This window comes from Dendropsophus ebraccatus, chromosome 7 (assembly GCF_027789765.1).
Source record: "Dendropsophus ebraccatus isolate aDenEbr1 chromosome 7, aDenEbr1.pat, whole genome shotgun sequence".
Taxonomy (NCBI): Eukaryota; Metazoa; Chordata; class Amphibia; order Anura; family Hylidae; genus Dendropsophus; species Dendropsophus ebraccatus.
The window spans coordinates 17,932,706-18,221,063 of NC_091460.1; the positions used below are offsets into that span (position 1 = coordinate 17,932,706).

Consider the following 288,358-nt stretch of genomic DNA (forward strand, 5'->3'; position numbering starts at 1 on the left):
GTATATACCATGTATGGAGCAGGCTCAGCTGTATAATACGGCCAGTATATACCATGTATGGAGCAGGCTAAGCTGTATGATACAGTCAGTATATACTGTGTATATAGCAGGCTAAGCTGTATAATACAGTCAGTATATCCCATGTATGGAGCAGGCTCAACTGTATAATACGGACAGTATATACCATGTATGGAGCAGGCTAAGCTGTGTGATACAGTCAGTATATACCATGTATGGAGCAGGCTGAGCTGTATAATACAGCCAGTATATACCATGTATGGAGCAGGCTCAGCTGTATAATACAGCCAGTATATACCATGTATGGAGCCGGCTCACTGTATAATACAGCCAGTATATACTGAGTATGGAGCAGGCTAAGCTGTATAATACAGCCAGTATATACCATGTATGGAGCAGGCTCAGCTGTATAATACAGCCAGTATATACCAGGTATGGAGCAGGCTCAGCTGTATAATACAGCCAGTATATACCATGTATGGAGCAGGCTCAGCTGTATAATACAGCCAGTATATACCATGTATGGAGCAGGCTCAGCTGTATAATACAGCCAGTATACACCATGTATGGAGCAGGCTCAGCTGTATAATACGGCCAGTATACACCATTTATGGAGCAGGCTCAGCTGTATAATACGGCCAGTATACACCATGTATGGAGCAGGCTCAGCTGTATAATACAGCCAGTATACACCATGTATAAATCAGGCTCAGCTGTATAATATGGCCAGTATATACCATGTATGGAGCAGGCTCAGCTGTATAATACGGCCAGTATATACCATGTGTGGAGCAGGCTCAGCTGTATAATACGGCCAGTATACACCATGTATGGAGCAGGCTCAGCTGTATAATACAGCCAGTATACACCATGTATAAATAAGGCTCAGCTGTATAATATGGCCAGTATACACCATGTATGGAGCAGGCTCAGCTGTATAACACGGCCAGTATACACCATGTATGGAGCAGGCTCAGCTGTATAATACGGCCAGTATACACCAAGTATGGAGCAGGCTCAGCTGTATAATACAGCCGGTATACACCATGTATAAATCAGGCTCAGCTGTATAATATGGCCAGTATATACCATGTATGGAGCAGGCTCAGCTGTATAATACAGCCAGTATATACCATGTATGGAGCAGGCTCAGCTGTATAATATGGCCAGTATACACCATGAATGGAGCAGGCGCAGCTGTAGAATACAGCCAGTATATACCATGTATGGAGCAGGCTCAGCTGTATAATACAGTCAGTATATACTATGTATGGTGCAGGCTCAGCTGTATAATACAGTCAGTATATACAATGTATGGAGCAGGCTCAGCTGTATAATACAGTCAGTATATACCATGTATCGAGCAGGCTCAGCTGTATAATACGGCCAGTATATACCAGGTATGGAGCAGGCTCAGCTGTATAATACGGCCAGTATATACCATTTATGGAGCAGGCTAAGCTTTATAATACAGCCAGTATACACCATGTATGGAGCAGGCTCAGCTGTATAATATATCCAGTATATACCATGTATAAAGCAGACTCAGCTGTATAATATATCCAGTATATACCATGTATAAAGCAGACTCAGCTGTATAATATGGCCAGTATACACCTGTATGGAGCAGGCTCAGCTGTATAATACAGCCAGTATATACTGTGTATGGAGCAGGCTAAGCTATATAATACAGCCAGTATATGCCATGTATGGAGCAGGCTGAGCTGTATAATACAGTCAGTATACCCCATGTATGGAGCAGGCTCAGCTGTATAATACAGCCAGTATATACCATGTATGGAGCAGCTGTATAATACAGCCAGTACACACCATGTATGGAGCAGGCTCAGCTGTATAATACAGCCAGTATATACCATGTATGGAGCAGCTGTATAATACAGCCAGTATACACCATGTATGGAGCAGGCTCAGCTGTATAATACAGCCAGTATACACCATGTATGGAGCAGGCTCAGCTGTATAATACAGCCAGTATATACCATGTATGGAGCAGGCTCAGCTGTATAATACGGTCAGTATATACCATGTATGGAGCAGCTGTATAATACAGCCAGTATACACCTTGTATAAAGCAGGCTCAGCTGTATAATATGGCCAGTATACACCATGTATGGAGCAGGCTCAGCTGTATAATACAGCCAGTATACACCATGTATGGAGCAGGCTCAGCTGTATAATACAGCCAGTATACACCATGTATGGAGCAGGCTCAGCTGTATAATATATCCAGTATATACCATGTATGGAGCAGGCTTAGCTGTATAATAAAGCCAGTATACACCATGTATGGAGCAGGCTCAGCTGTATAATATATCCAGTATATACCATGTATGGAGCAGGCTCAGCTGTATAATACAGTCAGTATACACCATGTATGGAGCAGGCTAAGCTGTATATTACAGCCAGTATATGCCATGTATGGAGCAGGCTCAGCTGTATAACACGGCCAGTATATACCATGTATGGAGCAGGCTCAGCTGTATAATACAGCCAGTATATACTGTGTATGGAGCAGGCTAAGCTTTATAATACAGCCAGTATATGCCATGTATGGAGCAGGCTCAGCTGTACAATACAGCCAGTATACACCATGTATGGAGAAGGCTCAGCTTTATAACACGGCCAGTATATACCAGGTATGGAGCAGGCTCAGCTGTATAATACAGCCAGTATATACTGTGTATGGAGCAGGCTCAGCTGTATAATACAGCCAGTATACACCATGTATGGAGCAGGCTCAGCTGTATAATACAGCCAGTATACACCATGTATGGAGCAGCTGTATAATACAGCCAGTATACACCATGTATGGAGCAGGCTCAGCTCTATAATACAGCCAGTATATACCATGTATGGAGCAGGCTCAGCTGTATAATACAGCCAGTATACACCATGTATGGAGCAGGCTCAGCTGTATAATACAGACAGTATATACCATGTATGGAGCAGGCTCAGCTGTATAATACGGTCAGTATATACCATGTATGGAGCAGCTGTATAATACAGCCAGTATATACCATGTATGGAGCAGGCTCAGCTGTATAATTTAGCCAGTATATGCTGTGTATGGAGCAGGCTAAGCTGTATAATACAGCCAGTATATACCATGTATGGAGCAGGCTCAACTGTATAATACGGCCAGTATATACCATGTATGGAGCAGGCTTAGCTGTATAATACGGCCAGTATATACCATGTATGGAGCAGGCTCAGCTGTATAATACGGCCAGTATATACCATGTATGGAGCAGGCTAAGCTGTATGATACAGTCAGTATATACTGTGTATATAGCAGGCTAAGCTGTATAATACAGTCAGTATATCCCATGTATGGAGCAGGCTCAACTGTATAATACGGCCAGTATATACCATGTATGGAGCAGGCTAAGCTGTGTGATACAGTCAGTATATACCATGTATGGAGCAGGCTGAGCTGTATAATACAGCCAGTATATACCATGTATGGAGCAGGCTCAGCTGTATAATACAGCCAGTATATACCATGTATGGAGCCGGCTCACTGTATAATACAGCCAGTATATACTGAGTATGGAGCAGGCTAAGCTGTATAATACAGCCAGTATATACCATGTATGGAGCAGGCTCAGCTGTATAATACAGACAGTATATACCATGTATGGAGCAGGCTCAGCTGTATAATACGGTCAGTATATACCATGTATGGAGCAGCTGTATAATACAGCCAGTATATACCATGTATGGAGCAGGCTCAGCTGTATAATTTAGCCAGTATATGCTGTGTATGGAGCAGGCTAAGCTGTATAATACAGCCAGTATATACCATGTATGGAGCAGGCTCAACTGTATAATACGGCCAGTATATACCATGTATGGAGCAGGCTTAGCTGTATAATACGGCCAGTATATACCATGTATGGAGCAGGCTCAGCTGTATAATACGGCCAGTATATACCATGTATGGAGCAGGCTAAGCTGTATGATACAGTCAGTATATACTGTGTATATAGCAGGCTAAGCTGTATAATACAGTCAGTATATCCCATGTATGGAGCAGGCTCAACTGTATAATACGGCCAGTATATACCATGTATGGAGCAGGCTAAGCTGTGTGATACAGTCAGTATATACCATGTATGGAGCAGGCTGAGCTGTATAATACAGCCAGTATATACCATGTATGGAGCAGGCTCAGCTGTATAATACAGCCAGTATATACCATGTATGGAGCCGGCTCACTGTATAATACAGCCAGTATATACTGAGTATGGAGCAGGCTAAGCTGTATAATACAGCCAGTATATACCATGTATGGAGCAGGCTCAGCTGTATAATACAGCCAGTATATACCAGGTATGGAGCAGGCTCAGCTGTATAATACAGCCAGTATATACCATGTATGGAGCAGGCTCAGCTGTATAATACAGCCAGTATATACCATGTATGGAGCAGGCTCAGCTGTATAATACAGCCAGTATACACCATGTATGGAGCAGGCTCAGCTGTATAATACGGCCAGTATACACCATTTATGGAGCAGGCTCAGCTGTATAATACGGCCAGTATACACCATGTATGGAGCAGGCTCAGCTGTATAATACAGCCAGTATACACCATGTATAAATCAGGCTCAGCTGTATAATATGGCCAGTATATACCATGTATGGAGCAGGCTCAGCTGTATAATACGGCCAGTATATACCATGTGTGGAGCAGGCTCAGCTGTATAATACGGCCAGTATACACCATGTATGGAGCAGGCTCAGCTGTATAATACAGCCAGTATACACCATGTATAAATAAGGCTCAGCTGTATAATATGGCCAGTATACACCATGTATGGAGCAGGCTCAGCTGTATAACACGGCCAGTATACACCATGTATGGAGCAGGCTCAGCTGTATAATACGGCCAGTATACACCAAGTATGGAGCAGGCTCAGCTGTATAATACAGCCGGTATACACCATGTATAAATCAGGCTCAGCTGTATAATATGGCCAGTATATACCATGTATGGAGCAGGCTCAGCTGTATAATACAGCCAGTATATACCATGTATGGAGCAGGCTCAGCTGTATAATATGGCCAGTATACACCATGAATGGAGCAGGCGCAGCTGTAGAATACAGCCAGTATATACCATGTATGGAGCAGGCTCAGCTGTATAATACAGTCAGTATATACTATGTATGGTGCAGGCTCAGCTGTATAATACAGTCAGTATATACAATGTATGGAGCAGGCTCAGCTGTATAATACAGTCAGTATATACCATGTATCGAGCAGGCTCAGCTGTATAATACGGCCAGTATATACCAGGTATGGAGCAGGCTCAGCTGTATAATACGGCCAGTATATACCATTTATGGAGCAGGCTAAGCTTTATAATACAGCCAGTATACACCATGTATGGAGCAGGCTCAGCTGTATAATATATCCAGTATATACCATGTATAAAGCAGACTCAGCTGTATAATATATCCAGTATATACCATGTATAAAGCAGACTCAGCTGTATAATATGGCCAGTATACACCTGTATGGAGCAGGCTCAGCTGTATAATACAGTCTTACCAGTCCTGTGACTCCATCAACCACCAGTCCTGTGACTCCATCTCCTACCAGTCCTGTGACTCCATCCCCTACCAGTCCTATGACTCCATCCCCTACCAGTCCTGTGACTCCATCTTCTACAAGTCCTGTGACTCCATCTCCTACCAGTCCTGTGACTCCATCTCCTACCAGTCCTGTGACTCCATCTCCTACCAGTCCTGTGACTCCATCTCCTACCAGTCCTGTGACTCCATCTCCTACCAGTCCTGTGACTCCATATTCTACCAGTCCTGTCACTCCATATCCTACCAATCCTGTGACTCCATCTCCTTCTAGTCCTGTGACTCCATCTCCTACCAGTCCTGTGACTCCATATACTACCAGTCCTGTGACTCCATCTCCTACAAGTCCTATGACTCCATCTCTTACCAGTCCTGTGACTCCATCCCCTACCAGTCCTGTGACTCCATCTCCTACCAGTCCTGTGACTCCATCTCCTACCAGTCCTGTGACTCCATCCCTTACCAGTACTGTGACTCCATCTCCTACAAGTCCTGTGACTCCATCTCCTACCAGTCCTATGACTCCATCTCCTACTAGTCCTATGACTCCATCTCCTACCAGTCCTGTGACTCCATGTCCTACCAGTCCTGTGACTCCATCTCCTACCAGTCCTGTGACTCCATCTCCTACCAGTCCTGTAACTATATCTCCTACCAGTCCTGTGACTCCATCCCCTACCAGTACTGTGACTCCATCTCCTTCCAGTCCTGTGACTCCATCTCCTTCCAGTCCTGTGACTCTATGTCCTACCAGTCCTGTGACTCCATCTCCTTCCAGTCCTATGACTCCATCTCCTACCAGTCCTGTGACTCTATGTCCTACCAGTCCTGTAACTATATCTCCTACCAGTCCTGTTACTCCATCTCCGACCAGTCCTGTCACTCCATCTCCTACCAGTCCTGTGACTCCATCTCCTACCAGTCCTGTGACTCCATCTCCTACCAGTCCTGTAACTATATCTCCTACCAGTCCTGTGACTCCATCTCCTTCCAGTCCTGTGACTATGTCCTACCAGTCCTGTAACTATATCTCCTACCAGTCCTGTTACTCCATCTCCTACCAGTCCTGTGACTCCATCTCCTACCAGTCCTGTGACTCCATCTCCTACCAGTCCTGTTACTATATCTCCTACCAGTCCTGTGACTCCATCTCCTACTAGTCCTATGACTCCATCTCCTACCAGTCCTGTGACTCCATGTCCTACCAGTCCTGTGACTCCATCTCCTACGAGTCCTGTGACTCCATCTCCTACTAGTCCTATGACTCCATCTCCTTCCAGTCCTGTGACTCTATGTCCTACCAGTCCTGTAACTATATCTCCTACCAGTCCTGTTACTCCATCTCCTACCAGTCCTGTGACTCCATATCCTACCAGTCCTGTGACTCCATATCCTACCAGTCCTATTTGATTAGTTTATGTATATAATCATACACCATAGATGGATTATAGATATTCTCTCTCCCTCTGATAGATAGATGTTCTCTCTCCCTCTTTGCTGTCATTTCCTCCGCTGACCTCTTGCCCCCCTTTCTAACTATCGCTCACTCGCAGCCCCGTCTACCTGGTGACACGAGGATGGCATTTAAACCCTTCAATATTTAAGCATCAGCAAAATATCTGTGAAACACGTTGTGCCAGGAGGAAATGTCAGAGAACCTGCCACCCCGCATCTGAGTGATGTCTTCCTTATTGACAGGACGGAGAGCGAGCGGACGCCTTGTGATGGTTATTCATCGTGATTCCTAATTACTGTGTGAGAACAAGTCACCTGGGACCGTAAAGAGAGACGCTCCCTGCCTGTGTATCTGCTATTGATCAGCCGCCATCAATTCCCTCACTATGTGACCGTCACCTATGTACTTCCTCCTCCATGCATCCATCCATATACAATATCAGGAGGCTTTTAGACCACTTCTTGGAGGATTCCTCTATGGAAGTGACCACGCGTTTCACGCTCCATAGGGTATTGACCACTTAATGAAGAGTGAAATTATCGGGACATCATCACACCTGAGATGGCCTCACAATTTCACTCCCAGATCAATATATAGACTTAGAACTTGACCACCCACCTTCCTTTTTCTATTTGAAGCTTTTAAGAGTCTAAGCAAGATGGCCGCTATCAAGATGTCAGTGTGGTGCCGTAGTTATATGGTCTCATGAACTCACTTTTGAAGTTCTACTGCTTTATTTTGGGGACGTGCCTGCCAGCTGGTTAACTCTTTCCTACATGGAGAACACATGAATGGTCGGCCAAGCCGAGCATGGAACGGGAAAAGATTGTTGTTGGCTGAATGAGTGTTCGGCTTATAGATGTTTGGTTCACGGACTCAAATATCTTCAGCATTAGAGAAACGTGGCCACTTTCTTCCAGAGACAGCATGACTCTTGTCTCCAGTTTGGGTAGGATTTTGCAATTCAGTTCCATTCCATTGAAGTGAATGGAGCTTAAAGTTGTTATCCAGCGCTCCTAAAGCCCATAGGACCTAAATAAAGTTCAGCATAATACCAGATAATGCCACTACCCCATAACAAGTGCTAAGCATTTGGGGTCAATGAGGAAACCAGAGATTGTGGCCCCCACCTAGAAGACCCTTATAAAAGGAAGGTCTATGTTATAGGAGAATAAAGATCTAAAGGTAAAAATAAAAAAAAAAATAGAAAAAAAACTACTGAAAAAGGACATAAGGATATTGGTAGACTGTGAAATTAACTTTAGTGCCCAATGTCAGGCGGCTGCTGCCAAGGCAAATAAAATCATGGGATGCATCATAAGACAAGAACAGGGGCTTACCTACATACATAATAGCCACATACTGTATATAACATTACTGCTGATGGCAGTTAAAGGGTTTATTGTATTTTAGGGCCATAATACACGGCCTAATGTAATGGCTGGCCGCTATTACATGTAGGGATGCGTGGTCGGCGGCCACTGATTTTAGGTCAAGACCTAAAGACATGATCTGCTGGTGATCGTTGTCATCAACTGATCGTGTCTATTACACGGAGCGATGATCTGCTGAGTCGGCCTGATTCAGCAGATTATCGCTCTGTGTAATAGGACCCTTACTGTATGGGCTCATATTACAAAACAATAAGCATAAATTGGCATTAAAAAGAATTGCAGACTTTCCTGCTATTCACAATGGACTCAGACTGCAGAGAGCCCTGTGAAATAACAGGTAGGCTCCTGGTTCTGCTCGCAGCTTCCAGCAGAGGCCTTGGTGCAGTTTCCTGTGTCATCAGGGTTACATGTCCCAGTTCCTGGTGTTCTGTGGTTTGTTAACCTAGTACCAATCCTTCATATTGCCGCTTTTGGCTGATCACATCAACAACGTCCAAACAGCTGTACCATGTGCTACTGCCATGTTACTAGTCTGATCTCCGACTGTCTCCGCTGGCTGTTTTGTTGGACCTTTATTTTCTGGATCTGCTTTTCAGAACTGGACTTATCTTCATCATCCAAAGGTGACAAAGGTGTTACCGACTGAGACTTCATATCAGCTGTAACCAAACCTACGTTATAATGGTAAAAGAGGACACAAACATTTAGCAAAAAATAATACTGCTCCTATGTATAGGAATATAACTACTATAATACTGCTCCCATATACAAGAATATAACTACTATAATCAGCACAAGCCATTGAGGAAGTAAAGACCAGCGGCACTCACCGGGTTGATGCAGTGATGGTGATTTATTGGTAAGATGTCATCTTGCAGATAAGCTCAGGGCAGGGGGAGACAGGTCCAGAGGTGCTGTGCACAGCACCTCTGGACCTGTCTCCCCCTGCCCTGAGCTTATCTGCAAGATGACATCTTACCAATAAATCACCATCACTGCATCAACCCGGTGAGTGCCGCTGGTCTTTACTTCCTCAATGGCTTGTGCTGATTAAATGAATTGCTTTCTCATTTACGCTGAGCACCACTGTGATGCATGAATGTCACTGAGATTACTCAGTCAACAAAGACTACAACGCTCCTCATCTCAAAAAGTCACTTAACCTGATTACACAAACAGCTCCATACTAATTACGGGTTACTGATAGTGCCAACACATCTATTTGCTTGTGCTTAATATAACTACTATAATACTGCTCCTATATACAAGAATATAACTACTATAATACTGCCCCCTATATACAAGAATATAACTACTATAATACTGCTCCTATATACAGGAATATAACTACAATAATACTGCTCCTATATACAGGAATTTAACTACTATAATACTGCTCCTATATACAAGAATATAACTACTATAATACTGCTCCTATATACAAGAATATAACTACTATAATACTGCTCCTATATACAGGAATATAACTACTATAATACTGCCTGCTATATACAAGAATATAACTACTATAATACTGCTCCCATATACAAGAATATAACTACTATAATACTGCTCCTATATACAAGAATATAACTACTATAATACTGCTCCCATATACAAGAATATAACTACTATAATACTGCTCCTATATACAAGAATATAACTACTATAATACTGCTCCTATATACAAGAATATAACTACTATAATACTGCCCCCTATATACAAGAATATAACTACTATAATACTGCTCCTATATACAGGAATATAACTACAATAATACTGCTCCTATATACAGGAATTTAACTACTATAATACTGCTCCTATATACAAGAATATAACTACTATAATACTGCTCCTATATACAGGAATATAACTACTATAATACTGCTCCTATATACAGGAATATAACTACACAAAATTCTGATGTGTTTTTTATTTAGCCTAGGGGCACTAGTATCAGCCATAGGTGTGAGGTGCAGCACTCTGTTTCTTCCCTGAACCGCATAACTACTATAATACTGCTCCTATATACAGGAATATAACTACTATAATACTGCTCCCTATATACAGGAATATAAATACTATAATGTTTCTTCCGTGAACCGCATTTTGTTTCTCTCTTTTCTCCGTGTTTTGCACTCCTCCTGGTGAGACCCACATCACCGCAATTAGCAGGAGACACCTGAGTGCACATGGTTTTAATCCCTCCTGTTTTTTCCCATTCTGTTTGCTGCAGCTATGGTGAGTGTAATATCTTATCCAGACTTGTGCTGCTTGGGGGCGACCTTCTCCGCCGGCGGTGCTGGCCGGGTTCTGGTGTGGTGTTTTTGGGTCTGGTCCTGTGGCATGGGGGTCGCAGGGCCGTCCCATGGCCCCCGTTCCCTGGCTGTGCACGCCTGCGGGGTTGGTGGCCACTGACTGGCACGGTGTGGACTTAGTGTAGGGACCCATGTGTATCAGATACCGGCACGAGGTACATGGGGCAGTATGGCTTGATCAATTCATACACAAAATTCTGATGTGTTTTTTATTTAGCCTAGGGGCACTAGTATCAGCCATAGGTGTGAGGTGCAGCACTCTGTTTCTTCCCTGAACCGCATAACTACTATAATACTGCTCCTATATACAGGAATATAACTACTATAATACTGCTCCTATATACAGGAATATAACTACTATAATACTGCCCCCTATATACAAGAATATAACTACTATAATACTGCTCCTATATACAAGAATATAACTACTATAATAATGCTCCTATATACAAGAATATAACTACTATAATACTGCTCCTATATACAGGAATATAACTACTATAATACTGCTCCTATATACAGGAATATAACTACTATATTACTGCTCCTATATACAGGAATATAACTACTATAATACTGCTCCTATATATAGGAATATAACTACTATAATACTGCTCCCTATATACAAGAATATAACTACTATAATACTGCTCCTATATACAAGAATATAACTACTATAATACTGCTCCTATATACAAGAATATAACTACTATAATACTGCTCCTATATACAGGAATATAACTACTATAATACTGCTCCTATATACAAGAATATAACTACTATAATACTGCTCCTATATACAAGAATATAACTACTATAATACTGCCCCTATATACAAGAATGTAACTACTATAACACTGCTCCTATATACAGGAATATAATTACTATAATACTGCCCCTATATACAATAATATTACTACTATAACACTATTTTCCATACTCTCTTGATGTATAATCAGTTGCTTGTCAGCCTTTTGAGGAGTATCTACTATTTTTCGACGTCTCTGCAAAATTGACTCCAGCTCGGCATCTTTGGCTTTGCGACTTATCCGGCGGCGGCTGGCTCTCCGTGCTGGTTTTCTTACGGTGTCCTATAAAAAGAACAAATATAAGGAGGTGCCGTTGATCGCTTACAGTTCTGTGGGGACATGAGACCCCTGAAGCTTTGGGAATTCTGTATGGACTATCACTATGGGACTGTTGGGATATGGAGGATAGTTCTAGACCACTAGGATCTTGGAAAAATTCAAGATTAAATGGTTTTTATAGTATTGGGTTCTGTTGTGTATTGTGACCACCAAGCTTGCTGTGGCCTTTAGTGTGGACTGTAACCATTTAGCATGTTGTGTCATTGGTTGTTTCTACCGGTCACACTCACCATCAGTATTCCCTGGAGCTGGCTGATCACGGTCTTACGTTTGTTGGTCACTGCGGCCTGATCCTAGTGAAATCATAAAACATTCCATCATCGAAACAACAAATCCTGAACTACAGTCACTTTCCTTTATTTTAGAATTTTATAGAAAGGTCTGAGCACCACCATCTTTTCTAGCCCTATGTAACAATGAGGCATCTCAGTCAGAATAGTTGCTATAGTTGAGTTTACTGCCCCTCACAGGATATGCTTGGATCAGGGTATCATTAAAAATCAGATTTTCTCCCAGGATTAGACACTGTGCTCTTACACTGTTGCTGGAGATTTCCCCATTGTCCCTCTATTGCTGACACTGATCACATCCCTCTATGGCTGACACTGATCACGTCCCTCTATGGCTGACACTGATCACATCCCGCTGTCCCTCTATGCCTGACACTGATCACATCCCGCTGTCCCTCTATTGCTGACACTGATCACATCCCTCTATGGCTGACACTGATCACGTCCCTCTATGCCTGACACTGATCACATCCCGCTGTCCCTCTATGCCTGACACTGATCACATCCCGCTGTCCCTCTATGCCTGACACTGATCACATCCCGCTATGGCTGACACTGATCACGTACCTCTATGGCTGACACTGATCACGTCCCTCTGTGGCTGACACTGATCACATCCCTCTATGGCTGACACTGATCACATCCCGCTGTCCCTCTATGCCTGACACTGATCACATCCCGCTGTCCCTCTATGCCTGACACTGATCACATCCCGCTGTCCCTCTATGGCTGACACTGTTCACGTCCCTCTATGGTTGACACTGATCACGTCCCGCTGTCCCTCTATGGCTGACACTGATCACGTCCCGCTGTCCCTCTATGCCTGACACTGATCACGTCCCACTGTCCCTCTATGGCTGACACTGATCACGTCCCACTGTCCCTCTATGGCTGACACTGATCACGTCCCACTGTCCCTCTATGGCTGACACTGATCACGTCCAACTGTCCCTCTATGGGTGACACTGATCACGTCCCTCTATGGGTGACACTGATCACGTCCCTCTATGGCTGACACTGATCACGTCCCTCTATGGCTGACACTGATCACGTCCCTCTATGGCTGACACTGATCACGTCCCTCTATGGCTGACACTGATCACGTCCCTCTATGGCTGACACTGATCACGTCCCTCTATGGCTGACACTGATCACGTCCCTCTATGGCTGACACTGATTACGTCCCGCTGTCCCTCTATGGCTGACACGCTGATTAGTTAATGACACTGATTACAGAGATTATAGGATTGTGGAGATTGGAGCCAATGATGCAGATGAACCTTTCTGTCGCTCTGTGCCGGCCGCAGCTTCACTCCGCTCTTAATTCTTTCCATCATTTCCCTCATTGCATCAGCTTTGGTGGAGTCGCCTGCTGATACAGAGACTTCATATTAGAGATGGGAAATCTAACACTGCTCAGTGTAAATCATCCAGCAAGAAGTGCACAGACCCCCTGACATCACACACTGCACAGACCCCCCTGATATCACACAGTGCACAGACCACCCTGACATCACACAGTGCACAGACCCCCCTGACATCACACAGTGCACAGACCCCCCTGACATCACACAGTGCACAGACCCCCCCTGACATCACACACTGCACAGACCGCCCTGACATCACACAGTGCATAGACCCCCCTGACATCACACAGTGCACAGACCCCCCTGACATCACACACTGCACAGACCCCCTAACATCACACACTGCACAGATCACCCTGACATCACACACTGCACAGATCACCCTGACATCACACACTGCACAGATCACCCTGACATCACACACTGCACAGATCACCCTGACATCACACAGTGCACAGACCCCCTGACATCACACACAGTGCACAGACCACCCTGACATCACACAGTGCACAGACCCCCCTGACATCACACACTGCACAGACCCCCCTGACATCACACACTGCACAGACCCCCCTGACATCACACAGTGCACAGACCCCCCTGACATCACACAGTGCACAGACCACCCTGACATCACACACTGCACAGACCCCCCTGACATCACACACTTCACAGACCCCCTGACATCACACAATGCACAGACCCCCCCCCCACATCACACACTTCACAGACCCCCCTGACATCACACAGTGCACAGACCCCCCTGACATCACACAGTGCACAGACCACCCTGACATCACACACGGCACAGACCCCCTGACATCACACACGGCACAGCCCCCCCCCCCCCCAACATCACACACTGCACAGACCACCCTGACATCACACAGTGCACAGACCACCCTGACATCACACATGGCACAGGACCCCCCCCAGCATCACACAGTGCACAGACCCCCCTGACATCACACAGTGCACAGACCACCCTGACATCACACAGTGCACAGACCACCCTGACATCACACAGTGCACAGACCCCCCTGACATCACACACTGCACAGACCCCCCTGACATCACACAGTGCACAGACCCCCTGACATCACACACTGCACAGACCCCCCTGACATCACACAGTGCACAGACCACCCTGACATCACACAGTGCACAGACCCCCCTGACATCACACAGTGCACAGACCCCCCTGACATCACACAGTGCACAGACCCCCCTGACATAACATCACACAGTGCACAGACCCCCCTGACATCACACAGTGCACAGACCACCCTGACATCACACACTGCACAGACCCCCCTGACATCACACAGTGCACAGACCACCCTGACATCACACACTGCACAGACCCCCCTGACATCACACACTGCACAGACCCCCCTGACATCACACAGTGCACAGACCACCCTGACATCACACACTGCACAGATAGCCCTGACATCACACAGTGAACAGACCCCCCTGACATCACACACTGCACAGACCCCCCTGACATCACACAGTGCACAGACCCCCCTGACATCACACACTGCACAGACCCCCCTGACATAACATCACACAGTGCACAGACCACCCTGACATCACACACTGCACAGACCACCCTGACATCACACACTGCACAGAACCCCCTGACATCACACAGTGCACAGACGACCCCCCCCCCCCACATCACACACTTCACAGACCCCCCTGACATCACACACGGCACAGACCCCCTGACATCACACACTGCACAGCCCCCCCCCCCCAACATCACACAGTGCACAGACCACCCTGACATCACACAGTGCACAGACCCCCCTGACATCACACACGGCACAGACCCCCTGACATCACACAAAGCACAGGACCCCCCACCCCACCCCCACCCCAACATCACACACTGCACAGACCCCCCTGATATCACACACTGCACAGACCCCCCCGACATCACACACGGCACAGACACCCCACCCCCCTGACATCACACACGGCACAGACACCCCACCCCCCAACATCACACACTGCACAGACCCCCCTGATATCACACACTGCACAGACCCCCCCGACATCACACACGGCACAGACACCCCACCCCCCGACATCACACACTGCACAGACCACTGACATCACTAACTGAGCCATTAATGATCCGCTAATCATTTCTTACCTGTGACCGGTGGCCCCTCGGACTCCCGTAGTCCTCGTCTCTGCTTTATTATTGCCAGGGGGCTGGTAAATAAGAATACATTACTGTATATTACCATTATATATGATATATTGATGCCAGAAATGAAGTAAAAGTCAGGTGTCAGCAGTGGAGCTCCCAATAAACCTGAACATGGCAGATAGACAGGCTGGAGATATAGTGCCTCACCAAGAAGATACATAGACCTAATGTGGAGACCCCACCAATCTCTAAAGACCCCTTATAGCATTCCTAATCCCAGAACCCAGCAGTATAGAGAGTCTCACTCTTCAGGAGTCTTGAAAAAAGGGCAAGGGGGTGGTGGTGGTGGTGGTGGAGGCGGAGGAGCTGGCGGGAGCAGGGAAATAGGTGGTGCCCCCACAGAGGCATCTTCCATCAAGGTGGCCGGCACCTCCTTTCTCTGCAGTTCTTCTTCCAGTGATTTAACTGCAAGAAAATAGAACACATGGCTGATGGAGAGGGTTCTATGTACGCCAGGATGCGCTCACCTGATTCTAGAACTTGTCGGTACTGTGTAGGCATCTTGTGTTGAGTTTTCCTCCAGACTCCATTTAATTATCAGCACCCCTTGTTGTATATATCCAGAGTAACTGCAATGAGCAGTACGGAAAGGAGGTAGACTGAGGGGAAGTGACTCAATAAGGTCCTGGTAGGTGTTAAAGGTGTCTGGAGCCACGCTGACTGCATCCCAAAGCTGATGGAGGGTGCAGGGTTAGGGTCGGAGTGTTGGGGATCCATGAAGCTCACCCAACCTTCTAGGTGATCCAACAGATGCTTAATTGGGGGAAATAAGGGCCAGGGTCATACTGGGAAGTCTTCGTCTTGGTTGTGGCCTTTCGACCAATGTCAGAATTTTCTAGCTATATGGCGTCGTATTATCTTGTTGGAATATCGGAGAACATCGGAGAAGACAACCCATTACCAATCACCGGAGAAGACAGCCCTTTAACAATCATCGGAGAAGACAGCCCTTTAACAATCATCGGAGAAGACAGCCCTTTAACAATCATCGGAGAAGACAGCCCTTTACCAATCATCGGAGAAGACAGCCCTTTACCAATCATTGGAGAAGACAACCCTTTACCAATCATTGGAGAAGACAGCCCTTTACCAATCATTGGAGAAGACAACCCTTTACCAATCATTGGAGAAGACAGCCCTTTACCAATCATTGGAGAAGACAGCCCTTTACCAATCATCGGAGAAGACAGCCCTTTACCAGCCCTTATCAGGGGAGAAGACAGACAAAGCCAATAATCATCCCTTTTTGCATCCCTTTTTGCCCCTTTTCCCTATGACAGCAGTGAGGGATATGTGTGCAGACATCCTATCGCACCTTATACAACCGCATGTCACTGGGTATGTTTGCCAGTGATTTGCTATAGAAACATCTTTATCTTGGAAACATTGATTTAATCACCATTCAGTCAATTCATAGGAAGATTTATGGGTCTAGTTCTTATGGAGGACCATGAGTTTCCATACCTCTTTCCTCTAGTAGACTGCATTTCTCCTTCGTCATCTTCAGTTCTTCTTCTAGCTGACCCTTTTCACTCTTTGCTACTTTCAGATCTTCCTGGATGGTGAGAAGTTCCTCTTTCATTGGCCTCTCCGATAACTGCAATTCTAAACTTGCTATCTGTTGAAAGTAGGGATGGTTATATAGATATAGGGGGAGATTTATCAAAGGGTGTAAAATTTAGACTGGTGCAAACTGACCACAGCAACCAATCACAGCTCAGCTTTCCTTTCAGCACTGCCTAAAGCTGAGCTGTGATTGGTTGCTGTGGTCAGTTTGCACCAGTCTAAGTTTTACACCCTTTGATAAATCTCCCCCATAATGTCCAACCCTAATCAAGAACCAACACCAGGGCTTTGGTGGGTCTGTAATTAGACTTCTTACAATTAAAGAGCTATCAAGAATAATAGCATTAAATAATCATACAATATCACACTTGGTAGACTAGGATACAAAAGTTCAGAATAAACCTACAAGCATAAAACAGTTCCCTTTGAGTTATTTTCACATCTGCGTTGTTTTATCCGTTCTATCAGTGCCACAGAAGAACGAAAAAATAAAGCCAGATGGACCCTGTTAACTATAAAAGAGTCCATCAGGTTTCCACCAGTATATCCATCCATTTGACTGGACAAAATAATCCTGCATGCCATGTTATGTTCTCTGGTCATTGGATGAAATCTGCAATGAAAGCACCAAATGGACCCTCTAACACAGATATGAACCTAGCCTTAGTAGGCATGTATAGGAGCATCACAGTCAACTGGTCACCTTTGTTTGCAGGTCTTGCTTGGTATCTTCTAGAGTGGTGGTCAGGGATCGGACATCATCCAGAGCTTTGACCAGCATCTCATTGGGTTGTACATTCTGCATTAGTATCAGACTCTGACGGTAAATGGCCTTTTTTTCTTTAAGAACCTGAAAAAGAAAGTATTTGTTATGTATCTGAATCACCTGCTACAGTATATATCATTATCATAGCTACCACGGAGGCAGACCACGCAACTGCTATGGTGCCCGTACAGTAGGGGGGCTCGAGCCCAGCCAAGCGTGATTTGCCTCCATGCTTCGCCTCACACCAACACCCCTCCACCCTTGACAGCCGCTGTTTGCACCAGCCCCCCGCCCCGCATCCCTTGGACACCCGCTGGCCCGCACCAACCCCCCCATAGACAGCCATCGTATTATTGTAGTTATATCGTTGTACATGGGTGATTTTATAGCCATATTCCTTTACACAGAAGGCTCAGGAAGTTTTTCTTTTTCTTTCTTGCTTAGGGCTTTTACTAAGAACAATTACTGTATCACCGACTTGGTTTTTACCCGTGACTATGAATAGACATTATTAGCTATATGCATGAACACTTGCATGTGGTACAACCCGTGGTGATATCCCGATTGATCTGTTACCTTTCTTTAGGATTTTAGTCAGTTAATTTATGATTGAGAGCTATTATAGCAGGTAAAGGAAACACATGACGGATTTGCCTCTGCTATGTCTGGGCATTCTATATATCGGTCCTTCCCTCTAGGTGATGGTGGCAGGCTCAAGTTTTAAAGTGGTAGTTCACAAAAAAAATTGTTCAAATCAACTGGTGCGAGAAAGTGCGAGATTTATAATTTGCTTCTATTAAAAAATCTACAGTTTTCCTGTACTTATCAGCTGCTGTATGCATTGCAGGAAGTGGTTTATTCTTTCCAGTCTGACACAGTGCTCTCTGCTGACACCTCTGTCCATGTCAGGAACTGTCCAGAGCAGTAACAAATCCCCATAGAAAACTAATTTTGGTGAATAAGTATTCCTGCTTAATGACCACATGTCCAAAAGGTTCCAAGTGAAGATACTTATACTAATCATCTAGATGTTTCTAAAACAATCCCTATACTCTAGCCTCTTCAGCCTCCACTAATTTCTTCAATAATTTATCTTGGTTCAGGAAAACCTTGTCCTCCAACCCTACTTGATGCCTACAAAAATCCCAGATCTCCTATTGTTTGGGTTGAGTCTGTTCTTCCCTTGTAGGTCACTATTCATTATCAATAGGGATTGAAATAACTCGGCTCTTCAGGCACCTATTAAGGTGGACGTATAGGTTTAGGACTACTTATGAAGAATCCAACCGGTCCGATCCATGTTTTCTTCAGATATCAAAGGTTTCCCTCTTCACTTAGTCTCCACCACTTATCAGAAGAAGACAACACAATGATACGTATTAAATTTTTATTTTACGTCAATGAGATGCCTTCATATGTATCTATGATATCACTATACCTTGTTCGCATAGGATTCCGCCTCATATCTTAAGCTTTGCTCAAGGTCTAGCTGGTCCAGGGTGTCGGAATATTCCTGGGCTACAGCAAGTGACACTAAACAGAAAACAGATAGTCTGAGAGTATGCTTCTGGTTAGGAACTGGTCCTCCACTGGTCTCCATCCGTTTGCAACTCTGTAGATGACACCTCCTGCCAACAAGAGCACTAAGAAGGATTCTGGTCTGGGCATAAGGAGAGCCATAGAGATTTTGAGAACTTTCTTTAAACATAACGGGACCCGAAGACCATCTAATGTGTATGAGGGTGCCCAGGACCAGATGTCAGTGGATAGAAGGATCATTCATGGTGGGTTTCAGCATACCCAACCCACTGGTGGAGGAGTCCAGCATCTGGTTATCCCCATCTCCCTGTATCGCTACCATAAAAACAAGACTTTCCAAAATCGTTGGAATCTGGCTGGAGACATGGATGTCGATAGAGCCCACAGCCCTTACCTCTGTTCAACTTTAAGAACTTATTTTGGCTTTTTCCAAGTTTCACACCTATGACTTCCTTTTCCAGCCTTTCGTGTTCAAGCTGCAAGAAAAGGTTAAAAAGAAAGTTTCATTTTCTCCTCTGTTGACAACCATCCTCAGCTCGGCGCTTCCTGATTCTTATCCCAGACCCCAACAATATGCAAGAAACCCAGAAAATAATTGAGAAGGATTTTTTTTTTACAGAAAAATATACCTTAATATATACATAACATCTTCTTACCTGCTTGTTTAACCTTTTTGCCTCTACTTTTAGTTCTTGCAGTGCAGATGCCATCTGTTCCCTTTCCTCTGAAAACTTTTGGATGTTCCTCTTCAGTTCTAGAAAAGCAAAATAAATAAATAAAACAGAGGGGTGATCCCTCCATAGATCCCACATGATACATAAAGGGGTTTTCCCACTATAGATCTCTTTGGTATATAGGCTATATCATGATGTCACATACCACGCCCCATTCCAGCCCTGGGTCTTGGCAGGTGGTCGGGGTTGGTCCATTGGTCATTAAGACTATGCTTGCTAAGCTACATTTTAAGGTTACAGTTGTCCTCCTGATTGTCATTGTCGGGGAACTTTCTGGTGACATCTAGTTGGCAGCCTATTCAATAAGGATTTCTTCTTCTGGGTGCCTCTTGGTGGTTACGATTCATTCTTTCCCTAGCTGGATGTGTTACTGCTATTGTGGTTATTGTTTCTGACCTTGATACAGACCCCAGTCTCGCTCCATACCACATTCTTGCCTGAGTCCTTCTGCATTGTCGGCCTACTTCCTATAGTTTAGTCTTGGATTCTGACCTTGCTGTGTTCCTGGCCAAATTTTCTGTCTGATCTTGTGGCCCTCATCCACAGCTCCAGTGAAATAGTTCCCAGCTTTGAAGCTCCTTATTGTGATACATGAGTGCCGCCTTTTCCCATCAAGTCACGGTTTCACTTTGTAATCTTAGAAAATAACTGGGTTTTTAGCCAGGCCAGAAATCTCTCCAGAAGGGAATGGGTCACCCATCTTTAAACAGCTGTTTCGGGGTTATTGCTCCTCATCAGTAGAGTAGGGTGCTGTCTGGCCCTGGAGAGGCCTATTGTTGTGGGACCAAAGGGCAATGTTTCTCCTTGGAGGAGGATCAAAAAAGACATGTGGAGACTTAAAGAACCTTCATGCTCCACTGGGAATTCTGGGAACAAGAATATGCAAAGTAGCTCTCTGATACCTCCCTTTTGTCAGTGTTGGACTCTGATTTGAAGCTTACTTTTCTTCCTGGAATCCTTAGTAGAGCATTAATGGCCTATAAGTCTGCACACATATTTATGGCATTCTCTTCATGGAGAAGAATCACCTTTTGACCCTTATGGTGATAAACCTCTATGCATCCTGCTCCATACTGACGAGTGACAATAACTCAAAAACATTTGTCTACAAATGGGTCAGCTTTTCTTTTGGAGAGATTTCTACACAGAACGATAATCAGCTGAATCGGCCCTATCCAGCCGATTATTGTTCTGTGTAATAAATACAACGATCAGCCGATGATCATTGTCATCGGCTGATTGGTAATATAGGTTCTGACCTATAATTGTCCGCCACCAACCACGCACCGCCACGTGTAATAGTGGTGCGCGGCCGGCAGCTGACCATTTGCAAAATAAATACATTACCTATACATGGTCCAGAGCTCCTCTTGCTCTTCTTCTCCCTGGGTCCTGCGCGCTGCAGCTTCAGAGTGGCCTGTCTTAGCTGACAGGCCGCTCAGCCAATCACAGGCCAGGACCGCTGCGGACAGTGATTGGCTGAGCGGCCTGTCAGTTAAGACAGGCCGCTCTGAAGCTGCAGCGCGCAGGACCCGGGGTGAAGAGGACCCCTGGACCCGGGATAGGTAAAGTATGCCAGTTTAGCAAGGGCTGCAAGGACATTGGTAAACGATGTAGCCCTTGTTATACGATTATCAGGCCGTGTAATAGGCCCAGTAAACGAGCGCCGATTTACTGTTATTATAGGGCCGTGTAATAGTACCCTAAGGTTTGGAATCAAACAGAGAGCTGCTTAGCATATTCTTCTTCTCTCTTTTCACAGTGGAGCATAAATGGCCTCGGAGTCTTCACACATCTTAATGACACTCTTCTCAACCAAAAACATTACTTTTTTTTTTCTCTGTGTGATTGAAACACATCAAAATATAGCCAGTGTCTGGTTCAACCACTGGCTTTCCCAAAAGTGGATCAATTGGGATCACAGCAGAAGGACCCCTACTGACCAGTCTTTTATGGCCCCTTTAAAGGAGAAGTCCACCCAGACCCATTTTTTCAGCAAGTGCTGGGGAGGTGGAGGATAAAAGAAATAACATGCCCTTATCTCCCCGCTCCAGCACTGGTGGCCGCATACCGCTGCTCTAGTCTGGCCGTTTCCTGGTCTGAGCAGGAACCTGGATCATCACGACCCGGGTCCCCAATCAGACCAGGAAGCACCCTAGGACTGGATCGGTGGTATGTGGCAACCAAGAGCATGTTATTTCTTTTATCCTCCTCCCCAGCACTTGCTACAAAAATGGATCTGGCCGGACTTCCCCTTTAATTCATATGCCATAAACGTCTGTATTATAGAAAACCCAGTAATCTGATGACTAGAAATACATTTCCTACAATTTTCAGCTCTTTGCCACTGCCAGTGACTGAAGTCCTTTGCCCAAGCCACAACCAAACTCAGTTTCTGCTTTTGAAACCATAGATCATATATGCATGGTTTACAATCGAGGATCCCCCTGTGGAAGTTATGGATTCAATGTAAATAGTACGTTGACATGGACACCTATATGGATACACATGCTGAGAGAACTTGATCAGCTGAAGACTTATGCATGAGTAAAAGTGACCCAACCTGGGGATGAACTGAGACATTGAATTATCTAGCTGAGCAAAAGGGCTCCATACTGAGATAAATAGATGAATGGCTTCAGTGCATCCCACCAGTGGTGAAACCTGGGGTCTCCACACCACCATGAAGTCACAAATCAAAACCCTACTGGTCCATGTCCTCAACTTACTCTGTTCCTCTCCATTTTCCAGGTCCCTCTTATCATCGTGACTAATAACTTCTCTTCTTTGGGGCTCCTTTTACAGTTCAGATGGGGTTCTTCAGCGAAAGAAGCCACCGGCATGTCTATAACCCCCCCCCCCCCCCTTAAACTTTTGCCCATCAATCAGTTGGTCAGTTGTCTTATATTACGTGGCCCGTAGTATGACATTGCTCAACCTTCGCCAAGTGCCCCAGTCTTTGCTCCATGACATCGATAACGGTGGAAATGTGAGTATTGTAGGTTACCAGTCTTTACCTTCAATTATATGCTGGTCCCCATAAGAAGCATCAGTGTCCACCTCGGCCATACACTGGCCACCTGTAGCCATTGGCTGGACATCTTCCCGCTGCTCACACAGCATCATATTACTATCTGCTGTGTCAGTCGAGTTCATGTCTTTGTTCTCGTTCTGGACCTAAAATCCCAAAGAAGACCGTGTAGATATTCTAACTCTGATATTCAGCTTTTTTTCAGCTTTTCTATTGGTTGTTTATGGTATTGACCTGAGTTGTGTGTTCCTCGCATGCTTCTTCAGTCTCATACTCTGCTTCCAGTAATGTGAACTCGTCCAGAAACTTCTCTGTGACTGAAGAAGAAAAGACGAGCACAAAATATCTGCATAAGACAATAATAGCTATAATAATAAAAAATATTCATAATAATATTTACTAATCTGTACAAATAATGGTGAATATAATAATATAACAACTAAATATGTAAATGATAAATATAATAATGTAAATGATCTGTGAGCAGACCACTATATACTGGTGTGGTTATTGTAATGGATTGTGAGTAGTAGTGATTGATTAATTCTGGATTCCACTAATATAAAGATCCTGGGTTTATTGGTCGGCACCTACATTCAACAAGTCCTTGGAGCTGCCGCTGACTGTCCTCATCCTGCAAAAGAAGAAAATACTTATAATAAAAGACATGGATCTAGTGCAACATGACTATACTGATGTCACCAGCCCTCTACAGTACAGTAACTCCACCCCCTTATAATGATGTCACCAGTCCTCCCAGATAATCCCACCCCCTTATACTGATGTCACCAGCCCTCTCAGATGACTCCACCTTCTTATACTGATGTCACCAGCCCACTCAGATGACTCCACCTTCTTATACTGATGTCACCAGCCCTCTCAGATAGCTCCACCCCCTTATAATGATGTCACCAGTCCTCCCAGATAATCCCACCCCCTTATACTGATGTCACAGCTCTCTCAGACAACCCCACCTCCTTATACTGATGTCACCAGCCCTCCCAGATTATCCCACCCCCTTATACTAATGTCACCAGTCCTCTCAGATAACCCCACCTCCTTATACTGATGTCACCAGTCCTCTCAGATAACCCCACCTCCTTATACTGATATCACCAGCCATTTCAGATAACTCCACCCCTTATACTGATGTCACCAGTCCTCCCAGATAACTCCACCCCTTATACTGATGTCACCAGTCCTCCCAGATAACTCCACCTATTTATACTGATGTCACTAGCCCCCCCCAGATAACCCCACCTCCTTAAACAGATGTCACCAGCCCTCTTAGATAACTCCACCCCCTTATAATGATGTCACCAGTCCTCCCAGATAATCCCACCCCCTTATACTGATGTCACAGCTCTCTCAGATAACCCCACCTCCTTATACTGATGTCACCAGCCCTCTCAGATAATCCCACCCCCTTATACTGATGTCACCAGTCCTCTCAGATAACCCCACCTCCTTATACTGATGTCACCAGTCCTCTCAGATAACCCCACCTCCTTATACTGATGTCACCAGCCATTTCAGATAACTCCACCCCCTTATACTGATGTCACCAGTCCTCCCAGATAACTCCACCTCCTTATACTGATGTCACTAGCCCCCCCCAGATAACCCCACCTCCTTAAACAGATGCCACCAGCCCTCTCAGATAACTCCACCCCCTTATAATGATGTCACCAGTCCTCCCAGATAATCCCACCCCCTTATACTGATGTCACCAGTCCTCTCAGATAACCCCACCTCCTTATACTGATGTAACCAGTCCTCTCAGATAACCCCACCTCCTTATACTGATGTCACCAGCCATTACAGATAACTCCACCCCCTTATACTGATGTCACAGCTCTCTCAGATAACCCCACCTCCTTATACTGATGTCACCAGCCCTCTCAGATAACTCCACCCCCTTATAATAATGTCACCAGTCCTCCCAGATAATCCCACCCCCTTATACTGATATCACTACCCCCCGCCCAGATAACCCCACCTCCTTATAGTGATGTCACCAGCCCTCTCAGATAACTCCACCCCCTTATACTGATGTCACCAGTCCTCCTAGATAACTCCACCCCCTTATACTGATGTCACAGCTCTCTCAGATAACCCCACCCCCTTATACTGATGTCACCAGTCCTCTCAGATAACCCCACCTCCTTATACTGATGTCACCAGCCCTTTCGGATAACTCCACCCCCTTATACTGATGTCAACAGTCCTCCCAGATAACTCCACCTCCTTATACTGATGTCACTACCCCACCCAGATAACCCCACCTCCTTATACTGATGTCACCAGCCCTCTCAGATAACTCCACCCCCTTATAATGATGTCACCAGTCCTCCCAGATAATCCCACCCCCTTATACTGATGTCACAGCTCTCTCAGATAACCCCACCTCCTTATACTGATGTCACCAGCCCTCTCAGATAATCCCACCCCCTTATACTGATGTCACCAGCCCTCTCAGATAACTCCACCCCCTTATAATAATGTCACCAGTCCTCCCAGATAATCCCACCCCCTTATACTGATGTCACCAGCCCTCTCTGGTAACTCCACCTCCTTATACTGATGTCACCAGCCCTTTCAAATAACCCCCCCTCCTTATACTGATGTCACCAGCCCTCTCAGATAACCCCACCTCCTTATATTGATGTCACCAGCCCTCTCAGATAACCCCACCCCCTTATACTGATATTACCAGTCCTCCCAGATAATCCCACCTCCATATACTGATTTCACCATCCCTCCCAGATAACTCCACCTCCTTATACTGATCTCACCAGTCCTTCCAGATAACCCCACCCCCTTATACTGAAGTCACCAGCCCTCCCAGATAACCCCACCTCCTTATACTGATATCACCAGTCCTCCCAGATAATCCCACCTCCATATACTGATTTCACCATCCCTCCCAGATAACTCCACCTCCTTATACTGATCTCACCAGCCCTCCCAGATTACTCCATCTCCTTATACTAATGTGACCAGCTGCCCCAGATTACTCCTCCTCCTTATACTGATGTCACCAGCCCTCCCAGATAACTCCACCTCCTTATACTGATGTCACCAGCCCTTCCAGATAACTCCACCTCCTTATACTGATATCACCAGTCCTCCCAGATAACTCCACCTCCTTATACTGATATCACCAGCCCTCCCAGATAACCCCACCTCCTTATACTGATGTCACCAGCCCTCCCAGATAACTCCACCTCCTTATACTGATATCACCAGTCCTCCCAGATAACTCCACCTCCTTATACTAATGTGACCAGCTGCCCCAGATTACTCCTCCTCCTTATACTGATGTCACCAGCCCTCCCAGATAACCCCACCTCCTTATACTGATGTCACCAGCCCTCCCAGATAACTCCACCTCCTTATACTGATGTCACCAGCCCTCCCAGATAACTCCACCTCCATATACTGATTTCACCAGCCCTCCCAGATAACCCTACCTCCTTATACTGATATCACCAGTCCTCCCAGATAACCCTACCTCCTTATACTGATTTCACCAGCCCTCCCAGATAACCCTACCTCCTTATACTGATGTCACCAGCCATCCCAGATAACTCCACCCCCTTATACTGATGTCACCAGTCCTCCCAGATAACCCCACCCCCTTATACTGATGTCACCAGTCCTACCAGATAACTCCACCTCCTTAGACTGATGTCACCAGACCCCCCACCAGATAACCCCACTTCCTTATACTGATGTCACCAGCCCTTCCAGATAAGCTTTTTATAGGGTGACTGATACCTAACATGGGCAGGCACATAGCTGACACTTTGTATTAGGTCATATGGCCTAAAATTTGGGGTCATGTGGATGACACTATGTATAGGGGTCATGTGGCTGACATTATGTATAGGGGTAATGTGGCTGACACTATGTATAGGGGTAATGTGGCTGACACTATGTATAGGGGTAATGTGGCTGGCACTATGTATAGGGGTAATGTGGCTGACACTATGTATAGGGGTAATGTGGCTGAAACTATGTATAGGGGTCATGTGGCTGACACTATATATGAGGGGTATGTGGCTACCACAATGTATAGGGGTCGTGTGGCTGGCTCTATGTATAGGGCTCATGTGGTTGGCACTATGTATAGGGGTCATGTGGCTGACACTGTGTATGAAGGGCATGTGGCTGACACTATGTATGAGGGGTCATGTGGCTGACACTATATATAGGGGGCATGTGGCTGATGCTATGTAAAGGGGTATGTGGCTGGCACTATGTATAGGGGTCATGTGCCTGACACTATGTATGAGGAGCCTGTGGCTGCCACAATGTATAGGGGTCATGTGGCTGACACTATGTATGAGGGGCATGTGGCTGACACTATGTATAGGGGTCATGTGGCTGACACTATGTATGAGGGGCATGTGGCTGACACTATGTATAGGGGTCATGTGGCTGACAGTATGTATGAGGAGCCTGTGGCTGCCACAATGTATAGGGGTCATGTGGCTGACACTGTGTATGAGGGGCATGTGGCTGACACTATGTATGAGGGGCATGTGGCTGACACTATGTATAGGGGTCATGTGGCTGACACTATGTATGAGGGGCATGTGGCTGACACTATGTATAGGGGTCATGTGGCTGACACTATGTATGAGGGGCATGTGGCTGACACTATGTATAGGGGTCATGTGGCTGACACTATGTATGAGGGGCATGTGGCTGACACTATGTATAGGGGTCATGTGGCTGACACTATGTATGAGGGGCATGTGGCTGACACTATGTATAGGGGTCATGTGGCTGACAGTATGTATGAGGAGCCTGTGGCTGCCACAATGTATAGGGGTCATGTGGCTGACACTGTGTATGAGGGGCATGTGGCTGACACTATGTATGAGGGGCATGTGGCTGACACTATGTATGAGGGGCATGTGGCTGACACTATGTATAGGGGTCATGTGGCTGACACTATGCATAGGGGTCATGTGGATGGCACTATGTATGAGGGGAATGTGGCTGCCACTCTATCTATCCATGTACATTGGAGCATGGAAATATCACTGTATAAGGTCCTTTGACTAAAGATGGTCATCCTGCAGGGAACAGTCTGCTGTCCTGACACGGCGGCCATCTTTGGTCCTCCATAAGCACAGGTGGCTTAGTACATTGTACTAGATATCATGGGGAGGTTACCTCACTGATGAAGTCAGAATCCGAGCTGCTGGATGGCGGCAGATCTGGAAGATGAACAGAGAGAACAATGACAATTACCATTGGGCGATGTAGACCTGTGGCCATACTGAAGGAAAAGTTCAACAGTCCAGCACTTGACAAAGAAGTTTTTTCGCTTATTCAGTTTTATTGCAATATACAGCAGAACACCAACATGCAGACCTGTGGCCATCCCGGACATTTCCCAACCTTTGGCTCAGAAATGCCAGGCCTCTCAGGCTCCCCGGCTATATCTTACCTATACCTCCCATTATATCCTGATAAGCTTTATCTGCCAGGGTACAACACATCCGGAGTACTATCAGACCTGGGGGAGGAGGACCAGTCAACCTGCTTGTGTAGGGAACAGGGTTATGGGGACAATAGGGTCAGTTTTGTTCTCGAAGCACTGTGAGTTGGGAGTAGTCACCATGACGGTCTGGGCATGATAGAGAAGATAAAAGGAAAGGGAACAACCCCAACTAGATAAGATTTCACCTGTGAGTCATAACCCTGCAAAACGGAGTGACCTGTCTGTCAGTGATCGGCTGAGTAGGCATTTCCTCCAAGACCAGAAAAGTAAGAACAGCAGAGACCCAGACACCGCCTGAACCACAGCAGGGGCTAACCAAACAAAACCGCCTGAACCACAGCAGGGGCTAACCAAACAAAACCGCCTGAACCACAGCAGGGGCCAACCAAACAAAACCGCCTGAACCACAGCAGGGGCTAACCAAACAAAACTGCCTGAACCACAGCAGGGGCTAACCAAACAAAACCGCCTGAACCGCAGCAGGGGCTAACCAAACAAAACCGTCTGAACCGCAGCAGGGGCCAACCAAACAAAACCGCCTGAACCACAGCAGGGGCTAACCTAACAAAACCGCCTGAACCACAGCAGGGGCTAACCAAACAAAACCGCCTGAACCACAGCAGGGGCTAACCAAACAAAACCGCCTGAACTGCAGCAGGGGCCAACCAAACAAAACCGCCGGAACCACAGCAGGGGCCAACCAAACAAAACTGCCTGAACCGCGGCAGGGACCAAGCAAACAAAACTGCCTGAACCGCAGCAGGGGCTAACCAAACAAAACCGCCTGAACCACAGCAGGGGCTAACCAAACAAAACTGCCTGAACCGCAGCAGGGGCCAACCAAACAAAACCGCCTGAACTGCAGCAGGGGCCAACTAAACCAAACTGCCTGAACCGCAGCAGGGGACAACCACAAAAAACCGCCTGAACTACAGCAGGGGCCAACCAAACAAAACCGTCTGAACCGCAGCAGGGGCCAACCAAACAAAACCGCCTAAACCACAGCAGGGGATCATTCAGTGCTATTTTTTTTATTTTGTTCCAAATTTATCGTCTTTTTAATTTATCCCCCAGACAATTCCTTTAATTGAATGTTTAGACCTTTTCAAATCAACCAGTATCAGAAAGTTATACAGATTTGTAATTTTCTTCTATTTAAAAAATCTCCAGTCTTCCAGTACTTATCAGGTGCTGTATGTCCTGCAGGAAGTGGTGTATTCTTTCCAGTCTGACACAGTCCTCACTGCTGCCACCTCTGTCCATGTCAGGAACTGTCCAGAGCAGGAGAGGTTTTCTATGGGGATTTGCTACTGCTCTGGACAGTTCCTGACATGGACAGAGGTGGCAGCAGAGAGTACTGTGTCAGACTGGAAAGAATACATCACTTCCTGCAGGACATACAGCAGCTGATAAGTACTGGAAGACTTAAGTTTTTTAAGTGGAAGTAATTTCCAAATTTATATAACTTTGTGGCATCAGCTAAATTAAAGGGGTACTCCGGGCTAGGTATATTTTCCCTGTATGGCCGTGGAGGGGTGGATATAGACACCGCCGTCCTCTATCCTCCCGTCCCGCTGCTGCTTCCTGGTCCGAACTGCTTCTTGAGACATGCGTCTAAAGGCAGCTCAGCCATTCAGTGGTCGTAGCGGGGTCCCGCCTCGGCCACTGAGTGGCTTGGCTGCCTTCAGACATCACGTCTCAAGCGGCAGCTCAGACCAGGAAGCGGCAGCGGGACGGGAGAACGGGGCAGCGCGATCCGGGATCCGGTGCTGGAACTGGGGAGGTAAGTGGGCGGGCGGCCTCTATATGGCCATACAGTAAAAATACACCTAGCCCAGAGTACCCCTTTAAAACCATTTTCTCCCAGGAGTTGCCCTTTTAATATATATATATTTTTTTTTTAGTAGACACACTGTACTATACATACATTATTTATACACATGCCATTATATGCCCTACTATACACTGTTACACATAAATTATTATAAATATACTATTATAAACTTATACACTTAAAACTATACACTTCATACTATACACACATTATGGGGGAGATTTATCAGACATGGTGTAAAGTGAAACTGGCTCAGTTGCCCCTAGCAACCAATCAGATTCCACCTTTCATTTTCCAAAGAGTCTGTGAGGAATGAAAGATGGAATCTGATTGGTTGCTAGGGGCGACTGAGCCAGTGTCACTTTACACCATATTTGATAAATCTCCCCCATTCTCACATATATTGGTATACTCTCTGTACTACACGTACATTATTATATCTGTATTACATTACTCTCCCTACTATACATACATTATTAGACACACCATACTATACATAGATTATTTTATTATATATATATATATATATATATATATGGTGTATGGGTAATATATATATATATATATATATACTGTATATAACATTTATGTATAGTATGGTACTATATATGACAGTGATGGCCAACCTTGACACTCCAGCTGTTGCAAAACTACAATTCCCATCATGCCTGAACAACCAAAGATATGGCTTTGGCTGCCCAGGCATGATGGGAGTTGTAGTTTTGCAACAACTGGAGTTTCGAGGTTGGCCATCACTGTCATATATAGTACCATACTATACATAAATGTTATATATATATATATATATATACACAGTAAATATATATATATATATATATATATATATATATATATATTACCCATACACCATATATATATATATATATATATATGTATATGTATATATTTATAGCTATGCACATCCCCCATCTGTTCAGCCCAGACCTATAACCTAATGGTGCTGTGCTATATCCCATAGGTGCCCCTATACCGGAGTGACCCCATAACCTCACCTGTGAGCTGGCGGAGCTCCTCTTCTATACAGGAAATAGTAAAGTCAGTGTCCTGCTCCCCCAGGGCCTCCGCCATCTTCTGCTAGGGGAATAGAATCCGGAGTGAAGAGGGAAGTTTGCTCTTTCTCTACTATTAGGGAATTGAAACTCCACTCCCATATCCTCCATGCAGAGACCTTATCACTTCTCCTATAGACACAGCTGCTGCAGCCAAGGACGCGGAGGTCACACTTCCCTATGAAGACCTGTAGGGCTTGGGCCGGGCTCCCCATTCACTGTAATATATTATGTATGAATAAAGTTGTAAATGAAGGAGCTGTTAATGGATGCGACTTGTTATTTCCATCAGGATCAGTCCATTCCCTGGGATATAGAAGGCTCCTGCACTAAAACAAGATACGAAAAATCAATGTCATAAGTAAAAAAAAAAAAACGAGAAAAGTTGTGTACAATCCTTGGAGAAAGTATTTGCCCCCCTTATTATTGCAGGTTTATTACCATGAACAGTTATCAGGCTAGAAATAAGTTATAACATTGTATAAACTGTATAATAATAATAATAATACGTGTGCAGTGTCCTGGTACCTGTATCCCAGATACTAGAAGTATAACGTTGTCGTGTGGCTGAGGAATCGCTCACAATGGCTAAACCTGTGTCTGGGTATGGTCAGGTAACTTGTATACACTGTCATTTTACCTGCCACACTGTCAATATCCCATACACTGAGATATTACGGGTGTGCAAGGGTTAATATTGCTCTGTGTTATCCCTGCCTGAGTCACATGTCAAGGATGTATGGAAGTTTGGTCACATGACCTTTTCTCAGACAGCTTCTGCCAGAAGGGCTGTCTAATAGAGGAGTCTCCCGGGTTGAAGATATTTTTTCCTGATTAGAACCAAACACTGCAAACCAAACCCATCTCCCCATAGGGCCGGATCATTCCAGTCTATACAGAGTATGGCCATGGTCAGAGAGGTCTAGGGATGTGAGGGACAGAGGAGTCTGACTTGGGGAGACAGAGGAGTCTGGGAAGAGGAAGAGGGGTCTAGAGAAACAGTGTGTGTCAGTATTATACTCAGAAGACTCAGTGTGTTGCAGTATTATATACAGAGGGCTCAGTGTGTTGCAGTATTATATACAGAGGGCACAGTGTGTGGCAGTATTATATACAGAGGGCACAGTGTGTGGCAGTATTATATACAGAGGACACAGTGTGTGGCAGTATTATATACAGAGGACACAGTGTGTGGCAATATTATATACAGAGGGCACAGTGTGTGGCAGTATTATATACAGAGGGCACAGTGTGTGGCAGTATTATATTCAGGGGACACAGTGTGTGGCAGTAATAGATACAGAGGGCACAGTGTGTGGCAGTATTCAGCGGACAGAGTGTGTGGCAGTATTATATTCAGAGGGCACGGTGTGTTGCAGTATTATATACAGAGGGCACAGTGTGTGGCAGTATTATATTCAGTGGACACAGTGTGCTGCAGTATTATATACAGAGAGCACAGTGTGTGGCAGTATTCAGCGGACACAGTGTGTGGCAGTATTATATTCAGGGGCACAGTGTGTGCCAATATAACTATATTCAGAGGGTACAGTGTGGCAGTATTATATTCAGAGGGCATAATGTGTGGCAGTAATTTATTCAGAGGGCACAGTGTGTGGCAGTATTATATTCAGGGGGCATAGTGTGTGGCAGTATTATATTCAGAGGGCACAGTGTGTGGCAGTAATATATTCAGAGGTACAGTGTGTTGCAGTAATTTATTCAAAGGGCGCTGTGTGTGGCAGTATTATATTTAGAGGGCATAGTGTGTGGCAGTATTATATTTAGAGGGCATAGTGTGTGGCAGTATCAGGAGCTAGTCTTAGTTTAGAGGTTAAGGATCTCCTGAGGTGTGTTCCCACTTGGTTGGTATTTTTGGAATTCTTTGTAGGTGCAGAAAGTTGAAGCATAAGGGGGTTCGCTATGGCTCACAGGGTCCTACAGGCGGTTCCCGCTCATTATAGACAGTGTGTGATAGGAACTTGTATGTGACAGATAACCAGGCATTGGGACCAAGGGGGAAGTAACGCTGTAAAACAGATGATACCTGGGGGAAAAAAATATAGTCATAATTCACAGACAGAAGGTGATGACGGGTTTAGAGAAACATAAGGTTGTAAAGTCTCTGTTATAATAACAAGAGCAGATAGTAGAACACGCCAGAAGGATTTTATGGTATCAACAAACATACATTTACTATGGCAATGAGGCAATATGACTGGTACATCTATACAGTAATGTCAGCCCAGCCAATGCTATTCAATAGACTGGGATTTTTTTTCACTGTCTATATTATCATTTTTGCAGCTTTCAATATGGTCATGAGGCTTAAAGGAGAACTCTGGGCTGGGGGGATTTTTAGCAGAGTGCTGGGGAGGGGGAGAATGAAAGAAGTAACATGCTCTCACCTCCCTCCCCTCCAGCACTCTGCCAAAAGTCACCCCAGCCCGGAGTTCTCCTTTAAAACTAAGCCTAGACCTCCTGTTCTGTAGGAGGCTGCTGGAAAGTTATCTATACAGAATTACAGCAAAGGGTGACACCAATAGAGAAGACAAAAGGTAAAGCTCAAAGCTCAGCTTCCCTCTCCCCTCCGCACCGGTCACAGAGCATGCCTACAAATGTGTCCCATACAATGTTTCCATGAGACTTGCTGTAAAGTGTCACTTAATGCTGTTGAAAACAAGATGGCTGTCCCCTTCCCCCCATAACAATGTACTAAAAATAATATAAGCAAAAATTATAATCAAAAAATAGAAACAGGTTCGAAAAAAACAACATGTTCCAGTGTCTGGATCTATTTGATAAAGGGGTTGACCACTTTATAGTAAAATAGTTCAGTGTACAGTATTAGTAAGTGTACTCACCGTATATACTGACGGAAGCTCTCTGTGTACCTCATAGAGCTAAAATCAGACTCCCCTTCTCCAGGCTGTGCTGCCCAGTGGTGAGTCTATCCATAAGATGGCCGACATGGAGGAGCATATTTAGTGTCCCACTATGTGTTTTCTTTCACAGGTTAGGACAGGTGGCCGCTGTTCCTTACTCCAGGGCCGTTTTAATACATTGGTGGGCCCAGTGCACAGCCCTCAAGAGTGGGCCCCCCCCTTCCCTTTCGGCACATTGTATAATGTACTGAATTTGCCCCCACACTGTATCAAGAGCCCCAATACATACAGTAGTTACCTTATAACACTATTTCCACCACACAGTGATTACATATTACATAAAAACTGCACTAAACAAAACAGAAAGATGTCACCAATTATACCATTACATAATACCGCCACATCATGACCCCTAACACTACAACCCTATAACAGAGTGCAGTTACATCCAGTGACTCACCGGGGGCGTCTTCTCCGATCAGAGTCTGTCACCTTTTCTTTTTCTCTCCATCCAGCCTGGGCCACCTTGAAGTCTTCTCCTGGCTGTGAATCTTCTCTCCAGAATCTGCCAGACAAATATTTTAGGCTCCAACACATACAGTAGTTAGGTCCCTTGTACCCCTATACAGTAGTTACACCCCTCTGTACTCCTACATAGTTACACCCCTCTGTGCCTCCATAGTTTTAAGGTGTCCCTGTAGTATATAGCCCCTCATGTGCTCCTCCAGTTATATACAGCCCTCCTGTGCGCTCCCCCATTAGTATACAGCCCCCCTGTGCACTCTCCCCAGTAGTATATAGCCCCCCCTGTGCTCTCCCACAATAGTATATAGCCCCCCTGTGCTCTCCCACAATAGTATATAGCCCCCCTGTGCTCTCCCCCAATAGTATATAGCCTCCCTGTGCTCTCCAATAGTATATAGACCCCTATGCTCTCCCACAATAGTATATAGCCCCCCTGTGCTCCCCCCAATAGTATATAGCCCCCTGTGCTCTCCCCAATAGTATATAGCCCCCCTGTGCTCTCCATAATATATAGCCCCCCTGTGCTCTCCCCCATAGTATATAGACCCCTGTGCTCCCCAATAGTATATAGCTCCCTGTGCTCCCCAATAGTATATAGCTCCCCTGTGCTCCCCAATATTATATAGCCCCCTGTGCTCCCCAATAGTATATAGCTCCCCTGTGCTCCCCCATAGTATATAGCCCCCTGTGCTCCCCAATAGTATATAGCTCCCTGTGCTCCCCAATAGTATATAGCTCCCCTGTGCTCCCCAATAGTATATAGCCCCCCTGTGCTCCCCCATAGTATATAGCTCCCCTGTGCTCCCCTTTAGTATATAGCCCCCTGTGCTCCCCCATAGTATATAGCTCCCCTGTGCTCCCCCATAGTATATAGCCCCCTGTGCTCCCCCATTGTATATAGCTCCCCTGTGCTCCCCAGTAGTATATAGCCCCCTGTGCTCCCCAGTAGTATATAGCCCCCCATGCTCCCCCATAGTATATAGCCCCCTGTGCTCCCCCATAGTATATAGCTCCCCTGTGCTCCCCAGTAGTATATAGCCCCCTGTGGTCCCCAGTAGTATATAGCCCCCTGTGCTCCCCCATAGTATATAGCCCCCTATGCTCCCCCATAGTATATAGCCCCCTGTCCTCCCCCATAGTGTATAGCCCCCTGTCCTCCCCCATAGTATATAGCCCCCTGTGCTCCCCCATACTATATAGCCCCCTGTGCTCCCCAATAGTATATAGCCCCCTGTCCTCCCCCATAGTATATAGCCCCCTGTGCCCCCCATAGTATATAGCCCCCTGTGCTCCCCAATAGTATATAGCCCCCTGTCCTCCCCCATAGTATATAGCCCCCTGTGCTCCCCCATAGTATATAGCCCCCTGTGCCCCCCCATAGTATATAGCCGCCCCCCCCCATAGTATATAGCCCCCTGTGCTCCCCCATAGTATATAGCTCCCCTGTGCTCCCCCATAGTATATAGCCGCCCCCCCATAGTATATAGCCCCCTGTGCTCCCCCATAGTATATAGCCCCCTGTACCCCCCCCCCATAGTATATAGCTCCCCCTCCCATATAACATTGAAAAAAACAAACACTGTTACTCACCTAGGTCCACGCGTTCCTCTTCTCTTCCCTCTTGTGGCCGCACTTCCTGCGGTCACAAGAGGCTGCACTCCCCTTACCCTCGCGCCGACGCTCCAGTGACGTCGGGCGCTAGAGGGAGAGTGCGGCCTCTTGTGACCGCAGGAAGTGCGGCCACAAGAGTGACTGACAGGGAGGGAGCCAATGGCTCTCTCTCTGTCAGTGTCGCTGCTGCTGCAGCGCTGAAGCGCCGCAGCAGCAGCGGGCGAGCGGGGGCAGCGGCGGACGGGGGGGCCCTGCAGGGGGCGCCATGGAGGGGTAAGTAGATTACCCATCCATGGCGCTCCCCCCTGACAGGCTGGTGGCCGGAGCCCTGTGCGACCGCATTGGTCGCACATAGCAACGGCCGGCCTGCTCGGGGGGGCCCCTTTAACCAGTGGGCCCGGTGCACGTGCACTATGTGCCCTCTGGTTAAAGCGGCCCTGCCTTACTCCAACCACTAGATGTCACTCTCTCCCAGCACAGCTGCAGCTACCACTAGGTCTAGCTACACACACACTTCCTTGATAGGGACAACCTCCTTTAGTAGTTAGTTAGGGCCTGCCACTAGTTACCCAACCACTGTGGGTCACAAGGCTCGAGAAACTGGAGACAAGGGAGTCTTCACCCTTGCCTACACCATGGATTTATACAGCTAAAACAGTACAGTCGACCACCTTAGAGAAAAAAAGATGGATATTTATACTTCAGGACTGGAGCTGCAGTAGAGCACAGTGCCAGAAAGCCACTCTCTATTGACAGACACTCAGCTTAGTAGGAAGAACACTACAATCCATCTGCACGCAGAGCAGAGACCTGGGACTCATACTACTCCAGTAGGATGGTAATCAGAAGGAGGTTAGGTGAGGAGACTTGTGAGTATGAGGATTTCTTCAAACACTCTAGAGACACTTCACCACATCCCGGCAGAGTACATAATACATTAGGCAAGGGGCCCTCCTGTCTGGTCCCTGACACCTGTTACCTTACTGTTTTTTGTATAAACTCACCTGTCTACCTGTTGGAGTATTACTGATTTTTGCACTGTTTGTGACTATTTTTTACCTTTCCCAAGTAAAGTTTGAAAGTTGCTTAAAGTAGGACTCTGACATTTTTGCACCTATACCTTGCACCTCACCTTTGTCTTAACCAAAATCTGTTTGCCGTGTGTCCGGGGGTGAGTGTTATCGCTTCTGGCAACCGTGACAAGTAGCCTCCAAAACACCAGGACCCACCAGCAGGCCCAACATCAGTTCCAGCAACCCGGGCCATGTCACATGTGACCATGCCCCGCTCCCCAGTGTCCAGTACTAAGCCTGTGTATGCCTATGGTGGACACTGGGGGGGCGGGGCATGGTCAGATGCTTCTCCATGTCGGCCATCTTATGGACAGACTCACCACAGAGCAGGACAGCCCAGCCTGGAGAATGGGAGTCTGGTTTTAGCTCTATGGGGTACACGAGGAGCTGCTGTCAGTAAGGGCAGTGAGTACACTTACTAATATTGTACACTGAAATATTTTACTGTCTCTTTAAAAGGTTGAAAAAAGAAAAATTTCCTGTTAACTTGCTGTTTATGTGTGTTGGTATGAAACCACTTATAGGGTATACTTTATATAATAGCAGATAAAAGACAAATGAAAAATAACAACCTGCACACATCCTGTGACTATTATACCAACAATCACAAAAAGAGATGCAGAAAATATACAAAGCTACATATACATAGGAAAAACAATTCAAACCACAGAGGAGGAAGCGGCAAGACTACTGGGCACATATAGACATCTAGTAAAGTGCAATGGAACCACAATAGTTCCAATAAGGTAGTTATTGGTCTCTCTCTCTCTCTCTCTCTCTCTCTCTCTATATATATATATATATATATATATATATATATATTTATATATCTAGCAGGGCAGGGCATTCTCATCCTAGAGCTCAAAAAAATATGAAACATTGCCCTAGTACAATGGCCCCCAACCATTGTTTCACCCTTGCAGCTTCCTCAGGGGGCACTGAGAAGAGGAAAAAAAGCAAGACGAGTACAGAAAGTAGAACAGGGAGATACCAAACCTTAAAGGGGATTTCCAGGGAAAATTTATACATAATCTGTCCCCACAATCAGTAGAGATGAGCGAACCTCGAGCATGCTCGATCCGAACCCGAACGTTCGGCATTTGATTAGTGATGGCTGCTATAGTTGGATAAAGCCCTAAGGCTATGTGGAAATCATGGATATAGTCATTGGCTGTATCCATGTTTTCCAGACAACCTTAGAGCTTTATCCAAGTTCTGCAGCCCCCGCTAATCAAATACCGAATGTTCGGATTCGGATCGACTCAAACCCGAACCCGGTTTGCTCATTTCTAGTCATCAGTATACGTTTGATGCCGACACCTAGCACCTTTGCCAGCTCGAGGACGGCTCCACACATTGCCTAGTGGCCAAATGACAGTGTCCTCTTAGGGGGTGCAGAAGTCTTTGGGCCTCCTCAGGTCACGGGTACAACTGCTACCTCTGTGCTCTCTAGAGCTCTGCCATTGGTTATTGGTCAAGACATCTTTTACCTGACATCTTAACCGTACCTAAGGGTCAAAGGGGAGGGGTCTATAGGATCCTTTTTCTATGGGCAAAGCCATTAGGCATAGGGACTAAACCACTAAATTATCAGGGATTAAAATGAACTCTAAAACATGAAAGCAGTACAGGCTCAAATGGGAAAACCAGGAAAGAAGTGGGTCATAAGGCATGCCCGCCAGGTTACAAAGCATGACCACTAAAGTGTTGGCTACCATTAAAACATGGGACTTACATAGACGACTATTAAAGCCCAACCTAAAAAAAATGTAGCTAACTTCATTTTTCCTGCCCTTACAGGGGTCCAGAAAGCTGAGATATGAGGAGCTGTTTGTTGAAGTCCCAGGTACGTACAGTAAGTGGAATGGCTGGTTGTACTACTGTAATAGTCGTGTCTATGGTCTCACTTACGTTGGGCCCGGCCATCCATCCACCTGATGTGACCTGACTAAGACGTGACCCCATTCCAAGGCTTCTAATAAAAATGTGAGAAGTCGCCAGACGGGTATCGACAATTAAGACACAGGAAAGGTTTCTTTAAATGCTTGAATCTATTTCCCCGGCCATCTGGCCTGAGAATTACTGAAGCATCTATACATTGTGGTCCGGGCAGACACGACTTCTGTCTGGCACGATGGATGTGAGAAGAGACTGAACACACTCAGGCTTGTATTCCCGGCCCTCCAGGGGCGCTGAGATCATTGACTGCTCGCTATGTAGGAAGAGATCAGGAGATGACAAAGAGTTTTCAGCTTTTTATTACTGTTTATTCTGTATTCCAAATAAATCTATGGCAGCCCTCTAATAACCTACAATAACATACAATACACCTATATTCAGCCCTGTTTCTGGATGAACGACTGAACTGGAACAGCTAACCCATGTGCCACACTAGGCTATGGATTATGTGTACTAATGGAGTGAATGGATGAGCTGCAATACCACACACAACCTGCAGACTGGTGGGGGCATTATATCTGGAAGAAAACAGCCATGTTATTCTAATATTATATTCCCCCCCTAACAAACATATACCAGCAGTTTAGACCACATTGTATTAAGGGGGCACAGTGCATTATATATGTCATTAAGGGGGCACAATACAGATCATAGAACATTGATGTTACATGGTTGTACTGGAGTAGGATACCCACAATCTGGGGTGTCTGGACAACCCCTAGAGGTCAACTGTTTACTCTACCCTAAAATAGTCACAGAGCATGACCATAACACTCTCCTATAGAAGTCAGTAGGTGACAGTCACAGCTCAGTCCCTCCCAGTGGCGTCGCTAGGCTTAATCATTCGGGGCCCAAGCCCCGAATGATTTTAGCCTAGCCCCGAAAGTCTTTTTGATCCCGCCAGCGCCGAAATAACAGCAGCCGGGGTCTGTGATAGATCACTATCAGAGGCCCCAGGCTGCTGTTACTTCAGCGCTGGCGGGCCGCGGGAGCGGGATCGGCCGGCATCACTTCCGGACACCTCGTGACGTCACCCGGCTCTTCATTGGACGGAGGGCCGCAGTGGACGCTGCACGCTCTGGCCCGCCTGCACTCCAGGGACGTCACAGCCGGCTGTAGCGGGGCCAAGCTTCTCCCCCGCCGCGCTCCTCCACCTCAGGCTGCAGCTCGGGGTGAGTATTGTAACCCCCGGGGGGGTTACTGTGCGTGTTGGGAGGGGGGGCTGGCAGTGTAGTGTGTGTGTGTGTGTGTGTGTGTGTGTGTGATATCAGGTGGGGGAGTGTGTGGGGAATAGTATTGGAACCCGGGGGGGCGGGGGGCTGGCAGTGTGTGGGGATGGTGACCAGATAGTACTCTGTGTGTGTATGGGGAGATCAGATGGGGGTAGTAGTGTGTGTATGGGGGGTTAGATGGGGTAGTAGTGTGTGTATGGGGAGATCAGATGGGGGTAGTAGTGTGTGTATGGGGGGTTAGATGGGGGTAGTAGTGTGTGTATGGGGAGATCAGATGGGGGTAGTAGTGTGTGTATGGGGGGGGGTTAGATGGGGGTAGTAGTGTGTGTATGGGGGGGGTTAGATGGGGGTAGTAGTGTGTGTATGGGGGCTCAGATGGGGGTAGTAGTGTGTGTATGGGGAGGTCAGATGGGGGTAGTAGTGTGTGTATGGGGAGGTCAGATAGGGGGTAGTAGTGTGTGTATGGGGAGGTCAGATGGGGGTAGTAGTGTGTGTATGGGGGGCTCAGATAGGGGGTAGTAGTGTGTGTATGGGGGGGGTTAGATGGGGGTAGTAGTGTGTGTATGGGGGGCTCAGATAGGGGGTAGTAGTGTGTGTATGGGGGGGGTTAGATGGGGGTAGTAGTGTGTGTATGGGGGGCTCAGATAGGGGGTAGTAGTGTGTGTATGGGGGGGGTTAGATGGGGGTAGTAGTGTGTGTATGGGGGGGAGGTCAGATGGGGGTAGTAGTGTGTGTATGGGGGCTCAGATAGGGGGTAGTAGTGTGTGTATGGGGGGGTTAGATGGGGGTAGTAGTGTGTGTATGGGGAGGTCAGATAGGGGGTAGTAGTGTGTGTATGGGGGGGTTAGATGGGGGTAGTAGTGTGTGTATGGGGAGGTCAGATGGGGGTAGTAGTGTGTGTATGGGGAGGTCAGATGGGGGTAGTAGTGTGTGTATGGGGAGATCAGATGGGGGTAGTAGTGTGTGTATGGGGAGGTCAGATGGGGGTAGTAGTGTGTGTATGGGGGCTCAGATGGGGGTAGTAGTGTGTGTATGGGGGGCTCAGATGGGGGTAGTAGTGTGTGTGTATGGGGGGGTCAGATGGGGGTAGTAGTGTGTGTATGGGAGATCAGATGGGGGTAGTAGTGTGTGTATGGGAGATCAGATGGGGGTAGTAGTGTGTGTATGGGAGATCAGATGGGGGTAGTAGTGTGTGTATGGGGGGCTCAGATAGGGGGTAGTAGTGTGTGTATGGGGGGGTTAAATGGGGGTAGTAGTGTGTGTATGGGGAGGTCAGATAGGGGGTAGTAGTGTGTGTATGGGGGGGGGTTAGATGGGGGTAGTAGTGTGTGTATGGGGAGGTCAGATGGGGGTAGTAGTGTGTGTATGGGGAGATCAGATGGGGGTAGTAGTGTGTGTATGGGGAGGTCAGATGGGGGTAGTAGTGTGTGTATGGGGGCTCAGATGGGGGTAGTAGTGTGTGTATGGGGAGGTCAGATGGGGGTAGTAGTGTGTGTATGGGGGGCTCAGATGGGGGTAGTAGTGTGTGTGTATGGGGGGGTCAGATGGGGGTAGTAGTGTGTGTATGGGAGATCAGATGGGGGTAGTAGTGTGTGTATGGGAGATCAGATGGGGGTAGTAGTGTGTGTATGGGGGGTCAGATGGGGATAGTAGTGTGTGTATGGGGAGGTCAGATGGGGGTAGTAGTGTGTGTATGGGGGCTCAGATGGGGGTAGTAGTGTGTGTATGGGGGCTCAGATGGGGGTAGTAGTGTGTGTATGGGGAGGTCAGATGGGGGTAGTAGTGTGTGTATGGGGGGCTCAGATGGGGGTAGTAGTGTGTGTATGGGGAGGTCAGATGGGGGTAGTAGTGTGTGTATGGGGAGGTCAGATGGGGGTAGTAGTGTGTGTATGGGGAGGTCAGATGGGGGTAGTAGTGTGTGTATGGGGAGGTCAGATGGGGGTAGTAGTGTGTGTATGGGGAGGTCAGATGGGGGTAGTAGTGTGTGTATGGGGTGGTCAGATGGGGGGAAGTAGTGTGTGTATGGGGAGGTCAAATGGGGATAGTAGTGTGTGTATGGGGGGCTCAGATGGGGGTAGTAGTGTGTGTATGGGGGGCTCAGATGGGGGTAGTATGTAGGGGGGGGGGTCAGGTGGGGTGTGTGTAGGGGGCAGGTTTATTGTAGGCAGAGGGGGGAACTTTATTACTATGGTGGGTACAGTAGGTGCTATATTACTATATAGAGGGCACAGCAGTGGGGGCATTTTTACTATGGGGGACACAGCAGGAGCCCTATTACTATATTTGGGTGCACAGCATGGACACTATTACTATATGGAGGCACAGTAGGTGGCATTACTACTATATTAGGGCACAGTAGGAAGCATTACTACTATATTGGGGCACAGCAGGAAGCATTATTACTATATTGAGGCACAGCAGGAAGCATTATTACTATATTAAGGCACAGCAGGAGGCATTATTACTATATGAGGTTACAGCAGGAGGCATTATTACTATATGGTGGGCAAAGCAGGAGACATTATTATTATATGGGAGCCCAGCAGGGGACATTATTACTATATGAGATCATAGCAGGGGACATTATTACTATATGGAGGCACAGTAGGGGCATTTAACAATGTGGGATGGCACAGCAGGGAGCATTATTACTATATTTGGGTGCACAGCTGGGGTATTCTATACTGGAATAATGCACAGCAGGGGTATTCTATATGGGGATGCTGCACAGCAGGGGGGTTATTCTATATAGGGAGGATGCTGAGCAGGGGGGCTATACTATTTGGAGGCACAGTTGAGGCCTATAATTTATGCAGACACAGAGGGAAGGGGGAGCTACAACTATGTGGGGGTAGAGAAAAGGCCTATGTGAGCACAGATAGGGCATATAGGGCACAGAGGAGAACTAATTACTGTGTGTGCTGGAGCAAGGAGCCTAAAATGTTTTTCCTGGCAGATTCTAAAGAGAAGGGTTATGGCTCCGGCTGAATGGAAAAGAAAGAGAAAAGTGAGCGAATCTGATCAGAGAAGACGTCAACTGTGAGTCACAATTTCAATTTCAATTCGATCATCTGTTTAAAAAAAAGTTACACACACACACACACACATATATATATAGCGTGTGTGTAACGTCACTGCAGAAATCAACTCGGGGGGCCCGTGCCCCGGATCTTTTAAGACCCTAGCAACGCCCCTGGTCCCTCCCCTTTGCATAGGTCACTGTGCATGCCCTCAAAGTTCTCCCATAAAAGTCAAGAGATGATAGTTACAGTTCACCAATGCACAGGTCATAAAGCATGACCACATGACTCTCCTATAGAAGTAATTAGGTGAATGTTACAATTGACCATATTTTAACTACATGCACAATGACCTCACATCACGTTCAGTAAATGTTTTGTCCAATAGAATTGATTGTTATTATATTATTATAGTTCTGTCTATGACCTCGCTTACGCTGGTCACAGCCATTCACCCACCTGAGGTGACCTGACTAAGGGCCCTATTACACGGAGTGATGTAAGCGTGCCCCCACTACTCAGGGAGTTTATTTTGATTCCAAAGCTTCTAATAAAAATGTGTGAAGTGGCTACATCCCAGCGTGACCACAACAGTAACAGGTGATGTTCACAGCTCCCCTCTGTGCCGACTGACCTGACCACAGCAACAACAAGAAGGTCAGGAAGAACAATAGTCTCCATCAGTTACATCAGTCACTATTCTCAGATCACAGACACCTATACCCAGTTATTTTTTTTTTTTTAATTAAATTTTTTAATGTGCTTAAAATTGTTCTGACACCTATAACGTTTTTCACCATTTGGTTCCAAATTAATACAGATGGGTCCTTTTTATTGTTCTGGTTTTGTCGTTGCTGTTGTTGTTTTTCCGGTATAAAATTTGACCAAAAAAAATAAAATAAACAATGCAATTGTGGCATTTCCTATTCTTGTCCATAGACGCCATTCACGGTCAGTAATGTTATAATCGTATAGTTTGGCACGCCTTGATATCAGATATCTTTATTTTCATTTTGCATTTGCATTTTTGTATTTGAAAAATAGAAAAAAAAAATTATTGTTTATTTTAAAAACGTACAACAACTTTTTGATTGCTCATAGGGATGAATGTAATACTATAGTAATACTAGGCTATGGCCGGCTGTAGCAATCGAGCGGACCCGACAGCCATGGGGCCTTTTCACGAGCCGATTTGTGGCAACGAAATGCTCATTTGGCAGGAAAACATACACAGACCGTAGAGCATGCCCACAACACTCTCTCATACAAGTCACTAAGTCTTCTTCATTCTCCATAACCGTGTACGGAAAACAGTATATACAATCTGCCACGCGAAAAGAAGAACAGACTAGAAATAAAGAACATGTATCAGAATCTGGTTTTATTATGCAAATAAGATAGGTGGTACATTCTCCTGCACCGGACGTCTCCAGCCTTGGGTCAGTGACAGAGTCCTTTCTGGGCTGGTAGTGGTCCACCAAACTATAAGTAACCATAGTCTATGTTTAGTGTATGGATACACCGCTGTGTGTTGTAGGTTCAGGCCTCCATCCATTAGACCCTCATTTCTTAGTAGACGCAGGGACTCCCGCCTGAGCTCTGGACTCTCTTGGATAAAACTCAGCCAGCATGGACTCTGGGATACGCTTTAGTAGTTCCTTAGGGAAGATACGTAGCAGCTGCCATCCGATATCCAATGACTCAAATATGGTTCTGTTCTCATAGGCTCCTAGAGAATAAAGAGAACCAGAGGTTATAAGGGGGGATGGTGACACTTCTGTATATGAGGAGTCCTAGGGTGATGGATCTCATGGAACATACAGAGCAATGGGGCCGATTCAGTGTCGGACAATGCTCAAGGGTCCAGGATCCCACATCTGCCCCATGTATAGGATGGGACCCTATGGTTGTGTCAGCTAGAACCACAAGGACCGGGAGTGTGGACTTTAGGACCATGACAAGATGTCATCCCTCCTACTTACCCTGAGCAATGAACTGCTTCTCAAACTTCTGCAGGAACTCCAGGTACAGGAGATCATCGGAGGACAGGGCTTCTTCTCCAACCACCGCCTTCATGGCCTGGACATCCTTTCCAATGGCGTAACAGGCGTACTGTGGACCCAAAGACAGGATGGAAAAGATGGAAAATGTCTGACCCCGGTCTGTTCCTGAAATACTGGAGTACTCAGGGCAGGGAGTTTAGATATACATCATCAACTATGGGGTGGGACTGTATCACGAACCACCAGGTATTCGATACTGACTGTAACACTGACCACCAGGTATTCGATACTGACTATAACAATGACCCCCAGGTATTATATACTGACTGTAACACTGACCCCCAGGTATTATATACTGACTATGTCACTGACCACCAAGTATTATATACTGACTATAACACTGACCGCCAAGTATTATATACTGACTGTAACACTGACCACCAAGTATTATATACTGACTATAACACTGACCGCCAAGTATTATATACTGACTATAACACTGACCGCCAAGTATTATATACTGACTATAACACTGACCACCAGTGCACACATCATTGTGCTACTCCTCCTCCTCCTCTTGGCTTCATCATCTCCTCTCTCCGGTGTACTCACCAGCTGGTTGGACACATCCCCGTGGTCTTTCCTGGTCATTCCCTCCCCAATAGCAGATTTCATCAGACGGGACAGAGATGGCAGCACGTTGATCGGAGGATAGATCTGGAAAGAATTTTCAATATAATATAAAACCAGTCTATATGGTGATATGGCGGTATAGGATATAACATATTCCATACTGGACATCCAGAAGAGAAGCCACTGACCTGTCTATTGTGTAGTTGTCTGTCCACATAGATCTGTCCTTCTGTAATGAAGCCGGTCAAGTCAGGGATGGGGTGAGTGATATCTGGAAGACATAGGTGTGAATGATATCATTGGACGGCAGGAGGACCACATGAGGTCATTTACCATGGCAGGTGTGGTCAATGTACTTGGCTCAGCTTCACACTATGTCTCTAGAACAAGGTTCCTCAACTTTTGTCCATTTAGCTGTTGCAAAACCACATCTCCCATGAGTCTAGTGGGCGCTCATGTTGCATTAATTTCCTTCTTCTTCATTGGATATTAGCATAGCCGTGTGGACACTTTGACGTATTTGAGTAGTAAACATTGAGAAACATTAAGATCTACCAATGGCTCCATATTAGGACCTAGGAAGATGAAAGCCAATCCCTGATCCAACATGGCTGGCTGGGGTGGGGGTTATAGCATGAAATAGCACTGGAAGCCCTGCTTTGGTGTCAAACGTTCTCCACATTCTAGTACCGACCATCATCAGGAAATCCTTGTACCCAGCATCCTCAGGACATCCTGGAACCCACCATCATTAGGCCATCATGGTACCCACCATTCTCAGGACATCATGGTACCCACCATCCTCAGGACATTTTGGAACCGACCATCATTAGGCCATCATGGTTCCCACCATCCTCAGGACATCCTGGAACCCACCCTCATTAGGCCATCATGGTACCCACCATCCTCAGGACATCATGGTACCCATCATCATTAGTCCATCATGGTACCCACAGTCATCAGGCCATCATGGTACCCACCATCATTAGGCATTGTAAGGATTGGTATCTGGGTAATAGATCCGCTCCGGCCCTCCACTCGGCCAGCTCGCTCATAGATAGTGGCCAAGTCAGTGTACATATAGCCAGGAAAGCCTCGTCGACCAGGTACCTCCTCACGGGCTGCTGAGACCTAGATTTAAAATAGATGAACAAGTCATTTGAAATCGGTCAGATCCACAAGGAAGTGATGGAAGTGTGCAGCTACAGACCTATATACTAGTGAATCGGCAACATTTTAGAGGGTCTATCGGTGATGTCACTGTATGTGAGGAGATCAACCATTAGACCATTTGAGCAATGACCGAATGCAATCCAATCAACCAATGGCTTCAATCCTTAACCTTTGAGGTTTGAAGTGAGGGCAATCTGGGACTAGAGACATCACTTTGCCTGATGTGATATCACTAGATAAATATGAAAAAGATAGATAGATAGATAGATAGATAGATAGATAGATAGATAGATAGATAGATAGAAGATAGATAGGACATAGATAGATAGATAGGAGATAGATAGATAGGAGATAGATAGATAGATAGATAGATAGGAGATAGATAGATAGATAGATAGATAGATAGATAGATAGATAGATAGAAGATAGATAGGACATAGATAGATAGATAGATAGATAGATAGATAGGACGATAGTAGACATTACCTCCCGTAGAGCCTCGGCATAGGAGCTCATGTCTGTAAGGATGACCAGGACGTGCTTCTCACACTGGTAGGCCAGGTACTCGGCTTCTGTGAGCGCCAGGCGAGGGGTGATGATCCTCTCAATACTGCAGAACAACCATATCAGTGTGTACAGTCATTTACCTGCTGACTACCCAGACCTGGGTCCTACAGGACATTGTCTACTGAGTAGGTGTATCTAAAGCTATTGTGTTTGATACTATCTGCTGAGTAGGTGTATCTCATGAAGTGACTGTCTGCTGAGTTGGTTTATTGAAGCCTATCATGTATGATAACACACAGCTCTATAGTCTTTGCTAGACTTTTAGCAAATCTAGATATAACCTGTAAAGGAGTTTTCCAGTGGCTATCTAGTTTTCAAGTGCCTATCTATAGTATTGGCCATCTATATCAGGTCTGACCCCTGACATCCACTAATCAGCTGAATGCAGTCTCTTCATTTCCAGGTACAGTGCCATACAGTTCATAGTGGCTGAGCTGGGTACTGCAGAAAGGTTCAGCACCATTCATGTGAATAGATGGTCCAGACAATTGCAGCATTACCCTTTCAGTGACGCTGGGGACAGTGATGGTCAAAGGAAGGTAGGAAATAATGTAACCTAAGGCCAAACTTAGAACCCTTAGTACATGTATGAGGGTCTTCTTTACACCCAGCGTTATGTACTTACGTGGGGTCATTGGCTAGGTTCAGGAAGAGACACACGTTATCCATTGATCCATTCTCCTCAAAGTCAGACTTGAAGAAGCGGGCAGTCTCCATGTTCACCTATCGGGGAACAAAATAGAAAAGGACAGCGCTCCATAGCGCGGATCAAATTATAAGGGACAAAGAGGGACCAACATGCAAGGAGACCCTCACCTGATGAGGTTGTGCTAGTTAAGAGGCACAACACTCGTATTGACATATACGATGGACCGCAGCCACTCCCGCTATCCAAAGGAATGAATTGCACAAAAACACCTCCAACACCAACCAAGCACGGATCGTGGGGCGCAGGTCCAGTGGAATAAGGACATATAGTATAAAATATTTATATTTATTGAGACTCAATGCGTTTTGGAACCGCATCGGTTCCTTTCTCAAGAGTCATAATAGTTCACACAAAAAATACAGTTCATATAAAAGAAATAAGGATATGACATCAGAATATGGGGGAGGAGGGAACACACCCACTTAGAACAGGTGAAGCAAATCTCTATTATTAAGATAAAAGTATAACAATATATATAAAAATAAAAATATATATTAAAAAAGAATACACTGATAAAAATACATATACACATATATATATATATATATATATATATATATACATACATACATACATAAACACCACATCTAGAGACATTATATACAAAAATAATTTAAATTTATCTATTATATTTTAGTATTCTCTATTATTTCGTTTCGTTTTCATTTTATCTATAATCTCTTTTTGCGTTGTACTTTTATTTTTATTATAGGCGCTAGATAGCAAACGTTTGGGATAACCTTTATTAGTAAAACGGTCGTGTAAAATTTTAGACTGTTCCTGGAAATCTGTATCTAGAGTACAATTCTTTCTAATACGTTGATACTGTCCATAGGGTACATTCTTAAGCCAATTAGGGAGATGGCAACTCGTAAAATCCAAGAAACTGTTAACATCTACCTTTTTTTTAAAAAAGTAGAGGTCTTAATATTATTAGATAGTACATCTTTGCTTATAATTAAGTCTAAAAATTCCAAGCAGGTATCACCATAATTAAGAGTAAAATTAATACCCCACTTATTCTGATTTAAAAGTTGAACAAATAAAACCGCATCTTTTTTAGTCCCTGTCCACACCATAAAAAGATCGTCTATGTAACGACGGTAAAAAAATACAAACTGTTTATACATGTCAGATGCATCAGACTGTGCGGTCCCACATGAACAAACATTGTGCTAACATAAAAAAATTCTTTCTTGTTACATAGTCTATCCAGACATTATTTTCTCAAACATAACTCTGACCCCAGCACTTCAAAACTTACTATTCTGGAAGAAATGTCAGAATCTACACCAAATAGATACAAACAACTTATAAATAGGGAATCCTACTGGATTTTTAGGATGTGCTCTTTGACACCAGGTGGCTTAAACGAAATAATAGTGAATACTAAAATATAATAGATAAATTTAAATTATTTTTGTATATAATGTCTCTAGATGTGGTGTTTATGTATGTATGTATATGTATGTGTATATATATATATATATATATATATATATATATGTATGTGTGTATGTATATATGTGTATATATGTATTTTTATCAGTGTATTCTTTTTTATATATATTTTTATATATATTGTTATACTTTTGTCTTAATAATAGAGATTTGCTTCACCTGTTCTAAGTGGGTGTGTTCCCTCCTCCCCCATATTCTGATGTCATATCCTTATTTCTTTTATATGAACTGTGTTTTTGTATCAACTATTATGACTCTTGAGAAAGGAACCAGTCTCAATAAATATAAATATTTTATACTATATGTCCTTATTCCAGTGGACCTGCGCCCCACTATCCGTGCTTGGTTGGTGTTTTTGTGCAATTCACACCTATCGGGGAGACATGTTCCATCATCCCTGACACATTACACAGGGGGATGGGAGCCATCCGGAATAGAATAATACTTGGTCACTTACACCCATCGCGGCAAATACAATGGCAAAGTTGTCATCATGGTAATCCATGACGTCCTTGGATTTCTTCACGAGGCCGGCCTGTCTGCAGATCTGTGCTGCAATCTATGGGGGAAAGTACATGGGAACAACCAGACATTTGGTGTGCGGAATAGTGACACTGACACTTAGGGTACAGGATAATGACACTGACACTTGGGGTACAGGATAAGGACACTTGGGGTACAGGATAATGACACTTGGGGTACAGGATAATGACACTCGGGGTTCACTGCCCCTTCTTTGTGTCCTCACCTCATTGTGTGGTAGACCGGCTGCAGAAAAGATGGGGATCTTCTGTCCTCGGGCGATACTGTTCATGACATCGATGGGAGAGATTCCGGTCTGGATCATCTCCTCAGGGTACGTTCTCCCATAGGGGTTGATGGGCTGACCTAGTAAGTGATATATACTGGATGAGGCCGCTCACTGTCTCTGCTCCCTAGTGGGAGGACCCCCTACACACACACACACACACACACACCCGTTCACAATGTAGAAAGAGTTATCTCACCATTGATGTCTAAGAAGTCTTCAGCCATGACAGCAGGACCATTGTCTATAGGTTTCCCTGAACCATTGAAGACACGTCCTGTATGAAACACAATAGAGTCATACCTCATCTGTATCTTTACATCTACAGTATCTATCTATCTATCACCTATCTATCTCCTATCTATCTATTTCCTATCTACCTATTTCCTATCTATCTCCTATCTATCTATCTCCTATCTATCTATCTATCTATTTCCTATCTACCTATTTCCTATCTATCTATCTCCTATCTATCTATCTATCTCCTTTCTATCTATCTCTCTATTTATCTATCTATCTATCTATCTATCTCCTATCTATCTATCTATCTTCTATCTATCTCCTATCTATCTATCTATCTATTTCCTATCTATCTATCTATCTATCTATCTATCTATCTCCTTTCTATCTATCTCTCTATCTATTTATCTATCTATCTATCTATCTATCTATCTATCTATCTATCTATCTCCTATCTATTTATCTATCTATTATCTATAGTATATATCTATCCATCTCTCTCTATCTACAGTATTTATCTATCTATCTCTCTATCTATTTGTCCATCTCTCTCTCCTCTGTATATCTCGGTGTCAGGTGTTTCCATACAAGGCCCCGGTCACCCCTCCTGTCCCATAGATGAGTGTGGGGCACTTGGAGGGGCTCCGATCCCAGTGACCGCTCTCTGCTCTGATGTCAGGGCCCATTTCCTGGCACTCAGGGACCCTCCTCCTGCTCCCCCTGTCACTGCACATAACCTTCACATCCCTGTCAGAGAAGAGACGCAGCGACCATGAAAGGTCAGTAATCTTCTCCGCCACTTCAGCGTCTCTTATTTCATGTCATCTGTGCCCCCTGATGCAATAAAAAGAGAAAACACCTGTACTTAAAGGGCTCCAGGTGAGCGGCGCCCCCTACAGACAGCTCACATTACGGCCTACACTGAACCCTCTGGGCCTGGTATATAAACTTTAGACATCAAGTAGGAAAATGCCATTTTCTATATCCGCAGAGGCCTGAAATCCGGCATTACTGTGTATAGAAAGTGCTGCGGACGGTCCTTGTTGTGTTGCTTCCCATGAATTCACCTCCTTTACTTTATTCTACTTTGCATTTTATTTAAAGGCCCAGCACATAAATCTAAACATGCAGTACCCTTGGGTCCCAGCAGATGGCGCCACTTGTACCATGTAACAGCTATTAAAAATTTACAACCTCAAAAAGAATAAGTGATCGATGGGAAGTGACACAAACACAGGAGCAACCATCTGCATAGGGGGCATGAGACTCTGGAAGTTTCTGTAACTTCTAGATGGAGAAGTTGTGAAGATGATGAATAGGACTATAAAAACGCACAGAATACAGACGTCATTAAACCCGAGGAGGACAAAGAAATCTCACGTAGGCCCCGGCCGTATTACGGATCCACAATGTATGGATGTCATAGGTGTTTGGTCTAGGTGATGCTTTATCAGAGGGATATTCCATAAGGAACAATAATTTGTAATAATATTTGTAAATGCAACAAGCTGGATCATTTGTATACGACCTCCCCATAGGCTAAAACAATGCATGGGGCCAGTTGTATGGACTATCCAGCATAGTTACCCTCTGGTGTACTTTCCTGTGTGGAAAAAATAAATTGTACTCTGATAACCTCATCCCCCCTGATGACGTCACTGATATAACTGATAGAAACATGTTGGGAGGGGATCATGTATGGGTTATGGTGGTGTGGCTGCCGTTTATACCAGTACAACCCTCACTTGTACCATCTGTTGTGCACTAAGCTCTATTTCTATTCCAGAACGGATATAACCAGGATACATTTTATATGGAACACAGAAAGAAAAAAAACAAATTTGGTCAGCTCTCCTAGAACACCATTCACACTAGGCAGGAGCATGTTGATCACCGCAATGGCAAGATACAGATCCACTACAGACATGAAAATAGTCAAAAGCAGCCCCCCCCACCGCAACTTTAAATGAAAAATTTGCACAAAAATAATGTGGCTCTTGGTTACCATTTGCAAACAGTGTAAACCACCCCACCACGATAAGGTGGCCACATGCTGGGGTGGACCTACCCTGTACTCTATTTTTATGTCTGTAGTGGGTCTGTATCTTGCCATTGCGGTGAGCTGTTGCATTTTTGTGGGGGGTTTTGTGTTTCCCAGGGTGATCACTAACTTCTCCAGACACCAGGAGTTGAATGCAGTTCGGGAAGTTGGTGACGTTCTCTGAACTCAAATGCTCGTCTGGAGATGTTGGATGCCACCTAGGGCTGCGAGGAAAACATGGATACAGCCTATGCCCTATGGCTGTATCCATGTTTTCCCGCACTCCCTAGGCGGCATCCAACGTCTCCAGACGTCAGGAGTCAAATGCAAAGCATTCAAGTTCAGAGAACGTCACCAACTTCCCGAACAGAATTCAACTCCTGGTGTCTGGAGAAGTTGGATATTACCCTAGAGATTTCTGGGAAAACATTGATACAGATATAGGGAGGTGAATGCCGAGTGTTCTGGTTTGGAGAACATTGCCGACCCTGAACAATTTGGCCACTCAACACTAGTTACGAAGGGTTACGAAGTAATATAAAGTTATTAAAGCCATGTGTTTTTGAATTTGTTTTGAATCCTAAAAACTTTTTGAAATTTATTTTGGATCCCAATATAAAATCTTTACAAATTTTGTTTTTTAATTTCATGACAGGTACATTTGAAACTTATTTATTTTTGCTCCTCATTTGGATTCCCAGGTTTTTACTCTCAAATGACAAAAGGAATAAAAGGAAAATATAATGAGGGAAGCCCGAATTAAAGAAATACAAGATTGAGTAGAACTTTTTTTTATGATTATTTTTATAAGAAATTAAGAATTGATTGACAGTCTTGGTAACTATGCTACGGAATAAAAAGGGTTAACAGTCCCCGGATCAGGACCGGTTAAAGAAGCATTTTCCAGCCCAACCTGCCTCCCCCCTCCCCAGTTCCATCTGGGAATCCAGCTTGTCATTGAGGAGCGCTATGAATGGCGGCTCGGCCTCGCCAGGGACCTTCGCTTCTGGTTTTCATGCAGCTGAGGAATAAAAATAAAAAAAGAGAAAAATCCGACGCTCATTAAGCTTGTAGGTCTGGAAATCCGCGACCTAATTAACAGCCTCCCACCGGCCCATAATTCACTTTACTTAAAGACGCTATTAGTGCCGGACAAAGAGATCTATAAATGGGAAATGAATGAGGTTTTTTTATTTGTTACAATGTTTTCTGCAAATGTTGTGAAACTAATTAAGTTTTTTTTTCCGTTTTGGGGTTAGGGAGAGGGGGGGGCAATGGTTGGTTTGAAGGTGGGGGTGGGTTATACCCTATGTTGCCGCCATTCTTCACGCCGCCGCACTATGGTGACCAAGACATGGTAAGACAATGGATAGAATTGGTGTCATACCCACCACAGAGAGGGTCTGGGGACCAAATAAGAAGGGGCTTATTGGATTGGATAGTGGACCTAGTACTGAGATGTGGGCTGTTGCCGCCATTTTGCCTTCCTGACTGTTTCTGTATTTGTTGGCCTCTGTAATCCTGAGGTTCATTGTTGTCGGGTCTTAATGCTTTTTAGCAGTGGATGGTCGGTGGAGTAGCTATAGGTCATTCTGGAGGTTGAGTGGGTTCTAATGTCCCAGTACAAGAGACACGTGATGGTTTAGGCCAAGTTCTGCTCTAGATTTTCCATTGGGGGCCCAGAAGGTCCAAGCTATGCCTTTGAGGTTGCTAGTCAGAAACAGGACATATTGGGGGGTAGGTAGACCTAAAGGGTGAGCTCCCACGGGGTATGAGGATAATAAGGTGCATCATATATTTATGGATCATTCCAAAAGGTACAGGTACTCGGTGGCAGTAGCTGACCATGAGAATTATGGTTCCTCAGGTGGAGGTACTAGCATTAGTGTATGTCCAGGAGGAACAGCTGGTGTGGCTATGCGTTGTGATGCTGGACACTATATGACAATGCTGATAGAAGGGGCAAAATGAGTGGCGTGGTGGCAAGGAGAAGCTTAGTCATGGCCTTAGTGAGACCTGTGTGCCCCAATAAACAATCCTGGGCCTATCCATTGGTGTTTGGTTGGTGAGCTGGAGAATGAGGCCGTGGGCTGGAGGCTGGAGTGAGAAAGTGTCTGTTGTAATGCTTCAAACTGAGCCAAGTAGTGTGAATGGGGGGCCATATAGGCAAGAGGTGGTGTAGCATGACCTGGCAAGGTCCGGAGGACATCGGGGAGTATTGTTTACAATACTGCTCTAGAAATGTTTGCGTGTTCCCTGCTATGGAGAATGTATTGAGACCACTGAACTTCCGCGCCCCCAAGTGTGAACAGAAACCAAAAATCAGGCTGTTCCACTATCGGTAAGGGAAGAAAGTAACGTTTCCGGTTTTACCAATTCCATCTAAAACTGTGGTTTTAAGAGGAACCGTCAGCAATTATTTTATTGTTATTTATAACTGTAATGCAATGGTATAAGCAAAAACTTTACCCTATCAAGCTGTAGACTATGATACCAATTCTAGGGCAATAATCTCAGTTGGATTAAGTATCAGCGGTGGTGCATGCTCTAAGCTGTGCTGGGGGGGGGTGTAGTCAGTGCATGCTCCAAGCTGCGCGGGGGAGTCAAAGTGGGATCTGCAGTGGTGTGTCAGTGGTGCGTGCTTTAAGCCGGAAAGAGGGGAGGCACTTGGTGGCTTGCGCTTAAGCTCTCAGTGCCGGGGAAGGGGCGTGGCTGCTACCATGGAGGCAGGCCACGGTTTGCTAAGGGCCCCCCTGCCACACAGGCCCCATAGCAGCTGCATGGTCTGCCTCCATGGTAGCTACGCCACTGTCTTGGGAGCAGTTAACATATCACTTTCGGTTACCTGAGTGGAACCCCACCCGCATGAGATGTCCAATAACTGCTCTATGTCACTGCAACGATGGTCACATTCTACCTGCCCCCCTTTTTTGCTCTTCTATTCCTAATAGCGTGGAATAGAATAGCACCCCAACAATTCCAGGCAGCTGTTATGTTACTTGGAGATCCCACGGATATTGTGGACATCCTATGAATTTTTTGAGTTCCTGTATCCAGACCCCCAACCACCTTCTCATTGTACAGCCAGCTTCTTCAGGAAAAGGAGGACTATCTTAAGTAGACAGCAAGGTCCCATAAAACATTGGCGCCATCTCACTTAGCAAATCAGGTAGCAAAGACCGTTTTATGCCGGAAAGACCATCAAAAAAGTTAAGAGTATTCATCTTGTAATGGAGTATTGTGGACTGTCAGACTCACCACTGACTCATCATAACTCGTACACATAGCGTTAAGAGCTCGGACGTCTCTGCGGACTTTACCTGCACTGACATCATTATATTAACCCCCGGCCAACGTACCCAGCATGTCTTCGGAAACAGGTGTCCTTAGGATGTCCCCTGTGAATTCGCAAGTGGTTTTCTTGGCATCTATCCCAGATGTGCCTTCAAACACCTGCAGAGACCCGGGGCAAGAACCCAATTACTGGCAATTAGTGAGGATTAAAGCAGACACCACAGGAGAAAGTCAGATCCAAGTGAAAGCCAGGGATAATGTGTAGGGATTTGGGCAAGGAGGGGGACCGCTCTGCTCTTTCATTCACACCAGACCTCTAAGCTGCCAGGGAAGCTTTTAAGGTGATGGAGGGGGGGCTGAGGGTTGGTTGTTAAGGGGTTAATAACTGGGTTCATGAATTTAATTTTTCTTTATAAGTCTCACATGATCAATAGTTGTAGGTTACTGTATGTGATGTCACTGTATAGGAGACTCATCATTGATGGCAATGGACGTAAATATGGAGGATAGATAGATAGATAGATAGATAGAATGTTGTTGTGTATAGACCCATTATCCTCTTACTATTATAACTTATAATGACCTCTTTGCCTCCTCTCCAGGCGGAGGGCTCGGCCATCCCTTACAATAACCTCCCCTCAGCATGAGAACCTGGATTACATGGAATCTGCTTGGAGAAATGAAAGGCGGGCAGGGCCCGGTGATTGCTACAATATTTGACACCATTTGTCCAAATTAACCTCCGTCTCGCGGCTTTAATTAGATCGGTGTGGCCCCGGAATGTTCTGTGGCACATCTGCAGAGAGCCGTGCCTGTGTGTGAGTCAGGCTAAGCTGCTGCTGCCCGCTCGGCTCGGAGGCTGACTCTCTAATGGGATTATGAGGGCTCTGGGAAGGTCTTGCTGGGATTAAATGAGCGAGGGTTGGCAGCTGGCCAGGAGGGGTTGTGCACAGGTCACTAGTGCGGTCTACCTTGGTTATATAAAGGGGGGGGGCACATCACTTAGGGCCATTATCTTCTCCACACCTGGTCAATCTAATATGATGGGTCACATGATTCTGGTGGTTTTCCTCTAATGTGGATGACCGGTTGTAGGATCACACCCTACTAGCACCAAGGCCCCCTACTCTTGAGCCATGCGAAAGGTGAAATAAATTCCTAAAGAAATCTCATCTCCAACATTGGCATCGACTAGGAAACCTTACCCAGCCCATACATTTCAGTACTATGCCCCATTACACATATACGCTCATCTGGTATGGTCCTTAAAGGGATGGGTGTAAGAGGCCGCGGATACACTGTTGCGTGGTTTCTAATAAAAACTATTAAGCATGTCAGAATCCACCAACCTGACACTTCTCTCTCTTGACATCTGCCATTGGGGTATAATAGGGAGGCCACCTTACACATGAGATGGTCGACCAGTCGAGCCCAAAACAGCCGACTATAGAAGGAATGTCTACCTTGAAACCAGATACTTTACAATGAGGCTGAGAATGGAGGAAAAGCCCAAACTTGTGCATCAGAATTTACTAACATTTATGGCTCCAGTACCGGGATCCATACTTTAGGTGTGAGGTAACCATTGCGACCACTACTGGTGAAGTGAATGGCAATAGAGGAAGTGTTGTGTAAAAGTCAGGGAAGAGAAGATTGAAAAGGAGAAGAGGGACAGAGTGGAAATTTGGGTGGTTTTTGGTGGTGGTGGTGAAGCCTGTGGTAGTGTAAGTTTTATGATGGTGATGGAGGCTGTGGTGGTGCGGGAACTGGTTATGGTGGTGGTAGAGCCTGTGGTGGTAGTAAAACCTCTGGGGGTGGTGAAACCTGTAGTAGTGATGGAACCTGTGGTGGTGGAGATAATGGAGCCTGTGTGGTGGTGGAACCTGTGGCGGTGATGGAAGTGTCATGATGGTAGTGGAGCCTGTGGTGATGGTAGAACCTGTTATGGTAGTGGTGAAGCCTGTGGTGATGGTGATCCTCTGGTGATATAAGAACCTGTTATGGTGGTGGTAGTGGTGGTGAAGGTGGAGCCTGTGGTGGTTGTGAGAGCTGTAAGGACATGGAGCTAGAGGAGAAGGAGCAGAAATAAGACATACTGTATCTGGGGAAGACAGAGGAGGGCCAATAGTTAAGATGAGGAGATATGTGGACAATGTCCTCCATAGGGAACCAGCAGAGGTGACATGGACATGTTGATGAAGGTACTGTGTACAGAGATGAAACTGGTCTCGATAGAGGAGGAGAGGGTGTTCAGCTAGAGAAGGAAGGAAGAGAAGGATCAGGAGAATGTGGACCTAATGGACAGAAAGGAGGAAGAAGATGGAGATGGCAGAGATAGAGCAGAAGTGTATGGAAGCAGGGCCGACAAAACTACATGAGAGCAACAGAGAAGGAGATGGAGGAGAAGCAATATAAACCTAAAGGTAGACATAAAGGAGAGAGTAAAAATCCAGAGACAGCAGATGTTACCTGGACAATGGCTTTAGATCCTACAACCTCTAGAACTTGTCCACTACGCACAGTCCCATCAGGGAGGGTGAAGTGCACAATCTCTGCATACTGGGCAAACTGGGCAAAAAGAAGAAGAAGAAGCTGGTGTAAGACAACATCATACAGCAAGAGGTCTTCATGTACTCAAATCATTCAAGAAAACCTGAAAGGATTATTATAGAAAACTCAAAAAAGTCAGACAAGAACATCAGTTATTGTCTGTAGGAGGAGGTGACTACAGTAGAGTGCGTGCACACTATGGAATTCCCACATATGACCAGCGGCGAATTCCGTTGCTCGTACCCGCACATGCAGTATTAGGCTATGTTCACACTGCGTATGAGTCTGGCCGTAGTGCGAACCGCGAATATACACACGTAGTTTTGAGGTTGATGCGTTCGCTTGAAAGTATACAATATACGGCCGCACAATGCACACAATGCACAATACGGCCGGATCGTATATGGCGCCGTGAAAAATGAACAAGACCATTGTTTGAGGACGGAAATGTTCCAACTCACGGCCGTGGATTACCATGCGGCGCTGGAGTACTTATTTCAGCCAAATTGAACTTGATTTTTCGATCCAAAAGGTTCTGTGTGGTTTACGGGGCTGGGCGAAGATTTTCAAGTAAATGACCTGTTTTAGATCGCTTCGAAACAAGCTAGGGAAGCATAACTGTACTACGGGCGTATGTTTGCGGTTCGTACGCATCCAGCCGCATGTCGATTTTTCCCACGCCCGTAGTTTCAGCCGCACATGTACGGCGGCGTACGAAATGCGTCCGGACTCATACGCAGTGTGAACATAGCCTTATAGTAGTTATATTCTTGTATATAGAAGGCAGTATTATAGTAGTTATATTCCTGTATATAGGAGCAGTATTATAGTAGTTATCCAGACTTGTGCTGCTTGGGGGCGACCTTCTCCGCCGGCGGTGCTGGCCGGGTTCTGGTGTGGTGTTTTTGGGTCTGGTCCTGTGGCATGGGGGTTGCAGGGCCGTCCCATGGCCCCCGTTCCCTGACTGTGCACGCCTGCGGGGTTGGTGGCCACTGACTGGCACGGTGTGGACTTAGTGTAGGGACCCATGTGTATCAGATACCGGCACGAGGTACATGGGGCAGTATGGCTTGATCAATTCATACACAAAATTCTGATGTGTTTTTTATTTAGCCTAGCGGCACTAGTATCAGCCATAGGTGTGAGGTGCAGCACTCTGTTTCTTCCCTGAACCGCATTATAGTAGTTATATTCTTGTATATAGGGAGCAGTAGTATAGTAGTTATATTCCTGTATATAGGGGCAGTATTCTAGTAGTTGTATTATTGTATATATAGGAGCAGTGTTATAGTAGTTATATTCTTGTATATAGAGCAGTATTATAGTAGTTATATTCTTGTATATAGGGGCAATATTATAGTAGTTATATTCTTGTATATAGGGGGCAGTATTATAGTTATATTCCTGTATATAGAAGCAGTATTTTAGTAGTTATATTCTTGTATATAGGAGCAGTATTATAGTAGTTATATTCTTGTATATAGGAAGCAGTATTATAGTAGTTATATTATTGTATATAGGAGCAGTAGTATAGTAGTTATATTCTTGTATATAGGAGCAGTATTATAGTAGTTATATTCTTGTATATAAGAGCAGTATTATAGTAGTTATATTCTTGTATATAGGGGGCAGTATTATAGTAGTTATATTCTTGTATATAGGGGCAGTATTATAGTAGATATATTCCTGTATATAGGAGCAGTATTATAGTAGTTATATTCTTGTATATAGGGGGCAGTATTATAGTAGATATATTCCTGTATATAGGAGCAGTATTATAGTAGTTATATTCTTGTATATAGGGGGCAGTATTATAGTAGTTATGGTGTATAAAATAGAAAATAAGTCCAAGCACTCACTGGATAAAGGGATCTCTTTGTGCGTTTATTCAAGACATCACAGGGAGGGAGCGGTGGCAAGGGTGCGGGAGCATGTAGCAGACAACTGGAAACAGTTGTCTGCTACACGCTCCCGCACCCTTGCCACCGCTCCCTCCCTGTGATGTCTTGAATAAACGCACAAAGAGATCCCTTTATCCGGTGAGTGCTTGGACTTATTTTCTATTTTATACACCGTACTGCCCTTGTCTCTGTTCGAGCACCGCGGCTACTTACCAGTGCAGTTTATTAGCCCTTAATCCGACTCCAGCGCACAGCTACTGATTGAGCAGTATTCAGACAGTGCCGGCACCTGTATCTTCCTGAAGCATTATAGTAGTTATATTCTTGTATATAGGGGGCAGTATTAAAGTAGTTATATTCTTGTATATAGGGGGCAGTATTATAGTAGTTATATTCTCATGAATGACGCAGTACAAGAAGGGGGCAGTATATAGCTCTTGCATTGTTGATGTTACTATTAGTAGTAGACTGGAGGAATCTCTGGTCTCGGCCATTGTAGCTGATTTCTGCGTTGCTTATTGCCGGTTAATCTCTGCTCTGTGTTGTATAACTGCGGCTGAATTGTAACCTTTGTTTCTTTTTTCAGAGAGTCCATTTAATAAGATTACTAATTGGGGCTTTGCCATCCTCGCTGTTCTACTTACTTCAAATGATATTGTTGCAGTTTTTATTGGCAGAGTGGTCTGAGGCTACCGATAAAACCTTGGCTGGAGAGGCTCCAAGTCTTCGTGCAGCCTCCATGGCCCGTGAACAACCTGTGTATCACCTTACAACCTGTGTACATGGCAAGCACCTCACTATGCCGGCATGTTTCAGTATATACAGATGGAGCAAAGCTAAACTTGTCACTTTTGTCTTTTCCTTACTGTAATGCAGTAGGATTACTTTCATCCATGTGTGCCTTCAACTGTAATAGAATATAGCATGCAGAGACACAGTCTACCAATAGAGGGCGCTCTATATATAGGATTCTGGCCTGTTTATACATGACAACTATTAGGTCATCTCCAGATAAAGTCATGCATGGCAAAAGGTACACTATGGTTGTCTAGTGGGTGGGTACTGTACATGTAAAGATATATACTGCATATAGAGAAAGATGTACCCCATGTTCTCTTTGCTGAACTTGGAGTGTTTTTGTATCATGTCACAAATCTTTCCTCAGATCCTGAACAGCAGAGTGATTATAAAAGTATAAAAGTCAGAAGTGACTAAAGTGCTTTGGATCTTCTTCACATAAGTTTGTTACAGTGCAGTTACAACCAGTGACTCACAGGGGGCATCTTTCCTGATCACAATAATAGTTCCCTCTGTTGTGCCCCACAAAGTAACAGTCCCCCCATTAATAATATCCCCACTGTATCCCCACCATAAAGCAATAGCTGCCCCATATGTGCTCCAAACAGGTAATAAAAGTCTCTTTGTGCCCTGCAACATAGTAGTGTTATTCTGTGCCACTCCCTATGTGTGCCCCACAAGATAATAGTGTCCCTTTTGTATTGTTCTCTCACTGTGCCCCCCACAGGGTTATAGTTCTCTCACTGTCCCCCACAGGGTTATAGTTCTCTCACTGTCCCCCACAGGGTTATAGTTCTCTCACTGTCCCCCACAGGGTTATAGTTCTCTCACTGTCCCCCCACAGGGTTATAGTTCTCTCACTGTCCCCCCACAGGGTTATAGTTCTCTCACTGTGCCCCCACAGGGTTATAGTTCTCTCACTGTCCCCCCATAGGGTTATAGTTCTCTCACTGTGCCCCCCACAGGGTTATAGTTCTCTCACTGTCCCCCACAAGGTTATAGTTCTCTCACTGTGCCCCCACAGGGTTATAGTTCTCTCACTGTGCCCCCACAGGGTTATAGTTCTCTCACTGTGCCCCCCAAAGGGTTATAGTTCTCTCACTGTCCCCCACAGGGTTATAGTTCTCTCACTGTGCCCCCACAGGGTTATAGTTCTCTCACTGTGCCCCCCACAGGGTTATAGTTCTCTCACTGTCCCCCACAGGGTTATAGTTCTCTCACTGTGTCCCCCCACAGGGTTATAGTTCTCTCACTGTCCCCCACAGGGTTATAGTTCTCTCACTGTGTCCCCCCACAGGGTTATAGTTCTCTCACTGTCCCCCACAGGGTTATAGTTCTCTCACTGTGCCCCCACAGGGTTATAGTTCTCTCACTGTGCCCCCACAGGGTTATAGTTCTCTCACTGTGCCCCCACAGGGTTATAGTTCTCTCACTGTGCCCCCACCAAGTAATATTGTCCTAATTGTGCCCCCCCCCCCCCCCCCCCCCCAGTGGGACACCCATAAAGCTACGCGGCCCCTACAAGGTTATACTTCCCTCACTGCCCCCACAAGATTATTGTGTTCCCTGCATTTACTGGCCTTCTACATCTTGACTGTGATCCTATCTTCAGGGCCCAAGTGCTGTATATGCTGTATAAGTGCTGTATATGCTGTATAAGTGCTGTATATGTTGTGTAATAGCTGTAAGTGCTGTATATGCTGTATAAGTGCTGTATATGCTGTATAAGTGCTGTATAAGTGCTGTATATGTTGTGTAATAGCTGTAAGTGCTGTATATGCTGTGTAATAGCTGTAAGTACAGGATATGCTGTGTAATAGCTGGAAGTGCTGTATATGCAGTATAAGTGCTGTATATGCAGTATAAGTGCTGTATATGCTGTATGAGTACTGTATGGGCTGTATAAGTACTGTATATGCTGTGTATGCAGTGGCGTAGCCACCGTGGTCGCGGGGGTCGCCGCCGCGACCGGGCCCGCCACAAGGGGGGCCCGCGGGGCCCCCCGATCAATCACTCTTGTGACCGCAAGCATTGTTTTGCTTGCGGTCACAAGAGTCGGGCTCCGTCTTTCCCACGGCTGCTGCGCGACTGCCGGGGGTGTCGCGTCTTACCCCCGGCAGCGCGCGCATCCCAGAACTCCCTGCGCGCCTTGGGCCCTGACTTCCGGTTTCCGGCGCGCAGGGAGTTCTGGGATGCGCGCGCTGCCGGGGATAAGACGCGACACCCCCGGCAGCCGCGCAGCAGCCGGGGACAGACCGAAGGCGAAGGAGTGAGGATCAACGTGGGAGCGCGATGTCAGGTGAGTTAAGTTTTGTTTTTTTTATCAGGAGGGGGCCATCTATGAGGGTGGGGGGAAAGAGGGGGCCATCTATAAGGGAGGAGGGGGGGTGAAGGGGACCATCTATGAGGGTGGGGGGAAAGAGGGGGCCATCTATGAGGGTGGGGGGGAAGGAGGGGGCCATCTATGAGGGTGGGGGGGAAGGAGGGGGCCATCTATAAGGGAGGAGGGGGGGGTGAAGGGGGCCATCTATAAGGGAGGAGGGGGGGTGAAGGGGACCATCTATGAGGGTGGGGGGAAAGAGGGGGCCATCTATGAGGGTGGGGGGGAAGGAGGGGGGCCATCTATAAAGGGAGGAGGGGGGGGTGAAGGGGGCCATCTATAAGGGAGGAGGGGGGGTGAAGGGGGCCATCTATGAGGGTGGGGGGAAAGAGGGGGCCATCTATGAGGGTGGGGGGAAAGAGGGGGCCATCTATGAGGGTGGGGGGAAAGAGGGGCCATCTATAAGGGAGGAGGGGGGGTGAAGGGGGCCATCTATAAGGGAGGAGGGGGGGTGAAGGGGGCCATCTATAAGGGAGGAGGGGGGGTGAAGGGGACCATCTATGAGGGTGGGGGGAAAGAGGGGGCCATCTATGATGGTGGGGGGAAAGAGGGGGCCATCTATGAGGGTGGGGGGGAAGGAGGGGGCCATCTATGAGGGTGGGGGGGAAGGAGGGGGGCATCTATGAGGGTGGGGGGGAAGGAGGGGGGCATCTATGAGGGTGGGGGGGAAGGAGGGGGCCATCTATGAGGGTGGGGGGGAAGGAGGGGGCCATCTATGAGGGTGGGGGGGAAGGAGGGGGCCATCTATGAGGGTGGGGGGGAAGGAGGGGGGCATCTATGAGGGTGGGGGGAAAGAGGGGGGCCATCTATGAGGGTGGGGGGAAGGAGGGGGCCATCTATGAGGGTGGGGGGAAAGGGGGCGCCATCTATGAGGGTGGGGGGGGGGGAAAGGGGACCATCTATAAGGGAGGGAGGAAGGGGACTATCTATAAAGGGGGGGAAAGGGGACCATCTATAAGGGAGGGGGGGGGGGGAAGGGACCATCTATAAGGGAGGGAGGGGGGGGGGAAGGGGACCATCTATAAGGGAGGGTGGGGGGAGAGGGGGCCATCTATAAGGGAGGGTGGGGGGAGAGGGGACCATCCATAAGGGAGGGTGAGGAGAGAGGGGGCCATCTATAAGGGAGGGGGTAGAGGGGGCCATCTGTAAGGGAGGGGGCCATCTATTTGGGGGGGGGCAACATAGGGGGAGAGGGAATACACAGAAGGGGGCATATATTATTAGGGGGTCACATAGAGTCAGGGCTACCCACTAAATGAGGGTGTAAAGGGGACAGTACAGATGTGCATTGTGTAGAGAGATGAGGATGGTGTCAGAGTGTGGAGCCTAATATGTCTGTCTGGCAGATTCTGTGGATTCGTGGCTCGGAGAAGTTCTCATAACGGCCCAGGACGGATGGAGAAGAAGATGAAAAGGGAAGAACTCCGATCAGAGAAGACGTCTCATGTGAGTCACCTGATATAACTGCACAGTAATGTATATGGTGTATATAGTCTGTGTAGAGCTGGGACCACCTCTATATGACTGGATGAGGTGATTTAGTGTACTGGATTTGGTCAGTAACAATATGGTGGTGATGGTTGTGGTTGTGGTGTGGCAGTAATGTTTCCTTCCTATATACTGGTATTACTGGTAATATTGGTCTCAGTATACAGGATTTGGTCGGTAACAGTATGGCGGTAATAGGTAATATCTGTCTTGGTGTGTGTGTGTATATATATATATATATATATATATATATATATATACATACAGTGGTACCTTGGTTTAAGAGTAACTTCGTTTAAGAGCATTTTGGTTTAAGAGCTCACAGTTTTTCAAAATTGTGACTTGGTTTAAGAGCATTGCTTTGGTTTAAGAACTTCCTGTATTGGGTGGGAGCGCGAGTGGAGAAGGGGCATGGCCTGCATAGCGGGGTCTACAGCACTGTACTCTAAACACCTTCCAAATCATAGCAGATCCCCTTCAGGCTGGGGCTTACATCAGGGGACAGGACTGTGTGGGGGGGGGGGGTAATCTCTCCATAGCTGTAACCCCTCTCTCCCCGGACAGAGAGCGCTGCATGTATGTGCCCACATCTGCCCCGCTCATTCCTCCCTGCTCCCTGCAGTCTCTGTCAGCCCTTGTGTTTCCCATCCTCTCTATTACTGTACAGTACAGAATAATAAATATATTTGGGGTGTGGAACCAATTGTCTGCATTTACATGATTTCTTATAGGAAAATTTGCTTTGGTTTAAGAGTGGATTTGGATTACAAGCACGGTCCTGGAACGAATTATGCTCATAATCCAAGGCACCACTGTGTATATATATAATATATATATATATATATATATATATATATATATATATATATATATATATATATATACACAAACACACACAACAATAGCATCACTTGGTCGTGAAAGGAGGGGGGGGGGGGCCCAAGTTGGCCTCTCGCACCAGGGCCCAGGAGACATTAGCTACGCCCCTGTGTGTATGTGCTGTATAAGTACTGTATATCTTTATATATGTAGTATAAGTGCTGTATATGCTGTATGAGTACTGTATATGCTGTGTAATAGCTGTAAGTATATGCAGTATAAGTGCTGTATATGCTGTGTAATAGCTGTATATGCTGTGTAATAACTGTAAGTACTGTATATGCAGTATAAGTGCTGTATATGCTGTGTAATAGCTGTAAGTACTGTATATGCTGTATAAGTACTGTATTACTGTATATGATGTGTATATGCTGTATAAGTACTGTATATCTTTATATATGTAGTATAAGTGCTGTATATGCTGTATGAGTACTGTATATGCTGTGTAATAGCTGTAAGTATATGCAGTATAAGTGCTGTATATGCTGTGTAATAGCTGTAAGTACTGTATATGCTGTATAAGTGCTGTATATGCTGTGTAATAGCTGTAAGTACTGTATATGCTGTGTAATAGCTGGAAGTGATGTATATGCAGCATAAGTACTGTATATGCTGTGTAATAGCTGTAAGTGCTGTGTAATAGCTGTAAGTACTGTATATGCTGTGTAATAGCTGGAAGTGATGTATATGCAGCATAAGTACTGTATATGCTGTGTAATAGCTGTAAGTGCTGTGTAATAGCTGTAAGTACTGTATATGCTGTGTAATAGCTGGAAGTGCTGTATATGCAGTATAAGTGCTGTATATGCTGTGTAATAGCTGTAAGTATATGCAGTATAAGTACTGTATATGCTGTGTAATAGCTGGAAGTGCTGTATATGCAGTATAAGTGCTGTATATGCTGTGTAATAGCTGTAAGTATATGCAGTATAAGTACTGTATATGCTGTGTAATAGCTGGAAGTGATGTATATGCAGCATAAGTGCTGTATATGCTGTGTAATAGCTGTATATGCTGTATATGCTGTGTAATAGCTGTAAGTACTGTATATGCTGTGTAATAGCTGTAAGTACTGTATATGCTGTATAAGTGCTGTATATGCTGTGTAATAGCTGTAAGTACTGTATATGCTGTATATGTAATGTATATGCTGTAAAAGTACTGTATATGCTGTGTATGTACTGTATTACTGTATATGATGTGTATATGCTGTATAAGTAATGTATATGCTGTATGAGTACTGTATGGGCTGTATAAGTACTGTATATGCTGTGTATGTGCTGTATAAGTACTGTATATCTTTATATATGTAGTATAAGTGCTGTATATGCTGTATGAGTACTGTATATGCTGTGTAATAGCTGTAAGTATATGCAGTATAAGTGCTGTATATGCTGTGTAATAGCTGTAAGTACTGTATATGCTGTATAAGTGCTGTATATGCTGTGTAATAGCTGTATACAGTATGCTGTGTAAGTACTGTATATACTGTATAAGTACTGTGTGCTGTATAAGTACTGTGTACTGTATATGCTGTATAATGTATAAGTGCTGTATATAGTACTGTATATGCTGTATAAGTACTGTGTAAGAACTGTATATGCTGTGTAAGAACTGTATATGCTATATGTTCTGTATTACTGTGTATGCACTGTATGTGCTGTATATGCTGTGTATAGTACTGTATATGCTGTATAATGTATAAGTGCTGTATATAGCACTGTATGTGCTGTATAAGTACTGTATATGCTGTGTATGTGCTGTATAAGTACTGTATATGCTGTATATAGTACTGTATGTGCTGTATAAGTACTGTATATGCTGTATAAGTACTGTATATGCTGTGTATAATACTGTATGTGCTGTATAAGTACTGTATACAGTGGCGGATTATAATGTGGGCGGTTTGGGCGGCCACCCGGGGCCCGAGGCTCCGGGGGGGGGGCCCATGCCACGCCGCCCACATTATAATGCCGCCCGGGAGGCCCCCTTCCCCCCGCCACTGCAGGCTCTTGTGACCGCAAGCATTGTTTTGCTTGCGGTCACAAGAGTCTCCGGCTGATGCGCGGCTGCCGGGGGTGTCCTGTCCTCTCCCCGGCAGCGCGCGCATCTCACAGCTCCTAGTGCCGCCTGGGGCCCTGACTTCCGGTACTGGGAGCGCACGTACCGGAAGTCAGGGCCCAGGCGGCACTAGGAGCTGTGTGATGTGCGCGCTGCCGGGGAGAGGACGAGACACCCCCGGCTTCCGCGCATCAGCCGGAGACTGCAAAAGGAGAGAGGATCGACGGGGGAACGCAGGGTAGGTGAGTTGTATTTTGTTATTTTTGTGTTATTTACTGACTGGGGGGGCATCTATAAAGGGGAGAAGAGGGGGGGACCATCTATAAAGGGGAAAGAGGGGGACCATCTATAAAGGGAGGGGGGAGAGGGGGACCATCTATAAAGGGGGGAAAGAGGGGGACCATTTATAAAGGGGGGAAAGAGGGGGACCATCTATAGAGGGGGAAAGAGGGGGACCATCTATAAGGGGGGAAAGAGGGGGACCATCTATAAGGGGGAAAGAGGGGGACCATGTATAAAGGGGTAAAGAGGGGGACCATGTATAAAGGGGTAAAGAGGGGGACCATCTATAAAGGGGGGAAAGAGGGGGACCATCTATAGAGGGGGGAAGAGGGGGACCATCTATAGAGGGGGAAAGAGGGGGACCATCTATAGAGGGGGAAAGAGAGGGACCATCTATAAGGGGGGAAAGAGGGGGACCATCTATAAGGGGGGAAAGAGGGGGACCATGTATAAAGGGGTAAAGAGGGGGACCATCTATAAAGGGGGGAAAGAGGGGGACCATCTATAGAGGGGGAAAGAGAGGGGCCATCTATAAGGGGGGAAAGAGGGGGACCATCTATAAGGGGGGAAAGAGGGGGACCAGCTATAAAGGGGGAAAGAGGTGGACCATGTATAAAGGGGGAAAGAGGGGGACCATCTATAAGGGGGGAAAGAGGGGGACCATCTATAAAGGGAGGAAAGAGGGGGACCATCTATAGAGGGGGGAAAGAGAGGGGCCATCTATAGAGGGGGACAATCTATAGAGGGGGAAAGAGGGGGAACATGTATAAAGGGGGAAAGAGGGGGACCATCTATACGGGGGGAAAGAGGGGGACCATCTATACGGGGGGAAAGAGGGGGACCATCTATACGGGGGGAAAGAGGGGGACCATCTATAAGGGGGGAAAGAGGGGGACCATCTATAAAGGGGACCATCTCCTATAGGATTAGCACCCTCCTCTCCTGACATCCTCTGTGCTGCTGTGACCTCCCCTATAAGACCAGCACCCTCCTCTCCTGACATCCTCTGTGCTGCTCGGACCTCTCCTATAGATCAGCACCCTCCTCTCCTGACATCCTCTGTGCTGCTCGGACCTCTCCTATAGATCAGCACCCTCCTCTCCTGACATCCTCTGTGCTGCTGGGACCTCCCCTATAGATCAGCACCCTCCTCTCCTGACATCCTCTGTGCTGCTGGGCGCTGTGACCTCCCCTATAAGACCAGCACCCTCCTCTCCTGACATCCTCTGTGCTGCTGGGACCTCCCCTATAGATCAGCACCCTCCTCTCCTGACATCCTCTGTGCTGCTGGGACCTCCCCTATAGATCAGCACCCTCCTCTCCTGACATCCTCTGTGCTGCTCGGACCTCTCCTATAAGATCAGCGCCCTTCTCTCCTGACATCCTCTGAGCTGCTGTGACCTTGGGGGGGGGGTCAACATCAGGGGACCAGGTGAGGTGGCAATATGTTTATTGGGGGCAGTGGAGGTGGGGTGGGCAATGCTTACTGGGGTAGCAGCAAGGGACCAAACATTATGTTTATTGGGGCCAGCAGGGAGGGGAGGCAGGCAGTGTTTATTGGGGACAGTGTGTGTGTGTGGGGGGGGGGGGGGGGGGCAGTAGCGGATTATAATGTGGGCAAATTGACTTGGGGGGGGGGGCAGGTTGGGTGGAAAGCCCAGGGCCCAGGGTACATTTAATCCGCCACTGACTGCATATGCTGTGTATAATACTGTATATGCTGTGTATAATACTGTGTGTGCTGTATATAATACTGTATATGCTGTGTATAATACTGTATGTGCTGTGTATAATACTGTGTGTGCTGTATAAGTACTGTATATGCTGTGTAATGTATAAGTGCTGTATAAGTACTGTATATGCTGTATAATGTATAAGTGCTGTATATAGTACTGTATATGCTGTGTATATGCTGTATTATGTATAAGTGCTGTATAAGTACTGTATATGCTGTATAATGTATAAGTACTGTATATGCCGTGTATGTGCTGTATAAGTACTGTATTATATCTTTATATATGCTGTATGAGTACTGTATGGGCTGTATTATGTATAAGTGCTGTATAAGTACTGTATATGCTGTTTAATGTATAAGTGCTGTATATAGTACTGTATATGCTGTGTATGTGCTGTATAAGTACTGTATGTGCAGTATAATGTATACGTGCTGTATATAGTACTGTATATGCTGTATAATGTATAAGTGCTGTATAAGTACTGTATGTGCTGTATAATGTATAAGTGCTGTATATAGTACTGTATGTGCTGTATAAGTACTGTATATGCTGTGTATGTGCTGTATAAGTACTGTATGTGCTGTGTATGTGCTGTATATAGTACGGTATATGCTGTGTAATGTATAAGTGCTGTATAAGTACTGGATATGCTGTGTATGTGCTGTATAAGTACTGGATATGCTGTATTATGTATAAGTGCTGTATATAGTACTGTATAAGTACTGTATGTGCTGTATAAGTACTGTATGTGCTGTATAAGTACTGTATGTGCTGTATAATGTATAAGTGCTGTATATAGTACTGTATATGCTGTGTATGTGCTGTATAAGTACTGTATATGCTGTATAATGTATAAGTGCTGTATATAGTACTGTATGTGCTGTATAATGTATAAGTGCTGTATATAGTACTGTATATGCTGTGTAATGTATAAGTGCTGTATAAGTACTGTATCGCTGTATAATGTATAAGTGCTGTATGTAGTACTGTATATGCTGTGTATGTGCTGTATATAGTACTGTATGTGCTGTATAATGTATAAGTGCTGTATATAGTACTGTATATGCTGTGTATGTGCTGTATAAGTACTGTATATGCTGTGTAATGTATAAGTGCTGTATATAGTACTGTATGTGCTGTATAATGTATAAGTGCTGTATATAGTACTGTATATGCTGTGTAATGTATAAGTGCTGTATAAGTACTGTATCGCTGTATAATGTATAAGTGCTGTATATAGTACTGTATATGCTGTGTATGTGCTGTATAAGTACTGTATGTGCTGTATAATGTATAAGTGCTGTATATAGTACTGTATATGCTGTGTATGTGCTGTATAAGTACTGTATATGCTGTGTAATGTATAAGTGCTGTATAAGTACTGTATCGCTGTATAATGTATAAGTGCTGTATATAGTACTGTATATGCTGTGTATGTGCTGTATAAGTACTGTATGTGCTGTATAATGTATAAGTGCTGTATATAGTACTGTATATGCTGTGTATGTGCTGTATAAGTACTGTATATGCTGTGTAATGTATAAGTGCTGTATAAGTACTGTATCGCTGTATAATGTATAAGTGCTGTATATAGTACTGTATATGCTGTGTATGTGCTGTATATAGTACTGTATATGCTGTGTAATGTATAAGTGCTGTATATGCTGTATAATGTATAAGTGCTGTATATAGTACTGTATATGCTGTATAATGTATAAGTACTGTATATGCTGTGTATGTGCTGTATAAGTAGTGGATCTGCTGTGTATAGTACTGTATGGGAACTGTGTGTCTTGTATGGGTGCTGCATGTGTATGGTATATACTGTGTGCATGGGGGGTGAATAGTGCCATGCTTATAGAATATTCTAGCCTCTGTATCCGACATGCTCGTCCTGGGTGCTTCGTACTGTGTGTTGTTCTTGCACACACCTCACCCATTGTCCATCACGTTGTGCAATGTGATGGGTGTAAACACTCTCCTCCTGGGCTGCGGACAGCGAGATGTTGTGTACTGGTTTGTTCACCCACAACACATCTCACTGTGATGTCAACAAAGCCAACCACCATCCCTCTGCCCTGCTGTTTACTATACAGAAGCACAAGGCCTGACAGTGACCCCACAATGTCACCCGCCGGGGGCAAACTCTCTGCACTTAATGTAACCACGTACTGTAACACACTGCACACCCAGTGACCGTGCTCAACCCTGCACTTAAAGGGGGAGTTAACAAAAAAAAATCTTTTAAAATCAACTGGTGCAAGAAAGTTCCAGAGATTTGTAATTTACTTTTATTTTTTTAAAATGTCAAGTCTTCTCTGCTGTATGCCCTGCAGGAAGTGATGTATTCTTTCCAGTCTAGAGAGCAGGAGAGGTTTTCAATGGGAATTTGCTGCTGCTCTGGACAATTCCTGACATGGACAAAGGTGGCAGCAGAGAGCACTTTGTCAGACTGAAGAGAATACACCACTTCCTGCAGGACATACAGCGGATGATAGGTACTGGAAAAAATTTGAATTTTTTTTTTTTTAATAAAAGTAAATGACAAATCTCTGGAATTTTCTGGCCCCAGTAGATTTGAAAGAAAAACATTTTAGTGAACTACCCCTTTAATACAATATATATTTAAATATTCTTCCCTCCATGATGGGAGATATGTGAGGATTAGTAAATAAATAAATTAAATAATAAGCTGCATCCTGAAGGGTAAACAGTTTCCTTCTTGTTTATGTTCTTTTTAAATGTAAATATTATCAGTTGTAGAATTCATAACAGGGGTTTCTGGTTATCTCTCTCTCTGCATATATATATATATATATATTATATACATACACACACACACACACACACACACACACGCACACACACGCTCTCTCCCATGATATAATGAAAGCTGTATGTAAGCTTCTAATAGACATTAGGGGGAGTATCACATGGGGGTTGTTATGGTTTCAGTACCTCTGCTTGCTGTCAGTGGATGAGTGGTGACTGGTGTTTTCAGATAGCCTAGACATGGAGACAATCCTCCGCACATCAACAGTAGCTGTACAGATCGCTCTCCGAGTCCAGGATGTTTAGATCACAGAGCATTGTCTACACTGGATACAGCTGAGAGCAGGACTAGCTATGTACAATGTACCAGTCTGGGGTCCAGGCTCACAGAGCATTGTATACACTGCATACAATTGTATCACCCCTGAGCTGAGGGCAGGACTGGTTGTATACAGCATATACAGCCTTAAAATGTAAACAACAACATTGTCCTTTATTATCAGAAAACAGAGATCTTGGAAATGCTGAATTGTGCACAGAGTGATAATAAGCTGGGAGAAGTGTGAGCTAGGAGAGAAGGTGGCAGGCGCCTCACTGGCCGGGTATATGATATGATATTCAGGATTCGTGTATACAGCAGCCATTACTATTATTATTGATTTATAAAGCAAACTTGATTCCAGAGCGCTATTTTGTGATTGGCTCCTGTACAGCACCATTACAATAAACACTACACTGGGGGGAGCCGTCTGTGTCACTAGTGCTGCAGCCTCCCCTGATGTCTATATAATACATGTTACCATTAGAATAGACATTACACTGGGGGGAGCTGTCTGTGTCACTAGTGCTGCAGCCTCTCCTGATGTCTATGTAACAAATGTAATCATTACAATGGACATTACACTGGGGGAGCTGTCTGTGTCACTAGTGCTGCAGCCTTCCCTGATGTCTATATATGACAGTTACCATTAGAATATACATTACACTGGGGGAGCTGTCTGTGTCACTAGTGCTGCAGCCTCCCCTGATGTCTATATATGACAGTTACCATTAGAATAGACATTACACTGGGGGGAGCTGTCTGTGTCACTAGTGCTGCAGCCTTCCCTGATGTCTATATATGACAGTTACCATTAGAATATACATTACACTGGGGGAGCTGTCTGTGTCACTAGTGCTGCAGCCTCCCCTGATGTCTATATAATACATGTTACCATTAGAATAGACATTACACTGGGGGGAGCTGTCTGTGTCACTAGTGCTGCAGCCTCCCCGGAGGTCTATATAATAAATGTAATCATTACGATGGACATTACACTGGGGGAGCTGTCTGTGTCACTAGTGCTGCAGCCTCCCCGCATGTCTATATAATACGTATTATCATTAAAATAGACATTACATTGGGGGCAGCTGTCTATGCCACTAGTGCTGCAGGTGTGGCACCCTGTAGCAGAGTGATCACTGATTGAAAGTTATCCCTGCTCCTTCTGCTATATTGTTCCGTGGCTGCAGCGCTAGTGACTCAGACAGCTTCCCCAAGTGTAATGTCTATTCTAATGGTAACATGTATTATATGGACATCAGGGGAGGCTGCTGCACTAGTGACATAGACATTACATTGGGGGGAGCTGTCTATGTCACCAGTGCAGCAGCCTCCCCTGATGTCCATATAATACATGTTACCATTAGAATAGACATTACACTTGGGGAAGCCGTCTAAATCACTAGCGCTGCAGCCTCCGCTGATGTCTATATATGACATGTTACCATTAGAATAGACATTACATTGGGAGCTGTCTATTCTAATGGTAACATGTCATATATAGACATCAGCGGAGGCTGCAGCACTAGTGACACAGACAGCTCCCCCAGTGTAATGTCTATTCTAATGGTAACATATATTATATAGACATCAGGGGAGGCTGCAGCACTAGTGACACAGACAGCTTCCCCAGTGAAATGTCTATTCTAATAGTAACATGTCATATATAGACATCAGCGTAGGCTGCAGCACTAGTGACACAGACAGCTTTCCCAATGTAATGTCTATTGCCTAATATCACTAGGAATGCAGTGTGAGCAATATGTAACTGTGCCAGGACCAGGGCTTATGCAGCCCTGCAGTTCCCAACCCAGCCACTGGTGACAGGCAGCAGAGAGGCAATGTTGCCCCTTACTGCTGCCACTCAATGTACAAAAAAATACAACTTTTTAATAAATTTATATTTGAAATATATATCATTTTAATAAAAAACAAAAGTAAATAATTCTGCCGGAAAAAAAAAAACATTTAAGAGGAAGTTCCCAATGGTAAAATGAATGATTCTTGGACATATCGCCTCCCTAAAGGGATTAATGTATAAATGGTCAAAAAAGTCCCATCCACCCCAAAATTGTACCAGTAAAAATTACAGCGCAACCCAACAGGCACCGACTCGTGACTCGTGACCTCATGGGATTAGGGGGGTTACTGGACGTGGTTCACACCCCACCATGAATGATGAGGTTACATTGTAAAGGCTACAATTTAGTCTGATCGATCAGACTGATAGAATTCTATGTGTCATAATAACACCAAGGACTAATGCAGTATAGATACAATTCTGAATTCTTCCAACAGAGGGCACCAGAGAGTAAGCTGTTCTACTTTGCAGTTTTAGGCGTTCTCCTAAAACAGTGCCTCTCCTGTCCTCAGGATTTATGTGATATTACAACATTCGCTTCAATGGAACTGAGCTGCAATACGACCGACAAACTGAGGACAGGTGTGGCGCTGTGTCTGGGGGGGGGGCATGTTTTCCTACTCCTGGATGACCCCAGTGGAGCACAGCATGGCCTATAGGACTCTATACATTACCCTTTTAGTCCTGACAATTCTCTGCACACACTTATATTTTTTCAGCATTTATTTTTGGATATATTTGTACATTTTGTGAACTTTTTATTATATATATTTATTTATTTTAATTTATTTTTATAGTCTATCCTTGTCCTTCTTCCAGCAGGTGGCGGGTTACATACCTTCACATTATCCAGTACCACCAATGGGCCGTTGACACCGCACACTGTCCGGTAACCTGGAAACAATAAAGAGAAGTATTATTGGGATTTCCATGTTCCTTTATGATTTTCATTCATTTTAAAGGGGTAGTTACAAAAAAAATTCTTTCAAATCAACTGGTCCCAGCAAGTGCCAGAGATTTGTAATTTACTTCTAAAAAAAAAAAAAAAAAAAAAAAATCTCCAGTCTTCCAGTACTTATCAGCTGCTGTATGTCCTGCATGAAGTGGTGTAATCTCTACAGTGTGACACAGTGCTCTCTGCTGCCACCTCTGTCTATGTCAGGAACTGTTCAGGGCAGTACCAAATCCCCATAGAAAACCTCTCCTGCTGCCCAGATTGGAGAGAATACACTATTTCCTGCAGGACATACAGCAGCTGATAAGTACTGGAAGACTTACTTCACTTTAGTGATCACTTATATGCCTAGAGACAGTGCTATATAGCAATCTGATTGATTGCTAGGGGCAACTGAGACAATTCTACTGTACACCAGTTTGATAAATCCCCCCTCCCCCTCTATGTCTATTTCTCATAGTCATATCAGTTATTGAAAAACTAAAATGGTCACATACACCCTAAATAAATCAAATATTATTATTAATAATAATAATAATAGATGCCAAAATGTATCTAAAAAGGAAAAGTGTTTAATAGTTCTATGTATTCTATAAAACCTGTAAAAATATTCCTACAGCTTCATCAAAAGAATAAATGAAAAAAGTTATGGCTCTAAAAATAAAATAAAAAACAGTTTGCCACAAAAATAAAGCAAAAAGAATATAAAACAGTAAATGATAAAGTAGAAAAAGAATAAGAATTTTTTTTTTTTTTTTTTTATTGGGGCATACAGCATAATCATTGCCATAAAAACAAAACCTAACACATCTCCAACCTCAACAAACATAAACATTTTTCAACTTGATGAAAAATTTAAGGAAAAAAAATGTTCTTATAAAATACAGATGAAAAAATAATAATAATAAAAAAAATCACTGAATATACACACAGGGTGCTCCAAAAGTAGGAGTAATGATACTTTTGGAGCACCGTGTGTATATACATTATTGTGTCAGACTAAAAAACAAAACATTTCCTGCAGGACATTCAGCAGCTAATAAGTATGAGAAGACTGGAGATTTTTTAATTGAACTAAATTACAAACCTGTATAACTTTCTAAAAAAAAGTTGATTTGAAAGAAAAAGATTTTCACTGGACAACCCCTTTAATGTTTGTATGACAGAACTAATATGCTTTGTACATAGCTAGTCCTGCTCCCAGCTGTATCCAGTGTAGGCAATGCTCTGTGAGCTTCAGACTGATACATTGTACATAGCTAGTCCTGCTCCCAGCTGTATCCAGTGTAGGCAATGCTCTGTGAGCTTCAGACTGATACATTGTACATAGCTATTCCTGCTCCCAGCTGTATCCAGTGTAGACAATGCTCTGTGAGCTCCAGACTGATACATTGTACATAGCTAATCCTGCCCCCAGCTGTATCCAGTGTAGACAATGCTCTGTGAGCTCCAGACTGATACATTGTACATAGCTAATCCTGCTCCCAGCTGTATCCAGTGTAGACAATGCTCTGTGAGCTCCAGACTGATACATTGTACATAGTTAGTCCTGCTCTCAGCTGTATCCAGTGTAGACAATGCTCTGTGAGCTCCAGGCTGATACATTGTACATAGTTAGTCCTGCTCTCAGCTGTATCCAGTGTAGACAATGCTCTGTGAGCCTGGACCCCAGACTGATACATTGTACATAGCTAGTCCTGCTCCCAGCTGTATCCAGTGAAGACAATGCTCTGTGAGCTGAACATAATAGCAGCAGATATGCATATCTAATAGTTTCCTACAATGTATCAGTCTGGAATCCAGGCTGTAGAGCTCACAGAGCATTGACTACACTGTATACAAACTCCTTATTGCCTTGGTGAAGACTGAATATATAATAATAATAATAATAATAATAATAATAATAATAATAATAATAAAAAAAGATGTGGTTTATTTACTTAAAACTAGAGAATCCCTTCAAAGAAAAAAAAAAGAGAAAAAGATTTGTTAATATTTTAGTTTTAGATTTTCTACAAATTATTATGATACATTTATAGTGTGTGTGTGTATATATATATATATATATATATATATTGGAGATCTCTTCTGTTGGACGATGTAATTCTTATTTTTCGCATTTTATTTATTTGCTTTTGTAGTGAATAATATTTTTGTACCTTTTTATTATTTTGTGATTTCCCCTTTATTATAGGTTTTTGTTATTTCAAAAAATCCCCCGAAAAGTTATTTCTCCTTCTTCTCTTTACTTCATCTTTTATTAAGTTCTTACATTTTCTACCAAATACCGTAATAACAACATAAATTTGTCAATTCTACAAAATTCCCGGACAATATCCATCTGAAAAGAGAGAATTTCAGTCATTTGTGGATGGGGACTGGTAATAAAAAAAAAAAATGAACAAAAACTAATTTTTCCAGCTTCATTCCTTGTAGAATTGGAGCGTGTGGGTGGGCTGTGTTTGTAAGGAAGGTAAAGTAAAAAGCTGTTGTGAGTGATTGCCAATTCTGTAAGGAGGGAAAAAAAGTCTTTCAACCTGACCCCACTGCACACACCCACCCAAATTTCACAGTTCCTGTCACATATAATCACCATCAGCCGCAGAATAAAGTCTTATTAACCCAAGTCTGAGCGCACAAAGGAGTCACCAGCTCCACACTGCCCAGCCGGGCCTATTGTTACTGCACCCGACATATGGGACCATAATAGAGAGAGAACAAGAGATAGATAGGAGATAGATAGATAGGAGATAGATAGATAGATAGATAGATAGATAGAGATAGATAGATAGGAGATACATAGATAGATAGATAGATAGATAGGAGATAGATAGATAGAAGATAGATAGATAGATAGATAGATAGATAGATAGGAGATAGATAGATAGATAGATAGATAGATAGATAGATAGATAGATAATCCACAAAGGCAGCAGCACTCCAAGTAGTAGAGAAAACGTTAAAAAAAAATGTATTTACATCCCAAGTACAAAAACAGCTACTTATGCACTTAGGATGTGAATATTTTTTTCCATGTCTTCTCTACTACTTGGAGTGCTGCTGCCTTTGTGGATTATCTATCTCCTTCCTATCTGTGAGTGTGTCTCTCTCTCTTCTATCTACTATCTACCTCTCCATCTATCTCCTATCTATCTCCTATCTATCTATCTATCTATCTATCTCCTATCTATCTATCTATCTCCTATCTATCTATCTATCTCCTATCTATCTATCTATCTATATATTATCTATCTATCATCTATCTATCTCCTATCTATTTATCTATCTATCTATCTATCTCTTATCTATCTCCTATCTATCTATCTATCTATCTCTTATCTATCTCCTATCTATCTATCTATCTATCTCTTATCTATGTATTTATCTATCTCTCCTATCTATCATCAATCTCTCTCTATCTAGGAATCTTTCTACCGTCCCAGGACTCCTGATTTGTTAATTGATTCCTGAACTGTGATTGACTCTTGGGGATTATCCGGACGGATCTGTCCACTTGTCTCTAATGTTTTATAGACTTGATCTCCTTACAGTAAGTGCCCATTATCTCTCTATTACACGTCCCCCCCCCCCCCCCCCCATAGGATCAGAGAGTGCAGTCGTCACCACATGCGGTTGGTGTTAGTTTGGTGACTTTCCTATGTAACCATGTTGTGATTATCCAGTCACCGCCATCCATCTACTTTTATCCATATTTGTACACCGCGGCCCTAGGAGGTGACATTGGACTTAGTCGCTGGTTTAGTAGAAACCTCTGCAGGTTTCTCTGTCTCCTCGCTATATTTCTCAGGGCACATCAGCATTTGATAGGATTAATTCTCTCCATGATATCAAGACCTTACAATCTGATCAGAATTCATAAACCTGCTCCCTCCGCAGTCAGAAAAGAGACCCGTAGGAAGTTTCAGACGGTCCCTGGAAGTTGGTAGCCTTTCCGCTCTCTCATTTGCCCTTTGCACCAGAGCCATTGTGAAATGTGTCAGTCTGGAGCGGTGTTGACAAGCAGGCCGGCCTATCCGCAGCCAGCGGCCCCTGTGAAAAGCCCGGCAGGGAATCTCATGCTATGCCACTAATTAAGACTGGAGCTCAGGGTTCCCATACACACCTGCACAGTCATGTGAGCGAGAAGAAGAAAGACCTATAGAAAGGCCCGAGCTGACCAAGCGTGAAGAGAGACAAGACTGCAACAAATGGTGGGGAGGAGCGGAGGGAGGGGGGGGCACCGGGAGGCCTCGCCAAGACAGACACAGCCGCCGATACTCCATTGGGCTTTTCACTCGCAGGAAAAGATTAATTTGCAAGTGTCGATGCTTCTTTTGTTGCTGTCCCATTTGTGTGGCCTTTGTTTCGGACATTTCTCGGATGCGGTACAGGAGGACACTTTTTTTTTATGGTTCTAATGGCATCACCTACATGTGCCAAAAAAGTGTCTGCGGCAACGTGGCCGAAGCTCCCAGGTGTTCTTGTTCCCAAATGAAGGGGCTTAGGAAGAGACCGAAGTGACTCCGCACAGGGCCCCCCGCCCCGGCCGCACAGAGAGGTTACAAAGAGACGGAGAGACGTTCTCCTCAAGGTGGATTTTTAAACCCTGGAACCATGACATACAGTAGCGCCCACTAGGCCTCATAGTTCTGTGATGTGACCCCCCCCCAAAAAAACCATAGCTTTGTAATGTGTCCCCTAAGGTCCAAACCCCATAGCCCTGTGGTCTTTGATGTCCCCCCCAGGAGCCCGGACCTCATAGCCCTGTTATGTGTGTTCCCTCAGAGCCCAGACCATATAGCCATGTAATGTGTCCCCCTCGGGGCCCAAGCCCCCTAAACACTATGATGTCCCCCTCCCCGGGGCCCAGACCCCATAGCCTTGTGATGTCCCCTCCCCCGAGGGCCCAGACCCCATAGCCCTGTGATGTCCCTTCCTGGGGGCCCAGACCCCATAGCCCTGCGATTCGTCCCCCTTGGGGTCCAGACTCCATAGACCCCTGATGTGCCATTCCCGGGGCCTGGACCCCATAGCTCTATGATGTGTCCCCCAGGGTTCAGACCCCATACCCCATAGCCCTATGATGTGTCCTGACTCCTCTCCAGAGTATCCCCAGGTCCCAGACCCTAGAGCACTGTGATGTGCTCACCCCCAGTACTCGGATCCTATATCCCAGTACTGTGTCAACCCCAGGGTCTGGACCCCATACCCCTGAGATGTGCCCTCCCGGAGGCCGGACCCCAGACCCCTGAGATGTGCCCTCTCGGAGGCCGGACCCCATACCCCTGAGATGTGCCCTCCCGGGGGCCAGACTCTATAACCTATGATGTGTCCCTGCTGGGGCCCACACCCCAACCAAAACCCTTTAATTGTCCCCCCAGACCCCTGTGACGTGCCCTCCCTATGTCCATGTCCTGAGTGATCTGGCTCCTTTCCATCATAGACAGCAGAAAGGTTTTCAGCAGTTTGCTTTACAGCAGCTCCTATATCCACTATACACTGGCAGTGACTATTAGTAGCCGTATCTAGCTGATATCTCAGCCGTATGGATAGCGGGTAACCAGTATACAGGTCAGCACATGGTGATGCTTACACAACTCTCTGATGCCAAAATAGCTGAACAAGCGACGGCCAAGTCATCAGCCGCTCCGCTCCAGCTGGAGATTCTTTTCTGGGGAAGAGACAAAAGCCGGGCCGGGGACTTGCTGCCAATTCACCGAGCTGCCAAGGCCAGAAAATGAGCCAAGTGGGAGTGGGAGACGCGTCAAAGGCAGCAATTCGGGAAGGTGCCAGAAAGCAATGACTTTGATGTACAAGGGACGGCTCCTCTGTGGAGGGACGCCAGCTAGAGCACAGCATTATGGGGACTGACAGCTCCCTGGCTGTGGGATTCACCCATATTACTACTATACTAAGATGGAAGAGTAGAAATGCTGACATATCATATGTATTCAGAGCTAGGATGCTCAAATCCTCTGTGCTGCTGGGAGAACCCGTTCCATCCACTATTAGTATAAAACTGTCAGAATGGCTACAGCTTCCCCAGTAAGGGAGCAGATAGTCCTAATGGGGGCCCATACTACCATAGAATGTATAGTATCTGGATTGTGCACCAGAGCCCATATTCTTCTCTGCCAACCCTCAGTGTCCCCGATCCCCAGGACAAGCAGCACAGTCACCTGTATTCACCTCTCTAGCATACAGACACAGCTGAATACTATGGTGGAGCAGGAAGCCATAAGATACCCTCTGTAGTCACTGGATGTAACTGCACTGTAATCACTTAAACGATCTGCAGAGTGTAGAGTGGATATCTACCTCTGAAAAGCATAGTATCTGGATTGTGCACCAGAGCCCATATTCTTCTCTGCCAACCCTCAGTGTCCCCGATCCCCAGGACAAGCAGCACAGTCACCTGTATTCACCTCTCTAGCATACAGACACAGCTGAATACTATGGTGAAGCAGGAAGCCATAAGATACCCTCTGTAGTCACTGGATGTAACTGCACTGTAATCACTTAAACGATCTGCAGAGTGTAGAGTGGATATCTACCTCTTTATGGGCAGTGTATGGGGGCAATACTTATTACAGTCATGTACTATGATGTGGAGGTGTTAGGCCTCATTCACACATTCTGTAGACTGCTTACAGGAGTGCCCCCCATGGACCCAGGTTCCAAACTGCATACAAGAGTGCCCCCCATGGACCCAGGTTCCAAACTGCATACAAGAGTGCCCCCCATGGACCCAGGTTCCAGACTGCATACAAGAGTGCCCCCCATGGACCCAGGTTCCAAACTGCATACAAGAGTGCCCCCCATGGACCCAGGTTCCAAACTGCAAAAAGGAGTGCCCCCCCCATGGACCCAGGTTCCAAACTGCATACAAGAGTGCCCCCCCATGGACATACACTCCTGCCCATGGTCATAGGTTCCAGACTGTATAGTCTGGATTTCTATTAAACTTCTTACAAAATGCCATTGCTCTGTCATGTATATGCACCCCCCCCCCTCCCCAATCTTTGCCACTTAAAGGGATAGTTCACAAAAAAAATGCAGATCCTCACCTCTCCCCGCTGTGTCTACAGCTTTAGGCTATGTTCACACAACGTATATTTTCGTAAAATCAAATTATTAAGAGAATATACGTTGCATTGTTGTCTATAGGATCCCGGCCGGAGTGTAAACACATAGTATACGCTCCGGCCGGGTTCTCTAGCGGCGCCGCAAACAATTCATTGAATAGCGGCTGCAGAAAACCCTGTCAGTGCACACAACAGAGCGAACGGATCCGGCCGCTCGCTCCATAGTGTGCAGTGTAAAAGTTCTGATGCGGGGGAGCACGGATGCGTCCGCATCAGAACACTGCGGCCCGAAAGATCAGAGCCGAGTGCGGGAACAGGGAGAGGTGAGTATATAGATAAGGATAAGCAGATTTCCCTTTTGTTGGGGAGTCTCCAGGACAATCTGAGAGAGTTGGTAAATACACTCCTCTCCGGAAATCCTCTGTGCTGCTGTTACTTTAGTGATACTGACACCTGTACAGGATGTTTTGCTCATTTTGAAGCTGGGCCCATAGCGGAGCAATGAGAAGTGACAACAATAGGGGCTGGGGCAATGCTCTGGTATTATCGCTGGTCTCTGGCCCGTTATTTCGTGTCGAGATGACTGGTATTTACCGATCACCTGGTGTCACTCTGTATTCTCAGGAATATCGATCATCCTGTGTCAGGGCTGCCATTATGTGCTCCGGCCTCTCACACCACCCGTCTGCTCACATATTACCAGTTTTAGCTATTTATTTTCTTAGATATGGTATAAAAATAAACATAAAGGTATAATTAAAAAAAAAAAAAAAAAACATTCCCTTAAAGGGGAAGCACAGATATAAAAAGTAATTCACTGCTTTAAGATAGATATTTATATCACCAAGACAGCAGCGCTAATCAAATGATAATACTGTATACCACTAAATAGTAGTCATACAGTAGATTAGCAGCGATACCAATATAAAAGGAATAAATAATACCGCCACATCATAATCACATATTACCACCTCATAGTGACTAACTATACCTCCTTACTGTTATAAAAGGGAATGCACTATTCATATACCAATACTACCCCCACACTATGCCATATAGCACCTAAACAGGCTCTGCACACCAGGAGGGAGATTTATCAAACATGGTGTAAAGTGAAACTGGCTCAGTTGCCCCTAGCAACCAATCAGATTCCACCTTTCATTCCTCACAAACGCTTTTGAAAATGAAAGGTGGAATCTGATTGGTTGCTAGGGGCAACTGAGACAGTTTTACTTTACACCATGTTTGATAAATCTCCCCCATATGTGATTACATCCAGGGACTCACAAGGGGCATCGTCGTCCCCAATCAGAGATCTTCATCATGGCTTCTCTTGGCTACAATTAGTTTCTGTGGAATCTGACAAACATCTTAGGATCTGGACTAGGTGCACACAGTATATAGATAGGTGCACATAGTATGTAGATAAGTACCCCTATATGAAGCACTCACATTGTATAGATAGATGTCCCCATAGACTGTAGACAGAAGTACCCTGTATGTAGATAGGCCCCAAGGAGGAAGATAGATAGATAGATAGGAGATCAGTGACAGTATGTGTTCTATCGGCCTTTGGCCGGTGCAGCGGTGATGGAGAGATGACGGCGCGGTGTCACACAGAGGACTGCGGGTTGATGAGGCAGAGAGCTGAGGCGCAGTAATGAGCTGCTAATCATTTTCACACCGTCAGGCATGGTATGTGATAGAGGAGAAGCCATGAGCCGCGGGACCCCCAACTCCTATAGGAATTATGTCACATGGAATCAGCTCTGCCTGAGATCATCCAGGAAACAACCAACACAGCTGCACAAGGCCCAGCCCGGAATCCCCACATTCCTCCCCGGACCCCTCAAGAATGGACAGAAGGAATCCGCACTGACCCACAGGCCACAGAGAATGGTGGCATCAGCCATAGTCTACTGATACTACAACTTCTATCAGCCATAGTCTACTACTACAACTCCTATCAGTCATAGTCTACTACCACAACTCCTATCAGTCATAGGAGTTGTAGTAGTAGCCTATAACTGATAGGAGTTGTAGTAGTAGCAGCATATGACTGATAGGAGTTGTAGTAGTAGCCTATCAGTCATATGCTGCTACTACTACAACTCCTATCAGTTATAGGCTACTACTACAACTCCTATCAGTCATAGGCTACTACTACAACTCCTATCAGCCATAGTCTACTACTACAACTCCTATCAGTCATAGGCTACTACTACTACAACTCCTATCAGTCATAGGATACTGATACTACAACTCCTATCAGTCATAGGATACTGATACTACAACTCCTACTACAACTCCTATCAGCCATAGTTTACTACTTTTACAACTCCTATCAGCCATTACATTTTCTACAGAACCAGGACTGCCACTATCTATCTATCTATCTATCTATCTCTTATCTACAGTCGTACCTTGGTTTAAGAGTAACTTGGATTAAGAGCGTTTTAGTTTAAGAGCTCAGAGTTTTTCAAAATTGTAACTTGGTTTAAGAGCATTGCTTTGGTGTAAGAGCTCCCTGTACTGGGTGGATGCCTTCCTCACCTTCCAAATCATAGCAGATCCACCTCAGGCTGGGGCTTGCATCAGGGGACAGGACTGTGGAGGTATTCTCTCCATAGCTGTAACCCCTCTCTACTCGGACAGAGCGTACCATTATGTTCCCACATCTGCCCTGCACATTCCTTCATGCTCCCTGCAGTCTCTGTCAGCCCTTTTCCCATCTTCTCCATTCCTGCTATAATGTGCCTGCACTTACACTCTGTATCTAAGCCGAAAAAAGTGACATGTCAATTCTTTCGGCGGAATGCGGAATCTGGCGGTGCATAGAAAAGTGTCTATGGCACGGGCGGAGATGCGCGCCGCCATGTGCGGGTACAAGCAACGGAATCCGCCGCGGGTCATACGCAGCAATTCCATAGTGTGCACGCACCCTTACACTCAGCTATACACACTGCTGCTATAATGTGCCTGCACTTACACTCAGCTAAACACACTGCTGCTATAATGTGCCTGCTTTTATTATACACACTGCTGCTATAATGTGCCTGCACTTATTATACACACTGCTGCTATAATGTGCCTGCACTTATTATACACGCTGCTGCTATAATGTGCCTGCACTTACACTCAGCTATACACACTGCTGCTATAATGTGCCTGCACTTATGATACACACTGCTGCTATAATGTGCCTGCACTTATGATACACACTGCTGCTATAATGTGCCTGCACTTATTATACACGCTGCTGCTATAATGTGCCTGCACTTACACTCAGCTATACACACTGCTGCTATAATGTGCCTGCACTTATGATACACACTGCTGCTATAATGTGCCTGCACTTATGATACACACTGCTGCTGCTATAATGTGCCTGCACTGATACTCAGCTATAGGCACTGCTGCTAAAATTTGCCTGCACTGATACTCAGCTATAGACACTGCTGCTATAATGTGCCTGCACTTATACTCAGCCATTCAAAATTAAAGTTTCTGTCACTGTCCTCCTGCACAGCTCTGTGATTCTTACTTCCTGATTGGTCCATGCTAAACACACCCCCTTCCCCTTCGCTGTCATGTGACCACACAGACCTCTGACAGCAGCCCTGCTTCTCTATTCTAGCCTGTTGTACTACGCTACTGCATTATGGGGATCTGCAGCCCCAACCTGTATCTACAAACTGCTGCATAGTTATCAGGTTTATTCCCTTACTATACATTATATACCACATGCTGATTGCTATACTGTACAGTAACTTATAATATCACAGATTCTGCTGTCCCTAAATGTTTGTTTTATATGTTATTCAGAATAAAAAAAAATTATTATTTTTGGGGTGTGGAACCAATTGTCTGCATTTCTATGATTTCCTACAGGAAAATTTGCTTTGGTTTAAGAGTGGATTTGAATTACAAGCGCGGTCCCCGAAACGAACATAATCCAAGGCGCCACTGTATCTCCTATCTATCTATCTATCTATCTATCTATCTATCTATCTATCTATCTCCTATCTATTATCTACCTATCTATCTATCTATCTATATCCTATCTATCTATCTATCTTTCCATCTATCTATCTCCTATCTATCTATCTATCTAATTATCTCCTATATATCTATCTACCTATCTATCTCTATCTATATATTATCTATCTATCTCTATCTATATATTATCTATCTACCTATCTATGTATCTCCTATCTATCTATCTATCTATCTACCTATCTATGTATCTCCTATCTATCTATCTCTCTATCTTTCCATCTATCTCCTATCTATATATCTATATATCTATCTATCCATCTATCCATCTATCTATTATCTATCATCTATCTATCTATCTCCTATCTATCTATCTATCTATCTATCTATCTATCTATCCATCTATCTATTATCTATCATCTATCATCTATCTATCATCTATCTATTATCTATCTACCTATCTATGTATCTCCTATCTATCTATCTACCTACCTATCTATGTATCTCCTATCTATCTATCTATCTATCTACCTATCTATGTATCTCCTATCTATTATCTATCTATCTATCTATCTCCTATCTATCTATCTCCTATCTATCTATTATCTATCTATCTATCTATCTATCTATCTCCTATCTATCTATCTATCTATCTATCTATGTATCTCCTATCTATCTATCTATCTATCTATCTATCTATCTCTCCATCTATCTCCTATCTATCTATCTATCCATCTATCTCCTATCTATCTATCTATCTATCTATCTATCTTTCTATCCATCTCCTTCCTATCTATCCCGGTGAGGGTCGCCCCCTGTGATGCTGGATTGTGGCGGGCGGCCGGACTATTGGGCACAGCCGGTTCCCTGCACTATAGACAGGGCGGTAATTGTGCGGCTGCTCTAATGAAGCCGAGCTGAGCGCTGCGGCTAATGACCAGATGGTGTGAGGCTGCAGCCCCTCACCCCGAGCCCCTCTAATGAGTGACAAGCCTCACTGCCAACTCCCAGCCTTGTGGGGGGGCAGCCTGACCTGAGCCCGGGACCCCGGCCCTGATCACAGGAGGATCACTAACCACAGATGGGCAAGCAAAGCCGACACAACCCCACAGAGATCTGCCCAGAATAGAAGCAGGAGAGTGTATCACACATGACAGGCTTAGATACAGTACACAGAATCATATATGATTCACTAGTCATAGTCATAACTGACTTAGGCACGATAGGCTTAGATACAGTGGCCATATCACGCATGATAAGCTTATACTGGATAGATATGCATATAATGGACTTAGATACACTGTATCACATACTTACATACCTGGACAATATCATATATGATTAGATAAACACGCTGGACAGTATCACACCTGATTTAGGTACACTATATAGTATCACATAATATGCTTAGATACACTGCACAGTATCATATGTGTTAGGGTTAGATATATATAATAGGCTTAGATACACTGGGAAGTAGCCCACACGATAGGCTTAGATACATTATAGAGTGAGATACACTGGACAGCTTACACATATTATGTATCAGGCATGACATACTACATAGTATCACACAGAAAACGCTTAGATACACAGAAAAGTATCACAAAACAAGGTTGAAACGCACAGAATATGCTTAGATACACTGGCTCAGGACCAGTATCACACATGATAGACTTAGATACACTGGCTCAGGACCAGTATCACACATAATAGGCTTAGATACACTGGCTCAGGACCAGTATCACACATGATAGACTTAGATACACTGGCTCAGGACCAGTATCACACATGATAGACTTAGATACACTGGCTCAGGACCAGTATTACACATAATAGGCTTAGATACACTGGCTCAGGACCAGTATCACACATAATAGACTTAGATACACTGGCTCAGGATCAGTATCATACAGGATAGGCTTAGATACACTGGCTCAGGATCAGTATCATACAGGATAGTCTTACATATGTACCCCCGTACTCCCACTGCTTGCTATACTATTTAGTAAACCTGGGTCTGACATTGATTCTCAGAGCATGCTGGGACTTGCAGTCCTACAACATCTATGACTAGTTATGTACTTACAGAGTCTGGGGTGGGAGATGTAATTTCGGGTGACGGCTAGGGCGTGCTCCCGGGCTCCTGCCATGTTGGCCTGGTGGTCATTGACTCTGATCTCCACTTTGGTGGCCATGGTGTGTGCAGAGCAGAGCTGTGTGTGCTGTTAGTGCAGAGCTGTGTGTGCTGGCTGTTATATAGGTGGCTGGGAGCTCCTGTGTGTTGTGTACACCTCTCATCCAGGTGAGCCTGACCCGCCCCGGCTCTGCTACATCCAGCGTGCCTCATCCAGGTGAGCCTGACCCGCCCCGGCTCTGCTACATCCAGCCTGATTCCGGCTCCACCTGCCCATAACATTCCTGTTTTCTATAAACTGCTACACATCATTGCTCACAATGGCTTCCCAGGACGCCTGGCACCAGGGCTGGCAGCTATGAGGGCGAAGCCGCCTCTGCTCAGCCTCATATACAGAACAGTCTGTGCAGCATCTACTAAGGAATGAAGACCCCCAAGTGTGAGGACCTCCGAAGGAAGCTGGATAACATCCTGAGCATATGGAAATATCAGAACCCTAAGTAATAGAAGACCCCAGACCAGAAAGAGAAAAGAAACCAGACCCCAGACCACATACCAACAAGAAACCAGACCCCAAAATAACATAGGACCCCAGACCAGATAGCAACAAGAAACCAGACCCCAAAATAACATAGGACCCCAGACCAGATACCAACAAGAAACCAGACCCCAAAATAACATAGGACCCCAGACCAGATACCAACAAGAAACCAGACCCCAAAATAACATAGGACCCCAGACCAGATACCAACAAGAAACCAGACCCCAAAATAACATAGGACCCCAGACAAGATAGCAACAAGAAACCAGACCCCAAAATAATAGAAGACCCCAGACCAGATACCAACAAGAAACCAGACCCCAAAATAACATAGGACCCCAGACCAGATACCAACAAGATGAGACGCAAAAATAATAGAAGATCCCAGACCAGATACCTACAAGAAACCAGACCCCAAAATAATAGAAGACCCTAGACCAGATAGCAACAAGAAACCAGACCCCAAAATAACATAGGACCCCAGACCAGATAGCAACAAGAAACCAGACCCCAAAATAACATAGGACCCCAAACCAGATACCAACAAGAAACCAGACGCCAGACCAGATTCCAACAAGAAATCAGACCCCAAAATAATAGAAGACCTCAGACCAGATACCAACAAGATGAGACACAAAAATAATAGAAGATCCCAGACCAGATAGCAACAAGAAACCAGACCCCAGACCAGATACCAACAAGAATTCAGACCCCAAAATAATAGAAGACCCCAGACCAGATACCAACAAGAAACCAGACCCCAGACCAGATACCAACAAGAATTCAGACCCCAAAATAATAGAAGACCCCAGACCAGATACCAACAAGAAACCAGACCCCAGACCAGATTCCAACAAGAAATCAGACCCCAAAATAATAGAAGACCCCAGACCAGATACCAACAAGAAACCAGACCCCAGACCAGATAGCAACAAGAAACCAGACCCCAGACCAGATACCAACAAGAAACAAGAACCCAAAATAACATAGGACCCCAGACCAGATAGCAACAAGAAACCAGACCCCAGATCAGATAGCAACAAGAAACCAGACCCCAAAATAACATAAGACCCCAGACCAGATAGCAACAAGAAGCCAGACCCCAGACCAGATACCAACAAGAAACCAGACCCCAGACCAGATACCAACAAGAAACCAGACCCCAAAATAACATAGGACCCCAGACCAGATAGCAACAAGAAACCAGACCCCAAAATAATAGAAGACCCCAGACCAAATAGCAACTAAAAAACAGACCCCAGACCAGATAGCAACAAGAAACCAGACCCCAGGCCAAATAGCAACAAGAAACCAGAGCCTAGACCAGATACCAACAAGATGAGACCCCCCAAATAACCTTGGGCCCCAGACCAGATACCAACACCATGAGACCCCCAAAAAACATAGGACCCCAGACCAGATACCAACAAGATGAGACGCCAAAATAACACAGGACCCCAGACCAGATAGCAACAAGAAACCAGACACCAGACCAGATACCAACAAGAAACCAGACCCCAGACCAGATACCAACAAGAAACCAGACCCCAAAATAACATAGGTCCCCAGACCAGATACCAACAAGAAACCAGACCCCAGACCAGATACCAACAAGATGAGACCCCAAAATAACCTAGGACCCCAGACCAGATACCAACACCATGAGACCCCAAAATAACATCGGACCCCAGACCAGATACCAACAAGAGACCAGACCCCAGACCAGATGCCCACACGATGAGACCCCAAAATAACATAGGACCCCAGACCAGATACCAACAAGAAACCAGACCCCAAAATAACATAGGACCCCAGACCAGATACCAACAAGAAACCAGACCCCAAAATAACATAGGACCCCAGACCAGATAGCAACAAGAAACCAGACCCCAAAATAACCTAGGACCCCAGACCAGATACCAACACCATGAGACCCCAAAATAACATCGGACCCCAGACCAGATACCAACAAGAGACCAGACCCCAGACCAGATGCCCACACGATGAGACCCCAAAATAACATAGGACCCCAGACCAGATAGCAACAAGAAACCAAACCCCAGACCAGATAGCAACAAGAAACCAGACCCAAGACCAGATAGCAACAAGAAACGAGACCCCAGACCAGATAGCAACAAGAAACCAGACCCCAAAATAATAGAAGACCCCAGATACCAACCAGAAACCAGACTTCAGACTAGATACCAACAAGAAACAAGACCCCAAAATAACATAGGACCCCAGACCAGATACCAATAAGAAACCAGACCCCAAAATAACATAGGACCCCAAACCAGATAGCAACAAGAAACCAGACCCCAAAATAATAGAAGACCCCAGACCAGATACCAACTAAAAAACAGACCCCAGACCAGATACCAACAAGAAACCAGACCCCAAAATAACATAGGACCCCAGACCAGATACCAACAAGAAACCAGACGCCAGACCAGATTCCAACAAGAAATCAGACCCCAAAATAATAGAAGACCCCAGACCAGATACCAACAAGATGAGACACAAAAATAATAGAAGATCCCAGACCAGATAGCAACAAGAAACCAGACCCCAGACCAGATACCAACAAGAATTCAGACCCTAAAATAATAGAAGACCCTAGACCAGATACCAACAAGAAACCAGACCCCAGACCAGATTCCAACAAGAAACCAGACCCCAAAATAACATAGGACCCCAGACCAGATACCAACAAGAAACCAGATCCCAAAATAACATAGGACCCCAGACCAGATAGCAACAAGAAACCAGACCCCAAAATAATAGAAGACCTCAGACCAGACAGCAACTAAAAAACAGACCCCAGACCAGATAGCAACAAGAAACCAGACCCCAAAATAACATAGGACCCCAGACCAAATAGGAACAAGAAACCAGAGCCTAGACCAGATACCAACAAGATGAGACCCCAAAAAAACATAGGACCCCAGACCAGATAGCAACAAGAAACCAAACACCAGACCAGATACCAACAAGAAACCAGACCCCAAAATAACATAGGACCCCAGACCAGATACCAACAAGATGAGACCCCAAAATAACCTAGGACCCCAGACCAGATACCAACACCATGAGACCCCAAAATAACATAGGACCCCAGACCAGATACCAACAAGAGACCAGACCCCAGACCAGATGCCCACACGATGAGACCCCAAAATAACATAGGACCCCAGATCAGATAGCAACAAGAAACCAGACCCCAAAATAACATAGGACCCCAGACCAGATAGCAACACCATGAGACCCCAAAATAACACAGGACCCCAGACCAGATAACAAAATGGATACAGTCCCAAAATGAGGTTACATCCTGCACCAGTGTTTCTCAGTCCCCTCATGTGATGAAATCTTCCAGCCGAGGACCTCCGAGGTTGCCATTGGTTACACACACTGCCAAAATTATGCCGATCACTCTGGCGCCATAGGCTCTGTATATAAAGTCTCTTTCAGCAGATGTTTCCATATCAGATCCCCCCATTACAATGTATTACAGTATACCCCCTGCAGCCAGGTATGTCCCATGTAGCCAGGGATGCCCCTAACCTCTATAACCAGATATGTCCCTTGTAGAGAGGTATGCCTCCCCTGCAGCAGTATATGCCCCTCATAGCCAGGTATGCCTCCCCTGCAGCAGTATATGCCCCTCATAGCCAGGTATGCCTCCCCTGCAGCAGTATATGCCCCTCATAGCCAGGTATGCCTCCCCTGCAGCAGTATATGCCCCTCATAGCCAGGTATGCCTCCCCTGCAGAAATATATGCCCCTCATAGCCAGGTATGCCTCCCCTGCAGCAGTATATGCCCCTCATAGCCAGGAGAAAGCCAGGTATGCCTCCCCTGCAGCAGTATATGCCCCTCATAGCCAGGTATGCCTCCCCTGCAGCAGTATATGCCCCTCATAGCCAGGAGAAAGCCAGGTATGCCTCCCCTGCAGCAGTATATGCCCCTCATAGCCAGGTGTGCCTCCCCTGCAGCAATATATTACCCTCATAGCCAGGTATGCCTCCCCTGCAGCAATATATGCCCCTCATAGCCAGGTATGCCTCCCCTGCAGCAATATATGCCCCTCATAGCCAGGTATGCCTCCCCTGCAGCAGTATATGCCCCTCATAGCCAGGTGTGCCTCCCCTGCAGAAATATATGCCCCTCATAGCCAGGTATGCCTCCCCTGCAGCAATATATGCCCCTCATAGCCAGGTATGCCTCCCCTGCAGAAATATATGCCCCTCATAGCCAGGTATGCCTCCCCTGCAGCAATATATGCCCCTCATAGCCAGGTATGCCTCCCCTGCAGCAGTATATGCCCCTCATAGCCAGGTGTGCCTCCCCTGCAGAAATATATGCCCCTCATAGCCAGGTATGCCTCCCCTGAAGCAGTATATGCCCCTCATAGCCAGGTATGCCTCCCCTGCAGCAATATATGCCCCTCATAGCCAGGTATGCCTCCCCTACAGCAGTATATGCCCCTCATAGCCAGGTATGCCTCCCCTGCAGCAGTATATGCCCCTCATAGCCAGGTATGCCTCCCCTGCAGCAGTATATGCCCCTCATAGACAGGTATGCCCCCCAAGTAGTATATGCCCCTCATAGCCAGTTATGCCCCTCCAGCAGTATATGCCCCTCATAGCCATTTATGCCCCCCCTAGCAGTATATGCCCCTCATAGCCAGGTATACCCCTCCCCAGCAGTATATGCCCCTCATAGCCAGTTATGCCCCCCAGCAGTATATGCCCCTCATAGCCATGTATACCCCTTCCTTAGCAATATATGCCCCTCATAGCCAGTTATGCTCCCCAGCAGTATATGACCCTCATAGCCAGGTATGCCCCCCAGCACTACATGCCCCTCATAGCCAGGTATACCCCCCATCAGTATATGCCCCTCATAGCCAGTTATGCCCCCCCAGGAATATATGCCCCTCATAATCATGTATACCCCTCCCCAGCAGTATATGCCCCTCATAGCCAGTTATGCCCCCCAGCACTACATGCCCCTCATAGCCAGGTATACCCGCCAGCAGTATATGCCCCTCATAGCCAGTTATGCGCCCCCCCCCCCCCCCCCCCCCCCCCCCCGGAAATATATGCCCCTCATAGCCAGGTATACCCCTCCCCAGCAATATATGCCCCTTATAGCCAGGTATGCCCTCCAGCAATATATGCCCCTCATAGCCAGGTATGCCCCCCAAGTAGTATATGCCCCTCATAGCCAGTTATGCCCCTCCAGCAGTATATGCCCCTCATAGCCAGTTATGCCCCCCCCCCAGCAGTATATGCCCCTCATAGCAAGGTATGCCCCCCAGCAGTATATGCCCCTCATAGCAGGTATACCCCTCCCCAGCAGTATATGCCCTTCATAGCCAGTTATGCCCCCCAGCAGTATATGCCCCTCATAGCCATGTATACCCCTTCCTTAGCAATGTATGCCCCTCATAGCCAGGTATGCCCCCCAGCACTACATGCCCCTCATAGCCACGTATACCCCCCAGCAGTATATGCCCCTCATAGCCAGTTATGCCCCCCAGAAATATATGCTCCTCATAGCCAGTTATGCCTCCCCCAGCAGTATATGCCCCTCATAGCCAGATATGCCCCCCGCCCAGCAGTATATGCCCCTCATAGCCAAGTATACCCCTCCCCAGCAGTATATGCCACTCTTAGCCAGTTGTGCCCCCCCCAGCAGTATATGCCCCTTATAGCCAGTTATGCCCCCCCAGCAGTATATGCCCCTCATAGCCAGTGATGCCCCCACAGCAGTATATGCCCCTCATAGCCAGGTATGCCTTCCCCCCCCCCCAGCAATATATGCCCCTCATAGCCAGGTATACCCCTCCCCAGCAATATATGCCCCTTATAGCCAGGTATGCCCCCCCAGCAACATATGCCCCTCATAGCCAGGTATACCCCTCCCCAGCAATATATGCCCCTTATAGCCAGGTATGCCCCCCAAGTAGTATATGCCCTTCATAGCCAGGTATGCCCCCCAGCAGTATATGCCCCTCATAGCCAGGTATACCCCTCCCCAGCAGTATATGCCCCTCATAGCCAGTTATGCCCCCCCCAGCAGTATATGCCCCTCATAGCCATGTATATCCCTTCCTTAGCAATATATGCCCCTCATAGCCAGTTATGCCCCCCCAGCAGTATATGCCCCTCATAGCCAGGTACGCCCCCCCAGCACTACATGCCCCTCATAGCCAGGTATGCCCCCCAGCAGTATATGCTCCTCATATCCAGTTATGCCCCCCCCCCCCAGGAATATATGCCCCTCATAGCCAGGTACACCCCTCCCCAGCAGTATATGCCCCTCATAGCCAGTTATGCCCCCCAGCAATATATGCCCCTCATAGCCAGTTATGCCCCCCGCCCAGCAGTATATGCCCCTCATAGCCAAGTATACCCCTCCCCAGCAGTATATGCCCCTCATAGCCAGTTGTGCCCCCCCAGCAGTATATGCCCCTTATAGCCAGTTATGCCCCCCCAGCAGTATATGCCCCTCATAGCCAGTTATGCACCCCCAGCAGTATATGCCCCTCATAGCCAGTTATGCCCCCCAGCAGTATATGCCCCCCATAGCCAGTTATGCCCCCCAGCAGTATATGCCCCTCATAGCCAGGTATGCCCCCCCAGCACTATATGCCCCTCATAGCCAGTTATGCCCCCCCAGCAGTATATGCCCCTCATAGCCAGTTATGCACCCCCAGCAGTATATGCCCCTCATAGCCAGTTATGCCCCCCCAGCAGTATATGCCCCTCATAGCCAGTTGTGCCCCCCCAGCAGTATATGCCCCTCATAGCCAGTTATGCCCCCAGCAGTATATGCCCCTCATAGCCAGTTATGCCCCCCGCCCAGCAGTATATGCCCCTCATAGCCAAGTATACCCCTCCCCAGCAGTATATGCCCCTCATAGCCAGTTGTGCCCCCCCAGCAGTATATGCCCCTTATAGCCAGTTATGCCCCCCCAGCAGTATATGCCCCTCATAGCCAGTTATGCACCCCCAGCAGTATATGCCCTTCATAGCCAGTTATGCCCCCCAGCAGTATATGCCCCTCATAGCCAGTTATGCCCCCCAGCAGTATATGCCCCTCATAGCCAGGTATGCCCCCCCAGCACTATATGCCCCTCATAGCCAGTTATGCCCCCCAGCAGTATATGCCCCTCATAGCCAGTTATGCCCCCCCAGCAGTATATGCCCCTCATAGCCAGTTATGCACCCCCAGCAGTATATGCCCCTCATAGCCAGTTATGCCCCCCCAGCAGTATATGCCTCTCATAGCCAGTTGTGCCCCCCCCAGCAGTATATGCCCCTCATAGCCAGGTATACCCCTCCCCAGCAGTATATGCCCCTTATAGCCAGTTATGCCCCCCCCAGCAGTATATACCCCTCATAGCCAGTTATGCCCCCAGCAGTATATGCCCCTCATAGCCAGTTATGCCCCCCCAGCAGTATATGCCCCTTATAGCCAGTGATGCCCCCCCAGCAGTATATGCCCCTCATAGCCAGTTATGCCCCCCCCAGCATTATTTGCCCCTCATAGCCAGGTATACCCCCAGCAGTATATGCCCCTAATAGCCAGGTATGCCCCCCCCAGCACTATGTGCCCCTCATAGCCAGGTATACCCCCCAGCAGTATATGCCCCTTATAGCCAGTTATGCCCCCCAGCAGTATATGCCCCTCATAGCCAGTGATGCCCCCCAGCAGTATATGCCCCTCATAGCCAGTTATGCCCCCCCAGCAATATATGCCCCTCATAGCCAGTTATGCCCCCAGCAGTATATGCCCCTCATAGCCAGTTGTGCCCCCCCAGCAGTGTATGCCCCTTATAGCCAGTTATGCCCCCCAGCAGTATATGCCCCTCATAGCCAGTGATGCCCCCCAGCAGTATATGCCCCTCATAGCCAGTTATGCCCCCCCAGCAATATATGCCCCTCATAGCCAGTTATGCCCCCAGCAGTATATGCCCCTCATAGCCAGTTATGCCCCCCAGCAGTATATGCCCCTCATAGCCAGTTATGCCCCCCCAGCAGTATATGCCCCTCATAGCCAGTTATGCAGCCCCAGCAGTATATGCCCCTCATAGCTAGTTATGCCCCCCCAGCAGTATATGCCCCTCATAGCCAGTTATGCCCCCCAGCAGTATATGCCCCTCATAGCCAGTTATGCCCCCCCAGCAATATATGCCCCTCATAGCCAGTTATGCCCCCAGCAGTATATGCCCCTCATAGCCAGTTATGCCCCCCAGCAGTATATGCCCCTCATAGCCAGTTATGCCCCCCCAGCAGTATATGCCCCTCATAGCCAGTTATGCACCCCCAGCAGTATATGCCCCTCATAGCTAGTTATGCCCCCCCAGCAGTATATGCCCCTCATAGCCAGTTGTGCCCCCCCCCAGCAGTATATGCCCCTCATAGCCAGGTATACCCCTCCCCAGCAGTATATGCCCCTCATAGCCAGTTATGCCCCCCAGCAATATATGCCCCTCATAGCCAGTTATGCCTCCCCCCAGCAGTATATGCCCCTCATAGCCAGTTATGCCCCCCACCCAGCAGTATATGCCCCTCATAGCCAAGTATACCCCTCCCCAGCAGTATATGCCCCTCATAGCCAGTTATGCACCCCCAGCAGTATATGCCCCTCATAGCCAGTTATGCCCCCCAGCAGTATATGCCCCTCATAGCCAGTTATGCCCCCCAGCAGTTTATGCCCCTCATAGCCAGTTATGCACCCCCAGCAGTATATGCCCCTCATAGCCAGTTATGCCCCCCAGCAGTATATGCCCCTCATAGTCAGTTATGCCCCCCCAGCAGTATATGCCCCTTATAGCCAGTTATGCCCCCCCAGCAACATATGCCCCTCATAGCCAGTTGTGCCCCCCAGCAGTATATGCCCCTCATAGACAGTTGTGCCCCCCCCCAGCAGTATATGCTCCTCATAGCTAGGTATACCCCTCCCCAGCAGTATATGCCCCTCATAGCCAGTTATGCCCCCCCAGCAGTATATGCCCCTCATAGCCAGTTGTGCCCCCCAGCAGTATATGCCTCTCATAGCCAGTTATGCCCCCCTATCAGTATATGCCCCTCATAGCCAGTTATGCCCCCCAGCAGTATATGCCCCTCGTAGCCAGTTATGCCCCCCCAGCAATATATGCCCCTCATAGCCAGTTATGCCCCCAGCAGTATATGCCCCTCATAGCCAGTTATGCCCCCCAGCAGTATATGCCCCTCATAGCCAGTTATGCCCCCCCAGCAGTATATGCCCCTCATAGCCAGGTATACCCCCCCCCAGCAGTATATGCCCCTCATAGCCAGGTATACCCCTCCCCAGCAGTATATGCTCCTCATAGCCAGTTATGCCCCCCCAGCAGTATATGCCCCTCATAGCCAGGTATGCCTCCCCAGCAGTATATGCCCCTCATAGCCAGTTATGCCCCCCCAGCAGTATATGCCCCTCATAGCCAGGTATGCCTCCCCAGCAGTATATGCCCCTCATAGCCAGTTATGCCCCCCCAGCAGTATATGCCCCTCATAGCCAGGTAACCCCCCCCCCCCCCCCACACACACACACACACACACACACACAGGGTTCTTATGTTGTTATATTTTGTAGTTTTCTTATGTTGTCAGCGCTCTTTTGCTCCTCGTCCCGCTGGCTGCCGCCGCTTCTGCATGCGGCAGCAGCGAGTGGGTGAGTGCGAGAGGGGGTGCGGTTAGCTGCGGGGGGGCTGCCGGGTGATCGCTCGTAAAAGATAGTGGCGGTCTGCTGCTGCCTCCTATTCCACGGACTGACGGCAGCAGATCGCTGCTATCATAGTCGCTTGTTTTTTAACATGTTTGAAAGATAAACGAGATGAACGATCAGCCGACATGAACAATGTCGGCTAATCGTTTCCTTTTATTCCACGGAATGATTATCGGCCGTACTGGGCAAATACGGCCAATAATCATTCCGTGGAATAGGGCCTTTAGGTGTGACCCTGATGTCCCAGTGCTGACCCCCTGCTACACTAAATAGCATTGTTTCTTCTGTACTATAAGGACAGATCACCTCTAATCACCTGCAATCTGTCAGTAAGTGATGTGTTTCCCTGCAGCGCCACCCCAGGAGAAATGAGGCATTACACTGTGATTATCTGTATCTATGGTAATGCAGGACAGGCCGGGTCCTCCAGAGTCAGAGACGCTCTGTATAGTCACTGACTTCCCTCCTTGCTGTTCCTGATGTGTGGATCGGCGGGGAGAAAGGTGACAAGGACTTCTCTGTAACTACAGTATAAATATTTCTTCTGACAACATGAGAGGAAGATAATGGATTTCATATAATGTCATCGCAAACCTTTCATCCGTCCGTCCTCCCAAAACATCCAAAGTGGAATAACCTGCTCTGCGGTCACACTGACTGTGCTGTAATCACCTCCATTTATCTATGGTCCCGCACAATTATCCCCGGGAAAGTGACTGGCAGATGTCAGGCTCAGGGTGACAGAGGAGTCCGTGCTCACAGCACAATGTCTACTATAAAGGGTCTGAGATACAAGCTGGGACCCGGCACCGGCGCATGGCGGCAAATTACAGGGAGGACAGCCGAGACCGAGAGCACCACTCCAGGGTCCGGCCTCATTATTACATGTATACAACATATAATACTGTATATACTGCTGGTGTATGTCATATATCTCCTGTATACAGTCATATGGAGCATGCTGGTATAACCTGGGTATCTCCTGCATATAATTATATATATGTACAGCTGGTATAACCTGGGTATCTTCTGCATATAATTATATATACTGTATGTACAGCTGATATAACCTGGGTATGTATTGTATATAATTATATATGTACAGCTGGTATAACCTAGGTATCTCCTGTATATAATTATATATGTACAGCTGGTATAACCTGGGGATCTCCTGTATATAATTATATATGTACAGCTGGTATAACCTGGGTATCTCCTGTATATAACTATATATGTATAGCTGGTATAACCTGGGTATATATTGTATATAATTATATATGTACAGTTGGTATAACCTGGGTATATATTGTATATAATTATATATGTACAGCTGGTATAACCTGGGTATCTCCTGTATATAATTATATATGTACAGCCGGTATAACCTGGGTATATATTGTATAAAGTTATATATGTACAGCCGGTATAACCTGGGTATCTCCTGTATGAAATTCTGTATGTACAGCAGGTATAACCTGGGTATCTCCTGTATATAATTATATATTTGTACAGCTGGTATAACCTGGGTGTCTCCTGTATATAATTATATATGTACGGCTGGTATAACCTGGGTATATATTGTGTATAATTTTATATGTACAGCTGGTATAACCTGGGTATCTCCTGTATATAATTATATATGTACAGTTGGTATAACCTGGGTACCTCCTGTATGTAATTATATATGTACGGCTGGTATAACCTGGGTATATATTGTATATAATTATATATGTACAGCTGGTATAACCTGGGTATCTCCTGCATATAATTATATATATGTACAGCTGGTATAACCTGGGTATGTATTGTATATAATTATATATGTACAGCTGGTATAACCTAGGTATCTCCTGTATATAATTATATATGTACAGCTGGTATAACCTGGGGATCTCCTGTATATAATTATATATGTACAGCTGGTATAACCTGGGTATCTCCTGTATATAACTATATATGTATAGCTGGTATAACCTGGGTATATATTGTATATAATTATATATGTACAGTTGGTATAACCTGGGTATATATTGTATATAATTATATATGTACAGCTGGTATAACCTGGGTATCTCCTGTATATAATTATATATGTACAGCCGGTATAACCTGGGTATATATTGTATAAAGTTATATATGTACAGCCGGTATAACCTGGGTATCTCCTGTATGAAATTCTGTATGTACAGCAGGTATAACCTGGGTATCTCCTGTATATAATTATATATTTGTACAGCTGGTATAACCTGGGTGTCTCCTGTATATAATTATATATGTACGGCTGGTATAACCTGGGTATATATTGTGTATAATTTTATATGTACAGCTGGTATAACCTGGGTATCTCCTGTATATAATTATATATGTACAGTTGGTATAACCTGGGTACCTCCTGTATGTAATTATATATGTACGGCTGGTATAACCTGGGTATATATTGTATATAATTATATATGTACAGCTGGTATAACCTGGGTATCTCCTGCATATAATTATATATATGTACAGCTGGTATAACCTGGGTATGTATTGTATATAATTATATATGTACAGCTGGTATAACCTAGGTATCTCCTGTATATAATTATATATGTACAGCTGGTATAACCTGGGGATCTCCTGTATATAATTATATATGTACAGCTGGTATAACCTGGGTATCTCCTGTATATAACTATATATGTATAGCTGGTATAACCTGGGTATATATTGTATATAATTATATATGTACAGTTGGTATAACCTGGGTATATATTGTATATAATTATATATGTACAGCTGGTATAACCTGGGTATCTCCTGTATATAATTATATATGTACAGCCGGTATAACCTGGGTATATATTGTATAAAGTTATATATGTACAGCCGGTATAACCTGGGTATCTCCTGTATGAAATTCTGTATGTACAGCAGGTATAACCTGGGTATCTCCTGTATATAATTATATATTTGTACAGCTGGTATAACCTGGGTGTCTCCTGTATATAATTATATATGTACGGCTGGTATAACCTGGGTATATATTGTGTATAATTTTATATGTACAGCTGGTATAACCTGGGTATCTCCTGTATATAATTATATATGTACAGTTGGTATAACCTGGGTACCTCCTGTATGTAATTATATATGTACGGCTGGTATAACCTGGGTATATATTGTATATAATTATATATGTACAGCCGGTATAACCTGGGTATCTCCTGTATATAATTATATATGTACAGTTGGTATAACCTGGATACCTCCTGTATACAAATATATATGTAAAGCTGGTATAACCTGGGTATCTCTTGTATATAATTATATATGTACAGCTGGTATAACCTGGGTGTCTCCTGTATATAATTATATATTTGTACAGCTGGTATAACCTGGGTGTCTCCTGTATATAATTATATATGTACGGCTGGTATAACCTGGGTATATATTGTGTATAATTTTATATGTACAGCTGGTATAACCTGGGTATCTCCTGTATATAATTATATATGTACAGTTGGTATAACCTGGGTACCTCCTGTATGTAATTATATATGTACGGCTGGTATAACCTGGGTATATATTGTATATAATTATATATGTACAGCTGGTATAACCTGGGTATCTCCTGTATATAATTATATATGTATAGTTGGTATAACCTGGGTACCTCCTGTATACAAATATATATGTAAAGCTGGTATAACCTGGGTATCTCCTGTATATAATTATATATGTACAGCTGGTATAACCTGGGTATGTCCTGTATATAATTTTATATGTACAGTTGGTATAACCTGGGTACCTCCTGTATGTAATTATATATGTACGGCTGGTGTAACCTGGGGATCCCCTGTATATAATTATATATACAGCTGGTATAACCTGGGTATATATTGTATATAATTATATATGTACAGCTGGTATAACCTGGGTATCTCCTGTATATAATTATATATGTACAGCTGGTATAACCTGGGTATCTCCTGTATATAATTATATATGTACAGTTGGTATAACCTGGGTACCTCCTGTATGTAATTATATACTGTATGTACAGCTGGTATAACCTGGGTGTCTCCTGTATACAATTATATATGTAAAGCTGGTATAACCTGGGTATCTCCTGTATATAATTATATATGTACAGCTGGTGTAAATGGGTATCTCATGTATATAATTATACTGTATATGTACAGCTGGTATAACCTGGGTATATACTGTATATAATTATATATGTACAGCTGGTATAATCTGGGTATATACTGTATATAATTATATATGTACAGCTGGTATAACCTGGGAATCTCCTGTATATAATTATACTGTATATGTACAGCTGGTATAACCTGGGTATCTCTTGTATATAATTATATATGTACAGCTGGTATAACCTGGGGATCTCCTGTATATAATTATTAGGGATGGTCCGAACCTGCCGAGGTTCGGGTTCGTATGAACCCGAACGCTCGGCAGCAGATTCCCGCTGTCTGATACGGATACAGCGGGAGTAACGTCTGGAAAACTGTGATACAGCCTATGGCTGTGGCTGTATCCCAGTTTTCCAGGCGGTCCTCCCGCTGGATCGGCCCGCTCCACGGAGCGGGCAGACAGCGGGAATCACTACTGAGGGTTCGGGTTCGTACGAACCCGAACCGAACTCGGTTCGGACCATCCCTAATAATTATATATGTACAGCTGGTATAACGTGGGTATGTCCTGTAGATAATTATATATGTACAGCTGGTATAACCTGGGTATATAGTTTATGTAATTATATATGTACAGCTGGTATAACCTGGGCATACAATGTATATAATTATATATGTACAGCTGGTATAACCTGGGTATATAGTGTAGATAATTATATATGTACAGCTGGTATAACCTGGGTATATAGTGTACATAATTATATATGTACAGCTGGTATAACCTGGGTATATAGTGTAGATAATTATATATGTACAGCTGGTATAACCTGGGTATATAGTGTATATAATTATATATGTACAGCTGGTATAACCTGGGGATCTCCTTCATATAAAAATATATATGTACTGTTATACATCTCAATTTTCTGTAGGACTTGGTTATGGTCATGTTGGCTTCTTTCGACCTACTCCAATAGGATACAGCTATAACACATGGCCCCAGAGATCTGCTCTGCTTGCTGGAGTCCCAGGCATTCCAAGGTCCACCATCTTCTATATCAGCCAATCCGGCTCTCCTTTATGCTGTACACTGCCACACCACTTCTGAATATAATTTAACTGATACAGAGGAGACCCTGTAACCATGACATGCATTGTACAGTTGACCCCACCTTAACCTTCCCCTTTAAGCAGGACGCAGACACAAGATGTATTTACCAAAAGCAGAGAAGTTTTATTTTGTGAGGATGAAGAAAAAAAAAATATTTGTCAAAACACCTTTCCGTAGCGAGCACCAAGCACAACATCACTTTGTCCTTAAAATGACATAAAATATGAATTTAGAGTTTAATTTTAGAGGACAAAAAGATAAATTAGAACTGGTCACAGGACAACTACAACATCCTTCTCTGTCAACGTCACCGGTGGGTGGGTGGGGGGGGGGTACACAGTATTACATCCTATCCGTGGCCAGACGCTATCTAGACTGGTATCATGGGCTACCCACAGGCCATTGCTTCATCTGTGACTGACTACACCAGTTGGAGATGAGTTCAATCCACAATGGCGCCACCATGTTATTATGTTTGTATACCAGAGATATCCTACTGACACCAGGTCGGAAAGCCTAGGTCAACCAATGGTGCCCAGAATGGGATGATACCTGAAATTGAGAGATATTTGGGGTCTTTCGGGACAAGCTATGATCGGGTTGGCTTCGTATCTAGAAACAGTTATGGATAATCCTCGACCTCCCGACATTTGGCCAAGTCTTGTAATGCAACATGGTCACCATATGGCATCTGAAGACAACTAAAAAGTTCCTGTTATAAATAATGCAATGGTTGACGAGTGTTTGAAGAAGCCTTGTTCCCAAATCAGATGGCATGGCTTTCATCTATATACAATACTGGACAACTCATTGACACTCAGTAGGATTGGACATTCAATGATCGAGCAGATAATGGTGTAGATCCATTTGGTTCCACACGGTAGTGTAACAGTAGACCGCCACTCTTCCAAGTCTTCACATAGGGTGTCTCACCTAATAAGTAGTCCCAGCTAAGGGGCACAAAGTGGTCTTTGGCTACCCCAGATAAGGGTATGGATACTTTTATAGGGTTTACTTGGATATGGAAAGTATTCTAATACTCCTAAGGGTTTATCTGTTTGCCCCACATCTGTTTTACGATTTATCGGCTTTGTAGCTTCTACAAACCAAACATCATTCCCATACTAAGTTATAATAAATAGTGTTATCTTCTGTTTATTTTAGCGTAGCTCATCGAGAGGATGGATCCCAATGGAAGTAATGGATGAACTAACGATGAATGGGGATCCCTACAGAAACAAAGTATAGTGAAGGATCAACGAGAGGGTAGGAAGGCAGCTCAAGGACATTCTGTAAGTCCTTAGAAACCATGTACCCGCCCCTGAGGAACACAAAATGACCCAGTATGCCCCTGAAATGCCTGTTTTGGGGTTTAGTCCTGCTAAAATCAGGACTCTTAGTGGGAATGTGCCATCTACAACTTTGACAGTATTTTAGAAGTATAAATTATATGTATGTATATGGAAATTATAAATGTATATAGATATGCAGTACATGTGGAAAAAAATGCGATCTCTAGGTAGACAGCATTCCAACCAGCCGCGCAATCTTCATAGACATACAATAAAAGTTGTACTGTATCGCTCACGACAAGATGGCACTGCACGAGAAGGCCCCCCTCGAAAAGCCACATGGTAATATCTACCTACAGATATAGCCTTCTTGCTAACCTGCAATAACACCAGGCTCACAAAAACCAGAACATTTGGCAAATACATATAAGCCTGAGATCTGTTTGCTCAATACCAGGTGTCAGCCGGAGTGGCGTAGAGCCACCACCACCACACAGGACTTGGGAGTAATGAAGAAATGAAGGCCACAAAGGAGAGAGATGGTCCTTGGCTTTGGAGTGTGAAGTTGAACCTGGACACATTCTTGGGTGCACATACTTTCTGCCATGTACTGTCACAAATATAATGGTGTAGTATGTTAATAGATTGCAGTAAACTTAGAAGGGGTTTAATATTAATGAAATATTTAGAAATAATGGTCTATGGCTCACCAGTCAACTGGTTTCTATCCCCCACTAGCATCATCACACGCGATCAGCACCTCCTTTTCTTGTGCTCCTTCGACCATGTCTCTACTTGCGGCCAAATAATCATATTCCACAGTGGCCATAAATATATTTTTGGAACGATAACACGGTAACGTGGTTTCTTATGATCAACTGATCAACATGAATGTGTTAGAAGTATAATTTATATGCCCCCCCATCCCATTTTTTCAGTCTTGCCAGGTCTTTTCTAAGTCCTGTACTAATACGGGGCAATCACATGATGGAACACCTCACTAAGCAATGTGGCGACAGTGCTTAAAGACCAGCTTACATTGGTAGGACAAATTAGGACCGGCACCCCCCCCCCCCCCCCTGGACGTGTCATAGAGCTGCCTTTGTACAAGTTTTGTTATCACCGTGAGAACAAACATACACGCCACTAGACACATTTGGTTCAATAGTCTCTTGATACTTGACTTGCAAGACCAGTAAGTAGGTGTGTGGGCAGAAGAAGCAAACACAGTGGACTTGACTTTGACACCTTCACATCAGTAATGACTCTTAGGAACTTGGCTTTTTGCTGGAGATACTGTCTTTTCTTTCCAGTCGGGTATAAGGCTCAAAGGCTGAGCTTCCTAGTCCATACCCAGTGGGTATTTCATGTAGGCCCCCCAATAGAGGACCGGGGAAACAAAGCGGAGTTGGTAGCCTTGGAGAAGTGGAGGAAGCTAAGGAAGGAACTTGGAGAGTGAAGGCACCAGCTCCAGGTGGGGTACTGCTTATACTGGGTGATGTACTTCCCGAGGTTCCCAGGCTGGACCCATTTGCAGAGGGGTTGCCTATTGGGTTTTGACTAGGAGAAAGCAAGTTGGGTGGAGCTGGAACCGATAATAGTCTACCTTGCTCCAACAACCGTAAAATATTACAGGTAGCGAATGATTCAGATGTTGAGGAGGAGCGTTTTTCAGAGTCCCTGCTCTGGTCCTTCTTCTGTTTGGTCCTCCGATTCTGGAACCAGACTTTGACCTGAAATGGAGAAATATAGAGAGTGAAAATCTTGATTTTTAATTGTCTATCACATCCAATTTAATCAGAAAATAGTAGTAGCACAGGATGTTCTCGTTGGTAAGGTTTGGGAGGTCAGGAGGATTAAATCATGTGTCGAATGACCAATCCTTTGAGTGCCACCACATGGGCAATACCAGCAGAGATAAGTGTTATGGTCCTCCTGGGTACAGACTATAATAGCTGAACATATGGGAAAGTTCTACAAGTTTCAGAGGAAGCTATAACTTTGACCATCTGTCAAGGAGAGGGGTAATATGACCATGGAAAAAACGTGAACAACGGGGCATCCAATAACTGGTACTGAGCTCTGGGACTCTTGTTCTGCTGGCAGAGGTAAGAAGTATTACCCTGGGAGATTTGAGCGCTTACTTTTTTAGCTTGCTTAAGCCAGCTCAATTCTAGTTCACAGTCTACAGCTTTTTACTGGGAATCGGCCTCTTGCAGAGCATGCAGTCTGATACACAGTCGTGCGTCCAACCACATTGAGAAGTTTATGTATACTTCATTCTTAGGAGTTTCGCTTCTCACATAGACCCTCTGTAGACTACCCAGATTTGGCCCCTGAACAATCCTAGCATTGGCTTAGGTGGCTATTAGGATGTTAGTAACTCTTTAAGCTTAGTCTATCTCTCGGCTCCACCATAACTTTTGACAATCTCCTATAATGCTGCCTAGTTCTAGTACTTCCATGCTCCTCCCAGTTGACCAACACAAGCATATTCTAATGTAAGTAAGGTATATAGGGGGTCTATCTAACCCTAAGAAATGGGAACTATGTTCAGAGCCAACTGGCTCCCAATTCAAAACAGCACAATATGGTGGAAATGTAAAAAGGACCACCAGAGACAATAGCACTGTTCACACCTAACTCAACAAAGGTGAACACACCAGTTTCTCTGAATCCTCTAGTATAATGGCTAAGTACTCCATCATAGTGCACCCTCTGATATCAGGAGTACTAAGTCTGGATGTGTTCCCAACCTTTGGAATAATATTCCTATTCACTTACAGCATTGATATCTACTTAACAATATACTCTGGATGTGAGTGGAGTGTAAGACGTGACTCACAATCACCTCTTGTTTTGATATTTAGGTTTAAATTGATAAATTTATATGATTATTTTATATGATTTTGTATGATTATTTTGTATGAATTTATAAGTTTTTTTTATATGATTGTTTCAGACGATTTATACCATTATTTTATATGATTGTTAATACAATCGTTTATAGGATTGTTTTATACAATTTATATGATTATTTTATATGATTTTGTATGATTATTTCGTATGAATTTATAAGTTTTGTTATATGATTGTTTCAAACGTTTTATAGGATTATTTTATATGATTGTTTATATGATTGCTTATACAATTACTTTCTATGATTATTTTATACAATTGTTTATAGGATTGTTTTATACAATTTATATGATTATTTTATATGATTTTGTATGGTTATTTCATATGAATTTATAAGTTTTGTTATATGATTGTTTCAGACGATTTACATGATTATTTTATATGATTGTTTATATGATTGCTTATACAATTACTTTCTATGATTATTTTATCTGATTGTTTATAGGATTGTTTTAGTTCCCTTTTTACTTTGCATAGTTTTTGTCTTATCACAGTTTAGCTAATTTCTCAGTTACATAATGACCTGTTGGTTTTCTATTGTAGATTCGTCAATGTTTAACTATATCTCCCTACAGATCTATGACAATCCAGAGACTAAAAACTGAACTGGATCTATTAACAACACAAGAAAACCCGAGTGACCTATGCCGAACATAAAGTCACATGAAGCTTCTCAAAGAGGGGAAGATGAGCGGATGTGTCACTGGCTGCAGAGATGTATGGATGACGATGTCAGCCCTGTTATTTCTCCATGTTCTCTAGAAGCCTGAATCAGCTGTGTCCTGGGAACTCAAGACATGATCAAGAGAAATAGAAGGAATAAGAGGAATAATGAGTGTAGAATGATGGGATGGGGGGGTCCGAAGACCCTCAGAGTGCATTGTATTTGCTGTAAAATCCACATGCATGCACTTTCCTATTGCTGTATGCCACTGTGGATTTAACCTGTGCAAATCCAGTAGAGCTGGGGGCGCTGTTGTCTTGGTTTCTATAGAAGGTATCTGTGGCCAATTGTGGTACTGCAAGTCAGATATAATAGTGTACTAGCCATGACAATGCTGTGACTAGTGGTTATCTATATGGGGACAGGTCAGACGAAGTCCTTCAGGTGATGCGCACCATGTGCCATGATTAACGTGCCGCTCTTCTCCTATCCTGAGTAGCTGCCAATCAGGAGTATGTAAGATTATAGTCCTACCATGTATCTTTTATGTATCATCTACCCCTCTAAGCTTTATACATTGGGAACAGGAATCCGTCCCTGAGTATAATTTTGCTGATTTTAGCCGAGACCACCTGAATTCCTGTATTAGGCGCAGGACGCGGGGTCTTTCATGCCGCAGTTAATTATCCTGTCTGCCGGGGACAGCCATTCATGCCACACTTTATGTACTCCCAGCAGGCCAGCTTCCATTCTGGAAAAGCCTCGCTACAAATGGGATTTATTCAGAAAGTCTCACCCTTTTAGTCATCATTCATGTCTCCGCTCTGAAAAGGAGTCGGAGCAGAGAGGGGCGAACAATAGCCTGGGCCACATTTACAGGAGAGGTGGCCGGACAATGGAGGCATGCAGATGTGAGAGCTCCAGACGGATGGAATGAAATCCAACCTATAAGACCTTTTATTTGTTAAAAAAAAAAAAAAAATCCCATAAAATTATTAATACAGTAAAACTGATTGTTCCGGGTTATCGAGAAAAATATCCTATAAGTGTCTGGAACCATCCAAGATGGGAGAACATCATAGGATAAAATGGGGAACAATGGTGAATCGGTCAAGTCAACAATTTTTAAAAAGGCCAACATTTTTTGGGAAACTACCTTAAAGGAGTACTCCAGGCAAAGGTTTTCTATTTATGCTCGGGGATGGGTTGTTTAAAAATAATAAAGGACACTAACCCCGGTGGCTCCCGCAGCACTTCCGGTATCTTAGTTTCATCCTGCTGTTTGGCCACTTCCGGGACCTGTTGTTGTGATGTTGCAGGCCCGCCCGGCCAATCATCAGCTGCAGCACTGTCCCTCCTCTGTCTCTAATTGGGCTGGGCGGGCCTGCAGTGTCACGACAACAGGTCCCAGAAGTGGTGAAACATCTGAAAAAAGCGGTAAGATGCTGGCTGCGCTGCAGGAGCCAGTGAGGTGAGTGTTCTTTATTATAGTCAAACAACCCATCCCCTTGCCTGGAGGACTGCTTAACTAATAGCTCATTGGTAAAAACACTTAAAGGAGAACTCCAGGATGGGGTGATTTTTGGCAGAGTGGGACATGACGTGTTAGACCCACTCAGCCAGTAAGCGGCCAAAACAAGACCCCGCTACAGCGGCCAACACATCACGTCCCAGGTCCCCTCTCGGATCCAGAAGCTGCCAGGACCGGGGGATCGCAACTGCAGGATAATGGCACCAGTGCTGGAGCGGGGGTGGTGAGAGCATGTTACTTCTTTCATCCTCCCCAGCATTCTCCTAAAAATCACCCCAGCCCGGAGTTCTCCTTCAAAGATATCCTCAGTGAATGGTGATACGTATGGGCCGGTGAGCTTTTCTGGTCCCAGGATCCTTGTTATACTCTGTTCTGCTGTTCTACTTGCCTTTATGTTTTATTACCTGTCTGCATGGATCACCTGGCTCCAGTACCATATCCAGCCACCCTTAGTATACCTAGTCCTTATGGATTTAAAAGACCCGAAGGCAATCCAATGTAACTTTAACAAGGTCGGACCTTTTGTGCCAGCAGGTCCCCTGTGATCAGCCTAACCAAGCCCCTTAGATAGTATAGTCCTTTGCTCCACTTCCGTACTCTTTAAAATAGGGTTGGGTTCCTTTAAGGGAGCCTGGACCTGGTCTTCTTTAATTCTGATCCCAGGTTGAAAAAGCTACATCTAAATCTGCATCTAGACAAGCTAACCCCTGGTGCAAAACAAGATCCTATACATTATACGTCCATCTATACAGTGAGATATATGATGATCTAGCTCCATCTAGCAGGATTACAGTATGGTGCACCACCTCCTTCTATCACTCGTCAGGGTCTGAGCCTCCAAGGTGTTGGCTCTCGGCTTTTTCTACGTCCTATATAGCTGCACTCGGTCCCAATGTATCTATAATTTATTACAATGCTGAATTGTTTGCCTCATCTTTTCTTACACAGTACAACGACCGAAGAGTCGCAACACAGCAATATGTGAATCAACTCATCATAGTATTTCAGTCCATTAAAGAGGTTGTCCAGGAGAAAACAATTCATTATCCATAGTATAGGCCAGGGGCATAGGTAGCCCCATAGTACCAAACTGCACAGGGCCCCATGAATCCTGTACGGCCCCTTACAATCTGCCCCAATGTACATACTCATGTGACCCCGCAAAGTCCTGCGGCATTCCGTTCTCCCACATCCCCAGAAATCCCTATCGCACTGGAGAGCTGGGAGAACGAAACAACGAGGGAATTCCCGGCCACCGGGTCATGTGAGTATGCGCATCGCAGAGGGGGGCTCTTGTGGTTGTAGGTGTGATGCTGCCTCCAGTCACAAGAGAGACTACCAGTGGGCCATGGCCACCAAGGAGGCAAATCACATTTCGCCGGGGGGCCTGGGCACCCCTGCCTCAGGGGCCCCGTAGCAGTTGGGCCCCGTACCATGTGTAGCTGCAGACTCGGCTCCTATTCACATCAATGGGAGCTGAGGCTTTAGTACCCTGGTGCCGCTGCTACTCAGGGAACAAATCAACTTCTCCCAGCTCTGTTTTCGTTGTAGTGTTGGCACCAAAAAGCTGATCAGCAGGTGAGTCAGGTCTCTGCACCCCCCAATCCACTATCGGATGGCCTATCAATTGTTTTTTCCTGGACAACCAAAACAGTCTGTCCCATCATGCTAGCACCTACATATCGACGCATATTGCGTGTGTCACCTTGGGTGTTGGTTTTTTACACCTGTCTAAAGAAAAAGATGAAGGTGCACAAAAAATTGAGTGTAGATTTCAGAAAGAGTACACCATGGTAAGAAAATTGAGAATTCTGTTAGAATTTTTACTTTTCTTTTACGCTTTTCCAGAGAGCGGCATCCAGCCAAATGTTGAGATGTCCGTGTTGGGAGAACATTGCCCAAGCCGAACAATTCGGCAAATTCGCAAGACGCTGATGATGATATCACCAGTTTTTGAGTAGAACAATTTCTTTCTTCAGTAATCCAATGGCTTTATCAAGGTGCCAGTTGTCCAGACCATAGACAATAGACCATAGACAAGGAGGCTAAATACGTGCCCTGGATCCCTCATCCTAGTGGTCGCTTACCCTGTAGGCCACAGGATGCCATGGGCCTGCAGTCTAAATGGTGCTGAGAGCAGTTTAGGACTTCTGTGTCCTGTCCCGGCTCAGACACGCACATTATGATCTCATCATTGTACATAGACCTCCAGTCAGCAGAGCCCTGCCAACAAGGGGACAAGGGGATGGTGAAAAGTAGTAGTTATTTTTAGTATTGTTTGGTGATTGGGGCACCTATCTACCTCCAGGGTCGATATTGGTAACTATTTATACAAGGGGGCACCTCTCTAAACTTGGGGGCCTTTATGTACCTCCAGGGAGGAAGGAAGGCAGTTATATATACTAAGGGGCACCTATCTACCTACTGGAGGCACCTTGTCAACTACTGGGGGCATCTATCTACCTACTGGGGGCCTCTATCTACTTACTGGTTGCACTTACATACCTACTGGGGGGCACCTATCTATCTACTGAGGGCCGCTGTATACTTACTGGGCACTGATATTCCTACTTGGAGAGAGGCTGGGACAATGACAACAATGAGGATGTGACAACCTGACTTCTATTTCACTTTTAGGAGTCTGGATCTCATAAATGTCTGATCACATTGAAACATGACTAGAGATGATCGAACAGCGGAAAATCTTAGGTTCTATAGAACTCGAACCTTCCGCATTTGATTCCTGATGCCTTCCTGGTCCGTGGGGAAGGAGGAGACAGCCCGGGTACCGCCTGGAATTCTGGGATACAGCCTATTACCTGGTCTGAATCCCGGAATTCTAGGCGGTACCTGGGCTGTCTCTCCTTCCCCACGGACCGAGAAGGCATCAGGAATCAAATGCGGAAGGTTCAAGTTCTATAGAACCTAAGATTTTCCGCTGTTCGATCATCTCTAAACATGACCTCATATGTTAACCCACAATAGGTTAACCCAGTGACAGGGTGAATGGGTTATAGTAGGTGGAGTTACCCTTTAAGTCTAGATTTATAAGACAATGGGAGAATTTATTTCTATATTATTTCCTTTGTATATCCCTTTTTAGCCTGATAACATCCACTAACAGATCGAGAAACGACCGAGCGCAATTTACGACTCAATATCTGGAACAATAGCCGTGGCTTTGTAGGCCCTGAAGTTGCTATTTGACTGTGCGGTGCTAGCAGTTATAACAAATCAATAGGAATGTACGACATAGTATTGTCTGCGCTGTGTGATTTTTACAACTAAATGGACCATTATCTCCCTCTGACCGGAGAAGCAGGATCTCTGCATGGCTCCTTAATCAGCTGAGGCATTAGAGAGCCGGATTTACTCTGGAGTCATACAGTCACTCTCAATCCATTTACAAAACAGCCTTGGCACCGCTCCACGTATATACGTCCTACTTCAATTATGTGAATTAACTATAGCATTCTACGTGGCATAATGCAAATATATTACTGACCATAAGCAGTGGTTAATAAGCTAAAACACCAGCTAATCACCCCCTTCCATAGCTCCAACATTGAACTGAATACTAAAGTGGTTCCGCACGAGATTACTATTTTTTCCCATGGAGCATTGCCTGGAAAATCCGTCTCCATACACCAGTGATCTCTTCCATGTTAGTCTAAGGCCTCTCTCTAGCCAACCAGTACCCTGCTCCGGCAAAGGTCAAGAACCCCAAAGGGTTGTCTACACAACCACAACTCCAGGTTTTCTTCCTTCGGGAACGGAGCAAACCTCTTTATCCATAAAGCATTGCTTGAAAAAAAAATTGGAAAAAAAAATCTTCATACATTTCTGATCTCTTCAATGCGAGCCAGTAGCCCCTGAGCCAAACCAAGGGTATCTCGCTATCCAACCAATACAATGTTGTCCACTGATATAATGCAAGACCTCACACACGGATGGATGATACTCTGGTTTGACTAGAATGACATTGCTTTGAGGGTCTTATTTCTGTACTTCCTGGTTCAGCAGTCGTTCAGTACTAAGTGCCAGAATGCATTGAGTTCCCTTAGATCTCAACCCCCTGTCTACATCCCTCCCACATGACTCCTACCAGTTCCCTGTCCAGAACCGCTGTAAAACATCTCATTTCTCTGCAGGCTAATGCCCCTGATGCATTTATTCCCTGTCTGCTCCTCTACCTGTGCCACCATTCATGACAAGGCAGCATACTCTATATATATATATATATATATATATATATATATATATCTGTGTATATGACAGGGAGCTGATGATATAGGCTGAAGAATCCGGTAACAGATGATGACATCACTCAGGGGGTGGGGCTAGAGCTCTGAGACAAGATCCTTCCAAGCGATCTGTGACATCAGGGGACAGTACATTGTCTTGGAGAAAGGTAACACCACACCGTGTAGTTCTTTCTGTCAGGGATGAATCATGCAAAATCATGCTGAAGCCATTATTAGTAATACCACTGAATTAATAAGTTATCTTAGATTGATAGGTTTTTCCAATGTAGTCTCCATAGCACCAATCTCTTCCATGTGAGCCATAGTATTATAAAATAAAATAAAATAAACGCATCTGAAACAAAAAACTGAGTTTTTCTCTATTATTCCTATAGTTTGTCACTGAGCAGCTCCTTGTGGGTGGAGTCACAATCTGATGGCCAGCCCATGAGGTTACACAAAGCTGAAAGCTGCATGTACAAAAGAATATAACCAATCAATACAAGATACTGTAGTGGGCATTTTATGTTCAGGTATAGCTGTAAGCATGGGACATTTAACTATAGTATCACACGTGTATTATGGGAATGTCATGATTCTGTATGACGTTACATTATGTCTAAAAAAGATTTGTGCAGTCTGAAATTTTCTGTGGCTTTCAATGAAATCTTAGTAGAGAAAAACCAGAAACAGAAGACAGAACGTCCTAAAGAGGCATTCTTCATCTACTAGCCCGGAGTCAAAACCACCCTGATAATAATAATGAGACAGTAATAATTATAGGCAGAGTAAGATTATATACTGTTAAATTATTATACAAGAAGGAAAATGATACGGTATGGTCTTGTATGGGCAGGGACATGCACTGTAGATGTAAACTGTTAGGTGAATATACATCTTCTCTTCCTATTAGGTATTTATGAAAGCCACCTGCATTGTCCAAAATCACAGATCCATTAGTGTACAAGTATACAGTATATAGTGTACAAGGTCAGACTCACTTTCCAGAGTTCCAGAGGATTCTACGGACACCCAATTCTGTCATACAGTTATAGGCACCAAAGGTCTAGAAGAAAACAACCCCATTAGGAGGCAACGTTGGAGCCAATAACTTCCTATTAGGGTCTATGCCTTATAGGATTATCACAATCACCTATTAAAGCTCATTGATGCTAAGTCCTATGTGTATAATGATACCAATAGAGACTACAATGCAATTAAAGGTGGACATGCTCAGGTTCTGTATAGAAAGAAAGTGATGCTCAGATCCATTGTATCCCAGTTAAACACTGCTTCGGGTTACTGCTTCAGATGCTTTCTGATATGTACGGAACCTACAATTTATTATACATTTAAGAGGTTTTCTAGTCTGAAAAATCACACAGAGTCCTCATAGAGTGGAGAAAGGTTACAAAGAGCGTCTCTCACCCTGGAGGACCTGTCCCGTCCTGTATTACACAGACAAAACATTGATGTGAATGGACACTGTGTAATTCTTCATTTGCCCTGTGGTGGTGCTGCAGGGAAACTGTACAGTTACTACCAGGTTTCCCCCACCTGACCCCTACCATCTCCATAGGAAACACATGAATGTTTGACCATGTCGAACATTTATGACCATAGAGTGGACAGGGGAGATAACTTTTGGTATTGAAAAATAGATGGGCACTCTGGTCCAAAGTGAAAAATCCCATTCACTTTCACCAGTGCATGACCCCATATACCAGGATGGCAACCAGGGTAGCTAAATTGCGACAGTATCCACAAAACAATTTTAGTTGTCACCACCACCAGAATCCAGATCTGGGCTTTGAGGACAATCTACAGTCATCTTCCATCTCAACGTTGTTGTGTTTTAAGTGTGTAACCTTTGAAGACCTACGCACTCCCTCGGTTATTTGCAATGTGTTTCAATTGTATGTTCTGAATAAAATGTTATTGTCTGGAAGGTTCTGTGAATTTGCCTTAAAGGATGTTGTATATCTTACTTGGGTACACATGGTGAGAATAGCTTCTTCTATGTATATCCACGACTCTTCATTCTAAGATAACAATCAATACTTAACACCATCTCTGGTGATAAATTACGACTCGGATACAGTTACTGTACCAACCATAGAGTTGAAGTCAATAGTTTCAGTAGGTGGATAAGATGCTCATATACATTAGTATCAGCATTAAGGATAGTCCTTCTCAAGGTCAAAATTGCACGAAAAACGATATTCAAGGTCAAAAATTTGTGTGCTTTGTGTTCAAAGACAAGACTGTTCGATGTCATACTGTAAAATGAGTCAAGCCCAGTAAAGAACTGTGTAGTCAACGGATAACATTTTTAAGGGGCGATATACCAGTCCAGGTAAGGTTCACAAGAGCTCCGACACATCCTTGGAGTAGAACAACAAGCATAATGGTGGGGCTGGTTTGGCTGTATGCCTGACAGATCTCATTGACCCATCCTTCCTGATTGAAGGGGGCTTTTATCAACGCGTATGAGGAACAGCCAAAATGGCTGCCACACAAAGTTGCAGGAACATCGGTGATCCAGGTTGATAAAACTCCTAAGAACCAGTCTAGATAATTTAGCATTTCACCTAGGTGCAAAGTTTATTTTCGTCAGTTTTGCTGGTGGAGGACACTTTTTTTTTTGAAGGTCACTACTTTATTAGAAGACAATGGTGGGAGCCAATGAACAATATTACAGGAAGACTATAGCCATGAGGTATAGCAGTCTAGCTGATGGTTAGTATTTTCGAAAAAGGATCGTCTGGCTTCACTTTTCTCCGCCGTTCAATTCAACATTGACATTGTCGAAAGAGGATAACAAGGTCATTATTGACCGTCCAGTGCAAAACCATTCAAGACTGCGGATAAAGAACACCCTGCGCCTCAAGACCGGGTACAATTTCAGCAATGTTCCATCGGGGCCCAATTCCAGCCATTTCACGGCTATTATCAAGAATGTCTGGATAATTGTGTCCAATTTCCCCCCCTAAACCTTGGGAACCGAAAGTCGCTTTAGCCAAACAAAACTCAAAAAAAAAATTATTTTTTTTTTCCCCTTAGGATTGAGAAAGACAATTGATACAAGTAAGTGGGCTTCTTTTTCCAGTTTGTCTTTTCGAGATAATGAGGTTGATGTCTAAATGTAGTTTTCCCGGTAAATATGCCTAGGAAATAGAAATTAAAATACATGTAGTGGGCCTGCAGGAGCCAGCGTGTAAAAGAATAAGTGGCTGAGCGAAATCATTCATTATATTAAAAAAAAATGCTGTCATTGTTAAGTGAATGTGACAGACACAAAAGGCAGCACAAGTGCCTGCTGGGAAATCCCTTGCCCTAAGCCCACTCTGTTGTTTAAGTAAATCATTTTCTGTGCGGCTTAAGAAAAGGACAATTACAGTTTTCATTTTTGCTTTTTACACTCGGAGATTGCGGAGCGTAGACCGTGCTTAGGACTAAAGTGCTGAGCTTGGCCCGACGCTGAGTTATTAAACACAGACAAGCTGCGCCGAGGACACAGACCGAAAAATCTGAAAACAAACAAAAGTCACTGGGTTGGGTTTAATATGTGGGTGCCGAAGCCTGTGATCAGGACGGCGGTGTAGATAGCGCCGTACGCTTCTGCTCCATTCAAAAACGTGATCCAAGGCGTCGGAGAATATGTCATTACTATGCCTACAAACCACCCGCGTAATGCACACGAGAGGGATGGGGTTAGTACCTTCTAGTATATAATTGTACTTATTATAAAGTAGACTGCGTACCATTATGGAGGCTAAGGCCGCACCGAAATTCCGGTTGTAATTGATATTACTATCCACGGTACAATAATTCTTAGGGTTTGGCTGAATATATTCAGAGTTTCACTGCCATCATGTTCTCAAAATTTGGGATGAATTTCATGTTTTCTATGTCATTCACGAATGAGTATTGGACTTACTAGAAGAAGTGGTGGAAGGGAGCTGACAACTGCGCTGAACAGATTTCAGACAACACTAGTTGTCAGATCCAGGTCCAACCATTCACATGACTAACATTCCCTTACCAACACTATTACAACTAAGAAGAACTAACAACACTAACGTGCAACTAACAACACTAGAATAACTAGCAACCACTATTAAAACATGATTACAACTAACAAGAACTAAAAAGACAAACTAGTACAACTAACAACACAATCACAACTAACAACAATATTATAATCCTCAACGATCATTAGAATGAAGGGGCAGATGGGCGCAGCAGCACGTGCTCTGCCTTTTCATCTCCGTCTCACTGCTAAAGTAGCGATGGACGGAATTATAATGGAGACCCATGGAACTTCCTGTTCAGAGATTACCGGAAGTTCCATAGGGCTCCATTATAGTTCTGTTGACTGCGATTGGCGGTGACATGTTGCTGTGATATGTCAGAAGTTTGTTAAATGATAGATACCCTTTAAAAACACGATTACAACAAAAAAAAACTAAAGATTAACCAGTACAACTAACAACACTATCACAACTAACAATAATAATACAGCTAAAAAGAACTAATAACACTATTATACCTTACAACTATAACTAACAACACCATTACAATAACAACTAATACTATTATAACTAAAAACATCTCTAGTACAAGTAAACAACAACTATCAAAAGTATTACAACTAACAACAAAGTTACGCTAATAACAACTAACAATAACTCTATAACACTAAAAACAACAACACTATTACTACTAAGAACATTAACTAGAACACTAACAAAAATATCACTAACAACAACACCATTGCACTAACAACAACCGTATTACACCTAACAAGAACACAATTACACTAACACTTACATTAAAAAAAATTACAGCTACACTGAATTTACCTTAAAATTTTTGAAAATTTTAAATATTTTGAAAACATTGGTAACCAAATGAGAAGCCGTTCGGATTGTCCCTTGGCCTAGTAAGGTTGGGGACCATCTCAGTCTTTTCTTGAGGACAGTTTTTTCTTAGACGTTGATGATTTGTGTTGTTGTCTCTAACCATCAGACTGTTGTTTTGCTTTTTTGTTTTGTTTTTAATTTTATGTTCATACTGAACATCTTCAGTCCAAGTGGAAGATTTGCCTCGATTTGGTCAGGGGTCCCGAGAACTTTCACCCACATTAAAAAAACAAAAAGTTTACCATCCTAGCCCCCATATAACACATCTCTTGCCAGCGAAATATTCAGAGTTTTAACTTGTAACTTTTTGAAATTGCTCACATTTTGCTAGTCCCATACAAAACAACAACTGATTATTATAATTTAATGCAACTCATGGCATTGTCCAGAGCAGAACATAAGATTATTTGCTTGCCACCATAATAACCTGACCTTTGTGTACTCGGACAACCCGCTGCTATTCTTATTACAGGGAAGGACCTAATCTATACCAACAAAAGACTATTAAAAAAAAAAACTTTTTTTGTGTACTTTAGTGGGAGTAAAATGCCAGCGCTTTTTATTCTGTCAGTGTGCTCCTTCCTCCTCCTGCCTTTGCTCCTCGGGCGAGTTCTATTCTAGTAACCTGGCATACCTCCATCAAATCAAAATTAGGCTGGTTCTAGCACCCAATATGGCATCTCGCGTGCGGCTCCGCTAAAGCTCCCTGCTCCCTGTTCTCTTCATAGTGAACAATTCAAACACCTAGCAATCTAGCATTGGCAATAGCCCGGACAATAGAGCCATGCACGTGCAGAGACTCTGATTGTATGGGGGACGTGAGACACACATTTATGCAAGGAGCTAATCCCGGTAACAAGCTCTGCCATGCTATGTTGTTTTATTTTTACACCCTGCTTTTGCGATGGGCGTGCATTGAAACCAGGCGGTTCAACACAATGGCAGCTGTAGGGGGAACTGTGTTCTGCATCTATTTCTCTATGTGCTGGTCCCGGACCCAACATTATAACAATTATGGCCATACAAAAATTACACAGGGGCTAAATAGCATCCAGGCAAAAGCCGATTTTATATCAAAATAATTTAACCTCTCCAGTACTCGAGCGTCCACCAGGTATCACGATCAGTATGTCGATCGATGGGCTTGAAAACCTTACGCAATGGTACGAATGTTTTTGAAACCCAGATTAATCGATGTAAAGAGAAATATATGTATAACAAGACAACCCAGGAGAGTATACCAAGAGCTGATCATAAAACAATCCAAGCAAGGGAGCCATGGCGGGGGGGAGGGGTTTCCGATGATCGGCATGACTCTACCAAAGGTGGTGGATCTTGCTAAGATGTCAATCAGAAGGTGTAAGTGTACAGGCAATAATGTTTGACATGGTACCATAGGGTAAAATAGTTTTTAATGAAGCCGATGCTTCCCTTTTAGTTGGCAATGATCTCTTTGGGATGGAGTGGCAAGAAGGGGGCAACTGGCAAGGCAGGAGCTGAGATGCTCCATTGTTGCGGGCGGATACTTAGCGAAGACCATAATTATCACAGCCTTTACGTCTTCTAATCTCATTTGCCGCTGATGATGACCTTTTATCGTTTTGGCAGGGGTTCCTTTCATTAAGGGTAATGGAAAACCAGCATGGCCGATCATGCAGATTAAGACCATCCATTACTGAAATCTATATGAAAGAACTTTAGAAGAAGACAATAGCATGGCAGTATCGAAATTACTAACGTGATTAGTTATCCTTATCCATAGATTACTTGGCACACATGTTTTACCTATCACTTAGACATCTGTCTACTCCCTGTGGCTATGTGGCTATACAAGATTAGAAGAAATGGCACCACACATGGCCAAGTGCAAAGAGCATTCCTATCAACCAATCTTCTTTATTGCAACAATGTAAAGTACATTGAATGCAAAAGTTTTGACCCGAACATGGGGTCTTTGCCAGGCCCTTGGTCAAGGTCTTTGACCTACATGTCTTGGTGGGAACATTGCAATTCACTGTAGTTTATATTGTCGCAATAAAGAGATTGGGTGATAGACAGAAGATGTAGGTGAAGATAGGAGTCAGAAATGATGCACAAAATGATGCACAAAATCAGCACTGACTCCTTTGTTCTTTGTTCTGAGAGAGATAACCCTCCCCATAGAGATCACAGGAGCGCTCGGCCATGGCGAACGTTCCTGTGAGTGGGAAGGCAGGTGAGATAACTGTTTAGCCGTGAGTTATTAAAGGTGTATGGCCACTTTTAGTTTTTGTCCATTCAACTGCTGGAATAGGTCCAAAAAAAGAATGGTAGACCAAGCAGGAATATATGTTGGACAAATGAGCATTTGATCGCTAGCTATTGTATGTGAAGATCCTGATATAGGAGCAGATACCAATGAAGAAGATAGTTGTGTTCCATTACAAGAACAGTGTTTTAGGTGAATTTCAATGAGCAGCTATCTGGTCAACACCATCATATAGGCAGTGCTTCATATAGGTGGAAAGAGATCACAGGCGCAATATCACATTATACCTTAATAACAAGGTGTCCGTGCCGCAGATAAATTGAGAAACTCACCTTGGAGTGTTGCGCTCTGGGCACAACACCAACCAGCGTATAACCTCAAATATCAGCCAAGTCTACTTCAGTCAGTCAGGTTTAGGACACCAACCAGACTGGGAGATGTACATATGAAAGTAATGGTGTAAATCATGGAGCCAACTGTAACCAACTGAACCAACAAGGTGGTTGTACCAGGGCACAAATAATGTTGTCCAGAACAGATAAATTAAAACTGAGGGTTTATTCAAATTCACCAAAAACAACATGTTTCGAGTCTCCAGAAGCCCTTTGTCAAATTACAGAGAATCATGGTGATCTACGCCATTACTTTCATATACAGTAGGTAGTGCTATCACCAGAAGCACACTATTGCCTTGAAGAGGTGTGACCATGGGAAAGGATCCACAGGGGATAACTAGCAGATTGTAGGGGTGGTAAAATGATTAGGACCCCATGATGATCCTTAAACTCTACCATGGAGCATTTTGAGAGCCCCATTTACTATGATTGGATTCTCGGTGAGAAATGGAGATCCTGTATCCTTATCTATGAAGGAAAGGTAATGTCACCTACACATACTCTCCACTTTATATATTCTGGAAAAAGAAAAAAAAAACTTCCTATTGGAAGAGCCATATTTCTTGTGGACCTCAAAACAGATGGAAGGAAAGTTTACAAGTTATTTGTATATTTGGGTGAATACTAGTCCTTCAGGTTGCAATTGAGGCTATCTACTGTGTCATCCTCCCCACCACCTTCATTGTTCTGTCCACTCTTAGAGCACATTTTTGCTCTTGCCTACTTAAAGTGAAATTGTGCGCTATTGATTTCTTAGTCTTTGCCTGAGCAGTAAGGTTCCATAGACCCTGAGAGGTATATTAACCTTATGTTTTCCAAGTTCTGACCAGGCTTTTCTACAATTCTCTTCCTTTGCTGCTTGTCCTGACCTTCAGCCTGTTACCTGTACTGACCAAACACCTCCTCTCTTTACTTTCTGCCTCATGATACCTATGTTGACCGACCTCCACCTACCTTGACTTGTTGACTGTTCCTTGTTTTGCTTAAACTGTTTCTGCCCTGACCTGTTGATTGTTCCTTGTGTTGCGTGAACTCAGCCTATCTTGACCTGCTAATTATTAAAGATCTGGAGACAGCATCAAGGTGTCAATTCAAACGTTGGTACGTTATTCCACCCGGCAAATGCAACATTTCGGCTGGCGTAACAACTTAAGGTGTTACGCCAGCTGAAACGTTGCATTTGCCGGGTGGAATAAAGTACCCGCATGTGAATTGACACCTTGAAGCTGTCTCCATATCTTTAATTATTGGACATTGGACTAGGATCCAGTCTGGTCAGGTGTGCATCTTCTAATTTGAGGATATACTAGTCTGATGCTGTTGGGACTTGTTTTGTCTTGACCTTCTGACTGTAACCCCTGTTGACTGAACTCTTCCTGTCCTGACCTTGGCCTGGCCAATAACAAATTCTATCTGCTCCAGTGCTGCTACCAATAGCCAGACTACTCTGAGAGTAAGGGCCCTATTACACGGCCCGATATTAGGAGCAGGCGAGCTCCAACCTGTCAGATCAGCGCTCGCTTGCCCCTCGATCCCTGTTGGCTCTCTGCGCTACTGCATGCTCCGACAGCAAGCAGGTAAGGGGGGGAGCTGTGGGAGGGGCTGCCTGGGTGATCTTTAGAATGTCCCGGTAGTCCATAGGAGATAGTGGCAGTCTGCTGGCCAGCTTTCCTATTACATGGAGCGAAGGCCAGCAGAACGTTGCTAGCGGGATTGCCTTCTTTAAAGTTGAAAGACAACAATCAGCCGAGATTGTGCATGTCGGTTGATCATTGCCTTTTAACATTACCTATTATATCAAGTGATTATCAGTCATAACAGCCAATAATCGGCCAAATATGGCTGATGATCGCTTGGTGTAATAGTGCCTTAAAAGAGTAGTGTGGCATTTTCCTTTTTCTGCTTAATTAACACCCATTATAAAGTTATATAACTTTGTATTGTGTGTTAATAAGTGGTCTGGTCCAGTTCTTCCCCCCCCCCCCCCCCCCAGAAGTTAAATAAAGTATACATATCAAATCACCGCCGACCCCGTACTTCTCTCCTGGGCACCATCTTGGGGAGCAGCGCATCACGTGGTTTCCAGCTTGCTCATCCATGATTGGCTGAGCTTGCTGGAAGCCATGTGATGCACTCCAGCCAATGAAAAGGCTGCCAGTGCGCATGCACACCAGCAGCCTTTTCTCTCCCATTCACTGCACCTGTACCCAGAAGTGAGGACAGCGGGTGAAGATGGCGGGGACGCGCCCGGTATGAAATTCGAGCGGCGATCATCACCAGTGGAATGGTAAGTATATTTTCTGTGTATGTCTATCTTTTATTTTGGGGGCAGGGGGGGCACCGGAGTACTCCTTTAAGGAACTAGGGGTTCTCAACAGTGAAGTCTTGATTCCTACACAGGAATTAAAGGATGACAACTACTGTCCCTAGGATTCCACCCTACAGCAAATCTGAAGTACCCCAGGAGATTCACTACACCTACCAAGTTGGCCCCATGTCAAGCTCAGTAGAAGTTTTATATCTATAACTATAGATGTCACATGGACACATAAGGACGTAGGATAGAGTAACTGGCGATGTGAAGTGCCGATCTGGTGTAAAGGCAAATAATATGGACTGGATTCTCTTGGATTATCAGTGTTTGGGATAGACGTGTTCCATGGTCTTTGCATGAAGGCATTATCACATGATCTTGTAGCCGCCCTTCTATGACAATGTCCATCAAAGTGACAGCTGTCAATTAACGCAAGACATCACGACGCACGTCCCAGGTGGTAAACGAGATGTGATGCGCTAAACCATGGAAACACAAGACTACACTAAGGCCAAAACCCAATTTGTAGGAACCTTTGATAGAACAGGTTGCCTTAATAAGAGAAAGATGGGACAGCTGCAATCTGAAAATCTATAACTATAGGGGTCCACCAGTTTCCACGATCATTCTCCAAGGGCAGCGAGGGAAGAAAGTGAATTGGAAGTGGAGGGAAGAGAGAAATGAAGTGATTTTAGCATTCCTGGCGGTGCTATTACCAAGCGTCTTGAGAAAACACTTACAGTAAGAGGCGGGTTTTTTCAGGATTCAATTCAGGGGAACGAAGGCTTGTTTTTATAAACAGGCAAATGACCCAGCTTGCAATCTCAGCTGGCGACCATTCAATTATTATTATAACTGAGCCCCCTGCTGGAGCTTTCCATATTTCATCCGCAGAAACCTCACGAACAAACACTCTGCCTGCTTATTTCCTTGTCTGCACTAAAACTCCCTTTCTCTTTAACAAATGACAAGCAGTAGAAACATGGAGAAGAACAGATAAAAAGAAACTGAAGTTACTATCACCCCCCTATGCCTTAAAGGGTAGGTCTCATGTACGTCATCTCATGTACCGATATACATATGAGTCGATAGAAGCTAAATAAGGTGTTTGCTCTTTTTTAAAATGGTGAAAATAGTTTTATTTGTCATTTTTATGGTGGCGGCCATATTGAAGACACACCCACCCAGGAGTATCTGTAGAGACAGGGCAGGAGGTTGTGTGCAGTTGAAATCAATGGCAGCTGACAGAGATGCCAACGATAGCTACAGTCTCTGGGACATGACTGAGTACATGCCTTTAAATGACAGAATCTTATGTGGGTATAACAACATGCCTGCCCTCTAATGATAATGAAGTGACTCTGCTTATCCCCTCCCAGTCTATACAGCAAAGTACAACCTGGTTTATGTAGACCTAAAGCAACCCAATAAAGATGTCATTCATTTGCCTGTCCTCTAATGATAACGAAGTGACTCTACCTATTGTGTTCCAGTCTATACAGCAAAGTACAAACTGACTTATGTAGACCTCAAGCAATTCAATAAAGATGTCATTCATTTGCCAGTCTAAATGATAATGAAGTTACTCTGCCTGTCTTGTCCCAGTCTATACAGCAAAACACAATCTGGCTTATGTAGAAGTAAAGCAACACAATAAGGAGGTCATTAATTTGCTTGTCCTCTAATGATAATGAAGTGACTCTGCTCATCCTGTCCTAGTCTATACAACAAAGCAGAATTCCAGTTGATTTTCCAGTAGGCTCAAGCTCTGGCACAATACTGGGCCCCAGTATTGGCTCTTTTTCTTATAGGGTGATTTCGTAATAACCAATTTGATCCTACTAAAGTTTTTTTTCTCTATTTTCAAATGACAGATGATGAGTGTCTGGAGTGTGATCACTGGAACCCTCACTTATCTCAGGATCAGAGTCCAGCGTCTCACTTTGAGCTCCTTTTGGCTCCATGGGCCTGACAGAGATAGCCAGGCCCACAGAGACAAGTTCCCTCCATACACAGTTTCCCCATTAGGTCAGTCCTCCCAACAGGTAGAGTCCCCATTAGGAATACCCTGCAGGTAGTTTCTTCCTTTGGGAATGCCCCACCACCCCTTTGCAAAAAACTGACAACATACCTACCTTCTCCTACCTCCTTTGCAGTCCACCGGCCCCTTCTCCTCCATTGCAGGGCACACATTAAAGGGGTTGGCCACTTTTTAGTAAAATAGGTCAGTACAAAGTATCAGTAAGTGTACTCACTGTATATACTGACAGCAGCTCCCTGTGTACCTCATAGAGCTAACATCAGACTCCTCTCCTCCAGGCTGGGCTGCCCTGCTCTGTTTTGTTTCAGTCCATAAAATGGCTGACATGGAGGAGCATGTGACCAGGCCCTGTCCACTGTGTTCTCCATAGACATATACAGGCTCAGTGGTGGACACTGGGGGGCGGGGCCTGGTCACATGCTCCTCCATGTAAGCAATCTTATGGACCAAAACACCACAGAGCAGGGCAGCCCAGCCTGGAGGAGGGGAGTCTGATATTAGCTCTATGAGGTACACAGGGAGCTGCTGTCAGTATATATATTGAGTACACTCACTAATACTGTACAATGAGCAATTTTACTATTAAGTGGCCAACCCCTTTAAGTGATATCACTGCGTGTGCCAAGGCAAAGATGGAGGAGATACTTTGGGCCTCTAGTGGCTGCAACTAAACACATATGGACAAGCTTACAGTTAAAAGCAATTGGGCGCATCATCTGTCAGTGGAGACGTGAGAGGCCCCCATACACTTTATAGTGACGCCCAAACTTACCACTAGTATAGTATAACGTGTATGGGGACCTTTAGACTTCTTATGGTATTTTATAGATTTTTTTTTATCTTAACAGACATCCAATAATAACCAGCACTATAAGGCGATGTTCACATAATGTTTTTTTTTTTTCTCAAGGACAGCTGTTGTTGGCAATTTAAAAAACGGTCGTTCTTTAAAAAAAAAAAAAAAAAAGCACTGTGTGGAATCTTATGGGGAATGTATTCTACAATGGACGGTTTTCCTACGGCTGTGGTAAAAATTGACTTGTCAATTATATCCATCCAGCAGACTGTGAACAACGGCCGTTGTTACTGCAGTGAATATGTCAAAAAACAGCCGATGTTTATGTGAACACAACCTGAGAGTGATGTATTAGGGCTATATGTAAGAGATGTTCATCGGGATTACCCAATGTGTCCTTCCACATGCACCATGCAGAGGCATATGTTGGCAATAGACCATAAAGTGAAAAACAAAAATAAAAAAGGGTGCCAATGCATACCACCCTGATGAATGAGGGCCCATGGCTACCTTAGTGGCTTTAATACCACATGTGAAGAAAGCGTTCACTAAACATTCACATTCTTAGGACATACAATATGGAGAACCCTAGCACTGTGCCAGGTCTCTTTCTCACGTTAGAACCTACACCATATTAGGACCACCCATGGATTGGTAACTCTACACAGCTGTACCAGCTACCAGGTGGACCTATATAGACATGTTGGGTCATCCTTGCATGATTTCACGTAAAGACATGGCAGTTCGAGGACGACATATGAAAGAACACGGGAAGGCTATGCTGGGGCCAAATGGTTGAAGCATCAAGTCCCTTTCCTACTTCTTGCCCATATCAGTTATGTAGAAGGGCAATTTCCATTTCGGTAAATGCCCTTCGTCAATCTTTATGTGTAGAATGGTATATGGGAGGAGAATCTAGAGTTTCCCGCCATAAGATTCTCTCTCCGCCACTGATCTCCTCGAACTAAAGGATCCACGGGACTTGGCGCCAATTGATATAGCTGCTTTTTATAGCTCTTGGACTCTACGTGCCTCGGTGGGGTGGGGGGTGACTCGGTTGTGCCCTGTGGATGACCCGGGCCTTTAAATCTGTTCAGCTGCGATGACAGTGACTTCAGTCGATTAAGCCTTAAGCTCTGCACTTGCCTCCCCTCCGGTTGAGGGATTAAACCATGATAGGGATGTCAGCAGTTACACGTCCTTGACACGTTTGTCAATGGGCATGTTGTATACGTTGAGTACGTGCGAACATGCAAAGGAGGCCACGCTCGTGAGCTCCAGTGACCCACAAAACAACGGCCGTATACATATCAAAATGTAAAGCAGTTATGGCGGAAGTAAAGAATGAAGCGGTAGAGTAATGTCAATGCAACCATTCCATATCTACAGCCGAGCCTATAGGAGACATCTATGTATGGATGCCGCTGTCTGCTGCCGGGGGGCGGACCGTGCCGGATGCATTCAGCGACCTACTTATGCTGCAGCTGCCTAGTCCCTCCACGTCTCAATATCCAAAGGCCAGATGCTTCTTTGCAGATTTCCTCCTTGAACTTATAACCTATAAGAATTTATTAACCTATCTGTGACTCCTGGATCCCGCTTGACACACATATGGACCATGCATTGCTGCTGTGTTTTGATGGCACATACTGACTATACAACATGCAGGGATTTTTCTTTGTACCATTGGGCAGCTAGGATTTAGTGTCCAGAATGTAAAAGAATTAAGAATTATGTATAATACGGTATATAAAGCCAAAGAATTATGTTTATTATATAAAGCCATAGAATTATGTATATTACGGTATATAAAGCCAAAGAATTCTGTATATTATATAAAGCCAAAGAATTCTGTATATTACGGTATATGAAGCCAAAGAATTCTGTATATTACGGTATATGAAGCCAAAGAATTCTGTATGTTATATAAAGCCCGGATCATGACATGCGCTCTGAAACTAGAACTATTTCTGGTCCTCCTAAGGTTTTATTACAATAGTTGGGGAGAACAAGTCCAAATATTTTGGTGTCTTCACTATTTTGTTCTGTACGATATAAATTCTATGGAGATGGAAGGGTACAAAAAAAATTTGGACTTAAGAGCAATGAGTTATTGTCCATAAGGAGTCCCAGATACATTACATCATTACATACAATGTCCCAGAACCAGAGCAGCACTTGGGGTACAGGATAATGACACTTGGGGTACAGGGTAATGACACTTGGGGTACAGCATAATGACACTTGGGGTGCAAGATGGTGACACTTGGGGTACAGGATAGTGACACTTGGGGTACAGCATAATGACACTTGGGGTACAGCATAATGACACTTGGGGTACAGCATAATGACACTTGGGGTACAGCATAATGACACTTGGGGTACAGGATAATGACACTTGGGGTACAGGATAATGACACTTAGGGTACAGGATAGTGACACTTGGGGTACAGGATAGTGACACTCTGGGTACAGGATAATGACACTTGGGGTACAGGATAAGGACACTTGGGGTACAGGATAGTGACACTTGGGGTACAGCATAATGACTATCGGAGTACAGGATAATGACACTTGGGGTGCAGGCTAATGACACTTTGGGTACAGGATAGTGACACTTGGGGTACAGGATAATGACACTTGGGGTACAGGATAATGACACTTGGGGTACAGGATAATGACTATCGGGGTACAGAATAATGACACTTGGGGTGCAGGCTAATGACACTTGGGGTACAGGATAATGACACTTGGGGTACAGGATAATGACACTTGAGGTATAGCATAATGACACTTGGGGTACAGCATGATGACTATCGGGGTACAGGATAATGACACTTGGGGTACAGGATGATGACACCTATATCTTCAACCGTTCCCTGTATACTATACTAGCATAAAGAGAGCCAATCTAGTGGCCCTGGCTCGTCTGTACATAACCTTCCCTGTATTTACAGGCACTGCAGGGTAATATCAGGCCAGAGGCCACATCCCCAGAAGTAACCGGTGAAACCCCGAGGCTTGTAGATACCAGACCCCCGGCCATCAGTTCACTTGCCTCTATCTGACAGGTGTTGTCTTCAGGAGACAACACCCTTAAGGCCACAAGTGGCCACTGACATGGAGATGTCATCAAGTAAAAATTTCTTCCAGAGATACATTGTGAAAAAGACCAGAAAATCCATCATAATTTACAGTCTAATAAACCTCGTACAATCCAGTTTTGAGAATTTGGATTTCCAGCTCTTTTTTCTATAGGTTTTTCCTCGTGAACGGTTTGGAACACTACTTGATAAATCTTGATTACTACTTTCATAGCGCTCACATTAAACCAGTCATTAGCTCCCGTCACAGCCAGCAGGCATCCCGATCCCGAGCCATACCAGAAGCTTTGCTTCCCCTCCGCAGCATTTCCGACTCCATATCACTAAAGGGTCACTTATAGGCTGCGGGAGCTGCGGAGCCGCATGAACATGGACCCCCATGATGTAATCTCTGGGGTTTATAACTAGTTTTAAGGATTTGAAGATTATAAACCGCATCTGGTCTAGGCACCGGCCAGTGTTACATGTTGTCCTTAAACACTAACATGGACATAGATAAGTATGGCCTGAGCTAGGGATCCACAGTATCCACAAGATAGGGGACAACTAAGAGATCGTAGTAGGTGCGCTGGGCCCCCCCCCCACAATCTCGAGAATGGGGACTCCCAAATCCAGGAAGCTGCCAGATGCCGGTTTATTCATTCTACAGGGCCGAGCGATCTGCTAGTTATGCCTCCTTGATATACAGTGGATAGGACATAACTTCTCCAGATGGGAATACCCCTTTAAGTATTGTACTTTGGGTCCAATGACCAAAAAACATTTCCTTTATTTCCTAGTAACCACATATAGTACTATCTTACTGTTTATTTAAAGGCTGTCAACAAATACAGCCTATCCATCACTAGAGATCAGCAGTGACATCACTGAGAATACAGCCTATCCATCACTAGAGATCAGCGGTGACATCACTGAGAATACAGCCTATCCATCACTAGAGATCAGCAGTGACATCACTGAGGATACAGCCTATCCATCACTAGAGATCAGCAGTGACATCACTGAAGATACAGCCTACCCATCACTAGAGATCAGTGGTGACATCACTGAGAATACAGCCTATCCATCACTAGAGATCAGCGGTGACATCACTGAGAATACAGCCTATCCATCACTGAATACAGCCTATCCATCACTAGAGATCAGCAGTGACATCACTGAGAATACAGCCTATCCATCACTAGAGATCAGTGACATCACTGAGAATACAGCCTATCCATCACTAGAGATCAGCAGTGACATCACTGAGAATACAGCCTATCCATCACTAGAGATCCGCGGTGACATCACTGAGAATACAGCCTATCCATCACTAGAGATCAGCAGTGACATCACTGAGGATACAGCCTATCCATCACTAGAGATCCACGGTGACATCACTGAGAATACAGCCTATCCATCACTAGAGATCAGCAGTGACATCACTGAGAATACAGCCTATCCATCACTGAGAATACAGCCTATCCATCACTAGAGATCAGCAGTGACATCACTGAGAATACAGCCTATCCATCACTAGAGATGAGCAGTGACATCACTGAGAATACAGCCTATCCATCACTAGAGATGAGCAGTGACATCACTGAGAATACAGCCTATCCATCACTAGAGATGAGCGGTGACATCACTGAGAATACAGCCTATCCATCACTAGAGATCAGCAGTGACATCACTGAGAATACAGCCTATCCATCACTAGAGATCAGCAGTGACATCACTGAGAATACAGCCTATCCATCACTAGAGATCAATGGTGACATCACTGAGAATACAGCCTATCCATCACTAGAGATCAGCAGTGACATCACTGAGAATACAGCCTATCCATCACTAGAGATCAGCGGTGACATCACTGAGAATACAGCCTATCCATCACTAGAGATCAGTGACATCACTGAGAATACAGCCTATCCATCACTAGAGATCAGTGACATCACTGAGAATACAGCCTATCCATCAATAGAGATCAGTGACATCACTGAGAATACAGCCTATCCATCACTAGAGATCAATGGTGACATCACTGAGAATACAGCCTATCCATCACTAGAGATCAGCAGTGACATCACTGAGAATACAGCCTATACATCACTAGAGATCAGTGGTGACATCACGGAGAATACAGCCTATCCATCACTAGAGATCAGTGACATCACTGAGAATACAGCCTATCCATCAATAGAGATCAGTGACATCACTGAGAATACAGCCTATCCATCACTAGAGATCAGCAGTGACATCACTGAGAATACAGCCTATCCATCACTAGAGATCAGCGGTGACATCACTGAGAATACAGCCTATCCATCACTAGAGATCAGCGGTGACATCACTGAGAATACAGCCTATCCATCACTAGAGATCAGCAGTGACATCACTGAGGATACAGCCTATCCATCACTAGAGATCAGCAGTGACATCACTGAAGATACAGCCTACCCATCACTAGAGATCAGTGGTGACATCACTGAGAATACAGCCTATCCATCACTAGAGATGAGCAGTGACATCACTGAGAATACAGCCTATCCATCACTAGAGATGAGCGGTGACATCACTGAGAATACAGCCTATCCATCACTAGAGATCAGCAGTGACATCACTGAGAATACAGCCTATCCATCACTAGAGATCAGCAGTGACATCACTGAGAATACAGCCTATCCATCACTAGAGATCAATGGTGACATCACTGAGAATACAGCCTATCCATCACTAGAGATCAGCAGTGACATCACTGAGAATACAGCCTATCCATCACTAGAGATCAGCGGTGACATCCCTGAGAATACAGCCTATCCATCACTAGAGATCAGTGACATCACTGAGAATACAGCCTATCCATCACTAGAGATCAGTGACATCACTGAGAATACAGCCTATCCATCAATAGAGATCAGTGACATCACTGAGAATACAGCCTATCCATCACTAGAGATCAATGGTGACATCACTGAGAATACAGCCTATCCATCACTAGAGATCAGCAGTGACATCACTGAGAATACAGCCTATACATCACTAGAGATCAGTGGTGACATCACGGAGAATACAGCCTATCCATCACTAGAGATCAGTGACATCACTGAGAATACAGCCTATCCATCAATAGAGATCAGTGACATCACTGAGAATACAGCCTATCCATCACTAGAGATCAGCAGTGACATCACTGAGAATACAGCCTATCCATCACTAGAGATCAGCGGTGACATCACTGAGAATACAGCCTATCCATCACTAGAGATCAGCGGTGACATCACTGAGAATACAGCCTATCCATCACTAGAGATCAGCAGTGACATCACTGAGGATACAGCCTATCCATCACTAGAGATCAGCAGTGACATCACTGAAGATACAGCCTACCCATCACTAGAGATCAGTGGTGACATCACTGAGAATACAGCCTATCCATCACTAGAGATCAGCGGTGACATCACTGAGAATACAGCCTATCCATCACTAGAGATCAGCAGTGACATCACTGAGAATACAGCCTATCCATCACTAGAGATCAGTGACATCACTGAGAATACAGCCTATCCATCACTAGAGATCAGCAGTGACATCACTGAGAATACAGCCTATCCATCACTAGAGATCAGCAATGACATCACTGAGGATACAGCCTATCCATCACTAGAGATCCACGGTGACATCACTGAGAATACAGCCTATCCATCACTAGAGATCAGCAGTGACATCACTGAGAATACAGCCTATCCATCACTGAGAATACAGCCTATCCATCACTAGAGATCAGCAGTGACATCACTGAGAATACAGCCTATCCATCACTAGAGATGAGCAGTGACATCACTGAGAATACAGCCTATCCATCACTAGAGATGAGCGGTGACATCACTGAGAATACAGCCTATCCATCACTAGAGATCAGCAGTGACATCACTGAGAATACAGCCTATCCATCACTAGAGATCAGCAGTGACATCACTGAGAATACAGCCTATCCATCACTAGAGATCAAAGGTGACATCACTGAGAATACAGCCTATCCATCACTAGAGATCAGCAGTGACATCACTGAGAATACAGCCTATCCATCACTAGAGATCAGCGGTGACATCACTGAGAATACAGCCTATCCATCACTAGAGATCAGTGACATCACGGAGAATACAGCCTATCCATCACTAGAGATCAGTGACATCCCTGAGAATACAGCCTATCCATCACTAGAGATCAGCAGTGACATCACTGAGAATACAGCCTATCACTAGAGATCAGCTGTGACATCACAGAATACAGCCTATCCATCACTAGAGATCAGCAGTGACATCACTGAGAATACAGCCTATCCATCACTAGAGATCAGCGGTGACATCACGGAGAATACAGCCTATCCATCACTAGAGATCAGTGACATCACTGAGAATACAGCCTATCCATCAATAGAGATCAGTGACATCACTGAGAATACAGCCTATCCATCACTAGAGATCAGCAGTGACATCACTGAGAATACAGCCTATCTATCACTAGAGATCAGCGGTGACATCACTGAGAATACAGCCTATCTATCACTAGAGATCAGCGGTGACATCACTGAGAATACAGCCTATCCATCACTAGAGATCAGCGGTGTCATCACTGAGAATACAGCCTATCCATCACTAGATATCAATGGTGACATCACTGAGAATACAGCCTATCCATCACTAGAGATCAGTGACATCACTGAGAATACAGCCTACCCATCACTAGAGATCAGTGGTGACATCACTGAGAATACAGCCTATCCATCACTAGAGATCAGTGACATCAAGTATGCAGCATATCCATCACTAGAGATCTGTGACATCAAGTATGGAGCATATCCATCACTAGAGATCTGTGAAATCAAGTATGCAGCATATCCATCTCTAGAGAGCAGTGACATCAAGTATGCAGCATATCCATCACTAGAGATCTGTGACATCAAGTATGCAGCACATCCATCTCTAGAGATCAGTGACATCAAGTATGCAGCATATCCATCACTAGAAATCCTCCTTAATGACATGGACAATAAGTAGTCCTCTCCATTATGTGCATGAGCCCAGTAGTCCTGGATATTCATGAGAAGCAGAAAACTCTGCCCATCAGCTGCTGATTTGTAGTTATCGATCCATGCTATCCAATCAGCAGCTGGAGGGCAGGGGGAGGGGAGCGGCAAGAATCACATTCTCCTGCATATTAGATGAACGGCTGAACAGAATGATGTCAGTAATACACTGATCTGTTTAGCATTTCTGTCACTAGTTTATGCTGCCCTCGTTTAAGTAACAGATTCCCTTTAAGTATGCAGACTATGCATTTACTAGAAAGCGGTGACATCATTAATAATGCAGGATATCCATTCACAAGAGAGCAGTGACATCATTAGGCATGCAGACTATACATTTACTAGACAACAGCGACATCAATAGGCTATGTTCACACATACTGTAGATAGTATTTCCATCAGTCTTTTTTCAACTAAAACCAGGAACTGACAGGACAAATGTATAATGGAAAGATTTGCACAGTTTCTGTGTTTTTTGATCCTGGTTTTGGTTGAGAAATGATCAAAAGACTGACGGAAATACCATGTGTGAATATAGCCATAAGAACGCAGCCTATTCGTTCACTGAACGCTGTTTACCAGTGATAATCCTTAGAAAGCAGCCTATGTATTCATTAGAAACATGTGACATCACTAGAGGCGCATCGACTGACTAGAGAGCAATAGCATCACTGATAATAACATCCAGGCATTTATCACATCTGCTAGAGAGCAGTGACATCCCCGACCATGCAGCCTATCTGCTAGAGAGCAGTGACATCCCCGACCGTGCAGCCTATCTGCTAGAGAGCAGTGACATCATCAACCATGCAGCCTATCTGCTAGAGAGCACGGACATCCCCGACCGTGCAGCCTATCTGCTAGAGAGCACGGACATCCCCGACCGTGCAGCTTATCTGCTAGAGAGCACGGACATCCCCGACCGTGCAGCCTATCTGCTAGAGAGCAGTGACATCCCCGACCGTGCAGCCTATCTGCTAGAGAGCAGTGACATCCCCGACCGTGCAGCCTATCTGCTAGAGAGCAGTGACATCCCCGACCGTGCAGCCTATCTGCTAGAGAGCAGTGACATCCCCGACCGTGCAGCCTATCTGCTAGAGAGCAGTGACATCATAGACCATGCAGCCTACCTGCTAGAGAGCACGGACATCCCCGACCGTGCAGCCTATCTGCTAGAGAGCAGTGACATCCCCGACCATGCAGCCTATCTGCTAGAGAGCAGTGACATCCCCGACCGTGCAGCCTATCTGCTAGAGAGCAGTGACATCCCCGACCGTGCAGCCTATCTGCTAGAGAGCAGTGACATCCCCGACCGTGCAGCCTATCTGTTAGAGAGCAGTGACATCCCCGACCGTGCAGCCTATCTGCTAGAGAGCAGTGACATCATAGACCATGCAGCCTACCTGCTAGAGAGCACGGACATCCCCGACCGTGCAGCCTATCTGCTAGAGAGCAGTGACATCCCCGACCATGCAGCCTATCTGCTAGAGAGCAGTGACATCCCCGACCATGCAGCCTATCTGCTAGACAGCAGTGACATCCCCGACCGTGCAGCCTATCTGCTAGAGAGCACGGACATCCCCGACCGTGCAGCCTATCTGCTAGAGAGCAGTGACATCCCCGACCGTGCAGCCTATCTGCTAGAGAGCAGTGACATCCCCGACCGTGCAGCCTATCTGCTAGAGAGCAGTGACATCCCCGACCGTGCAGCCTATCTGCTAGAGAGCAGTGACATCCCCGACCGTGCAGCCTATCTGCTAGAGAGCAGTGACATCACCGACCATGCAGCCTATCTGCTAGAGAGCAGTGACATCCCCGACCGTGCAGCCTATCTGCTAGAGAGCAGTGACATCACCGACCGTGCAGCCTATCTGCTAGAGAGCAGTGACATCCCCGACCGTGCAGCCTATCTGCTAGAGAGCAGTGACATCCCCGACCGTGCAGCCTATCTGCTAGAGAGCAGTGACATCACCGACCGTGCAGCCTATCTGCTAGAGAGCAGTGACATCCCCGACCGTGCAGCCTATCTGCTAGAGAGCAGTGACATCCCCGACCATGCAGCCTATCTGCTAGAGAGCAGTGACATCACTAAGACAGCAGTGTATCTAATCAATAGAGAGCAGTGACATCACTAAGAATACAGTGCATCTAATCAATAGAGAGCAGTGACATCACTAATAATCACCTCTAGGCATTTACTACAGACCACTGACAGACCACTGACATCATTGAGAAGACAGCCAATCAATTCACAGGGAAGTGACAACATATTTGAGAATGCAGCCTATCCTAACAATAGAGACCACTGACATTCATTACGAGGGCGGTTGACTGATTGTTGTCTTTTAAACATGTTTAAAGATCATCGGCCGTGCATGACTACATCTGGTGGTGTGCTCCGACGGCTGATGACAATATAAATATAAGTTTATACTTACCTATGCTCCCCTGATGTTCTGCAGCCTTTTCCCACTCACCCCTGATGCTTCTGGCCCAGTCTCTTCTGTAACGGGGTGCATTCACACTATGGAATGCGGGCGGATAACTCGCCACAGATTCTGCCGCTCGCCCTCGCTGGCGTTCACGCACATCTCTACCTTTTCTGTAGGCTCCGTTCTATGGTCAGGCAGATTCAACCACCCGCCCAAAGAATTGACATCCAGGCAGGTTATCTGCCCGGATTCTGAAGTGTGAACACACCCACAGGCCGCTCAGCCAATCACAGGCGTGGCCTGTCACTGAAGAGTCTGGGCCAGAAGCAGTAACAGTGAGCAGGAAACACAGGCAAAGGCTGCAGGACACCAGGGGAGAATAGGTAAGTATGAACTTTATTATTTTTCATTATTTATTATTTTTCAGTCCTTATGTACATTATCAGGCTATGTTCCCACGTCAAAAGAGAACGGCCGTTCCGTGACCCGGTCGGGTCACAGAACGGCCGGTCTCTTAAAAGATCTTTCCGGCCAGTACTGCAGTACCGGCCAGATGATCTTTAGCCCCGCGAAGTTCTAATGCGGGCGTATCCGTGCACGCCCGCATCAGAACTCCCCACAGCACACTATGGAGCTTGCGGTCACAGCCACCCGCTCCATAGTGTGCTCTGACATGGTTTTCTGCGGCCGCTATTCAATGAATAGCGGCCGCAGAAAACTGACATGTCAGTTGTTTGCGGCGCCGCTAGGGATTCTGGCCGGAGCGTATACTATGTGTATACGCTCTGGCCGGGATCCCATAGGCAGCAAAGGCACATATATTTTCTTAATAATCATGGCCGTTGTACAACGGCAGTGATTTTACGAAAATATAATTTGTGTGAACATAGTCTCAAGCTGCGTATAGGCTCAGTAAGCAAGCGCTGATCTAGCACATAGGCACTCACAGAGGGTATGTGCACACTGCTTAACTGCGTAACAGCGGTGGGCGCGCACGTCTCCACCCGTGTGATAGACTCCATTCTATGCACGGGCGGATTCCTTCCTCCGTTCAAAGAATGAATTTGATCATTTTTTGGCCGGAGGAAGGAATCCGTTTGTGCATAGAATGTAGTCTATGACACAGGCGGAGACGCGCGCGCCTGGAGCTGTCCACGAGCGGGCGTTAGCTGCGGATTTCGCGACAGCGTTTCCGTCTGTTTTAAGCAGTGTGTATATACCCTTACTGGGGAATGTCAGCCCTTAGAAGGTGGTTACGTCACCGAGAATACAGCCTATCCATTCTTTAGAGGGCGGTGACATTGCTGAGAATACATCATAGAAATCTGTAACAAGTGATGTCACCTTCTCCTTCTTAAAGGGGTTATCCAGCGCTACAAAAACATGGCCACTTTCCCCCCTTTCTTGTCTCCAGTTCAGATGTGGTTTGCAATTAAGCTCCATTTACTTCAATGGAACTGAGTTTGAAACCCCACCCAATCTGGAGACAAGGGATGGGGGGAAGTTGCCATGTTTTTGTAGCGCTGGATAACCCCTTTAACCATATTGTACCATATGCAGCATCTGAAGCCATATGCTGTGTCTACCTAATGATTATAAGTGAACACTGCTGAAGAAGAAAATAATCCTAAAGAAGGAAACACTAGACAACATCTCGCTCTCACCTGCGTCTCTGACAAGTTGAGCTGTCTCGCCAACTCGGTCCTCTCTCTGCCGACAACGTACTGGCACCTCTGGAACTCCAGCTCCAAGCGGTACAGCTGCTCTGCGGTGAAGGAGGTTCTGGTGCGCTTTGGCCGGTCGAGGTCCAGGCCTTTGGGGAGAACAATCTCCCGGATCGTCCCTTTGGCATCTTGAGGGAAAGAAAGAGACAAAAGAATAACATCAAAAGAACGAATGAGTCCACGCATTTCAAGGATTTCACCAATAAGACGGCGTGTTGATTGAACCATCCAAAAGACGGTGAAGCCATCAAAAGTTATAAAAGATGGTTCAAAAAGACATAGGGGGACATTTATCAATGAAAAAAGCGAAGAGGGCGGGGAGGGGGCGGGGAGGGGAGGGTGTGTGGAGGGGGCGGAACGGGGAGTCCACTTAATTCATCATTTTTTCAACCAGAAAATAGACAGGAAACCTACGCCAGCTCTGAGCTGGCGTAGGTTTCCTGGCGCGCGCACTGATTCGCACAGGATTTAATGCGCCTCTACATAAATCTCTGAAATGTCAGAGCTGCGGGGACAGAAAACGCTGGACTTAATAAATGTCCCCCATAATGTTACTTTAGCAGCTGCCACTGGCTGGTGTCATACCATTTACATGTAATAAAAATCAAAATTACAATAATATGTAACCTGAAACCAGAAACTTCAGGGATTGTGCTGGTGTGAAGATTTGGAGAGGACAGACTGCCCCCTACTGGTGTGATAATGTGAGGAGGACACACTGCCCCCTGCTGGTGTGATGATGTGAGAACACACTGCCCCCTGCTGGTGTGATAATGTGAGGAGGACACACTGCCCCCTGCTGGTGTGATGATGTAAGAACACACTGCCCCCTGCTGGTGTGATAATGTGAGGAGGACACACTGCCCCCTGCTGGTGTGATTATGTGAGAACACACCGCCCCCTGCTGGTGTGATGATGTGGGGAGAACACACTGCTCCCTGCTGGTTCAATGATGTGGAGTACATGCTGTCTCCTCAGCTGGTGCAAGGATGTGTGAAGGACACACTGCCCTCTGTTGGTGTGATGATGTGGGGAGGGCACACTGCCCACTGATGGTGTGATGATGTGGGGAGGGCACACTGCCCCCTGCTGGTGTGATAATGTGAGGAGGACACACTGCCCCCTGCTGGTGTGATGATGTGAGAACACACTGCCCCCTGCTGGTGTGATGATGTGGGGAGAACACACTGCTCCCTGCTGGTTCAATGATGTGGAGCACATGCTGTCTCCTCAGCTGGTGCAAGGATGTGTGAAGGACACACTGCCCCCTGCTGGTGTGATGATGTGGGGAGGGCACACTGCCCACTGATGGTGTGATGATGTGGGGAGGGCACACTGCCCACTGATGGTGTGATGATGTGGGGAGGGCACACTGCCCACTGATGGTGTGATGATGTGAGGATACATTGCCCCCTGCTGGGGTTATGATATGGGGAGGATGCACTGCCCCCTGCTGGTGTTATGATGTGTGGGGGACACACTGCCCACTGTATGTGTGATGATGTGGACACCATTAGGGGGCAGTATGTCCTCCCCACATCACAACACAAGGTTTCCCAGAAATTTACCACTGACCTAGTGGTTATGATGAGCAGCATCACAACCTACAAGTGTGCAGGATCTACAGGAGCGAGCCGTAACATCTGTGGTGAATGTGCTGCAGGATGTCATACATACAGATATATATATATATATATATATATATATATATATATATAACCATTACATCACACATAGACCATCATTACATCACATGTAGATCTATTACATTACACATAGATAATTCTTACATAACACATAGCTCATCATTATATTACACATTATATTACATCACACATAGATCATCAATCATTACATCACACATAGATCACCATTACATCACACATAGATCATCATTACATCACACATAGATCATCAATCATCATTACATCACACATAGATCATTACATCACACATAGATGATCACTACATCACACATAGATCACACATACACCATCATTACATCACATGTTGTTCACCATTACATTACACATACACCATCAACACCATCATTACATCACACATACACCATCATTACATAATACCTATCTCATCATTACATCACACATAGATCCCCATTACATCACACATAGTTTCATGCTATTCCATCCTCTCCTTTGTGTTGTGTGGCTGAGTGTATTTATGGTACTTGGTAACTTCTCTTCTTCTCCTTAACTTTGAATTGTAAATCCTATTCCTATTGATCCTGTTGGAGCCAGATGACTGATTTCCCTCTGAGACTACAGTCCACATTCTGACGGGCGCTTACTCCTTGCCGTTTCCTTTCCCCAATGGCAAATTTCCTTGAACCGTGAAGATCGTCAGGTCTGCAACTTTGTAGTGAACTATCAGGGTATGCAGTGGGCAATGTGTGGTGTGCCGCTCGGTGTGGGTCACATTATCACCCACATCATAGTATCTGCAGGTAAGCGTCCAATGTAATCTAATGAGACTTAGAGAGAGTCCTAATCCCACCTGTACACCAGAGAATGGACTATTAATATGCATCTCCAAGATGGGTATCAAGAGCCCCATCAGGCAGTGGTATAGGCAACTATTCTAGAAGCATATACGGTAGAGGAGATGCGGCTCACTCACCCATATAGCAGTATCCCTCCAGGATCCTCACACAGGCTGCAGCCTCCGGCACACGGGCTCTCACACTAATGTCCCTACATCCCTTTTGTGCAGCCTGAGGGCAATGAGGAAAGGGGAAGATTGTCCTACCTGTAGTTTTGCTTTCCTCGAGTCTGAAGGAGCCGCATGTCCGTCTACCTAATAAACTGCATCTGTATTCAAAAACTTTGGCATCCACAATATCAAAGTAGAGACTGGTGTGATCTTCCCATAGGAACTAATAGCAGCTGAGCTGTCACCTCTAATAGTATGAAGGCCGAGCTGTGACTGGGTGCTACGGGAAGGTCATACCACTCTTTTTTTACAAACTTTTATAAATCCGGCCTGTTTATTTTCATGTGGTATGTTAAGTTAAAGGGATTCCTATACTTATATATATGTATATATATTATACTACTGCTCTCTATCCCTCTATGTACAAGAATATAGCAACTACTATATACTTATCACTGATCCATCTACTCCTCAGCGCTAAATAATACTAATATGTTCGAAAGATGGACGTGTGGTCGGAAGCAGTCGTCCCAGGTACACACCTGCACCTCTCCCTCCCCTGATTGCATCAATGCAACAAAGCCAAGTTTTGCAGTGCACTCTGGGTGAGTGCATGCTTCTACTGTCTCCATTTTAATATATTACATTGGTCTCTAAAAAGCCTGCACTCCCCAAATGTGAGGCTATAAAACTGCTCTTATATACAAGAATATAAGTACTATAATACTGCTCCTATATAAAAGAATATAGCTACTATAATACTGCTCCCTATATACAAGAATATAACTACTATAATACTGCTCCTATATAAAAGAATATAACTACTATAATACTGCTCCTATATACAAGAATATAACTACTATAATACTGCTCCCTATATACAAGAATATAACTACTATAATACTGCTCCTATATACAGGAATATAAGTACTATAATACTGCTCCTATATAAAAGAATATAACTACTATAATACTGCTCCTATGTACAAGAATATATCTACTATAATACTGCTTCTATATACAGGAATATAACTACTATAATACAGCTCCTATATACAAGAATATATCTACTATAATACTGCTTCTATATACAAGAATATAACTATTATAATACTGCTCCCATATACAAGAATATAACTACTATAATACTGCTCCTATATACAAGAATATAACTACTATAATACTGCTCCTATATACAAGAATATAACTACTATAATACTGCTCCTATATACAAGAATATAACTACTATAATACTGCTCCTATATACAAGAATATAACTACTATACTACTGCTTATATATACAATAATATAACTACTATAATACTGCTCATATATACAAGAATATAACTACTATAATGTATAAAATAGAAAATAAGTCCAAGCACTCACCGGATGAAGTGATCTCTTTGTGCGTTTATTCAGACATCACAGGGAGGGAGCGGTGACAGGGGTGCGGGAGCGTGTAGCAGACAACTGTTTCGCGCCTCAGCGCTTTGTCAAGTCTTACATCACTACCGGGGGAGGGTAGTTTAAATAGGTTACATCAAAATAGGTGAAAATAATATTTTGAATACTATTTGCATATGCATGATGTAACCTATTTAAACTACCCTACCCCGGTAGTGATGTAAGACTTGACAAAGCGCTGAGGCGCGAAACAGTTGTCTGCTACACGCTCCCGCACCCCTGTCACCGCTCCCTCCCTGTGATGTCTGAATAAACGCACAAAGAGATCACTTCATCCGGTGAGTGCTTGGACTTATTTTCTATTTTATACACCGTGCTGCCCTTGTCTCTGTTCGAGCACCGCGGCTACTTACCAGTGCAGTTTATTAGCCCTTTATCCGACTCCAGCGCACAGCTACTGATTGAGCAGTATTCAGACAGTGCCGGCACCTGTATCTTCCTGAAGCATAACTACTATAATACGGCTCCTATATACAAGGATATAACTACTATAATACTGCTCATATATACAAGAATATAACTACTATAATACTGCTCCTATATACAAGAATATAACTACTATAATACTGCTCCTATATACAAGAATATAACTACTATAATACTACTCCTATACACAAGAATATAACTACTATAATACTGCTCCTATATACAAGGATATAACTACTATAATACTGCTCCTATATACAGGAATATAACTACTATAATACTGCTCCTATATACAAGAATATAACTACTATAATACTGCTCCTATAAACAGGAATATAAATACTATAATGCTGCTTCTCTATACAAGAATATAACTACTATAATACGGTTAGTGTGGCATTTTTGGGTCTGGTCCTGTGGCATGGGGGTTGCAGGGCCGTTCCGTGGAATCCCTTCCCTGACTGTGCATGCCTGCGGGGGGGGGGTCGCTGACCGGCACAGTGTGGACTTTGTGTAGGGACCCATGTGTATCAGATACCTGCACGCGGTACATGGGGCAGTGTGGCTTGATCAATTCACATACAGAATTCTGATGTTTTTTATGCAGCTGAGAGGTACTAGTATCAGCCATAGGTGTGAGGTGCAGCACTCTTTTTCTTCCCTGAACCATAACTACTATAATACTGCTCCTATATACAAGAATATAACTACTATAATACTGCTCCTATATACAAGTATATAAATACTATAATACTGCTCCCTATATGCAAGAATATAACTACTATAATACTGCTCCTATATACAGGAATATAACTACTATAATAATGCCTCCAATATACAGGGATATAACTACTATAATACTGCTCCCTATATACAAGAATATAACTACTATAATACTGCCCCCCTATATACAGGAATATAACTACTATAATAATGCCTCCTATATACAGGGATATAACTACTATAATACTGCTCCTATATACAAGAATATAACTACTATAATACTGCTCCTATATACAGGAATATAACTATTATAATACTGCTCCTATATACAAGAATATAACTACTATAATACTGCTCCTATATACAGGAATATAACTACTATAATACTGCTCCTATATACAAGAATATAACTACTATAATAATGCCTCCTATATACAGGGATATAACTACTATAATACTGCTCCCTATATACAAGAATATAACTACTATAATACTGCCTCCTATATACAAGAATATAACTACTATAATACTGCTCCTATATACAGGAATATAACTACTATTAGGCTATGTTCACACAACGTATATTTTCGTATAACTACGGCCGTTGTTGCTGATTGCAACAAGGGGCATGATTAATACCAAAATATTTGTTACCTGGCCTCTAGGGAATCCCGGCTGGAGTGTATACACATAGTATACGGTCCAGCCGGGATCTCTCGCGGCGCCGTAGAAAACTGACATGTCAGTTTTCTGTGTCCGCTATTCATTGAATTGCGGCCGCAGAAAACCCTGTCAGTGCACACTGTGGAGCGAGCGGCTCTGGCCGCACGCTCCATAGTGTGCTGTGGGGAGTTCTGATGCAGGTGCGCACGGATGCACCCGCATCAGAACTCTGTGGGGTTAAAGATCATCCGGCCGACACTGCAGTACCAGCCGGGATGATCTTTTCAGAGACCAGCCTTTCCGTGACCCGGCCAGATCACGGAACGGCCGGTCTCTTACATAGTCTGAACATAGTCTAATACTGCCTCCTTTGGCTGCAGCATGTAAAAAAACAAATATTAGTGCACCTTCAGGCGGGATGGGGGGCTAGTAACAGATAAACTCTGCCTTCATCCATGTCATTTACAGGACGGGGTAAATTCATGCCCCCCCCCCCCCCCAATCTTACAGTGAGTTCCCCTTATACACACGCCTAATGGTGCACACACGGGGCAGGTCTGCATGTAGCCCTGTGCAATGTTCAGGAGGCAGAGTACGGGTGTCTCTGTCCTGCACACATAGTATAACAGCCCAGTATACAGCAGTCTGTGGATGAATACTGTAAGGGGGGGCGGTATATGTTGTGATCACATTTCATTGTGTGATTTCCACTCGCTCCTCTCTAGCAGATTTAGGCCATCACATTGCCGCGTCTCGTTCTGGAGTCATTTTGGGTCACAGGCAAAGTCTATTTATATCAATGACTACAAGTGACAGAGCCTGAGACGCGGGGCCTGGAGTAGAAGCCATCCGCACACATACAGGAGGCAGGGAATCTTTAAAGGGACAGGAACGAGTATTTACATGGGACTTAGTGCTGCTAGGGGTCTGGCAATGGGGGTCTTACTATTCACTGTAAGGAAGGGACCCTGCTCTAGCGCATGCACTGGCACTTTGGCCTTAGGCTTCTTTCACACAGTAAAGTCATTTGTATAGATCCTACAGAGTCTGTGAGAGTAGAAGAGCAGGAAAATCCAGTAGGCCCCAGTCTAGTCCGGAGGAGGCCGAGTCTAGGACATGTCATGCTGCAGTACTACTACTACTACTTTTACAGCTACTACAACTACTACTACTACAACAACTACTACAACTACTACTACTTTTACAGCTACTACAACTACTACTACTATTACAACTACTACAACTACTACTACTATTACAACTACTACAACTACTACTACAACTACTACTACTACAACAACTATCACAACTACTACTACTATTACAACTACTACTACAACTACTACTACTATTACAACTACTACAACTACTCCTACTATTACAACTACTACAACTACTACTACTATTACAACTACTACTACAACTACTACTACTACTCCTACTACAACTACCACTACTACTACTACTACTACTACTACTACTACTACTACTACTACTTCTACAACTTCTACAACTACTACTACCCTACACAGCCGCACATCGCCTGTCTTGTCTATCATTCCAATGAGTACTATCTTGTTTCCCCGAAAATAGGACATCCCCCTAAAATAAGACACCCTCACTATCCTACCAACCAGCCTAAAGTAAGGCATCCCACGAAAATAAGGCACCCCCACCCTAAACTAAGGCATCCCCCAAAAGTGACCTGCGCGACCCCCTGCTACTCACCTAATCCCCTCGTGGACCTTTACCTGCTGCACACTCCACCACATGCTCCCCCTCACGTTCCACCTTAGGCGCTGCACGCACACTCTGCTGTAGGTCTTGCCGCACGCCCCGCCAAGCCAGGGAGAAGAGACATAGGGGGGAGACCTATCAAACATGGTGTAAAGTAAAACTGGCCCAGTTGCCCCCGGCAACCAATCAGATTCCACCTTTCATTTTCCAAAGAGCCTGTGAGGAATGTAAGGTAGAATCTGATTGGTCGCTAGGGGCAACTGAGCCAGTTTCACTTTACACCATGTGTGATAAATCTCCCCCAGATTGCCTCTTTCTGAGCAAAAAATAATATAAGGGACTGTTTTATTTTCAGGGAAACATGGTATATTATGGTAAAGGTACAGTTGTGCACTGTATGGCACTTTTGGGACAGCTATGTGAGTGTATTTAACCCCTTAAGGACCAGGCCAATTTTCAGTTTTGCGTTTACGTGTTTTTCCTCCTTGTCTTCTAAGAACTATAACTCTTTTAATTTTCCATCTACAGGGCCATGTGAGGGCTTGTTTTTTTCAGGAACAGGTGTACTTTGTAAATCCACCATAAAATGAATGACGGAATACCCAAAATATCATTTATGGGGTGAATTTAGGACAAAAAATACAATTCCGCAAATTTTGGGAGGGTTCCATGTTTACGTAATGCACTTTACGGTAAAACTAACAGGATATATTTATTCTATAGGTCGGTCTGAATATAGCGATATGCAGTTTACATAGCTTTTCTAATGTTTTACTATTCTTATTAACAGTAAAAAAAATTTTTTTGCAAATAGGTATATTTAAAATGGCCCTATTTTAACCAAAAAGATGGGGTGTCATCTTTTGCGTCACAATCTCTAGTTTTTATTAGTACCATATATGTGTAGATCGGACGTATTGATCACTATTTATTAATTTTCTGATATATATAAAATGTAATTTAAAAAATCAGCGATCCTGGCGTTTTTTAACGCATTTCGTTCATGCCATTCACCATGCGTAAATAATAATTTTATTTTAATAGATCGGACGATTACGCACGTTACGACATATAATGTGTTTATTTATTTTATTATTTTTATGTGTTTTATTTATAAAATGGGAAAGGGGGGTGATTTAGACTTTTATTGGGGGAGGGGCTATGCGACATTTTTAAAAACATTTATTAATTTATTTTACTACACTTTTTTAGTCCCCTCTGGGGACTATTACATACATATAATAGATTGCTCACACTGATCACTGCTATGCCATAGCATAGCAGGGATCAGTGTTATCTGCAATCTTCTCATAGAGCCTGCCTGTGGCCTGTGTGATTATCAGACTGCACGGAGATAAGCTACATACCTCTTGCAGTCAGGCAGTGCGATTGGGACCCCCACAGACACACTGTGGGGGTCTTGATCGGTAAGTGACAGGAGATGCTCCTGTCACAGTTAAACGCTGCTGTCGCTTTGTGATTGCGGCATTTAAGGGGTTAATGGCGGGTGATGGCAGCCCGGTCCTCACCCGTTATGAAGCGAGCTCAGCATGTGAGCTCGCTTCATAGTGCGGCCCCCAGCAGGGCTGCGTATTTCTGAATAAAGGTCCAGGCGATGAGGGCGTAAATGTACGCCCGGCTTTGTTAGGAGTTAATAGACCATTCTAATATGTTGACATTCAGGGCTCTATTACACAGGGCGATTATTGTGCGAATTATCGTTATTTTGTTCGAATTTAAACGATAATCACTTTGTGCAAGTGCAGGCAACAATCAAACGACCAACGAGAAGTCGATCATCGTTCGTTTGGTGCCGACACTAAAATCTTTGTTAATCTTTCACTGTGATTCCGCATTTGTTCACTAATTGTTCAGTGTAATTCCTCATCGTTCCTTCATTTGCTGGGATCAGATGGAGTAAACAATGGTAGTAAGGCGACCGTAACTAACGACAATCGCTCTGTGTACTATGGTGAACAATTTTAGGTTAACGATGATTGATCTCGCTTATGCTGCGTTTACACGGAACGATTATCGTGCGAATTTGCACGATAACGATCTAATTCGAACGATAATCGTACGTGTAAACGCAGCGAACGATCGAACAACGAGCGAGAACTCATTCATTTTGATCTTTGAACATGTTCTTAAAACGTCATTCGCAAAAAAATCGCAGATCGTTCTGTGTAAACAGTTGTTCACCGATTTTACCTATGTGCGAGATAGGCTTAAGCGATCGCAAAACGAACTTTCCGTACGATACATCGTTCCATCTAAACGCTGATGGTTATAAAAAAAAATCGTTACTTTGAATTCCTTAATCGTACGATTGGGGCGAATTATCGTTCCGTGTAAACGTCGCATTAGGATCGTTTATCCTTAAAAATGGCTTCATCTAATAAGACCCTAAGGTTCGTTGTTGGTGTGATTCAGCCCTGCATTGTGGTATTATCTGAACGGTATAATGTATTGTTTGTTTGGCGGTATTATTTTAATGTAAAAGAGGAAAACAGGGAAAGAGAAGATAAAGATGCTACAAGATTAGAAACTATCTCTCCCGTCCTCCCCATATACTTGACTGTTCAGTACGGCTTAACATTTAATTGTCCACTATGAGGAGGGGAAGGGTAAGCTGCCACCACACTACCATAATGCCAACTTATCCCTCCAAGAACAAAGGGGTTGAGCACTAAATAAATCTATGGTTCCGACCCCTTTTACCATCAACATTTCCTGTCAGCAGCAGACTTTGCCGAGAGAAATCCTTCCGTTCACTGTGTAGTGGCAGTACCTGGTTAGGGCAACTCAACTGCTGTTCACTTCATTTTATTTAAACGATCATATAAAAGTATATTTTTATATTGTGCCATCACTTCCCTATATTTCTCAAGAACACAAGATCAGTAGAGCTCACAACTTCTAGAACACAATTTTTTTGTCCTTGAAGGGGACCTGCCACCCCGGCTGCTGGGGTGAAGCCCGCCCGACCACCCCGGTAGAACCCCTTTTACTTATCCCCCTCTCGAGGACTGGAGCAGTCATTCTCTATGGGCTGGCGGAAACATTTCTGGCAAGCGCGCACACAGCTTCCAAAGGGAATTTCTCTGCGCCGGGACAGGGTCCGGGACCGGGACTTCGAGGGAGGGGTAAGTATAAGGGGCTCCACTGGGGGGTTGGGCGGGCTTCACCCCGGCAGACGGGGTGATAGGCTTCCTTTAAAGAAAACCGGCCATTTGAAAACTCTCAGGGGTAGGGGAGAGCATAGCTGGAATGAGAGTCGTGGGAGACCAGAGTAGGTAAGTATTACTTTTTTATTTTTATACCAGCCCCAACAACACGTATAAAAAATTATATTATACCAGAATACCCCTTGAGGACACCCGGAGTGTCTTAAATATAATTCTTCGAATGGGTAATAATAGGATCCGGTTTTATATATAATAACAACAAGGAGCATATGGAGAAAAATTTGATGACAAAATGTCCATTCCGTGACCATAAAAGTCATTCACGTCTGTGGTGTTTTACACTCCACTTAGTATAGAGTGGGCCCAATTACTTTCCGATAGGAGTCAATGGAGAGACAACTTAGCAAAATATCTGAATAACCGGCCTGACGTCTCCATGTCACATTATACATTATGGCACAGGAAAGAAGCGTTAAAGCCAAAGGTCGATTTAGAACTAGTCAATAGATAATGGGATAATATGTTCAGCCTTGTAGAGACCCTCTCTGGGGTCCTATAGTGTCAGACATGATGTAAGCCAATATCCAGTACAATGAACAAACAACTAGCACTTCCATGGGCCAAGAGCAAATCTATTTGATTTCAGTCCTTAATCTAATGAATTGGCTGTCAACTCATTAGACTTGTAAGAGTCCTTCTGCTTTCCATGCTTTCCCATTCTCTGGAGAAGTCCAGAGTCTCATTCCAGACTTCTCTGGGGGATCGGAAGACTTGGAAAGTGGAACGAGATTTACAAGACTGAATAAAGCTAAATTAGCCCGGGGTTTAGCAAATCTCTCTGTATATTCAGTCGTAATTCAAACAACGTACTCTCTCCGTAATGTTGTAAAAAGAACCTACAGAGTTTGCAATATTCGTAAAGGAATCATGGTGGTGGGAAAGGTGTAAGAATATTTTTTAGGAAGTTCAGGAATAAAAGTTTTCAGACTACAAAATATACCCAAGTTTAGATAGATAGCTGTTTTCGAGATATAAGTAAAAACTTTCTAGTCAAATTTTTGTTTTTGTTCAGAAATGTCAATTCTAGTTGTATATCGAAAAAAGGAAAAGAGTCAAGAGAAGGAGGTTAGGTTAAACAAGGAAGGAAATCAATCCAGCTAAAAAAAAAGAAAAACCTGTGATAAACTGGCCGAAACAACAACAAACGAGCCAACAGGATCGCATCGGACTGTAGATCTTGTTGGTTATGGTCTACAATCTAATGATATTTCCATAATCAGCTATGGAGGGTCTTTCACAGTGGAATAAGTGGTTTGTAGAGTAATGCAAAAATCAATATCCTAATTAAGATGAATGAACCCTGGAGAAGGTGGATGCAGCCCGTGGACTACTTATGGCTGTATCCATGTTTTCCAGGCAGTCCTCAAGTAGCATCCACCTTCTCCAGGCAGCAGAGATTCAAATACTAAAGGTTCAGGTGAGTGCAAACCTTAACTTTCGACATGTTGGCTAGACTCCTGATATAAAACATCCTAAACACCCACATACATGTCTCATTCCTTGCATATCACAATGGATATTTTTAAGACACATTTAGGGCTAAATAAGCAAAAGTTTACATAGGGTACATGAAAAAATAGCTACAAAATACAGAAAAAATTACATAGGGTACATGGAAAAATAGCTACAAAATACATAGACATAGAATTATAGCCCTGAAAAGACATATCTATACCGGGTCATTTTTGTTGCGCTGTAATAGTCATTTTGAATACGGTTTTGCGCCTTACAATCCCCACTGATTCTTCACTCGCAAATGGTTGTTCAGCGCCTCTAAAAAATGGCACAATATTATGTTTCAGAGACGCTCTGTTGATCCAATTCAGGGAGAACAAGGAAAGAAACCCGTAATTTAACACTAGCAGCTGTCAGATGCCTCATAAATACATATAGACAAGCGCAGTAAAACGCTCTTCACCTCGCAACGTCAACCCATTCCCTCAGCTTCTTCTTAAAGGTTTATTTACTTTGTACTTGGAAAATAAGAGAGGAAAGAAAAACAGCAGAGCTTAAAAAATATATGGTTCTCTATGGCTTTAAAATCTATTATTTGAGCTTTGTCTCTTAATGGCTACCTGTCCCTCCCGGGACTGGCAACCATAAATGTCCAATCAAGGCAGAACTAACAGGTACAATCATGAGCAACAAACAGCTCCTGAAGTGGCAATTGGAGGTCTTGGAAATAGCACGCTACATATGCTAATGAGCAAACATGGAAGCTCCTCTTAGGCATAGTGTTTTTGTTTTAGGTTAAAATGGTTTATCACTTCCAGGGGGTTGTGGTTGTACCCACTAGTTATCTCAACACGATCCACATAGTTTTCTATCAACCACTGCCCAAAGAAATTACGTAGGCTACATACACTCAACCATTTTAGATGTTATAACAATTCACCAATAGTTATCTCTCCCATACACATGAACATTTAGCCCGACCATACGTTTGTGTTTTCGATAGGGAGGTGTAATCAGCCACCATACTGTTCTGGTGACTGGCTTTTGTCTTCCAGGGGTTAGGCAGTGAAAACCGATGAAGGCCGACCCCTAGAACCACCAACATCATCTGTTAGGGGAAACTCTGGAGACCCTTGATGACTGAATCCGTGTATGGGGACCTTTATTGTAGAGTAGAGATGAGCGAACCTGGAGCATGCTCAAGTACATCCGAACCCGAACGTTCGGCATTTGATTAGCGGTGGCTTCTGAACTTGGATAAAGCCCTAAGGCTATGTGGAAATCATGGATATAGTCATTGGCTGTATCCATGTTTTCCAGACAACCTTAGAGCTTTATCCAACTTCAGCAGCCCCCGCTAATCAAATGCCGAAAATTCGGGTTCGGATGGACTCGAACCCGAACCCGGTTCGCTCATGTCTATTGTAGAGTAAACTGGTATGGTTAAATCATCTGGTACAGTTGGATGGAATGTATATGGAAGAGTTAACTTTGTACCTACTATGCCTGCTTTGTTAGTTGCTAAAAATCCTTCATAGGAACCAAGGTCTTCATTGTTGTCTTACTCCATATCTTGGTCTAAAGTTTATCTTTTGGTTTGTTGGACACTTTATTACCTGGGAACCAAGCTTGTCTATTGAATCGTCTATGACTTTGTTTAGACATGTACCCAAAGTTGAGGGTTGAGGATCTCCACATTCTCTACATATAACCACATTAAGCTGGTCTGGTCCTGCTCAAATTTATGACAGGAAGATTAAGGTTCTTCCTCAAAAGGTTAAAAATGGAGAAGAGACCGTGTTTAAACATGGTGCCCTAAGGACACAAAGGACTTTTCTGGAACAATGGTTCATGTGGAACGTGGCCACTCAAGTGTATCCCCATTGGGAAGAAGCTACTCTCATACCAGGTGTGTGTTGAATATCCATCCAACAAAAAAGCGCTTCCCAGACAGCTATATTCCTGGCTCATAGTAAATATTGGTCTTGTTTACGTCCTTGTATTACCTTTCGCTTTGTCTTGCCTTTATTACTTCACTTAGATACTGTGCCTGGACCTATTTATTTATGCATTTTAGTACTTGCCTTAGTACTTCTAGGATTTTTGAAGGACTAATAATGTCCTTCGAGAGATCACCAATGGATCAAGGTTGCATTTCCGGCTAAGCGAATATACATTAATATCCGGTATATACGCTTGGCATCAGATTGGAAGGTTTATAGAAATATATTATTATTAAGGGCATCACTACATCAAGAGGGTTCACTACACAATAGAATAAGTTTCTTCAATCATTTTCATTGCCTGGAGACAAAGATGATAAGCCCGTCACATGAAACAAAGAGGATAATCATCTCGTAGATTGGGTGGTAGCATTAAAGTCAAATTTGGCCATATATGTGGTTAAACCTAACAGGATAATATCAAACCAACTGGCAAAACAATAAAAATGACTTCAAACATCAATGAATCGTGACAAGCAATCCGAAAGGTAACAATTAGAGATGAGCGCAACTGGAGCATGCTCGCGTCTGATTGTTCAGCGTTTGATTACCGGTGGCTGAAGAAGTTGGAGCCAGCCCTAAGGAGTACGACAAAACATGGATATGGCCTATGATCTATGGCTTTTCTCTGACCCCCTAGGGCTGTGTCTAACTTCTTCAGCCACCAAATCAATGAACTCATGCTCGAGTTGTGCTCATCTCTAGTAAGACCACAAAGACCTATAAAATCATATTCCATCAATGTATTTGCTGGGGCCATTTTGTATTAGGATCAGTATGTATGTTAGGATCGGACACATGATCAGTTGTTCTGCCCATGTTATGGCCATATATTTATTGTGGCAAACAGATGCAGATCAGTGACAAGGAGTTGTTCTTATGCACTCATTTATGGCGAACAGCATACAGACATCCCAAGCCTTGTACCCGTGCCCATATCATCAATGGTATATCGCAAGACTGGTAAAGAGACTGAGCTCATTTACATCATCATCTGCTGCCGTAACGCCAGCCAATGACAATGTTCATACTGTTCAATGTTTACAAAATAAAGCTCAATAAACATAATAACATGGCTACACCCAGTTGCCAATTCACAGATAGAAGTTGTCTATACAGAGTGCAGGACCACATGGGGCAATACTAAAGGAGCAAAGAGCCAATAACCTCTGCTGCTGGGCACCATACCTCAAGGAATACGCATATGACTTATAGCAACAAATCAGTACAATAAGAAGAGGAGTACAAGTCAGCACCATGCCACCAACGTTCACCACAAACATCTATTTCAATGTCTACACCCTGGTCTATAGGAGAGCTCAAACTAATGGATACATCGGGACCTAAAACAGGACGGATTGTTAAAAAATTATTATTATTATTTATAAAGAGCCCTTAATTCCGGAGCGCTATACAAGCGATAGGGGTTAACAAACAGGAACATTACAAGATCAAAACACACTGAAGCAAATGGACAACTGGTCCATGGGGAAAGAGGACCCTGCCCGTGAGAGCTTACATTATAAAAAATGACAAAGAAGACAACTTATAGACAAAAACAAAGGTTTTTTTTTACACAGACAATATATGATAAATATGGCTACATGTGGATACATATGGCTACCCATTACATATTACAGTACACCATGGGCTTCAAAGCTACAGAACATGGCATATGACATCATCTAGTGTATAAGTAGATGTATGGCTACGATTTGGCACGCACACTATAAAAAAGATCTGCACCCCTGAAGAAGCCACCATGACAAGGAAACATGCAGTGTGCCCCACTTAGTTAATGACGCACTAATTAGTTATTTACACACCAGTTTATACCAGACATTGATGTTCTAATAAAGTTGCTAATGATGAGAAATTACAACAATTATGCAATAAAATTTTCCACTTTTCTCATCATTTGTTCATCTCGTCATATGGAAAATGACTATAAAAGGTGGGTGTGGTCTATAAAAATTTATTGTGAAAGAGGAAACATATTGTAGCACAAATCTACCCATGCTACTGGCAAGAACATGTTTGATTTTGTCAATGTTAGTTCCAATAGTACAACATTTCTTAAGATTTAATGCCCCAACCATCTACTTTGCTTGGACTGGGCCAATACGTGTAGACTTCTACTCAGAGGGGATCAAGTGCTTACAGTAATATTGAAAGAATGATATATTCTAAAACAAAATTGGGATGAACTGAATGTTGATAAGTCTATAGCACTGTTGAGGGGACCTGTCAAACTGCTCGGGTTTGGCAATGTTCTCCGAACCCTAGGGAGTCCATAGGCTGTATCCATGTTTTCCTGGCAGTCCTACGGCAACAGCTACAAGGAATCAAATGCTGAGCGTTCGTTTCGGAAAAAGTTGTCAAATCCGAACAGTTTGAGAGGTCCGATCAACACCAGTCAATAGGTGTTTTTAATTTTTTTTTTAATTGTGACCAATAGTATGAACTGAGAACATTATAATAGTAAATATTGTTTGAAATATTACTGCCATATTTACTTTGCTTCGAGGGTGAAGGCTCTTATTCCATAGGATATTTGGTAAGGATACATCCATCCTCAAGAAAATGAGACCATTGTTTTTCAGATGTCCCCCTCCCCCCCTACTTTAATCATGAGATTGATTATCTTGTATCTTGTTGATTCAACAAACATATTGTTCTGCTCCACAAGGGAAAAGAAGATGCCAAACTCTCATGAAATGTTAAGCACGGAATGTAGGAATTAAGACTTGAAGATATCTACGGACTACCCATCTTAAGCTCTACTGGCTCCAGTGACTTTATCGACCTATAACCCTCAGGAATGGTCATGTGCTTTGCGGGTTACTTAAGGCATAGGCGTAGTGCCGCGAAGTGGAACACTGGGGCTTCACATTTGAGAAGCAGCTCTCATAGTATGTACTTTTTAGAACCTCCTGCTCTGACCCCTAAGTTGGTGCCTATATGACGTCCACTTTGAGGCTTTTCAAATGTAGTCCTGGACCCATGAGACGTGGATTGCAGAGGAGCTAGAGATGTGTCAACGCTATGTGTCAATCAAGTCATAAATGGCCTCAGAGTGGTTGTCACTTCCTATCTGACACCAAAGCAGAATATGGCGTTCTACCATCGTAGCATAATAATTTGGAAATTTTGAATTACCCCAAGGGTTCCAATAATGGAAGAGTCTTCCACTGTAACCATCACTAGGGTAATATAATTAGATATAAGCCGTACATACAGAGGGAAAAAGTATTTATTATCTATTATTATTACATACATGGCGTGAAGTCCTCAAGAAGAATTTAGGTATCCAATATTGGTCCTACCTGTGGCTATAACTTTGGGAACGAAACCAAACTGACAAAAAAATATATAAATATAAGACTAAATAACCAGTCTAATTTTTACAAGATCAACAAAGTCATTGTTTATCGGTGTCAACATTTTTTATAAAAAAAAAAAAAAATTCTAACGTAATCTTCCCGAACATTCAACCGCTTTTTCTAATCTGTTGAAGAAGAACAGCGAGGAACAATATATTTACCAAAGTATTTGTGATTTATTTCTACGTCTCGCGTTTTTGCGCTTCTTAGAAGTGTTAAAATCGCAAAAACAACTGATTTTTTTTCTTTTTTCTTTTTTTTTGTTGCTCGTGCTGTGAAAAGCTACTTTAAGCTTTTTTTTGTGAATAGTTTGTTCATTACTGATTGCTGCTCAACAACATTAGGAATAGAATTTATTTCCCAATGTCACTTTGGGGAAATCTGCATATTGACAATTTAAAGGCACCACGTGGATTCGTGTGAGAATGATGGATCCTACTGTCTGTGGCCATAGAATTATGACAAAGAAAATGCTTTCTTACTGCAAGATATTTCAGACCCCCTGATGGTGAATCTATGTCAACCAATGCGGGCTGCCTCTGTTAATTGTGTGCCTTGGGTGGGTTACATTGTTCTGATCTGACTGACGCATTAGGCGTCATCTTCAGCTGCAAAATATGCTTTGCATATTTAATATTTGTGTTCCCTGCTGCCTGATTGGATGGGCCATTTTACGGGGGATAAAACTACCCTCTTAACTTTATAATAGGTAGAATAAACATTTAACACAATGCATAGGGTACTATACAGTATAAAGTGTAATGGCTGTGCTAATGGGTGAGCTAAAAATTATAAAATTATAAATTATAAATCAAACAGTAGAAGAACTATTGGAATGGGCTGGTATAACCAAAAAAATCCTATATATGAATATGTTATTACTAATATATAGCATTTTTTTCAATAAAACCTTCCATACTATTTCAGAATACTGCCCTACTACTTGTATATCTATATATAAAGACACTAATATCACTATACTAATACTAAATGACTGTTACATTTCATATACAATATGTTTGAAGGGTACAGCGGAAAATTTTAAATATCAGATATGTACATTTTTTCAAAAAATATTTTTAAAAACTGCAGAAAAAGCCAAAATATCAATGTGCGGAGAAAAAAAAAAGTAGTCGCTAAAATATTATGTAATTCTGTAATTGACAGGTTTTAATCTGTAATCTAAATTCGGAATATAAAACCTCACACTGGAACGTAATGGTAAGGACCAAAGAGACAAAACCTAATGTTTTTAACTGTAAAATTCTGGAAATATTTTGAATTTTTTTATTTTATTTTTGTTGTTGTTGCTTTTAATACTCTGGCCGTATTATATTTAGATAAACGAGGCCTAAAATGATACATGGTCTATATACAATACTAGAGGAAGAAATACTTTCAAATTATTTTGAATTGTGGAAAATCAGAACATTATTTAAAAATTCTGGTGAATTAACGCCACAAGTTTAATATTTTTTTTTTTTTTAAACTTTTAACGGCAATAATGAGCAATAATCCAGAGCATCTTAGGGAATAAGTCAAAGCAGAAATAATTTTTATAAATATATATATATTTAGCGGTTATCCGGGGCAATGTACTAAGAAAGTTGTCGATGAGGTGAGTCCACCATTTTGTTGTGGAGTAAGGCGCCGAGCAGCAAAATGGTGGCTGTCACTAATGATTCATATAATGGAAACCGCAGCCTCCTAGAGAGCTTTACATTTAATTACTTTTGGGCGTTCAATTTTTTATTTTTATTTTTTTTAATCAAACTTTGTCAAAAAAAAGTTTTCACATAGACATTTTTCACAAATGTACATGCCTAATTAATAAATAATGTTAATATTAGGTATGAATCCATACGAAGGGGTGCATACTATACTATATGTGCATACATACAGTATACATGGGAGTACACTCCCGCCACCACTTTGTCCATATTGTAATAGAGTACATTTCGGCTCGAATGAAATGTCAACTCTGAAGAATCCCAAAATAACCCAAAATACAGGCCTAAAATAGAGGTAAGAATATGGTACCGAAATTCTCTGCAATGCGGGTCTATCACAGGTCTAGAGAGCAGCGTCGTTCCTAGATCCCCTACATTCACTGGTTAACTTGTTTACACTTAATTAAGGAGTGTGTCTAATTACAAAGCCGAAACAACTAGTTAGGAACCTGCTCCATACTGTGGGCCACGTGGTCGTGTTTTTTTTTTTTTCTTTCTTTTAAATTTTTTTTTCTCTCCTTCCTAGCGAATTTTAAACTTTCAGCTCAATCCAAGTTTCCGAAATAGTTACCGTCTGTAAATTAAATTTTATTGTTTAGTTTTTTTATTTGCTTATTTATTTTATTCTTTCAAATATTTCAAATCAACGTTTAATCAAAATAAAGGCCAACTATGAAATCCATAGGTCAGATCGGGGGCATTATCTGTTAGCATGTAGGCACTACGTGACATCATGGCCGCCTATTCTTGAACTCCAGTTGACCTCTTTAAGCCCTCAAGGTATACAGTACCAGGCTAATAGACAGATGCCATAGTCAAAGCAGAGGTGGACCATTCTGTCCAACCATTTCCAAACTGATTTCACGCCATTGGATGTATTTTTAGTAATACACACCCCTATCTATTTCGATTTTATTAAAATTATCAATATAATTCCCCCCATAGCTATAATGTAACCATATAGAGGTTTCAAACTTGAGAAAAGTATCCTCACACAACCTTATAGGACAAAGCCCAGACGCTCAGGATTACTTAAAGATACAATTTCTATAAGTTGACAATACCCTATAATTTTACAGAATTACCAGTACATCTGTAGTCTACCTTCCCGTATACTTAAGAGTTGGCAAAACCGTCATGCTACAGAAGCACCGAGGCTTTCAATGATTTAGTAGCAATTGTCCTTAAAATTATAAGCTTCCGAATGAATCTTCTTGTGCGCGGTATATCGACGATTCGCCTAACGCTACAAATGTCAGTCTAAATGGACTGAACTTTACAAAAACATAATAGTAGGACATCTCCACTTCAAACCTCCATGCAGCGATGGAAAAATATGATTATTATGAGACACGGGATTGAGTGAATCTCGACATCTTTCTCTACGAGAGATTTCTGTGTGTGTATATGCATATGTATATGGGTATAGTACCATACAATTGACTATTCATGACTCTCAAAGCCGTAATGGATCTAATGGCATAAATAATAGGTGTGTATGTGTACATACAACTCACTATTACATCACCGTATTTGCAATTGTAGAAAACGAATTATATTAGAACATGTTTAGGGATTTTTCTACATAGAAGAGTTAAAAAATGTTTATTATGTGTTGAACTGGCTATGCCCCAGTTATTGAGAACGTGGACTATACCCAGACACCCAACCATCGTATATCTCTGTACACGAAGCCCCAAATACCATAAATTAATATTATATGTCACAATACAACCAAGTAAAATAAAAATAAACTTCTCACGCTATTTAGCGACAGAAAAATACAGCCTCTATGTGTAGTCAACTATCCCAAGACATGTCAAAAGTTTACGTACAAGGTGACTTTCCGAGGTTGTCCCCAATTAGTATGTTATTTGTCATTCCGTAAAGACCAAACTTTTATACATTGTAAGACCATAAAAGCCCCACCCCCACCCCAACAGGAAAATACCCAACAATGACTATAACCACAAAATACTAAAACATAACACATCTACTTCCCGGACTCTCCTCCCACACCACATAAACGCAATAATAACATCTACTAGAGCAACGTCAACTCCTTACATAACCAGTACACCCCAGATACGTCCTTTTCTATATGACACACACACTGTAACACATTCTGCTCGTCTGCTGAGCACTCCCCCGTCCAAAACTCACAGAACATTGGCGTTGTGTATTTTTTTTTTTTTCCTAAATGCACTGTCTACGCTGCCTTTTTTTAGAGTAAGCACTATCGATTGGGAAGCAAAGTGCTGTGTTTATTGCCCCTGAAACCCTGCAGGAGTAGAACTTGGGCTGACTGGTTCAGTGTTTACATGCTACAGAGGTTGAGGGTGGACGAGTCCTCATGCACAAGGCCTCGTCCTGCTTGTTTTTGCAAATTCTAGAACAATAAAGTTTTGAATGGCTAATAATGAAAAAAAAAAAAAAACAATGGCAAGAAAACACAGGATATAAGGCATAAAAAAAAAAAAAATCCTGACGATGATGGCTACGTTAAGAGACTTAGGGATCCAGTGTCTAAATATATCCTCAGCTGCTGCATACTATGGCTCTCTCCCGCTTAACCATGCACGGTAAATATAGTACATGCAATGACGTTACTCTTAAGCAAAGTATACGGCCGTCCTCCTCATTCGGAGAGGAGAAGAGAACGCTGGCCTGGTTTATGCAGCTTTATACATATTTCATTGCTTTCCATAGGCTCGTCCGCAATGCTACGTATAGATACTGTGCTTGACGTAGCAAAGAATTGAATGCCAGATGGAGACAATAACGGGCTTTGTGTTGTGCCGTGGAGTTGACGATAGCCCTCAATTAATAGTTTGTTTTTGGGGGCTAGAAAGCGAGATCACCACGGTGCGGACACTAGAGGAACTGTGAGGCTTTGTGGTCGTTATCATAATCACGTAACTTTTACATGACAGGAAGCGATGCACCTGCAGCGATGGAGCTGTCCGCTGCCTCATCGTCATTTCTATTGGCTCCTTAATTAAAATGATTGGGGCACTACATAGGAAAAGAGAGGCCCCCGTTCGCACAGTCGGAAGGACAAGGATGTATTCGCATGCTCACCCATCTCTCAGTTGCCTCCATTCATTCTCTTCTCTTCCATACCATCCCCTCCGTATCCCCCCCCCTCTTCCCTTGTTAAATCCTTACCTCTGACCAGGATCCGTCGACAGTAATCAGCTTCTCCTCCGGACTGATTGTCCTGACCTTCCTCTTTGGACGATCCGGGGCTGGAGGTAGAGGTCACGGGAATGTCCTTAATGCTGTGGCCTCGTAAGGAACACTCTACATCTGCTCTGGTTCCCTTGTCTCTGAGTCGCTCTGTGCACGACGTGGCTGACTTGCCACACAGAGGGCTTCTTCTCTCCTCGGACACTCCATCGCCCATACTAGTAGCCTGATCAAACATCAGGCGAAGCCCCCCCTAACCCCTAGGCTGGCCCCCTCCTTCCGATACCACTTTCAGAAAGGAGGAAAAACAAAAACAAACAAGCAACAATTCACACGGACAGCAGAAGTCAGCAGTCAAATGCATGTAGGGCATCAGAGGCTCTGTACAAGTATTCCACATAAGGTTTCGGCATGGTTGCCACTGTACACAAATGCAAGATCCCCTCGGCAACGTAGGTTTTTCTTAAGAAGCTCACACATCAAGTTGTTTCCAAATCTGAATTTTCAGACAGTAAGAGATTAAGTGAGTTACAGGCACCGACCATGTACAGTATAGAGAGTCGCTGAGTCAACTTAAAGACAGTAATTTCTAGGATTGTGATGACTTTACTCCTTCTTTCTTCCTTTCTGTTTTTTTTCTCTCTGCCCAGCCAAGTATGAAGAATTGTGAATGAATGAGAGAAGGCGTTGCAAGTGTTTTTTTTTTTTTTTTTTCTTCTTCTTCCAGAGTTTGACAGTCCAAAATATCTTTCAGTCTTACAAAACTTCTGGAGTCTGTAAAGCCCAATATGCAAGAAGAAGAAGAGGAGGAGGAGGAGGAAGGTTTCCGGAGACTGATGTGCAGTCACTGATCCCAAAGGCTTGTCTTGTCAGCAACCAAAGTCTTCTTTTCCATTTGGTCCGACAGGTTGGACTTTGAAACAGGATGGTGTTGGTAAAAAACATCAATACTACTTAAAAAAAAATATATATATATTTTGTAGGGGAGGAAGGAGGGTATGAAGGGATGGGCAAAGGAGACTGAGGGAGGGGATAGGGCGGAGGGAAATTGAGATTAGCAAACACTGTCTATATGTTTAACTCTCCACCTCTCCCTCCTACTCTGCATTTTCAGATAAGCAAAGGAAATACCTTGGGATCACAGCTACATAAATGCTCCTGTTGAGAAAGGAGGTAGGTAGGAGGCTTTTTTTTAAATTGAGTGCTTACCACAACGTAATTTCCTGCTTGTCAAATGCCTGCTATGGATTGGTAAACAAAGGATCTATTTAGTGCAGGCACTTGAATATACATAAATCTCAGGGGGTGGTGTTGGTGGTGATGGTGGGGGGGGGGGGTGTAGGCAAAGACAGCATATCGCACGATTTCTTTATAGTAAGCGGCAAAGGCGATATCAAAAAATATTTTTAAAAAAATTTCAAAAATAAATATTTACAATAAAAATCAAAATGAAATATCACGTCCAAAGCAAAGAGTCGTCCGCTATATTTCATTCATAAGAAAATCATGTGACGTGAAGGTTAAATAGGGTAGGTGTATATATATATATATATATATATATATATATATAACAGTATGTGAAAATGACCATGTGGTTTTATTGTATTATGCCTATTGTCTATTTTGTAGAATTTTTGATTTACATTGTGATTTATGATGAAGAAAGTTGTAATAAATGTTCATTGGATTCAGAAAGAAACGAGTGTGGCTGGTGTTGTGTTACTGTAATACAAAAACACGTTTGACCAAAGTCAAAGATGCTTTGAACGTTTTTTTTTTTTTTTTTCATATAACGTCATATTATCCAAAAAAATATAATCGGGCTGCTTGAGTATGGAGAGAATATATATAGTCATATATATAGTCATAGATAGGTGATTATATATATATATATATATATATATATATATATATATATATATATATAATCACCTATCTATGACTATATAAGTGCACGCTGGGGGATGAATGAGGAAATAAATAATTCCTACAAAAATATTTTTAAAAATTTTTAAATGGAAAGTCCAGCTCTGCAATCTCCAGCGCTCCTCCTGCCTCCATTTTGTTTTGTATTTATTTATTTATTTACTTTTAAGTTTAGAAGTAGTGTAAACTTTTTTTTTGGGGGGGGGGGGGGGGTTGGAATTTTTAAAAGACGGCCAGTGATATGTTCATGAATGCGCATCCTTTTGACTCTTTTCTACTTTGGAGAAACTCAGGCACCAGGAGTTTGAAATCGACAAAAGATTTCAATGAAATAAACTGGATTTAAGTGAATAAGTCTGTTAATTGGATACGCTTGTCTGACTCCCACAGCAATGCAGAGGGGGGAAAGAAAGAAAAAAAACTACTTCCTTATGGTATTTGGGAAACCAATAGGGGAACTTAAGGAACTCAAACCTGGAATATTTTATATATATATATATATATATATATATATATATATATATATGTACACACGCACACATATATATGTAGATATACGCACACGTATATCTATATACATACATATATATATTATTTACATGCGCACACACATATATATGTAGATATACAAACACACATATATATGTAGACAAATATGTACACACACATATATACACACACACGTATATATATATATATATATATATATATCTATATACACGCACACATATATATGTAGACATATATGTACACACACACATATATACACACACACGTATATATGTAGATATACGTACACGTATATCTATATACATACACATATATATATATATATATTATACACAGGCACACACACATATATATGTAGATATACACACACACACATATATGTATACACACACATATATATGTACAGTATACATGCATACAATGTACACAGAAATTGACATCACTCCTCTATAAATCCTTACCTACATTATGTAATTTATAGACATAGACTACTTAGATACTATTTACACTTTTTGTTTCCTATACACTGTTATGTTGCTGGCTTAGTTGTAAGTATTTTATGCATAAACTCACTTTTAAGCAAGATCTTTTTGAAGGGCAAAGGTTTCTGTCACATTCATAAATTCTATACACAGAAGTAATAGTATATAGTGTGCGCGATATAAAAAAAAGAATTCTTAAAGTTGAATATCTTGACGTTAACATATATATACATATATATATATACATATATATATATATATATATATATATATATATATATATATCATACAGATCTGTTCTGATCTATGGACCACAAAGACTCTAACTATAGCTAAATTATTACATAAGGTCAAAATAATTTAACGCTCATAAACTTTTTGTTGGTATAATATTCCCCCCCCCACACACACGCACACATACAAAAAACTTAATAGCTGAGTGCAGCCTTGACAAACATCACATCATTTACTTTATATTTCACTTAATCGTGTATTAAAGAACGCTCCGTTCGTATTACACGAGCCTCGTCCTGGTCCAATGACATAAAATACTCAAATCATAAAGAAAGTATTGGATATTATTTTCCTTTCTTACTTGTGTTATGGTGATGATCTTTAGATGGTATTGTGTTCGTTGAGCACTGGAGTCACTTATTGATATATACTGTACACTATTACATAGAAACAAGAGTGCGGGGGAAAGAATCGGGGGGTCAGAAAAATATTATACAAATATTAACGTTGATGTGATTTACAATGTTAGTCCATATATATATATATATATATATATATATATATACATATATATATATATATATATATATATATATATATATATATACACACACACACAGATATATATGTGTGTGTACGTGTAAGAAAACCATGGACAGGCTATAAAACTACATAAAAAGTTCTCCCATATAAAATGCTATTCAAACAGTATAGGAGAAAGCAAAGTTACGCTTCGAATTGCCTAAAGTTTGTAAAAAAAAAAAAAAAAAAAGTTTAATGGAACATTTTAAGTGTAAACTCTCACTAAAGAAATGGTCCCACGTTCTCACACAGTCGCTTAGCGTTTCTTTTTCGAGTGGATGTTGTTACAATTTTTCCCCCCCCCCCGCAATAAAACAATAAATAAAATTCCCCTCAATTATGAGCAGCGATTTATCACCACTGGAACAAAGACATAAAAGAGATACAGCTAAAAATATAAGGAAACTGGAAAAAAAACAAACATTTCGCTCAAGAAATAATCCAGATATAAGCACAGTACAATGTGTATGAGTCTCACAAGTAAAGTTAGATCAGACCAATGGGGCTCTATCACCATGAAGGACACTTGTTGCTTGCACTCTGTGAAGATACAAGTGTGGGTAAAACTTCACTGGATAGAAGGTGTTTTTTTGCAGTCCTGGAGCCAACGTACACGTTCTATTGAATAGTGGTATAGCAGAGCTGTGTTTGACCTCCAGCACACCTCACCATGATGCTCTTGGTTATCCATAAGCCTGCAGGTACATCTGCATATAGAACAAGTGGTTAGACACGTTTATCCCTGCATAGTCCATAATATATAATTATTACATCAGTCATCATCTCGTATTTTGCCAAGTACACATTCACACCGATGAATGATGAGTGTAGTAATAATTTGCCCCCCCCCCCCCCCCCCCCCCCCCTTCTTTATAAAAAAAAAAAAAATCTGCTTATTTCAGACAGGTCTGGGGGGTTTAACGTACATCTATCTTGGTAACTTAAGGAGAAAGGCATAAAAAAGCATAATAAACAATCTAATTCACACAGTACGGAAATATATATTCGACTATCAGATTATGATCTGGCTGGTCGTATACATTTTTACTACACCGTTACTCCAAAAACTCTAAAATTTCAGGAATATTTGCTACTATATATATAGTCGGGGTGCTTATAGCCCATTGCATCCTGCAAGCCCTAGGAGACCTATATAGTAATAGTTATATGGGGTCTCAAAAGCTAATAAAACTTTTGCAATGGTCACTTTCGAAACTGTTCACACGTAAAAAGTTATCGTCACTATATGAACATTTTGGATCAAAGTTTTAGATTTTTTTTTAGGCATACTTTTGCTTTTTTGTTTACCCATACAAATTTTTTCCCGGAGAATAAAAGAAATCTTTTACATTAAAATCCTGTATATAATATAGGAATCAATAAAACGATGTAAATACGTTTTTCAGGACTTGATTTAATAAAATATTTAACTCATTTAAAAGTTTAAAAAATTTAAAGAAATTGCTAAACTTTTCTCCATCCCTCTCCGTCTCTTCTACCGTCTTCCTATATATTAAATATAAAACTTTCACGGATGGAAATTTCACGTAAATATAGGAGGGTGAAATAGTCCAAGATGCTACTAGTACTGGTTTGACCTTGTGCTTGTTCTATTAATAATTGATATGAATAATTTCTAAAGAAAAATCTGAACAATGGCGAAGACAAAAATAACATACAATTAAAAAAAAAATAAGCTCAATATACTGTATATAGCAATATATATATATATATATATATATATATATATATAATCTTTATTTTTTTTTTCCATATTCTTCTATTCATATTTAAGCGTTGGGTTCTAAGACGTAACGTTGGGTCCAGTTTAAAATATTCATGCAATGATTTTTTTTTTCTTTCGATGATAAAATATTTCGTTATCTGAATAAGAACTGAAAAGTTGTGTTTATTTCTTGAAGAACAAATCGAGGGTTTCTCCCGTAAATACTATTTTTTTCAGTTTCTTAGATTATTTTTAGATGTTTATATAAAAATCAATAAAAAGAAATGAAACCGATAAGCCAAAAAGTTTTAAAAAATATATTTGTTTTCCCGATATAGTATGAAACCTGTGTCGTAGTGATTTCTTTATATTCTTAGCTCCTCGGTTGAACACTACCTAGTATATAGCAAAAAATCCTAATGTTATAAAACGCCACCTGTGAAACCAATACTAAACTGTGTCAGCCTGCCGCCAGTGGAAGAGCTCCACCCACCGCGCTTCTTATCAAACCAATGTGATATCTTGGAGTAAAATGGAATAAATATGCATTATAAATCCGCCGGCGTCTCAATTAATACGGCTCTGAACCACCTTAGAGGATTCACGTAATCATTTCACCAGATATGGAGTGTATTCATTATTTATAGAGAGACTCCTGAGCGAATCATTTCATTCCAAGAACGCTTGAGAAAATGAAGCGTTTTAAGGAACGTTCATCAAATGTTAAATCTTAGCAATCGTTTAGTTCAAAGGAAAATTTTAATCATCCGTAATAATTTCAAAAAGTTTTTTTTTTTTCTTAATGATGTTGGGAGCATAGAACTCCCTCGACCCCACGCTTAGCACCGGGGCGGATCTTTAATGGTAATGTGAGGTGCAAATGTCTAACGTAAACATTTTTCTTGTGATCAAGTATCGATCAAAAAGATTTTATTTTCGATTTTACAAAAAGTTGCCTCAAACAGGAAATTCTGAAGTTCAGCAACACTGACTATCTCTATCTAGAGGAAATAATTTCTGACCTTTTCTGACAATAGAATTTCCAACAGATGGACGAGATCTTCATTGGTCCATGTTGAGAAATAGGTGGTAGACACATACGCGCCATATCTGTGAAGCCAGTTGTATTTTGCCCTACTGTACCTATGGGTACGTGATATCCAAAACACGCATGAACATTCTGTGCCCAACTCATTCCTCATACTGTTTTATTGCCATTGGTGCAGACAAAATAGATATGGACATACCAGACACGTGATGGTGTACTGCCTCCATGCAGATGTTTGCCTTGTTAAAACTCTCACAGATGACACTGGTGTTGTAGTGTAACTATAGTATTAATTTACCAAAAAAAGAGTCAATATCAGGATATATCGTTGTCCTGAATTTTTACAATACGTATAGGGATATTCTGGTAGTAACAAGGTATTAATTATCCATTGACTACTAGATTGGTGGAGGTGTAGTTGTTGGAACCTTCATCTATCGTCACAATGGGGGTCCAATATCCCTGTTTGAGTGGGAGAGTGGTTAAGAATGAGATGTTACTCCATTCAATGTCTACAGGACTTGTGAAGATAGCTGAACACTGTACTTACCTTCATCAGTCCAATAGGTACAGAGATATACATGCTTGACTGTTGTCTAACTGAAACAGGGGACACAGGACCCCTGATCTGGTGATTAGTGGAGGTCCCAACAATTAGATCCCCAACTTTCCAGTGGATGGACAATAACTTGTTATGACTACAATATTAATGGATTCTTTGAAAGACAACCTTAGGCTATGTTGCCTAACCTATCTGGGGAACACAATCTTTATTAGCGGCCGTCTATTTAATGTTCCCCCGATATGTTCCCAAAATGGCACCATAGCCTTGAAACTAACACAGCACTGCTTCTATTTTTGGGGTCATCGAAGTGGATAAAAAAGCCTGAAAATGACTGATAAAGGTGGATGGGGATCCTGCTACTGTCTTCAAGGAAATACATGACAAAAAGTCGAAATTAGAAGGAATAAAAGGTTTCATACTTGACAACATCTTTTAAGAAGATCATTTTAAAGGATTTTCCACTCTGCACCCATATATATTAGCCGATGCCAAGAGCCATATCATACACAGCCCTCAGACCCAAAAAATAATATTTTGGCCCATAACATTTAATAAACATCTTATTATGAGTTGTTTTCACCAAACTGATTTTTTTTTACCTATTAATATCTAACAAATTTGTGGGGTAATCTAGCCATTTTTTTTTCTATGAAACACTTCTTTTTAAGTTTTATTTTTTGTCAAAGGTGACTAACTGATGAGTGATATATGATCTGACACCCATATTATGTGACACTAACATTTACACAGCTCGCAAAATGTCATTTTTGTACTTAAAATATTTTAAAAAAATATGTTCAGGTTCAAAATTTACAGGTTATATTGAAAGCTCCTGATGAACATTTTCTGGACCTCAAAGACTTGACCATGAAACATCTAGATACTCAAGGTGCATAATGAAAACATCCGATTATCCCGATCACTGAGCTACAGAAAAGGCAAAAAAAACTACAGGTACAGCATGGTAAGTATTCTCTGGAGGAAAATCAGGAAAAGGCAAGTATAATATGATATTATGTGATCAGTGGTTGACTATTAAATATTTCTTTCGTAATAGTGAATTATAACAAAACAACCCAAATAGGTAGATAAATATTACTGCCAATAAATACCAATACTGCTCCTGTATACAAGACTATAACTACTATAATACTGCTCCTGTATACAGGAATATAACTACTATAATACTGCTCCTATATACAAGACTATAACTACTATAATACTGCTCCTATATACAAGACTATAACTACTATAATACTGCTCCTATATACAAGAATATAACTACTATAATACTGCCCCCTATATACAAGAATATAACAACTATAATACTGCTCCTATATACAAAAATATAACTACTATAATACTGCTCCTATATACAAGAATATAACTACTATAATACTGTTCCTATATACAAGACTATAACTACTATAATACTGCTCCTGTATACAGGAATATAACTACTATAATACTGCTCCTATATACAAGAATATAGCTACTATAATACTGCTCCTATATACAAGACAATAACTACTATAATACTGCCCCCTATATACAGGAATATAACTACTATAATACTGCTCCTGTATACAGGAATATAACTACTATAATACTACTCCTATATAAAAGAATATAACTACTATAATACTGCTCCTATATACAAGACAATAACTACTATAATACTGCCCCTATATACAGGAATATAACTACTATAATGTTTCTTCCGTGAACCGCATTTTGTTTCTCTCTTTTCTCCGTGTTTTGCACTCCTCCTGGTGAGACCCACATGACCGCAATTAGCAGGAGACACCTGAGTGCACATGGTTTTAATCCCTCCTGTTTTTTCCCATTCTGTTTGCTGCAGCTATGGTGAGTGTAATACCTTATCCAGACTTGTGCTGCTTGGGGGCGACCTTCTCCGCCGGCGGTGCTGGCCGGGTTCTGGTGTGGTGTTTTTGGGTCTGGTCCTGTGGCATGGGGGTCGCAGGGCCGTCCCATGGCCCCCGTTCCCTGGCTGTGCGCGCCTGCGGGGTGGGTGGCCACTGACTGGCACGGTGTGGACTTAGTGTAGGGACCCATGTGTATCAGATACCGGCACGAGGTACATGGGGCAGTATGGCTTGATCAATTCATACACAAAATTCTGATGTTTTTTTTATTTAGCCTAGCGGCACTAGTATCAGCCATTGGTGTGAGGTGCAGCACTTTGTTTCTTCCCTGAACCGCATAACTACTATAATACTGCTCCTATATACAAGAATATAACAACTATAATACTGCTCCCTATATACAAGGATATAACTACTATAATACTGCTCCTATATACAAGAATATAACTACTATAATACTGCCTCTATATACAAGAATAAAACTACTATAATACTGCTCCTATATACAGGAATATAACTACTATAATACTGCTCCTATATACAAGGATATAACTACTATAATACTGCCCCTATATACAGGGATATAACTACTATAATACTGCTCCTATATACAAGGATATAACTACTATAATACTGCTCCTATATACAAGAATATAACTACTATAATACTGCTCCTATATACAAGAATAAAACTACTATAATACTGCTCCTATATACGAGAATATAACTACTATAATACTGCTATTATGTACAAGAATATAACTACTATAATACTGCTCCTATATACAGGAATATAGCTACAATAATACTGCTCCTATATACAAGGATATAACTACTATAATACTGCCCCCTATATACAGGAATAAAATTACTATAATACTGCTCCTATATACAGGAATATAACTAATATAATACTGCTCCTATATACAGGAATATAACTAATATAATACTGCTCCTATATACAGGAATATAACTACTATAATATGCACAAGCCAAAAAGACAGAAATGGCTGCACATCGCACCCATGGCTGACACGAAAGCTTATTCAGCTACATTTAAAACCAACATCAGAAGTTAGTATATAATTTGGCCAAACCATATTGCCTCATGTACCACGTGCAGGTCCTCTGATACACATGGGTCCCTAACCAAAAAACATCACTGTGCCATGGGTGCGATGTGCAGCCATTTCTGTCTTTTTGGCTTGTGCATATAATTACTATAATACTGCCTCCTATATACAATAAAATAACTACTACGGTATAATACTGCTCCCTATGTACAGTCAATACAGTCAATTCAATACCCCAGGTACACTATCCTTCATACTGGACAATCACAGATTAGACCACACATATTTGTGCCAATCCACTCCTGAAGCCTCTGGGTACAGGTTACATTATAATAATCTTACCAGCAAATGAAAATGTGATGAAATGTCAAGATGACTTCTATATTTATTAATCTGGGCATATATATAGCCATGTGGTCTAGATGATAGGGGCAAACTCCCAGAGAAGACCACCACCTGCTCACTAGAATATAACATCTGGCTTGAAATCACAGTATATCTGGATACTATTACGGTATTTTATTGCTGTAGCATTTCTATCTGTGACCTCTGGCCTCCTTAGGCTAGTCTGCCTTCCCGTCCTGGTTTGGCAGTTTGGAGGACCTAGTATATATGGTGGAGTCTCTACAGTCTTAATGGCAGTTGTAAAGATAGAGATTAGAGATGAGTGAACCGGGTTCGGGTTCGAGTCCATCCGAACCCGAACGTTCGGTATTTGATTAGCGGGGGCTGCTAAAGTTGGATAAAGCTCTAAGGTTGTCTGGAAAACATGGATACAGCCAATGATTATATCCATGTTTTCCACATAACCTTAGGGCTTTATCCAACTTCAGCAGCCACCGCTAATCAAATGCCGAAAGTTCGGGTTCGGATTGACTCGAGCATGCTCTAGGTTCGCTCATCTCTAATAGAGACGGGTCGGGCATGTTGGATTTCGTTATGGGTAAGCTGTCCCCGGAAGTGTCTGGAAGCGGCTTACACTCCTCCTATACAGGACACATAGGAGCCAAACGTGTATGTGTATGGCAGGATGGGCTCTGACAGATGGTGGCCAAACCACAGCTATCTTATGTGCACGGCCAGCTTATCGGAAGGTCCCAGAGTCTGCTCACTAGTAATCCGGCTTTACCAGCCAATCCAATGAATAGATGACTGTTGTGTCGTAATTCTTCCATTATATTATGGCAACTGTAGAATATCATTTTGTTTTTTTACAATAACCTCCCTCCATTGTACAGACGTCCTATAGTCCAGAACACGTACCAGGAATGTGCTCCACCACAGCTTCACAACTTGGTGTGAACAGGTCTTAATCCTATTCAGCCCCAGCTTGTCCTACATAAAAACACAAGTGGACACACAACCAGTTTGTCAATCCAGCACTAATGACCATCGCCCATCACAATTACCCTCTGACCTCTTTAACACACCCTTTAAGGAGAGGGGGGGGGTCTCCCTGATGAACACACACAGCAGCCTGGCCTCAGCCCCTAATGGTGTGTTGTGTGGCCGGTCTGCCCGGCAGGGGGGCCCCTGTGTCTCCAGAGTTGTCCCTTCCAGGCATTGAATGTTTAAGTCCAACGTAACACTTTTCAGCCCCGGTAACAATGCGGCTTCCATTGTGCAGGTTAATGTTATAATTACCAAGTGCTGGAAGCCGTTCCTCCCCGCCCCGCGTAATTCCTTCCCTTCCAATAGATGATAGAAAGGAAACATTAGGGAATTATTGTTTATTGATTACAGGTTACGCTAATGAGCGTCTCCGCCATTAGCCTAATGGTGCGAAGAGAAACCGCGAGGACGGCAAAAAGGTGAGGTCACAGCACCCTGAGAGGTATAAGACGAGGACTAGGGCAGAAGAGAGCAGATCATGGACTGTTTTACAGGTGACCTAGAACTTTGTGGACTGAGGCTACGATCACACCTACAGTGAAAAAGGAACAAATAGTAAAATAGGTATAAAACACGGCCGTGTTTGAAATCAAATTCAGTAAAAAGAAAGATTTTCTCCCAGTGTTAGTCATGACTCATGACTGATTTTTTATAGATTTTAATGTTTTGTGTTTATTTAATGTTTTACGCCTTTATTACTGTCGTAATTTGCTTTCATTTTACCATATGTGATCATAGCCTAAGACTAAAATAAAAAACAAATATGAACGTAAACATGTGAACAGTCGAAATGTAACTTTTTTTTTCAAAAATAGGTGGTAAATAGAGATGAGCGAACCGGGTTCGGGTTCGAGACGATCCGAACCCGAACGTTTGGTATTTGATTAGCGGGGGCTGCTGAACTTGGATAAAGCTCTAAGGTTGGAGAACATGGATACAGCCAATGACTATATCCATGATCCAAGTTCAGCAGCCACCGCTAATCAAATGCCGAAAGTTCGGGTTCGGATCGACTCGAGCATGCTCCAGGTCCGTTCATCTCTAGTGGTAAATAATGAGTGTGTTCGTTATTCTTATGTCCATACTCAATTACAGCAGTTTTTCTGTACTGTGAAACTAAGCACTGATGGTCAATTCCCCATATACTTCAATAGAGAGCCTTATTACATTGAAAATGTGGCTGTATTTTTTCAGTCAGCCGTATTTTGCTTTGATGTTACCTAAAAATTTCCTTAAATATTGTTTTTTTTTCTCTACTTCATCTCCTTTTTAATCTAACATTATCTTTTTTTTTTAGCCACTTTCATCTAACTTCCTCTGCGTTATCTACTTTTATCTTTTTTTTAAAAAATCTACTTTTATCTATTTTTTTAATTCAAGATTTTTAGCTAAATTTAGCTACATTTTAGAAATCTTATACACATATAATATAAACCTCACATATGTGGAAATTATACACTCAGGCCGGGATCCCTAACGGCACAGTGGAAAACTGACATGCACTGTCAGTGCACACAGTGGAGCGAGCGGCTCTGGCCGCACGCTCCATAGCGTGCAGTGGGGAGTTCAGATGTGGGCGTGCACAGGTGTAGGGGGGAGGGGCTGCCCGGGTGATCGCTAGAATGATCATTATTTATGGCCATATTTTCAATGTGTGAACATACCCTAATCATTGTAACCCATTGGAGCAGAATTGTGAGATGATGGTAGGACATAAAGCACTGGCCATACACTGGATGTAGCGGAGGATGGTTCGTACAAGGTTACGGGCTCAGTTTTTCCCATTCCCCGATACACACTTCAGTACAGAAGAGATTTTGTCGTCATATCAGGTTCGGGCTTCAAAGCAGCATTTGATCACCTGCAATATTTTCATAGCCATAGGAAATCATTGCGGTCACGGGAGTCCTGCTAGTAGTAATTTAGTTTAAGCCATAGGCATTTATGTCCTTACAGCCCCCCCGACAGGCCACTGCTGTAATATACCGATGGTCTAGATAACAACTTCTCAGGGCGCCCCCGTACATGGCAGGAGCCAATACATTGTGCCCATAGACTATGATTATGTAACCGCCCCCTGCAACTCTGTTATGATGTCTGTAGCCGCCAGAAATTTCCAGAGTTGAGATTTAGTGAAAGCAGCTCGAAAAGAGAAGCTGCTGTTATTATAAAAGTGGTTTAGCCAAGCCTATTTGGGAATTCTGGGTTAGTAGAGGGAGGTCCCCAATCAGGATTGTCATCTATTAGCCTTAGGGTCTGTTCACACGTACCGACTCGCAGCGGAAATCTCACTGTGAGTTTTGCAGCGAGATCCACTACGAGTCAAGGTCCTGGCAGGTGTCTGTCAATACATACTCCCACCGGTCTGAAAGACCACTGTGAGTATGTAATGCAGCCGCCCCCTTAACCCCTTCGGCTCTTCCGCTGCCTGTATACACATTACCTATTTCCTTGCCGCATGGGGTCCCGGCGTCCTGCTGTCTCGCCAAACCAATCAGTGGCTGCGGCTGGGCAACACACTGATTGGCTGGGCGGGAGAGCAGGACGCCGGGAGCCCGTGCAGCAAGGAGAGGTAATGTATATACAGACAGTGCGGGAGCCAAGCAGGAGCCGAAGGGGTTAAGGGGGCGGCTGCATTACATACTCGCAGTAGTCTTTCAGACCGGTGGGAGTATGTATTGACAGTCACCTGCCAGGACCTTGACTCGTAGCGGATCTCGCTGCAAAACTCACAGCAAGATTTCCGCTGTGAGTCGGTACGTGTGAGCGTACCCTTACAAAGAGTTTCTCTCGCTTTAGAGGACCTAACACATCAATGTTTTATAGAAAAAGAAAAAAAAAGACCATGTGTAATACTTCATTTCCCCTCTGGAGGCGCTGCAGGGGAATGATATACTTGTCAGTTTAAAGGTGATGCTTGGAGACTCAGCAGTGAAACACTCTATGAAAATTTATCACCTGGGACCGTGATAACAAACAGGGACTAACCAAGGCAGAGAACCCTTTAAAGGGAGCCTGGCGTAACTTTCATGCTGCCTCAACCTCAAGATATCGGGACAGTCCCTGGCAGATTTTTTCTTCACCCTAATTTTGATTAAAGGGAAACTAACCTGCTGATATGTCCCTATTGAGCACGGGGTGCTGAGGGTGAAGATACATTTCTTGCCTTCATCCTAGGTGCCGTTTTCGTGCTATGCTATACTATCCCTATGCTAATTAGGTGTTTTGGTGCACTGGGGGCGGGATTACTGGCCTAGTGCACCAATCAGGCTGGCCTGCTCTGCTGATATTCCTTAGAAGGGGAGGGATGGTCGGGGGAGGCTCTGTGCACAGGGGGTGCTAGCCCCGCCCCAGGTGCACCAAAATGCCTGGGACTAAACTGCAAATAGCACAGAGATATCAGCAGGTTAGTTAGATCTCCCCCTGTTTGGGTATAGGGAGATACTAGCAGGTTAGTTAGATCTCCCCCTGTTTGGGTATAGGGAGATACTAGCAGGTTAGTTAGATCTCCCCGTTTGGGCATAGGGAGATACTAGCAGGTTAGTTAGATCTCCCCCTGTTTGGGTATAGGGAGATACTAGCAGGTTAGTTAGATCTCTCCCTGTTTGGGTATAGGGAGATATTTATTACTGAAAGCTGGAGGGGCAAACAGAAGCTACTGTGAACCACCCAAGTCATTATACCACCCATGAGACCTGAAGAAGACAGGGTTTTAGGACTGGCAAGACTGCAGTATAATGCAAAGTATGCGGAAGAATCCATTATGAAAATATATCACCACTACCTTAAAGTCCGGCTTCAGATATGTTTTGACAGGCGGCATGGGCAGGGGACAAGTTAACAATGAAGCATTGTTTACCTCTCCCTGTGCCAGTGATGTGCCGCCTGGCCGGCCCCAGGACCCACACCGGAAGGCATTTTCCCCCCAAGTAACGACTCGGTGTGGGGGATTCTCATCCTGGCTGATGGACTGGCCACTCAACCAATCAGTGACTGGAGTGGGTCCCGCCCCACTCACTGACTGGCTGAGCGGACAGTCCATCAGCTGGGTCATGATGTCGGCAGAGCAGGAGATCCTGGAGCCTGACGGCGGTCCCGGAGTGGCAATCCGGCTCTGAAGAGGCACAGGTAGAGGTGAGTTAATACTCTGAAATAAAAAAAAAAAAAAACAGGTTAATAACAGGTGAAACCTTTTGGATAAATTAGAAATAATAGTGGTCATACTGTGTGCATATGAAGCATGACCACTCCAGCCGCACAGCTCTTCTGTTGAGATCAAGGGACAGAAAACAATGGAATGTGACATACACAGGTGTCATATTGTGTGATTTGTGCTCGGGACATCAGGATGTGGCTGAGGGGTAAGTTCACACCTGGTGGATACAATATAGGATTATTAAAGGATTATTAAAGTGCTTCTTTTCCCTGCACTTACTACTGCATCAAGGCTTCACTTCCTGGATAACATGGTGATGTCACTTCCTGGATAAACATGGTGATGTCACTTCCTGGATAAAATGGTGATGTCACAACCCGACTCCCAGAGCTGTGCGGGCTGTGGCTGCTGGAGAAGATGGTGGCAGAGGAAGGCTCAGTGTCCCTCCAGTGCCCTGTGTCCCTCAGTGTCCCTCTGCCATCATCTTCTCCAGCAGCCACAGCCCGCACAGCTCTGGGAGTCGGGTCGTGACATCACCATGTTATCCAGGAAGTGACATCACCATGTTATTCAGGAAGTGGCATCACCATGTTATCCAGGAAGTGACATCACCATGTTATCCAGGAAGTGACATCACCATGTTATCCAGGAAGTGACATCACCATGTTATCCAGGAAGTGACATCACCATGTTGTCCAGGAAGTGAAGCCTTGATGCAGTAGTAAGTGCAGGGAAAAGAAGCACTTTATAAGCATTTCCCATTATAAGTGTATATTGGGGATTTGTATAACTTTTGGGGGGGCAATACAATACTTAAATAAAAATTTTCGTCTGACTTCTCCTTTAAGGATTTGCTGCAAGTTTGACTTACTGATTTGCAACATATCTCCTGTATATTCTTAAAGTTACATACACAGTTTTAATGTACACAGTCTACACAGAATTGTCCCACTAGTAATCTGTGACCCCTTCGTGTCACGCCCCTTGTGAATATCCTGTAAACATTGGGTAAAGCAATACGTTTTACTCATGCCCAGCTGGACAATGGTAAAAGGCTTCCACATAAGGAACAATCATCCTTTATGAAGAGGTCGGAGGTCGGGGTGTTCATTTGGGATCCTCTCAAAAGTTCTGCGATTGCCAGACCGAGAGGGGTCACCTGACAGCCACAGGGTTAAGTGTGTCGCCCAATACTCACAAAAGGTTAAAAAAAAACATAGATTAGTGTGAACTACTATAATGCTCTACAAACATCAGATATATAAGGAGATAGTGCTTTCTATGTCATCCAACACAACGCTGCGACTAAAGACCCAAGAAAATACTGAAAAAATATTTATTATATATGATGAAAATAAAAATAATTACAGAGTCAGCCATTTAATTGAATTATTTGATTATATATATATATATATATATATATATATATATATATACAGTATATGGCCATGTTCCTACGTAGTGTCTGAGAAGATCATCCCAGCCGATGCAGTACTGGCCGGATGATCTTTACTACCGCTGAATTTGGATGCGGGCGCATCCGTGCACGCCCACATCCAATTTTCCCGCTGCACACAATGGAGCATGCTTCCGGAGCCGCGTGCTCCATTGTGTGAACTGACAGGGTTTTCTGCATGTAAACTGACATGTCAGTTTCTTGCAATGCCGCTAGGGATCCCGGCCGGAGCGTATACTGAGGGGGAGATTTATGAAAGGGTGTAAATATACACCTGGTGTAAACTGCCCACAGCAACCAATCACAGCTCAGCTTTCAGCACTGGTAAAATAAAATCTGATCTGTGATTGGTTGCTGCGGGCAGTTTACACCGGGTGTATATTTACACCCTTTCATAAATCCCTCCCTATGTGTATACACTCCGGCTGCTATTCCTTAGAAAGTACCACTACGTACGGTAGGTTCCCTAGTAATCACGGCCGTTGTTACAGCGGCCATGATTACTACGGAATTTACGTAGTGGGAACATGGCCTATACATGTATAGAATCTGTGTGCATATATAAACATAATACTAATATAATACTATTGTTATATATTTTATCTAGAATATCATTAAATGTATCATATTTTTAATAATAATAATAATAATAATAATAGTTGTTGTTGTTGTTATTATTATTATTTCTTGGGGTCACTCAGTGGCAGTGTCTTATTACTTCTTATAAATATATATATACTGTTATATTTTTCTAGAATATAATTGAATATATTGTATTTTCTGTGGCTTCTTTAATAATAATAATAATAATAATAATAATAATAATAATAATAATAATAATAATAACCTGGTAGATACACACCCCAAATGCACAAAAAAACAGGACTAAAATATATAACAAAGTCCTCTAGACATCATACTGATAGCTTCATGCTATATAATAACTGATATAGAACCATATAAAAACACTGATATAACATCCCACAAGGCCCTGTGGGTGGTATTATATGTTATTACATATTAGTTATTACATACTAAGAAGCTATTAGTATGATGTGCAGAGGACTGGTTTTGTGTTCTGTATAAATATATATGAATATATATATATATATATATATATATATATATATATATATATATATATATATATATATGTATATATATATATAAATTATAAATGTATGGTGTCGTTTTCTTGTACTTTATGTTTTTCCTCCTTTTTTATTCTATATTGGGATTTTAATTTTGTTTTTTATATATACATGTATACCATTATATTGTGCATCTGTGCCGAAATATATGTATTAGGCCTCTATTAGAGCAAATCCGCATCCATTCTCTCTCTCTATCTGTGTGTGTGTGCGTGTGTATATATATATATATATATGTGTATATATATAAATATATATATATATTATTCAAAAGTGCTGAGACCGGAGATGATCTTCTTCTAGCTAGCTTGCCATACGCTCATCTTATGCTAGCCATACATATAAGTTAGATATCTCCCCTGAGCCCCCATACTCATGCACGCTTAGTTCACTTGAGCATGCTTGTGTTGTGAGATGGAAGGGTAGGGGGACATTGTGCCGACAGCAGAGAAGCAGGAGGACGGCATACAGATTAGATGCTCAGCCGGGCCATCTGACGTCTGTAACACATGGAAGGTGTATTCTCAGCCTTAGGGCCCAATTCCACGGAACGATTATCGTTAAATCGTTCGAATGTAAATGATAATCGAATCTAAACGACCGAACGAGAAATCGTTAATCGTTTAGTAAGACCTGGACCTACTTTTATCGTTGCTCGTTCGCAAATCGTTCTCATTGAATAAGATGTCGTTCGGTCGTCCGTAATAGTGATGAACGCAATAGCGACAACAAGACGACCGCAAGAACGATCATAAGTAACGATTATTGTTCCATGTTAATGGGTGAACGATTTCAGGTCTTTCGCAATAGCGGTCGTTTGGTTCGTTTATTGTTAACGATTATGCGAACAATAATTGTCCTGTGGAATAGGGCCCTAAGTCCCATACAGGACACTAACAGCCTCACCCCGTGTCCACCACCTCCAGTAGGGATGACATATATATATGTACTGTATATCCCTCCTATATATATATATATATGTCCTCTGACACTAGATCTGATATTGTATCTGTAGTACCTTATAGTGGAGGATCCTGTGGCTGGATGAGATGAGGAAACGTCCGGTTACCGAGAAACATAGAAGACAATGGAGACTGAAATATAATCCTAATCCAAGGGGAATGTACTTGTCTTGTGGCAGATTTAAACTGTCTTTGTTGTCCATAGCAACCAATCACAGTTACCATAGCAACTAATCACAGCTCAGCCATCAGTTCTTTGTTCTGGGAAAGCTGAGCTGAGCTGTCATTGGTTGATATGGGAGCTGAGATTGGTTGCTATGGGCAACAAAGAGAGTGCAATATCCCCCTATATTTATATTATAGGGTCTTATCTGGGGTCTATATTTATATTATGGGGTCTTATCTGGGGTCTATATTTATATTATAAGGTCTTATCTGGGGTCTATATTTATAGTATAAGGTCTTGGTCTATATTTATATTATAGGGTCTTATCTGGGGTCTATATTTATATTATGGGGTCTTATCTGGAGTCTAGGGGGAGATTTATAAAACATGGTGTAAAGTTAAACTGGCCCAGTTGCCCCTAGCAACCATTCAGATTCCACCTTTCATTTTCCAAAGAGGAATTAAAGGTGGAATCGGATTGGTTGCTAGGGGCGACTGGGCCAGTTTCACTTTACACCACGTTTGATAAATCTCCCCCTATATTTATATTATGGGGTTTTATCTGGGGTCTATATTTATATTATAGGGTCTTATCTGGGGTCTATATTTATATTATAGGGTCTTATCTGGGGTCTATATTTATATTATGGGGTTTTATCTGGGGTCTATATTTATATTATGGGGTCTTACCTGGGGTCTATATTTATATTATAGGGTCTTACCTGGGGTCTATATTTATATTATAGGGTCTTATCCGGGGTCTATATTTATATTATAAGGTCTTATCTGGGGTCTATGTTTATATTATAGGATCTTATCTGGAGTCTATATTTATATTATAGGGGCTTATCTGGGGTCTATATTTATATTTTAAAGTCTTATCCGGGGTCTATATTTATATTATAAGGTCTTATCTGGGGTCTATGTTTATATTATAGGATCTTATCCAGGGTCTATATTTATATTATAGGGTCTTATCTGGGGTCTATATTTATATTATAGGGTCTTATCTGGGGTCTATATTTATATTATAGGGGCTTATCTGGGGTCTATATTTATATTTTAAAGTCTTATCCGGGGTCTATATTTATATTATAAGGTCTTATCTGGGGTCTATATTTATATTATAAGGTCTTATCTGGGGTCTATGTTTATATTATAGGAACTTATCTGGAGTCTATATTTATATTATAGGGTCTTATCTGGAGTCTAAATTTATATTATAGGGTCTTATCTGGGGTCTTGTCTTGTGGCAGATTTGTGATTGGGGCGGCACCTATATGAAGGGGCGGGGCATGAGACAAAAAGTTTTATTTACTTAAAAGCTAAAAACTTCAAGTTGTTTTGGGAAGATGAGACATTGCAGGATGGAATCACTGAGCATACACTGGGCTCAGACCTGGCGTCCTCCAGAGAGATGGGCCGATATATAGGGTTCCCACTGGAGCTTTGGTTTATGTAAGAAGACGGTGAGGTGTCAGGATGATGGGACCTCCACTATTAACTAGAATAAGGGGGCTACAACCACTATTATAGTCTACACACAAAAGCACACCACTAATCTATTGTGGACTCCAGTCTGACAGACTTTGCATATACTGGTAACAAAACCATCAGCTCTATAAGCTGGCCAAGGTAACAATGGGATTGCAGTAGGTGAAGGCCTAATGTTATCCCTCTACATACAATTAATACAAAAAATTAAAAGGGGTTGCCCACAAAGTAATACTAAATACATGTAAAAAAAATATATACATACGCACGTACTTTCTACACGTACAGTGGAGACCAACTGAGAATACTGATGGGACAGATCAGGAGGCTGTAGATGAACTGAGCATGTGCGACCACCTTAATGGGTGCCCAAAGGTGGTCGTAACCAAGATGGCCACAGGTTATCAAAGTAGGCGCTAGATCTGCGTTCACAGTTCTTTTTTTTAATCCATCCTCCCTGCACCCTCCATATCACAATACTATAACTACGCTATGAGGTCTTATAGACTGATTTTATAGTCTTGGCGCTGACTCCTTCAGTTACAATGGGAGAGCGCGCAGAGAGCAGAGGTGCACGCGCTCTCCCATTGTAGCTGATAGAAGGCAGGAGTCGGCGCCAAGTCTGTAGTGTGAATGGGCCTAAGATTGAGCGCTGCTCTGGAAGCGACTGAAGTACAAAATGTAGCTCAGGATCCGTACAAAGCAAAGTCTGTACAAAGTTACTGAACGTCGGCTTTATCTCCCAGGACTTTGACTTTGTGATTTTCTGACCTCTCATTCGTCTCGGGTAAACTGATTCCTATGGATTACAGACTCCGCGCTCCCGCCAGACTGAAGACAAATACGATTGCCTTACATTCCTATTGTTCCAGTGCAGGAAGTCTGCCACGTCGCAATTTATATTTGAATGGCCAGATCTGAGGTTTATTTCTATCACCTCAATACCAGACGGGATTAGTCTGATCATATAATATAGTAACATCACGTTAAAGGGACCCTCCACCCAGGGGGCGTAGCTAGGATTCATGGGGCCCTATAGAAAAAAACTGTACGGGCCCCCTGAATCCTCTACGCCCTCCCTCCCCAATATATGGCCAACTCTCAAACACACACAATGACGCGTATATATACACACAAAGAGGCACCATTAACACATATATAGATACACCACTGACATATACACATTTACACTGGGATGTGATTACACTAGTGCAGATGTATACACCATGAATAGACCACATACAGGGAAATCATCTCCCAAGTGTAATAAAAACCAGAAACAATATCTGCTGCATTTTCTTTTAGTGGTGAGTTCTTTTATTAGAGCCTATCATTAATAGAAACTGCTGCAGAACATCTTTGGGTGCAAACCTGTCAATCATTTGAGACACTGCTGACATACACAAACACACACATATACACCACTGTTACAGACTGTACATGTACAGAGAGAGAGAGAGAGAGAGAGAGAGAGAAAGACACACACAGATACATGCACACACTGACATATACATATATAGCCACAGATACATACACTCACTGACATACACATATATAGACACAGATACATACAGACACTGACATATACATATATACCCACACATACACACACTGACTCATACAAATATAGCCACAGATACATACATACACACAATGACATATACATATATATATATAGCCACAGATAGATACATACACACACACACACACACACACTGACATATATACTCACACACACACTTACAGCTCCCAGGCTATCCCCTCCTCCTCCTGTAGTCTGGATGAAAGTATTGAGGACCTTTGAGTCATGTGATAAGGTCCTTCATCACTTTATTCATGTGTGTGCAGGGCCTGGCAGGTCCTGCTCCTCTGTCCCTTTTCTGATTAGTACAGAGGCAGGTCCCTCTCCGGGCCCCTGGGGAGTGGGGATACGGTGGTCTCTGGCATACCTACCATAAAGGCAGAGCAGGCTTTCCTCGGGCCCCCTTCCTGGCAGGGCCCCATAGCAGTCGCCTTCCCTGCCTTAATGGTAGCTACATCACTGCCTCATTGTAGAGAATGCCCCCTGTAAGACAAGTTTTGGTTTCTGGAATATTTGGGTGACAACTAACTAGGCTGCCATTACTGTTACACTGCTTTAGAGGGGTTATCCGTCATTGGAAAAAGCACAGGTACTTTCTTGTCTTGCAAAAACAGCACCACCCCTGTCCTCAGGCTGTGTTAGGTATTAAAGATCAGCTGCATTCACTTTAATGCAAAACCCCCACACCCAAAAAGAGTGTGACAAGAACTGTTTCTTGAAGAAAGTGGACATGTATTTCCAGGCCTGGATCACCCCTTTAACCCCATCCTGCACCACTGCTGAGCACTTAATGCATCACAATACAATGAACAACCTTCCTGTCTGCCCCCATAAGCTATAAGCTAGGAAGTGAGATATATATATATATATATATATATATATATATATATATATATATATATATATGTAGCTCATTTGGATCATTATGTAGCGGTAATGATCCAAATAGTAAAGTGGACATATAAAGGGCACCAAGACAATAATCTGGTATAGTACCTGTTCCCTTTCTGGGACCCTGGTGAAGAAACCTGTTGGCAAGTGATGGAAGCAGAATCTTACAGAAATTTCAATTCAAAGCCTAAAGGGAATGCGTCATCATTAAATGAAGTTTTTATGCTGAATTTATATTTTTAAGAAATCTTTAAAAATGTTTTGCTTATGACAATGTACAAATAAAAGGAAATAAATTAAATTATAATCAGAAAATAGAAACAGATTGGAACAAAAGAACCTGTTTTATTATTTGACTAATCAGTATAAGAAAATAATAATAATAATAATAATAATAATAATAATAATAAATTATCATAAAAAGGTTAGAGGTCAGAGATAACAAAGAATCCCGCATAGAGAAACAAATCCCTATCAAATCCTAACATCTATTATTAATTATCTATAAAAATTCTACAAAAACACTTGTGATTAGTGAGATACATATAATCAGGGGCGGATTGACTTTACCATAGGCCCCAGGGTGCTGACCAAGCTTGGGCCCCCCACCTCACAGTAACTATGGCAGCACTAGATTTAGGGTACTATTACACAGAACAATAATCGGCCGAATCGACTCGATTCGGCCAATTATCGTTCTGTGTAATAAAGACAATGATCAGCCAATGATCGTTGTCATCAGCTGATCGTTGATATAGGTTCTGACCTATAATTGTCGTGCGCCGACTGCGCACCGCTACGTGTAATAGCGATGCACATCTGGAGACTGACAGCCGCCACCAGTGATTGGCTGACCGGCCTATCAGCTGACAGGCCACTCTGAAGCTGGAGCGTGCGGACCCGGGGACAAGTACAGAGGAAGAGGAGCCCTGCAGCCTGGATAGGTAATGTATAATGTTTAAACAAGGGCTGCAAGGACATCGGTGCAGCCCTTGTTAAACGATTATCGGGCCGTGTAATAGGCCCAGTAAACGAGCGCCGATCTAGCAGATCAGCGCTCGTTTACATTTATTATCGGGCCCCCATTGGCCCGTCTAATAGTACCCTTAGTCTTTTTCCTCCATAGTGCAGACTGTACAGGACCTGTGGCGACATCATAGTCACATGTTAAGGTCCTTCAGTATCTTCTCTAACGTTACTGAATTGTCTCCTGGCTGCAGATTTGCCTTGATTATGCAAAATTGCTGTAAAAAAGCAGTGATTGTTTGCAAATCATGGCAGAACTGTAGCCAGGAGACAATACACCCCTGAAAGTATAAGGGTAGTATTACCTGGCCCCATAGGGGCCCGATAATAACTGTGAACGAGCGCCAATCTGCTAGATCCGCCGAAACTGCATACATTACCTATCCATGGTCCAGGGCTCCTCCTGCACTCTGCTTCTCCCCAGGTGCCACGCGTTGCAGCTTCAGAGCGACCTGTCTTGGGTGCTCAGCCAATCATAATGACAGTCTATGGGAGGCTCGCACGCCTCCTCTCTCCGCACTGAACATGTTCATTCTTCAGTGCGAAGAGAGGAGGCGCGTGAGCCTCCCATAGACTCCCAGTATGACAGAGAGGCTGGCGGGATTTTGCGGTGGAGAATTCTGCCTGTTTTGCCTTGTGTGCACGGAGCCTACGAAATACAGACAATAAAGAGGGGTATGGATTAAAGAAAAGCAGGATGTTGTGTATATACAAGGGGGGAGATTTATTAAACATGGTGTAAAGTGAAACTGGCTCAGTTGCCCCTAGCAACCAATCAGATTCCACCTTTCATTTTCCAAAGAGTCTGTAAGGAATGAAAGGTGGAATCTGATTGGTTGCTAGGGGCAACTGAGCCAGTTTCACTTTACACCATGTTTGATAAATCTCCCCCAAGATATATCAATTATCCCAAATAATCATCTGGTAATCTGTGAGAAGGTTTACTGTAAATGCAAATTACACATAGCGTCCATACCTGTTATTATTATTATACGAGTGGTCACCTTAGAACAGCAGTAGACAGCCGGACACATTGTATTCCCCACCACCAGGCAGTGAAGTGTAAGCTCTGCGGACAAGGACACCACCAGGAGCTGAGACAATGACTGAAGGAATTCCCCCTCCAACATGTTCTTCCAGTCAGATAAAAGAGAAGTAATCAGTGTGACCCTGACACCCGTGTGACCCCCACCCATGTCAGGAAGTGCTCTCCTATAGGACCCCCTGCCGGGGAGAGGTAACCCCTATTCATCCCATACAACCGCTGCCAGTCTAGACACTTCTTTTCACAGTGGGGATTAGGAGGTAACTGGTAGTTTAAGGCTTAGGAGGAATAAGACGCTGCCGGCCATGAAAGTAAAATTGTTTCCAACAAAGAAAATGTATTTCCTCACCTCAGGGGGAGAACACCTGTCACCTGGGAGGCCGAGGACTGAGCCACACAGGGATACAGGACGGCAGCATGTCAGGGGTTAATGGTGGGATTGTGTGTTGGTTGGTCGGTCTGTCTATTGTCTATCTTCTATCTATTATCTATCTATCTCCTATCTATCTATCTATCTATCTATCTATCTATCTATCTATCTATCTATCTCCTATCTATCTATTATCTATCTATCTATCTCCTATCTATCTATCTATCTATCTATCTATCTATCTATCTATCTATCTTCTATCTATCTATCTATCTATCTATCTATCTTTTATCTATCTATCTATCTATCTGTCTCCTATCTATTATCTATCTATCTATCTATCTATCTATCTATCTATCTATCTTCTATCTATCTATCTATCTATCTATCTATCAAAACACAAATATCGCAGCACTCAGTGAAGATTCCTGGCCCGGTGCCGTAGTTCACACCCTGATCCACAGGTGTCTATGTAAATATCCAAAAAAGTAACCGCAGCACACAGGACTTTAGTGAAAAATAAATCTGTATTGGTGATTAATCCATACAAACACACGGAAAAAAGGAAGCGACGTTTCGACGTCTCAATGACGTCTTTCTCAAGCCAGTGGCTTGAGAAAGACGTCATTGAGACGTCGAAACGTCGCTTCCTTTTTTCCGTGTGTTTGTATGGATTAATCACCAATACAGATTTATTTTTCACTAAAGTCCTGTGTGCTGCGGTTACTTTTTTGGATATCTATCTATCTATCTTCTATCTATCTATCTATCTATCTATCTATCTATCTATCTATCTTCTATCTATCTATCTATCTATCTATTTAGGAAATACTCTGCAGCACTCCAGGATACGTGAAAAAACGTGAGGAAATTTATTCCATAATAGAATACACAGCAAACAGGGTGAAAAAATACACGACGTTTTGGCGTACCTTACGCCATTTTCAAGTGCCTTGCACTTGCACTTGAAAATGGCGTAAGGTACGCCGAAACGTCGTGTATATTTTCACCCTGTTTGCTGTGTATTCTATTATGGAATACATTTCCTCATGTTTTTTCACGTATCCTGGAGTGCTGCAGAGTATTTCCTAAATAGCTAATTTTGATCCTGTGGTCTAAGGATCCGTCTGCTGGCATTCAACCTTCTACTTTGTTTGGTGCTGCTTCTATTGCCATATATCTATCTATCTATCTATCTATCTCCTATCTATCATCTATCTATCTATCTATCTATTATCTATCTATCTATCTATCTATCTATCTATCATCTATCTATCTATCTATCTATCTATCTATCTATCTATCTATTATCTATCTATCTATCTATCTATTATCTATCTATCTCCTATCTATCTATCTATTATCTATCTATCTCCTATCTATCTATCTATCTATCTATCTATCTATCTATCTATCTATCTATCTATCTATCTTCTATCTATCTATCTCCTATCTATCTATCTATCTCCTATCTATCTATCTATCTATCTATCTATCTATCTATCTATCTATCTATCTATCTCCTTTCTATCTATCTCCTATCTATCTATCTATCTATCTATCTATCTATCTCCTATCTATCTATCTCCTATCTATCTATCTATTTATCTATCTCCTATCTATCTATCTATCTATCTATCTATCTATCTATCTATCTATCTCCTATCTATCTATCTATCTATCTATCTATCTCCTATCTATCTATCTATCTATCTATCTATCTATCTCCTATCTATCTATCTATCTATCTCCTATCTATCTATCTATGTATCTATCTATCTATCTATCTCCTATCTATCTATCTATCTATCTATCTATCTATCTATCTATCTATCTATCTATCTCTTATCTATCTATCTATCTATCTATCTCCTATCTATCTATCTATCTCCTATCTATCTATCTATCTATCTATCTATCTATCTATCTATCTACCTATCTATCTATTTAAAATACAGAAATGGACGCAGCACTCCAGGAGACATATGCAGTTGGTGCCAGCAGTGTATACCCTTGAGGACCGTGGGTATGAATATCCCCAAAACGAAAATAGTCACTGCAGCACTCCAAGATAACTCGTGTTGAAACGGTGAAGTTTATTTTTCCCACAAAATGCATTAGCAACGTTTCAGCTCAATCCATATGAGCTTTTCATATGGATTGAGCTGAAACGTTGCTAATGCATTTTGTGGGAAAAATAGACTTCACCGTTTGAACACGAGTTATCTTGGAGTGCTGCAGTGACTATTTTCGTTTTGTATCTATCTCCTATCTATCTATCTATCTATCTATCTATCAATTCAACTCAATTCAAAAAAGCTTTATTGGCAGGTCCAAAATAAACATTTAGCATTGCCAAAGCAACAGACTATAATAGATGGGGTGTGGGGGAAAAGGGGATGGTCATGTGGGGAGCAGGGTGTATACGGGGTAAGGGGCAGGATTGGGGGATAATAGGGCGTATAACAGTCCATGGTATCTTATAATCCTCTCAGCCGGTGGCAGGTGGAGACATACTGAGCCGCTACTTCCATGGTGGCCTCCTCTTCCCCCAGCAGAATGTGGAGTTTCCTCTTCTCATCTATGGAGGTGAAGTCCGGGATGATGGTGGAGAGTCTCTGGAAGTAGGTGACCCTGGTGGATGATGGTGGAGAGTCTCTGGAAGTAGGTGACCCTGGGGGATGAGTATTTGCTGCAGTGTAGCAAGAAGTGGGCCTCATCCTCCAGGTCTCCCTGCTCACAGTGCCGGCACAGTCGGCTCTCCCGCGGCTTGTATGTCTGACTGTGCCGCCCCGTCTCTATCTCCAGGCTGTGGGCGCTCAGTCTATAGAGGCTTAGGGTCTGCCTGTGTTTGGGGTGGTGCAACCTCTCTAGGTATGGCGCCATGGTGTAGTCTCTCTGCAGTGACTGGTAGATGGTGAGTTTCTGGGAGTTACTTATTTCTCTCCTCCATTCCTCTGTATATTGCCCCTGGTATGTCTCTATTGCCCCCTTTTATTTGGGCTTTTGTCAGGGCATGTTGTGGGGTTTGGCTGGACTGGTGGTGGATGCCCTGTTGGAGGGCACATTGGGCTCCACAACACAGGGAGGCTTTGTGGTGATAGGAGTCTGGGCTGCTTCTCTGTAAGTGCGCCCAGAATGAAAGCGCCCTCTTCTGTACCTGGAACCATAGTGGGAACCTGCCCAACTCTGCCCAACATGTTGGAGGTGCTGCGATGGACCTGGAGGAGGTACTTGCAGAACTTCAGATGAAAGGTCTCTGTTGGGCTTGGATCCCATTTTGACTGGTCTGGGTAAGTGGCCGGACCCCAAACCTCACTGCCATAAAGCAGGATTGGGGCAATGACACCATCAAAGATTTTTAGCCAGACCCTCACTGTTGGTTTGAGGTGGTACAGTTGCTTTCGTATGGCATAGAAGGTTCTGCTGGCTTTTCCTTTGAGGACCTCTATGGCAGACTTGAAGCTCCCTGATTGGTTAAGCTCCAGGCCCAGGTACGTGTAGCTGCTGGTGTTCTCCAGTACTGACCCATTTAGTGTGAAGGAGGAGGAGATGGAGGCTTTTTTCTGACCCTTCCTCTGGAACACCATGACCTTGGTCTTCTTAGAGTTGATGGGTAGTGCCCATGTATTGCTGAATTTCTCCAGGACTGACAGGCTTTCTTGGAGGCCGCTCTCTGTGGGGGACAGCTCCTATCTATCTATCTATCTATCTATCTATCTATCTATCTATCTATATATCTCCTATCTACCTATCTATCTATCTATCTATCTATCTATCTATCTATCTATCTATCTATCTATCTATCTATCTATCTCCTATCTATAGATAGAATTACATACAGATATAGCAATGCATAGAAATTCTTTATATTGCCATCTTGTGGTACTAACTGGCACTGCATTTTATTCCTTCCTCAGTTTTTAAAGTCATAATAGAAACAGATCACTGATCTCAGGGAGACCAGCCAAAGATAACACTGTCAGCTGTCGGTTAAGGTACTCAATACAGTGACATCCTAGGTGCATTGCTCCCTGGAAAATATGAATATGCAAAAAAGAGCCAGTGGAGCTTCATTTAAGAGTCTTGAAATACAGGACTAGCCAGATATTCCTTGATAGATGATACTCCTAGCCAGATATTCCACCGGCTAGTTCTGTGTTGTGAGACTCTTAAATGAGGCTCCACCTGCTCTTTTTTGTATATCAGTTTTTAAAGGACAACTCCCACAAATTTTTTTTTTAGCTTATTTAACATACATTACAAAGTTATATAACTTGGTAATGTGTTTAAATAACCGGTCTGGCCCCCTTCCCCCACTTTCGGACCCCCCCCCTCCCCCAGGTCTTCTTCCTTCTTGGCTTCTTATGTAAAGTGAATGGGAGAGAAAAGGCTGCTGGTTCTTCCTCCTTGGCCGGAGCGCATCACATGGCTTCCAGCTTGCTCAGCCCTGATTGGCAGTGCTTGCTGGAAGCCATGTGATGCGCCCAGCCAATGAAAAGGCTGCTGGTGCGCAAGCGCACTGGCAGTCTTTTCTCTCCCATGGACCCAGAGGCGAGGGAGTTCTGAAGACGGCGGCCGGAGGTGACGGAGACGCGGACGGCGGGCGATTCAAGTGGCGATCGTCACCGGAGGGGATGGTGAATATGGTGTGTGTGTGTTTTTTTTTTTTCAGGTCCCGTGGGAGTTGTCCTTTAAAGTGATAGTGTGACCAGACCTACAAGTGTAACACATTTTCATGGAGTCTGGGGAGTTTGGGTCAGAGACATGAAGATCGTCTAGATCAGGGGTACTAAACAACTTTTAGTGAGGGGCCACTTACCGGGGTCTTTTGACAGGTGAAGGTCCGAGCTGAACATCAGTAGGAAACGTGTTTTGTTACTTTTCACAAACGTTGTTCAACTATTTACATACAAAATTGATGCTTATTAGCGGGAAAACTGGCAATTTTTTTTTCTCTCACCGACCCTTTGAAATTAGGTACAAAGGGAGTGACTGCCCAAGTAGTATATAGCCCCCCTGTGAGCTCCCCCCAGTAGTATATAACCCTCCTGTGAGCTCCCCCCAGTAGTATATAGCTCCCCCAGTAGTATATAGCCCCCCTTTGAACTCCCCCCAGTAGTATATAGGCCCCAGTGAGCTCCCCCCAGTTGTATATAGCCCCCCAGTAGTATAAAGCCCCCCCTGTGAGCTCCCTCCAGTAGTATATAGCCCCCCTGTGAGCTCCCCCCAGTAGTATTTAGCTCCCCAGTAGTATATAACCCCCCTGTGCGCTCCCCCCAGTAGTATATAGCCCACCTTTGAGTTCCCTCCAGCAGTATATAGCCCCCCTGTGAGCTCCCCCCAGTAGTATATAGCCCCCTAGTAGTAAATAGCCCCCCAGTGAGCATATAGCCCCCCTGTGAGCTCCCCCAGTAGTATATAGCCCCCGTGTGAGCTACCCCCCAGTAGTGTATAGCCTCCCTGTGCGCTCTCACCCAGTAGTGTATTGCCCCCCTGTGCGCTCTCCCCCAGTAGTGTATAGCCCCTGTGCGCTCTCCCCCAGTAGTGTATAGCCCCCCTGTGCGCTCTCCCCCAGTAGTATATAGCCCCCCTGTGCGCTCTCCCCCAGTAGTATATAGCCCCCCTGTGCGCTCTCCCCCAGTAGTATATAGCCCCCCTGTGAGCTCCCCCCAGTAGTATATAGCCCCCCTGAGCGCTCCCCCTCCCATATAGTATAACATAAAAAAAATTATACTCACCCTGGTCTGGCGCTTCCTCTTCTCTTCCCTCTTGTGGCCGCACTGCAGCGGTCACAAGAGGCCGCTCTCCCCTTGTCCTGGCGTCAGCGCTCCAGTGACGTCACTCGAGCACCAAAACTAGAGGCAGAGAGCGGCCTCTTGTGACCGCTGCAGCCACAAGAGTGACTAACAGGGAGGGAGCCAATGGCTCCCTCTCTGTCAGTGCTGCTGCATGGTAACTATGAGCGCCATTATGAGCGCTCATAGTTACTGTGCAGAGCACAGCTCAGTATACAAGTGTACAGGTATACAGGTATACTGAGCTGCAGCAGGGGTCCGGACAGCTGGCCCCGCGATCCGCCAGTTGAGGACCCCTGATCTGGAGTTAGCTATAAAACCTAAAGGAAGGCTGCAGGTGTTATAGAGCAGCAGTGTGACACTGATCTTACATCCTGTATAAGACCTAAAGAAGACCTACCCCAAAAATAAGCCCCTGCCCTTATCAACAGAGAACACAATAATATAAGACCTTTTCTTGTTTTCATTACCATTTGGTCAAAGGCTGCCCCCATGTGCCCCTCCTCAGTACAGCAACAGTGGGTGTGGCATCAGCAGAAGTGGGTGTGGTAACAGCAGCAGTGGGCGTGGCATCAGCAGCAGTGGGTGTGGCATCAGCAGCAGTGGGTGTGGTAACATCAGCAGTGGGTGTGGCATCAGCAGCAGTGGGTGTGGCATCAGCAGCAGTGGGTGTGGTAACAGCAGCAGTGGGCGTGGCAACCTCAGTAGTGGGGGCATGGTATAAGCAGGGGTGGGCGTGGCATTAGCAGCAGTCTATGAGACATTGCTGCATCTTTTCAGGGCGGTCCTTCCCCTGTATTTCCCCTACTGCTGTATGAGGATCTCCAGGTCAGAATAGTCAGTGATTGGTGGTGGTAGCACTAATGAAGAAGAGTAGTATTCAGAACCAAAGCAGAAGAGCAGCCAATGGTTATTAACAGTAGTGGAAAACAATCCAAAAGAGAAGGCAGGAATGTGGTCAGGGACAAGGCTGAGGTCAGAATCAGGCCGTGGTCAATATGAAGTCATATGAACATATGAACCTTGAAGAGGAGGATATGCATGGCAGGAGGATGCCCCTGTAAATGCCATCCTCTGGGGCCAGTTACCTTGAATTTCACTTCAGAAGTAATTGAATTTTCTGTGGCCCAGTGCAACAATTGTCAGGACAGAAAGCTACGTGTGGTCTTAAAGGGGGATTCTGGATAAAAAAAAGCTTTTAAATCAACTAGTCAACTAGAAAGTTATATAGATTTGTTAAGGACTTCTATTTAAAAATCTCCAGTCCTCCAGTATTTATCAGCTTCTGTAAGTCCTGCAGTGTATTCTTTCCAGTCTGACATAGTGCTCTCTGCTGCCACCTCTGTCCATGTCAGGAACTGTCCAGAGCAGGAGAGGTTTTCTATGGGGATTTGCTGCTGCTCTGGACAGTTCCTGACATGGACAGAGGTGGCAGCAGGAGAGAATACACCACATCAGGCAAGACATACAGCAGCTGATAAGTACTGAAAGACTGGAGTTTAATACAAGACATATCTATTTTGAGACGCTTGCCAGCTGGGAAGGTTTCTAATGTAAGGAGATGGGGGTTGGGTTCTGGGTAGTGTTTTGGAAACTTGCCAAACTGTTAAGGGTTCAGGAACATTCTCCAAACCCGAATGCTCGGCATTTAACTCCCTAGGGCAGTTATGGCAAATCTTTTAAAGACCGAGTGGCCAAACTGCAACCCACAAGCCATTAATTTATTGCAATCCCAAAGACTATGTCGGATTTGGTGGAGTACATTAATGGTGGAGGTGTGATGAGCAGTGCTGACGTCATCACGCTTGCATTGGAGGTAAGAGGTGGCAGCTTGTAAGTGTAAGCCATGGTCCCACAATCCACAGCCTACACTTACAGTTTTCAGGTGTATGTGCACATTGCATATCCCACCACAGGTGTTGCTATTAGTTACAGTTGCAAAAGTCTGTACTTATAAGTGTAAGTGGTAATGTAGCTGTACCAAAGTTTTACCACTAGATGTCATTGTTACAAATATTTATACCAGATATTGCATAGCTGTACGAGTTAAAGGGTTATTGTTTTTCTTATGTACCACGTAGATCTGTACACTAATGAGAGTTCATTCTTCTTCTAACCTATCACCTTTCTCTTTACTTCTTACACACGCACATGGGTCACATGGGTAGAGGAAGTGTGAGGTCTTCTTGCTTTGGATTCTGTAGAGGAAGGACGCAAGCTAGGATGCTCCGTACAGCAGTCAAGTTGGGCCCTGGCTCCTGCCAGGTCCCTGGTCCAGTGCAAGAGAAGTGTGGTCTAGACGTTGAGCAGATCACATGTATATACGAGACCTAGACACAGTTTTCCCTCAAGCTACCTTATTACACACTATGCAATGTTAAGTCACTACTAGAGAGGACAACTCAGGGATCATCTCAACCCACGCCGTGGACATTATAACACAGTGCAGGACAGTATCCACAAGAAGTAAAGTAACTGATCCGCATAGAGCAAAGTTGCTAGAAGCCTACGCACTCTATCTCGCAGCACGGGTTTAATCAGAGAACTCTGACCACTCTGCTTATCCCAGGTAACAAGATCTGGAGCTTGTGTCACCCTCTAGGATGGGTCACACGACACTGGTGGGCAATGGGTGGTGCAAAGACCAAGGAGTCAAAATACGGGCACAAGTATTCTCTCTACTTTCAAGTTGTCAGGATCCAAGCCGCCAGAGCGCGCGTCCGGACCCTGAACAAAGCCGCCGGCGTCCCAGGTGATACGCAGGGCCAGTTGCTGGGGGCGCGCCGATGGTGTCCCTAGCAGCCGGCCTGCTGCTATGACGCCGCGGCTGAGCTGCGCTCCTGACTGAGTCATCAGGAGCGCGCGGTCGGCTTGGAGAGACGCCTGCGGCGTCCCTGGTTCAGGACCGGTTGCTAGGGGAGCGCCAACGGCGTCCCTAGCGGCCGGCTATTGTGAGTGCGCCGTAGCGCTTGGATAGCCGCAGCTGGGCTCACTCTGCCCCAGCTGAGCGGCATAAATCATTAGGTGACTGATGGCTATACGCCCCAGTCAGAACTCCTCCTTGCACAGGCCTTGAGTTGCAGCTCCAATCAGGGAAGGGGGCTGGAACTCCGGGCTGTATAAGTATTGTTCCCTGTCCTCATTTGAGCGCCTGCGATAGAGCCTAGTATTCCTAGTGTCCTCTTGACCTCGCGTTCTTTCCTGACCTTGCTATTCTCGTTTTCCCGACTATTTTGGCTTGTACCTTGACTACCCCTTGGATCTCGATTTTGTACCTTGTTGACCGGCTGTTACTGACGCGGACCTCTGACCTTCCCTTTTTGTCTGTACGTCTTGTCTTCGTTTCCGTGTTTTCACTTACGCCAGGCTAGGGCACGGCTCCAAGTTGTCCTCAGTCGTTTAGGGCTGTAGAGGCAAGCAGGTAGGGCCAGTGGGGACAGGTGTCAGTGTCAGGGCTGCACTTGTCTGTTGTCGTTCCTGAACCCCTTCCTGACACAAGTATTCTACTTATTCTACCTCTAAAGTTCCGGCAGAGCACAGTACTACTTGTGTTGGGACTCTCTCGACACCCTCCTCTCTACACTTCTGATCCTCTTCTACCTCTTAGCACACAACCCAGCCAGCACGGCTGTATCACCCTCTTCACTCTTAATACGGATCTGTTCCTGTTTTCAAGTCTAAAAGTAACTTATCAAGACGAAAGTATACTGTATATTTTCTTGTATCAAGTATCTCCACAGTAAAGAAGAGTATATTTATTTTAATGGGACTCTGGTTCTTCACCAAGCACCTACACAGTAATCACAGCTTCCTTGGGGCATCTCCCCTTTCTGTGAGTGGCAGTGCCAATAGTCCGGGTGGGTCACTACTCCACTCCGGACCACCGTGATAATTGCCCAAAGGACCCCCAAACAGCCCGGCAGGTCACTGTCCACAGGGGAAAAAAGTATAGCAAGCCCACTCAAAATAAAAGCAGGTGTGCCAGCATACCTGTGTGCCCAACCAGCACTGGCGTCACGAAAAATTACCACCAGGCAGGCTATACCTCGGCCAACCACTATACCAATGAAGTCACGCTGTTCCATCTAACTTGTGACCGGCTGTCTGTCCTTGCTCACCGACAGGGCAGTCACCACATACATACACCTGAAAGTAACTATCTATGCCATGTATGCCAGCAGGTAGAGCTCTGCATGCAACCTCTGCCATGCGTGCCATAGGTTCACCATCACGGCCCTAGGGACTCCTGGAAAGCATGGTTACAGCCAGAACATAGAACTGGCTCAAAACTAGTTCTAGGTTATAGGCCGGTCTTTCATGGTTGCCTATATGTAAAGTAGAACCTAAAGTACAGGAGCTCTGGTACTAGGGGTGGTTTATTGCCGATTTCCTTGAGCTTTCGGAGGTGTCTTATTGTTAGGACATGTCTACCTGTTGACTGATCAGCCACAGTGATGTATTCACTCCATACACTTTGCGGCTTTTCTATACACCTGATACCATTGTGTTCTTCACGTTTGAGACCTTAGTATTGTTGTTTGTGCTTCTTTGAACAATGGAGAACAAAAAAAGAGGTTGTCAATGGCAAAAGATCTAGAGAACATGGAGCGTGTCCTACTTCACTTCCGTATAAAGGTAGAGAAAGGGGCACGTGCCGCTATCGGCCGGTCTACGCTCTACAAGATGACCTTTCTAAAACCATTGTACGTTGGCGTATTATATAAGAAACGTGTCACCCATGTCTATCATGAAACAGCCCATTTGACACAAATAATCCATATGGACAGCGTGTCACTTCATGTATGCCGTGTTGGGAACATCTTTAGTCAAGTGAGAGGGTGAAGATGGGGACAGGACAGAAGTGCCCTTCGAGGAGGTTTACCTTTAAGGCAACGTGTGGTTTTTTTTTCCTGCTATTGGTCTTCGGGGTTGAGTTTGCTTCCTCACCTGCAGACCTTCTCGATGTGCTTCATATGTCTCATCGGGCTCATGTTTTCTTTATTAGGAGTAAGATTTAGTAGCAAAGAACAAGGTCCCGGGAGGTGGAGGACACTGGGAAATTGCCACTTTTTTCCCTCCGTATAACTCAGCTCTGGTGTGTTCCTTTGTTATAATATGAAGATAATATGAACAGAAAAGTATATGGATAAAGTTTCAGGGTATGAGGTGAAGATTTAGAACAACAATAATCTATATTATTGTACCAATTTTTTAACTAAATTGTTCAAAAACTTCATTAAAAAATCCACTTTTTATTCTCTAAACAAGTGAGAGTAGTCTCAGTCCTTATCAGGTTGCACTTGGCCAGTGCTCATCTTGGCCAGTTTATAGCAGGAGTTGATTCCTTCTCGTAACAAGCGCCGTGATGCTTTCCAGCTCAATCATAGCTCGATGTGACTCTGCCACCTGGTGGTCACCGCTTGCACAACAATCACGTTAATTACGCAGCGACGCTCATTTGCTTTCATATCATAGACTGATCAACACCTGCAGAAAATTGTCCTCAATCAAAGTGAAGATGTAAATACAGTCAATTAACATTAAAACTGTTTCCACAGACGTAGCGGGAGATGCAGCGAAACACTCCATTACTGGTAAACTCAGGCTTTTAGCAGGTATCCCAGGACAGACTATTGTTGTGTAATATCGGAATCAGGCAAAATAGTTTACAGCAGGAGAGAGCTCTGCGGGAACGATCTTACAGCCCGAAGGGATCGAGACAAGGTGGTTGAGATCACCCAAGATTGGAGACCGAATGTAAAGTGTCTGAGAGTCTCTTCGTATCTACTAGAGATGGAGAAATGACTCCTTCCTCCTCCACTTCCAGTTAGTATCTCTGCTGGTTTAAATACATTTCTAACAGTTTATCATAGGTTGTAGCCTAGTTTGAAGAGATGGGTTTTCAGGCTGGTTTTGAAGGTCTTGATGGTCGATGAGATCCGGATTATGTCGGGGTACAGAGTTCCAGAGTAAAGGGGGAGGCTCGGGCAAAATCTTGGAGGCGGTTGTGTGAGGTACGAATAAGGGGGAGGCACAAACGGAGGTTGTTGGAAGATGGGAGGTTGCGTACAGGATGGTAGTAGGATATCAGGTCAGTATCTCATGGTCAAAAATTAAAATTAAAGGGATTATCCAGTGCTACAAAAACATGGCCACTTTCTTTCAGAGACAACACGACTCTTGTCTCCAGTTCAGGTCTAGTTTGCAATTAAGCTCAATTCACTTCAATGGAACTGAGCAGCGAAAACCCGTCCAAGCTGGAGACAAGAGTGGGGCTGTCTCTGGAAGAAAGTGGCCATGTTTTTGTAGCGCTGGATAACCCCTTTAAGGATAGTGGAAGCCTGTATCCAATCACTGTGGAGATGTCTGGAACTACCATCTGATGAATATAAATCCCTGAAGCTGAAGGTAAAATTTCCTCTGTCCCCCTCCGTCCCTTCCCCCCCCCCCCCCCCCCCCCCCCCGATTTCTTCTTTTCCCTTTTCCACTAATTCTTCTCTACTCCTTTTCCATACTCTTTTTCTAATTTCTTCCTGTACTTGGCTTTATATAGAAACTCCTCAGAGTTTCATAGGGTTATAGACTTTTTTAAGTTTGTTAATGTTTTTCATACGCCCTAAAGTTTTGGGCATGTTTAACCTGTCTCACCCAGTATACTTGTAAAAATTTGGAATAAAAATAAGAATAAAAAAAAAGAAAAAAGAAAGTCAGTAAGAAAGTAAAGGTGATTAAATTGTCCAAATATTGGTCAAACCAGCTCATTTATGTGGAAACAGAATATTCTATTCTGAACAAAACTTTCTGCCCATTTATGAAATCAGTGACTGGGGTGGGACTGGCTGAGCAGGTGATTGCTTAGCCAGGCCGTAACGTTAAAGCTGGAAAAGCTGGATTCCAGCCGAAAATTACATCCGGCGTCTGTCAGTGGAACCTGGTGTAGCGCTGGGAGTTGTGGATCCGCTAAGCCACCACTAGCAATGATATAATCCGCACCAGGGAGCGGAGCCTAAGAGGCCGCTGGTCTCCACCAGAGCCCGCTGCAAGGCAGGATGAATTTGCTGCGGTAGGCGACTCCCAGGTTGCTACCCCTGGCTTGGCTTGCTAGTGGTGGTGGCGAGGTGCAGCGCCCATCAAGCTGACAGGGAGCTGGAGAAGGAGGAGCCCCGGCACAGAGCAGGAGATGGGGCAGCAGCGGCAGAACCTGCACGGCCAGGGACAAGACTGTGGCCGTGACCAGGAGTCACAGCGCGACCGCAACGAGAGGAATGTGCCGCGGCCGCGGATGTGACACCTAGAACCAGCACTATGGAGGCACAAGGACAGGGAAGTTTACTTTCTGTATTATTTTCCCGCACCCCCCACACAAGTGCCTTTCTGATTTTTTTTTTCAATTTCACAGGACTTTTCATTTAACTTTCACCCCATAAATAAGATGTAGGTGACTGCAGGGCCGTTTTAATACAATGGTGGGCCCAGTGCACAGGCCTCAAGAGTGGGCCCCCCCCCCCCCCCAAACCCAGCGTTATCAGAATCGGAGCTCCACACACAGTATGATTCCCTGAAAATGTCCCCACACTGTATTAAGAGCCCCAATACATACGGTAGTTACCTCATAACGATATCACCAATGATACCATTACATAATACCGCCACACCATGACCACTATCACTACAGCCCTATAACAGTTACATCCATTTACTCACAGGGGGCGTCTTCTCGGATCAGAGTCTGTCACCTTTTCTTTCTCTCCATCCAGCCTGGGCCACCATGAAGTCTTCCCCCGGCTGTGAATCTTCTCTCCAGAATCTGCCAGAGAAACATTTTAGGCTCCAACACATACAGTAGTAAGGTCCCCTGTACCCCTATACAGTAGTTACCCCCCTATGTACCCCTATACAGTAGTTACCCCCCTATGTACCCCTATATAGTAGTTACACCCCTCTGTGCTGCCCCACAGCTGTGTGCTGCCCCCAGTAGTATATAGACACCTGTGTGCTGCCCCCAGTACTATAGACCAATAGGTGCTGCTCCCAGTAGTATATATACCACCTGTGCACCCCCCAGTAGTATATAGACCCCATTGTGCTGCCCCTAGTATATATACCCCTTGTGTGCTTCCCCCAGTACTATAGACCACTAGGTGCTGCCCCCAGTAGTATATAGCCCCCTCTGTGCTCCCCCAGTTATATATACCCCTGTGCACTCCCCCAGTTATATTTATATATATACCCACTGTGCGCTCCCCCATTTATATATATACCCCCTGTGAGCTCCCCCAGTTATATAGATCCCCCTGTGCGCTCCCCCAGTTATATATATCCCCCTGTACACTCCCCCAGTTATATATACCCCACTGTGCACCCCCCAGTAGTATATAGCCCCCCTGTGCACTCCCCAAGTTATATATACCCCCTATGCACCCCCAGTAGTATATAGCCCCACTGTGCCCTCCCCGAGTTATATATACCCCACTGTGCACCCCCCAGTAGTATATAGCCCCACTGTGCCCTCCCCGAGCTATATATACCCCCCTGTGCGCTCCCCCTGTTATATATACCCCCCTGTGCGCTCCCCCTGTTATATATACCCCCTGTGTGCCCCCCCAGTTATATATACCCCCTGTGTGCCTCCCCCCCCAGTAGTATATAGGCCCCTCCTGAGGCACCACTAGTAGTATAGACCCCCGCTGTGTGCTGCCCCCCGTTATATAGCCCCCCTTTGTGCTCCCCCCTCCCATATAGCAAATAAAAAAAATAAACACTTTATACTCACCTGGGTCCGCGCGCTCCTCTTCTCATCACTTCATCCTGGTGGCCACAGGCAGTGCTTTGCCTGCGGTCACAAGAGGCCGCTCTCCCCTCTCGCGGTGTCGGCGCTGAGTGACGTCACTCAGCGCCGATACCACTACGGAAGAGCGGCCTCTTGTGACCGCAGGTAAAGCACTGCCTGCAGCCACAGGGATGACTGACAGGGAGGGAGCCAATGGCTCCCGACCTGTCAGTGCTGCTGCTGATGCCTGTACCTATGAGCGCTCGTTACGAGCGCTCATAGCTACAGTACAGAGCGCAGCAGCAGGCGGGGGGCCCTTCAGGGGGCGCCATGGATGGGTAACTTACCCATCCCGATGGCGCCCCCTGGCAGGCTGGTGACCGGAGCCCTGTGCGACCTCAATGGTCGCACAGAGCAAAGGCCGGCCCTGCTCAGGGTGGGCCCCTTTAACCAGTGGGCCCGGTGCACGTGCACAATGGGCCCTCTGGTTAAAGCGGCCCTGGGTGACTGCCATTTGTTTTGATCAACGTCAATCTAATGTGTATGGGCATCTTTATTTTTTTCTAAATGATGAGAAGACGTTCGAGCTTAGCTAACTCAACCATGTATGGAGTGGCTCCAGAAGAACGGCCGTGGGCTGTAGGATATCTAAGGTGTATGGTTGGTTTCTGAGCAGGCCCTGGGACGTTGATGGCCGCATCATTTTCCATTGTCCATTATAATTCTAAATAAATTCTATCATATCAAGGCCAGGATAATAACTGAGCTTTTTCTTCATATCTCACACGGAGGAAACCAGAGCCGCGTCTTTCTTTTTCCTTGATAAATTGTCCTGTCTGACATAACGGATCACTGCAGTCTTACCAGAGCCAAAATCATAGCGACCAAAGGAAAAAAAAAAAATTGTTAACCCATAACCCCAAATTACTGGAGAATAATTCATATTATAATTAATTACTGAACACCTGCACACGAGCTCGGCAGCCTGATGAATTATAGGGGAAGAATAAAACAAGACGCCTTCCTTATAAATTAAAGCTGATTAACCATAAAATCAATTCACAGATCTAATGTGGAATAATTCATGATAAAGAAGAGGAGGAATATCATTTACCGCAAGATGATTCCAAGAGGGGCTTGTGGGGGCCTTAAAGGGGTTCTCCCAAGATGAAGAGTTATAGGTTATCCATGAATCCCAGGGTCTGACTGCAGGGACCGATCACAAGAATGGGGGTCAATTGTCCACCAAGTGAATGGAACAGCGGCATACACACTGCCTACGGGACTCGTAGCATCATAGCTGAGGTCTATGTTCCTTCCATCGGAGTTATACATTGGGAAATGCACCCAACATATATGCCATCACATGACAGGATGACAGAGTCACCTGTTTCATCCCAGCTCTGCTCCATCTATACATTTCATTACTGTATCCGAGTCATGTGACTTCTGATTAGAGATGATCGAACATGGCTGATGTTCAGGTTCGTGCGAACTCCATCCATTGGTATTTGACTCCCGCAGTCTTCCCGTTCCTTGGGGAAGGTAGAGACGTCCTGAGTCCCGCCTGGAAAACAGGAATACAACCTATGGCCCAGGCTGTATTCCTGTTTTCCAGGTGGGACTCGGGCTGTCTCCACCTTCCCTACAGAACAGGAAGACTGCGGCAGTCAAATACCGATGGTTCCAGTTCGTACGAACCTGAACGTCAGCGCTGTTCGATCATCTCTACCTCTGATCAGCCACCATCTTGACTTTCAGATTGCAAACTGCCTCCTCTCCATTTCAAATCTGCTATCAATCCCATGATGCATCAGCCCAGAATCCCATGGGCAGCTACAGCCAGTACCTGCTTAGAGGATAGAGCAATAATTCTCATCTCTATATATCTATAAAAGACCATGGGGGAGATTTATGAAAGGGTGTAAATATACACCTGGTGTAAACTGCCCACAGCAACCAATCACAGCTCAGCTTTTATCCTACCAGAGCTGAAAGCTGAGCTGTGATTGGTTGCTGTGGGCAGTTTACACCAGGTGTATATTTACACCCTTTCATAAATCTCACCCCATAAGTATACAGTCAGAAAGGCTGAACTGTCATCAGATCCATTATCACTGGGTTACAGGAGCTGCATGATCGTCACCAGTAACCAGTATGATGTTCTGCTGGCTGTGATGGTGACCTCATTGAAAGCACAGAAACCAATGTAATTTCCAGGGGGGTCACCATGAGATCATATGACCTAACTGAAGGAAAGGATTATAGGAATAATAATGAAAAGGGGATAGGGTGGGAGAAAACCAGAGCACCCAAAGAACTGGGAACATACATGAGAGCCCCAAGTAGATGGTGCCCAAAATAAGATTAAAACTGTGCACCTCAAAGCTGGCAGGTTTACCATGCTGGGCCTTTGAGTAATTCAGTTACCGTAAAGATGGAGGGATGAAGATTGTGGACCGGCTGGGTCACTAAAAGACTTGGCTTAAGGAGAAACAGGGAAACTGCAAGGAATTTGTCAGAAATTCTCTGAATAGTGTCGTAATGAAGCACAGTGCAGAATCGTCAGGAAAAGTCGTCATTAGACAATGAGAACATCTAGGCCGGGCCTGGACAAGGGGTAGGCAGAATAGGCATCTGCCTAGGGTGCCATCTCATATTAGACTGGGGGGGGGGAGTAATTTTAATGAAACAATAAAAACTAATAAATATATATATATATATATATATATATATATATATATATATATATATATATCATTGACTGTTGCCAAGCTTCGACTCACCACCCTCAGCACTGACACCAGTCCCTAGAATGTGGATAGCAATGGTTGGGTTTCAGTGAGGGGGACTGAGAGGTACTGTAAGCCTAGTCTGTGACTAGAAATAGGCTGAGCACTTTCCTGACTGAGAGGAACTGTAAGCCTAGTCTGTGACTAGAAATAGGCTGAGCACTTTCCTGACTGAGGGGAACTGTAAGCCTAGTCTGAGAATAGAAATAGGCTGAGCACTTTCCTGACTGAGGGGAACTGTAAGCCTAGTCTGAGAATAAAAATAGGCTGAGCACTTTCCTGACTGAGGGGAACTGTAAGCCTAGTCTGAGAATAAAAATAGGCTGAGCACTTTCCTGGCTGAAGTGCTTTCTTTTCCGCAACTGACCTCAGGTACAGGGCGAGCTGCAAGGTGCATGGTGCAGCAGAAACAGTGGGACGCAGGGGGGGTTTATACTTGTGTATGGAGACAAAAAATACTTATTGGTCAGTGTTACTGACTGTAACCTACCTAATAGGGAAACTACCTACCTCTCTATCTACTGGGAGAGTCTTTTGGGAGGAAATCTACTACAGGAACCTACCTACTTCCAGGGGTAACCAACTACCTACTTAATAGGAGCACCTGCGTATTGGGGGACCTACTTACCAAAGGGAAATACCTATAAACCAGGACATCTATTCACTTACTGGGGGGGACTTGGGCACCTATTTACCTTCTGGGGGATCTACATGCACATTTAAGGGTACACACCTACTGGGTACTGTTTAGGTCCACTGTACAAGTGGAGAAATGCTATGGATGTCCATCGAATTCTGTAGAGAAGATTGATGGCTGGAGGAAGTCTTCATCATGGGCTGGGCTGGATGGAGAAGATAAGAAAAAAGAATGACCTCAATCAGAGATGTCTCCAATGAGTCACTGAATGTAGCTGCACTCTAATCACTTATACAATCTGCAGAGCATCAGGATAGAACTGAGATCTACCACTGCCTGAGGGGCATTGGTTTGGTTCTATAGGTTATTGTTCAGTAACAGTAGGGTGGTATTATTTAGTCACTCTGTAGTGGTAATATGGTCACCTTAGCACAATGTAGGACCTCAGAGAACATATGGCTGAGATATCAGCACAGTATACTAAGTTGGTAGGGGCAGTATCCTATTGGTCCTCCAGAGTGTCATGGTGTAGCCTCTTAATCAGCCTTGACTTAGGTCTAAACTGCAGATCAAAGTCCTAATAATTTGTTTTTGTGCCCCATGGTGGTATGGACTGCAAATGAAGTCACCTTAGATGTCTACAACTGGACCTCTCAGTGGCCTGCAGATAGTATAATATCATATGGCAGATGCATGGTCATATAGATTTACGGTAAGGGTTGTCAGAACTCGTGCAATAGTAGATGAGAGCAACATCTGACTAATCCTGCTTACATAGAGGAAGACGATGATGAGGACTATAATGCTCAGGTGGTTGCTGCACAGGATGCACAGGACAACCCGTACGGACTAAAGGACCTTCAAAGATGACCTTGTTAGTCTACCGGACTAACCTGGGCCCGGTAGTCTCAGAAACTGTGCAGGAAGGTAGAATAATTCATAGTCCGTATTAAGGCTTTTTAACACCTGTGACTACCGGTGATCTCATCAGACACAATCTACCCACTTAAGAATTAAGTTGATTAAACGCTAAATTTTTGGGGGAGAATATGTGAAATTAAATTACCCTTAATCTTGTCTGCCGCAATGATTTTAATATCACACTTATTACCATTACGACTTTGTCTGTGTGTCTGGTAGATCCTTATGTTAATTCCTATCTTAAGCTGTATAATACGCCTTTAATTATGGGTCCTGCGTACAGGTGCGAGGCGCGGGGATGGGGAACCTAATCAGTGGGAATATACAAGCTTATTTAGCTTAATTTTGATACGGTATCAATAAAATATGAGATGAGCTCAGCTGTCGCACCGATCACCTGCAGGAATCGTTCCCGCGCTCGGCACATTAACCCCTTTTCTTGGGGATAATAAGGGCGGCGAGTTGTGTACAATGAACGGAAACAAAAGCCATATGGCCATATGGTGCTGGGGAACGTAAGGATGCATCATGGAGACCAGTGAAGATATCATCGGAGGAGGTCGGTAATGTGGGACCTCTACTGATGACCAGAATATACCTAGTCACATGTCAAAAACTGTGCCCCAAGACCTACAGTAACCATAGTTCTGGTCTCCCTGCCACCTGGATAACGTCTCCCTTGCCACCACCTCACCCCTCTCACTGTTGGCGACCCCCAAGGCTCCATCATGGAGTCCCGACTCTTCTCCATTTATACGTTGGCCTTGGACAGATCATAAAATGCCATGGCTTAAGTACCCTAATGGCATCATATCTACTCACTATTTACTGAAAGAGCAGTAGATGCTTGGACTAACTTACATCAGATGTGGTAGTTAAATCTACAATTACTGAATGTAAACCTGCCTTGGATAAACATATATCTATCCTAAGATAGTAATAAGGAAATAATAGAAGGGCGGACTAGATGGACCAGGGGGGCTTTTCTGCCAACAATCTTTTATATTTCTACCTCTCTGGTGCAAATCCAGGATCCCAGAGTGTCTATCAGCTATATCACCATTCTTCTCTTACCACCTTCTAAAACTCAACATATACATAATCATCTTCCCCTCATCTTACTCCACCCCCCCCCATCTAATTTGCCCATCACAATCAATGGCTGCTCTCTGTCCCCTACCACATAAGACCACTCACATGGCACATCCAGACCCTGACCACTTCCTGCCGGCTCTCCCCCAAAACATTTCCCAAATCTGCTCTTTCCTCAATGCTGGTACATGCCCTCATCATCTCCTGCGTAGTCTCTACAGCCTCCTCTCCGGCCTTCCATCTAACACCCTTGCTCCCCTCCAGTCTATTCTCAACTCTGTTGCCTGACTCGTCCACCTCTCCTCTCGCTTGTTCTCTGCCTCTCCTTTTTGCCGATCCCTTCACTGGCTTCTCGTTACCTAAAAAATTTTGTTTAAATTGTCAACCGTGAGATACCAGGCCGTCTACAACGTGTTTCCTCCATACATCTCTGACCTGATCCCCTGATTCTGTCCTTTGTGCAATCTCTGACCCTCACTGGACTTCCATCTCTGCTCTCCCCTTGTCCGATCCTCACACAGCCAACTCCAAGATTTCCGCCGACACATCTGGCTCTCACTCACCATCACAACCTTCAAAAGCAACCTAAAAAACCAAGCTCTTCAGACTAGGCTACAACCTACAACAACCCAGCTGCCATTATATTAAGAGGTTGTCTCACAAAGCTAAATAGGCCTGAAAAATTGTACAAGCATTTCTGAAAACGTACAGTTTGAGAGATCTAGACCTACTAATCCCCATGTACCTACCTTGGTTATGTTGCCTTTGGTTATGACCCACCTGTGGGTATCCGCTAAGGTGGTCACACATGCTCAGTTCAACAGCAATCTTCTGATCTGTCCCATTAGTACTGGCAGTTGGTCTTCACTGCACATGCCAGCAAGGTGGATTGTGGGAATATGTGCGCTCTGCTACATAGGTCACAGTTTAAAGAGGAAACCAGAAAGTGATCAGACCCATTGGGGAGAAGAACAGTACAGGAATGTTAGTTATTTTACCTAAAGGGGTACTCCGGATGGGAGACTTTTTTTAAACTTCGGCCAGAGAGGGGTTGGATAAGTCCACTTACCTCTCCGGCTCCAGAACTGAGGCCGACACTAAGCTACTCTGGTAAAAAAATCCTCAGTTGTATGAACGCGACATGTGAGGAGATAACGCTGGTGGAGATCTGTAAGTGGTCAATAGGCTGAACCCCAGAAACCTTCATTAGCGATAATCAACCTTTAACCCACAGAGCCGTGGCTTCTATATCTTACACAGATTAGATCCAAAACATGACATTAGCCTTACTATCCGCAGCCTGTGTCTGTGCTCTAACCTGGTGCTTCTGGATACACAAAGTGGCCATAAGTATGGAAAGTCCGGATCTATATGTCTTACACTATTTTGGGGGAGATCTGAGGCTGAGAACAGGCAGCCATGCGATCAGTTATTATAAGGCAATGGTGGACCAAGCAGGAAAATGCGTGTGTGCTTATGGCGCCACCTAGTGGGGAGATGTATAATATTGGATGCACAAACTTCAATACCTGCATATGTAACATAAAGCGTGGTTTGCAGCTATTCTAAGTGTAACAATAATAATATGGGACCCCATTCTCTGTGATGTCTCCTGTGGTATCAGCATCCTGTAAGGCAGGGGTCCTCAACTGGAGGACCATGGTCCGAACGCGGACCGCCCAGGCCAGCTGTCCGGACCCCTGCTGCAGCTCCCCTCTGCACAGTAACTATGAGCGCTCGTAACTAGAGATCATTGAACATCAGGATTTTGCAGGTACGATCGAACTCGAACCTTCACGAACCTGCAGCATTTGACTCCGCTGCCTTCCAGTTCCGTGGGGAAGGTGGAGACTGCCCGAGTACCACCTGGAAAACAAGGATACAGCCTAGGTTTGAGAATTTTCAAGTTCGATTGAACCTGCAAAATCCCGATGTTCGATCATCTCTACTCGTAACGAGCACTCATAGTTACCGTGTAGGAGCAGCACTGACAGAGAGGGAGCCATCGGCTCTCTCACTGTCAGTCACTCTTGTGGCCGCAGCGGTCACAAGAGGCGCTCTGTCCTGTCTCTGGTTTCGGCGCTCGAGTGATGTCACTGCTGCAGTGCAGCCTCAAGAGGAGAGTAGAGAAGAGAAGATGCCCAGACCCAGGTGAGTATAAGTTTTTGTTTTTTTAATGTTATATGCTATATGGGAGGGGGATCACAGGGGGACTATATAACTGGGGGAGCACACAGCAGGGGTGCTATATACTACTAGGGGAGCACAGGGGGACTATATACTACTGGGGGAGAACAGGGGGGCTATATACTACTGGGGGAGCGCACAGGGGGACTATATAACTGGGGGAGCACACAGCAGGGGTGCTATATACTACTGGGAGAACACAAGGGGACTATATACTACTGGGGGAGAACAGGGGGCTATATACTACTGGGGGAGCACAGGGGGACTATACACTATTGGGGGAGCGCACAGGGGGGCTATATACTACTGGGGAGCACAAAGCAGAGGTCTATATACTACTGGGAGAGCAACAGGGGGCTATATACTACTGGGGAAGCACAGGAGGACTATACACTATTGGGGGAGCGCACAGGGGGGCTATATACTACTGGGGAGCACAAAGCAGAGGTCTACATAATACTACTGGGGGAGCACACAGGGAGCTATATACTACTGGGGAGAACAAAGCGGGGGTCTATGCACTACTGGGGTAGCACACAGCGGGGGCTATATACTACTGAGGAGCAAAAAGTGGGGGGCTATATACTATTGGGGGAGGGCACAGGGGGGCTATATGGGAGGGGGGCACACAGGGGGTCTATATACTACTAGGGGGCACAAAGCGGGGGTCTATATATTACTGGGGGAGCGCACAGGGGTGCTAAATACTACTGGGGTGCGCACAGGGGGGCTATATACTACTGGGGGAGCACAGGGAGAATATATACTACTGGGGGAGTGCACAGGGGGCTATATACTACTGGGGAGCACAAAGCAGGGGTCTTTATACTACTGGGGAGCACACAGGGGGGCTATATACTACTGGGGAGCACAAAGCGGGGTCTATATACTACTGGGGGAGCACACAGGGGGGTTATATGGGAGGGGGAGCACACAGGGGGTCTATATACTACTGGGGGGCACAAAGCAAGGGTCTATATACTACTGGGGGAACGCACAGGGGGGCTATATATTACTGGGGGAGCGCACAGTGGGGCTATATACTACTGGGGGAGCGCACAGGGGGACTCTATACTACTGGGGGAGCACACAGGGGTTTATATACTACTGGGGGAGCAACAGGGGGGCTATATGCTACTGGGGAGAGCAACACGTTTACTAATGATGTTCAGCTCGGACCTTCACCTAACAATAGACCCTGGTAAGTTGTCCTTCACTAAAAGTTGTTAAGTACCCCTGCTGTAAGGTGTGAGGTTCGGACCCCATATCCCTGTGATGTCTCCAGTGGTATAAGGAGCAGCTTCTGTAAGGTGTGAGGTGTGATTTCCATGGATGGGACTTTGTCCTGGACAATGTCTGCAGTGTAACCTCCGGGGCATTTATCCTACTGGAAGTCACCACATTACTAGGTCCCATTGTGGGTTCCACTGCCATGAATGGGGGGACTTGGTGTGTACAATGGTTAGGTAGGTGGTATGTGTAATATCCACATGATGCCAGAACACAAGGTCTCCAGCAGAACATTGCCTATCACACTTCCCCCGTCATCTTGTCTGCCTCCCATAGTGCATCCTGGTGCCATTCATTCCCCAATGACGCACATATTAAGGCACTTTGACCAACAGCAGCTCTCCTCTGTGATCGGATCAGACGGGCTAGCCTTAAACCCCCCCTCCCCCCCACACACACACATCAATGAGACCTGGGGGGTGAAACAAAAAATAGCTTAATCGTTGTGTATCACTGAACTGCAAACACTAAACACACCATGGTAATAAAGACTGTAATAACAAGCACCCGGTCACATGGAGTGCCAGTTTCCGGAGGATAGGATGGTTGAGTTAAGGCGGGCGGTGGAAGAGGCTCTACATGGGCATAACATTCAACTTAGAGAGGTACAGTCCCTGTTGGGTCCCCTTTTGAGTGTGATGGTTCAGGTATGTTGTAGGCAGATGTGTGGGTGCCACAGTCCTGGAAAGAAAGGGGTTTAGTCAGGAACATGAAACTCTTAGAGCTTTTTCCAATTTTGGTGGCGGTGGAGATTTAGGGGATGATTACCTTACTGCATAATTGTTAGGTGTTAATTTTTGGGGTGTTTTGGGGGTTGTGCCGGCCATTAATTCTCCCATTCTGAACTTCTCCACCCTTGGTTTGTGTATGGCGGAGGTAAGTATTGGCGGGTTTGTCTGCTAACGCTTATTTCACTGCTGCGCCTGTCCCGGGTGTTGTCAATGCCATTGCCGACTCTCCCGCTTTCAGTGAAATCGCTTTCGGGAGTCGGCACCTGAAGCAGAGGAAGAGGGTCTCCTTTCCCCGCAGGAACTTTGGCAACTGGTTTGATTAACGCACTAAGCTCGATGCAACGTTCCATCAGGAAGGGGACTTGGGCAGCGTATGAAAGCTGAGAGGGAAGAGTTCCTCACTTTGTTACCAGAGTACAGGAAGTTAAAGGGCTTATCCAGCAAAAATCTTTTTCTTTCAAATCAACTTATATCAGAAAGTTATACAGATTTGTCATTTACTTCTATTAAAAAATCTCAAATCTTCCCATACTTATTAGCTGCTGTATGTCCTGCAGGAAATGTTTTATTTGCAGTCTGACACAGTGCTCTCTGCTGACATCTCTGGCCGAGACAGGAACTCTGTCTCGGTTTTTCTATGAATCCTCATAGAAAACCTCTCCTGCTCTGGACAGTTCCTGTCTCGGCCAGAGATGTCAGCAGAGAGCACCGTGTCCGACTGAAAAGAAAACAACATTTCCTGCAAGACATACAGCAGCTGATAAGTATGGGAAGACTTGAAATTTTTTAATAGGAGTAAATTACAAATTTATATACCTTTCTGACACCAGTTGATTTGAAAGAAAAAGATTTTTGCTGGACAGCCCCTTTAAAAATCACAGCGACAACTGCTTGCTGTTTTTCATTCGGTCGCAGTTTGGAGAGGGCAGGTTAGCCTTTAGTTAGGCAAGCTAGGAAGGGTTATTGGAAAGGCTCGGCCACGGGGGATGTCAGGAGCCCGGTATCATTTGAGTTCTTGTTGACAATGGGGGATATGCTGGAGGGGTTGCATACGTTCCGCTTTGCTGCCTTTTTTGATTGGCTTTTTTATTTTTTTCGGGGCATCCCGCATAGTGGAATTGGTGCCCCGCAGTAGGGTGATTGGGGGGGGGGGGGTCTGTAGATGCAGGACGTGCAATTACGTGGGCAATGCTAAGAGTGTGTTGCATCGTTCGAAAATGGATCTAAGGGGGGTTGGGGCAGTTGTGTGATTCATGACTATGGCCGGTTTCTTTCGAAGTTTCAGTTCATACAAGTTCCGTATTTGTTGCAGCAATTGGTGGTAATTGTCTGCGTGACGAGAATTGGCAGGTGGGAATCCGCACCCTATTGGTTGTACATGCGGCCTGATTAGTTGTTGTGGGGGTTTGACTGGTGGCGCGGCTGGGGGGGGGATCAATAAGTGCTGATGGGTGAATTTACTTAGTAAAATGGTTTATTCTAAGTTGTTGTTTTAGGTAGCGCCCCCTCCCTGTTTTGGATTATGGGGCACTCATATGGTTTTTTTTGGGTGCAATACGTGAGGGCGTCCGACCGGCCGTGAGACAACCCCGCAGGCGTGCAGATACACACGGTCAGCCATAGGCTTGTGTAAAGTTTTCCGTGTTTTCCTTCACAAAGGGTTAATGGCCGCAGGCGTCAGCCGCCTCATAAAACGTCCTGGAAAGTTTCGCCGGTAAACACCACGTGAGCATGAAGAGCGTCCATTGATTTTGCGGCAGTGGTTTTAGCACAGTGATGAGGGTCAGTTATCACCCATGTTACAGCTTCTCACCCCAGGACTCAGCGAGGCGGCTGATAAAAGGGATTTAGTGTCATGGCTTCCCCCGAGGCTGCGGCCGTCACAGCCCGAGCTCTCAGTGTCATGACCAGCCTCATCAATAATGCCCGGCTGACCCTTTGACCTCACGCCCTGGGTGCTGCGTAATCATCACCCAAACCTGAAACTCCTGAACCTGTCAGCTGATGAGGGTGCAATGCTCTGCAGAGGGGCGCTGCTTAAAGGGGGAGTCCGGTGTGATGGTTACACTGTGTATTCATTATTACCCCCACTCACTTCACATGGGCTGTCGGACAAAAATATTGAAGTATAGTGTATACAGGATAGTGTGCACAGTGCTGTACAGTGTAGTGTATATATGATAGGTATATATGATAGTGTGCATGGTGCTGTATAGTATAGTGTATACAGGACAGTGTGCACAGTGCTGTACAGTATAGTGTATACAGGATAGTGTGCACGGTGCTGTACAGTATAGTGTATACAGGACAGTGTGCACAGTGCTGTACAGTGTAGTGTATATATGATAGTGTGCACGGTGCTGTACAGGATAGTGTATACAGGATAGTGTGCACAGTGCTGTACAGTGTATACAGGGTAGTGTGCACAGTGCTGTACAGTATAGTGTATACAGGATAGTGTGCACGGTGCTATACAGTATAATGTATACAGGGTAGTGTGCACAGTTCTGTACAGTATAATGTATACAGGATAGTGTGCACTGTGCTGTACAGTGTAGTGTATACAGGATAGTGTGCATGGTGCTGTACAGTATAGTGTATACAGGATAGTGTGCACAGTGCTGTACAGTATACAGGATAGTGTGCATGGTGCTGTACAGTATAGTATATACAGGGTAGTGTGCACAGTGCTGTACAGTATACAGGATAGTGTGCCCGGTGCTGTATAGTATACAGGATAGTGTGCACGGTGCTGTACAGTATAGTGTATACAGGATAGTGTGCAGTGTCCCAGAACAGAGTTCCTTCTCTTATTGTTTCCTTCAAAGTGTATCTTTATATCTGAGTCAGTCAGTATTTTATTGCCTCTGTTCTGGAAAGCGTTGGTCCACTGCAAACTGTGTATATTGTGTCACCCCTCTCAGTATTCAGGTCTGTTATTTCATTAATTTCTCATGCATATTCAGTTATCAGTGCCTAATGGTATTATGTCGCCCCCCAGTGTTCAAGTATGGTACTTCTCATGTATATTCAGTCCAATACGTCCTAATGGTGTGATGATGCAATGGCTTGGTGTCACGTGACTTTCCTCTGCTTCCATGGTAACCCCAATGGCCATGGAGCTTTGGCTGGGAATACCATGTGACTTCCTCTCCTACCTCAGTCCTCTCTCCATCTTTAGAAGAGAAGGGTGTGTTGCTCTGTTGTTCCTGGTTCCTGTCTCCTACCTTCAGGGGGACAGGGTGTGTGTTGCTGCTGCTCCTGTGTCACAAGGCCGCAACCTTGCTGTACCTGCTGCTGCACTGACTAGAAGTGTTCCGGTCCAGTCGGGACCTGGCTGTGTTCTATTCTCAAGTTCTCAAGATTCTCATCCTAACCACAAGATCTGGGTGCTGTCTTCAGTTATTACTCCCATCATCTCTCATCATCAGTAACAGCAAGTATTCATCTCAGCTCCATTCCACCCAGCATCTTATCCTCAGTATCACTACTACTCCCATCATTCAGTACGCTACCATCACAGCCTATTGCAGCATCACCCATTGCTCTGCCTTATCCAAGTCTGACTTATACCTGGTGGCATCCGGAGAGACTGTTACTACTAGTTACCACCGTTATAATAAATACACAATTACCGTTGTTTCTGAACCTTGGCATTGGTGTGATCATTGGTGCCCTGACTAAGGACAACGAAGAATTGCTCGGCCTCCGCTTGGTCAGGTTCCCAGTCTACAGCTGCTATCCCTCGTGCCCATACCGTGACTACCATCAGGCAAGTGGCTAACCGGGTTCCTACCTGGTACTACAATCTACTAGTACTCTCAGCGGAGTGGTCCAGCGCAAGTGTGCATGGTGCTGTACAGTATAGTGTATACAGTATAGTGGGCACAGTGCTGTACAGTATAGTATATAAAGAATAGTGTGCACGGTGCTGTACAGGATAGTGTATACAGGATAGTGTGCACAGTGCTGTACAGTGTATACAGGATAGTGTGCACAGTGCTGTACAGTGTATACAGGATAGTGTGCACAGTGCTGTACAGTGTATACAGGATAGTGTGCACGGTGCTGTACAGGATAGTGTATACAGGATAGTGTGCATGGTGCTGTACAGTATAGTGTATACAGGATAGTGTGCACAGTGCTGTACAGTATAGTGTATACAGGATAGTGTGCACAGTGCTGTACAGTATAGTGTATACAGGATAGTGTGCACAGTTCTGTACAGTATAGTATATACAGGATAGTGGGCACAGTTCTGTACAGTATAGTATATACAGGATAGTATGCACAGTGCTGTACAGTATAGTATATACAGGATAGTGTGCACAGTGCTGTACAGGATAGTGTATACAGGGTAGTGTGCACAGTGCTGTACAGTACAGTGTATACAGGATAGTGTGCACAGTGCTGTACAGTACAGTGTATACAGGGTAGTGTGCACAGTGCTGTACAGTATACAGGGTAGTGTGCACAGTGCTGTACAGTATAGTGTATACAGGGTAGTGTGCACAGTGCTGTACAGTACAGTGTATACAGGGTAGTGTGCACAGTGCTGTACAGTATAGTGTATACAGGATAGTGTGCACAGTGCTGTACAGTATTGTGTATACAGGGTAGTGTGCACAGGGCTGTACAGTATAGTATATACAGGATAGTGTGCACAGTGCTGTACAGTATATACAGGGTAGTGTGCACAGTGCTGTACAGTATATTGTATACAGGGTAGTGTGCACAGTGCTGTACAGTATATTGTATACAGGGTAGTGTGCACAGTGCTGTACAGTATAGTGTATACAGGGTAGTGTGCACAGTGCTGTACAGTATATACAGGGTAGTGTGCACAGTGCTGTACAGTATAGTGTATACAGGGTAGTGTGCACAGTGCTGTACAGTACAGTGTATACAGGGTAGTGTGCACAGTGCTGTACAGTATAGTGTATACAGGATAGTGTGCACGGTGCTGTACAGTATAGTATATACAGGGTAGTGTGCACTGTGCTGTACAGTATAGTATATACAGGGTAGTGTGCACGGTGCTGTACAGTATATTGTATACAGGGTAGTGTGCATGGTCCTGTACAGTATAGTATATACAGGGTAGTGTGCACAGTGCTGTACAGTATAGTATATACAGGGTAGTGTGCACAGTGCTGTACAGAGGGATGGGCCGCTCTGCTGTACACCTCACACTTCCTCCTCACACTCAGTCAGCTGATCCTCAGGTCACATGACCAGCCCTGCCTGCACAGGACCATGCCAGCAGCCGTGTATGGAGGAGTGGAGGGGTGAGAGCTCTGTGTGTCTCCTGTCACAGCGGGGGAGGATTGTGTATTGTCTGTGTATTGTGTGGAGGACCGTGTAACACTCTCAGCTCTGCTACATCTGTTATTATGCATGCTGGTAGAGGCGTCTGGGTCTCCGTAACCTGAGGACATGCTGTATGGCTTTGTATTGTGTGGTTACCTACAGGAGGAACGCTGCGGCCTCATACACCGTGCATAGTCATAGACGCTGCTGTACAGAGAAGGTATAGGTATACATGGAGGGTGTATATATATATATCCCTGTAATATAACAATGTGCTCACACTCTCCAGGGGAGGAACTCACTCCAAGGCGGTTCTGATCTCAGAAGATGGACGGATCTTGTGTGAGACAGAAGGACCTTGCACCAACCATTGGGTAAGGAACTAGACTGGCGCCCAGGGGCGGTCTTGGCATTTCTGGGGCCCCAAGCGAAGTTATGTCTGGGCCCCCCCCCCCCTCGACACGCGTTCCAAAACAATAGACCGCTGTGTGTTGCCCCCAGTAGTATATACCCCTTGTGCGCTACCGCCAGTAAGATATACTCCTTGTGTGCTGCCCCCAATAGTATATACCCCTTGTGTCCTGCCCCCAGTAGTATATACCCCTTGTTTGCTTCCTCCAGTAGTATATAGACCCCTGTGTGTTCCCCCAGTTATATATAGCCCCCCGTGTGCTCCCCCAGAAGTATATAGACCTCCTGTGTGCTGCCCCAGTTGTATATAGACCCCCTGTGTGCTGCCCCCAGTTGTATATACCCCCTGTGTGCTCCCCCACTAGTATATAGGCCCCTGTGTGCTCCCTCAGGGGTATTTAGCCCCCCTGTGTGCTCCCCCACTTGGATATAGACCTCCTGTGTGCTCCCCCACTTGGATATAGACCCCTGTGTGCTCCTCCAGTAGTATATAGACCCCTTGTGTGCTGCCCCAGTAGTATACAGACCCCTGTGGGCTCCCCCAGTTATATATAGAGCACCTGTTTGCCTCACAAGTAGTATATAGACCCCCTGTATGTTCCCCCAGTAGTATATAGACCCCCTGTGTGCCCCACCAGTAGTATATAGACCCCTGTGTGCTCCCCCAGTAGCATATAGCCCCCCTGTGTGCTCCCCCACTTGGATATAGACCTCCTGTGTGCTCTCCAAGTTGGATATAGACCCCATTCTGCTGCCCTTAAGTAGTATATAGACCCCCTGTGTGCTGCCCCCAGTAGTATATAGACCCCTCTGTGAAGCCCCAGTAGTCAATAGCCCCCCTGTGTGCTCCCCCTGTTATAAAGCCCCCCTGTGTGCTCCCCCCATTTATATAGACCCCCGATGTGCGCTCCCCCAGTTAAACAGACCCCTGTGTGCTCCCCTCCCATATAGTATATAACACAATAAAACAAACACTTATACTCACCTGGGTCCGGGCTTCTCCTCTTCTATTTACTCTTGTGGCCGCAGAAAGGGTTTTCCCTGTGATCACAAGAGGCCGCACTCCCCTTGTCCTGGCGCCAATGCTCCAGTGATGTCACTGGAGCGCCGACACCACAAGGACAAAGCTGCCACTTGTGACCACAGGGAAAACCCTTCCTGCGGCCACAAGAGTGACTGACAGGAAGGGAGCCAATGTCTCCCGCCCTGTCAATGCTGCTGCATGTAACTATGAGCGCTCATTACGAGTGCTCATAGTTACAGTTCAGATGGCAGCAGCGAGCGGGGCAGCGGCCCTGTCCAGCGGTCTTGAGCACAAGAGCGGGGCGTAGGGGCCCCCTTCGATGTTGGGGGCCCCAAGCGATCGCTTGGGGTGCTTGGTGCCAAAGACCGCCACTGCTGGCGCCATCTTGTGGTTGACCCAGCAATGAATACAGTGTACATATATACAACAGACCTAGTTCTAGGGTCTATCATTGTACCAAGATAAATCCGTACAGGCCTATGCTGCAGGGACCATCCCCAGTCATGTATGAGGGGTTTGGGGGTCTTTATGGCTGGCGGGCAGTAACTGTGTTAGTATAAGTCTGTACAAGGTGGATTATTCTTAGGCCTTCATGTAACCTTTCTTGTTTTTGTTCCCCAGTTGGTCGGCACAGACAAATGTTTGGAGGTGATCAACTCCATGGTGGCCGAGGCTAAAGAGAAGGCAGGGCTGGACCCTCAGGTTCCCATCCAATCCCTGGTAAGACGGGAGGGGTAGAAGATGACGACCATTCCTTACTGCTCCTCCTAATCTATAGTGCTCATACATACTGCCACATAACGGCCAGACCTGTAATACAACTCCCTTATACACATATGGGCCCTTCCTTAGGCCTCCTCTATCATAGACAGGTCTATCTTTCACATTTTCAATGTTTATGGTCCTGGAGTGTTTCTTCTTGAGGAGTCCATCATCTCTCGTAAGGAATCGTATACAGCAGGCAATGCTGTCTTGGAAATACTGAGAAAAATCAGAGCCTGAGATGTAACGTTTATTGTTATAACAATAAAAATCTGATCCAGGTCAAAGTCAGGGCTGTGGAGTCGGAGTCGGAGCTAGTTTTGGCTGGAGTCGGAGTTGGAAAAAAATTGTACCGACTCCAGCTTTAAAAAAATCTTTAAAAAATTTTGATATGAATTTTACAAGTTTTGCTCATGAATAAATATTATGAGCAACATTCTAATAGGACACTATTACATAAGGGTGGTCGGGGAATATATCAGTAATAGGACACTGGCCCTATTACATAAGGGTGGTCGGGGAATATATCAGTAATAGGACACTGGCCCTATTACATAAGGGTGGTCGGGGAATATATCAGTAATAGGACACTGGCCCTATTACATGAGGAGGGTCGGGGAATATATCAGTAATAGGACACTGGCCCTATTAGATAAGGGTGGTCGGGGAATATATCAGTAATATGACACTGGCCCTATTACATAAGGGTGGTCGGGGAATATATCAGTAATATGACACTGGCCCTATTACATAAGGGTGGTCGGGGAATATATCAGTAATATGACACTGGCCCTATTACATAAGGGTGGTCGGGGAATATATCAGTAATATGACACTGGCCCTATTACATAAGGGTGGTCGGGGAATATATCAGTAATAGGACACTGGCCCTATTACATAAGGGTGGTCGGGGAATATATCAGTAATATGACACTGGCCCTATTACATAAGGGTGGTCGGGGAATATATCAGTAATATGACACTGGCCCTGTTACATAAGGGTGGTCGGGGAATATATCAGTAATATGACACTGGCCCTGTTACATAAGGGTGGTCGGGGAATATATCAGTAATAGGACACTGGCCCTATTACATAAGGGTGGTCGGAGAAAAGTTGTCAGTCGCTATTTGGCAGTTTGTTTCTGAGCTGGAGGAGTCCATTGTGTGGGGGGAGATCTGTGCTGTTCTCTTCCTGGATGCTGAATGACTGTATAGGAGCAGCAGTGTAATATGGAGATATCCTGTGTAATATAGAGGAGGAGGAGACATAAGTAGTGTAGCAGTAACCTCTGTCCTCAGTGTGGGGTTTTCTCTCTGGGAGAAGATTGTGTGTTTTTCTTCAGTGTTCAATGGCTGCAGCTGTGTGTGTGCACTATGGCTGCAATAGGCTGTGTGTGTGTATGTGTGCTATGGCTGCAGCAGGCTGTGTGTGTGTGTGTGCACACTATGGCTGCAGCAGGCTGTGTGTATGTGTGCTATGGCCGCAGCAGGCTGTGTGTGTGTGTGTGCTATGGCTGCACAGGCTGTGTGTGTGTGCTATGGCTGCACAGGCTGTGTGTGTGTGCTATGGCTGCACAGGCTGTGTGTGTGTGCTATGGCTGCACAGGCTGTGTGTGTGTGCTATGGCTGCACAGGCTGTGTGTGTGTGCTATGGCTGCACAGGCTGTGTGTGTGTGCTATGGCTGCACAGGCTGTGTGTGTGTGCTATGGCTGCACAGGCTGTGTGTGTGTGCTATGGCTGCAGCATGCTGTGTGGGTGTGTGTGTATGCTATGGCTGCAGCAGGCTGTGTGTGTGCGTGCCCCCACAGTGACCTTATATATCACTGTGTGACCTCTATATTACTATGTGTGACCCCTCTCTACATCACTATGTGTGACCCCTCTCTACATCACTATGTGTGACCCCTCTCTACATCACTATGTGTGACCCCTCTCTACATCACTATGTGTGACCCCTCTCTACATCACTATGTGTGACCCCCCTCGCTATATCACTATGTGTGACCTCTCTATATCACTATGTGTGACCTTCCTTATATCACTATGTGCGACCCCTCTCTATATCACTATGTGTGACCCCTCTATATCACTATGTGTGACCCCTCTATATCACTGTGTGACCCCCTCTATATCACTATGGGTGACCTCTATATCACTATGTGTGACCCCTCTCTATATCACTGTGTGTGACCCCTCTATATCACTGTGTGTGACCCCTCTCTATATCACTATGTGTGACCCCTCTCTATATCACTGTGTGACCCCCCTCTATATCACTGTGTGTGACCCCCTCTCTATATCACTATGTGTGACCCCTCTCTATATCACTATGTGTGACCCCTCTATATCACTATGTGTGACCCCTCTCTATATCACTATGTGTGACCCCTCTCTATATCACTATGTGTGACCCCTCTCTATATCACTATGTGTGACCCCTCTCTATATCACTATGTGTGACCCCTCTCTATATCACTGTGTGACCCCTCTCTATATCACTATGTGTGACCCCTCTCTATATCACTATGTGTGACCCCTCTCTATATCACTATGTGTGACCCCTCTCTATATCACTATGTGTGACCCCTCTCTATATCACTATGTGTGACCCCTCTCTATATCACTATGTGTGACCTCTCTATATCACTATGTGTGACCTTCCTTATATCACTATGTGCGACCCCTCTCTATATCACTATGTGTGACCCCTCTATATCACTATGTGTGACCCCTCTATATCACTGTGTGACCCCCTCTATATCACTATGTGTGACCCCTCTATATCACTGTGTGACCCCTCTATATCACTATGGGTGACCTCTATATCACTATGTGTGACCCCTCTCTATATCACTATGTGTGACCCCTCTATATCACTGTGTGTGACCCCTCTCTATATCACTATGTGTGACCCCTCTCTATATCACTGTGTGACCCCCCTCTATATCACTGTGTGTGACCCCCTCTCTATATCACTATGTGTGACCCCTCTCTATATCACTATGTGTGACCCCTCTCTATATCACTATGTGTGACCCCTCTCTATATCACTATGTGTGACCCCTCTCTATATCACTATGTGTGACCCCTCTCTATATCACTATGTGTGACCACTCTCTATATCACTATGTGTGACCACTCTCTATATCACTATGTGTGACCCCTCTATATATCACTATGTGTGACCCCTCTCTATATCACTGTGTGTGACCCCCTCTCTATATCACTGTGTGACCCCTCTCTATATCACTATGTGTGACCCCTCTCTATATCACTATGTGTGACCCCTCTATATCACTATGTGTGACCACTCTCTATATCACTGTGTCTGACCCCTCTCTATAACACTATGTGTGACCCCTCTCTATATCACTATGTGTGACCCCTCTCTATATCACTATGTGTGACCCCTCTATATCACTATGTGTGACCCCTCTCTATATCACTATGTGTGACCCCTCTCTATATCACTATGTGTGACCCCTCTCTATATCACTATGTGTGACCCCTCTCTATATCACTATGTGTGACCCCTCTCTATATCACTGTGTGTGACCCCCTCTCTATATCACTGTGTGTGACCCCCTCTCTATATCACTATGTGTGACCCCTCTCTCTATATCACTATGGCTGACCTCTATATCACAGGGATCTGGCATTGTTAGCAGTGTATCTGTGTGTATGGTGAATATTTAGTCAGAAACATAGAAGATTGTCAGCAGGAAAAGACCACCTAGACCATCTAGTCTAGTTGTGAGTAGTTCAGGACATGGAGGCTGGAGACTGGCTGCATCCACTGCACACAAAGGACAAGCTGCTTTATATGTTTCCTTATTCCCTCAGAAGTCGCCCCAGGATCATGTAGGACATTAGGGAGAAGCTGCTAAGCCAGTGTGATAAATAACTCCCCTGGTATATGAATGGCCATTTATGAAGGAGCAGGAGTCGGAGTCGGGAGTTGGAGTCGGTCCTGATAAAATTCAGGAGTCTTGAGTTACCGACTCCACAGCCCTGGTCAAAGTAGTAGACCACCAGACAATATAGGAAGAAAAATAACATAGTATCTGACCTACACATAATACAGGATGGGAAGCAGCAGGAAAATGCACGGGACACTAAATACTTCCCCTCACAAAACCCCCTGATGCACCTGTCTTGGCAAATAGGGTAGAGGCTATGACTCTATGACCCTTTATATCTAAAAGGTTACATTGCATTGTGTACCCACCACTGTGAGATGCTATATAGGTTATTCATGTGCAATAAGTCACAGAAGTGATGCCTATGCATGTGCTATAGGTCACGGATGAAAACTTTATTTTCTATGGGGACACCTATTAACTCTTTCAAGGATTGTATAAACTATATATATATATATATATATATATATATATATATATATATATATATAAAATACACACACACACAGGTATATATATATATATATATATATATATATATATATATATATATATATATATATATATATATATAAAAGGTGTCTCTGTTACATGCATTAACACTTTGGAGTTTTTTTTTTTTTTGCACTTTGACCCTGAGTGTGTATTTGCACTTAAGTCCTGTAGTATAAGGTTATGCACATTTGTGTGTACCCACTCACTCTTACAACCACTCACCTCCAGATCCTCTCGGGATTTCCCTAATGTTACTTGATTATTTTATCTACTAATGGCCAAATGTAGCCTCTTGTTTTAGGAACCATTTATGTTTTCTTTTTGATTTACTGTGACAAATCTCTATATAACATAGTCCTATCAGATATCTCCCCTGAGGAATCCTTGTTATAATCAAGGAGGAAACACGTAGGGAGGAAAGGTCCAGTTAGTATGTTGTTTTTTGTTTCTATATTGTCTGGCAGTCGATTACTCTGACCCGGGTCAGATTTTTTATTGTTATATCATTAAAAGTTACATTTTACGCTCTGATTTTTTTCCCGGTATTTTCTAAATGTTGTTGGAGTTTTTCTCATAATTTCTCATCTAAGTGATCTGTACTATCACCTGAGCAACTGCAATGCTGCCTGGGAAAAATATATGCAAATGAGCTAAAATGTCTCTCTAGTGCCACCTACTGGAAGTGGCCTCTCTGTAAATTCATGTCTGGCCCATTTAAAACAGTGTAGACATCCAGATGGTGGTTTCTCACTTTCTGAGGGGATTCTGCTTAGACGTTTGAATGTTCTGACTGGTCAGACATGACTTCCAGGGATAACACATTCAATAGGTGGCACTAAAGAGTCAGTTTCTTCCTTCTGTAGGAGACATGACTTACAAAGCCTATGTATATTGACTAGCTTATAGACATGCTCAAAAAGGCATTTTCTAATACATTATGGTGAATCCCATGACCCAATAGAGAGACCTCACGTCCCCCTGCACCCCATGCTGGATCAGTGTCTGGCCATATGATACCACCTGTATTTTTTATAACTACAGGGCATGTCCTTGAGTGGTGGAGAACAGAAAGAAGCCATCAATAAGCTTATAGAAGAGATGAAGCAGCGCTTCCCGCACCTCAGCGAGAACTACCTCATCTGCAATGACACCATAGGCGCCATAGCAACCGCGACAAAGTTAGGTAAGTACTCTCTAGTTTGGGCCCATTCACACTGCAGAAAACAGGCGGAAAAACATGTAAATTCTTTCAGCAGAGAGCAGAGGCGCCCTATACGGAACATTGAGGCAGGCAGAATTTTGGGGATTCCGTTCGGAATTTTTTTTTCCGCAGGGGGTTAAAGGGGTTATCCAGCACTACAAAAACATGGCCACTTTCTTGCAGAGACAGCACCACTCTTGTCTCCAGTTTGGGTGCACGTTTTGTTACTCAATTCCATTGAAGTGAATGGAGCTTAATCGTAAACCAAACCTGAACTGGAGACAAGAGTGGCCATGTTTTTGTAGCTCTGGATAACAAACTTCTTTAAAACATATCCTCTATAAGACATGCACATTTGACAGAGCTGAGTGGCTAGGGTTTTAAGCAGAAAGATGTTGGCTATGGAGCCTCCACTTTCCCCATTCAAAATCCATGCACACTTAGCTGAGTGGAGTGTGCATGCTAGGGGAGTGGGAGAGATACTCCTCCTCAAGAATAAAATTATTGGGCAACTGAAATCCAACATGCCCAACCCTTCTCTTCTCCATCATCTACCCACCATAATATATAACAAGGATGGGGAACCTTCAGCTTTCAAGCTGTTGCAAAACTACAATTCCCATCATGCCTGGACAGCCAAAGCTTTAGCGGCCAAGGCATGATGGGAATTGTAGTTTTGCAACAGCTGGGGGGCTGGAGGTACCCTATCCCTGATATAAGCAGTCATGTTCTATATCTGGCATATATCTCTGGCCATCCTAACGCTCTGCTATTTCCCTCCTCTAGGGGGCGTTGTGCTGATATCAGGCACTGGGTCTAACTGCAAACTGGTGAACCCGGATGGGTCTGTGACCGGCTGTGGGGGCTGGGGGCATCTGATGGGAGATGAAGGATCAGGTGAGATGTAGCAGAGCTGAGTTTGTGTCCAATTATTATAAACTTTAGGCTTGTGCTGGTCTGTATGAATTTCTATAGGAATGACCCGTCTCTCCCGGCAGCATACTGGATATCTCATCGCGCTATCAAGACTGTGTTTGACGTCACCGACAACCTGGTGGATCCAGAATTTGACATCAGCTACGTGCAGGAAGCCATGTTCAGTTACTTCCAGGTAATACAGCATTTATGATCATGTTGGCATCAACCTGTTCTCTATAAGCATCCAGAAGCCTGGACAGTATGGGGGAGAAATGAAAGCTGAATTGTGATTGGTTGCTATGGGAGCTGTGATTGGTTGCTGTGGGAGCTGTGATTGGTTGCTATGCAAGCTGTGATTGGTTGCTATGCAAGCTGTGATTGGTTGCTATGCAAGCTGTGACTGGTTGCTATGGGCAACAGAGAGAATCTTACTATAAGAGAGCACCATAAATCTCCCCCTTTCACCCATTATTTGGCATGTTCTGTTATTTATTATTATGTGTTCTGGCCTTGCCGGACACACACAGAGGCATTGCTGCGTACCCCTCTCTATACCGGGCAGCCCCTGGCTGTTATTAGTAAGTGGGCGGCGCCGCTAATTAACAATTTAAATGCCACTGTAAAAACTGACAGAATTTTATTTTTATCAGAATAATTTTTATTGAGAAAAAAAAACACTTTTACAAAACAGATTTTCTCCCCGTACAAACAAAAACACTCTGACAGAAGAATTTAAAGGGGTTATCCAGCGCTACAAAAACATGGCCACTTTCTTTCAGAGACAACGCGACTCTTGTCTCCAGGTCAGGTGTGGTTTGCAGTTAAAGGGGTTATCCAGTGCTACAAAAAAATGGCCACTTTTTCCACTCTATTGTCTCCAGATTGGGTGGGTTTTGGGACTCAGTTCCATTGAAGTAAATGGAGCTTAATTGCAAACCACACCTGAACTGGAGACAAGAGAGGGGGAAAAGAGGCCATGTTTTTGTAGCGCTGGATAACCCCTTTAAGCTCAATTAACTTCAATGGAACTGAGTTGCAAAACCTGCACCCAACCTGGAGATGAGCGGTGCTGTCTCTGGAAGAAATTGCCCATAATTTTGTAGCACTGGATAACCCCTTTAAATAGTTTTAAAATGGTGGTCCAGTGCGGGCAGGGTGGGGGGGGGGGTGACTGCTTTCCATGTGAAGATGATCTGTCATACTTACAGCCTGGAGCCTCGGGATGTCCAGTCTTGGCAATTGCTCCAGGCTGCCCTAAGCAGCCTTAAGTAATCGAGCGTAGATAAGATTAATCAATGCAGTACCTATATCCTATGCGGGGACCAGAAGTAAATGTGTAAAAAAAAAAAGTTTTTCACATAAAATTCCAGAAGTATAATCACCCCCTTAATAAAATATTTGCTATGGCCACATGCAGAATCAACCAATCTATAACATTCCTGATCTCGCATGGTAAACGGCGTAAGCGCAAAAACCCACCAGAGAACAAAATTGAATAAAAAGAGATCAAAAAGTTGAGTTTTCCAGCAAGATACTGATAAAAATTACAAATCATGGCGCAAAAAGTGACACCTCACACGGTCCCTTAGACCAAAAAATTAAAGCGTCATAAGGCTATGCTCAGACACTGTAAGAAACCTGGCGTTCCGTGGTCTCAGAAAAGACCATCCTGGCCAGTATGATCTTTAGTAGTACCGGCCGGATGATCTTTAGCGCTGCTGAGTTCTGATGCGGGCACATCCGTGTGCGCCGGCATCAGAACTCTTCACTGCACACAATGGAGCGTGCGGCCAGAGCCGCTTGCTCCATAGTGTGCACTGACATGTTAGTTGTTTGCGGCACCGCTAGGGATCCCGGCCGGAGCGTATACTATGTGTATACACTCCGGCCGGAATTCCCTCAACCTGCAGCACAATGTAAGTTCCGTACCAATCGTGGCCGTTGCAACAATGGCTCTGATTACCGCGGAACTTACGTTGTGTGAACATGGCCTAAGGATGGAAATAGAGCAGTGTTAAAGACTTTTTGTTTTAAGTTTTATCTTTTTAAATGTAGTAAAATAAAAGTTATATAGGTCGCCTATTGTTGTTATCGTACTGACTTGAGGAACATAGATAACATCTTAGTTTTACTACAGAACGAATGCCATAAAGACAAAACCATGCCAATGATTTTTCCCGGTTTTGCAGCATATATTTGTGGAAAAATTAAAAAAATCTGTCATTGCAAAGTACAGTTGGTGTCGCAAAAAATAAGAGCTCATGTGGGTCTGTAAGTGAATTTGATCTTGGAAGGTGGCCACAGTTTTTTTAGGATAATAACTACTATTGTGCCAATGTACTAAAAAACTAATTGGGGAACTGCACAGCCAAATAGCAGGTGCTCCTAGCCTGACATACCAAAATTACAAGATATTAAAGAGACAGTGTATGTCATGTCACACTAGGCACACCACTATCAAATGGTGAAATGGGGGCATAAAACAAGAATAAACAACACATAAACCACAAGTGTGGATAAAGTGACCAGGGTAAAATGATATTTTTCTCCATTAGCCTCCCAAAAAAGGGTTAATAAAAGTTGATCAATAAGTTATATGAGTCTTAAAATGGTGCTAATAGTAATAATAATAAAGTAAAATTTGTCCCGCAAAAAACACACCCCTCATATGGCAACACCGGCAAAAAACCAAAAATACGAAAAGGGGGTATGACTCTTGGTTGATGGGAAAAAAAAAAGAAAAGAAAATACAGTAGCGTGGTCACTAAGGGGTTAAACAGAACATCCAGGGCACAGATTGGCCTCCTGGCCACTTTTGGAATGAATCCAATGAACACATAAAAAGACAAACTGCTCACTATTGTTCCCGCTGTTTGCAGGTCTCTAACCGGATGGGCATCCTGACTCATCTGTACCGAACATTCGAGAAGTCCAGGATAGCCGGATTCTGTATCAAGTTGGCAGAAGGTAAAACAAAGATGGCTACACATCACGTGCCATTGTAAATTACCCCCCCCCCCATATCAGACCAGGCAGTCTACAATAAGGTTTCCTGAATCAGGACAAATAACTCTTATTTCAGTCCATCGCTCCAGCGCTGAGATATGAGCTTTAGCAATTTTATGCATATTAATTGGTCCACAGGTCGCTCCCCAGAAAACTGCTGATGGTTTTGATCTAAGAGACGTCACCAGTAGTAACTTGGCAAACTGTTCGGGTTTGGCAAGGATCTCCGAACCAAATGGTCAGCCTTTGACTCGTGCTGCCTAGAGAAGTTGGATGCTGCCCTAGAGAGTTGTGGAAAGCAAGGATACGGCCATGGCCTCTTACCATGTTTTCCTGGCAGCCCTATGGTGGCAGGAAGAAAATCCTATCTCCCCATATATTGACTGCTCCACTATTGAGCTATGGATTCGGCATCTTACTGGTTCCCCCCTTTATTTCAGGTGCTAACAAGGGAGACGCCTTGTGCCGTTCGGTGTTTCATAGTGCGGGTGTAATCCTCGCCCGTCATGTTGTGGCCGTCATGCCGAAGATTGATGAGGTTAGTGAATAGCAGTAGTCTTGTTTATGTCATATGTATCTATATGCTCCCCATCTCTCGCTGCCTAGAGGAAACTGCTGCAACTACCCAACATCCAACAACAGGGGCCACAAAAGCGAACACTGGCCAAACCTTTAGATGGCTGTCCGTCGATCCAACTACTATGCCATTTATTAATAGTTAAAGGGGTATTCCACTCAAACATAACTTTTGATATGTTGATGCCCATGGTGAGACTAACAATTCCTTCCATACTTGTTATTATCTATTCAGTCTCCTTCCCCCAGTTCTCAGCTGCTGCTTTCTGCTGAAGACACAAAAATCTGTGTGTAAGCCTCTCTCTCTGTCTCCCCCTCCCTACTAAGACTGCTGATGTAAATAAGTCCCTGGTGGGCTGTATCTGCAACATTGTAGCTTCTTTGTAATGGGGATGGCCCTGGTACTACTCCCCCATCATCTGCTCATACTATGAGCAGATAGATGATGGAGGAGTAGTAGAGTGTGCAGACTCACCTGTTCCATAGGCAGCCATTGATTCCAATAGAGTGTCTAGCAGGGGCGCACTGTATATAGAAGTCAATGGTACTCATTGACTTATATAGTACGCCCCCTGCTGGACGCGCCATTGGAATTACACCCTGGTTCGTGATGTCACGGTATTTCTGAGATTTTGAAGTCTCCGTGATCTAATAAATTAAGGGAAATAGCAGTAAATGTGCATTTCCCATAATTAATGTATATTAGGAATTTGTCTAACTTTCCCTAACTAATAACATATTAAAAAATGCTTTTGCTGCTTTAATGGTCTTGTATAGAAACTGCGGTAGAGCTAAAACTGTGCCATAAAGAAGGAAAGTATGGTCGGTATACAGATAAGGTATTACATGTTAGGATGACGTCCTATCGGGATGCATGGGTCATCGGCAGGAGGAGTATGTGTGAAGCTATGTCCATGTCTCTTCCTCTCTCCAGGTCTTATTCCGGGGGGAGCTGGGTCTCCCCATCCTGGCTGAAGGCTCCGTGTGGAACAGCTGGGATCTCCTGAAGGACGGTGAGGAGTCGTGTATTGTCTTGTGGCTACACTTTATAGGGAGGAGATGGGATGATTATCGGCTGAGCTCTGAGCGACGGCCAGTTATCCCCATTACAGGGTCGCAAGGGTCTGAGGACAGACAGACGGCTCTGCTCAGGTCTCTGTTCTCACTGTAATGAACACTGCCAACACCCAGCTGGACCCACTGGGTTAGAAGGGGGTGGGTTGGGATCCATTATGGTGGTATGTGCTGGACTGGGTGAATTTTGTCCATTAAAAGGAACGTATAATCATCATAGATTATAATTTTTTTTGACTGATTAGAACCAGATAATGGAACATGTTTTATTTTTTTTATATTTCTATTAAATTTTCTTGGATTATTGTACATTGACATGTGAGCGTCCATCTTTCCTGAGCTTCCAGTACTTATCAGCTGCTGTATGTCCTGCAGGAAGTGGTGTATTCTCTCCAGTCTGACACAGTGCTCTCTGCTGCCACCTCTGTCCATGTCAGGAACTGTCCAGAGCAGGAGAGTTTTCTATGAGGATTTGTTACTGCTCTGGACAGTTCCTGACATGGACAGAGGTGGCTGCAGAGAGCAGTGTATCAGACTGGAGAGAATACACCCCTTCCTGCAGGCCATACAGCAGCTGATAAGTACTGGAAGACTTTTTAAAATAGTTTTTTTTAGATTTTTAAATAGAAGTAAATTACAGATTTTTATAACTTTCTGACACAATTTGATTTAAAGGAAAAAGATTTTCACTGGAGTTCCCCTTTAATAGCATTTAGTGCTGTTTAGTGAGATGAATGTAAAACAGATGAACCAAGTGGTCTTTTTGTGCTGACAATCTTCTATGTTTCTAAACATTACGGTAAGTGCACACTAAGGAAATCACGAGGATAACTTGCCGCGGATTCTGTCACTCGCCCCCCCACGCTCCCGTGTACGCCAGTGCCATGGACACCATTCTATGGTCGGGTGGATTCTGCTGTCCGTGAAAACAAAGAACCTGTTCGTTCTTTGGATGCACGGCGGAATCCGCCCCACCGGGTAGAGATGCGCTCGGCCGTGAGTGGTGGCAAGCTGTGGAATCTGGGAACTTCCTTAGTGTGAACATACCCTAACTGGCAGCCAGCAGAATCCTGAATACAGCTCTGGCTATGATGAGAGTATACAGAGGGCTGGTTGCTGAATCTCAGTGTTCGGTACTAATGTAATTGCCTTTAGTGATTCCCGAGTGACGTTGTTTTGTATACTCTAGTCACATCCAGAGCTGCAGTAACAATGATGCTAGATTACCTCTACAGTATATTGTCTAATATAGTACAAACCAGACATTTTACCGAAGAGCTCATAAGAATCCGGAAGGAGGGCCATATATGTCATGGAAGCGAGCAGAAGTGTGAGTGCAGCTCTGGCTGTGACTGGAGCATGATGGAAGAGTGTATAACATATGAAGTGGTATTGATTATAAAGTCACTGGATACTGACACATCCTCTCCATGTGCAGGGTTCATCGAGGTTCTGGACCAAGCTCGCAAGACCCCCCATGGACGCCATCTTTCCCGCTTCAGCCTGCTAAAGATCAGCCAGTCATCTGCTGTGGGTGGAGCCAGCCTCGCCGCTAAGGATATTGGGATTGATTTACCTATCAGCTACCAGGATAATGTGAACGTCTTCTACAGCCACAGTTTCCCATAAGCCTCTGGGGCGTCCAGTGCTGGTCACTGCTTCCTCTTATATTGATTACATGTCTTTACTATGTCACCCATGTATCTCCCTTGTTAGGGCACCCTGAGGTAATAAAGGGGCACCCCCCCCCCCACTTATGGCCAAGGTGGAGACCAGATATTTTTCCTTACACTACGTGGTCTATTGTTTACATCAATTCTCTGTGGGGTAAATAATAAGGGGGAGATTTATCAAACATGGTGTAAAGTGACACTGTCTCAGTTCCCCCTAGCAACCAATCAGATTCCACCTTTCATTCCTCACAGACTCTTTGGAAAATGAAAGGTGGGATCTGATTGGTTGCTAGGGGCGACTGCGCCAGTTTCACTTTACACCATAAATCTCCCCCTAAGTCTTGATGTCCCTTGCCGGATCAGCAGTGAGTTTCTCTGTTAATTCGGAAGATCGGGTCTCCTTGAATACCAGCACGCTACGAGTCCATAATATGCTCGGCGTTACAGTCTCAATGTGTGGTGGTATATAAGGAGACCTGAACAGAGAAACTGACCGCTGATCCGGCAGAGCGCCGTCATGACAGGTGACTGACCCTCGCTGTGGCCAGTATTACTCCACACGCCATCTGCCTCCACCATGTGGTCTTTCTGTTTGGACATAGAATCTCACTGAGGATCGCAGTCATTGTTATCCAGCTTGTTGTAGGCTCCTAGGACCCTGGTAATATAGGCCTCCCAGGGGTTCCTGGAGGTGCTGTCACCAATCCTACTAGTTTATTTAGTTTATTCATTACTTATATTAAAATCAGACTGGACAGGTGTCTACTATATTAATGTAGCAATTTTTCCTGTACCTTTTATACAGATTTTTCATTAAAGGAAAATATTGCCAATGATTCATTTACTTTAATTATTGCCAGAATAAAAAATGTATATTCTGCATGTGTGGTTTATAGTGCAATACAGAAAGAACAAATATAACTACTATAATACTGCTCATATGTACAAGAATTATAACTACTATAATACTGCTCATATGTACAAGAATTATAACTACTATAATACTGCTCCTATATACAGTAATATAACTACTATAATACTGCTCCTATATACAAGAATATAACTACTATAATACTGCTCCTATATACAGGAATATAACTACTATAATACTGCTCATATGTACAAGAATTATAACTACTATAATACTGCTCCTATATACAAGAATATAACTACTATAATACTGCTCCTATATACAGGAATAAAACTACTATAATACTACCCCTATATACAGGGATATAACTACTATAATACTGCTCCTATATACAGGAATAAAACTACTATAATACTGCTCCTATATACAAGAATATAACTACTATAATACTGCTCCTATATACAGGAATAAAACTACTATAATACTACCCCTATATACAGGGATATAACTACTATAATACTGCCCCCTATTCAAGTCTGGATAAGGTATTGCGCTCACCATTGCTACTGGAGATAGAATGGGACAAACAGGAAGGATAAAAGCACATGCACTCAGGTGTCTCCTGCTAATTGCGGTCATGTGGGTCTCACCAGGAGGAGTGCAAAACACGGAGAAAAGAGAGAAACAAAATATGGTTCAGGGAAGAAAAAGAGCGCTGCACTTCACACCTATGGCTGATACTAGTACCTCTCGGCTGCATAAAAACATGTTTTTTTTTTTTTTTTTTGGGGGGGGGGGGGGCATTTTGGGTCTGGTCCTGTGGCATGGGGGTTGCAGGGCCATTCCATGGCCCCCCATCCCTGCCCATGCACGCCTGCGGGGGTGGTGGTCACTGACCGGCACAGTGTGGACTTGTGTATCATGTGTATCAGATACCTGCACGCGGTACATGGGGCAGTGTGGCTTGATCAATTCATACACAAAATTCTGATGTTTTTTATGCAGCCGAGAGGCACTAGTGTCAGCCATAGGTGTGAGGTGCAGCGCTGTTTTTCTTCCCTAAACCATAACTACTATAATACTGCCCCTATAAACAAGACTATAACTATTATAATACTGCCTCCTATATACAAGAATATACTATAATACTGCCCCCTATATACAAGACTATAACTACTATAATACTGCCCCTATAAACAAGACTATAACTACTATAATACTGCTCCTATATACAGGAATATAACTACTATAATACTGCCTCCTATATACAATAATATAACTACTATAATACTGCTCCTATATACAAGACTATAACTACTATAGTACTGCTCCTACATATAGGAACATTACTATAATACTGCTGCCAATATACAAGAATATTACTACTATAATACTGCTCCTATATACAAGAATATAACTAGTATAATACGGTTCAGGGAAGAAAAAGAGCGCTGCACCTCACACCTATGGCTAATACTAGTGTAAACTAGGCTAAATAAAACACACATCAGAATTTTTTGTATGAATTGATCAAGCCACACTGCCCCATGTACCACGAGCAGGTATCTGATACACATGGGTCCCTACACTAAGTCCACACTGTGCCGGTCAGTGACCACTACCCCCGCAGGCGTGCACAGTCAGGGAACGGAGGCCATGGGACCTCCCTGTGACCCCCATGTCACAGGACCAGACCCGAGAACACCACACCAGAACCCGGCCAGCACCGCCGGCGGAGAAGGTCGCCCCCAAAAACAGCACAAGTCTGGATGAGGTATGGTGAGTGCATGGTATAGCTATGGTGAGTGCAATACCTCATCCAGACTCGTGCTGTTTGGGGGCGACCTTCTCCGCCGGCAGTGCTGGCCGGGTTCTGGCGTGGCATTTTTGGGTCTGGTCCTGTGACATGGGGGTCGCAGGGCCGGCTGACCGGCACAGTGTGGACTTAGTGTAGGGACCCATGTGTATCAGATACCTGCACGTGGTACATTGGGCAGTGTGGCTTGATCAATTCATACACAAAATTCTGATGTTTTTTATGCAGCCGAGAGGCACTAGTATCAGCCATAGGTGTGAGGTCTTTTCTCTCCTGTATTGCATTTTGCTTTCTTTCTTAGTGTATTGCACTCCTCCTGGTAAGACCCACATGACCGCCATCAGCAGGAGACATCTGAGTGCACATGCTTTTAATCCCTCCTGTCTGTCCCATTCTATCTGCAGTAGCTATGGTGAGTGCAATACCTCATCCAGAATCGTGCTGTTTGGGGGCGACCTTCTCAGCCGGCGGTGCTGGCCGGGTTCTGGCGTGGCATTTTTGGGTCTGGTCCTGTGACATGGGGGTCGCAGGGCCGTTCCATGGCCTCCCTTCCCTGACTGTGCACGCCTGCGGGGGTGGTGGTCACTGACCGGCACAGTGTGGACTTTGTGTAGGGACCCATGTGTATCAGATACCTGCACGCGGTACATGGGGCAGTGTGGCTTGATCAATTCATACACAAAATTCTGATGTTTTTTATGCAGCCGAGAGGCACTAGTGTCAGCCATAGGTGTGAGGTGCAGCGCTCTTTTCTCTCCTGTATTGCATTTTGCTTTCTTTTTTTCTTAGTGTTTTGCACTCCTCCTGGTAAGACCCACATGACCGCAATCAGCAGGAGACACCTGAGTGCACATGCTTTTAATCCCTCCTGTCTGTCCCATTCTATCTGCAGTAGCTATGGTGAGATGTTTTTTGGTTAGGGACTCATGTGTATCAGAAGACCTGCACGTGGTACATGAGGCAATATGGTTTGGCCAAATTATATACTAACTTTTGATGTTGGTTTTAAATGTAGCTGAATAAGCTTTCGTGTCAGCCATGGGTGCGATGTGCAGCCATTTCTGTCTTTTTGGCTTGTGCATATTTTATGTATTCTGTCCCTTTTATCATTGTGGCTAGCACTCGTGCTTTGTAAGACCCATGTGATCCAAATTAGCAGGAAGCACCTGTGTACATAAGGGGAGGATCTCCTAGTATTCTCCCATTCTACCTGCAGAGGAATGGAGAGAGAGGTAAGAGCTTGTTCACACTTGTGTTGCTTGGCGTCCACTTTTTCCGCCTGCGGGGTTCGGGGGGCCCTTTAGGGTCTGGTCCGGTGACAATGGGGTTGCAGGGCCATTCCGTGGCCCCCCTTCTCTGCTTGCACACGTTTTGCGGGGATTGTGGTTGCTGACCGGCACAGTGATGTTTTTTGGTTAGGGACTCATGTGTATCAGAAGACCTGCACGTGGTACATGAGGCAATATGGTTTGGCCAAATTATATACCAACTTCTGATGTTGGTTTTAAATATAGCTGAATAAGCTTTCGTGTCAGCCATGGGTGCGATGTGCAGCCATTTCTGTCTTTTTGGCTTGTGCATATATAACTACTATAATACTGCTCCTATACACAGCAATATAACTACTATAATACGAACTGGAGAGAGTGGAACGGCTGCACATCCCATCTATGGCTGATACTAATGCCGCTAGGCCTATATTAAAAATCCACACCAGAGTGTCTGTATATGAATTGATCAAGCCATATTGCCCCGTGTACCACCGCGCAGGTCCTCTGGTCCACACGGGTCCCTACGCTGACTCCACACCGTGTCGGTCAGCGACCGCCAACCCCGCAAAGCGTGCACATGCAGGGAAGGGAGGCCATGGAACGGCCCCGCAACCCCAATGTCACAGGACCAGACCCAAAAAGCCCCACCAAAACCCAGCCAGCACCACCGGCGGGGAAGGCTGCCCCCAAACGACACAAGTATGGATATGGTATTACACTTACCCTTGCTGCTCTCACAGAATGGGGAAGACATAAGGTCCGGACATGTGAGCACAGACATCTCCTGCTAATTTTGGTCATGTGGGTCTTATAAAGGAGTGCTAGCTGTTCAGAGAGGGAGAACTGTGAAACACGAACTGGAGAGAATGGAACCGCTGCACATCCCATCTATGGCTGATACTAATGCTTGTGCATATAACTACTATAATACTGGCCCCTATGTACAAGAATATAACTACTATAATACTGCTCCTATATACAGGAATATAACTACTATAATACTGCTCCTATATACAAGAATATAACTACTATAATACTGCCCCCTATACACAAGAATATAACTACTATAATACTGCTCCTATATACAGGAATATAACTACTATAATACTGCTCCTATATACAGGAATATAACTACTATAATACTGCCCCCTATATACACGGATATAAATACTATAATACTGCTCCTATATACAGGAATATAACTACTATAATACTGCTCCTATATACAGGAATATAACTACTATAATACTGCCCCCTATATACACGGATATAAATACTATGTACTGTTGAGGAATATTGACACCTCTGCATTACTTTCCTATGTAGAAGAACCCTGTACGCCCCCAGCTCCTCGCCCATCTATACCTGGAAGCAGGTTATACTGTATACAACATACTGGATCATTTCCAGCCTAACAATGGCTCCATCTCCAGACATCACCCCTCCCTGCGGGGACAGCGCTGCAGAAGGTTGCACTCTGCAGAGTGGGATGAGCTCATAAAATATTACCACATTAATCTGGTTTGTCTGCTTTGGTCAGATGCTTTGTAGCATACTGTCACTGCAAACTGGTAAATTGGGTTGTGCTTCTCTTGTAAGTCCTGGAGGTAGTGTGGGTGTTTGTCTTAAGGTGGCGCTCCTCCCTGAACACATAATACTATGGAGGTGGGGGGCCATTGTGATGAAACAATCCTCTTAAAGGGGTTATTCAGGATTATTTAAAAAAAAAAAAAAAAAAAGCTACTTTCTTGCAAAAACAGCGCCACCCCTGTCCTTAGGTCGTGTGTGGTATTACAATTCAGCTCCATTCACTTCAATGAGGACAGGAGTGACTTTTCTGGAAGAAAGTGGACATGACTTTCTAAGTCTGGATAACCCCTTTTTTTGGTCTGAGAGGAATGAGCAGTCCATACAGATTACAGGGCCTGTATGTGCTGTATTATAGGGAACATTAAGATGACCCCTACAGGCCGCCTCCTTCTGGGGTTATGTGAGGCACCATGTGTGTTTGTGAGGCTGGACCTCCTCCTATCAGGGGGTGACATATCCTGCCAATAGGATAGCACAGTGTAGGAACACCTTAAAGGGAATCTGTAATTCAACTGCTGACACTGTTAGATCAGGGAGACACCTAGTACCTTTCATATATCTGTCTGGGCTTCCAGAATATAGAAAAATGCTTTTATCCTCTGGTACAAGGAGTCAAAGAAGCTTCTCCAAGCTCCGGCATAGCTGCCATGCCTCCTCTCTCCCCCTCCCTTCCTGCTGTATGGAGTCCCCAGCAGGGTCAGGTATAGGGGGGGATAGAGAGGTGATGTTACGGCTCGCTGCTCTTCAGGAGCTCTGGAAAGCCTCTTTAAACTTTTCTTACTATATAATTTTTTCCCCCCTACATCCTGGAAGCACAGACCGATATATGAATGGTACCAAGCGTCTTACTGATCTGTCTGTGCTTCCAGGATGTTGAATTCTTTTATAGTATATTGAAAAGAATCCACAAGGCTTTCCTGAGCTCCTGAAGTGCAGCAACCTGTAACACCACCTCCGCCTCTTGTACCTGACCCTGCTGAGGACTCCAGGTGTCAATCAAGCAGGGAGGGAGGGGAGAGGAGGCATGGCAGCTGGCAGCTATTCAGGAGCTCGGGAACACCACATTGACTGCTTGTACAAGAGCAAAAAAAGATTTTTCTGCATCCTGGAAGCTCAGACAGATATAGGAAAGGTAGCAGGTGTCTCCTTGTCCTAACAGTGCCAGCAGTTTGAAACTTGCTTTCTAGCTGATAGATTCCCTTTAAACACTTGAAGGGATTGTCCTGGCTTGGAAAAACAAGGTACAGTAATACCTCCTTATGATGGGAATGTGTTCCCTGCAGCTGAGAGAAGCAGGAAGGAAAGTTTTTACAGCCGCCCGCTCCTGCCTCTCTCGGGAACACCCCCTGCCCTGCTCAGCTATTATTCTCCCGCAGCTCCCCGCCACTAGAGACCTCCCTCCCCAATGGCGGTTGGGGAAGGGTATGGGAGGTGCTTTGGGCCTGTGGGGGGCTCCCCGAAGTGGGGACAGTGGTCACTTGTGAAAGGGAGCAATGGGGAGATGATACCTGAGCAGTGCAGCAAAGCAGGAAATTCCAGTCAATATGATGGAAATCCCCCTTCTTTACAGGGTGTTCCCCAGAGAGGCATAAGCAATTTAAAAAAAACAAAACTGAATAACCCCTTTAAGTATTGGGCAAATTTTTTATTTTTTTCCTCCTCTCACATCACTGGTCTGGCTATGTACACCAGAGGTGGCGGGCTCAGGAGTGGAGGAGCCAAATTCATTCAAAGTGACAACCGATTACTACCTGCAACCAATCCCCACTGATAATTACCGACATGAGTAATCACGCTGATGTCCATCATATAACCACAACCACAAAACCACTGATCCATTGTCACAGACAGCCCAAGGAGTCATCCTGGTTACTGATGCCCTGGGTTTGCAATGTATTATGTAAGTAGAAAGGAAACAGGAGCAACATGGCATAAAACAGATACTACTGGTGCTGTAAAAGGGCAGGGAGCAGTGGGAAGCCTTGATTTACCTTTGAGGACCAATGAGGATCATCTTCCGCAGGCGAGACTTTATCAGCCTTAAAGGGGTTATCCAGCGCTACAAAACTATGGCCACTCTCTTCCAAAGACAGCACCACTCTTGTCTCCAGTTCAGGTGTGGTTTGCAATTAAGCTCCATTCACTTTAATGGAACGGAGTTACAAAACCTGCACCCAAACTGGAGACAAGAGTGGTGCTGTCTCTGGAAGGAAGTGGCCATGATTTTGTATTGCTGGATAACCCCTTTAAATCAGCACATGCTAAGCCCTGCCTGCACCTGTAATGTATCCTGATCCTAATCCCCCATGTGATGCTTTGTTTCATAACTCGTTGCCCTTGGTAACAGCCTGCCAGGCAGCCACTAGGTTGGGTCACATGATCCGTCCTATTAGTACTGGCAGTTGGTTTTCACTTCTAATGCAAGGAGGATTGTGGGAAAGTGTCTGCACTGTTGCCTGGCAACAGCAGGGTCACAGTTTAGAAGGGAAACCAGGAAGAGAATAGATCAATGGGGAAGAAACATGGAAAAGAGATATTGGTTACTTTATTACAAACACTGCATTTGTTCTCCTGTACATGTGTATGTGTACACATCTGATTTTACTTCCTCTGCTTTGTGGCACCCCTTTAAAGTGACACTGTCACCCCCTTTTTGTATTATGACATCTCTACACAAGTTTTAGGGGTAATTTTAGCAGTTTTCATACCTTATTTTATATCAAATCATGGTGCTTGTTCCAGTAAAAAGTGATTTTTTTTATCATCTGCACAATGTGCCACCTGGGCGGGGCTTCTCAACCAAAGCACCAATTAGCCTCGCCCATAACCGTGCTGTAGACCCTGCCCCGTGACATCACAACATAGGCCCCACCCCTTTAACTGCTATTGGAACGGGCCAGCCTAAAGTTCTGGGCTTCACCCCCCCCCTCTAGGTTGGCCCATGCCACTGGCCGACAAGTGGCAGGGCCTTTGCGACGATGACGCCACCGGGTGTGAGGCGATGTTGGGTGGGCTAAGTGAGCCCTGTCCAGGTAGCACAATCCGCATCCATTTTTACTGGAACAGGCACCAAGACATATGATTTAAAAAAAATGCTAAATTTACCCTTTACACCTGTGTAGAAAAGTCAGAATGCAAAAAGGGGGGGGGGGGGGGAGACAGTATCACTCCATTTTTGTAGCCCATCTCTATTTTATCAGTATCTTTTTATAGGGGAGGTCTCCAGAACTGGACACAGTATTCCAGATGTGATGTCACCAGGGCTCTATACAGCAGGATCACAATCTCCCTCTTCCTACTGGTTATACCTCTAGCTATACAGCCCAGCATAATAGAAAAATATTTTTTTTATATATACACATACATACACACAGCCCAGTGTACCATTATACAGTATATATTTATAGCCCAGCATACGACTTGCTTTCACTACCACCTGGCTGCACTGTTGACTTATCAAAGGGGTTATCCAACACTCCAAAAACATGGCCACTTTCTTCCAGAAACAGCACCTCTCTTTTCTCCAGTTCGGGTGCAGGTTTCTAATGGTGCGTTTACACAGAAAGATTATCTGACAGATTATCTGCCAAAGATTTGAAGCCAAAACTGGATTTGAAAAGAGGAGAAATCTCATGCTTTCCTTTATGACCTGATCCCTGTTTATAGTCTGTTCCTAGCTTTGGCTTCAAATCTTTGGCAGATAATCTTTCTGTGTAAACGCACCATTACTCAGTTCCAGTAAAGCGAATCAAGCCTAATTGCAAACCACACCTGACCTGGAGACAAGAGTGGTGCTGTCTCTGAAAGAAAGTGGCTGGCCATGTTTTTGTAGCCCTGGATAATACCTTTAGGGCTGTCAGATATCTCTACCCCTAAACCCTTCTCTTCTGAAGTCTTTGATAACATTGGATTATCGACATGATACTCAGAGAATTCCTCTTCCCCAAGTGCATTATATTAGTGATTTACTGTAAGGCTCATAAAAGTCTGAGGCAAATTTAGTCACTTTAGGACCAGACTGAAAGGCTTTTTTTTTTTTTTTTTTTTTAATGTTACATAAAAAGCCCTGTCTAATCACTCTGCAGACCTGACGTTGTTTCTGCACGGAAACAACTGGAGATGATCGGTGCCACATAGGTATTAAAAATACTATAGAAAACTACCTATAGTAATATAATGAAAATCTGTCAGCCAGGAGGAAGGGGGCAGTATCAGACCATGGCTGGTTACCAGTAATACTCACCTATAGGGTCACTTACCTTACTACTCTAATCATAACACAAGCAGCCCTGTTCTACTATGTACACACTGCTGCCTCCTAAATGTAATACTTTCCCCACTTCCTTAGAAGTGGGGAAAGTATTACATTCAGGAGGCAGCAGTGTGCACATAGTAAGAACATAACTAGATGGCCAGTCAGTCCACTCCTCTGCCAGTAATTACAGGAGTAAGGCACCATTATATCCTAGGCAGCCTGTTATCCTACTTGAAGTTGTACTGAGCGGCTGGCTGGGGTGTGCAGCACACCTCAACTTACTATAATTCGCAATCACATTGGGTCTTAGGCCCAGTGCCATACAAACTGTTGACGCGTCTCAATGAGTCAAATGGTTGTACAAATGATAGTATCGCTTTAAAAGGGTACTGCAGGGGAAATAGAATTACTTTACAAATCTGTATAACATTTTCTATTTAAAAATCGCCAGTCTTCCAGTACTTATGAGCTGCTGTATGTCCTGCAGTAAGTGTTGTATTATTTCCACTCTGACAGTGCTCTCTGCTGCCACCTCTGTCTGCGTCAGGAACTGTCCAGAGCAGCAGCAAATCCCCAAAGAAAATCTCTATTGCTCTGGACAGTTCCTAAAGCCCCTATTCCATGGGGCGACTATGAGGAGCAAACGAGTGCTATCAGCGCTCGTTTGCTCCTCGTTCTCCGCTTGGTGCCACCACTATTACACGTGGCAGCAGCAAGCGGCTAGATCGTCCGGGCAGCACATAGCATACAGCAGCAATCTGCTGGCACCGCTCCTATACCAAGGAGTGCCGGCAGCAGATCGTTGCTGTATGAGTCGTTTGTCTTTCCACATGTTGAAAGACAAACGACTGCAACGATCAGCCGACTTGAATGATGTCGGCTGATCGTTGCCTTCTATTCCACGGGACGATTATCGGCCGCAACGGCCCATAATCGTTCCGTGGAATAGGGCCTTTACATGGACAGAGGTGGCAGAAGAGAGCACTGTGTCAGACTGGAAAGAATACACCACTTCCTGCAGGACATGCAGCAGCTGATCAGTACTGGAAGACTGGAGATTTTTAAATGGAACTAATTTACAAACTTTCTGCCATCAGTTAATATAAAAACATTTTTCCTCTGGAGTACCCCTTTAATTTACCTATCAGGCACAGTATGGACCCTTCAGAGGTAGCAGACCAATTTTCCCCTAAAAGTAGTCACCAGTAAAAGTCTACAGCCACATTGCATTGCGTTTTTGATAGGATCTTGCTGTATACCAGGGTCAGGGACTATAAACATGATGTACCCGACCTGCAAATGAGCAGCCCATATTACTAGATATCACAGACTGTCCGGACTGTCCTGACACACACAGGTGACATTTATAGCGACCACCAGGGGCCCAAACACCAAGCACTCAGACGCATACAATGATCAGGCGGCTTTATTTTTTATGTTTTTTTTTTTTTTTCGTTTTCTGTCTGCGGCTTTCCATATCACGTGATAAAAATAATACGACCCCAGAGGCAGTGTTAAAAGATAGCTTATTCATTGGTCTCTTAACAGGCTCCGTGCATTACAATCATTGCAGATAGAGAGGTCGATGCCACCCGAGGCGACCCCCCACCCCCCATACTGAAGGATAGAGGATACGCTGTTAGCAACATGTTTTTACTAGTGATATCTTAGCCTGGATCATGGAAAGCTCAGTCTACATTATCATAAGGGGAACGGGAGGGGGACACGAGCCAGAGTTCTTGTATGCTGGCAATGGAGAGACCATAAGATGGTCCCTGATGCTTTCAACATGGCACAGCCATGCCGAGGGGGGCACCCCACAATAGAGGGGCCCTGTAACATCATTCATAATCAGCCAAGACATATAGCTTAGTGTTATGTTTTTTTTTTTCTTTGATAAATCACGCTATTGTCGAGCAATGGATGCCAGCTCGAATGCAGCATAATTGCAATGAATAGGCAAATAGTGGCGGCGGTGGTGATGGTGGGGGGGGCACATGACGTACAATGTCCACAATGCGAGCGAATGAAGAGAGCCCCCCCTATTGATGAGAACGTGGCCCATGGATGCTGAACACTGAAATCAGGAAACGCGCCGAATCAGGAACACCTGTTTTCCTGAGAAAAGCTGAAAGCAGATTGACGAAAAAAAAAAAAAAAACCCTCTTGCCCCTCAGGCTGTAGATTTGACCTTAAAATGGCACTGAAATGAATGCCCCCCTAGAGGCAGAAAAAAAACGTATAACAAGACGTGTTCACACTGGCACGGGTCCAATGTGGTGGCCGCTTCGTCTCCTGTGATGGTGGGATGGAGCGAAGGGTGAAGGGGAGGCCCCTTTAAGATTTAGGTTTGGATTCTTCTGGTGGTCGGTGGTACTCTGATGATGGGGGTCACCTTTAAAAGAAAAAAGAATAAAGGGGGAGAAAAAACAAACAAAAAAAAAACTGAAGTTGGACCACCAAACTAGCTGTGAGAGGGGAGGGAATGGAGACGCCTGAAGAACATCCCCGCATTGAAGGTACTCGAGTCACAGTGTCGAGCTTTAGCATCACTAGTCACCGCCGCCCCCGATACAACCCCTCCCCCCCTACCCCGCCCAGTTTTGTGCAGCTTTGTCCTGAAGATTAAGGAAAAAAAAACAGTCTTTTTTGTCTTTTTATGTTTTGACTTTTAAAAAGTTGGATGTAAATGTTCAATACTTCACTCCGGGGACAAACTCCTTCGCATCGGGGTTCAGGTTGCTTTTGCTCTGGTGGAAGAAACAAAAAAGATTACGTGTTACATTAATTTTTTGGAACAAGGTTTATGTAACATGTAATGAGCATACGTCTGTAATATAGAAAATAAGGATAGAATATAGAAATTGCGGAGGGTCACATCAAAAAGAGGAAGCATTTCCCTAACAGGTGTGGGGGAGTGAGCAGAGTGCCGCAGGTTCCTGGGGAGATGAGCGGCGGCTGACAACTTCCAGCAGCCACTTACTCCCTCTTTCTATGGAAATAATGGAGGAGTCCCAAGAAATAGCCAAAAGGCTCAACGACTGATCAGACTGATCTGCTGGGGGGGGGGGGGGGGGGGGTCACTGTGTACATACATTACTGATCCTGAGTTACATCCTGTATTATACTCCAGAGCTGCACTCACTATTCTGCTGGTGGGGTCTCTGTGTACATAGATTACATTACAGATCCTGAGTTACATCCTGTATTACACTCCGGAGCTGCACTCACTATTCTGTAAGTAATGTACACACAGTTTCCACCAGCAGAATAGTGAGTGCAGCTCTGATGCCACCTGGACCCCCTGAATGTTTTGGCTGATGGTATACACTCAGTGCCCCCTGTCAGTGACTTTCCTCACACCAGGAAAGTAAAGGACTGTCAAAGGATCGGTGAGTAATTGTAGCGGCCCCCTTCTTCCCTATAGTCTGCAGGAGACGGTGCACTGTATGAATCCACCACACTCACCAGGATGTCCTCTGAACTGTGAGCGTCGTTGACTGTGAGACCATTTAACTGCTGCTGCAACTGCCCCACCCCCTGCGGCAAGTCACGCGAGGGAATGAACCAATCCTGATCCTCTTCGTCCAACATCTCCTGGAAACAGCGGTCAAGGAACTCCTGTTCTTGCAATTCTTCCTCTACCTAAACAGCAAAACATATCCCGGGGTCAGTGTCTGTAACAGTGACAACAGTGCCCCCTATAGGCGAGCAAGATTACACACAGGTGAGCACACAGTTTTCCCTCTGGTAGCAGAGTCCGCTCCGTCACTCACATCCAATCACCTGCAGTGAAGACATTGGGTCCATACATTCATCAGTATCTATATACTGTAACCAATAAACCACGGACAGCAGAAGTGGTAATGGCGGTCAGGAAGGGGGTGTCAGATAAATGGAGTAGAAAGTTGGCTGGAGTGTACGAGAGAGGGCGTTTGGTAAATGAGGACTAGAGATGCGAGCCTGCCGGAGTGTACTGGAGAGGGTGGTCGGTAAATGAGGACTAGAGATGCGAGCCTGCCGGAGTGTACGGGAGAGGGTGGTCGGTAAATGAGGACTAGAGATGCGAGCCTGCCGGAGTGTACTGGAGAGGGTGGTCGGTAAATGAGGACTAGAGATGCGAGCCTGCCGGAGTGTACTGGAGAGGGTGGTCGGTAAATGAGGACTAGAGATGCGAGCCTGCCGGAGTGTACGGGAGAGGGTGGTCGGTAAATGAGGACTAGAGATGCGGGCCTGCTGGAGTTGGCTCGCTTTGCATTTGAATACCGGTGGCTGAAGTTGGATGCAGCCCCAGGGATACAGTCATAGGCTGTATATAGGGCGGGGCTATAGCGCCAAAAAATAACATCTTAATCCAACCTACCCCCCCCCCCTCAATTCATCAAAATGTCAATAATTTATTTTTAGCGAATTATGATGGGTGTAGTACGAGAGGCACAGTGGATAAGGGGAGTAGTAGTATCAGGAGTGAAAGTAGTAGTAGCCATAGTATTGGGAAAAGTAGGAGTAGGAGAAGTAGTAGCCATAGTATCGGGAGAAGTAGGAGTAGTAGTAGCCATAGTATCGGGAGAAGTAGGAGTAGGAGTAGTAGTAGCCATAGTATCGGGAGAAGTAGGAGTAGGAGTAGTAGTAGCCATAGTATCGGGAGAAGTAGTAGTAGGAGTAGTAGTAGCCATAGTATCGGGAGAAGTAGTAGTAGGAGTAGTAGTAGCCATAGTATCGGGAGAAGTAGTAGTAGCCATAGTATCGGGAGAAGTAGGAGTAGTAGTAGCCATAGTATTGGGAGAAGTAGGAGTAGTAGTAGCCATAGTATCAGGAGTGGGGGTAGTAGTATTAATAGTAGCAGTATAAGGAGTGGGGGTAGTAGAAATAGTAGTAGTATCAGGAGTGGGGGTAGTAGTAGTATCAGGAGTGGGGGTAGCAGTATTAATAGTAGCAGTATCAGGAATGGGGGTAGTAGAAGCAATAGTAGTAGTATCAGGAGTGGGGGTAGTAGTATTAATAGTAGCAGTATCAGGAGTGGGGGTAGTAGTATTAATAGTAGTAGTATCAGGAGTGGGGGTAGTAGAAGCAATAGTAGTGGGAGCAGCAGTAATAGTTACCTGTTAAGCATGGTGGGGGAGGGGCAGGGCGCTGTGCTCTCACCCACTCTTCAGCAATTGCTCTCTCCATCTCTCCTGCCCTGGGAGCTGCTCAGTGCCTGGCTGCTGCTCCCTGTTCTGTTACAGATGGTGGCAATTTTGTGGGTGGGTGGTGGCGGCCATCTCCTTAGTGTGAACGGGCACTCTGACCTGCACAAGGAGCAACTTGCCTGGAGCGGCACTGGTCTCCCTGCAGGTCTGAGTTTTTTTTCTTTTGGAAAACCATATTACCTATACTGATCACCGATAGCCTAAAATGGCATAGAATGGAGGTAGGATGCTGGAGGGGGCCGGAGCCTGTACAAGAGCTTCCCATGTGGTGAGAGAAGGATTAAAGAGAGAGCGGGGAGGAATGTGAGAAAGGGGGGGGGGGGGGGGGGAGATAGTAGGGGGCAAGGTGACCCTTAGGGCCCGTTCACACTGAGCAAAAGTGGCAGAATTTCCAGCGGAGCCTGTGCCGTAGATGCAGCTTGAGATGCCGCCGCTTCCACTGATTCAATGGGATGTCCCGGGCGCCTCTGCTCTCTGCCCAAAGCACTGACCTGTCAGACTCTGATCCAGCTGCATGGAGACCAGGTGTGTAGAACGCTCCCCTTACTCTCCAATGTGCTACTCTATGTGGGGGGGTTGTTGTTTTTTTCATGTTCTACAACTTCATGCTTCATTTTTTTTTAATTATTTTATTAGTGTTTACTTGTTAGTCCATATAGTGAGAACTATTCTTTTAGATGATTTCCTGTTTTGCTTATAGATTGCTGTAATAAAGATATACTGTAATACTATGTAATATAACTCCATAGAGATATACTGTAATACTATGTAATATAACTCCATAGAGATATACTGTAATACTATGTAATATAACGCCATAGAGATATACTGTAATACTATGTAATATAATGCCATAGAGATATACTGTGATACTATGTAATATAACGCCATAGAGATATACTGTAATACTATGTAATATAACTCCATAGAGATATACTGTAATACTATGTAATATAACTCCATAGAGATATACTGTAATACTATGTAATATAACTCCATAGAGATATACTGTAATACTATGTAATATAACTCCATAGAGATACTGTAATACTATGTAATATAACTCCATAGAGATATACTGTAATACTATGTAATATAACTCCACAAAGAGATATACTGTAATACTATGTAATATAACTCCATAGAGATATACTGTAATACTATGTAATATAACTCCATAGAGATACTGTAATACTATGTAATATAACTCCATAGAGATATACTGTAATACTATGTAATATAACTCCATAGAGATATACTGTAATACTATGTAATATAACTCCACAAAGAGATCATTGTCATAAAAACAACTTTTAAACTTGCAGCCCTGTGCCCAACGGCCGTGGCTTGGAGTATCTGTGCCCTAACTTTGCACCGCCTCTCCGTCCTTCCTCCCCACCCTCTTCATCATTAGGAATGCCACTGGAACATTTTCTCCATGCTGAACATTGCACAGGTGCCTTAACGATCCAGCCCATGTGCCGGGCTGACACAGGTGGGGAATAGTAGACAATCTGCCTGGGGCATTCCTAATGAGGAGGAGGGCGGGGAGGAGGGACAGAGGGTGTGCCAGCCTAATGCATACACAATCTAGGCCACGGCCGTTGGGCACAGGGCTGCCAGTTTTAATGTTGTTTTTTAGGACAATAACTGCATCACCTGCCGAAAGGACCCCAGGACAGATCTTTGATTAAAAGCAACTATCTGACGGTACAAGTGGTTTGGGGGGGGGGGGGGAGGGCAGCTTTGTCAGATTGTGGGTACAGAGTCGCTTTAACAGCAATGGCGCTGACATGCCCCCGCCCCTTTCACGGAGCGTCGCGCTCCCCTCCCGGCCAGACATGGAGCTCCCCAGTCTCTGGAGGAGGCCGCAGGGACTACAGGATAAGTTGATTGTGTTGCTGCATGTCCTGCAGCGGGATCGGGTGGTTCCGTGCAGACCCCCGATCCCGCTGTACATCTCCAGGACACGCGATCAACTTATGTAGTCCTGCGGCCTCCTTCAGAGACTGGGGAGCTCCAGATTTGTCCGGGAGGGGATTGGGTGTGTGAAGGTGAGAGGAGGAGGTGTATGTACCCTCCTGCTCCAATTACCCACAGCTGCGCCAGTCCCCTTCAGTGGCCCCCCGTCACCCCAGTCCCCTTCAGTTTTACCCCATTCCCCCTCAGTCATCCCAGTCCCCCTCAGTCTCCCCTAAGTCACCCCTCATCTATACCTGTACTACACCCCTTATCCACTATACCTGTACTACTACTACTACACCCCTTATCCACTATACCTGTACTACTACTACTACACCCCTCAGCTATACCTGTACTACTACACCCCTCAGCTATACCTGTACTACTACACCCCTCAGCTATACCTGTACTACTACACCCCTCAGCTATACCTGTACTACTACTACTACACCCCTCAGCTATACCTGTACTACTACACCCCTCAGCTATACCTGTACTACTACTACTACACCCCTCAGCTATACCTGTACTACTACTACTACACCCCTCAGCTATACCTGTACTACACCCCTCAGCTATACCTGTACTACTACTACTACACCCCTCAGCTATACCTGTACTACACCCCTCAGCTATACCTGTACTACTACTACTACTACACCCCTCAGCTATACCTGTACTACTACTACACCCCTCAGCTATACCTGTACTACTACTACACCCCTCAGCTATACCTGTACTACTACACCACCCCTCAGCTATACCTGTACTACTACTACACCCCTCAGCTATACCTGTACTACTACTACACCCCTAATATGTACCTGTACTACTACACCCCTCATCTGTACCTGTACTACTACACCCCTCATCTATACCTGTACTACTACACCCCTAATATGTACCTGTACTACTACACCCCTAATATGTACCTGTACTACTACACCCCTAATATGTACCTGTACTACTACACCCCTAATATGTACCTGTACTACTACACCCCTAATATGTACCTGTTCTGTTACACTGGGAAGCAATACAGTTGTTGTCTGAAATATCATTAAAATAGTATCTGACGCTGCAAGGAGAAAAATGGTCCAAAAGCAGAGCAACAGAGTCCCGCCCACCAGCCTCTACCCCACAACAGGTTCCAGCGTCCCCCCTGATAGCCTGTGTCCCACAATGAGCAACAGCGTCCCGCCCACCAGCCTCTATCCCACAACAGGTGCCAGCGTCCCACCACTCACCTGTCTGTTGAAATCCTCTTCATTCTCCATCCACATGTATTCTGCGAACGGATTGTTCTCATTCTCGTCGTGTCCGTTGACCACCTGCTCGTCCTTGGACTTGTTGTTGGACGAGGAATTCCCGATGTTTGAGCCGTTCATCATGGCGGTATCTGAGGAGGAGAGAAGAGCGCCATTACATATACACTACGTTACTGGTCCTGTACTGGGATCTGGTCTGAGGACTAACGGCCGTATATTACATTGCACAATGTGTGAAGGAAGCGAGCGTCAAGCTGTCAGGGATGGGGTGGAGGGCAGGTGGGCGGGCTGTCACCCGCCTCCACACTGTGCTGTATACCAGAGGAGACGCCTGCTGCTGATCCCTCACCTGCCCCTACACTGTGCTGTATACCAGAGGAGACGCCTGCTGATCCCTCACCTGCCCCCACACTGTGCTGTATACCAGAGGAGACACCTGCTGCTGATCCCTCACCTGCCTCCACACTGTGCTGTATACCAGAGGAGACGCCTGCTGATCCCTCACCTGCCCCCACACTGTGCTGTATACCAGAGGAGACGCCTGCTGCTGATCCCTCACCTGCCCCCACACTGTGCTGTATACCAGAGGAGACGCCTGCTGCTGATCCCTCACCTGCCCCCACACTGTGCTGTATACCAGAGGAGACGCCTGCTGATCCCTCACCTGCCCCCACACTGTGCTGTATACCAGAGGAGACGCCTGCTGCTGATCCCTCACCTGCCTCCACACTGTGCTGTATACCAGAGGAGACGCCTGCTGATCCCTCACCTGCCTCCACACTGTGCTGTATACCAGAGGAGACACCTGCTGCTGATCCCTCACCTGCCTCCACACTGTGCTGTATACCAGGAGACGCCTGCTGATCCCTCACCTGCCTCCACACTGTGCTGTATACCAGGAGACGCCTGCTGATCCCTCACCTGCCCCCACACTGTGCTGTATACCAGGAGACGCCTGCTGATCCCTCACCTGCCTCCACACTGTGCTGTATACCAGAGGAGACGCCTGCTGATCCCTCACCTGCCCCCACACTGTGCTGTATACCAGGAGACACCTGCTGCTGATCCCTCACCTGCCCCTACACTGTGCTGTATACCAGAGGAGACGCCTGCTGCTGATCCCTCACCTGCCCTCACACTGTGCTGTATACCAGGAGACACCTGCTGCTGATCCCTCACCTGCCCCCACACTGTGCTGTATACCAGAGGAGACGCCTGCTGCTGATCCCTCACCTGCCCTCACACTGTGCTGTATACCAGGAGACACCTGCTGCTGATCCCTCACCTGCCCCCACACTGTGCTGTATACCAGAAAACGCCTGCTGCTGATCCCTCACCTGCCTCCACACTGTGCTGTATACCAGGAGACGCCTGCTGATCCCTCACCTGCCTCCACACTGTGCTGTATACCAGGAGACGCCTGCTGATCCCTCACCTGCCTCCACACTGTGCTGTATACCAGGAGACGCCTGCTGATCCCTCACCTGCCTCCACACTGTGCTGTATACCAGGAGACGCCTGCTGATCCCTCACCTGCCTCCACACTGTGCTGTATACCAGAGGAGACGCCTGCTGCTGATCCCTCACCTGCCCCCACACTGTGCTGTATACCAGGAGACGCCTGCTGATCCCTCACCTGCCACCACACTGTGCTGTATACTAGAGGAGACACCTGCTGCTGATCCCTCACCTGCCCCCACACTGTGCTGTATACCAGAGGAGACGCCTGCTGCTGATCCCTCACCTGCCCCCACACTGTGCTGTATACCAGAGGAGACACCTGCTGCTGATCCCTCACCTGCCCCCACACTGTGCTGTATACCAGAGGAGACACCTGCTGCTGATCCCTCACCTGCCTCCACACTGTGCTGTATACCAGAGGAGACACCTGCTGCTGATCCCTCACCTGCCCCCACACTGTGCTGTATACCAGAGGAGACACCTGCTGCTGATCCCTCACCTGCCTCCACACTGTGCTGTATACCAGGAGACGCCTGCTGCTGATCCCTCACCTGCCCCCACACTGTGCTGTATACCAGGAGACGCCTGCTGATCCCTCACCTGCCTCCACACTGTGCTGTATACCAGGAGACGCCTGCTGATCCCTCACCTGCCCCCACACTGTGCTGTATACCAGAGGAGACGCCTGCTGATCCCTCACCTGCCTCCACACTGTGCTGTATACCAGAGGAGACGCCTGCTGCTGATCCCTCACCTGCCCCCACACTGTGCTGTATACCAGAGGAGACGCCTGCTGCTGATCCCTCACCTGCCCCCACACTGTGCTGTATACCAGAGGAGACGCCTGCTGCTGATCCCTCACCTGCCCCCACACTGTGCTGTATACCAGAGGAGACGCCTGCTGCTGATCCCTCACCTGCCCCCACACTGTGCTGTATACCAGAGGAGACACCTGCTGCTGATCCCTCACCTGCCCCCACACTGTGCTGTATACCAGAGGAGACGCCTGCTGCTGATCCCTCACCTGCCCCCACACTGTGCTGTATACCAGGAGACACCTGCTGCTGATCCCTCACCTGCCCCCACACTGTGCTGTATACCAGGAGACGCCTGCTGATCCCTCACCTGCCCCCACACTGTACTGTATACCAGGAGACACCTGCTGCTGATCCCTCACCTGCCCCTACACTGTGCTGTATACCAGAGGAGACGCCTGCTGCTGATACCTCACCTGCCCCCACACTGTGCTGTATACCAGGAGACGCCTGCTGATCCCTCACCTGCCTCCACACTGTGCTGTATACCAGGAGACGCCTGCTGATCCCTCACCTGCCCCCACACTGTGCTGTATACCAGGAGACACCTGCTGCTGATCCCTCACCTGCCCCTACACTGTGCTGTATACCAGAGGAGACACCTGCTGCTGATCCCTCACCTGCCTCCACACTGTGCTGTATACCAGGAGACGCCTGCTGATCCCTCACCTGCCTCCACACTGTGCTGTATACCAGGAGACACCTGCTGCTGATCCCTCACCTGCCCCTACACTGTGCTGTATATCAAGAGACGCCTGCTGCTGATCCCTCACCTGCCTCCACACTGTGCTGTATACCAGAGGAGACGCCTGCTGCTGATCCCTCACCTGCCCCACACTGTGCTGTATACCAGAGGAGACACCTGCTGATCCCTCACCTGCCTCCACACTGTGCTGTATACCAGAGGAGACGCCTGCTGCTGATCCCTCACCTGCCCCACACTGTGCTGTATACCAGAGGAGACACCTGCTGCTGATCCCTCACCTGCCCCACACTGTGCTGTATACCAGAGGAGACGCCTGCTGCTGATCCCTCACCTGCCCCCACACTGTGCTGTATACCAGGAGACGCCTGCTGATCCCTCACCTGCCCCCACACTGTGCTATATACCAGAGGAGACACCTGCTGCTGATCCCTCACCTGTCTCTGCTGCTCCCCATATGATGATTTATAAACAACCCCAACCACATCCTGTATACGAGTACAGGAAGAACAATGTGGCTGCACTATACCGCCATATTGAGCACCAGGCATCAGCTCCTTACAGTAATACCACCTCTATCTCCTTCCCGTCCTCTTACAGGCCACATCCAGGATATGTAATACATGTGTATGGGTGATAGAGGGGTCACGTAGGTTATAGTGGTGCAGTATATGTGTATGGTGGCATTATTTGCGCTGCTTTATGACAGCATCCTTCATACGTGGAGGCATGTTGCTTATGTTGCGCCAGCATATTCCACAGCACTGTACACTAGTATATATGTCACTGTATGTGAGGGTATACGCTGGCATACCATAGACAGCACAGAAGATTTAAGAACCACCCCCAGTACAGCCATACTGATGGGGATCACATGATCTGTAATTCCTCATTCTCCAGATCACCGCTTACTGTCATTGAATGGAATCAACAGGACACTGATCACCACTCAGAATGTAGATGGTGCAGTCTCCCGGCTGACACAGGAGCACAGATATGCGGAGCTGACGGGATACAAGTGCCACAAACTCAGCTCTACTACATCCTCCATGTCCAAAGGCTACAGCAGATCAGTACACTACACAGACAGCGCTACTGATCACCATGAGGGCCGCAGCAGGCCTGACAGTCACATGACCCGCTGGGAGGAAGGCCTACTACTGCCTGTATACAGATATACACCTGTGTGTAACAGCCCTGTGCTGGATTATCAGACTTGCTGTACTAGTTATACTGATAGATTACCGGATATAAGAACACACTACCGGACTATCAGAGCCCATAATAGTGCATGTACCAGACTATCAGATAAGCTCATTTTAGGGTATCATTAGACGGGCCGATGGGGGCCCGATAATAAATGTATACGAGTGCCCATCTGCTAGATCAGCGCTCGTTTACAGGGCCTATTACACGGTCCGATAATCGGTTAACAAGGGCTGCATGGACATAGGTACCGATGTCCTTGCAGCCTTTGTTTAAACGTTATACATTACCTGTCCAGGCTGCAGGGTTCCTCTTCCTCTGTGCTTCTCCCCGAGTCCTGCGCGCTCCAGCTTCAGTGTGGCCTGTGTCAGCTGGCAGGTCGCGGCGGTCCCGGCCAGTGATTGGCTGAGCGGCCTGTCAGCTGACACAGGCCATTCTGAAGCTGAAGCGCGCAGGACCCGGGGAGAAGTACAGAGGAAGAGGAACCCTGCAGCCTGGACAGGTAATGTATATTGTCAGCGTCGGCCGCGCACCGCTAATACACGTATTACCCTCTGATAAGATCAGATAAGCACCTCTTAGACCAGCACTTTTATGATATGGCATGATCCATACCAGAGTATCAGATTACCCTCTGATTATCCGGCATGATCAGTACAAAACTATGAGATTACCCCCCGATGATCCCACATGATCAGTACCATCAGATTCCCCCACCCCGATGATCCGGCAAGATTACCCTCCAATGATCCGCCATAATCAGTACTATCAGATTACCCTCCAATGATCCGCCATAATCAGTACTATCAGATTACCCTCCAATGATCCGCCATAATCAGTACTATCAGATTACCCTCCAATGATCCGGCATAGTCAGTACTATCAAATTACCCTCCAATGATCCGGCATAGTCAGTACTATCAGATTACCCTCCAATGATCCGGCATAATCAGTACTATCAGATTACCCTCCAATGATCCGGCATGATCAGCACTATCAGATTACCCTCCAATGATCCGGCATAGTCAGTACTATCAGATTACCCTCCAATGATCCGCCATAATCAGTACTATCAGATTACCCTCCAATGATCTGGCACAATCAGTAGTATTAAACTCCCCCCTACCCCCCGATGATCCGGCATGATCAGCACTGATCACGTAACCTCTGGTACAGAATGTCCTGGATTATCGGGATAGTGCCTAATTATCCATCATGTTCAGCACAGGATCAGTAGATTATGTCAACATACCGGATTATCAGGAGAGTCTCTCCAAACACCACAACCCATTCCGTACCAGAATCTCTGTATTATGAGAGATTACCTATAATCCAGCAGCACGGTCAGTACCCCAGACTACCAGAGACGCTGCCAGTAGTATAAACCATATAGTACCACTACCAGATACCAAACACATGACCAGCCCCAACCAGCATACACAGCCCCATCACACAATCTACCCATAACCGTAATCTAATCTGTAACCTCCCGATAATCCAGACCCCCTTGTAACCTCCCGATAATCCAGACCATCCTGTATCCTCCCCATAATCCAGACCATCCTGTATCCTCCCCATAATCCAGACCACCTTGTAACCTCCCCATACTCCGGACCATCCTCTAACCTCCCCATACTCCAGACCATCCTCTAACCTCCCCATACTCCAGACCATCCTCTAACCTCCCCATACTCCAGACCATCCTCTAACCTCCCCATACTCCAGACCATCCTCTAACCTCCCCATACTCCAGACCATCCTCTAACCTCCCCATACTCCAGACCATCCTCTAACCTCCCCATACTCCAGACCATCCTCTAACCTCCCCATACTCCAGACCATCCTCTAACCTCCCCATACTCCAGACCATCCTCTAACCTCCCCATACTCCAGACCATCCTCTAACCTCCCCATACTCCAGACCATCCTCTAACCTCCCCATACTCCAGACCATCCTCTAACCTCCCCATACTCCAGACCATCCTCTAACCTCCCCATACTCCAGACCATCCTCTAACCTCCCCATACTCCAGACCATCCTCTAACCTCCCCATACTCCAGACCATCCTCTAACCTCCCCATACTCCAGACCATCCTCTAACCTCCCCATACTCCAGACCATCCTCTAACCTCCCCATACTCCAGACCATCCTCTAACCTCCCCATACTCCAGACCATCCTCTAACCTCCCCATACTCCAGACCATCCTCTAACCTCCCCATACTCCAGACCATCCTCTAACCTCCCCATACTCCAGACCATCCTCTAACCTCCCCATACTCCAGACCATCCTCTAACCTCCCCATACTCCAGACCATCCTCTAACCTCCCCATACTCCAGACCATCCTCTAACCTCCCCATACTCCAGACCATCCTCTAACCTCCCCATACTCCAGACCATCCTCTAACCTCCCCATACTCCAGACCATCCTCTAACCTCCCCATACTCCAGACCATCCTCTAACCTCCCCATACTCCAGACCATCCTCTAACCTCCCGATAATCCAGACCATCCTGTAACCTCCAGATAATCCAGACCATCCTGTAACCTCCCGATAATCCAGACCATCCTGTAACCTCCCGATAATCCAGACCATCCTGTAACCTCCCGATAATCCAGACCATCCTGTAACCTCCCGATAATCCAGACCATCCTGTAACCTCCCGATAATCCAGACCACCCTGTAACCTCCCGATAATCCAGACCATCCTGTAACCTCCCCATAATCCAGACCATCCTGTAACCTCCCCATAATCCATCCTACCCTGTAACCTCCCGATAATCCAGACCATCCTGTAATCTGATAATCCAGCAGTCCCTGGTAATCTCTCCGTCCAGTAGGTGGCGCTGTTGTTATGAGTGATGTGGCTCCAGATGTTACACAACTCCTCCTCACGTAATTAGCCGACAGGCTGCACTGCATGCTGGGACTTGTAGTTGTCACGTGCCCCCGGCATCACACACACTGCTGGGAGTTGTAGTTGTCACGTGTCCTCGGTATCACACACACACTGCATGCTGGGAGTTGTAGTCGTCACGCACCCCCGGGGAGGCCTCAGCCATCTCTCCGCTCCCCCTGCCCGGCCCCAGCACATGGCTGCGGGGAGTGTGGGAAAGCTGGGTGACAGCGGGTAGCCGCCATATTGGAGGTGCCCCCACACGTCCGTACGCGCCCGGGCCGGCGGTGTGCTGTGCCCCGTCAGGGAGCCCGGGCCTACCTGCTGTCTCCTCACCTAGAGCCCGGGCCTCGGCGTGCGGACAGTAGAGCGGTGTGCGGTAGGCCTCGTCCCCACGCTCGGTGCTGCTCCTCCGGTAAGCGCGGCCTCCTCCCGTCACTGGTAACGACGCCGTTCAGCTCTCCCCCCTCCTTCACCGATCACCCTCGTTCACTATGGCGAGTAAGTACACCACGCCTCTCGTCCCGCCTCTCGCCTAAGCGGATTGGCTGCAGGCAGACGTCGATCAACGACCAACCCTTACTCTGATTGGCGGTTGAGGAGGACGTGACCAGAGTAGGCGCGTCTTACGTCATATTACGTACACACGTGGTGCAACCACGGCCCCCCCATGCGTGATTACGTCACGCAATCTTACTACGAGCAGGCCGTAATGGGAGGGGAGAGGAGCGGGAGGAGGAGTCAGAAGTAAATAGACAAGCGGGAAAGACTGATGGGCGGGGCCTACTGTTTATAAACTCCTATCAGTTGGGCGGGGCCATGCTTATTCGCTCGTAACGTGGTAGGCGTTGCTTTTGCCAACGTCGGCAGCGTAAGTTACGCTTTGTGGGCGTGACGTGGAGTCTAGCGTGATGACGTGATGTTTACAGGCTCTGGGGGTCACGTGTTACGCTGAAAGTGTGCCTTGTGGTGGGCGCGCATGCGCGGCTGGCCGCCATCTTTGTCTGCACAGTCACGAGCTTGTAACGGCCGTGAGCGCCCTCAGACCGCGGTGTGCGCTGTGCGGGAGGCCGCGGGTGCCGAGGGGAGACGCTTATTCCACTTGGCCTCTATAACTATCTTAGCGCAGTATAGTGCATCCATATGTGTGCTGAGGGGAGCAGAACTTGTTCCGTGTTTGGGGCTTCTCTTAGGGTCGTTATGGTTACAGGGAGACGATGTATGGAGGGGTTACTATTATTACATAGGAATACCTGAACATGTGAGGAAGTATATAGGGATAGGTTCCTGCAGTATCAGGGGTCTATAGGGACAGGTTCCTGCAGTATCAGGGGTCTATAGGGATAGGTTCCTGCAGTATACGGTATATAGTGATAGGTTCCTGCAGTATCCAGTATATAGGGACAGGTTCCTGCAGTATCTGGTATATAGGGACAGGTTCCTGCAGTATCGGGTATATAGAAATAGGTTCCTGCAGTATCAGGTCTATAGGGACAGGTTCCTGCAGTATCCAGTATATAGGGACAGGTTCCTGCAGTATCCGGTATATAGGGACAGGTTCCTGCAGTATCGGGTATATAGAAATAGGTTCCTGCAGTATCAGGTCTATAGGGACAGGTTCCTGCAGTATCCAGTATATAGGGATAGGTCCCTGCAGTATCCGGTATATAGGGACAGGTTCCTGCAGTATCCGGTATATAGGGACAGGTTCCTGCAGTATCCGGTATATAGGGACAGGTTCCTGCAGTATCCGGTATATAGGGACAGGTTCCTGCAGTATCCAGTATATAGGGATAGGTTCCTGCAGTATCCGGTATATAGGGACAGGTTCCTGCAGTATCTGGTATATAGGGATAGGTTCCTGCAGTATCCGGTATATAGGGACAGGTTCCTGCAGTATCCGGTATATAGGGACAGGTTCCTGCAGTATCCGGTATATAGTGATAGGTTTCTGCAGTATCCGGTATATAGGGATAGGTTCCTGCAGTATCTGGTATATAGAGATAGGTTCCTGCAGTATCCGGTATATAGAGATAGGTTCCTGCAGTATCCGGTATATAGAGATAGGTTCCTGCAGTATCCGGTATATAGGGACAGGTTCCTGCAGTATCCGGTATATAGGGATAGGTTACTGCAGTATCCGGTATATAGAGATAGGTTCCTGCAGTATCCGGTATATAGGGATAGGTTACTGCAGTATCCGGTATATAGAGATAGGTTCCTGCAGTATCCGGTATATAGGGATAGGTTCCTGCAGTATCCGGTATATAGGGACAGGTTCCTGCAGTATCCGGTATATAGGGACAGGTTCCTGCAGTATCCGGTATATAGGGATAGGTTCCTGCAGTATCTGGTATATAGGGACAGGTTCCTGCAGTATCTGGTATATAGGGACAGGTTCCTGCAGTATCTGGTATATAGGGACAGGTTCCTGCAGTATCCGGTATATAGGGACAGGTTCCTGCAGTATCCGGTATATAGGGACAGGTTCTGCAGTGTCTGGTATATAGGGATAGGTTCCTGCAGTATCTGGTATATAGGGATAGGTTCCTGCAGTATCAGGTATATAGGGACAGGTTCCTGCAGTATCTGGTATATAGGGACAGGTTCCTGCAGTATCTGGTATATAGGGATAGGTTCCTGCAGTATCCGGTATATAGGGATAGGTTCCTGCAGTATCAGGGGTCTATAGGGATAGGTTGCTGTAGTATCAGGGGTCTATAGGGATAGGTTGCTGTAGTATCAGGGGTCTATAGGGATAGGTTGCTGTAGTATCAGGGGTCTATAGGGATAGGTTGCTGCAGTATCAGGGGTCTATAGGGATAGGTTGCTGCAGTATCAGGGGTCTATAGGGATAGGTTGCTGCAGTATCAGGGGTCTATAGGGATAGGTTGCTGTAGTAGCGGGTCTATAGGGATAGGTTGCTGTAGTAGCGGGTCTATAGGGATAGGTTGCTGTAGTATCAGGGGTCTATAGGGATAGGTTGCTGTAGTATCGGGTCTATAGGGATAGGTTCCTGCAGTATCGGGGATCTATAGGGATAGGTTCTTGCAGTATCTGGTATATAGGGATAGGTTACTGCAGTATAGTTTGGGCGATTACGCGCGCGGCGATACCAAGCATGTTTGTTTACGTGTTTATTTATTAATATTTATAAAATGGGAAAAAGGGGGGTGATTTTGACTTTTAATAGGGGAGGGGATTTTTTATTAATAAAAAAACATTTTTACTTTTACTGTAACTAGAAGTCCCCCTGGGGGACTTGTATATAAACAGCTCTAATCTCTCATAGAGATCAATGCTGTGTATATACACAGCAAAGATCGATTAGATCGGTCATAGATTGCTATGGCCTGCTGCAGGCGATAGCAATCTGTTGCCGAGCCGGGATCAGCGTCATTCCGACGCTGAGGCCCGGCACGGGCAGAAGAACTGATCTCCCCCCCGCGATCGCATAGCGGGGGGGAGATCCGTCCCACTAGACACCAGGGATGTACGGAGGAAAGCCTCTAAGTGCACCTGTCAGGTTTGACAGCTACACTTACAGGCTTAATTAGCCGGGACCCCTCTCTGAACACCCCGCGCGGAACCATGACGTATCAGATACGTCATGGGTCGCTAAGGGGTTAAAGAGTGTTGAGCGTAGCTAAGATCTCGGGCCTTGTGGGATACGTTCCACTTTATAATCTTAGGTCAAGGTTGCACAGTGCAATTTAAGAAAGAGTAATCTTGAAAGTTGGATGTAATCTTAGAACCAAATTTGGTGTCACAAACTTCCTACCCTATATAGATATTTACGTATAGGGTGCAACAGGAATTACTGTATCACCAACTAGCAACCTCTTTGTGTATGGAAACTAATAAATTTAACCTTTGAATGTGGGGGTTATATATATATTTAGAGGGCTGTAGTTAATCAGGTTAAAGGCACTCACTGATCTTACCCCCATCCAGAATAGAAACAGCCCCATGTACATTTCTTTCACTTCATCAGGAGATAATTACACACTAGTATTGGTATATGGCAGGTCTGTTGGGTCTCCCAATAATATTTCTTTCACAGTCACTCTTTAAAAAGTAAAAAGATGAAAGAGGTAGCAGAGAACTAGCTCCAATGGAAGTGATAGGATATAGAGAGAGGGAATACTTTCATTTCTATTATCTATACACCTGTTTGTGATCTCATACAGTATCTCCCAATATACAGTGTATGTACAAGGCCAAGTATCACTCTCGGCTTGAACACAAGGCTCCAAAATTAATATCTATGCCTTTACCATACAGAAGGTCTGTCCACCATATGTGCATGCGATTATTAGCATTCAGTATAATGCATACAATAATGTGGGCTCGGTTATCACAGATGTTTCTCTGGAAAATTAATTTAAAATATACCTTTTTTTTTTTTTTTATAATTCTTTAAAAAAATAATAATGAAAGCAAATCCTGTAAAAAGTATTTTGCCATACCCAACTCACTATAAGATAGAAAATTTCAGTTATTTATGTTCATGTTCAAAATATTGCACCACAGCAATAGATTCCTCTTATTGCGCTCCGTTTTGTATTGCACCATAACAGTGTTAGGGAACTGGACGACAAAGGGCAGGTGCAGCCCTAAAGCTGGCAACCACCTCGCTGTCCCTGCTTATTTGCCTCAACTGCCCTAGGTGGCAACAGACAAGTGAACACTGAACGAAGACAAGACAGACTAAAACACAACAGGGTCATAAGTCCGGGTCAAACACAAACTAGGCAATGCAGTACAAGAATTTGTCCAAAAGAGAAGCCAGAAGTCAAAAGCCAGAAAGTTAAAATGGCAGAGAATAAATATAGGAGCAGACGCTAGGTCTAGAGAGAACTCTGGGTCGAGGCTGTATCACAGGCAACGAGGGAGGGGAAATACACAGGTTACATGGGAGGTTAAAGTGTCACTGTCGTGAAATTTTTTTTTGCAGAAATCAATAGTCCAGGCGATTTTAAGAAACTTTGTAATTGGGTTTATTATCAGAAAAATGCATTTTTATCATGAAAAAGCTGTTTGAAGCTCTCCCCCCTGTCTTCATTGTTCTCCTATGGAGAGAGCTAAACAAAAGACCAAAACAGGACAACAAAGAGTTAATCTACAAATCCCTCACGGGATATCTCCTGTGACAGTCACCAGTGACCTGTCTGAGCTCGGATTACAGCTGTCACCCAGCTCCGTGCCTGTAATCCTCTGTTATCTGCTTTCTGCTGCCGGCTAACTCCCTCCTTCCTCCTCCCCCCTCCCCTCTCCCTAGAGCAGACAGGGTACGTCTCCTGCAACAAGTCACAATTTTCAGATTTTTTGGAGTGGATGAAAAAGAGGAAGGAGGGGGGGACCTGGGAAAAGGCTTTTTACATGCAGATAATGGCAGATTTGGCTAATAAACCCAATTACAAAGTTTCTTAAAATCGCCTGGACTATTGATTTCTGCAAAAAAAAAAAATACGACAGTGACTCTTTAAGTCCCAGTTCCAGCAGTTGTAATACAGGCTCATTGTGGGCATCATACTGGATAACCCGCATTTCCAGGAAAATTCTCACCGCTTTCCTCCCTCATGCGGGATAGATGAATATAGCTCCTCCACATCTAGTGAGGCCTAGACATTTTTTCCAGTTGCAGACCATCTAGGTTTAAAAGGACATTCACTGTATCCCTAACGTAAAATGGGAGTGCCCGCACAAACTCTTAATGCAATGTACACATAATGGCCTACATTTTGGGTCAGATTGATGCCAGACACTACTACCTCTTAGTGGGGGGTACCCCCTTATGCACTTTGGGCAATTTTGGGACTTTCAGATTTTTTATTTGAGCCAGGTTGACTGAATTGTTTCAGAAAAATGACTTTTCACTAGGAATTCTTTCAGATTCCTCCTCCTTGTGTAGGTAATCATGGGTCTTGAAGTAACCACCTTTTTCAGGGCAGCATCGGCCAATAATATCGGCCAGTATTTAGTGAGAATTTTCCTCACCTGGATTGTGTTGGTCAAAAGTGCCAAGACATCGTATCAGTTTATTTTGGCCCGAAGGGGAGATGATTGAAAGAGCTCCTCACTGTAAATTGCCCTGCAAAGGCTTTTTGGTATAGTCCCTGGCCAAAAACCTATAATAAAGGATATTAGATTCCTGTAGAAAAGTTTCGTCAAAGGAACAATTTCTTTTTGCCCTCAGATACTGCCCAATTGGTATTCCCTTCTTGAGGGGAGTAGGATGAAAACTCATTCAAGAAAGCTATTTGTTGACGTTGGTTTACGGGAAACCTTGGTATGGACGCTGCCTTAAGGCTGCAGGGAGATGGTTAAATCCAAAACATTGTTCATAGTTACATAGTTAATACGGTTGAAAAAAGACACATGTCCATCAAGTTAAACCAAGGAGGGGATGGATACAGGGAAGGGGGAGGGGTGATAGGTTCTATACATATGCATCTATATTATTTTGCTCTAAGAACTTGTCTAGCCCTGTTTTGAAGCCCTCTACTGTTTTTGCTGTGACCAGATCCTGTGGTAGACTGTTCCACAGATTCACAGTTCTCATGGTAAAGAAGACTTGTCGCCTCCGGAGATTGAACCTTTTTTTTTTCCAGGCGGAGGCAGTGCCCTCTTGTCCTTTGAGGGGGTTTTACCTGGAACATCTTTTCCCCATATCTCTTGTAGGGGCCATTTATATATTTAAATAAGTTAATCATATCTCCCCTTAAACGTCTCTTCTCCAGACTAAACAAATGTAATTCTTTTAATCTCTCCTCATAACTAAGATGCTCCATTCCCCTTATTAGTTTAGTTGCCCGTCTTTGTACCCTCTCCAGCTCTAGAACATCCTTTTTATGAATCGGGTTCCAAAACTGGACGGTATACTCCAGATGAGGCCGCACCAAAGCTTTATAAAGCGGTAATATTATATCCCTGTCCCGAGAGTCCATGCCTGTTTTAATGCATGACAATATCCTGCTGGCTTTAGAAGCCGCTGACTGACATTGTGTGCTGTTCTGTAGTCTATTATCTACAAGTACACCCAGATCCTTCTCTATCAGTGACTCTCCCAGAGTAACTCCCCCCAGGACATATGATGCATGTGGGTTATTAGTACCCAGGTGCATAACTTTACATTTATCCACATTGAACCTCATTTGCCAAGTGGACGCCCAAACACTCAGTGTGTCTAAGTCATCCTGTAACATCTGCACATCCTCCATAGACTGTACTGTACTACAAAGCTTGGTGTCATCTGCAAAGATAGAAACATTGCTGTTAATTCCATTCTCAATATCATTAATAAACAAGTTAAACAGAAGAGGGCCCAGTACTGACCCTTGAGGTACACCACTTATTACCGGGGACCATTCGGAGTAGGAATCATTGACCACCACTCTCTGGGTACGATTATTAAGCCAGTTTTCAATCCAGTTACACATTAAATTTTCCAAACCGATAGACTTTAACTTACCCATCAGACGTCCATGAGGAACTGTGTCAAACGATTTTGCAAAATCCAGGTGCACTATATCCACAGCCGCGCCGCCATCCAGGCTTCTACTTACCTCTTCATAGAAACATATTAGGTTGGTTTGACAGCTTCTGTCCTTAGTAAAACCATGCTGGTTATCACTTATAATACTATTAGCCACTACATATTCCTGGATGTAGTCCCTTATAAGCCCCTCAAATAGTTTCCCCACAATGGACGTTAAGCTTACGGGTCTATAGTTACCTGGGGAAGTTCGAGAGCCCTTTTTGAAGATCGGCATTACATTTGCCTTACGCCAGTCCCTCGGCACAATACCAGTAAGCAAAGAATCACGGAATATTTCATACAAGGGTAGTGAAATTACAGAACTGAGTTCCCTAAGAACTCTGGGGTGCAATCCATCAGGCCCTGGAGCTTTGGTTACATTGAGTTTAATTTATCTTGGACCATATCTATAGTAAAGGCTAGGTTCACACTGCGTTTTCAGCATCCGTTTAACAGATCCGTTTTTTTTAACATCCAGAAAAATAGGGTCAGCAACATTTTTTGGTCCGTTTTGGTCCGCCAAAAAAAACGGATCCGTTTTTTTTTAATAATGGAAGTCAATGGAAAAACGGATGCACACAAATGAATCCGTTTTTTGCAATCCGTTTTTCATGCGTTTTTTGCAAAAAACGGATGCGTTAAACGGATGCTGAAAACGCAGTGTGAACCTAGCCAAACCAGTACAGTACATTACATGTGTTAGCAGCACTGGCCCCACCCACCTCAGTACTGGCCCCACCCACCACAGCTCCATCCTCTTTTGTATATACAGAACTGAAGAACCCATTAAGTAACTCAGCTTTCTCCAGATCCCCAGTTATTAATTCCCCGTCGCCATTATTTAGGGGTCCTACATGCTCTGACCTTGGTTTTTTTGCATTAATATATTTGAAGAATTTTTGGGGGTTTCTTTTGCTTTCTATAGCTACCTGCCTTTCATTGTGAATTTTTGCTGCTTTTATTACATTTTTACAGGTTTTGTTGACTTCTTTGTAATGTTTAAATGCTACAGCTGACCCCTCTGATTTATATTTTTTGAATGCCCCTTTTTTCTCATTTATAGCCCTTCTAACCTCGGTTGTAAGCCATGTGGGATTGGATTTTAACCGTTTATATTTGTTACCCATAGGAATATATTTGGCAGTACAGTTATTTAATGTGGATTTGAAGATTTCCCATTTATTAGCTGTATCCGTATGTGACAGCAGCCGCTCCCAGTCTATGCCCTGAAGTTCTGCCCTTAACCCAGGAAAATTGGCCCTTTTAAAATTAAGAGTTTTTGCCCTCCCAACATGTTTTTCTTTTCTACACTTTAAGCTAAAAGTCACTATATTGTGGTCACTATTACCCAGGTGTTCATGGACAGTGACATCCCCAACCAGCTCAGCGTTGTTAGAAATAACCAGATCCAACAAGGCATCACTTCTAGTTGGCTCCTCCACAAACTGGCCCAGAAAATTATCCTGCAGGAGGTTAAGAAATTCCCTCCCCTTTGTGGTTTTAGCTGAACCGTGACCCCAATCTATATCTGGGTAGTTGAGGTCCCCCATTATCACTACTGTTCCCTCCCGGGCAGCCCGCTCTATTTGTCTATTCAACTGGCCATCTACCTCCTCAGTAATGTTGGGGGGTCTATAGATTACACCAAGAATAATTTTTTCACTCTTTACCTCCTTCTGTAGTTCTACCCATAATGCTTCCACATCATCACAGTCATCTCCCACTATTGCATCTTTTACACTCACTTTAATATCATTTCTGACATACAGACATACTCCTCCTCCCCTTCTGCCCACCCTTGGATGTGAAAAACTTACCAATATTGTTACTGTTTAAAATGGAAACAAAATCCTGAAGTTGTAACCAACAGAACAGAACCACCCCAACAAATCTAAATATCCATAAACCAACCCCAGAAAAGAATGTGATGTAAACTTAAAATTTTGCTTCTCGAAAAAGATATTGTCCTCCCACCACCTTAAAAAAAAAAATAGCGAAATGGTGTGCCCATAGCGGTGCCATTACACTGTAAATAAAACTGGCGATCAAAAAGAAAGTAATTGTGAGTGAGCAAAAAACGTAACTGAACAAAATCATTATGACGCGAGAGTTGTGTGCCCCGGGAACGTAAAAGTGTTTTCTGCTGAAATGCCCAAATCGTGTTGTATGTTTGTATATAAGGCCTCAACATCGAAGCTGACAAAGTATGAGGAAAAGTAATCTGCAACCTGGTGACAGCGTCCTTAGTATTGCGTATATATGAGGGTAAGGGGTAACAAACGGGGCCAGAAAGCTATCCACATAGTGACTAACATTTTGGGTTTGGTTATCATTCCCTGACACAATAGGGTGGCTAGGGATAGGGCGTAAAAAGGTTGCTAGAGTGGAACTAGCATCAAAGAGGTACTTGAATTTGTCGTTAATGATTAAGTTTCCCTTTAAAGAGAATCACTTGTAGAGTTATTACGCGGTCTTAATTTTTCCCAATCATCGTAGACAAAACCTACGAATGTCTCAATGTTATTGACAGAAAGGGGGGATCAAAGGGGATCGTGGTTTGAACAGTGAGTAGGGTAAAGATCGAGCTCGGACACCAGTTTCATTCTCCTATTCTACCACTGGACCCTGATACTATTTAGAGCAGTGCAAACGACATTGCTTTGTGTGATACCGTAGGTGGATGATTACCAACTTCCAATTAGCACAATGGATCACTGATGATGAAACCCACAAACAGCTCCACATGTTGTACCGGCATTTTATTGTAGGTCAAACCCCAAATACATGCACAATGTCAACATGGAGCAACGCGTTTCAGTGCCGCACTTGCATCTTCCTCCGGCTCTAGAAACTATAGCATCAACTGGACTTTTTAAAAGAGTTCCTTTGTCACAGCATAAGTAAAAAATCAAAGTTAAAAAACACTTTATATTTAGAGGAAAAATGGACTTATTTATTCGGTCTTCTGGCATTCAGGGATAGTATAATGCTCATATGCAATCCTCAGTAAGTGAATTAGTCATCACCTGGTGATTGATGCCATCAGAACTAGAAAGACAGCGGCACCTGGTGGTTACAATACAGTATAACAAAGTGCTCGGTCTGCAAGAGAAAAATCACTGATAAATATACGAGGAATAAAATATTTAGAATCCAAGATGCCTCTTAGTTTCATACCTTTTGACTCCGATAATCTCCTCTGTCTCTTCCTAGGGGACTATTAGACGAAGCAATATTGAACAATAAAACGCAAACAAGATCGTTTATCGTTAACCTGAAATCATTCACCATATTACACAGAACAATAGTTACTACGATTGTTTACTTAATCTGGTCCCAGCAAAACAAGGAACGATGTGGAATTAAACTGAACGATTAGTGAACAAATGCAGAATTACAGCAAACGATAAGCGATAATTTTGGTGCCAGCACCAAATGAACGGCAAACAATTTCTCGTTGGTCCTCATCATGGTCATTCCACATGTTGCTGTTTTTTTTTTTTTCTTCAAGGTTTGACATAGCAATGACTTTTTTTTTTATTATTGACAATGGCATAAACAGATCAAAGCATGTCTTGATGTCACTTACTCTTGTCACAGCAAACCTTGTGATCCCAGGGGTCATTCTTATGAAATTTGCAGCAGCATCTGCCCTGCCATGTACATCTGGAGGTACTGAGCTCCAACTGATCTTGCCACTTTTGGATTTAAATCTTTCAGCGGGAGCAACTTCAGTGCCGGTGACGACCTCATCAGACTGATCAGAACTGTCTGTGTCTTCCGGTTGATACTCCACATCATCTTCCTCCTCCTCAGAAACCTGTTTATCTGTATCAGTTTGCTGCTGTGTGTCCTCTGATTCATTTTTCTCTAAGGCTAGGTTCACACTGCGTTTTCAGCATCCGTTTAACGCATCCGTTTTTTGCAAAAAACGCATAAAAAACGGATTGCAAAAAACGGATTCATTTGTGTGCATCCGTTTTTCCATTGACTTTCATTATAAAAAAAAACGGATCCGTTTTTTTTGGCGGACCAAAACGGACCAAAAAACGTTGCTGACCCTATTTTTCTGGACGTTAAAAAAAACGGATCCGTTAAACGGATGCTGAAAACGCAGTGTGAACCTAGCTTTAGATATAATCCAAAATTTGGCTTGCATCTAATCTCCTCATTGTTGCATGGTGTAGACTGGAGATGTATACTCTACTAAGTACCAACTCTAATGCTGGGTTTACACTGAGCGATAATTTGCCCAATCGTACGATTAACGATTTCGAAGTAACAATTTTTTTTATAACGATCAGCGTTTAGGTGGAACGATATATCGTACAGAAAATTTGTTTTGCGATCGCTTTAGCCTATCTCGCACATAGGTAAAATCAGTGAACGACTGTTTACATGGAACGATCGACGATTTAAGAACATGTTAAAAGATCAAAATGAACGATTTCTCGCTCGTCGTTCGATTGTTCGCCGCGTTTATACGTACGATTATCTTTCGAATTAAATCGTTATCGTGCAAATTCGCATGATAATCGATCCGTGTAAACCCAGCGTAAGTTGATTTGGCCATACATGCCTGGACATGTCCCTAACTCAAGTTGTTGGAGGTAGAGCTGGCTGTGGGCTGTTGATTTATATTGTGTTTATGAGTTCAGTTTTAGGATTTATTCTTGTTTTTATACTCTTATATTAGACCTGGGTCGAAATTGACCCCAACAACACAAATATTATAATTTTAATAAGAGCATTTGCAATAAACAAATGTATGTAGAATTTGTATGCATTTAAAACCTAAAACTGGTCGGTCCCGACCCTAACACTAGAGGAGAAGAGTAAAGTGTCCAGTGGTGTCAATCTTTATAATTACAGATTGATCTCCAGCCCTGTCCTCATCAACACCCACACCTGTGTTAATGGAGCAATCACTGAAACGATGTTAGCTGGTCCTTTTAAGGCAGGGCTGCAATGATGTTGAAATGTGTTTTGGGAATAAAGTTCATTTTCTAGGCAAATATTGTCTTTGCAAGTAATTACTCTTAAGCTGATAACTCTTTATAACATTCTGGAGTATATGCAAATTGCCATTTTAAAAACTGAAACAGTAGACTTTGTAAAAGAATTTTTTTTTTTTTTTTAAACATGATGTTTTCTGCAGAGGAGTATATGATTGGCAATTTAAACTCAAGATAATGAATATAAAGTAGGGGAGTTTATAACATTGGGAGAGAAGGGAGCAATTAAGGACACTTGTAACAATACAATGTATATCAGTAAAAAAGAAGAGGTATACGGTTCTTACTGGCATCTTTAAATTTTAACTAGCATTAAGTAATACTGATAAAATGGATAAACAGTAGTCAGACTTTATAAGGCAATGGCACGGATAGCAGCCAATGGAGCACTCGGAACAGGAGCCCCTGGACTGACTGCCACCAAATTAAAGGCAGGAAAGGCCTGGGCACGCTGAGCTATGAAATCTCGAATCCAGGTGTCAATTATCGGGGTGGCTGAGACAGTGTGGTTGGATAGACCCTGGTATTGCATCAAGGTCTGATTACCCTCTACTTGAATATGTAGCTGAAGTGCCGCATAGAGGATGTTTTTGTAGTTGGCAATAACCATACCTTGCTGGTTTTGCTCCCTGAATGCAAACTCCCATCCTGCCCATAGCCCACCAGCACGGTTAGGCAGAATTCCCGCAATGAGAGGGTTCTGCTAGGGTACTTGAACATGTCCTGCAGGATCAATGTATTGAGCGTAGCGCTCAAGATGGGCGGCCTCATTCCAGCCAGTGGTCTGTTGAATCATAATAAACAACGCGTCCCAAGGAAAATCCTGGAATCCATTAATGGCTTGTACACATAGTACAATACCTGTCAGCATTTTAGCACTCGTTTGTTGACACAGGATGGCCAGCCGAAGACTGATGGGGGTTGCAGCTGCTTCTAATTGGGCAAACAGGGTTTGGAAGTCACTTCCGACCCCGTTGCCTCCAGCTCGCTGCCAAATGATGCTTAGGAACTCCCACCCTTTCTTCACTGCCTCATAAGTAAAATCAATTGTGTCGATAAGAGTTTCAGTCGCTGCACCTTGGATAATCTTACGTATCTTTAGCAGGTGTAATATTCCCTCCACTGGTGAGGATGGGTGACTCCTAGGGTCAGAAATTTAAGAATCTCAGCTCGAGAATTTGCGGCTGTCGGAGCACTTGCCTGCATGATAACATAAAGGTTGATCAGTGCAGGTGGATAATGAGCATCTGCCATACCAGCTGGTACAAATCGGGCAGCTTGTTCATTGCCATTGGTTACATCCCGATGAATGATGGCACTAAATAACCAAGGATGCAACTCACCTTCAACAGGTACCAGGTAGCCATGTCCTGCTAAGCCCACAGGAGCAGCCTGAGAGCCTCTAGTAGGGCATAGCCCATGCCCATTGGGGACGATCGTATCAACCCATGCATTCCAGTGATCCATGTCTAGAATGAACATGTTGTCGGCATTCGGTTGGAAATGAAACCCGGCTGGCCATGCTGATGCCAAGCTATTAGCGAGTATTTCCATGCTAGTCATGAGGTGATGCAAGGGAGCAGCCTGGGGTACAGCCGCGCATATCTCATTCATTACCTGAATGGTCGTTGGCAATGACAACATTTTTGCAGGAAGCACTTGCAACCCTCCAGAGATCACATTAAGAGCCACGATAGCATCTTGAAAATCACCATCTCGTATGATGTTTTCAGTACAGAGTTTCCTTCCAAGTTGTAAAGCTGCCATCCCTCTCAAGAAGATATGAATCTCTCCGTTGGCCCCCTGGGTAGGAATGAATTTGGCCCATCGACTACCGCCACCTCCACGAAGATCAGCCAGGGCAGCACGGTTGAATGGGTTGATTGGAGCTGCCATCCTTTACTAGTTGGCAAGGTCGGGTACAACAACCAAATAAGTTTTTAAACCAGTTAAGAATTTGGTTTCTACCGACTTTGCAAAAATTTATATTTGTATCTTTTGGCCATGACTGTAGAGCACTTGGTCAGCTGCGTCCACTCCCTGGTCTCACCAGTGCACATTTAGGGTACAAACCCACACACCGTATATGCAGCTTATTTACTGCTGCGATACGCAGCAAATACGCAACAAACACGCAACAAACACGCAACAAATACGCAGCAGATTAGATCTAAATAACTGGATACAGCATCAAATCTGCACCACCAAATCTGCTTCAAATCTGCTGCGTTTTTTCTGCGTATCTGCTGTGTATACGGTGTGTGGGTTTGTACCCTTAGACTTGAAGGATAGTCCAGGATAAGCAAAAATAGAGTCCAGTACCTATAGCAAGGTAAAAGCTGGTTTCCAAAAACCCATAATCTCCAACTCATTACCATTTTTACAAATCAGCACACAAAGAAACCCAATTTTTTTCCTCCATTAATTTTGCCCCCAAAAAATCATAATTATTGTGTTGGTTTGGTTCAGATGTGCTACATACCCGCCAAATTCACTATGAGACCACGACCAAATATTAAAAATATTGTGTAGTTTTGCGCCCGCCTTTGGACGTGCAGGCTCCGTCTGCCTGAGCCTCTATACGGATTCTGTATTCCTGAGATGTGAACACAACTTCTACCACTTGTGTATTGTGCTGGATACACAGGACAGTATATAACAAAAATGGGAAGTGGCAAAAACTTTTAGGGTAGCTTCACACGTACCGACTCGCAGCGTTAATAACGCTGCGAGTCGGCTAGGTCCTGGCAGATCACTTTCACTACGTACACACAGCGGTCTGAACGACCGCTGTGTGTATGTAATTCTGCTGGCTGCTCAACCCTTTCAGCTGCCCTCACCCTTGGATATTTGCAATAAAGAAAATTTAAATCCAATTCAGGTAATGGAAATGTGGCCGATGATAAAGGCAACAAACCATTTTCACGCTTAACACATCACCCGCTTCCTCTCAGCCATATTAGAGCGTTTCCTATCTATTTGACCTGATATGGAGGAGACCAGAATTTTCTCCACTTAATGTACAAAGTCTCCTGTAGCGGCTGTGAGGTCCTGTCTCCACTGAACTGATCTGAACCAGGTGGGAAGATGTGACATTGGAATGTCCTATCCCAGTATAGAGAGGCAAGGACAGCAGTCTGGTATTGGAGATGCCATAGGCTGCATTCACGACCAACATGTCCAACGCTTGGAGTCTTCTTAGAATATGAGGCCGGGTATCTGTCCTTTTATGGGTATAAACCCACACACCGTATAAGCAGCGTATTTACTGCTGCGATACGCAGCAAACACGCAGCAAATACGCAGCAAAAACGCAGCAGATTATATCTAAATAACTGAACACAGCATCAAATCTGTACCAACAAATCTGCTGCGTATTTGCTGCGTATTTGTTGCGTATCTGCTGTGTATACGGTGTGTGGGTTTGTACCCTATGAGTTGTGTGACCCCATCAGAAACCTATCCTCCTTCATTGAATCCCTACATGTTATCTTTGTGGAGGACAAAGCCTCTGTTGAAATAACAAGTTAAGGACAATGAAGTCCACATCACTCTACTGAGACATCTTGATATAACATTATTGGTTATAGCCCATAAGATGTTTGGCCATGTTGGATTTATTTAGTTGCTCTGGACAGTTGGCACTGATGATCTGGAGCTGTGCTATACAGAGAGTCAGTGAGGAGGAGGTTAATAAAAGTGGGCCATGGGCGCAGTGTTGTGATACCACCAAGCCTGTGTATAATGAAGGGAGTTGTAATATTTCTGTTGAGGATATTACCGCCTGTTAATATAAAAAAAATAATATATATATATATATATATATATATATATATATATATTATTTTTTATATTTCATATTTTTTTTTAAATATATGACTTTTTTTTTATATATATGACTTTTTTTTTATTTGCAGTTATCAACAAACCCTGAATACATTCTATACCCAAACTGTGTATGTAATTACTGTCTAATGCCGATAGGAAAAAATCATCTTCAACTGTTAGAAATTCATTAGTATCCTGAATCCACGATGGTCAATAAGCAATGGGTTCAATAGCCAATCTATGTACTGGGATAGAGGTTCCAAAAGGGAACTTAACCTTGAAATTATGGGGCGGCCAGGAAATAACAGGGAATACTGTATGTGTAATAATCTAGTTGCTGTCTTTTCTGATAAAATTCCCTACTGTCTGTGGACGTAGTAAGGTTTATAATCTGGCGTGTATTTTTTTTTAATAAACTGGTCTGATGTTAATTTTTTATAATCATTCAATTGCCGATAAGCCTCTTGTCATAAAAACTATCCCGTCTCCCTTCACTATTATATCTTCCTCTTTTTAACCGTTGAAGTGCTTTTTGATCCTATCATGAGGATATGGGGTTCGGTAGGATATAATAGGGCCTTGATATCACCTACAACTTTTTTTTTCAAATAGATTTAAGTTACCACCAGATTGTGAAGGAAGTGTAAAGGTGCGTTTTAAACCTTTTGAAAAATATAAATCTTCAAGCCTGTTCACACTACTTGGGGTGCGACTATCCCGGGCTAATTCTTCTAAAACGGTAACACGTTCATTTTCCATGGCACTTTTTAGAGAAAAATTAAACCTAAGGGACCAATACTAGTGCGCCTTTCACCCTACTTTTCAGAGGTTACGAATGGATGTGTGAAAACGTCCAGGTATGTAGATATTAGGTCCCTTGGTGAGGACTTTGGGGGTGTCTGTGTCCTGTATTAATCCACATTGAAATAAACAACAAATACTCCAGTTTCCTTTGCCGGTGTCTTTCCAATGTATCCAAAGTGTAAAATACAAAAAATAATTTTTTAGAAAAGGACATCAACCCCACTACATTCTTCATGCTACGCCTGAGCGCTCTGGAACCATGCTAGTTTACCAAAGTTCTCACCATCACAGGAGTTGATGTCGAGTGATACGTGTAACACAGAATGTTTCACGTTCTGGCATGTGAAACCAACCATTTTATACTTATAGTGAATGACATGTCATGTTACTAAAATGACAAATAAAAGAATATATAAAATCACTTTCACAAGACAAAGCTCATTTGCATAACAGCTAGATTTCCATATACTATCACTGTTTTTTATGATCTTTATAATTTATTTCTGTCATACCTATTACACACCACCAGATGGCATTGTTACTTGCAAGCCTCTACATTCACAAGGACACTTGGAAGCACCTTGGAGTTCAGTACCTATAGCAAGGTAAAAGCTGGTTTCCTAAAACCCATAGTCTCCAACCAATAACCATTTTTACAAACCAGCACATAAAATAGCGCAATTTTTTTCCTCCCATTAATTTTGCCCATAAACATCATATTCATTGCGTTGGTTTGGTTTAGATGTCCTACAAACTCACTGAGACCACGACCAAATTATAAAAATATTGTGTAGTTTCGAGCCCGCTTTTGGACGTGCAGGCCCCGTCTGCCCGAGCCTCTATACAGATTCTGTATCCCTGCGATGTGGGCACAACTTCTACCATGTGTGTATTGTGCTGGATACACAGGACAGTATATAACAAAAATGGGGAAGTGCCTAAAACTTTTAATCTGGTCAATTTTGAAACACAAGTGTCTCCATACCAAAGCTATTTACATATGGTAAAAAAGAATCACAGACATCCGGAATGTATTGATTCCTAATCGTTTTACAAATCTGTCTGAGTAATAATTACACCACAATGTCCTGCAAAATAGTGTCCGTAAATGAATATTTTTTTCAGTCTTTCAATGCGTTTCTGCTGCTTATAACAGTGGCGTCATTAGTCGAGTAAAGATGACAGACCTCTGTCGAATCGTGAATCACGATTGAAAATGATGACGTGAGGTCATCGAAACGTCGCGTTTGCACACGCCGCATTTACTCACATGTTGTGAACTTATTGTTTTGATGGAATAAACCACTTTTTGCACGTACCATTGGGAGTGCTGCAGACTATTTCACACGGTAATTAATTCAGAGATATCCCTAGTTCCTGACATTCCCATCTATCTTTTTGTTTGCGAAATTTATGACATTTTAAATTATGTGCAAAAAGGTGCAAATCCTTGGTCCAGGTGAAAGCGTCAGGTCTGGGGGTTGTGTCCTGACTGTAGAGCAAAATACCTGGGGAAGAGATGAGAGCATATTAGAGCGTTTCCTATCTATTCAACCTGATATGAAGGAGACCAAAGTTTCCTGTACCGGTTGTGAAGTCCTGTCTCCACTGTGAGAACTCTCTATGTGACAGACACCTGACAGCCCACGACAAGACGACAGACCGTATAATAATGGAACCTACTAACTTCTTTGGCAACAGTCCCATCCACAAGAAGTCTCTGAAGTTTTACTGCCGTCATAATGAGGCTTATGTGTATGTGTGTGTGTGTGTGTGTGTGTCTGGTTGTCAGGTTGGGAAGCACAAAGGACACCAGGTGGAACTTCTAGATGAGGCTTCTCAAGAGAAGAAGAAGAAAAGATCTGGAGGAAATAAACTCACAAAAAATCTGGTTTAGACAAGAGTACAGAATCGGCACGAAGAAAAAGCAAATATTCAGAAGAAAGCCTCTAAAGAAGTGGAATGTCAGTGAGTTGTTATGGATGTTAGGAAACAACTGGAAATGGCCAAAAAGAACGTACTGAGCGACATCTCCAGGCAGAAAATTGTGTTCCAGTATCTGATCTGATAAAGAATCAAAGAAGGAATAAAGGAGGACGATCTGTCCAGAAGGATGTCACCTGGGGGAGATGTATCATGTCACTGACCCAATTAGACTCTTACAGGAACCGGACATTACTGTATGTGATCATGTTGACAGTGAGAACACGGGAAGATGGTGGAAAGATTAAGTCTGAGGATGATTTTGATGTGTCTACATGTCTGTCCTACAAAAATCCTAAGGAGGGGCCTGTAGTAATGAGAATACGGTAGCAGAAGAAGCCTTCGACGCTGACCCTTACGATAAGGCTGATGATTTGGATGAGGTGGTTATCTCACTGCCTTGCACCAGTCTATGAGGGATATTATCACCAATGTAATCAATATAGCAACGTAAGACCAACAACGATCACTGTCGATCACCTGCCTTGGCGCAGGCACCAGCAACTCTGACGGCCGTAAAACTGTATGTAAATTTATTATAAAAACTCTCATAAAATGCATCTGAGCCAAGCATTTCCACGCCGGTCTGGCGCCTTTCTCAAGCTCTGTAACATCAGAGCTCGAGTTTCATATTCCAGACATCTTTCTGCATGAGGATTCTGCTAGTAAATATGTGGAGCTGTTGGACGATTTGGAAAAAGAATTGGACCAGCCAAAATCAGAAGGAAGGTTCCTGAGTTACCCCCAGGTGTTAAGCAGATGTGTCCTTGGCTCAGGAAGACATTACCGGAATATAGAGTGGAACCACGAAGATGTGACATTGGAATGTCCTATCCCAGTATAGAGAGGCAAGGACAGCAGTCTGGTATTGGAGATGGCATAGACTGCATTCAAAGCCAGCATGTCCAACGCTTGGAGCCTTTTTAGAATATGACACTGGGTATCTGTCCTTCTATGAGCTGTGTGACCCCATCAGAAACCAATACTCCTCCTTCATTGAATCCCTACATGTTATCTTTTATGTGGAGAATGAAGCCTCTGTTGAAAATACAAGTTCAGGACAAGTCTATCTCCACCCTTTTCGGGTATGTTAACCTTTTCAAGTCCTGCAAATTTTAAAACAATTTTATTTCCATTGTGTACTCAATGTGTTCGATCTACCACGTAGCACTGTTCCCTGCCAAAGCAGTTGAACCCCTGGCCGCCATAGACGAGGTGAGTTAAGATTCCCCTAAAAAACATACTGGGGGGAAATGTACTTTGGTGTAAAAGTGCAAAAAACACACACTAATCAAAGATTAAAAAAAACATTAAGGCCTTTAGGAGTGAGAGTATTCAGTTCAAATATCCATCTGGTACCTTGGATACATTTTTCTTTGTCCGTACGCACTTTTGGTTGTTGGAGCCTTTTCAGACGCTCCTGTGAAGTTTGGCCAATGTAGACCAATGAACAGGGGCATGTAAGTGCATAAATAACTTTTCTGATTTTGCAATAACTAATCTTTCAGCACGTATTTCCCCTGATCCGCAGGATTTGTAAACCTTTTTTTTTTTTGTAGGTTTCATAAATTGACAAATCGTACAATCCCCACACGTAAAATAACTTTGGTACCCCGCCCCAACGATGTACTGGGTCTCACAAAGTGGCTGCTGGTAAATGTAAGTCTGGGATCAGATTAAAGCATCTTCCAATTCCCCTGTAATATGTTATAAATGCTCTGATTGTTATATGTGGTTACCAGTATGATCTGGTTGTCACACGTTCTGATCTTGGGGGGGTCAAAGTTTGTTCCCTGGTAGTCATTCTGGCTTTCTGATATGCCTGGGATACTACCTTTTTTGGGGTATTCCTTTACCTTGAATCTTTCTGTCGTTTGAGAGGATTCCTTCTTAAAATCCGATTCCTGGTTACCGTTTCAACGCACCCAAAGGAACTGACCTATGGGGATACCATCCTTTTAAATGTTTAGGATGAAAGCTCCCATATTGGATCAGGATGTTTGTGGCCGTTTGTTTCCGAAAGAGAGTGGTTTCACTGCCGTCCTGGACCATCAATTTCAAGTTTAACAAATAGATATTTGTAAAATGTGAACGGTTAGATGAATTTTAAACATGTTGTCATTCAACTCCTCAATGAAATCTAGACATTCCTGTTTGGTGCCAGTCAAAATCATGACCACATCGTTAATATATCTGAACCACTGCAGGACAGACCGCTTAAAAGACCCATGGGGCACATGTGACCCCTCTTACCAACCCAAAAATAGGTTGGCATTGGTGGGGGCACAGTGGGCACCCATAGCTGTCCCAGGGGGCTGCCTGTAAAAATTGATGAAAATTATGGCTCAGAGCAAAGTACAACAAATCCAGTAGAAATTGGTCATGTTCCCTATCCGTCACCGCTCTTATTCCTTGTTAATGTGCAATATTGGTGTATAGTGACTCCAAGTCTAGAGTCACTAGGAAGGCCTCTGTGGGTATGATCAGCTCCATCAGGTGCATTGAATCTCGGACATTGGAATCACAATAGGCTGTAGAAAAAAATCAATATAAAAACATACCTGTTCACAGAGACTTCAATTCCAGCCACAATGGTCCTACCTGGAGGGTCCTCCAGGTATTTATGTACCTTGGGTAGCATGTATAGTGTAGGTGCCACCGGTTTGTCCACCTTGAGAAACTCATTCATGTTTGATAATAATGTTCTTCTCAAATGCTCATCCCTTTAAAGACATCTGTAGGGTCAGAAGGCAAGGGAGTATAAAATCTCCTATTTAGTTGTCTCTTGCTTTCTCTTATATATTGTGCAACTGGTCAAATAACAACATTGCATCCCTTATCTGCTTCTCTAATAATGAATGGTTATTCTTCAATCTTGTCAATGCTTTTCTCTCCTCTCTAGATAAGTTTTCCCCATGATTTTTATCCAAATTAAGATTCTTAATACCCCAACACATAGTTTCAAAGAAAATTTGGATACTAAGGAATAGTCTAAAAGAGGGAGGAGGGGTCACGTGAGCGGTTCACGTGAGCGTTCCACCGAAACAAAGCCTCGCCGTGGGACACTGATCATTTCGGGGTGAGCAGACAAGCCAGTGCGGGGGGGGGGGGGGATTGAACTGCTAGTATTCTCTAGGTCCTCCTGAGCATAGAGGAGATTTGGCGGTTGAGGGGGTCACACATGGAATTCTATTGTTTTAGTTTTTTTTTTTTTTAACATGTTTTATTGTTTTTTAAAATACAAACACAAGGGGTGGAATACATACGTAGTACATTGTTTGCTCATACATCATGAGAATCATTCAATACATCTGAATCACATATCTCAGAGGAAGCTTATGATCCGGTATCTAGTATTCCATTGGGAGAGGGGAGAGGGAAGGGGGGTTAGGTGGGGGAGGGGAGAGAGGGTTTTTTTTTATGCCCTCGTAGTGTGGGGGGGGGGGGTATGAGGTGTCAAACAGGGGGGTAACAACAGTAACATCTACAGTGACTGGATTTCCATTGGTCATTTTAGTTTAGAACAGCGTCGTCCACATTATGCATATAGTTACAACCTACTCACAGTCTCAATTAGTTTAACTTATCAATGCATGATTCCACAATAAGTGAGCCATGGTTGCCAGATGCGAAGGTATTGTTCTCTACAGCCCCTTTCCCAACTAACTAGCTCCTCCCTTCTTGCCAATAGATCGCACCTCGACTCCCATTCCGATAGGGTAGGGGGATCTGGAGAATTCCATTGTAATTGCACTAGCAATTTAGCGACAGTAAGGAGCTGTGTCACCAGGTCTTTAAGTTTTGGGCGGAACGTCGGTGATGGGAGCCAGAGTAGGATCAAAGAGGGTGTAAGTTCAATTGATTTCCTAGTCACTTTTGTCATAGTCTCCTTTATTTGTTGGCAATCCCACCATGTGTGTTTATAGGTGCCGGCTGTCTGTGAGCACCTCCAGCAGAGGTCTGATAGGAACAGTCACGCTCTAAACAGAAAAGATGGGGTTTTATACCACCTCGTGTATAGTTTTTAGACACTTTCCTGTGTTTTTACACAGCACGAAAAACCAGTGAGTAGGATGCCAATAGTGCCACCTCTTTTGCTGAGAAAGTTATTCCCAGTTCCTTCTCCCAGCCATACAGATAAGACGGTTTGTAAGCCGTAGCAGTGGTCAACAATTTAGTATAGAGTATAGACAGCAATTTGGGAGGGAATTTGGCCCTAGAGATTAACTCATCTACCCAAGAGGTGTTGCGCAGTGGTACGTATTTAGAATAAAATTTTCGGCACTCCTTAAAGAAGTCAACTAGTGCTATCACATTGTGCAACTGTCTGCTAGCCGTCGTGGGAAGCAGTGAAGAGAAGTCTTTACCTTCTAGTCTAGTTAGGTCCTCAATTGGGATGTGTGATGGTGCGTTTACACGTAACGATTATCGGGCGAATTTGCGTGAGAACGATCGAAATCGAACGATAATCGTACGTGTAAATGCAACGAACGAGCAATCGTACGTTTTGATCTTTCAACATGTCATCAAATCGTCGTTCGCAAAAAATTCGCTGATCGTCGTTGCGTGATAGTCTGGCCGCCCCGCCCGGCCCCCCGCTCATCCGCAGCCCCCTGTGCCGGCTCGATCGGCACCCCCGCCGCTCTCATCGCCGCCGCCGCTCTGATTACCACCCGCCGCTCCGGTTGCCCCCCCGCTCCGATCGCTACCCCCGCCGGCCCACAGTCATACGTTACCTGCTCCGCGCAGCAGGTCTTCAGCCATCCCCGGCTCCGCTCTTCAGTGCACTGATTGGCTGAAGAGGGGAGCCGGGAATTTCAAACTGCCCCTCTTCAGCCAATCAGTGCACTGAAGAGCGTAGCCGGGGATGGCTGAAGACCTGCTGCGCGGAGCAGGTAACGTATGACCGTGGGCCGGCAGGGGCGATCGGGGGGGGGGCAACCGGAGCGGTGGGGGGCAACCGGAGCGGTGGGGGGGGGGGGGGGCGACCAAAGCAGCGGCGATGAGAGCAGCGGGGGCGGCGATCGAGCTGGCGCAGGGGGCTGCGGGCGAGCAGGGGGCCGGGCTGCGGGCGCGCGATCGCAAAACGATTTTTACGTACGATATATCGGACCATCTAAACGCTGATCGTTATGAAAAAAAAATCGTTACTCCGACATCGTTAATCGTACGATCGGGACAATTATCGTTTTGTGTAAACGCACCATGAGACTGCGTTCCATATGGGAGGGGGAGGCATATATTTGTCTGACATATAAGCCGGGATCAGTGTTAAAGGCATCATGGGAAAGGGCGAGGATTGTAGGGAGGAAGATAAGAGAAATGCATGGAATGTTTTAATCGTGGCGTGAATGATTGGGTATTGGGTGGAAAGCAGTAGTGGTGAAGGGGAGTACTTCCATAGGCTGATCAGATAAGTTTTGGACAGCAATGAGAGCTCCATATCTACCCATGGAGGAGTTTCTTGGGGGTATTTTACTGCTAAGCAAGGAGGCTCTGTGGTAAGTGGGTAAGTTGGGCAGTCCAAAACCACAGTGTTTCCAGGATAAGGTGTCTATGGGCTAGACGTGGAGCTCTCCCGGCCCAGAGGAATGTGGATAAAGTTAGTCTTGCAGCTAGGAAGAAGGAGCGGGATATTAGTAAGGGTAGTGATTGAAACATATAAAGAAACCTAGGGAGTATATAAGTTTTTATATAATTTTTCCTGCCCATCCACGATACAAAGGGAATTTTAAGGTTGGAAAGTTGAGTTTTAACTTTTTCTGTGCAGAGTTGTTTGTCTGTCAATGTCCTCTACATTGTGTCTGTGTTGGTTGATTAGCTTGATTAGCTTGATTTTTTTCACACATCTTATCAATTTTAGTGCTGGACATCTGTGGATCAGTCGCAATTCTTTTGACCCTCAATAGCTGGCTTTTGGGTAGTGAGTCTATTGTGTTTTTGGGGTGGAAACTGCTGTAGAGTATTAAGGCTGCATTCACACGTTCCGTGTTCCGCACGGTTATGGAGTGCCTGTAACAGACTCTCCCCCGACCCGCCCCCGCCTAGAGCAGTCATTTTCTATAGACGCCGGACTCATCTCTACTGCTTTGCATAACGCGTGCGCTCAGCTTCAGGACGTGATTTCTCAGCCCAGGGACTTCTAGGGAGGGTTAAGTATGCTGGGCTCCACCGGGGGGTCGGGTGGGCTCTGCCACGGCATCCCGGCTGACAGGTTCCCTTTATCTCTATCAAGGTTCTTAGAGTACGTAGTGATATGATTTTGTCGCAGCAGTTGGTAGACTGCTAGATCAGAGAGTTGTCCTTGGATTTCGTCCATGTATTGTGTGGTGTCCATGATCACTAGGGCACCCCCTTTTTCCGTTGGTTTCAAAACTGTCATCAGCAGTTTCAATAGGTCTCTTTCCCTCCGTGTTAGGTTTTGTGTATAATGTCCATTCATCTGGGAATGTCGGAGTTTATTTCCTCAGAGACCATTGTGATTTATGCCTCTACACAGCTGTTATGTGGTGGTGAAAAATTACACAAAGCGATATTTCGCCCAACCGATCATTTAACGATTTTGAAGCATTTGGTTTTTATAATGATCAGCGTTTAGACTAATATATCGTTAAAAAAAGTGTTATTGCGATCTCACACATAGGGTGAATCTTTGAAAGACTTTATACGAAGCAATGTGCAAATTTTTAGCGAACGACGACTTAAGAACATGTTGAAAGATCACAATGAACGATTTCTCGCTTGTTGCTTGATCGTTCCCTGTGTTTACACAAGCCAATTATCACGAAAATTGGAACGATAATCTTTCCGTGTAAGTGCACCATAAGGTCCTTCAATGAAAGTTCAGAAGGGTCAATTGTGGACCTGGTTGAAGGTGGACTTTGTGCATGAGAGAAAGGGCCTGTAATTCAGTTTCAAGGGTGAACCAGTCAATGTTATTAGTAGAACAAAAAGAAAGACCTTTAGATAAGACTGCCATGGTTTCAGTTTCAATAGAAATCGAAGAGATATTTACCACGAGATTCTCTTTAACTGCAGGCCTGTCTTCCGGGTGGTCACTCCCCTGGCTCCACCTTGTTATGCTAACATTGGTGTTTTTGCCACCGCTCCTCTTCATGCATTGCTGCCCCGGACTTGGGCTGTTCCTAAAAAATGTGCTGGTGTAGAATCAGCTGAGGCACCTTGTGGCTGTGTGTTGTCATCTGACAAGGGCGGTCTGTGTCCCGTTCCTCTTGATCTCCCTCTACCAGGGTCTGGTACCGGATTGTGATTTTGCCAACCGTAGACATGTCCTTGGGTGTAGTCGTCTGGGTCCCTGTGCCACTTGGATCTCTTGGTGCCTATGTCTGTTTTGTTCAATGTTAGAATCAATGTGTGTTTTTAAATCATTACCTTCTGTGCTGTTCATGAGTGTGTGTAATTTATTTTCCAGTCTTTCTATATTCGTTCAAGAAACTCCAAATTTAGCAAAATGAGATCAAAACAATATTTGTTCATAATTGCTTCAAATTTGGCCTTAAATAGGTGGTTGTTCAGGAATAGCGTGAGTCTAAGGCCCCGTTCCCACTAAGGAAAGGTAGCGGAATTCCGCGACGGAATTGTCCGCCGCGGAATGCCGTTAGCCTCCCGCTCATAATGGGAGTCTATGGGAGGCGCGCGCTCCTGCTCTGTACGCGCTGAAGAATGAACATGTTCATTCTTCAGCGCGGACAGGGCAGGAGCGCGCACCTCCCATAGACTCCCATTATGAGCGGGAGGCTAACGGCATTCCGCGGTGGACAATTCTGTTGCGGAATTCCGCTACCTTTCCTCAGTGGGAACGGGGCCTTAGATGTGGTTGTAGTAGTCCTCTGGGGATTCGCTTGACTGTAGAATTCTATCAGAGTTGATTGATGCAGATCTATTGATGTCAGTCTCAAGTTCTGACTCCCATTTGCGTTTGGTCACGGCTGCAGCCGATGCGTTCAAGAATCTCCCGTCTGTGATGGGCCTATCCACGATCCTTCGTGCCTCCTCTTCAGTGTAAGAAAAAAGACTTGGTGTATCATTTGATCCAGTGGAGGGCAATCCACATCTGTGGAAGAAACAATCACTCAATGTTCTCTTGCTGGTTCGAGCTCTTCTTTATCTGTTTTTTGAAATATTTTTCATCTCAAATGCTTACAAAACAGTATGATTTTCACATCATAGTTTTAATATTGTTCAACTTTACTATGTGATGTCACAAAAGTACAGATATTACATATAACTCATCATACTGGTAATCCAAGTCATTCAAATGGGCCAAATGCAGGACCCGATAGAAGATAAGATACAACCCCTGGTAAAAAGTATGGAATCACCAGTCTTGGATGAGCACTCATTCAGACTTTTCATGCTGTAAAACAAACTCAGATCAAAAACATGATACAATATTAAGGTAATTTTAAAGTGCAACTTGTTGGCTTTCAGGAACACTCAAAGAAATGAAGAGAAAACATTGTGGAAGTTAGTGAATGACACTTTTATTGACCAAGCACAGGGAAATAAATATGGAATCCCTCAATTCTGAGGAAAAAAGTGTGGAATCATGAAAAAAACATAAACAAAAGACCATTCAAAATACATCACTAGTATTTAGTTGCACCACCTTTGGCTTTTATAACAGCTTTCAGTCTTTGAGGCATGGACTTGATGAGTGACAAACAGTATTCTGCATCAATTTGGTGCCAACTCTCTTTGATAGCAGTGGCCAGATCAGCTTTGCAGGTTGGAGCCTTCTTGTGGACCATTTTTTTCAATCTCCATCACAGGTTTTCAATTGGGTTGAGATCTGGACTATTTGCAGGCCATGACATCGACTGAATGTGTCTTTCTTCAAGGAATGCCTTCACTGTTTTTGCCCTATGGCACGATGCATTGTCATCTTGGAAAATTATTTCATCATCTCCAAACATCTGTTCAATTGAAGGGATGAGAAAACTGTCCAAAATGTCAATGTAAACTTGTGCATTGATGGAAGAATTAACCACAGTCATCTCCCCAGTGCCTTTGCCTGACATGCAGCCCCATATCATCAAGGACTGTGGAAATTTGGTTGTTTTCTTCAGGCAGGCCTCTTCATAAATCTCACTGGAACGGCACCAAACAAAAGTTCCAGCATCATCACCTTGTCCAATGCAGATTCTTGACTCATCACTGAAGACAACTTTCATCCAGTCATCCACAGTCCATGATTGCCTCTCCTTAGCCCATTGGAGTCTTGTTTTTTTATGTTTAGGTGTCAATGCTGGTTTTCGTTTAGCTTTCCTGTATAGAAA

General features: G+C 44.4%; 5 protein-coding genes across 7 annotated transcripts; 1 reads left to right on the forward strand and 4 right to left on the reverse strand.

Annotated features, from left to right (window-relative positions):
* Positions 1–7,822: 7,822 nt before the first annotated feature.
* LOC138796669 (shootin-1-like) lies at positions 7,823–32,041 on the reverse strand. 2 transcript variants are annotated; one of them, XM_069976297.1, is made up of 16 exons: positions 31,835–32,041; positions 28,657–28,700; positions 24,064–24,103; positions 23,704–23,786; positions 23,456–23,615; positions 20,361–20,458; positions 20,099–20,180; positions 19,604–19,698; positions 18,103–18,249; positions 17,298–17,451; positions 16,079–16,238; positions 15,774–15,835; positions 13,523–13,614; positions 12,183–12,245; positions 11,745–11,895; positions 7,823–9,156 (listed from the first exon to the last, which is right to left on the reverse strand). In XM_069976297.1, exons 1-16 carry the CDS (start codon positions 31,908–31,910, stop codon positions 8,999–9,001), a joined length of 1,665 nt encoding a protein of 554 aa, XP_069832398.1. In that variant the 5' UTR covers positions 31,911–32,041; the 3' UTR covers positions 7,823–8,998. The 2 variants fall into 2 exon arrangements, with proteins under 2 accessions (XP_069832398.1, XP_069832399.1); XM_069976298.1 differs by having other exon boundaries at positions 13,523–13,611; positions 31,835–32,040.
* A 13,514-nt stretch (positions 32,042–45,555) lies between these two features.
* Positions 45,556–90,526, reverse strand: ATP6V1B1 (ATPase H+ transporting V1 subunit B1). The gene is made up of 14 exons (XM_069976299.1): positions 90,281–90,526; positions 76,994–77,049; positions 59,595–59,693; positions 57,191–57,284; positions 51,750–51,827; positions 51,491–51,630; positions 51,200–51,301; positions 49,198–49,295; positions 48,492–48,615; positions 47,813–47,963; positions 47,021–47,103; positions 46,812–46,916; positions 46,179–46,308; positions 45,556–45,925 (listed from the first exon to the last, which is right to left on the reverse strand). Exons 1-14 carry the CDS (start codon positions 90,387–90,389, stop codon positions 45,759–45,761), a joined length of 1,536 nt encoding a protein of 511 aa, XP_069832400.1. The 5' UTR covers positions 90,390–90,526; the 3' UTR covers positions 45,556–45,758.
* Positions 90,527–105,999: 15,473 nt separating this feature from the next.
* Positions 106,000–164,506, reverse strand: VAX2 (ventral anterior homeobox 2). Its single transcript, XM_069976302.1, has 3 exons — positions 164,248–164,506; positions 141,515–141,702; positions 106,000–108,902 (listed from the first exon to the last, which is right to left on the reverse strand). Exons 1-3 carry the CDS (start codon positions 164,504–164,506, stop codon positions 108,438–108,440), a joined length of 912 nt encoding a protein of 303 aa, XP_069832403.1. The 3' UTR covers positions 106,000–108,437.
* Positions 164,507–219,418: 54,912 nt separating this feature from the next.
* Positions 219,419–234,761, forward strand: NAGK (N-acetylglucosamine kinase). The gene is made up of 10 exons (XM_069976303.1): positions 219,419–219,497; positions 219,809–219,893; positions 221,576–221,674; positions 227,174–227,315; positions 228,120–228,230; positions 228,332–228,444; positions 231,131–231,218; positions 231,698–231,795; positions 232,768–232,846; positions 234,346–234,761. Exons 1-10 carry the CDS (start codon positions 219,466–219,468, stop codon positions 234,534–234,536), a joined length of 1,038 nt encoding a protein of 345 aa, XP_069832404.1. The 5' UTR covers positions 219,419–219,465; the 3' UTR covers positions 234,537–234,761.
* An 11,136-nt stretch (positions 234,762–245,897) lies between these two features.
* On the reverse strand, positions 245,898–260,480 carry PAIP2B (poly(A) binding protein interacting protein 2B). 2 transcript variants are annotated; one of them, XM_069976305.1, is made up of 4 exons: positions 260,211–260,480; positions 252,785–252,936; positions 247,852–248,028; positions 245,898–247,133 (listed from the first exon to the last, which is right to left on the reverse strand). In XM_069976305.1, exons 2-4 carry the CDS (start codon positions 252,926–252,928, stop codon positions 247,077–247,079), a joined length of 378 nt encoding a protein of 125 aa, XP_069832406.1. In that variant the 5' UTR covers positions 252,929–252,936; positions 260,211–260,480; the 3' UTR covers positions 245,898–247,076. The 2 variants fall into 2 exon arrangements, with proteins under 2 accessions (XP_069832406.1, XP_069832405.1); XM_069976304.1 differs by having other exon boundaries at positions 260,226–260,478.
* Between the last annotated feature and the right edge of the window lie 27,878 nt (positions 260,481–288,358).

What these genes read in the sequence shown, in the direction of transcription:
- PAIP2B (XM_069976305.1), bottom strand. Translation starts at nt 252,928, where the DNA reads ATGATGAACGGCTCAAACATCGGGAATTCCTCGTCCAACAACAAGTCC. An exon ending in AAGAGGATTTCAACAGACAG is followed by an intron (nt 248,029 to 252,784) that starts GTGAGTGGTGGG and finishes TTTGCTGTTTAG; the next exon opens with GTAGAGGAAGAATTGCAAGA. An exon ending in ACAGTTCAGAGGACATCCTG is followed by an intron (nt 247,134 to 247,851) that starts GTGAGTGTGGTG and finishes TTCTTCCACCAG; the next exon opens with AGCAAAAGCAACCTGAACCC.
- LOC138796669 (XM_069976297.1), bottom strand. Translation starts at nt 31,910, where the DNA reads ATGGCGGAGGCCCTGGGGGAGCAGGACACTGACTTTACTATTTCCTGT. An exon ending in GCTCCAAGGACTTGTTGAAT is followed by an intron (nt 23,787 to 24,063) that starts GTAGGTGCCGAC and finishes TTTCTTCTTCAG; the next exon opens with TCACAGAGAAGTTTCTGGAC. An exon ending in ACTGATTATACATCAAGAGA is followed by an intron (nt 9,157 to 11,744) that starts GTATGGAAAATA and finishes ATTATAACGTAG; the next exon opens with GTTTGGTTACAGCTGATATG.
- ATP6V1B1 (XM_069976299.1), bottom strand. Translation starts at nt 90,389, where the DNA reads ATGGCCACCAAAGTGGAGATCAGAGTCAATGACCACCAGGCCAACATG. An exon ending in GGGATGTGTCCAACCAGCTG is followed by an intron (nt 46,309 to 46,811) that starts GTGAGTACACCG and finishes TTGGGTCCACAG; the next exon opens with TACGCCTGTTACGCCATTGG. An exon ending in GAAGCAGTTCATTGCTCAGG is followed by an intron (nt 45,926 to 46,178) that starts GTAAGTAGGAGG and finishes TTTATTCTCTAG; the next exon opens with GAGCCTATGAGAACAGAACC.
- VAX2 (XM_069976302.1), bottom strand. Translation starts at nt 164,506, where the DNA reads ATGTTTGATCAGGCTACTAGTATGGGCGATGGAGTGTCCGAGGAGAGA. An exon ending in TCGACGGATCCTGGTCAGAG is followed by an intron (nt 141,703 to 164,247) that starts GTAAGGATTTAA and finishes CTTTCCCTCAAG; the next exon opens with ATGCCAAAGGGACGATCCGG. An exon ending in TCAACTTGTCAGAGACGCAG is followed by an intron (nt 108,903 to 141,514) that starts GTGAGAGCGAGA and finishes TCTCCATTTCAG; the next exon opens with GTCAAAGTCTGGTTCCAGAA.
- NAGK (XM_069976303.1), top strand. Translation starts at nt 219,466, where the DNA reads ATGCCAGCAGCCGTGTATGGAGGAGTGGAGGG. An exon ending in GTGTATGGAGGAGTGGAGGG is followed by an intron (nt 219,498 to 219,808) that starts GTGAGAGCTCTG and finishes CACACTCTCCAG; the next exon opens with GGGAGGAACTCACTCCAAGG. An exon ending in CTGGGATCTCCTGAAGGACG is followed by an intron (nt 232,847 to 234,345) that starts GTGAGGAGTCGT and finishes CTCCATGTGCAG; the next exon opens with GGTTCATCGAGGTTCTGGAC.